At 43.0% G+C, this 277,058-nt stretch overlaps 4 protein-coding genes across 7 annotated transcripts; 3 read left to right on the forward strand and 1 right to left on the reverse strand.

Moving 5' to 3' along the window:
- The first annotated feature begins 20,388 nt into the window (after positions 1 to 20,388).
- Positions 20,389 to 132,224, forward strand: PDSS2 (decaprenyl diphosphate synthase subunit 2). The gene is made up of 8 exons (XM_051613157.1): positions 20,389 to 20,869; positions 65,726 to 65,857; positions 92,101 to 92,299; positions 107,955 to 108,029; positions 114,922 to 115,095; positions 116,523 to 116,654; positions 121,724 to 121,759; positions 130,012 to 132,224. The coding sequence occupies exons 1-8, from the start codon at positions 20,658 to 20,660 to the stop codon at positions 130,168 to 130,170; spliced, it is 1,119 nt and encodes a 372-aa protein (XP_051469117.1). The 5' UTR covers positions 20,389 to 20,657; the 3' UTR covers positions 130,171 to 132,224.
- Positions 132,225 to 144,795: 12,571 nt separating this feature from the next.
- BEND3 (BEN domain containing 3) lies at positions 144,796 to 166,832 on the forward strand. 3 transcript variants are annotated; one of them, XM_051613104.1, is made up of 4 exons: positions 144,796 to 144,981; positions 155,297 to 155,341; positions 155,805 to 156,028; positions 162,200 to 166,832. In XM_051613104.1, the coding sequence occupies exons 2-4, from the start codon at positions 155,308 to 155,310 to the stop codon at positions 164,450 to 164,452; spliced, it is 2,511 nt and encodes an 836-aa protein (XP_051469064.1). In that variant the 5' UTR covers positions 144,796 to 144,981; positions 155,297 to 155,307; the 3' UTR covers positions 164,453 to 166,832. The 3 variants fall into 3 exon arrangements, with proteins under 3 accessions (XP_051469064.1, XP_051469065.1, XP_051469066.1); XM_051613105.1 differs by lacking the exon at positions 144,796 to 144,981 and adding an exon at positions 146,099 to 146,249; XM_051613106.1 differs by lacking the exons at positions 144,796 to 144,981; positions 155,297 to 155,341; positions 155,805 to 156,028 and adding an exon at positions 161,906 to 161,949.
- A 4,870-nt stretch (positions 166,833 to 171,702) lies between these two features.
- Positions 171,703 to 177,085, reverse strand: MTRES1 (mitochondrial transcription rescue factor 1). Its single transcript, XM_051613182.1, has 4 exons — positions 176,975 to 177,085; positions 174,152 to 174,587; positions 173,249 to 173,321; positions 171,703 to 172,156 (listed from the first exon to the last, which is right to left on the reverse strand). Exons 2-4 carry the CDS (start codon positions 174,577 to 174,579, stop codon positions 171,980 to 171,982), a joined length of 678 nt encoding a protein of 225 aa, XP_051469142.1. The 5' UTR covers positions 174,580 to 174,587; positions 176,975 to 177,085; the 3' UTR covers positions 171,703 to 171,979.
- A 10,704-nt stretch (positions 177,086 to 187,789) lies between these two features.
- On the forward strand, positions 187,790 to 194,041 carry CD24 (CD24 molecule). Of its 2 annotated transcripts, XR_007888853.1 has the most exons (3): positions 187,790 to 187,884; positions 190,367 to 192,871; positions 193,708 to 194,041. XR_007888853.1 is itself a non-coding variant. In XM_051613197.1 (2 exons), exons 1-2 carry the CDS (start codon positions 187,816 to 187,818, stop codon positions 190,550 to 190,552), a joined length of 255 nt encoding a protein of 84 aa, XP_051469157.1. In that variant the 5' UTR covers positions 187,790 to 187,815; the 3' UTR covers positions 190,553 to 194,041. The 2 variants fall into 2 exon arrangements, 1 of the variants encoding a protein (XP_051469157.1); XM_051613197.1 differs by having other exon boundaries at positions 190,367 to 194,041.
- The last annotated feature ends 83,017 nt before the right edge of the window (positions 194,042 to 277,058 follow it).

A 277,058-nucleotide genomic window follows, 5' to 3' on the forward strand; every position in this document is an offset into this window, starting at 1 on the left:
AAGAAGCGAGGGGTGGGGGGAAGCCCGGCCTCGGCCCGCCGGCGGGCGGGGCTTGCCGGCACCGAATCGGCCGCCGCTGCCCGCCATGGGAGCTGAGGGAGGGGGGGGGAAGAGGATGAGGGGGGCACCGCGGCCGGCAGCGGGAGGAGCCGTGGGGAGGGGGCGGTGCGCGCCCGCCCCCCGCCCCCAGCCTGGATTTGGGGAGGGGAGTGGGGGGGGGGGCGGGGAGCTGTGTACCCCCAGGCGCAATGGGGGGGGTGCACCGGGCACGCCCCCCAACCAGGCAGGGTTGCCCCCCACCAAGGCTCCCGCCGGGATGCCCCCCCCCCGCCTCGCACCTCCCTTCCCCATCCCGGCCCCGCCGCGGCCAGACGGGGCTCTCCTCCCGCTCCGAGGGGTGATTCCTCCTCTTTCTCCCCTTTTTTTTTTTTCTTATTTTTTTATTTTATTTATTTATTTATTTATTTATTTCCCCCGCTCCCGGGAGGCGAGGATGAATGGTTTGGTGGGACGAGGTGCTTGGGTTACACACGGCACGCGCGGTGGGAGAGGCACTGATTATTCCCGGGCTGTGCTTTCCCGCTCCCCTGGCAGTCCCTCATTACCCGACACAACACCCTGTGCCACGGGGGTGTCCATTGTTCCCTCAGTCAAAATTGTCATGGCGCGGAGGTTCTCATGATGACTGCGGTACGCCTTCAAATTACACAGTTTTAGTAAAAAAACCCAATATATATATATATAAAAACCCCGCAGCTGAAAGAGAAACCGCGTTCCGTGTGGGCATGGGGAGGCTCCCCAGAAGAACCTCTTGTTGAGGCTGTCGAAGGTAAGTTCGATGTCTCATTTCCATTCTCGGTTTCTGAAGCTCAAATCACTGACGTTTCCTGCTGGGAGAAGTTGAGCACAACTCCTTTGCTCGTTTCGTGACTGAAATCAGGCTTGCCTGCTTGCCGTGGCACGGAGCACGTTTTCCCCCCCTTGGCACTTGGAAGCACAAGGGGGACCCCGGGGTTTTGTGTCGTCTTGGCTGTTGGAGCAGCCGGAGTCAAAAGGTGAGACAGCAACCAGAGCAGGGGGCTGTGCCGTCCTGGAGCCCATCCCCAGAAGGGTAAGGTCATGGCCCTTGTGAAGCCAAGGTGCTGCCACTCCCCTGGCTGCCTGGGAGAATCAGATGTTGGGGAAAAAAACAAAACAAAACAACCAGATCTGGTCGTTTCCACAGAAAGGCAGGACCTTCCTGGAGAAGGCTCTGCTGGCAGCAAGGAGCTGCAGGAGCCTGACCTGGAGCGGGTCGTGCCCTGGGCTTGGTCCCCGCCGCGTGCCCCAGGAACACGAGGTCTGGCCTCAGACTTGCCAGCAGCAAACGTGAGAAGAGAGACAGATGTATTTTTTTTTTCTTGCCTGTAATATTTTAAAACACAGCGAGTCCTGGAACTGGGGGAAACTAACTTGTGACTCCGCAGGTGACCTCTGGAGGATGGCGCTTAGTAAGGAGGTCCCTTCCAACCCCTGATATTCTGTGATTCCGTGAGGTTTCCTTCCTGTGCCCCACCAGCAGCAATTTCATCTTGTGTTTTGCCCACCATATTCTATTACAAACCTGTCAGTACGGTTGAGCTCTCATCAAGGACGGGAGATAATCCCAGAATCTCAAGGAATTCTCTCGCACAGGAGGGATGAGACAGGTGACACAAAGGGAAGGCTACACAATCTCATGGAGCCTCAGAGCTCTTTGAAAACCTCTAGCTGGAAAAGTCAAGCCAACCTCAGACAACTACTCTGCTTTGAACTGCCACCACCTTGCTGACACAAGAAGCCATTCTAATGAAAAAAGGCACAATTAATTATTGTACTAGGGACGCAGCACTAGTCTTCCTGTAGAGCTGGTAGGAAATCGTGAACAAAAACCTTACAACTTCTGCTAAACAGAGTGTTGCCTCAAATGATTATTGTTCAGTGAAGCATCTGAAGACCACTTCTCAACAGCTACTGAATAAAATGTAATAAAGAGCTGGTTTGCTGCATAAATTTTTAAGATGCAGTTGATAATCTGACAAAAAGATTAATCCTGGGCTCCCAACACAAACAGAACTTCCTTCAATACTGGGGGGACTCAGAGAGTGTACTTGCTAGCCCAACTGATGTGAGTGGTCTTCAGCAAGTTACAGTGAGTAGACCAAAACAAACATCTTCAGGATCAAATCTCTCATTCCGGTTTTCCTGACTGGTGGCTGAAGGTTTGGTTGTAAACTGAAGCACTTCCCAACCCTCTCTCTGCCAATTTTGAACGCTGGTCCTGACTTCCTGGTCACTGAAACCAGTAGCTTTCAGTTAGGTGGTGGTGTTGGTTTTTTTCCCAGTTGCACACTCTGAATACTTTTTTTAATAGAGATGTGAACTTATGCCTCCTAACAGTAGGCTCACTTTTCTCAACTTCTTCTGGGAAGCTACTTAAAACCAGCCTCCAGTCCCCCAGTAGCTCATCAAGCAGCAGATGAAAGCCATGGTCTTAGAGCATTTTCTGCTTTTCTTCATATCTAACACAGGCTTTTGATGGGTACAAAAGATCTACCTCTCCGTGTCCTCATGCTAACGTCTCTTCATCTCTCAGCAAATTATTTCTGCAGCTGCCATGATTCCTGTTTTTCTAGAGCTGTTATTACCTTTACATCGCGCATATTATTATACTACATGTTCTTGGGAAGTTGTTCTTCTAGTGATAGCATATGGAGGACCATCAGCTGTCAGCACAGAAGTTCATACATTCAGAGTGCTCAGACGTTAGCTGACACACATCGTAGGCACCAAAATAAGTTCTGGAAACCGTCTAATTATTCCACTTGTTACTGGGGAGGGAATGACTAGCAAAAAGGAATGCTTTCAGGTTTGAGTGGTAGCTCATGGACTCGTAAAGAGAGGCAGAATATCAGAATCTGTGCAAGCCATAAATTTGTCAGTCATACAATGGCATTGATCTGAACGTCTCCAAAAAGTTATGAGAAAATAAATCTGGTGTGTACGTTACAGAGGCTCTAACATTAAATACATTTACTGAACTGTGACAGCACGTATTTCTTGTGTGAAAACCTGTATTTTTTGTAAAGAAACCTGGCTCAGCAGTGCTCAATATGGATTCTGCAAACTTTTTTAAACAGGTGAATAAAGGTGGGTGATTGGATCAATAGGGCTACTCACATTTATTCTACCAGAGATGCTGGGGTGTGTGGTATCAGTAAGCAGTTTTTAACCAAAGATTAAATCCTGATCCTGTGGAAATCAGTGAAGATTTTTCTCCTGCCTTTAATGAGACCAAATTCCTTGTGAAATTTCCAAAGTGATTTTTGAATCCATCTATTACATAGTGTGCATTGGAAAGCAAGAAGCCAATTTTCTTTAAAAAAATACAAAACAAACAAACAAAACCAAACCCAAACAAGTAAACCCACCTAACAGGGTTTTAAAAATACGTCTCCATTCTCATACAAAGCAAAAGTAAGAAAATGAGTGGGGAAAAGGCTTCCTGCTCCTTATTTTAACTCATCTCAAAAGGGAGCAGGAACTGCACATCAGGGTTCCCACGATGACTACGTGTTCTAACCACACAGCACTGGAGTAAGTTTCTCACTCTCTTGCCTGTTGAAGGGGCTTGGGGTGGGTTTTTTTGGTTAGCTCACTGATTCCTTTCAAAGTTGGGAAGAAAAAAAAGCCACAGGATCTGCCTTTCTGTGGTCACTAAGTCACCGGCAAGACTGAGGTTCAGGTCCCTGCTGTGTCCAAATCACTACAAGGATCTGAGCTTTCCCTTCCATTGGCCAAACGTGTGTGTTTTACACACAAAACGCTTTGCCAGGCTCTGTATTTTCCTTCTGTGGTGGCTTTGGATTTCCAGCTCTGAATTTGCACTTGGATTTTTGCAAGCACAGTAACTTGAACCTCTGAAAAACAAATACTGTTCATAAAACGACAGGCGCAAATAAGTTGCCTAAAACAAATCACCCCAGGTTTCATTTATGTTCTATTATCTGTGTTCCTATTTATTAGTATTTACATGTTTTAAAAGGGCACCTCTCCACTTACTGGAGTTGCTTTTTCAGGTAGCACGAAAGCAACACTTTGCTATAACTGAGTTCTTCAGTTTCACCTGTATTAATCTCTTTAATATTCTTATTGAGCTATTTTCTTCTCGTTCCTGCCTCCTGGAGAGGACGAGACAAACAAGCAGGCCTGATTTTCCAGCTGGTAAATATGTAAGTGGCACGAAGGCTCCAAAGGGAAAGGTTCTAAAAGGCAATGGCATCAAACCGCCGGCACTCTGTGGCACGCTGGAAACGCCCCGAGGGTTTTCAGAGGCAAAATTGAGACAACCGGGCTAATCACCACAGCCCTTGTGGTGCCGGTGGGAGGGAGGGGAAGGGGCCGAGCCCCCCCGGGGAGCAGCATCATTGCCCGGGGAGCAGCATCCCTGTCCTGAGGAGCAGCATCTCTGTCCTGAGGAGCAGCATCCCTGCCCTGGGGAGCAGCATCCCTGTCCTGGGGAGAAGCATCCCTATCCTGGGGAGCATCTCTGTCCTGGGGAGCAGCATCACTGCCCTGGGGAATGGCATCCCTATCCTGAGGAGCAGCATCCCTGTCCTGAGGAGCATCTCTGTCCTGAGGAGCAGCATCCCTGTCCTGAGGAGCAGTATCCCTGCCCTGAGGAGCAGCATCTCTGCCCTGAGGAGCAGTATCCCTGCCCTGAGGAGCAGCATCTCTGCCCTGGGGAGCAGCATCCCTGTCCTGAGGAGCAGCATCCCTGTCCTGAGGAGCAGCATCCCTGCCCTGAGGAGCAGCATCCCTATCCTGGGGAACATCTCTGTCCTGAGGAGCAGCATCCCTGTCCTGAGGAGCAGCATCCCTGCCCGGCGGCCGCTGGGGCCAGAGCTCCCCCTCCTGTTTCTCTCCTTCTCAATACGGCGGGAAACGCATCATGGAGCCTGGGGTACCAAAAATGTGTTGGAAGGACACGTCTGCGTGCCTTTCTGCACGTAGAAACACACACGTGTGCGCCCACACACACATGGGGAAAAAGCCGAAGGGAAAAAGGGGGAGCTCTTGTGCTTTATTTCCCAATAACAGCTACATACACTGCAGGCCAAAATAGAAATGGGGCTCTTGGTTTCTCTTAATATTGCTGATAATTTCCCTTATTGTTCCCTGCTTTCCAAGGTGTTGTCATCTCTCCATCAGGTTGCTTAGTAATGCCAGTCACTGTGGAAAACATATGTCTGTGCAGCCTCTCACAAGCCAACCTGTTCTCATTTCACCTGTGTCAGAAGGGAAGCCATAATCAAGAGCAATTTAAATTCAGGCACTTGGTTTGCTGAGGTGTTTAATTAAACAAAGAAATTCATTATATGTGTTAATAGAAAAATACTGTTAAGCTGTTGGGTTTGGTTTTTTTCATTTGTCTTGAAGTGGAAATATTCCTTTGACTTTTTGTACAACGTGCTAAGGTGATAGAAGATTTATGCCCTCAGAAGCAAATAAATGCACCAAATAATTAAAATATTTGCTCCCACTTCATGTTTGTTTGTTTGTTTTAGCACAGCCAGCCGTTGTTGTACAGATGGAAAACATGCATGTGAACTTCTCCCTCCCTTCAGTCCCACCCAATCCCCACTTCCACTTCAGTGATGTTATTTCACCCATACCTTTGAGAAAGGGGACATTCCACTCGTTCCTGAGCTTGGACCAACACCCCGCAGCACTACTCATACACAGCAGTGTCTGTCAACTCCTTTCTGCTGTGGATACTAACCTGAATCCAGAGTTTCCTTAGAGGCTGCTCTGCAAAACATCCAGAGCAGACACAGAATGGCAGGTGAAACGGGAGTTTAGTGGCAGCTTTCCAAATAAGAAGGTCTGGAGATGTTTGGTGAATGCTCGAAATATTAATGAATATTTCATTTTTTTGTGTGTGTTGCTTTAGGGTATTGGTGTCAAATGGTAAAGCTAAGTGGCAAGATAGAGCCTTAATACTGTTAATGCTTTTTAAAGTTCAGGCAAAAAGAGAGAAACTTTATTTGACTTTGAAATGTCTTATAATGCAATAAACAAAAATAACTTGTTTCACTGGTTCTTTGCTAAATACTTCTGAGTCTTCTGTTAAAATGCCTTTTTATTTTTTGTTTCATTTCTCACCTTCTCTACACCAAAAGCAAGCGAGGAGAAGTCTTTTCCTTCTTCAGCATCAGAGAACACCCACACCATTAAAAATCAATCAATATTAAACCTTCAAAAAGCTATCAGTAATGCATTAAAAACCAAATCAGTAGAATATGCCCCGGACACCAGTATTGACTTGGGGGAAAAATCTTTATCATCTGTCTACTGCTCCACCTTATCTAGCCACTCTGGTTATTCAGTGGCTCTGTTGTGATGTTTTCATGTTGAATATAATGCCAAAGATCAGGTAGAGGAAAAGGAAGGGCCTATGGATGAGCAAGAAACTTAGTCACGTTATACTGGACTTGAACTTGGCTGTGATAAACTATGCATTTGCAACCTCTAGACTCCATTATGGAAAAGGACTGGACCTCAGGATGGAACATGTGAAACTTCAGAAGTTTAATTTGGTTCAGAACAGTGATCTACTTGCTCTGTCATACAGGTTGGTAAGAGCATATACCACGCCCTCCTTTCCTTTGGGCTTCTTATTTCCTTGCAGCTGACTCCAAAGGTGCTGACCTCCAAAGGCTACTTTGGAGAAGGTCTGAGGTACCTGAGAGACTTCCCTACTCTTCATGCCCCTGTTTCTCACACACTTTGAAAGCAAGGAACTGCCAAAGCCAGAGGCAAAACTGGTGAGGGGTGGAGGCTTGCACTCTGCAGCTGTCCCACATCTGTACAGCTCCCTCTGAGGTGAGCTAAGAATATTTACAGCCAAGCCACACTCATTTCTTCACCTGTAGTTTCTCACCAACAGCCTTCTCCCCCCTTCCCATTCTTCTACTTCTCCATGCAGAAGAAGGCAGGAGAGAGTCTTCTCCTTTTCACTTTAGGATGCAGGTAAGTCTCCCAGATGCTACAATGACAGGAGGAGAAGGGGAGAGGTTGTGTGGGATGGGGATCCAGTGGAAAGTTCTCCCTTCTCTTTAACTACATTATTTTCTTTTTTTTTTTTTTTTTAACTAGATCAGCTGATACATTCCTGAAAATATTATTACAGTAACCTACATCAAGTTCTTCCTAAAAGGAATCCCTCCTCTCTTTGTCTTTCTGTGAAGAATGAAAGGATGTTTTACAATAAGGATAGTGGTTTATACATTTTCTCATAATCCTGTATTCCCCCTGTAAGCTTTGTTGCATGATATACTATGTCAGTTTAAGTAACATCTGTCAAGGATGGAAAACAATTACAGGTTCTTTTCATTCATAAAAGTCATTCTGGCGTTTCTTCATCCTTAATTTTCCTGTCATGCTTTCTAAAACACTACATCATTTTGTCCAAATTACCCCCTGCATCACATGTACAAGATACAGTGGGTTATTAATTTCTTCCCCAGACCCAAAGAAACATGCCAAGGCATCTACAGTGACATGTACTAAATGATTCAGACCTGGGCGAAGTTGGGCTTTGACGTGTCATTATTTGACAATTACTCTTCTACTGCAATGCTTGCTTTCCTGCCAGCACCTCACCAGAATCCTACATGACATGTGAGTCAATCTCTTGATCTCAGAGATATTTACATGAATTTTACACATCTTAATCTATCATGGCAATGCATTCACATCCCTGTGGCAAAAAGTCTGTCAGAAAAACCCCACACATATCCTGGGAATGCAAAACAGAAACATCTGCAGGACTAAGATGTGGCATGTATTTTCAGCCTGGGAAAGTGTTATTTATTCAGCAAATCAAAGAACAGCTGAGATTGGAGGGGACCTCTGGAGATCGTACAGTCCAACCTCCCTGCCCGAAGCAGAGAGGGTTGGCTCTGTATCCACTCATGTTTTGAATATCTTCAAGGATGGAGACCCCAGAGCATCTCTGCACTACCTGTTCCAGTGTTTACACACCTTCACAGTAAAAAATGCTTTTTCTTATGTTTCAATTGAATTTACTGTATTTCAATTTGTGCCCATGTCCCCCTTGTCCTTTCACTGAGAAGAGCCTGGCTCCATCACCTCTACTTTCCCCCCTACCAGCTATTTATACACGTTGATCAGATCCCCCCTGAGCCTTCCCTTCTCATGGTGAACCACCCCAAATCTCTCAGCCTCTCCTCATAGCTGAGCTGCTCCAGTTCCTTCATCATATCCATTGCCCTTTGCTGCCCTTGTTCCAGTGTGTCCATGTCTGTCTTACATTGGGCATCCCAGATCTGGACCCAGCACCCCAGACATGTCTCACCAGAGCTGAGCAGAGAGGAAGGATCACCTCCCTCAGCCTACCAGCAGTGCTCTTCCTAATGCACCCTGACCTTCTCTGCTGCAAGGGAGAGATGCTGGCTCATCTTCAGCTTGGTGAATGCCAGGGTGCCCAGGGCCTCCACATTTCTTTGCTGAACTTCATGGGATTCTTGTCAGCCCATTTCTCCTGCAGTTGATTCACTTTGCTTTGATTTATGATCTTTTAGGTAATTATTATAACTATTATCGGGAAGTATTTTGTTTTTCTGAACTGTGTTGCTTTTCCTAATTAAATAATGCATGTAACAATGATAATAATCTGTATCTCTTACTGCCATAACCAAAACCAGATTTTGCTCAAGACAGTCCTGAGAATGGTCCTCTACACAGGTAGGGTTTTTTGCCTTAGAACAGGATCAATCCATGTATCCAACTCCACCCAAGATTCTTGGTGTCACATGTGGTTATCTGTTTCTCTTCACAACACTACTAGTTAAATGTCCTTACTAGCCCTGCTCAGATCACCAGAGGGTGTTGATGGGAGACGGTCACATACAACTTCCATCCCACCCAGCTGGCCTGGCAAAGTCTTGCCACAAGACTTCAGCCTCCAGTAACTTCTGGGAGCTGAGGGTCAGGAATTCTGTGCATAGCTGTATTAGCATGCACTGAAATCCTGCCCACATCCATGCCAGCCCCTCCCATGCTGTGGTTTATTCTGGGTATCACTAGAGAGGTCTCCAGGTGCACCATCACTCCTGCAAGCTCAGGCAGAGCAATTCAGTTGGCTGGCAGAGACAGAGCTCTGTATTTTTGCTTCCTCTCACCCCCCCTGGGACAGCATGAGAAATTGTCTCTTACATATTCTAAGTTTGTCATAGCTGGTGCCTCTTAAGCCCCTGGTAGAGGAGGAGCTGTAGGCTGAGGTTTATTGGCTTTACCTGAACCACCAACACCAAAACCAGATCCAAGGCCAACTTGAAAACCCAGCCACCCATATGATTAGTTGGGGTCTTCTTGTCTGTTGTTAACTAATATTACAGCTACCAGTTAGTATTACAGCTATTTTGCAGATGAGAAATCACCAGGAGAGAGATAAAGTGACAAAACACGTGTACTTGAAGGGCCTCGTAGCCTCAACTGGAACCCGGCTCTTATGTCTTGTAGGACAGTCCTGTCACCATTAGAACATGTAATCCAACCTTCTTGGAAAAAAATGAAATGTGAGCCTCCCTTTGAACCAGCTTGACTTTGAGCTCCCTCATGAAACGCCAGCGACCTTTGTAAGAACACAGGGATGCCACCATTGACAGATTTTGCCTCAGTTGGCTGCAAATAAAGTTATTTGAAAGAACTGTCGAAGCTGTAATTTATCAGACTTCTTCACAGATTCCACAAAGGCAAGGAAATTCAAAGTCGAAAGGCTTTCTCCAGGCAGCACATGCCAGGCATTTGTGCATGAATTGCAGGAGGGGAAATGACATGTTTCTTTTAGAGCTGTTGTTGCTATCATGGAAAGAGAACAAGCATCTGTGCCTCAGGAATCAGTGGATGGAAGGTGTTCCGTGAAAGGGAGCATGTGGGAAAGCAGCTTAAAATGGTGAGAGTGTATGAAAGTAGCAGGAGATCTGAATGCCACTGGGGAGAAGAACTGGAACGAGGCTGACACGTCAGAAGGTGGTGAGAAAGCAAAAAGAAATGCAAAGAGGAAAATACTGAAGGGGAAAAAAAAAAGATATATTTTAAAAAGGATACATTTGGCTACAGGATAGGTCTGAGCAAATTCCAAGAGTGAGGGAGAAAGAGAGAAAGAGAGAAAGAGAGAAAGAGAGAAAGAAAGAAGGAAAGAAAGAAGGAAAGAAAGAAGGAAAGAAAGAAAGAAAGAAAGAAAGAAAGAAAGAAAGAAAGAAAGAAAGAAAGAAAGAAAGAAAGAAAGAAAGAAAGAAAGAAAGAAAGAAAGAAAGAAAGAAAGAAAGAAAGAAAGAAAGAAAGAAAGAAAGAAAGAAAGAAGAAAGAAAGAAAGAAAGAAAGAAAGAAAGAAAGAAAGAAAGAAAGAAAGAAAGAAAGAAAGAAAGAAAGAAAGAAAGAAAGAAAGAAAGAAAGAAAGAAAGAAAGAAAGAAAGAAAGAAAGAAAGAAAGAAAGAAAGAAAGAAAGAAAGAAAGAAAGAAAGAAAGAAAGAAAGAAAGAAAGAAAGAAAGAAAGAAAATATATGGATCATTGTGCAGGAGAAGATGCAAGTTCAAGTTTTGGTGTGTTTTACTGTGGAAACAGATAGAAAGCTGAAAATCAGATGTCCAAGCAGGACTCCTGATACAGCCGTGATCTCTACATTTGTACTACACAATGTCTGGAAGATGGTTGTACTCTGTAGCATTTGCCACTGACCCTGAAAAGATGAGAAGACTCACATTTAGTAATATTTAATTCAAGAGGACTGGTTACCTTAAATCACCATAAGTAAGGGTTGTGCTGCCAGCCCTAAGGTTCTTCATTTCACTCTGCAGCTGATGATTTCCTGTGTTACTACACTGTGAAGCTGAACCCAGAATAACAATTTAATACTTGAGTGCCCAGAGCCAGGCAGATGCTTTGCATAAAAGTGTTCTCTTGTGTGTGCTGAGTGCCTGCAGCTCCCCCCAGGAGGTGGTGGGTGCTGGGCACCTCCAAAAACCAGGTCACTGTCACTTGGGAGCTCAGAAAGGAACGGAGGTGCCAAGGTTTAAGGCTAAACTTACAAGCAAGCGACATAATCATGGACAAGAGTGTCTCTGAAGGAATGCCATGCTTTTGCTCATTGGAGTTTTAGTCCATAATAGGCTTGCATTTGTAAATCAGGTGACTGTGTAGCTTGTAACACCTTCCAGAGATAACATGAGGATAAAAGAAAGAGGGAATGAGAGAAGAAAGAAAAGGAAATTATCAGGAATTAATGAAACAGAAAAGGATGGAGATGTTGCTCAAGGCTTCTTTTAGACTAGCTTGGGCGTGCTTCATTGGCTCTGAGTGCAAACTATTAGATAGGAGGCTTAAAATACACATCATGAAATGTTTTTTTTCCACATAACAAGTAATAAAACTGTGGAACGTGTGTCCACAGGATGTCTGGGGGAGCAAAAGTCTACACAGCTTCAAAGAAGAGCTTAGAAGAGTCAGACTTGGAGGTTCTGGAAAATAGATGAGTTTTGGTGTATTAAACATGACAGACTTGATAAAGCATCTGGCTAAACAAGTCTGTAAAGCACAGTCAGGTGGGAGCTGGGCAGACACACCACAGGACACACTTCTCCAAACTTCCCCATTTCTCATTCTTTCCCATAAGTATTTCCTACTGGCTCTTATCAGAGACAGGTTATACTACCTTAGATGTACCTTTCATCCAGCTCAGTACTCTTGCACTCTATTTTGCAGTAGGGGCTTATGGTTTCCTTTCTATACCTCACTTAACTGTGTTGGCCTTGATCAGTTGCTCTTCCCCTTTAACAGCAGCAGTAACTAGGATTGCTATAATGCTCAAACTTTAGGCATTTTAGAGCATGTACTGAAGAGGTAGCCAGGCATTTTAATGACAGAGATTAAAAGAACAGATGCAAATGAGTCAAGTGCTAAGTGAAAATACATGCATCACCTTTTGTACCCTGAGGGTCATCACTCTTTGTCTCCAATGCATTGACATCAGGACAAATTCAAAAGCAGAGGGAATAGTAACAAAAAATACCTATATTGAACAGAAGGGTTTATAGAAGGGTGAAAATGTAGAGATAGAACAGGATAGTGGAGATAAATACCTTTGTTTAGCTTGTTTAAATTTCCTCAAAGCCATTTAGTCAGTGCCATTTGAAAGACATTACTTTGTTCAGACACAACATTACAAGGATAGATTCAAATTGTTTTGTTTAACTTAGGTTTTCTAAGTCAAACTGCAGCAGCAAAGAAACCACCAGGGTGCTGGGCTGCATCACCAAGGGCACCACCAGCAGAGATCAAGAAGTCATCATCCCACTCAGTGCTTGTCAGACCATACCTGGAGTATTGCCTTCAGTTTTGGTTTCTGCTCTACAAAGGGATGGGACAGGCTGGAGAGGGTCCAGAAAAGGGTCACAATGATGATCAGAGGACTGGAGGACCTGCCATATGAGGAGAGGCTGAGAAAACTGGGCTTGTTCAGCCTGGAGAAGAGAAGGCTCAGGGGAGACCTTATTACCATGTTCCATTCCTTAAAGGGTGGCTACAAAGAAGACGGAGACTCCCTGTTTATGAGGAATCACATAGAAAAGACAAGGGGTGATGGGCACAAGTTGCTCCTGGGGAGATTCCAGTTGGACACAGGTAAATGTTTCTCCATGAGGACAGTCAGACATTGGAATAGTCTCCCAAGGGAAGTGGTGGATTCCCCCACGTTGGACAGTTTGAAGTCTCAGCTTGACAGGATGCTGAGCCTCCTCATGTCAACTAGAGTAGTGCCTAGAGAGGTTGGGCCAGATGATCCTTGAGGTCCCTTCCAACCTGGCATTCTATGAAATTTTCAAACCATTTTCTTCATCACCCAGGTTGAATTCCATCTATTGAGACTTGGTTCCCAGAGAGGCACTAATTTCCATCTGACAGCGAGGCAGCGAGTGCACACAGGGGGAGAAGAGCCCCAAAGAGAACCACTTATTTAATGGTCTGGGCTTTAAAGTTGGTCAGCAAACAGCCAACCAGTGCTGAGTCCCTGGTGCAGGGTCTTCATGCTGTGTGGGCAATAGCTTTCTCAGGAACTGGATCTTTCAAGTGCACTTCAAAGGTGACCTGTAAATAGAAAGGTACAGAAACCCAGCAGGAGGTAACCAAGGCACCAGTGGCTTCTGCAAAGCTTGCTGCAGAGGAGATGTGCAGCCAGTCTGGGTGGATCATACACAGCTTCCCATCTAAGTGAAAAACCAGTGAAAGACAGAAAAAGGTGTACAGATCTTCTCCCATCACACCCAGCATTACTAGCAGAAAGAATATTCACTATGGTAGCTATGTTTTCATTATGCATGTGAATAGCAAGCAACAAAATGTAAATAACACTTCATAAATTACATAAATTTAGTTCCTGAGAAGTGAGCATTCTTTCTGGAAATGCTTCAATTTATTTATTTAAATCCCTATTAAAAGTTTATGTTGTATATGTTTGCCAGTTTCCTGCTCTACTATGACTTTAACCCCTGGGTTGTATCACTACCCAGTAATTGTGGAATGATTCAGTTTTTCAAACCATTTTTCACTTCACCTAAAAATGCCCATTTTTTATATTTTATTTTTTCTGCTGGACCCTCCCAAATTGCATCATCCCCTGTGATATTAGGTGATGCTGAGATGGAACTCACTGGCAAAAGAAATCCATAGAGAAACTATAGGTTTGTGGGATGTTTGAGAGGGCATGTGAATAAGCCTTTGTTCAGCCTGGCTGTCAATTCCTCTCTGCTGCATTTCACTCTTGCTCCGACCACAAGCTCCTTAGGCGAGGGACCATCTCCTTTGTTCCAGTTTTGAAACGTGGCTGGTTGGAGTTTTCCACTGCTACCAGAGTTCAGTTAAATACAAATAATAAATAGTTAATAGGTTGCCAAGCTGCAGAGGTGGGGCTAATCAGCTGAGGCTTCACGGGTGGTTAATGATGGATTAGGAACGGGGGAACTGATAAAGCCGAGTATTTCAAGGCTAATATTTTCCAGGATGATGGATGCTTTCTCAGCTTCCATTGCATATGACCAGGACTAGCATTGTGCTTATCTTCCTTCTCCTTCTTTGGTAGATTACTCAGCTCCAAAACCTTGCTGTTTTGAGAGTCTCTATCCAAATTCCACTGAGTGGAGCACTGCTTGTCAGAGGAGACAGCCCAGGAGTCTGTCTCACAATCAAAATTGGGTTGGGAGGTGAAAAAAAAAAACCAGCGACTCCACGAAGGAGGGGGAGTTAGCAGCCACACACTCATCTACTCCTGTTCCTTCTGAGCTGGCTGAAATGGAGGGATTTCAATTGATTTTGTTTTCTTTGCAGGGCTGGCTGGAGAGGCAGTGAGAAGGGAGCTGTGTGCTGCCAGCGTGCGAGGGGCAGGTCCTTCTCAGCCATGCCTGGCACTGCTGAGTGACTGCACTGGTGTGTTTTGTGTGCAGGGTGAAATGGGTGACATCCACCTACCCTGGCAAGGGATCCCTACATACCACAGCTGTACCTTTTTATTTAAGAAAATCAAACTAATTATGCATTTCTTGTTGTTCATTCACCGGTAACACATCGTCTTCTGATATTGGTATCTTGCTAGTTATATTTAGGCTTCAAAATTGATACCTTTTAGTGCCAAATCCTGTCCAAGGGATGTGACTCCTACTGAAATCAACTGCTGCTGTTTTTTCAGGATCTAACTATAGGATCAATAAGGCCTTCATCCTTCTCAGTAGTCTGTCAGCCAGTGGGAAGACAGGCAGCCTCGCAGACAAGACACTGACAAGGAGGTGAGAAGTGGATTATTTTCTCAGTTCGCCTTGGGGGTTTTGCCAGGCCTTGGACAAATCACACAATCTCTCTGCTGAATCTCCTGGCTTCCAAAATGGAAATGATCATAACTGTCTTGTTTCCTCAGGATGTTATGGAATAAATCAATTATTTGTATGCATGTAGAAAGGGGAGGGAAGGGAACTACCTGGATGCTCTGGAAGGAACAAACATGTTTGTTAGGTTTCATTTTTGTAAACCACCTGAGAGTGTATCCTAAGCTTTGACACATTAGAAGATTAAGCAACAGCTAGAAGAAGATTAGGATACATAGGAAGTGTCTGATTAGTTTCATCTATTACCATTGCTAGTCTCATCCTTCTACCAACACCATTTATTTTGGAGAAGGCCAGAGTTACTACGAAAGATTGAAAAGCCAAGTGTTCTAAACTAAATGCTAGTGCTTTGCAAAACTGAGTTTCAAATGGTATCAGGAAAATATTTCTGCATTTTGTTTGACAGAAAAGATATCCAGAACTGGCTAAAGTGGTGGCTTTGGTGCATTTTTCTGGTACATCAGTCCAGAGCATGCTGCTGTAAACACAAATTTCCCTTCACCTTTTGTCTTTGTTCTTCAATTTCAAGCCTTGCCCCCTGCAGTGGCTTCTTTCTCCTCCTGGGGAGGCTTAACAAAGTCGATTGATAGAGGAAAAAAACCCTTCATTTTTCTTCTCTACTTCAGACTCTGAAGAAAGAGACACATCTATTGAACAGTCACTGCAGCTCTTGAAACAGTGCAGGTTTTTCTCTCAAATCCTGAGGGGAAATGGGTCAAGAAGGAAAAAAAAACCCAACCAAAAAACCACCATGCTGTTTGTCCACAACTTAAAATATGGTAAGTACATAATATTTTGGCTTCTGATGGTTTTTTTTTGGAGAGAGAAACTGAAAAACCCTAACTTCCAGGCAGCACAAGCAGTGATCCCCATGGGTAAGTTGGTCCATCATTACCCATCACAAGACCCCAGCATTTAATGCTTGTAGCTGTCAAACATCACCTAATTTGTAACAATGTTTCCTGCAGTCGGTGTGTCAGCCTGAAGCTGATTTTTAAGACAGTTCAGTTTGCAAAATGAGGTTGGTGAAAAATGGATTATTTTGCTTGTGTTAAAAAAGGTTGTTGGGTGGTATGACTGAGAAACTCTCATCTCTCCGTGCTCTGAAACTGAAATCTGGCAAAGGATTTGCCAGGGATTTGGTGGGGGGAGGATGTCTCAGGCTGTCCCCATTAAAAAATGTAGATACAGACCTCTGGTCAGAATGGTTTTTCCACATTCTGCTGTCTGAAAAGTCCTGCAATAATGGACATCTTCCATAGGTTTACTGGGGATGGGCAAGACTTTCTGACCATGGCTTTTTGTGGCAACAGAGGCCTTTGTGGAGGTGAGTACAAGACCTGAGAGAGGGTTAGAATCATAGAATCATGAAGGTTGGAAGGGACCTTAAAGATCATCCAGTTCCAACCCCCCTGCCATGAGCAGGGAACCACCAGACTAGGTTGCACAAAACCTCATCCAACCTGGCCTTAAAAACCTCCAGGGATGGGGCACCAACAACCTCCCTGGGCAACCCATCCCAGTTCCTCACCACCCTTAGAGTGAAGAATTTCTTCCTAATATCTAACCTAAATCTCCCCTCTCTCAGTTTTAAACCATTACCCCTTGTCCTATCACTGTCTTCTTTGATGAAAAGCCCCTCCCCAGCTTTCCTGGAGCCCCTTCAGGCACTGGAAGGCCATTATCACAGAATCACAGAATCTGAGGGGTTGGAAGGGACCTGGAAAGATCACCCAGTCCAGCCCCCTGCCAGAGCAGGACCACCCAGAGCACATCACACAGGAACGTGTCCAGGTGGGTTCTGAATGTCTCCAGAGAAGGAGACTCCACAGCCTCTCTGGGCAGCCTGTCCCAGGGCTCTGTCACCCTCACAGGAAAGAAGTTTTTTCTGATGTTTACATGGAACCTCCTGTGTTCCAGTTTGCACCCATTGCCCCTTGTCCTATCACTGGACATCACTGAACAAAGCCTGGCTCTGTCCTCCTGACACTGCCCTGAACATATTTGTAACCATGGATGAGGTCGCCCCTCAGTCTCCTCTTCTCCAAGCTCGAGAGACCCAGCTCCCTCAGCCTTTCCTCATCGGGGAGATGTTCCTTCAGCATCATTGTGTCTCTGCCCTGGATTCTTCCAAGCAGTTTCCTGTCCTGCTTGAACTGAGGGCCCAGAACTGGACACAATATTCCAGATGCAGCCTCACCAGGGCAGAATAGAGGGGTAGGAGAACCCCTCTTGACCTACTAACCACCCCCTTTCTAACACACCCCGGGATGCCACTGGCCTTCTTGGCTACAAGTCATCAGGACACAGGTAAGAGGATGATTGGGACAAAAATAAAAGAAGACAAGGAGGCTGTGACAAGAGTGAAAAGCCAGTATGTGGTAAGGACAGTGTGTGGGACTGAAGAAAATAAGTGAGGAGGTTGGGAGAAGGGAACTGTGAGCTTGGACCAGGAGTCAAAAATGAACTGCCCAAGTAAGGACATTATGTTGTTAAGAGAAGGGAAGGGATGAAGGCTGGAGGGACAGAAGGTCCTTGGGTATTACAGTATAATCCTTTCAGAGAGCCTCTGTCATCATCATCATCATCATCGCCTTGTCCACATCAAGGGTCTTGCCCTACTTTTAAACCACTTGGACTTAGGAGAACTCTACATGAAGGGGGCAGAGGTGTCCAGTAACACAAGGACCAGTTATTCTGAAAAGCTGAAGTTTTACACACGAGGGGATGGTAGGTTTACCCTCATTCTCCTCAGTTTATATGTATTATTTTAAGCAGGCTTTAATTGCATAATCGTGTTGGCTTTTCACAAAACACCACATTAAGTGCAAGAATGGATAGAGCACAGGAAATGAATCAGGGAACTTGTCACCATTCCAGGATGAGGTGCCTTGGTAGCTTGAGTGCATCCCTCTGGCAATTTTCATTAACTTAGTCTCTCTGCACAGAAACATGTCACTGCTTTCTGTCATTTTGAGACTGTGCTGACGAGCTGGAGCTCCCTAGTTAGCAACAGTTTGTTCTGTGACACAACTAAACTGACTCAATGGCAGAAGAAAGTCAGAATAAAGCAAAGCTTTATTTTTCCAGAGACAGCACAGAAAGCAAAGATCTGACAGCAGAACCTGACATGATCCTGTCATCTTTCCAGATTTTGCAGCTTCTCTTCACTCTGGGTTCCCCTCTCCAGTTTGGAAGAAGCCTCTTAGGAGATGCCACAGGCATGTCCAGCCACTGTTGACTCCACAAACTCCCTTCCTTATGACAGCAAAGTTTAGTTTTAGTGCCTGTTTTGAGTTGTTTCAGGTGCAAGAACAACAAAACCCTTGTCACTGTCACTGGTAACAGCTAAGGGTGTTCCTTTTTTAGCAGCTTCCTCCTTGCAACTTCAAGAGTTCCTTGTGCTTTCTGTGCTGCACTTCATCTTTGCAATGCAGTCGTTTTCTGTTTTCACCTTCTTTTACAGCATCCTTCAATGTAACTTTTTTTAAGTTCACGTGGAATAAAGCAAACCAAACAAAAGTGACCTTGTATTTGTAAAGATATAACAGGTAACACCCTCATTTTTCATGTGAATGTAGTCAATGGGACTGTTTTCTCATCAGAAATCTGCCCAATGTCTTGCAACAAAGCCTGAAGGTACAGGATGAATAGATGTGATTGTAGCAACAGACCAGGTCACATCCTCGCTGAAGTGCTTGTTGAGTTAAGCAAGTCACTTAAATGCTATTTCTGAAAAAGACCAGCAAATCATCTTCTTCCTCAAGGTACAGAAAATCTGTCCTCTGAGTTCACACGAGCTTTGGGTGCATGTAGCTGCAAAGAGGGCTCAGTGATAGCTGTGCTCAGAGCAAGTGGAAGTGATACATCATGGGGTATTTGTTGGTGAATTCAAGAGAAATACAGCCTCATAAAAGTTTACTAAAATAATGAATTTGCTATACTAATAGGGTTGCTTTTAAAACAAGGTGCTTTGTGAAACTATCAGTCAACTACGCCAAGCATCCTGTAGGTTGTGATAAGATTAAGTCTTCTGTGACCCTGTGGTGCCTACAGACAAGTTATGTGGATTCTGACCCACCTGGGCAACCGACCAGCGGGAGGCTGGAGACAGGACCAGGACGAGAGACCAGGACAAAGGACTAGAATCAACAAAGACCCCCACAGGAGATCCTCAAGCAGGCATCATTACAAAGATAGCCACTTCCAGGAAATAAAATGACTCTGTAGAAGAATTCTGGGAACTCAATGACATGGAACTGAATATGCATGGTTTTGGTGTATATTGGTCGGGGTGTTTCACTGACTTGTTGGAGCACTCACGGTGGAGAATTCCCTAGTGCTGCAATAAAGAGTCCCTGCTCAGTAACAGCTTGTTTGTTGTTACTGGGTCTTGATCTGGGAATCCTCACCCAGCCGCACCAGCCTCCCACTGCGGTGAGGAGGGTTAGAAAGCCAGGGGGTTTGGGAGCTCCGAGATTTTTGTTTCAGAAGACTACACAATATACAGCAAGCCACGGTGTGGAATTCCAGGACTCGGGCACCTTCAAGCTGGGCACTCAAAATCAGCTTTTTTGACACGAACAGCTCTGTAGACAAGCTCCTCTCCAGCTCCCGGGGAGGCTGCCCACAGACCCCTCCCTTGTACAGCCTGCCCACATCATAGAATCATAGAATCATAGGGGTTGGAAGGGACCTCGAAAGATCATCTAGTCCAACCCCCCTGCCAGTGCAGGGTCACCCAGAGCACATCACACAGGAAGGTGTCCAGGTGGGTTTTGAATGTCTCCAGAGAAGGAGACTCCACAGCCTCTCTGGGCAGCCTGTTCCAGTGCTCTGTCACTCTTACAGTAAAAAAAAAATTTCTGATATTCACCTTAAACCTCCTATGCTCCAATTTGCATCCATTACTCCTTGTCCTACCACTGGTCATCACTGAAAAAAGCTTAACTCCATCTTCTTGACACTCACCCTTTACGTATTTGTAAACATGGATGAGGTCCCCCCTCAGCCTCCTTTTCTCCAAACTAAAGAGAACCCAGCTCCCTCAGCCTTTCCTCACCAGGAACTGCGGAGAGCACCGCCAGGACCGAGGCAGGACGCGACCCTGTGGCTGCAGAGCAGACGGGGAAGGCTCCATCTGGGAATTCCAGCTCTCCCTCCCGCGCCTCGCCCGGGGAGCGCCCGGGGAGGCCGCGGGGACAGACCGGGGGGCAGAGGCAGCAGCCGTGCGAGGGATAACAGAGGCGGGGGAGGGCCCTGCTGGGGGGCCGGGCCTGGTTTTTTTTGGGGGGGGTCCGGGCCTGTCGGGGGACCGGGCCTCCCGCCTCAGCCGCCGCTGCCGTCGGGCGAGGAAGCCGCGGGAAGGTCGCGCTCCGCCGCCCTCGCTTTCCGGCCCTTCGCCGCCGTGTTCCTTTTGCGACGCTCAAGATGTCTGCCCCCAGGCGACGATGAGCCCGCCCGGCCGGGGAGGAGGAGGAGGAGGACGAGGGCCCAAACCCGGGCAGCCGGCGGGTCCCGCCTCCCGGGGCTGAGCCGGCTGCCGGCAGGGGGGTTCTAGCAGGGCGTACAGCCAGCCGGGAGAGCGGCTCGTTTGTTCGCTGGGGGCTTTGTGGCGAGCGAGGCCTCCGGGCGGGCCTTCTTCCCCCCCCCCCCCCCACACACACCCCCCCCGGGGCGGCGGGATGTGGAGCTCCCTGGTGCGGTGCGGGGCCCGGCGGGGGCTGGCGTCGGGAAGGCCGCCCTGGAGCCAGGTGGTGTCGGAGGCTGAGAAGATCGTGGGGTACCCGACGTCCTTCATGAGCCTGAGGTGCCTGCTGAGCGACGAGCTCAGCAACATCGCCATGCAGGTCCGCAAGCTGGTGGGCACCAAGCACCCGCTCCTCGACACCGCCCGGTAAGCGCCCGGCTCGCCGGGGGGGAGCCACAGGCCGGCCAGCACCGAGGCTCCGAACCCCCAAACTCCCGGCAACCAACTAAGTTGGTTGCCGGGAGTTTGGGGGGGGTCGGTGCCTCGGTGCTGGCCGGGGTGTCTGGGGCAGTGGAGTGGCCCAGAGTGGCCGTGGAGGTGACATAACGGGCATATCGCAAGGGAAACCAGGCCTTGAGCCCCCAGACTTTGCTCTCCCCGCCTCAGGATCTCGGTTTCCTCGCCGCAACAGGTTGTTTTTTTTTTTTCCTGCGGTTATCCTCTCGTCGTGCAGGAGTGCCCCCCTCGTAACGCCGCCGGGAATGAGATTCCTCCTGCAAAGTGCGAAAAACCCGCAGACCTTGGTAATGGAAGAGCTCTGGGTCTCTCATTAACGCTTCTTTTTTAGTATTAAACATAATATTGTGAGGAAACCAATGGAAAAAAAAAACAAACCAAAACTGAGGAACTAATCAACCTGAATGACCCTGCTCTGGACACTGCACTTTGTTCCTAAGAGTTTAACAAGCATTGTCTGGTTTGGAATATCCAGCTGGGAGTTTTAAAATATTGCTGAGATATATATATTTTTTTAGGGTTGCTAAGCTGATTATCCACTCTTTTTTTTTTTTAAGGCAAACTGTTGGGAGACTTGCATTCCTGCCAATCAGCAGAAGTTGGGATTGTTGGGCAGTGTTTTCTGTGACTGCAAACCAGGAACTGATTGGCAGTGTTTTTTCTAACCAAGAAAGTACTTAGAGGCTTAACAAAATGAAGAGAAGTGCAATTTTGGGGGGTTGGAGTTTATTTTGGGGTGGGATTTTTTGGGTGCATAGCTGCAAATACAGCAACAAGATGAGAACCCAAGTTTAATCTGCCCAGTATTTTTGAACAGGTGTTAAAAATCAGCATTTGTTCAAAGGAAATGTTTGGCTTTTCTTTTAAAGCATAGAAATTGTAGCTGTGTAGTGGTCCTTGGCAGCTCCACAACTATGGTGTGATTATTTACAAACAAGATTTGTTTTTCAGACTCTCTAAATGGGGTTGTCTTGGGTGAACAAAAGGAGTACATGGGACAAACATCTTTTTTTAAGAATCATTATATTTGGGGAGGAGGATTTGGATACTACCTTTAAGTAGACTTTTCTGGAAGAAACAAGTCAACTTATTAATAAAAGTGGAACACACCTGTCTTGAGAAAATGCTGGTGGAAGGGATCTTGTTGACTTGTGTATAAATGCAGGTTGTGGTATTATGATAAGCTTAGCAAAGACTTTTTATTTTCTTTTTTAAGAAGAGGGACAAGAATATAATGCTTTTCCTGCCTTTGGATCCAGTTTTAAGGTCAGTTGATGGAATGCAGGGAGTAGGTTGACCAAAGCACAATATATTTTGGCTCTTCAGCTTCCCCTGCAGTTGCAGAAGGATCTTGGAGACCCACAGTACTAAAGTGGGACTTCAGTGCTAGCTTTAGTGTCTGTTCTGGGTGCAGTAGGTGCTGGTTGGTTTGTGAATTAAGTTTAAATGAAGTATTTTGGAGTGTGGTTGGAGGTTTCGTGGTGGAGCTTTTGTTGTTGGAAGTGGGCTGCTTTGGGGCTTAACCCTGTGAGGCTGTGGGTTGTGGAACACCAGTGGGGATATAATGAGGTGCAGGGTTAGCAGGATTGGATCCACCCATTTGTAAAATTTCTGTGATTCTGAGTACACCTCTAACCTGATGTGTCCTGCTAGAAACAAAAGTCAGTATTTGCTCACATGAAACCAAAATCACTTGGGCTTGATTTGGGAGTTTTTATTTGTCTTCCCTGGTATTTCCAAAGGCTTTGTTGCAGATGAGTTTCCACTGGCCTTGACTTTGTGTTATAAGAAAGAGTTAATTTCCTTCTGACAAGTTCTAGCCCACCTGTGGGAGTGCAGGAGTTGCACCTCACCTTGTTTTATGGTATGATTTTGCAATAAGGTGAATTTTGACCTTGTTCTTTCTTGGTAATATGAATAAGTCTCCTTCTGAAATTTGCTGTATGTTTGACTGTAAATGTGATTGATTTTAGTTACAGTTTTAAGATTTATGGTCTGACTTACCAGAGCTGTTTAGGAAACAGGTCCTGATTTTTCCATATCAGGTACATGTTTTAAATCTCTGGCTCATTACTCATGCTTATAAAGTAGCATAGGTTTGGTGGTGTGTGTTCAGGCAAGTGTTTGAAAGCATGGATATCTGAAATATGTTCTTTGATGATTTTTTTGAAAAGCTTAAGTGATTGATACATGCTGTAACTCTAATCTTTCAGACGTGAGTGCATAAACACTGTATAGGTCTATTAAGTGCTCCAACACTTAGGAGAGATGTTTCTATTTGTGAGAACATGGGAAAAATCCATGTGGTAAAATTGATTAATTGTAAGTGCTGTTTCTCAAGTTTCTGGTCATTTATTTTTGAGGTTTTAAGTGGTGACAATCAAATTCTGATTGCTTGCTGTAACCTCTAAGCAATATTAATTCTTCTTAACCCTCTTTGATGGTGCCTTTTTGTCATCAGTGGTTTTGTGTCAACACTCCCTTCCTGCCTAAACGCTTTGCTGGTCTTTGAGGTGTTCCTTAGACCATTGGGGCTTTCCTAAGCAATGGTAGAAAACCTTCTGCTTTACCTGTGCAGGACAGGTCCTGAGCTGAGACAGCAGGAAACATGGTTTCCACCACACTGAAAGGCTGTAGTGAAACAGGAGTACTGGTGAGCATTTCATAGAGTCATAGAATGGTTAAGGTTGGAAGGGACTTTTAAAGTTCCAACCTCCCTGCTATGAGCAGGGACACCTCCCACCAGACCAGGCTGCACAAGCCTCATCCAGCCTGCCCTTGAGCACTGCCAGGGATGGGGCAGCCACAACCTCCCTGGGCAACCTGTTCCAGCACCTCACTGCCCTAATGGTAAAGAATTTCTTCCTAATATCTAACTTAGTATCTCCCCTCCTCCAGTTTTAATCCACTCCCCCTTGTCCTGTCCCTCCCTGCCCTTGTCCCAAGCCCCTCCCCAGCTTTCCTGGAGCCCCTTCAGGCACTGGAAGGTGCTCTAAGGTCTCCCTGGAGCCTTCTCTTCTCCAGGCTGAACACCCCAACTCTCCCAGCCTGTCTCCAGAGCAGAGCTGCTCCAGCCTGAGGATCATCCTTGTGGCCCTTCTCTGGACCCTCTCCAACAGATTCATGCCTTTCCTGTGCTGAGGGTTCCAGAGCTGTAGTAGCTGTTGTAACCTTTTGCTGAGCTTTGGGTCACTAGGCTGTTGTTGCAGGGCAAAGCCTGTGCTGAGAGCCTTACAGGAGGCAACTGAAAGGTAACTTGGTGTCCACTTGAGATAGGACATGTGGAGGAACAGCTGTTGGGGCAGTGAACATTGCTTTGGTGATCTTGGCCATTTCTTCCTCTTGTTTGGATGTGGTGGTGGCAGCTCCTGGGTGAAAGTGCCTGCCATGCATCAGGGCTGCAGCAGGTGCTCTTCTGGGATGATGTGCCACCCTGATACCTCCTGCCAAGCCTGTGCCTGCCCAGCAGCTTTAAATCTGTGAGCTATTGCTGACTCTGCTTTGGGGAGGGTAGAGACCAATAACTGAGCTCTGCAGTGAGGGGTTTGGGAGTTCTACAATCTGTGTAGTAAAGTCAAGTTTATTTTTTCTTTTTTTTCTCTGAAAGTTTTTGGTTTCTTAAATGTCAACCACATGAAGTGAACATCCTCAGTACTAGCTTTGCCAGACTTGTTAGAAAGAGGGTGAAATGCGAGGGAAAGGTTCCATTTCATTTTAGAAAGGCTAATGTTTAGTGGTTAACAGATCATTGGAAGCTGGGCTATCTGGATTATATTCACAGCTGTGCTTTTGGCTCTCTGACTAGGGCAAGTCACTTAATTTTTCATCCTTGCATTTACTTATCTGTAAAATGAATAATGTAGCATCTGTTTTCTGGAGGTGTTGCACTTCATTCCTTACAGCCTGCATCCATCTTTCAGGGGAAAATGATGCATAAACAATATTAATAAAGGATGCTTTCAACAAATGCTATCATTAAAATATTTACCTCTAATGGATACTCTGGAAATCTGACTACTTCTGAGTCTTTCTGTTTGTAGTACTGGGAGTCACTCTATGCTGCTCTGGAGCTTGCAGTTTTCTTTCCCAATGATGAAGTGTTTTCAGCATCTACTCAAGTCTAACACTTAAATTTTTGTGCTCTTCAGGCTTTGTTGGACTAAAGGAAAATTTTTTCAACGTGTGGCCTTTTCTGTGGAGGCAAACAAATCTCCAGTCTTCTCTTTCCCCCTCTTCTCTAGGCTAGCATGAATCCTTCTTAATGTAGGAAAGAATCTGTACTTGGCACAGCGAGTTGCTTTTCTCCAACACAGAGTGTGAATAACATTTCCTTGATTATTTAGTCTCCCTTGAGAAGGCTATAGCTTGCTGCAGATTGTAAACAGTAAATGTTATGGCCAATGCATCACTTTTATAATATCACTAAATGAAATGGAACACTTCATACACGTAAAATTATTATGGGATGCCAATTAGCTCTAGCCATTCTGTCATCAGTGTGTAGGAGGAATGATTATGGTTTAGTTCTGTCAAATTGTTTGTTGGTGATAAATGCTTAACTAGACTTAGTTACAGTTTTCCTGGATTATTACAGAAATAAAAAGCCCTGTCAGGCCAGGTTTTGTTCTGCTGCAGCCTGCTCTGCATAGTTCTCTAGCCATTTTAAGCACCAAACATAAAATACAATCCAGACTTGCTTCAGGATTACACGCTTCTTGGTTAAAATAACTGAGAAGGTTTGTCTCCTGATAGTTCTGTTTCTCTGTGAGCCTGAGATGGCTTAGAGCAGTAACACATACCTGGTAACTTCAGACATGGTGTGTGTGTGCCCTCCTAGGTGGGTGACTGATTGCAGCCTCGACAGGGATTTGCTCCAACTTGCTGTTGATAGAATTGTTATGGCTGGTTTATATTCTATTTTAACAGAATGGTGACCTTAAAACTAGCCTTTTTTGTTTAATTAATTGCTTGTGCTCTGATTGACTACGAGTAGCTTCTTAGCAATTTGTTTCAAGTATTTTTTGTTGGTTTTTTTCTGGGCTAGGGAAGTGTAAATGTCCATTCTCTTGACAGTGGCTAATGAGGTAACTTTCTCTGCAAACAGCCAGCAGCTGGAGACTCAAAGTGACAAGTAGAGGCTCTGGTCAATTTACAGCTTCTAAAACTAAAACTTCCTTCAAACTATTAAGTTTTACTGAATTGCTCAACCTGTAATGGACTTTGGGGGCACAAAGTCCCTCCTGCTGCGGCTGGGTCAGAAGTTAAAGCTTATTAACATTCCCTAAATTATATTATTTTTTCAAACCTGCTGTAACACTTAGTAAAAGGTATTTTTGTGGTGAAGGGGTGGAGTTTTTATAACTGTGGTCAAAATGCATGTGAGGTGGGTAGTGAGGTATTAGTTGTCTCATGGCCTGTGTTTACTGCAGGGATTTCTTGGGCTTGCTGGCAGCACAGGTCACCAAAGCCATGCAGAGCAGCTCTGCAGAAAGTCTTAGTTGTGCTGTCAGAAAAGCAGAAATGTTGCTCCTGCTTGATACGTTCGATACACTGATATCAGTTGCTTTTGTGTTTTGGCTGAATGAACTCACGAAGAGCAGAAAAGCAAATTTTGGCAGGTGAAAAGACATGGAGGAAGTTAAACTGTTGTAGGTTCATACATGGATACAGAAGGAAGTTCCAGTCCTATTCCTGCCATGTTCTTCCTTGCAGCTGTGGCCTTCACTGTGCTCTTCATGTAGCCACCAATTAATGTTACCTCATATAGTTAAGAGGAAGAGAAAAATCAATTTTTGTAGGTCATGCTAGTTCTTTATGCTATAGTAAAGTGGAATGGGATTAACAGATTTGTGCTGTTTGTTCTTTTTCCCAAATTTTGTTTTTTTTCCTGTGTAAGTTTCACCGGTGGATGGTTTTTATTAGTTTTCTCCACCAGCAACATGGCATTCATATACCTAAATGCTCATATCTTTGGAAGAGCTGTCAGTAAATACCAGAAGATTAGTTGCACCATAATTTGTGCACTTGGGCTTGAGGTTCACAGTTCAGTTTTGAGGGGCCTTTATTTATTTTTTGTAAAGCATTCCATCTTTTTTAGGTTTGGTGGTGAAAATACCATTCTTGAAGATAAAACATACTAGCCAGTCGTGTGTGTATACATATAAAATAAAAAACAACTGGGAACCTAATATAAAAAACCTGACATGTATACAGTAGTATTCTCAGTGAGGTAAGTTGACAGTCTTAAGTTGGCCTTTCTGTTTGCATCTTCTGTAGTGGGCAAACTGGCATAGTGGTGAAGATGTCCTGAAGGAGTCAAAGTGTGTTTGCTCAAGGTTGGTTTTATTCTCAAGGATGTATCCCTCTTTTTCTTTCTGGAGCACTGGAACAGGCTGCCCAGAGGGGTTGTGGAGTCTCCTTCTCTTGAGACTTTCAAGACCTGCCTGGATGCCTTTCTGTGTCTGACCTGCCCTGGGTGATCCTGCTCTGGCAGGGGGGCTGGACTGAATGATCTCCAGAGGTCCCTTCCAACCCCAGCCTTTCTATGGTTCTATCACAGAATTACAGAATGTTAGGGGTTGGAAGAGACCTCTGAAGGTCATAAGAGTCCAACCCCCCTGCCAGAGCAGGACCAAAAACCATGGTTCTGTGATTCTTTTCTGTATTAGTAAACCTAGTAAGCTCAAGAAGTAAAGGCAGTTATCATCACCATCCTGGGTTTACTGTGAATGCTGGGAGAGGCTGAACTGATTAATTAACATATAGTTTTCAGCTGTAGTGGTGCTGAGTTCTTGTCATTCGCTGGTAGTATTGATGTGGAAGAATTTATGCAAAGGGTGTTTAATTGTATGGTGCAACACCCAGTTTTGTTGAATATTTTGCCACTGTAAGCCAAGCAGGATCGAGTAGGAAATCTGCAGTGTGGATGTGCAAAAGCTAAGCTGCAAATTAAACTTCTTTGCATTTGAATAATTGTGGTTTGGAATGATTCTTATTTAAATATCCATGTTGAATCCAGGTGTCTGTGCTTAGGAGGAATGGATTATTGCAGCATGCAGGGTGTAAATGAAGTAAATTCAGTAGGTGATGATGCTGTGTGGGATTTTCTGATAGAATTATTTCCAATGAAAATTGATGGGCTGTCCTGATATTGATAATTTCTAGTATGTTTTATAGGGAATTGGGGTCAGAATTTAATCTCCAACTCATTCTGGTTAAATGAAAGATATGGGGATTTCTTAAGCTAGGGTTTCAAGCATGTGAAAAAGAAACTGAACGTACACTGAACAGATACAAGTGCCAGTCAGTCTGGAGAAGATGTAGTGTGCCACACCTAGAGCAAAACTTGGTTTGACGTAGGCACAAAACAGCCTAAGTATCCTTTTAAAATAAAAGTAAATTTTAAAGCTCACACCTTTTCTGCATTCAAATACAATTGATTTGTAATGCACGTGAATATTGAATACCAAGTTTATTGTACCAGTTAACGACTGTTCTCTCCATGTTTGCTCTATGTAGGAAGAGAGTACTGAACAACTGGAAATAGTTTTGAAGTAATTATTTCTGTAAGCCAGAAGAGGGTCACCAAGCATGCCTTTATATCAAGAGCAAATGAGAACTGATGTCATAGAGTCATCTAGATTCATATTTGGGTCACTGGGAATGTGTTTCATTCAGTGGTTCTTCTGTTTGGCTATGGGAAGTTAACTCCCTTGCCTTACAGGAATGAGGGGAAAAGTAGTTTTGTTAGGGTCTTTACTTTTTCTGAGGCCTAGATTTTGTAGCTTGCAAAAAGTGTTCTCCCCTACTCAAGGTATCTTCCCCCTCCACTGCCTTGTTGTTGATGCTGCCTCCCAGTTGACTTATCTCCTTGTTTTGGAGGCCCTGGCAGTGGCAGGAGACCCCATTAAGGGGTCACCATGAGCGTTTTCAGAACTGCTCCAAAAATCATGGGTAACACTGTATCCTCTACAGCACTTTATCTATTCAGGAGAGTTCAAAGCTCACAGAGGACAAACCTAAGCTGTGGAGTTAGATAGTTCTATACTTAAACTATTGTTTTCTCCTAGGGGAGAAAGTGGTGGCAGACCGTTCTCTTAAATGATTAATATCCTTCTTTTACCCCACATCTGAGTGTCTTAGTTTCCCTCAGGGTAGGCAGACTGGCTGCAGTACTTGCCCTGAAGGAACTACTGCTAGAGACAAACCTCACAGACTAGAAAGGAACACCCTGAATTTAAAAATCTGATCTATTAAAAAAAATTAAGTTTAAAATCTGTGGCAGCCGCTCTGCTGATCTGGAGTTGTCCCTGCCACTTCTTTGGCATTGACAATCACTTTAGCTTAAAGTTTTTTTTCTTCTCTCTTGCTGTGTGAAAGATTCATGTAAGGAAAGGAAAAATTGATCATACAGGAAACTGGTGAGACTCATTATCCAGGAGCTTTTATCAAACAGATGCTGTGAACTGTCTATATTTTACTAATAGTGATAGGTAGGGCTTAGAAATTTGCCTCAATACCTGACTTAACTGAGAAACTCCAGGACCTGTTCAGCCTTCTGGAGGTTCTTCAGGTGAGCCCCAGTCATCTTCTCTTCAATCCTCAGCTATTCCTAAAGAAGTATCAGGGGCTCCATCTTTTGCATTCATATTTCTTTTTTCTTTTCCACTTAGATGACAAGTGATGGTTGTTTCCATTCTGCTTTCTCATTCCTCCAGCTCCTTTTTTCAAAATGACACTAGTTGGTTCTTCTCTGTAGCTGCTTCTTCCATTTTGGGGAAAAACAAAGGCCTACAAGTAATCCTCTGTTTCTTAATAGGATGAAGGTATATAGTAAACATCTGGTTTGTTTTATTCCCCTTTTCCTTTCCAGTTAGGGAAAGAAGTCATCACTAAGAAATATTGATTCAACTTTATTTTTCTAGTTGAAAAACCTGAACAAGCAAACCCCATAGCCTCCATCCCCAATTTGTTTCAAAAAGTACTCCTTTTAGCAGGTGCTTCCTTCAAGATCAAGAATAAATTAATTTTTATTACTTGTTACTTAAACAGTCCTATAAACAGGGATTTATTTACTTGATAACTGCTACTAATATGCTAAAACAGTAATTTAATAGCATTTAAAATCTTTTCTCATTAACTGCCTGTTCAGCACACCCCACAAAATTATAATAATGTAAGGGTTAACATGTCTAGATGCAGTCACTGCTCCTTGAAATAGGTTACATGTTGCACCTTAAATAAATAAAAAATATTCTGTATTTCAGTCACAAAGTAGGTCTGGGCCTGTAACAGGATGTGCTTGTGTAGACCCAGCCTGCAGATGCATAGTCCTGATTAAGGCAGTTTGAGGGTAATGGTCCATTCCAAAATGCTTTGTGTCTGGTTGTCATCTGAATGATTAGCCAGTAGCAGAAGCACCATAATCAGTTGATTTGGTAAGACTGCTTTTAATCAAACTTAACAGAAAATTCAAGTTGTTAAGAGCTAAATGGGAAACTTGTTAGGTCAAATACACAAGGCGAAGCTTTGTGATCACAAGTGGAAAATTATCTCTCTTTTCCACATCTGAAAAACTATTGTGCTAGCATATATCTTTCTTAGTGATTCCCCCCCCCGGCCAAGATGCATTGTGTTCATGTTAAATTAGTGCTGAGCTTTGGGACTGAGTATAACAGAGACTGTGATTCCATATTATGGAAATTATTATATTTTCATAGGCTAGAAAATAAAGGTTCCTATGAGACATCAGTGCAGCTTGTGTGCATGTTTGTCATACAGGGGAAAGTTTTTATCCCAGTAACCTTCCTGTCTCTGATTCCCAATGGATTTTCATTGGATGTTGTTTGTGAAGCTGGAGCTACACTGTGTGCAGATTTTAAAAGGATTTCAGTGATATTAATCCTACCTTATGAAGTTGACTTTTTGGATCTTTCTTTTAGAAGCCAGCTTCTGAATGCAATTCTGTCTGGTACGACATATTTCAGAAATTAAGAATTAACCTAGAGGAAAAACATGTCCTCCCCAAACCTGTGTTGTCTTGTTGGAGGTGAAGCTGAAGTGTAAAGGGCTGAGAGATAATTCATCGTCCATTTGTGATACCCAGTTCTTGGAGCCCGAAATACGGGGAGGATTTACAGCATCACAATGTGTGGGGTTGGAAGGGACCTTTAAAGCTCATCTAGTCCAGCCCCCCTGCAGTGCACAGGGACCTTTTTAACTAGACCAGGCTGCACAAGCCTCATCCAACCTGGCCTTGAACACCTCCAGGGATGGGGCTTCCACAGCCTCCCTGGGCAACCTATTCCAGCACCTTCCTACCCTCATGGTGAAGAATTTCTTCCTAATAGCTAACCTAAAAACAAGGTTACATTTCTGTTGCTATAACACAACACATAAATACTCTGTTTTTCCCTGGTGTGATTTTTGTAACATTATTTTGGAATTTGACTATTTTAAAACTTGGTTGCTACAACACATTATGGTCATTACATGGATTCATTTCCTATTTTCCAACTGGCAAGACTGAAGTTACATTGGGCACAAGACACATTAAAAATACTTTAAATTCTAATAGTAGAAACTCCTTTAATGCCTTCCCTGCCTTCAATAAATGTGCATTGGGAGAAGGGCTTCCCTCATGATTACCCTAAAGGTCTCTGTACTTCCAGCTTCATAAAATCACCTGAGTCTTATTTTTGAAAACAGCCTTTTTGCATTATTACTCCTACTGAGAGATGACGTCCAATTTCTTGCAGAGCCTGTCAATGATTCCCATATTATCTAAACTTACAAATAATCAGAAGGTGACAGATTCTCCCCATGGACAGTAAAACATGGAGTATCAAAAGAAACATGGCCAGCAGGTCAAGGGAGGTGATTCTGCCCCTCTACTCTGCTCTTATAAGACCCCACCTGGAGAACTGGGTCTAGCTCTGGAGCCCCCAATGTAAGAAGGACATGGAGCTGTTGAAGAGAGTCCAGAGGAGGCCATGAAGATGATCCTTGGGCTGGAGCAGCTCTGCTCTGGAGACAGGCTGGGAGAGTTGGAGTGTTCAGCCTGGAGAAGAGAAGGCTCCAGGGAGACCTTAGAGCACCTTCCAGTGCCTGAAGGGGCTCCAGGAAAGCTGGGGAGGGACAGTTTACAAGGGTGTGTAGTGAGAGGACTAATATTGTCCCTGGGTGGTACCACTGCTTCAGGTTCCCTTGATGTGCCTGCAGGTATTAAATATTGAAAGCTGTTTTGATGTTCACATGTGGTGAAGCTCTGTGTAAACAAGTCAAATAAGACTTTACTGAGCAGTTTGGGAAGCATGTGCACACCAGTAGCCTTAGGAAATCTGCCATTTAAGCCTCTGTCCTGATTTTCTCTGGCTATGACAAATGGAGTGGTAGACAAGGAACAAGAAGAATGTGTGTTACTGAGAGGAAGAAGCATTGTCCTGAGAATGTGAAGAAAATCTATTTAAGCTCATGAATAACTGATACGCTTACCAACTGCTGCCACTAGACTTCATGCAACATTGTCCAATCTGTTTTTCAAAGGAATTTGAAAGCAAAAGTCTCTGATGTTGTATAAAATAGTATCTTCATGCTTTAAAGATTTGTAACGTGTTAAATCTAGAGACGTACAAATATAAACCCTTCCTATTAGAAAAGGAAAGCCAGGAAATACATTGAAGAAGACTGAAGGCACATTTATACCTTAAATCTACCTGGAATGAATCTTGCCATGCTATGGAATATAATGCAAACATCTGAAACCTCTCAATTGTGTTGCTAATTCCTGGGAGATTGTAGTTGCACACTTCACTTTAAAAAAAAAAGACAACCAACCAAAAACCCCACACCAAACAACCAAAACAAACCCACTTTGGATGTAAAGATGGGCAAGTTTTATTTGTTTTCTGCCTCCAAAGGTGTATTCTTAAAGCCTCGTGTATATTTAACCCTTGCCTTATTATGAGTAATTTGGAGATGTTTTTATGCTTCCATATCAAGAACAGGAAATCCTTTCCTTCTCTGCTGGGTGCTAAATAAACCTTTCAGAGTTTGTCTAGCTCCAGAAAGAGTCAGTAGAAGAAAGAGATCTAGCTCTGTTTTAGCTCTATACCCCGTATTTATGGCTCTGTTTTAGCTCTATACCCCGTATTTATGGGTTTTATGAATTCGCAAATTGCTTAATTTTTATCATTTTTGCTACTGAGACAAAAGTCATAAACCTGCAGGCCTCTTATGCTGAAAGGAAGTGTAACTGTGGGTACCCTGTTGTGTCATTTCAAACTGGAATTTTGCATTAGATTACCTCAGAAATGTCATAATTTGTTGATGAGAATAATTTTAAATTCTTCCCTCCCCTGTGAATGATGAATTATTCTTTCATGAGAGATCTAGATTATTTTAATGAATTACTTGGGGGTTTGGATCTTTAACTTTTAAATTAAGTTACAGGTGAGTTAAGCTCTCCCAGGGGAGAAGGATAAAATCTGCTGCATGATTCTCTAATGGGCTGTTGTGTTCTGCTCTGTTGAACAAGACTGCTGGTTTGCTTTTGATTTCTGGTCTGTGTCCAGCATTTCAGGGAACAACTTGGACAATTCGAAGTTAGTTATGTGGCCTTGTTGCCAAGAGGGCCAATGGAATCCTGGGGTGCATAAAGAAGAGTGTGTCCAGGAGGTGGAGAGAGGTCATTCTGCCCCTCTGCTCTGCCCTCGTGAGGCCACATCTGGAGTTTTGTGTCCAGTTCTGGGCTCCCCAGTTCAAGAGGGACAGGGAACTGCTGGAGAGAGTCCAGGGGAGGGTGACAAAGAAGACTGGGGGGTTGGAGCATCTCCCAGATGAGGAAAGGCTGAGGGAGCTGGGGCTGTTCAGCCTGGAGAGGAGAAGGCTGAGGACAGACCTTATCAATGCCTACGAGTGTCTGAGGGTGGGTGCAGGGAGGCTGGAGCCAGACCCTGCTCAGCAGTGCCCAGGGACAGGACGAGGGGCAACGGGCACAGGCTGGAACATGGGAAGTGCCCCTGAAAGATGGGGAGAAACTTCTTGGCTGTGAGGGTGACAGAGCCCTGGGACAGGCTGCCCAGGGGGGCTGTGGAGTCCCCTTCTCTGCAGATATTCAACCCCCTGGATGCAGCCCTGTGGGATGTGCTCCAGGGGGTCCTGCTGGAGTGGGGGTTGGACTGGATGATCTCTAGAGGTCCCTTCCAGCTCTGACAGTTCCATGATTCCGTGAAGGTGTCACCAGAAACATATTTTCCTGTCAGCTGTGGAAGAGAAAGATTAAGAGCCACTGAAATATTTTGCTTTTGGAAGTTGTTGAGGACCACAGAAATTCCAGAAACGAAATGAGGCACTGATAACTGCATATACGACGTTTTTGTAGACAATGGGCAAAGTAGAGAAGCAGGTTTATTGGTGTTAATGTCATATCCTGATTTCAGCAGGCATTCCCCTTGCTTAAACTATTTCTCATGTATGTATATAACCACATACAATTCTAAAAAGGTAAAATCAGTTGCTTATGGGCTGTAGAAACTGAATCAATGTTTATTTTCCTGTTCTTGAGGATGATTACTTGTTGAAGGTGTGATAAATTTAGCTCATGTTTGGCATGGATTTAAACTGAGCCTGAGACTGATTTATGAAAAAGAGGGAATAACAAACCTAAATTGGGTGTTTTCCCTTGTGTGACTGTTGCAGCTAAACTGCAATTTATTTTGTGTAGTGTCTGAAGTTATGATAACAGATACATTAGTAAAATAAGATAGGGTAAAGAGTTCAGTCTTTAAAGATCCTTTGTTTTAAGTTAGCTTTCTTCACTGTGTTTTTATTTGTGTTAAATTACTACAAAGAAGTTTCTTGGGAACTCGTTGAAGAGCAGAATAAAAGGGGAGGGGAAATTACCTCAAGCAAAGGCTTTTTGGTGAGAACATTCTTACAGTAACTTAGTGACTTCACTAAAAGAGTCACTTTTATAATCCCCCCCCAATGCTAATCTGGTTATCCCTACGTGCAGTACTTCCAGAGGGTGCTACAGGCAGAGACAGTCTGAAGAAGATGTCCCCAGATACCTTGAGGTCAGAAGATGGTGCATAGGTTCTGCTTCCTTCTTCCATGTGCTGTGGAGATCCCCTCCCTAAGGAGGGGAGAAAATGTGTCCTAGCCTGGGGCCACTGCTTGCCAGGGTCCAAGAGCTAGAACATGAGCAGAAATGGTGATGAAAAATTTAAACGTGGGCAACTGCATTTTGTAACGTTGGTTTTTAGTGGGGTTTTTTGGAGTAGTTGTGTGTCCTAGGAGGCAAGTGGTTGGAACTCACCTGTGAAGTTTTGCAATTGATATATTTCAGTTTTCTTGGCGTGTTTTATTTAGATTTTTGCCATCAACTGTTGTAAACTCCCCCATTCAGACACTACTTGCATTTAACTTGGAAAATGCTTTGTGGTTTGTTTTGTTGGTTTTTGGTTTTTGTTGTTTTGGGTTTTTTTACTACAAATGTTGTAAGATTCCTTTGAATGTTACAAGTTCGATGTAACTCTTAACTTGGTAATATTGAAATGCAGTAATAGTTTGGGATGTCAAATAGTGAAAGCATTATTTAGATAAAATGTAGAAATTCCTGATGATGATACTTTTTATTGGCATCCTGTGACACTAAAATAGTCCTTGCTTATTTAAATGTAAAGAAAGTTACATCCAACCTGTTTTATTTATTGTTTGCTTCATGGACAAGTGATCCTAACACATTTTTATACTGAGCCAGAAAGTAATCTCCAGGTAATACTATTCTGTGCTATTTTAAGGGTTTCTGCCCTGCTGATGATTTTTAAAGTGCAAAATAATGATAGAATACCATGCAGAGGTCTTGCTTGCCTCAGGCAAATGGTCTGAATGCACTTCTGTTTGCTGATGGAAGTGTTGAAAAGGAGCTGGTTTTCATTGGTTTGTGATTGTTTTTTTGTATTTCTGGGGGGTTTTTTAAGTGACATCTTTTTTTTTTAAATTTGCAATTAATTATATTGCATTCAATTAACAGCCGAAACATTTGGCACAGAATAAGAAAAGAGGTGTAAGTGCTTCTGGGAAAAAAGTTTGGAGCTAAATTTTGGGAAAAATAAGGTTCTGTGGATTGCTTGATAAAGCAAGAAGGATGTCAGGCAGTTTGAGCAAAGTGTGCCAAGCCAGGGGCAAGGTAGCTTTTCAAGCATAGGATAAGGGTCCTGACAGAATTCCTAGCAAGTGGGGAATGAGTGTTACCACTAAATTATTAGAGAAACAGCCAATGAGAGAGGGAGGATTCAAAAAGGCTAAGGAACCTGTAGATTTCAAAAAGGAAAAGTGAGAGGAATATGTTAGAGAAGTTGGAGGAGATGATTCTCCCCCTCTGCTCTTGTGAGACCCCATTCTGAATAATGTGCACATCCCTGGAGCCCTCAGAACAGGAAAGACATGGAGCTCCTGGAGAGGGTCCAGAGGAGGCCATAGAGATGATCCTTGGGCTAGAGCAGCTCTGCTCTGGAGACAGGCTGGGAGAGTTGGGATGTTCAGCCTGGAGAAGAGAAGGCTCCAGGGAGACCTTAGAGCACCTTCCAGTGCCTGAAGGGGCTCCAGGAAAGCTGGGGAGGGGCTTGGGACAAGGGCAGGGAGGGAGAGGACAAGGGGGGATGGATGAAAACTGGAGGAGGGGAGATTGAGGTGAGACATGAGGAGGGAATTCTGGAGTGTGAGGGTGATGAGAGCCTGGCCCAGGTTGCCCAGGGAAGCTGTGGCTGCCCCATCCCTGGCAGTGTTGAAGGGCAGGTTCGATGGGGCTTGGAGCAGCCTGGTCTGGTGGGAGGTGTCCCTGCCCATGCAGGGGGGATCTTTAAGTCAGATTACAGAGGAATGAGGTGGAGTATGTGTGTGCTATGGGCTTGGTCACTTTGAGGTTGCTGAAGACATACATATGTATGAAACAATTCCAGTTTGTGTCCAGAGAGTTCCAGTGGCTTCAGGAGGTTTTTGGCTGTGTAGTGCTTTTAAAAGCTAAGCACCCTGTGTGCCCTTTTCATCACTTTAAATTGAAAATAGCAGAAGATGTGGTTCAGTGAGCTAGCAGCTCCCCTTATGGACAGTAGTTCATGAACTTCATTTGCCTTGTAGTGCATGTCTGTATGGTGCACACACGGTCTGACAGCTCTTTTTTTTCAGCACCAGTGTAAACCTGTCAAGAAAAATTGGAAATACTTAGCATTTTTCATACCAATGTACAGAGAACATAGAACACATGAAGGAATCCGATGTAGCTTGAATTTCTTTTCTCTTGGGCTGATCTGATTAATTTTCTCTGTGTAACTCTTCACTTCAGGATCAAGTTGGTAGGGGAGCCCAACACTTGGCATTCCTTGTACGTGTCTGGCTGGACAGATCCTTCTCTATTTCATGATAATTTAATTTTAATACAGAGCTCAGTGTAGGAGAGGATGTGTTTGTGTTGTACAGGCTGTCTAGCCTTGCGAGGTGAATAGGTGTCAAATATGCCTTGACTATTTTAACTGTTAATTTTGTCTCGGCTATAAAAAGATATTACAGGTCTGTTTTCCACCACAGAATAGCCAAGGTCATGCCCAGTCACCTCTATATATTTTTTGAAGTTTAAGTTGTCTTAAACTAAATGCTTTTCAGTGCAATTTTTAAAATATCTTGTCTGAGGAATCTCAGAGAGGCTGAGAGGGGCTCACCTCCCAGACAGGGGAAGTGGGATGCTTAAAATCTTCCAGCTGTTTGTCAGATACTTAACTCTGCTCTGGAACTGCTGTACCATCTGTCTAGCTAAAAAAGGTGCACTGAGCAAGAATAAAAGCATCTTTCCAATTCAGATGAGTCTGCTGCATCCTGTGAGATAATCAAGTCACAGATGATTATGGTAACAGTGAATTTTAAATTCTATAGGAAGAGCTACATAAAAGACATGAAAGATGTAGTTTGAATGAATTCAGCTTCTGGGTATCCCAAAGGAGCAGCATCATACCATCCTAAGTTTAAGCTCACATTTTTGTCTGCTATGTGAATTTCTTTGTTATTCAACCTTGTATGTAGGTAATAGGCTCTGTTTCCTCTGTAAAATGTGCCATTTTGTTTAATGATATTAGCCATCCATTCTTCTGTATAATTTATTACAAATACCGTATATTTAGTGAATAAAGAATATTTTTTCTGAAATTTTGGAGAGATCTGAAAGGTGCATCGGGTAGACAGAGTAAATTTTATAGGTTTGAGATAGTCAAGTTTCTTAGAAGATGAGCTCCACAGGACAATTCAGTGCACGTGAAATGCATGAAGTGTAAAAGGCCTCTGACAGGAAAAATAGGGAAGACAATTTTCCATCCCTAGTGCCATCTGCAGAATTGTCACTGGGGCAGGCAGGGAAAGTCAGGCAACAGAAATTTGGGTGACACTTTGCAGTGTCTGATAGGAAAACAAGCAAGTGTCATCTCCAACAAAACCAGAGGAAACGGGGTTTCTCTGTCTCACTGAGTTTCATAACACCTTATAAGTCAATTTGTTTTCAGCTTGGGAGGGGTATTAGGTTTGTTGTGTAGGGAATATCTGTGTCAGGAAGCTTCCAACATGTTTTGTTTTCTGCTTCTGCAATAGCAGGTGGCTTGACCAAGCTTTCTTTCTCTAGACTTCTTGCAAGAGGTATCAATTCTTTAAAATCATGCATCCACTATGAGCCATTTTTGGGATGACCAGCCCTTGGGCTCTGCTTCCTTTTTAAAAGTGGTTTCCTCAGAGAGGAGTAATGGACCCTAAATATTTTTCTAATATTCCTTCCATTGGTATTTATGTAAAGATGCATGTGAGAAATAATTATGTAAATCTGCAGGTCCCTTACTAGGTCTGTTTTTTTGTGGTATTAGGAAAGAATTCTTTTCTCTACAAACCAGTAAGGAAGCTGAGTGTGGGTGCATCTGGTAGCAGCAGGCAAATGATACATAGTATATGTGAAGGGATATAAATAGCAACCAAGAAGAATCAAAGTTGGGGTTTTGAGACAGGAAACGTGTAAGCTGAAACCAAATTTGGGGAGGATAGAGGTGATATGGGCAGTGGTGTCTGGAAAGTGGTTCAACCCTGAGAAGTTGCCATTGATTAAGAGTACATGGCCTCTGTTTGGCATGTGGCTTCAGCAAGACATCTGGGAGCATTCCCATCTGCTCTGCCAGAGCTTAGCATTCACAAAGAATGTTTTCTCTTGCCTGTTGCTGATGGGGAAACTGTCCCTTGTCAGAAGCTGACCTGACCTCAATTACTTACCTATTCATCACTTCTTGACTATTGTAACGTGAGACTCCTGGGCACAAAGCCTGCAGTTCCTCAGAAGCTCTCAGCTGGTTTAGAGCCTTGTTGTGTGTCATCTCGGCAGCACTGGCTGCCACAAGTTGAATCTGATCTTCCTTTCTGTGTTGACTTTTTGCAGAACAGCAAGCTAAGGTATTGGTTCTTCATCTTCAGGATAATTGCTGGTTGGGCTTCAGCATGTGGGAAAAGCTGCAGGAAGCTGCAAGGGGAAAGCTGTACCTGCTTGCTGTGCTTTCTAGCATACTGGAGCCCTTTGGGGTGAAAATTGTGTGTGGCAGAGCATTCTCCAGGAATGGTCTCTCACCAGAGAGGTAGGTCTCTTTGGGACTAAGGACCTCTTCAGGCTGCATTGGGCAGGTTTCTGCAGTGTCTGTTGTACACAGAACGTTAACCATGGACATTTTTGGAGTATCTTGGAACAAAAACTTCAGCCTGTGTGTTTAGATGTCTATCAGGAGTTAATTTTTACTATTTCACTGGCTGTATCTGAGCTTGTAGCTATGGACAGTATTAATGATCAACATAGGGAACTGGGTGTTTTGGAATGACATGTGGCATCCTGTGCTATGTTACCAGAGTAAGTTCAGTGGATGTCTTTTTGAGGAGCTGTGCAGGAGGGAGGTGACTGATGCTGACAGTGTTTGAGGTCTACAGGTATCACTACTTCAGCCAAAAGTGTGAACGTACAGAATTCAGTAGTGTTTGTATTTGAAGGAGTGCTTGGATCCATGAAGGGAAGTGGTTACAGGAGGGGAGGTATTTTTAAGTAAGATCAGAGGTTCGTTAAGGACTTTGTTGCTGCAGAAGTGGAGATCAGACGTATGATGGCAAATCAGACATACAGGGCTGGTCCTGTACTGTTTGTCTCCTGAAATCCATAGTCAAGAGAGATTCTCTTAATCCAAGGAGAGCAGATTTTTTTACTTTTTTCCCCAGATCCTTGCACTACTACAGAAGGGACACCAAGGCTTTCACAACAGAGGTTGGGTTAGTAAAGTGGCTTCAGTACCAAAGAATTTTTTACTCATGAGGTTGTTACAGTGAGCAGCTTGAAGGCAAGAAAGCAGCATTCTAGCAGGACCAGGAACAGGAAGGGGCAAAGGCTTACTTTGTAAGGGCTTTGTTAGTAAGCTTTTGCTTGTTATAAAAAAAAGAAAAAAAATGGTAGTAGAATTATGTGTCCATATGATTGAAAGACTATGTCCTTCTGGCCTGATTAACCTAGCATTCATTATGTTTGAGTTGTTGAAAATTAGTAAGTTATGAACCAGTTCTTTGTTGGACCAGATGAAAACTGAAGTTTTGAAGTGAATTACTGCTCCTGCAAGTCACCAGAGGAAAGAAAACAAATAGAAAAACTTAGTTGTATTGTAAGGGCACAGTCTTTCTTCCTGATGTACATAAAGCAAGTTGAGTCCTGGCCTTGACTTGTCCTAGGAGCGTGATGCCTTTTTGTTCTGTCCTTTTTTTGATGAAAAATAAAATATGAAAGCAAACTTCTGTAGATCAGACATTATCCAAAAGCAAGGGTGTGTGGAAATGGTGCTGATGCTGAATGAGGAAATGATGGGAAGGTTGCCATTGGACGCTTACTCATTTTGCAAGTCTCTGCTCATATGAGAACATCTGCAATGGGATATTTCCATACAGAAGCATCAGGCCATTTCTTTTGGATTTTAAGCTGCAGGATAATGCTGGCTTTTGTTGTCATTTGTGCCCTGTTTGTTTTTATTCTGTCTTGGTTTGGAATATTGTTGGTGTTTAGAAAGCATGCAGGGATAAAGAAAAGTCTGAAGCAGCAGGTTGTAGTGTGTGCCATCAGTTCTGCTTCATTAAAACAAATTGTCCATTCAAATATTTTAAAAGTCTAACAGAAATCAGTGTTTATTTGCTGTTGCTTAGTAAGAACTAAGTAGGAATCATGAACAGTTTGAGATCAGTGGAGCAGTTTGGGCAGGGCAGGAGATGTCATTGTGTAAAGGGGGATATTAAAGAAAGCGTCGTGTTCTGTTCTTCAGCTGAACATAAATGTGTATAAACCCTTTCTCAATAATTGATTTCCAAGGGCCTGTGGAGAAGAGAATAATTCCATTAGGCAAGTTCTTGTAATGAAAACATATGTCCTTTTGGCCCAAGTTCTCCTCTGATTTGAATTATGTTCCTCAAGAAGAATTTGCCTATGAATGCGCTCGCACCAAAAAGCAAGGTTGGCCTTAGCATGAAAGAGTGAAAGGCAGATGCCAGAGTTGCTCCTCCATTAGGAGAGCTTTCCTCTTGGTTTTAAGTGACATGATTAGTCCTTCACAATGACACAGTGGGGAGGGTTTTCAGTGCAGGCTGCAAGAGGGCAACAATGAGTTCCTGTTCACAAGGGGAACAGGGTAGTTAAATCCTCACACCTCGTGCTGAGTGTCTGTCACATCCTGTCAGTTATTAAGATACGAACCTACTGGGCAAACCAAAGAGCAAAACTTAAAACACTTCTCGGGAAAGTATTTTTACAGCTATTGGAAACTTTTCTATTCTCAGGGCACCAAATTTATGTTAAGGTATTTGTGTGAATGTTTTTCTTTCTCTGTCCCTTTATATGTGAGATCTTTGGAGGGTTGCTGTAGAAGTTATTAGGACCAATAATTACTTCTGTGAGTTAGCTATACATGTGTAATCATTACTTGTTCTGTGCTTGGATTGAAATGAATAAAGTGACATTTAAAAAAAATCCATACAGTAGGCTACTATGTCTTTGCAGCTGAAGTAAGTTAACATTTTGATATTTCTATTCAAAAGCAGGAGCACAGACGGAGACAGAAGAATTTTCTTATTAACTCTCCTAAGATAATTTGACAGAAACCAATTATTGTTCTTCCTGGACTATGAATACTTTGGGTTTGGGGTTTTGGTTTAATCTCCTGACTTCTTTGAGCCTTTTCTCCACTCTGTCATTTCTTGTTAAAGAAAGAACTAAGTAAGGCTTTTGTTTGTGTGGGGTTTGTTTGGTTTGGGGCTTTTTGTTATTTTCAGAGCTCCAGGAGGAGTCCTGCTGTTGGTAGGGAAAGTCCTGAGAGTAAATTTGTTTTTCTAGTGTAGGGCCACTCTCCTGACATGAAGCTTTCACTCAGGTCAAGAGAGAAGCACCAGCTTCTGGAAAAGGTGGAATATTACTCTGTGGCCAGGAGTCAAGAAAAGCCCTAGAGCCAGAGAGAACAGGGAGCTTTCCCTGGATGGATTTGTAGTTAAAATGTAAATTCACAGAATCACAGAACGGTTTGGGTTGGAAGGGACCTTCAAGATCATCCAGTTCCAACCCCCCTTCATGGGCACGGACACCTCTATTACCAGGTTTCTGAGGCACATTGATTTCCTCTTGCTTTCTCCAGAACCCTCTAAGAGACCCTGTGCTTTATAGAGTTGTGGCCTCATGGGATGGTGTTTTGCTGCAATTTTGAGAAAAGAGGTAAATTGCACCAAAGGCCGAGTGCCTTTTGGAGGGGAGAAATCAGCTCCTTCAGGACACTTTACACTATCTTTCCTCACGTTTCTTTTTTTCCCTCCTTCCTCTCTCCTTCCATTTGTCTTCCCTTCTTTCTGTAGCACCTTCAACTGTTCCATAGCTGCATATTTTTCCAAAAGGTTTCTGCAACAGCTTTCCAAAAGGAAAAAGTAGAGAGCTCTGGTCAGGAGCAGATGAGATTTTGCTGATTGTGGACTACTGCCCTTATCTTGGGAACTCCAAAAACATGTATGGATCCATCTGGATTAAAACATTTATCAGATGGACATTTGGATCTGGTGGACTTGAAGGATACTTTTATTGAAAAATCTCTGTTGTGTAAGTAACTGGGTATTTTCAGGCTGTCATGAAGTGAATTTGGGTGTTCATTTGGGTGCAGGTTGTAGGAATATCTCACATTAAATGGTGATCTACACTTAGAAAAACATTTTTTATCGTATTTAACAAAAAAAAATAAATTAAATCCTACCTGAGAAGAGATGGGCAGATATTAAAACATAGACTCAAAGTGGCCCTTGTAGTGAAAATCCTGTAAATTCCTTCCATGCTTTTAAAATGCATTTAGCTGCACAGTAGATATTTTTTTTGTCTTTTGGGGCCATAAAAGCAAAACAATGTGTTACATTTTTCAGGATCTGTCCTTTGTATTGCCAGTGGTAGCATACTGCAACTGTACAACTTTATCTCTACATGTGTGATTGAGTCTTAAAGTCAGAATTGTTTATAGAGGGCGTGCAGTCAGATTGCTGCTGCTGAGATGAGGTGTGAACACTGAATAATCTGCATGCACCTAGCCCAGAGCAAATGCAAAATACTGCAGTGTAGCTCGACCTTTTCTCATTGCAGGTTAACCTCAGTGTAATTATCTTGGTTTTGCCTCGGGCTAAGAGTGGACAGGAATCACAGCTTGGCTGAGCAGTCACTTTTTAATTCCTTGTAACTTGCTTTTGTGTTTACATCCTGGGCTGCTAGGGAGGAGGCAAGGAATGGGGGGGAGAACAAAAAGGAAAAGTGCTCGCAGCAGCTAGAAGTCTTACCTGAAATTCAGGCCCCATCGACTAGGTGGTGTGCTAAAGAGTCTTCAGTAATTTACAGTTCAAACAGCTTTTGAGCCAATCCTGAAAATAAAAAGGGGTCAGTAGCTTTTGATCAGCAGTACTGGTTGGCTTTTTTTCCTCTTTTTCTTTCTCTTCATTTTTTTTTTTCCGTTTTTGGCATGCAAATTGAAGCTGAATTGTAAGTTTTAATTTTGTTTGGCCTTGTGGTATTGGGGGACCTACATCTAAAGATCACATTTATTTCTTTGGAGTTCTGTAAGTTTTATTAACAATTAAGGAAGTGGTTTTATTTTGTAAGTCTGTTTTCTACACTCACCCCAAATGAGGCCACTGACCTGGGGATTCAGTGCTTTAGGTTTAAAGTTTGGAAATATCCAGTTTTAAGAGGTGTTTGTTTTTTCTGTTACTGGTAAATTAATAAATTTGTTTCTTTACCCTAAAAGACCTCTAGATAAGGTTAAGAAAGTAAATTCTTGAGCATGTGCTGAGGGAGCTATTGTGGCCTGTGCACTATCAGAACTGTCCCTTTCCAAATGCAAGTAGTAACTTTTTTGGACTTGGTGATCTTAAGCATCCTTTCTAACCATGACAATTCTGTGATTCCTTGTGTGTTCTGCAGTGAGGTCTTGGTCATAGAATCATAGAATGGTTTGGGTTGGAAGTGACCTCAAAGATCATCCCGTTCCAACCCCCTGCGTGGGCAGGGACACCTCCCACCAGACCAGGTTGCTCCGAGCCCCATCCAACCTGCCCTTCAACACTGCCAGGGATGGGGCAGCCACAGCTTCCCTGGGCAACCTGGGCCAGGGTCTTACCACCCTCACACTCAAGAATTTTTTCCTAATGTCCATCCTAAGTCTCCCTTCTTCCAGTTTAAGTTTGGTCATCACAGCTTGAGATATCAGTTGAAAAATTTGTATCTTATACCATCAAGTCACTTCCAGAAATTCATGCAAATTTTTGAAGGTCATATTGATGCCAGTGTAGCTGAAAAACAGGATTTCCACTACTTCATTGCAATTAATGCATAAGGTCATGAGTCTGAGAAACATACAGATACCTCCGCAAGTTATGAAGTGCCAGAGAGCTCTGCATGAAATTGTGTTTCACGAGTTACCAAAAAAATTCACTGTGTAAACTTCAAAAACTCACACTTACAAATAACTTAGTTCAGGCAGTGGTGGCGTGTGCCAGGTCTTCTCAATGTGTTGATGCCTTTGAGTGTGGTTCAAAAGCTCCTTTTTGTAGCTAGGAATAAATATACCAAAGAAGCAGCCTCCAAATGGGAAGGGAATGGATTTCTGCCATAGCTTTTCATGGAGCCATAGCAAAAAGAGAACTGAGCTTGAGCAGTCTTGACTGATGAATTGGACTTCAGAATTATGTTAGCAACTTTGCCATGAATTATTTGGCAATGTTGGGTACTTCTGTACTTAGGAGACTTTTCATAACATGATATGGACAATTTAATGCTACACTTGCCATGCATGCAGCAGCTACTCCACCCCTGGAGAACTGTTGAAAAGATGCAGAAAAACATTCTGGTTTTATTTTGCCAAAAGAGTTGTCTGGGTGTTTTTTTTTTTTTTTGGGGGGGAAGATTGTGGCCAGCATCCATGTTATCCTGTTTCCTGACTTTGCTTTGAAAAAATAGTTTTGGTCTGGAAAATAAGCAGTTTTACCCTGAAGAAAAATGTTTCTATAAAGCTGTAGGAAAAAGGGTCAAGTCTGACTTAGGGTGCACTTGCTGTTGTGTTGCTTTTTTCCCTTTTCACTCAAAAACCAGCCTTCTGGTTTTATCTAAAACAACTTAAAAATGTTTTCCACATCTCTTCAGACTTCCATAGGTTTTATAGGTGAAGAAAAAAGTCTAGGCCTATTAATTGATACTTCAAGTAACTTTGAGGCAAACTCTGCTCATTCTTTTTGACATGAAGAAAAATTCCTGTTGTACTTTGCAACTGATACAGGGATACACAGAACATCCAGTGATACACAATACTTTGCTGTTGACCTGGGAGACGGAAGGATCAGCTTTTGATCACTTAAATGAAAAACCAACCTATTTACAATCCCCCCTCTCTGCATAAAATTAACACGCCAGACCTTGTGAATGTTTTGTTGGTGATGGATTTTTTGGTATGTTGTTTGGGGTTTTTTTAATAGGAATCTTCCTAGCAACGGTGCTTTCTCTACACACAGAAAACTTTTCATTGGAAAAGAGAAGAAAACTTTTCTCTAGCTAAGTTTTACCCTAAAATTTAACAGATGCCAGAGACTGAATCCGCTAATCCACTCAGATACAGATTTTTCAGTTGATTTCATGTGAGAGGTACAAGAAGTAGCTATGGACCTCAGGCAGTGGTATCCTAGGGTTACTAAAATAAAAGAATGTAATTTTAAGAGTTAATGAAAAGCTAGAGAAGGGTAGATTTAGGTTGGACATTAGGAAACAGCTCTTTTATATGAGGGTGGTGGATCACTGGAACAGGTTGCCTAGAGAGGTGATACACATTCCATTGTGTATGTGATGCTGCATTAGCTGTGGTTCTTTTCTTAGGTGTAGATTGTGCTGGGAGATGCCTTCTAATTTGAGTTGCTGTGTGCCTAGAGAGGTGGTGGGGGCCCCATCCCAGGAGACATTCAAGGTCAGGCTTGATGGGACTCTGAGCAATCTGGTCTAGTGTGACATGTCCCTGCTTATTGTAGGGGGGTTGGATTAGATGACCTTTAGAGGTCCCTTCCAACCCAAGACATTCTGTGATTCTGTGGTTTACAAGGACAGTGTCTTGGTAGCGTCTAGTTAAATAAGTTCTTCCTCTCCCTTTCCCTTTTTCTAGCTCTTCAGGAAAAATAAGCTGTTAAAAAATGTGTTTGTCTGTTTGTTTTTTAAAAAAGAGTAAACAGCAAGGTAACACAGCTGGACCTTCAATGTTCAGGAAATGCTGATGTTGTGTTTGTCGTCATATCTATATTCTTGGAATAGTTATGGTACCCTCTTAGATGAAAGAATAAAATGCAACAGATGTTTTTGGGTTTCTTTTTAGCTGCAGATGAGTAGTAGCACTGTAGCAGATCCTCAAGAAATAAGAGAGTGTGCAAGAAGCACCAAGTTCACGCTGCTTGAGATAAGAGCTCATTTTCTTTTATTAGTGGTACTTTATCCTTTAGCTAAATTAGTTCTGCAAAGAAGCACAATCATAGAAGCTTCATTGCTCTGTTAGAGTTAGAGGATGCAGCTCTTCTCTGCAAAATTGGAAGGAAATACAGGGTTTGCAAGGGAGTGTTTGTTCCCATCTCTGTTAATCTCAGAAGTTACATTAAAAACTTCCCTAAAAAAAAAGAGGCTTAATTCTAGGAGACTGTCAGATGAACTTTAATTGCGCAGTCCTAAAACTGGGAAAGTAACACAAACCCTTGAACACTTCCAGGGATGGGGCATCCACAGCTTCCCTGGGCAACCTGGGCCAGGGTCTCACCACCCTCACACTCCAGAATTCCCTCCTCATGTCTCACCTCAATCTCCCCTCCTCCAGTTTTCATCCATCCCCCTTGTCCTCTCCCTCCCTGCCCTTGTCCCAAGTCCCTCCCCAGCTTTCCTGGAGCCCCTTCAGGCACTGGAAGGTGCTCTAAGGTCTCCCTGGAGCTTTCTCATCTCCAGGCTGAACAGCCCCAACTCTTTAACACATAATGTACATTGGAACGCTGGTCAAGAACACTATAGTCTAGTAAATGTAATATTAAAGTTAGCAGATGGAACACCAAGGATTAGCATGTCTTTTATTGCCTGGAAGAAGCATTTACATTAAATCATGACATTGAAATTCACATCTCTAGATGGCATTAGCAGTGTCCTCTGCCACAGTCACCAAACTTCTGTCCTATATGACGACTGAATACAGTAGTTTATTCTTTTATCAAAATAGGCTCCATGGAGTCAAGTCTAAAAAGGTCAATAAGGTGAGCTAATTAAACTTCATTTGTTGAGAGTTTGCACCAGGATTGACATTTTCTGTATGCAGTCTGTTAACATTTACAAGTTCTTCTTTTTAGATTTCTGACTTATCTATAGCTTTTGGATGCACCCATGACAGTTGAATTAACATTTTCAGCCATTAAATCTAGAGAACAAGAATCTGATTAAAGACATCAAGTTCTGCTCAGTGAATATTACTAATAATTGCTATTGTCATGAAATTTAGTTAGCATGTGTTGTTCTGGACCCTGCCATAGTGTTCAAGTGCCCTGAGAAGTTGCTGTGTTTTCAAAGCAGTGTTTTCAGTACGTGAAGAGAAAGAGCTCTTCATGAATGGGTGGGTGCTTCTGTATGTGGTTGAAAATGTGAAATACTTTTGCTTGGCATCGTTCTCTTTTTGCTCTACGTTATTGAAGCCATGGAACCTTCTCTGTGAGGTAACAGGCTGTCAGTAATTTGAAGTTGGTTCTCTGTTCAAGATGGCAAAACTGGGGTTCTGTCCAAAGATGGTATTGTTGGGAGTTAACCTGCTTATGGAGAACTGTCACTGTGGTACTACCATACTGGTTTGTAGGATTAGTCAGAGGAGCTGTATTTCAATAGAGAAGCTGGAGGTCTTCCAAAAGCTTCCGAGTCCCAAAGTGGACCTGAAGGATTCTCATTTGCTTCACTCTTGCTCCTGGAAGAACAGGAACCCTGACTCGTAACAGTTTTCAAAGTTTTGGGATTTGGGGTTTGTTGTTTTTTTAAAATCACAACTTGCTAGTAGAAACCTGCCCTTCTCTAGTTGATAAAGTGGTGAAAGAGGAAAGGTGAGGAGCTTGGCAAGGCTGAGGAGGGCCCTGCCTGGTCTCTTCTCTCTTGACACAGGAGCTCTTTTGGAGTAAGGATGTGTGCAAAGAACCTGTTTTGGTCTTTGATTTTTTAAAATGTAGGGAAGTTAAGAAGGATGGTTAGCAGAAAAGATAGAAGAAAGTTTGCTGTAGTGTTTTCAGATTAGAATTCAAGTTCAATAGTTTTTAGTGTTTGGGAGTTGAACTGAAAGCTTGCCTAGCAGGTTGGACAGAAAAGTCAGGCCAGATTCCATATATATTGATAGCATTTTTCATCACTGGCTTTTGCAGATTTATCTGAAGAATTATCCAGGTTATAAAAACCAGAATGTGCATTCTTGGGTGTTTAATTCCTTCTGAGAAACTGAATGATGTTTGTGACAGGAGGTGGTGGACCCACAATTCTCTTTCCACACAGGCACCTCTCTTGAGGCTCAGCTATTAAGGGACAGTGTGGATGAGCAGGAGTGCATATACAGACATTTTTGCTGAATTATGTCTTGCCTCTGGGTCAGGCTGGTTGTTGTGTCTGGAGGTTTTTTTTGCAGTTTCTACTTTCTTTTTTTTTTTTTTCTAACAGAATTAAGTGTTTTAAGTTTGCTCACAGCAGGGTTGCATGTCTGAGAGGGAAGACCTTTGTGATTTTTATTTTTTCTTGAGGAATGAGTAGCCAAAATAGACTAAAACATAGAAACACATGCTGTTTTTTAAGGGAGAATCCAATTTCTAAGTTTTCTGCCATTTCCTTATTTCTTATCACTGACACTTCACCACAAAATACTAATCACATTTCATTTTGGAAACCTCAGGATCTGCTGTGGTTGGCCTCATTGGCAGAATGGAGACATCTGAGCACAAGCACAGAGGCACCAAAAGGCTCTAGCATTCTAGCTGGCTACCTTGTAGTCTGGTAAAGAGAGAAAATTAAATCTATGAAATTGTTTTTGGAATGGCATCTAACAATGCTAAAAGCAATATTTGCCAACTGGCAAAAGCAAAGTTGATAGGGAAAGAAAATGGCTGGGAATGCTGTGTATAATTGTAGTGGTGCTTGGGGTTTTTTTAAAAAGCTCTAATATATCATTCCAGTTCTGTGCTTCTTGGGTATCTGTACATTTTTCATTTACATCTTGACATTTAAATTTACGTCGTTCTATGATCCTGTAATTTTACAGCTCATCTTACATACACTTTTTTTTTTTCAATGGCAAATTGAAATCACAGATGAAGTGCTTTTAGCTGGAGGAAAGAAGGAAAAAAATGTTTGGTAAGATGGGGAAAGAAAAAAAAAAAGTCATAGCACACAAACATATTCCTTGGCTGCAAGCTTGTATGTGCAAATGAGGCTCACTTCTGGGAACGACCTTTTTCTCTTTTCTTGTGCTAACAAATCCCAAGGAAAGTGCATATGGTTCCTCGGAGTATTAAAATGTGTCCCACTGTTGGCATGGCAGGGAACACAGTTTGTAATACTCGAGAACTTTGCCAGAAAACTGCAATAAAATTCCAACTGGACTAATGGGTTTTTGATGAGCGTTTATTGGGTTTGCTGGGAGTACTTTGACTGTGATCCAAAGTTAAAGTTCTACCCTTCAGATGGAGGCAATGAAGGAGAAAAGAAAGTTCTTTGTTTATCACTCTTGTTATGCTCTATCACTTTTTAAAAAACGTTACTTTTGTAAGTCATGTATCTTGGAAGCATTTTTCTGCTGAAGTATTTGCCTTTATATGTTTGTCTTCTAAAAGCAACTTAATAATTGCAGATCTATGCATGAGAGATGATAAACAGCAACATTATATGCAGTGCAGTGGTAAGAAAATTTAATTTGAATGCACAGTTTTGTTTTGACCAAAAATACCCAAATAGAAGAATAGAACAGGCTGGCACTTCTAAATTTCAAACCTTGAGTATGCCATCTTAATGGGTTTTTTTCCCCAGCCTTGAAATTCATCACATCAAGCTTAAGCTCCTCAATTAATTGCATGATTCTATGTGTAACTAGTACCAGCTGGCTATTTCTAAAATCTTACAGAGTGATGTAGAAATTGAAGTGAGAGTTTCAAGGCTGTTGAGTTGAGCTGAGATGGTCTCTCTCTCCTCCAAGTCATGCAGATTTACTTACGGGAACATTTTCAGTTGAACATCACAAGCAGAATGTAGTCAGCTTCCTTGTAATGATTAATCAAGTCACAGCACATCAAGCAATGTGTACATTGGATTTTGTCTTTTCCACTGCCTCATGTGAGCTAAGTGAGGTCAGGGATGGTTGGTGTTTAGACACAGTAACAGCTGGAAAACTGGCCGAGGGAAAACCAACGTTAACAGGTAACTTGTTAACTTGGTTCTGCAAGTCAGCACTCTAGTAATATTGACAAAATATCTTTTGGGAAAAAAACTGTTTCATAGAAGCTGCTAAATTTGGAGTGAAGGTTTAAAAAAGATCTTGAAATCTGAGATTTTATTTTTACATAATCTCTTCTGCAGATGACATGTAGCACTGCCAGTTCTGTGCAGTGGTGGTTACAGATTTTCTGGAGCATTTTTGGATTTTCAGAAGGTGGGGTTGTTTTGTCTGAATCCTTTTTTTTAATATTTTTTTTTAAGTCTTGCTTTAACTTTTTGGGTGTATTGGTGCAGGTAATCCTGAGGTGATATTTGTATGTCATTCCAGAGGTGGCTAATGGAACTGAAAAAATGAAAGATAAAATGATTGCCTTTTTTTTATAATTGTACGTGGTGACTTCTATTTATTTTCTGAAATGCCAGTACTCTTGAGAGAATTAAAAGCCTGGGAGTTGTCATATTTTGCAGTGAGTTATATCATGACGTGAGTTTCTTCTGCCATTGACAATAGTAACATTTTGCTGTTGGTATGACAAAAGAATATTTGAAATAAATGTAGAATTGCTTTCAGAAGCATTTTCTATCTTTTGTCATTAGGGTGGCGTTGGTTTGGGTAATGTTACACTGTGGCTGCAAGCAGCATTTTGTTTATCATTCCAGATTAAAGTTGGAATGTTTTTATCACAACATCAAACTGCAATTTATGTGAAAGAAAGTGATAAGCAGAAACATTCTTTGGGGTGTTTAAAGAAGTAGTAGGTGAGTAGGAAGCTGGTCTTCCTGTAGCAGTTGGAGTTCACATTTGGCATGTAACACGAATTCTATCATAATTTGTCTAAGTTCCTGCTGAAAATGGCAATCCCGTTCTGAGTTATTGTCAATGGAAACTTTTTGTCTTGTGAGCTATGTGACAAGATGTGTACCAGGTTAGAATCAAATACCGGGTGTACAAATCACATAAAAAACCCGAGTTATATTCCTGCCTGTCACAGCCAAGGATTTCTCTCCCCACTCCCACTCTACTTTGTCTCAGCAGAGGTTTAATACCAGTGCTGTATTGCTTTGTCAGAGACTGGCAGTTCCTTTTTTGTTGCCTCAGTATCTCTTAGAGGCAGGATCAGAGGAGGGACTTAAATTTCCTTTCTTATGACTTCTAATTCTGGGATGGTTTTGCTTCTGGCAGCTTCACTTTGAGCTCTCTTCAGTTGTACCTCGCTGGTGGACCTTGGAAAATCTATTTTCAGATTGCCTGGAGAAGACTTTTCCTCTTATGGTGTTTGTCTTGGAAATTTTTCCAAGGTTGCCTGACTTGTAAGGTGAGTAACAGATTGCCTTGTATGTAGGCACCTGAAGGGGTAGATAGGCTTCTTTAAAGCAAATTGAGAAGACTGTCATGTCATTCATTTTACATCTTTCTCTTAATTCTTGCTTCTACTCGAAGAATGACATTTTTAGTAAGGTGCCCTCCTTCTTGGCAATTCTAGAATGGCTCTCTTTTGCTTCTGTTAGTGCTGCTTTCCACTTGTATGCCCTGCAATTGAGGTCGCTCCAGTGGGGAGAAATGAGGTTCCAGCTTCACATTCCAGCATTGCTTCCTCATGCCAGATTTTTCTCATGGACTCCAGTAATTGCTACAGACTACGTTCCTTAACTTTGCCCTCCAAACTCTGGCAGCAGGCAGCCCAGGAAAAATTGAGGTGGTCAATACCACCAACACCTTTCCTGAATAGCTACATACCTTTAGTACAGTAGCTCTATCTCTTCCTTATTTGTGTTGGTGTACTGCTTTGGAATGGTGGTCCAGTTTCTTGTATTATGTTTTATGTAAATAAAGCAGTCAGTGTGAGGGCTGCATGGTCTTATGTTACAAATGAAGCCTAGAATCCTTTGGAATGATAAAAAACATGGGTTTGCCTCTCATTCTCTACCCCATTCCAAGTTTGGAATTGTTCTCTGTACTCACTAAAATGAAGTTCAGGCCCTTCACACAATGTTAGTTCTGGTTTGCCACCCCTTTTTAAAGAGTCTTGTTGAATGGAAGTCTTGTTCTTTTGGATTGCTAATTAAAAGTTTTACCTCTACTTGTGTACCTCCAGTTACCTTTGTAGATTTAGTTGCAGTTTTCTGATTGTTCTTAAATGTGTTGCTTTGCTCTCCCCTCATTCACTGAGCAAGTCATCTGACTGTAGAAGGCTATCAGGTTGGTCAGGCATCATCCATTCTGACTACTGCTGGTTATCTTCTTGTTCCTCGTGTGTTTTCTAAATGGTTTCCAAGGTTACTTGCTCCAGGACCTTCACAGGGATTGAGTCTGACCAGACTGTAGTTGCTTAGCTTCCTCCTTGCCCTTCTTGAGGGTGGAAGTGACACTTGGTTTCTTCCAGTCTTTGAGAACTTACCCTGATCACCATGACTTCTTAAAGATCATGGAGTGATCTGGCATTAATATCAGGTAGTTTCTTCAGCACTTGTGCATGCTTCCCACTGGCTTGTGCACATCTGATTTGTTTACATGTTCCCTAACCTCATGCTCCTCCACCTGAAATTCATCAATTTTATACATCAAGCATAAAGATTAACACTGGATTTCTGTTATGGTGGAGCTAAATCATCTGGAGCATGGAAGTGGTGGGGTTTGGTGTAGCCAGCAGGTGAACTGTATCCTAAAAGTGTATTGGGATTGCTGGAATGTTGATCACAGCAGTGGGCAGTGGCTTGACGCTTGAATACAAAGACAACAGGGGCTTCTTGCCATCTGAATGTGTCCTTCTGAATGGGCTTGTGCAGTCAAACCGAGCAAGGAGTTTTATGCTATGTAGTGTTAGGTCTCTACAGTTTAAGCACTGTTGTAAACTGCTGGGATTTTGGCAGAATGGATCCACTGTTCAGCTGCACTTGTGTGTCATTGACCTGCTATCAAACAGCTAAATGTGAAACTAGCAACACAAAAACTGTATGTGATTATTTATCTGTGGAACTTGTTGCTTAATGCAGTCCCATTGAATGTGTGAGAAGACTTCTCATCCATACTCTAGGACACTTCTAGCTCCTCTCTGCGTATTCAAGGCTTTTTATCCTCTTGATCTTTGCCACACATATTCACACCTTTAGCAGCTGACACTTTTCCTAAATGCATTATTGGTTGTTTTGTGAAAGTGAGTGGTTTTTGAGAGCTTTGGGTTGTGTGGGGATTTTTTGAAATCTCAGACTTATTCCTGACAACTGCTGTGATATTGGTAGCGGATTGAATAGGAGCAAACCTGGAAATTTGTGTTTGGGGTAAAGAAAATAAAACTTTTTAGGTATTATATTTGTCCTTGAAATGCTACTGCTTGGTGGAAAAGACACCAGACTTTACAAATTCTGTTATTTACTTTTTGTTAACTATTTTGTGGGTACTTTATGCACAAGCAGTGACTGAAACTGGGAAATGGCATGAATTTCACAGTTGGCTCAGAATTACTGGTATTATTAATATTTTGATAGTGAAGTACTTTGTAATCCTGTTAGAATACAGGTGACACTTTGATTTGAACTGTGTCATTTGGACTCCTGACATGCAGTCAGTAAATCCAAAGGGAGTTTTGTTTCTGTGTTTCTTCTACATTTTTTTTTTCCTTTCCAATGGATGCCATTTAACCTTTTAGTTACAACAGTGTGTGTAGACTTCCAGTGCCTGAAGGGGCTCCAGGAAAGCTGGGGAGGGGCTTGGGACAAGGGCAGGGAGGGAGAGGACAAGGGGGAATGGATGAAAACTGGAGGAGGGGAGATTGAGGTGAGACATGAGGAGGAGATTCTGGAGTGTGAGGGTGGTGAGACCCTGGCCCAGGTTGCCCAGGGAAGCTGTGGCTGCCCCATCCCTGGCAGTGTTGAAGGGCAGGTTGGATGGGTCTTGGAGCAACCTGGTCTGGTGGGAGGTGTCCCTGCCCATGCAGGGGGTTGGAACTGAATGATCTTTGAAGTCACTTCCAACCCAAACAATGCTATAATTGTATGAGGAAGTTGAATGTAATGGCAAGTATCTGTGTGAGCTTGCACTGCTGGTAGTTTGTGCTTCAGACTTTTCCAGGGAGGTGCCAAATCAAATGCTATACCAACTCCAATTACCTTGATAATTCCAGCCATCTACAAAGCAGGAACACTTGCACATGCTGTAACATAGCTCCAATTGAAAGATTAAAATGCAGCAAATAGTCTGCAAGAATAATCATGACATGATGAAGGTGAGTTCAGTGTTTGCTACATCTTCCCTGAATGATTCCACATGTAACACAACAAAAACATGATTCTCCAACACACTTTAGTACCAGTGGGTGTAAACACAGTCACATTTCTGTTTCCTGTTCAAATTCATTATTTTATTCCCTGTCAGATTTATATTTGTGGTAGTAATGAACCCTGCATAGCAAGTGCTGAGAAAACATTTGTAAAAAGCTTTGCCAATGAAATCTGACTGTATAGACTACAGTGACTTTATTGTTGAGAATCTTCACATGTATATTGAAAAAAGGTATTAGTTAAGCATGTCTCATTTGTAGATGTTGTTGCTCAAATACTCAAGTTACTTAATAACTCTAATACATGAGATAGAGTAGTACAGCAGTTCTATTGATACACTGGCAAAGAAACAAACATGACCAGTCTTTACCATCTGTTTATCATGCTATATAAAGAAGACCTTACTGGTTGCCATGGAAACCAGCATTTCCAAAACCCCAAGTGTTTGCTTAAAATCCCAAGCCTTCTAAAGTCTTGTCTTTTCTGAGGGAAAAAGAATAGAAAATCTTTCAAGTTTTCTAGTAATTGGCTTCTTTTGTTGTTGGGTTTTTTTTGCCCCAAGAATTGCTTTGCTGTAAAATGTTTTCATAGAACCACAGAATGGTTTGGGTTGGAAGGGGCCTTAAAGATCATCAGGTTCCAACCTCCCTGCCATGAGCAGGGACACCTCCCACCAGACCAGGCTGCACAAGCCTCATCCAACCTGCCCTTGAACACCTCCAGGGATGGGGCATCAACAACCTTCCTGGGCAACCTGTTCCAGTGTCTTACTACCCTCAATGTAAAGAATTTCTTCCTGATGTCTCACCGAAATCTCCCCACTTTCAGTTTAAAACCATTCCCCCATGTCCTCTCACTGCCCTCTCTAGTGAAAAGCCCCTCCCCAGCTTTCCTGTAGCCCCTTCAGGTACTGGAAGGTCATTATAATGTCTCCCCAGAGCCTTCTCTTTTCAGCATTTGAGCGTTCTGTCTTGTCTCATGACTTCATAAATTGAATGAGCTTATTTGATTTTTTTAGCAATGCTCCAGGAAAAGAGCAGGTATTTGTGGTGATTTGTGTTTAGCTTTGTACGTGGAGGTTTTTCCTCTTGAGACAAACTTGCCCAATAGTGATATTGTCACAGAGGAGTGAAAACTCTGGAATTCAGGTGGAGATCACATTGAAAATACTTCTAACCTGAGTAAAACCCTAGATTCATCTTAATTATCAGTGTCAGCCACCTAGGTCTCATTGAGAAGAGGCTTTCTAGAATCAGTAATCTAGAGAAGAACATCAAAATGAAGATTATACTGACAAGAGTTATGATCTAGGTTTGTCTGTATTCTCCACTATTGGCTTAAAATTGATTTTTCACTTGAAATAAACCCTTGAAAGGCCCTCAGTGTATAGTACTTAGAAGTATATACATTTGTCATAGTGTCTGGAATTATTAATTTTTCTTCCCATTTGTATGTACATATTACTGCCTTGCATTATGTCCTGATTCTCCACTGTGTTTTAAGGTGTGTTTTTCCCCACCAGTTTCTGGAAGGCTTCTGCTGTGCGTAGCCACTTAACTTCAATAGGGAGTGACAAAGCTGTAGGGTCTTTAGAAGAGGTGCTGCATTTTGACTACGGGTGCTGGTTGTTTGTCAGCCACTTAAAACAATTTCTTTCTATTTATAAGAAAGAATTGTGTTTACAGGACTCTTAGTGTGTATTTGGCTTCAGCTGCTTCTTGAAATGAAAACAACCCATTGAAGCACAGAACCTGGGACCTCTTATTTCCTGCTAATGAAAAACCTTCAGTGTTTTTAAGAAATAAATATTTATAAAAAATTAATGTCAGTAATGCTGAAGACCAGTTAAGTTGTAATTTAGAAACAGTATTGAATAGAGAAGGTTAAAAGAAGTATTTAGATCCTTCTGTAATGACGATATATATATATTAGCATTTTTGCCTTTTTATGCTTTAGGCATTTGTAAAACATCCTGTGAGCATTTTCAGTGGGAGATAATGGCCAGGAGTTGACCTGTTTCATTGTTACATTTCCCTTGTGGAGTTTATTTAATGCAAAATACATTTTGATGACAGGCTGTACAATTACAATATTGCTGAAGTGGCACTGGACCTCCAGAGGTGTCCGAATTCATTAGCCTTGTGAAGCTTGTAACATTTCTGTCGTTTAGGGAACTCTTAAAAAAATACTGGTCTTGCTTTCATTTTGCAGAATATTCCTGCAACCAGGAGAGCCTTTTTTTCACAAAAAGGCAGTCTTGTGCTGGAGGAGACCTGTTGATATGGGTTGACAGTGGGGTGCTAGACCTCCCACAGAGTTTAAATAGAGTCAATATTGATGGAGACATCAGGCACACAAAAAATAGGCTTCTGTCTAAGTATTTGTGGTTAGAAAAATAAGGGTGCCAGACCTGCAAGCTGCTGCTGGTCAGAGTAATTGCACTCAGACACTAACTGCATTTTTTGGTATTAGCTTGCCTGCTACCCACATCACATTCCAAGATCAAGTCCAACACTGACTACAAAACCCAGCATTTTTTTGGTTTAAAAATACATTTGGTGGTTTGTGTTCTATGTGGTGATTTACTATCATCCTTAAGGTAGCCCCTTCTGCCCTGTCCCTACCACTCATAAGATGTGATGGGTGGACTGTAGAATTATTATTAAAAAATACAATATTTTAAAATGAATAATCAATGTATTTGAGAGAAATATCTGATTACAGCTGCCCTTTATTTTTATACTGGGTTTTTTACATGTCTATAGTAGGCTGTTTTCAGATCTTAAATTACCATGCAACCTAAAAGCACCTCCTTTGAAACTTTTTCAACCCTTGCTGTGTCTTCATCCAAGTGACAAAAAAAGATGGTTGTTCCCTTCTCCTTTATAAGCAAAACTTTTTACCTTTGTCCTCAGATGGTCCTAAGTTTTGCAGAAAAATGGGAGTTTAGAATGTTTTTGTTTGTTACTTTTTTTTTTTTAACTGCAGCTTCTCTCATTGATCCTAGGAGATAACCTACCCTAAAGGAATTAAGGACATCAAAATAACTATAAAATAATATGCAAGTGTGTAGCTGATCTTCTATGTCGGTAATTCAAGTCACCTCTGTCTTCTGTAAGCAAAATCCTGTGAAAACTGAATAGGTATTTTCTGCTCTCATGGTGTCACACAGGTGGAAGGGACCTTAGGAGCTCCTCCAGAAGTTTCCTGTTCTAGAAGGTGTGCTCCTGCAACCTTCTTCCAAGATATTCTTCCAACTAAGATACTCTTTTTGTTTCTACTCAGTTGTGAAGAATATATGTAATATTTTAAAGACAAGCATTATGTGAATTTCTGGGACTCTTTAATACCTACGTTTCATAAGAGTGTATTTTAAAGCATATGTGGAGTGATCTTCAGTCACTCTGCCCAGATGAGTAGGTGTCTGAGACTTCATTGATCTAGAAGAAGTTACCCAAGTGTATAAAGTTCCCTGCATCCCAAAAAATGTTCCAACTTTTTTGGAACTGAGCATTTTGAGCCCTGCTTTTCACTGAAGGCCTTGGATAAAATTAATGAAGTGTGCCTTAAAATAAAACTAGCCAAGTGGAAGCACAGACACAGCATTGTCTCTAAGTTATTCAGCAACTATGACTATACAGGTGCAGCTGTGAACCCTGTAACTTTCAGGCAAGTACTTTCTCACTAGGCCACAACCATTTTTCTTTTGCACACGAGCAAGTTACTTGGCTGAAGTTAAGACTTTAATTTCTTTGAATGAAGGGCCAGTGCAGAGACAGGCCTCTGTCTTCTTCACACCTGAGCCCTCTTTGGCTTTTGTCTGTGAAATGTTGTGGGTTTTGTGATTTGCTTCACAGAGCTAGTGGTTGAGGACTTGTTTGCTCAGAGGAAGGGAGAGGAGGAGTGCTGTTGTAGAGACCTCACTAGTAACCTGCCATAAGAGCACCTTCCTGCAAAGTGGGACGAGAAGATCGAGTTCCCCAAGCCTAGCCTGACCCATTGCACAGGTGTTTTTACTGGATAAACCCTTTAATTACTAGACAGTTACATCATGGCAATGGGCCCCATCCCAACCCTCTTTTTCAGGTAAAGAAGTTCCCTCAACCCCAAAACTTACTTTTCTTACACAAAAAGATGTTTAGTTGTCCAAGCCCAGGGATAAGTTTCTGAAATGTACATGTTCTCATCTGTGGCCTGCAGTGGGCTTTTCAGTTGAGATGGCTCATGGTTTTCAGATCATTCTTTCTTTTGTGTTTTCATGTCAGCTGGATATTTAATTTGAATCCTGTTCTTGAATTCTCCCCATGTGAAATAAGTTTGTCTCCTGTTTTTCTTCAGTTTGTCTCCTTCAGCTTGTCTGAACTGTGCTCAAAATATGCATTATGACAAAGCTGGTCTCCTACAGCTGTGGACATTGGAATGGTTTTTAATGTGTTTTGAATATATATTGTGCAGAAGAGCATTTAATATATACTTAAAACTTAAGCAGCAGGTGAAAATAAGTCACTACAGACTATAGAAGATTGACTGCTCTGAGTATTTGAATATATGCATGTTTGTCTGTGGTCGTATGGTGACTCCTAGGATTCAGATAAGTGCATCTATAATACAGGGATTTAATATCCATTTTTTAAAAAAGTATGTCAAGAGTTTTTCTCTTATTTACTTCTGACGAGTCATTAATAAAGCAAATTGGATAAAAGCCCTGAGGCTGGTAGAACTCCTGCATTTCTAATAAGGGAGCTGACAGACTTGCTGAATAGCTCCATGCCTTACCTCTAGTGCTAGATATAGAATTGTCAGTTATAATTAATTTTTTAAAAGTCAGTTGTTTTTTTTTAATCAAATGTACCTGCCCCTGTAACTGTGAGCACCTTCTGTATTGAGCAAAATAGATGTTACTTTCCTGAGATGTTACAGATTTAAAACTGTGTTTATATTGTCACATCTGGGACTGTCAGTTTGAATAGAGGGGTTTTCTTTTTCAGAACAGGTTGTATTTCAGCCTAAAAATGGCCTGTGTTTTCACTGACGTTACCCTAGGCTTATAAATCTTCTTCATCAGCATAATTGATTTTGGTTGTGTTACAGGCTTTCCCAGCTGCTTTTTATTAGAGCTGTGTGAACAGGTGATTACTTTTTTTTCCCCCTCCTGTTTTGTGACATCTGAAATGGGAAGGTAGAGGAAGGCTCCCTGTCTTCCTTGTAGGTAAACAGAGCCTGTGTCTGATCTGAAGCAAAATGATCTTGTCAGCGACACGTCTTTAATAAAGGAAGGGCAAAATCACCAGCAGAGACGAGGAAGACAATGATCTGTTGACTTCAGCCCCTACCAGCAGGGCTGTGGCTGGAGCACACAGCTGGGCCATGGTGGAGGGGCTCCAGCTGGCCCACCGGATAACTGATGGAAGGGCTGCAAATCCAGCACCTCTTGATTGGCTTCGGCCACGAGCAGAACACTGGGGAAATACTCAATACATTTGACTAAACATTTAACAACCTCTTTTTTGACCCTTCTAGAATACCTTACCACATCTGTTTTGATTGGAAATCTGTTCTGTATTCTCAGTGGTTAAATTTGAGCTAGCACTACTACCCATAGCTATGCTTTCTTCTGCTACACCCACTTAGAGAGACAGTTGCCTTCACAGTTGCCTGCACTTTTTTATTCCCATTTGGCACCATGAAATTATCCCCATGTCCATATCTTCCTTTCAGTACGTGGAACTGCCACATTTCCTCTCTGTTGTTTCATTTCAGAGTTTAAATTAATGAAAAAAAAAATATGCCAAGAACATTAGCTGGTTTTGTCTCGTGCAAATAATTTAAAATCTGTGCAGTATTTAGATAAGACTGCTGAAAAATATGAATGGTGCTTGAAATAATAGTTGGTTTGGGGTTTTTTTCTTGTGCAAGTGTATATTACTGATGGAGTTAAACCTGACAGTTATTGGAGATTAATGTTTTAACTGCAAAGTCTACCGAAATGGCTGCACATGTGGAGAAAGACACAAAGCATGAAGTGAAATGCTCCTGTTTGCCTGATTTATTCTCTGCAGCAGACAGACCCTGGTAGTAGGAGGTGTAGTTTGCAGCACATTAGCTGTTAGCCAGTATCATGGCTGGAGTGGGAGGTGTGAGTCCCTTGTGCCTGTGCAGTGTCACTCAGTGTGTGTTGGAGCCAGACGCTTCTTCCCTCTGCTGGAAGAGGAATTGTTTTGGTGAACATAATTCTGTGCTTAAAACTGGGGATTTGCCAGTTCTCAAATGGGTTATTCTGTCACACAGATAATGCCTGGAGTACATACGTTTTGGGTTGTGTTTTTTTGGGGGTTTGTTTTGGTTTCATTTTGGTTTGGTGTTTTGTTTGGGTTTTTTTGGGTTTTGTGTGTGTGTGTTTTTCTTGATTATTTTTTTTTTACTTTTTTTGCCCCCAGATTCTTAACGTTTTTCAAAACCGAGTAGTACAACAGTGTTTGACTTCACTACCTTTTTTGCTCTGCGCTCCCTGGGTCATTTGCAAGATAGCCAGCCTGTAAATTAGAATAAGCAATACTATGCTTTTTGGGTACCTCATGCCTGTACTTGTGGTGTTCAGCAGAGATTTTCCCAAAGACTCTTGGCTTGATGCATCTTTTCCTGCGTGCGTGTGAACAATTTCACTTGGGTTGCTTTTAGTTCACTTTTTTTCCCCCTAGAGGCACCTGTCTCCTGCCACGTACCCATCAAGACTAATTGCACCATCTGGAAGACTTTGTGTAGCTGTTGCTGGTGCAGAGTATCTCTGGGGAGTTTAATTCTGAGCTGTGACCCCTGGAGCCATGTCAGGGAGCTGCAGTAGTTTCTAGTGTCTAAAAGATGATCACCAGAGGCTTTATTTGTCTCAAGTCTGATGCAGTTTGCTTTAGTGTGGGTGTGTTACATGTCAATAGCACCGCTTCAGTCATGTTTTGGATGGAATTAAACTTTGAATACTGGTCTGGTAATTCATAGGAAATGCTGTCTAAAATTACATCCAAACCATATGCAACACAGGCTATACGATTAGGGGTAGAACTGACAGACATGTTGCTCCTAGTTATGACACTATTTAATTTTTATATCCTGTTCTTCCCCCCCCCACATCTGTTCTTCTCATTAATGTTTTTCTGCTAAGAATACAAGGCATCCATTGGTGAACATCTCTGAACACTTGTTTCTCTTACTGCTGTGAAAGTGAGTGTTTTCAGCACAGGTAATTTTCTGCTTCTGTTCCTCACCTAGTCTGAAGCAGGTAAAAGCACCTTGGTGCTTTGCTTCTAGTGGTGACTATCCAGGCAGAGACTTATTTAAAGGCTGGTGCTTTATAATCCTGTGGTGATTAACTTTATTCTCTAATTTTGTAGTAGCAAGCTGTAGGGCATTGGGCATGGGGAAAAAAAAAATAATGTTTTGATTGTTAAAAGTATCACCATAATTTTCTGTATTCTATGGTTTCGTTGTTTGGTTGTTTTTTTATTAGGTTATTAATTTCTCCTGAGACCCTGCCTTCAGTAAAGCACTCTGAATTACCAGCATATATATGTGGAAAAAAAGCAATTTTTCCTAAAGCTACTTTTCTCTAAAAATGATGGACTTGTAAATAGTGTTGAGGAAATATATTTGAATTGAACTGCATCATCTGTGTAACTTGTGTGCATCTGAGTAATGTGGTCAACTGAAGTTCAAGCCAGAGAAGTACTTATTCCACCACAAACCATTAGGAATTCTGTATACAGGATACATACACACTATATGTTATAAATTATATATATTTTCTGTTTTTTCCTGGGTAGTTTAATGTTCATTGTGGCTCTGACTTCAGAAATCTATTGAGTTTTAAGCGTTTTAATTGTCTTGGCTTCATTCTGTCAACTGTATATTGGAACCTGGTAAGAAAAAGTTGTGTGCTTGATGAGAATAAAATATTGGTTACCCTTCTTCTCCTGATTTTTCACAAATGTTTTAATTGGTTTATAGCAAGGTATTGTGTTAATTGCTATTTAAATTTCACTGCTCTGTTAAGAGAGACTAACATTTAATTGGATTATTGCAGATTAGAATGGGTAGCTAGTGCTGGCTTTTGGCTAAATTTCAGCCTTGACTGTACATGTTTAGTATCCACTTGGTTCTTAAAACCTCGGCTTGGTTAACCAAGCTCTGTTACTACCTGAGGCCATACACACTTGGCTCTCTTTTGGAAATTTAGTAGAAATTGATACCTTTTTCTAACACCACAGCTGCCCACATTGCTGAGAGTGTGGAGTGTAGTTCCACCCACCCCTGCCTTGTCCTGGGCGCACCAGCCCAGTAGTCTGCAGGTGAAGCAAATGGGATATGAGGGTATCAGAAAGGCACAGAACAAGGAGCCATGGCCTTGTTTGGCTCATTGGACCCCATCAGAGCTAAGAATGTTGTGGTAGAAAGCCATATGAGCCCTATTGGCCTCCTCACTAGTGGCATTTGTAGGCTGTAGCTGCGCTGAGAGTGAGCTAAGGACTTCTCTGGAGGGGATAGTTTCAGCCTGGAATCAGGGCAGGTGGGAAGGTCAAGCTCAGTAGCACCAGCTGCCAGAGTGGAGGCTTTTTGAGACATGTAGTTTGGGCCATCTCCCCATCACTGCTGGGAACATTGTAAAGACTCAAGAAGTGAAGAATTTTTTTGCGGTAGCACAAGAACTTTCACACAGAAGGGTGCTGCTACCTAAATGAGTGTTTTTGTAATGTTTCTGTGTGAATGAAATAGTATACTGAAGATATCCTTGCATTGTGAAATGGTGTAAATGCAGAGAAAGAATCCAAATGAAACTTTTAAGTTGCATCCACTGTTTTCTTTATTCAAACATACTTCCAAGATCAACATCTCAGGTTTTCATCCAGATGTTTTAAAGACAGTTCTGTTTTGATTTTCTTCAGTTATTAGGGCTTAAGTTGTACTCTGGAATAAAATGAGTTGAAATGCTTAGCAACCCGTGGTGTAGTTTTTAACATGATTTATTTAACAAATATTTAGATTATATCGGAGCTCTTTATTGGAAATTAGTTTACAAATTAAATAGCATCTGGAATGTATTATCCTTTCTTCTTGCTGTTTAGCCTTACTAATGAACATAGAAAGTAGAAAGCAGCTTGACAAGGACAGGAAGAGTACATTTGGAGACATTGCAGTCAAAAAGGAAAGCTAAGTTTGCTTTAAAATGAATTAATTTCTGAGCTAGTGTCTCAGAGTGATCATTTACTGTTGCTTTGCACAGATATGTTTTGGGGGGCAATTTCTTTCTGACCCCAAATTTAAAGTTGTAGCATTTAAAACTCTTCTTTTGTTTAAAACAAGTCTGCTTTTATGTTGCATCTTTCATCAAGTTCTGCAAAGCCTTCTCCTAATATACTTGTACATATATGTACTGTGTGTTCTGTTCATAACCACTCTGATCTCAACAGTTTTCTTTCAGAATGTTATAGGTTTAGGCTCTTTCCTTTTCTTCTCTTCACGTATGAGGCTTCTTTTGGCTTTTTTTTGTACTTAAAAAAAAAAACAAACGGAAAGCTTCTATATTCCAATTACAGTAGAACACATTGAATTATTTTCACCAGACAGGGCAGTGATAGGACAAGGGGAAATGGTTTTAAACTGGAAGAGGGGAGATTTAGGTTAGACATCAGGAAGAAATTCTTCCCTGTGAGGGCAGGAAGGCACTGGAACAGGTTGCCCAGGGAGGCTGTGGCTGCCCCATCCCTGGAGGTGTTCAAGGGCAGGTTGGATGAGGCTTGTGCAGCCTGGTCTGGTGGGAGGTGTCCTGCTCGTAGCCAGGGGCTTGGAACCTGATGATCTTTAAGGTCCCTGCCAACCTGAGCCATTCTATGATTCCGAAGTACTCCTCTTCTGACATGACATGAAATGTCTGAATAGTGGATGTCAAGAAGGGGCCAGTGTCTGTTCAGTGGTGCCTGTGATAGAACGAAGGGAAACAGCACCAAGAGACAACACAGGAAGTTCCACCTCAACAGGAGGAGAAACTTCTTTCCTGTGAGGATGACAGAGCCCTGGGACAGGCTGCCCAGAGAGGCTGTGGAGTCTCCTGTGGAGACTTTCAAGACCCATCTGGACATGTTCCTGTGTGACCTGCCCTGGGTGTTCCTGCTGCAGCAGGGGGGGTTGGACTGCATGATCTTCAGAGGTCCCTTCCAGCCCCTGTGATTCTGTGATTCTATGATTTAATCTTGAATACTTGCTTTTCTGTGCAATAGTAGTCTTTAATTGTAAGTGTCAGGTAAAGGGTGGCAAAAGATTATGATTAATAATTGCAGCTTATTTCCATACAAATGTGAGTATTAAAGACTTGACGAAGTGATGACCAGAGTGTAAAATCGTGTTTCTTTTTTTTTTTCCCTCTTTCCTTTTTGCAGGGGTTTTGTGTATGACAGCAGAAATAATTTACAGATGCGAGGTTTGGTTGTGTTGCTTATTTCCAAAGCTGCTGGACCCAGCACAGCAGAGCTCTCTTTCCAGCACAACATGGTCAGTGGAATTTATTCCAGGTATGTAGTAACTTTCTTCAGAATGATACATCAGAGTACGTTTGATCGGCAACTTGGTGGTTGTATCAAAGCAGCTTAAGTGGCCTGCTCAGCTCTTCAGAAAAATCACTACTTACCCAATTACAAAACTTTGTTCCTCGGGGTTTTCTTAAGTTTTTCCATGGTGAAAACCATTCCCTGCTCTTTCTCTAGCTCTTACAATATTCATGCCCGTTTCTTACTTGTGGCTGTTGGGCATAACCAAATTGAAAACATTTATACAAAGGTAATTATTTGGAAGTTTATGTTGAGGGGTACTCGAAATCAAAAAAGTAAAGATGCTAGAAAATATATTTTTAGAAGAGTATTTTCATTTTGAGTTACTTGGGTGTCACTCAGGTGCACTTACTAGAAATTTCAGAGTCAGATTAGCCAGAGTTGTGAAACACTAGTAGTTTCACTGAGCAGGTAAGTTTTGCTTGTAGCCCTTTTGAAGGATATTTTCCCATAAAACAGCACTGTAAAGTTTTTACCTTCCATATGCCACAGCAGAATTAGTGAGCGTATCATTAAGGTTCCTCAGGCTCTCACTGAGGTAATTCAGCTTCGTCAAGTTCCTAAGTATCTTTTTAAGTCTATAAGCTAAATTACTTAACACTAGTAACAACAATGCTCAAAAATAGTGGTTGCTGTCCTTTGTATATTTGATAGTTAACTGTTCCACTGAAGTCATAAATTAGGTCTGCTTGGAGAATTGTAAAATTTGAATTTTTGAGGTAATTTTGAAAAATTGTGAGTGTTGTTTGGTTGAGGGAACAGGCTGCTATATTTTCAGTTAATTTTGTTTCTGACCACTGTGATGTGTTAAATTAAGAGACACCAACTTACTGACGTGGTTGTATCCTGAATTGGTTTAGAAGTGCAGAGGTTAAAATTGAGAAGACCAAGTAAATCAGCATTTAAAAAGACATGTAATATCTTAAAATAACAAAGCAGAAGAATGTGTATGAATGAGTACAGACAGAAATGACAATAAGTAAGAAAAAAGTGCTGTAAAAGAGGCTTGTTATGGAAGGCTGTGTTGTCCCTTTAGCAATTTAATTCTGTTCTTGTTTTGTTTTGCCCTCAATGTCCCCTTTGTGAAATTTTTATATCTATATGCAAATGATGCTGTATGAAAGCATAATTCTAGTTGGTTGATTATGGCATGGAAGGTATTTTAGTTTGTTTTGTAAATGATGAAAAAAGTTGACCTCGTAAAAGGAGAGGAAAAGGATTATTTTTGGTAAGTAAATTCTTGAGGATGATGATTCTGACCACGAAGGTAACATCTGAGCATTTTAAAACTGCCGTGGGGAAGATGACTAGTGGAAGGTTTCATTAAGGAGCAAATAAGACCTTGAATTAGTAATGAACCAGTTGGTGTAAATGGACATCCTTGGAACTGTGCCAGTTCACCCAACTGAAAATCTAGCTTGATAATCTAAGTTTGAGCAAGTCAATAGCCATTATAATATCTGGTTCAGAGTTACAAAGGTACTCCAAAAATGAAGCACTCTGGAATCCGCCCACACAGGTTCCCTTAAGGGTCATTACTGTCTCCAAAAGTGATAACTAGGGAGTTGTTAATTTAAATGGCTTTTCAATGACACTGGAATTCTGTAGCATGGTGTAGATATGAGCAAACTGATGCACACGAGGAGAACACCAATGGTTTGATTCATTTTGTGCCATAGTGGCCACTTCTTGCCCTCCATGGAAGTCACTGTGGGCTTTGCCTTTGATTTTGGACTCCTTTCTTTATTTTAAGGTACTTTTCCAAATACGATTTTAAATGTGAGTCTAATTTCTGATTTTGATTTCTCCATTGTATAAAGTAAAGAGAACAGGCACCTTGTAAAATGGTGATCTTAAAGGGCTTTAGTGATTGTTTTGTGTATTACAAATAGTGTTTTACAAACTGCTTTCTCCTGAAGAAGGAAAAAAAAAAGGAGGTTGTTTTCCATTAGTACATTTTTGTCTGCTGTCTTGGTTACAGTGTAATTATATATGGTGTGTGTGTGTTAGACATACCTATCAAAGGCAAAGTATATCCCTCAGTGATATGAAGAAATACACTTAATTCTTTATTGTTTCTGAATGTTTCTAGCCTTGGAAAGTATTTTTTGGAAATAGATTATTACAGATTTTCAGCTCAGCTGTAGACTCTACAGCTCTTTTTGTTGCCATGCCATATAATTACTTCATCTTTATATATAATATTTTACTGGGAATATTATTTCTGGCACTGTAATGAGCATCTTCACTGCCTGATACTTACGTGCTGTGAACGTTATATTGTGGACTATTAGCTGGGATATGGCTCACTTGATTTTAGGGTATTTAGTAGTGATTAATTAATTGCATTCCTGAAATCCAAGCATGAGCTAAGTTGTTCCAGTACTTGTCAGAGATTGCACCAGCCCAGTCTTTCTTTTCCCACTGTTTGTGTTGGAACCAGCTCTTGTGCTCTCTTTAAATACTCAGTCCCACAGCGGATCACCAGGTTACATCAGTCCACTATGTCTGATAGTCCACTAAATGTAAAATCTGGGACCTGGAAGGTGTAACAGCACAATAGTTATTTTACCTGGAAAACAACAAAAAAGCATGGTGGACTTTTTCATCCTGGAATCTGGCATGTTCTGCTTAACCTTTTCTCCTTATTTCATATTCTTGAATCACAATGTAAGCAAACAATACAAATACCTGTAATTAAAACAGAAAGACACTGAGAGCTAGATTTGGAATATCAAAAAACCCACAATTTTTTAATCCTATTCTTGTGTTCTCTTCATAGTTCAATTTGTGGGACAGTTGACCTAACTAAATGTATAAAAATAGATTAGCTGTCTGCTTAGCTGGTCTCTGTTTTTTACTGGTACACAATGGAACAAAACGGATGGCTGCTACCAGAGAGCAATCTTTTCCAGAACAATGAGAACTACAGTCTAGGTAGTTACAGGAGCAGGGCTAGGGTAGTTATATGGTGCTGCCTCTGGCTGCTGTTACCTCCAGCTTCAGCACTTCATAATTTGCAGGAGACATGATCCCCCTGCTTTGAGCTGGGAGCACAGGGGTGATTGTATGCAAGGATATCATAGTAATTGTTGGTTGCCTTTGGAGCCATATTGAAGATAAGGGGGGAAGTGTTAGGAAGGCCTGCTTGGCATGCTTGGCTCTGTACAGCCACCTCCCTGTCGTGTTGCCAGCAACCTGACTTTGTTCCTTTTGGCTGGGGAGAGGACCTGGTTTTACTGCCAGCTCAGCCCCAGCAATCCCAAAAGAAGACGAAGAGGAGAAGTAGCAGCGTGATAAACAGCTCTATTTCAGCTGCTGGACAGATTGCCTAAAGTTGAAACTTTCTGCTGGTCTCTTAGCCTCTAAGAAAATATTTCCTTGGCTACAGAAGCATTGCAAATGTGATGATGAAGTGCAGTGCTCACACAGAGTATGCAAGCAGTGTCATGTAAGGGTTGATGTCATTGCCTGTACTCAAGCAAAGCGTGCATCCCATATTCCCTTGAAACTCCTTCTTACTTTCATGCTGGAGAGAAAGCAAAATTCACATTTGGGTTTAAGCAGAATTTAAGTAATGATCATTTATCATGCTAATAGTGTCGGAGAACACCTGAGGTGTGACACGGAGCCTAGAGCTTCGTAAGAGCTTTGAGACACTTTTCCAAACTGGTGATTGTACTAGAGTCAGCCACTCCTCTCTCCATTGCCTTCTTTTAGAGCAAAACTCACTTGGGTGCATCTTGCTGTTCCTTTACTTTGCTGCTGGAAGTGAGGTTTTTAATTGAAGCTCCAGGATCATGTGGTTTCTGAACACTTACAGCTTTATGCTTCATAGCTGGAACTAGATTCTTACAGTTGAAGGTACCAAGACTGGCTTGGTTCCTCTCACTAAATAGCCAAGGAGTATCTTTTTCTCTTGGTGTCTGGCACTGCCAGACACTGCTGGCTGGGGATTGAGGCATCTCCTTGGCTTTATATTGAGTAATGATTTCCTGGCAGCCTCGATATTGCAGCTTAAAATGCAAGTGACATCGAGGAACAAACTTAGGCCATCTCTTCAGGCCTCAGTATCCTTGGCTCTACTACAGCAAGTTATTTTTTTCTCTCTCACATTTTACATCTTTTTGGGTTGTTTTTGTTGGTTTGGGTTTTTTTGTTCCATTAGCTCAAAAAATACCTCTAGTACTGACATCCATTGAGTCAGCTCTGCAGATTGCCTGGGATGCTTGTCAGAAAAAAAATACATACCCTTTTTTCAGTCAGGCTGGCCTGTGCATTCACACTGGTGAATCCTGTGGTCATTAACAAGCCAAAGGCCTTTTTATTCTATCAAATTCAGCGTGTGTCTGTGTGTGTAGGGTGGAATATAGAAAGTGCTATTTCAGATCTGTATTAAAACCTGGTAAATCCAGCAAACAGGTTTCTGGATTGATACTAGCAATACTCTGTCCATGCCTCTTCTCCCTCAGAACAATGCTGCCTTTAAAGCTCCAGAAGTTCATCTCCTGCAGGATGAACATGCTTTCCTACAAGAAGCTGGTACTTGCTTTATAAACTTGTCTGTGAAGCAGAATTTTTCCTGCTGCTTCCAAGAGTGGTGGTGATACTGTAGTGCTGGTGATCATGGACATAGCCTTCTTTTACTTAGAGTTTCAGTAATGATTTTGGAACCAGTATTGATGCTGCTTCCAACAAAAGCCCAGTGTAAGTGGAAGTTAGCAGCAGATGCCAACTCCTTGTTGTGCTGATGGATCCTTTACTCATCAAGCTTGAGTAGTAATTCATGCTAAGTGCCCTGGGTGCCTTTTTTTTGGAGTAACATGCACATGTGGGTCACACAGTCAGATTTCATATGTTCTCTTTGTCATTGTGGCTCTGCCAAGTCGTCTTGTTCTCACCTTCTTTAAAGGAACATTGATTAGAAACTTAAAGGTTTCCAGGAAATACCAGGTCTTAACTGGAGGGTTTGTTCATCCATAGGTTGCTTTTCCTCTGAAGTTTCTTTGGTTGCAAAGAAGTCAGGAGGGGATAGTTATAATTCTAAGGACCCTAAGGACAAAGGACATACTGCTCTGTCTCCTTGCAGTTCCATCTAGCTTACTCCCAGCTTGTCTTTGCTAGATATGAAAACAAAGCTTTGCCTTAACTTCCTTGCCCTGGATTCCAAGCATCTTTACCCTATCTTCAGGGAAAATTCAACCTTCCATTACCCCCCTTTCAGGATAAACCTGCTGATTGTAAATCTAGATTCAGAGGATGATCCAAGCTGGAAAGGACCTCAGGAAGTTTGTGGACCAACCTCCTGCTCAAAGCAGAGTCAGCAGTGAGGTCAGACTCATCTGGCTTTCTTCATGAGGGTCAGGTCTTACAAGAATATCGTCACGTTCACAAGATGATAATCAAAATGTGTTTTAGACAGATGAGTGAACTTTCTGCCCCTGCTTCTAGCCTCATGCTCTGTGTTGAATGCTGCACGTAGCTCACAAGAGGCCACACCGATGGCATCATCTAACCTGTTAGGTGTCCTTTAAGGTCATTTGAGGGCTGAAATAGCTGAAGAACTTTCCATCCCAAGATTTTCAGCATTAGTAACTTAGGCTATGTTAAGGCCTACTGTGAGAACACAAGCACAAAGGTCTTCTCTGTCTTTGGGATGTGCCACCAAAAGTTGTTGTGTGTTAGTGGGGATGCTCTTCCATTTCTCACTGGTGACAGCTCACCATCTGCAGCTCTGTTCTTTCTCTGAAACCCCTGCCATGGCAGGCGTAGCAGAGGTGATGCTGTGCTTGTTAGAGCAGTCTTTAATTGCTGTATGCATGAAAGGCAATCAGGCTGCCTCCAGGGAATGGAAGCTGTGTGAATGATGATCCTGGGACACCTTCAGTCTGTAAAGGTAAATATAGACCAGCATAGCCAAAAATGTAGAGGCTCTGTACTGATTAGAGTATGCTTTTGAGACTTGCAGTCTGCCCAGACTTAAACAAATGGATGTTTGTTTTTTGCCTTTACTTCTGCATGTGTCTTGGCCTGCTGTTGTACTGGGATTTTCTGGTTGAGAGGGATCTGAAATGGCAATACTCTGCTTTGTGTATTTAGTGTAATAGTGTATGAGGTGTGAGCACACCTCTGGAGACTGAGAAAATGTAAAAAGTGTTCCACTTGGAGTGATAAACAGCATAAATACTCCACGAGAATGTGCAGCTTGGGCTCTGCTTTTCCTGAGAGCTCCAGTTTCTGGTGAGTAGCCTCTGGCCTGTCTTTGGGAATGTGACCAAACAGCTGAGATGGTGATGCTGTTTCTGAATCAGAAGACTGTCACATCTCCAGTTGGAACAGGTGACTGGAGAAAAAAAAAAAAAAGGGCTTACCTTCTGGTTTAGGAGGAGGTAAATGTTACTCTGGCAAAGGAGGTCTTCTGCTGTGTAAGCTGTACCTTCATTTGTTCAGCCCACCAGTAAAGTTTGGCCAGCAAATGCTTTCTACTGTAGACAAGCTTAAAGATGCTTGTAATTTTTCATAATTGTTTAAGTGCTTTCCAATTGAAATGTGCCTCCACATAAATCTAGATTTGATTAATTAATGGTTCTACCCAAAGAAATCAGATAGTCTCCCGTTTAAGAGAGAGAAAGGAAAATGCAAATCCATCACAAAGCCTCTTTGGCTAGTCAGCCATGGCAAACATGAGTAAATTTGGGTGGAGGTGAGATTAATTGCATTGTTTCAGTGTAAGTGATAGAGGTTGCCTTGACCTGTTTGCTACTGCGTTTTATAAAAGCCTTCCTTATACCTTGCATGGTGTAGGTTTATCTGTGGAAAAAATTCTGTGTTTGTGTTCTTGTAAAAGACAAAACTCGAGTGAAATAAAATCAAGGAATGACCATGAAAGTGATGATTTTAGGGTGTACAAAAATACAAAGAGCATGAGTGTGTGACTTCTCATCTTCACACCTTGCCCTTCTTTCAGCTTCTGTACTTGAACTGTATAGCATATTCACCTGGGAGACTGGACTTGACTGTTTCTTACCTTCATATATTGAAGTAATTAAATGATGCCTAACTTTATAATGGATAAATATAATATATATTATATTATATATATAATATAATGGATAATATAATCCTGTCACACAAATAATACTTCTGTATCTGTAAAAAGGCTTTTTTTGGGTTTTTTTTCCCATTACTACTTGTCTGAGTTTACTAGTCATGAAAAACTAAATTATATTTACCCTGACCTGGTGCAATGCAGAGGGAGTAACTGTGAACCAGAGTTTGGAAAACTTCATGCTGCATTGCACCTACCCCCAACAATGATATAAATCGCAGTAGAACGTGTTTAAACAAAATAAAAAGCAAGGAATGAGAAAGATGTAGTAAGACCAATAGTACATGTGGGAAGTCAAAACTCAAAACAGGCATTGCTTTTTTCTTTTGGCTAGTGTAAATACTCAAACTGGGAGTTTTAGTGCACTTTAAATTCACATTGGCTTATTGCACACAAGCCCTGGGTCTCAGCTGCAGATATTGCAGAGATTAATCTTATTAATGGAACTGCTAATTGGTATTTGACTTCTAATTATAGTAACAATAGGCCATAACAATCAATCCTCACCTTTACTGGGGCACATTAGGACTCTTTATCATAAAAATGATTTCCTTTGGGACTTACTGTTCTTATTCCTATCTTCTGGAAGGCTGGCTTTCAGCAAAGGTGCAGTATTCCAACTAGCGTGTACTGTGAAACCTTAGCTAATTAACTGGTAGAGAAAATGCATGGTCCTAAAGTACTCAGTACCTAAGTACATTAAGAAGTATGATGCCCTTGACAAAATTATTTTTTGAAAGATAACGGGAAAAATAGCTCAAAATATGAGCCGTGGTGTCTTTTATAATCTTCAATAAATGTATTATTTTGTTTCCCAATCCTTCGTAGTTTTCCCTCAGCTTCTACTGAGAGGAAATCCAAGCCATGATGATTCTAAATTATTTTATTTAGTTTTTGCTCTCCTGGATAAATCCTGTGAGATTCTTCTTCTCATTTACAAGATGAGTCTCAGGAGATGAAAAACACATAGAGTGTGATTGCATTGTTCCTATTGATCATCTTCCACCCACAACAACAAAAATCAACTCTAAATACAAATCCAACAATATTACTAATTCATTACAACCAGTACTTTCCTTCATTATCTTCTTTATTGTTTTCAGCACACACAGCATGTGCAAATACAGCAATTACGTGTTGGATAAGAAAAGGTCCTCTCCTTAATATTGTAGTATAAATCAAAAGGCACTGCATCAAAGCTCATCCAAGACTGTGCAGGGAAGTGGACACGAATCTTCTTCAAAATAAGTCTGTTCAGCATTAGGTAGCAGGGTGAGGTTAACTCACTGTGTCCTTTTTGTTATTTATTTTTTTTTTTTAAATAAAGGATTTTTCAGTATCCTAGCAAAGGCAGTAGGAATGGCTTACCTTGGAGAAACCATTGTGCTGCCTGCTGTCTGTCTGTCCAGCCCACCCTTCTCCTATGAAGCTTCCTCCTCCCACCGCTTCTGGAGTCAGTGCTGGGCTGCCCCAATGAGCAGTGTGGCAACTGAAACCAGAGCAGCACTGGTGGAATTCTGCAGTGGGTCAGGAGCAGCCGTGGGAGCAGCTCAGTCCTGCCTTCAACCTAGTGGAACTTCTCAAAGGAAGGCCAGATGAGCTGTGGGTCACAGGACCAAGAACAGCCTTTCTGTGGCACGACATCTGTGCACCAGAGCACTTCACGGGAGCTGTTCTTCTGGGGTTTGCTGTGAAACCTTCCCATTGCAACTAATTTCTGCTTGAGAACTTTCACATTTTCTTTAAAGAAAATAAAATAAAATGGTGTTTGTGAAGAGAAATTTCCAGCTGTCACCTTAGCGCAGTCCCGTGCTGCGATGAAAGCACACAACAGATGATCTTGAAGGTCCCTTCCAACCCAAACATTTCTATGATTCTAAGATACTATGAACAGCTCTGAGCTTCTTCCTCAGAACTGTGATGTCAATATGACCAATTGCTTCACAGCAGGTTTTTAAGTAACTGTGTCTGTGTCATTTATTTGTCCTACAGTCCCAAAGTATCTCCTGTGCTTTCCCATCTGCTGAAGTACCAGCTGTCTGCTTCCCAGGCACAACCTATTAACTTCTCCCTTGACAAATTTTACAATGCAATTATGCACTTTCAATACAAATTCCTGCAATACTCAGAAAATTGCAGCAATACAAAGTTAAGTATTACAAGCCTTTCTGTACCAATTAATTTATTTTCTTAATATGATTCAGCCAGTGCGCTGATATAATGTCACTGAAGATATTACCAAATTTTTCAGCTGCTGGGGTGGAGTTGAGGAGAAGGTCTTCATGGTACTCCACAAGTATATATGTGTGAAAAATGTACTGATCTTTGGCATATTTTTATATGTATAGGGAATATGTTGTTTCTGTGGTGGTAGCAGATTATTTGGGGTTGTGTGTAAGTAAGAGAGAGCCTGGCTGCTAATGAACAATGCTCTCCCAGCTCAGAAAGTATCCTTTTTTGCTTAAAGTTCATGAGACTAAAGATTATAAACATCCTTTCCTTTCCACTTGAAACAACAACATGGTCTGGACCCTGAGCACATTATACATGAAGTGAGTAAATATTTCTTTGCACTTCACTGGTATGTGGCCTTAAACTTTCAGTAGACTTTCATGTGGAATTTGACAGCTCTGAGATGCTTCTAAAGCAAACAATAATTTAAAAAACAGCCTGTTCTTGTGTATTAGACAGGGCATTGTGTTGCTGGACAGAGAAGCTGGGTTATTTGTAATATATTCCAATATAAAGGTGGGTGTGTGAGTGCACAGAGAAAGCAGGTAGATGGGAAAATACAAGGAAAGAGAAGTTACTACTTACTGTAGTGCTGTAGTCAGGATTGTTCAGGGTAATACATGTTGATTGGTATGAAAAACAGGAAAGAGGCAAGGGAAGATTGCCTAGGAACATTTTATATGGGTTTTTGTGTTGTTGCTGTTCATTTGTTGGTTTGTTTTCTTTTGGAAGGTGGAGAGAAAGGGTTCTAAGTTGAATTCTTAGTTGAAAAATTCTTCGTTGAATTCTTTGATATTAAAGAATGTCAAATCAAAAATTCCTTATGTCAAACTGAATTTACTTCAGGGGTTGACAGCTGTATTGAGAGTAACATATTTTTGGACTGGCTCCCTTTTAAGTAGCCATTGACTATGAAATGAAAGTGCACACAGACATCTTCATATGATAGGTCTTCATCTTTATAAGCAAAGTGTGTTTTTATTTTATGCAGTAGTGGAAGAGAAATTACTAAGGAACAATAACAAGAATTAACCTGATGGAAACTCATTAATAAAAATTTATCATCTTTGCAGAAGCATTTTCAATGGACATGAGATGGTATTTCAGTAGATTGGGATGGATTATGTCGGTCCTTGTTATGCTGCACCTTGACTATTGGAATAAGAGGAAAGTTAAATTGTTACTTAAGTTAGTAAAGGGTTTTAGGTATGGATGGGTTGCAAAACAAACAAATCCAGATTTGGAAATAATGATTGCATTCTGAGTTTAAGTTACTAGAAATATGTTTGAAGCCCCATCCCTGGAAATGTTGAAGGGCAGGTTGGATGGGGCTTGGAGCAACCTGGTCTGGTGGGAGGTGTCCCTGCCCATGCAGGGGTTTGGCACTGGATGATCTTGAAGGTCCCTTCCAACCCAAGCCATTGTGTGATTCTGTGAAAACCAGTACAAAATGTTCAGCTAAATTCATGTGCTGTTCCAGTCAGCAAATTGAATTTTAGCAAAACTACAGTAGTGGCTGCTATCAATAAAAGATCCTATTCTGTGGACTCAGGTAGGAATTATGCAGAAATTAAATTTGTTCTTGAAGGTGATTTATTAGCGTGTAGTTATCTCTGCAGCATCACTCACTTGAGGTTAATGTTGCTTGAATTGGCTGATGTAATTTTACCCCTTACTAAAATGGGTAGATTGAATCATTCTGGGATGAAAGGACCAAGAAAATGAAAGCATGAGATTTTCAGATACCTTGTAGAAGTGATGCAAGTAAGGCAAAAATAGTTGGAAATCATGCCAGTGGTATAATAATAGGTGGGTTTTTCTCATCAAAAGACACATTTTCTCAATATCACTCCAAATCTCAATATACTCCATTTGCATCAAATATATAGTAATGATAATGGTGAAACTTTTCAGACATCAACAGCACCAAATGCTTATTACTAGGCTGATATGGTCCCAGAAGCAGCAGTCTTTGCCTTGCTCCAAAGCTTTATTATCCTTTCCCTGCTGATGATTCTGTCAACACACCTGGTGGAAGGGGCAAGGTCTCTGAGAAGTCTGCTGGCTCCCCTTGGCTATGAGTTTCTTTCCTTCTACGTGGCAGGCAATACCCATCTGCTGCAAACTTCTGCTCTGTGGAAAGCATAAACATTCCTCTAATAAACCATTTTAATATATGGTATTGATGTCCCCATCCAGTTCTGAACACTGGAAGTTCAGGAGGGGAGAGGAGAGCAGGTGGGAGAACCATACTTTTAATTGCTGACTAACATAAGTGCAGGTACAGCTGTTCAAAAGAGTACAGGTTTCCTTGACAGTGTGAGGTATCTGTGGTTCTGCAAGCAGTGCTGGGTATTTATTGGTGTTTCAGAATATGCAGTATGCTTTATAGAAGCATGATTTAAAAAAAATAAATACTTTTTAATATACATATAAAATAAACCCCAGCCCTGTCTGCTACACTGTATTCGAATGATTCACATTTTATTTTTTAATGCCTTTTTCCTGTGCAGTTAGAGAGACAAGCAATCTATTTTCTTAACAGGAGTGCTCATTTATCAGGTGTTCTTTCTTCACTGCATGAAAAAGGTTACCTTCTTTTCTCTTGCATAAAAAGGTTCCATGTATTTCAAGTGTCATTAGTAGCAGAGCTTTAATGTCAAGGTTACTGCACCTTAACTTTCAGCTACATTGAATACAATTATAGATAAACTCTTCAGAGATATTTCAGAGAAACACTTGGAGTGATAAGTCATGCTGGTGGTCTCTGCATAGCTGACAGTACACAGTAATGGGAATTCCTGTTATGTTGGTTCAAACCATCTCCCAGAGTCATTGCAAATAAAATGGCAGCCATGCTCCAACTCTTGGAGGGCTGAGAAACAGCTAATATAGAGTAAAAGGAGGTATGGTCATCAAATGGTCATTAAAGGGTGGCTACAAAGAAGATGGAGACTCCCTGTTTACAAGGAGTCACATAGAAAAGACAAGGGGTGATGGGCACAGGTTGCTCCTGGGGAGATTCCAGTTGGACACGAAGAGGTGAATGTTTCCCCATGAGGACAGTCAGACATTGGAATAGTCTCCCAAGGGAAGTGATGGCTTCCCCCACGTTGGACAGTTTGAAGGCTCAGCTTGACAGGGTGCTGAGCCACCTCATGTCAGCTGTAGTAGTACCTAGAGAGGCTGGGCCAGATGATTCTTGAGGTCCCTTCCAACCTGCCATTCTAGGGTTCTATGAAAATGAATTGTTAGTAGCCTGTGTCTTCCATTTACCTACAAGTGAAACCTTTTACTTCCCTTCATGTCCTTGCAGTTGGTTTTAATGCAAGTATTTAAATATTTTGGCTAAACAAAACACAGAATATTCAAAACTATTTTTAAACCATTGTGTTACATTTGTTGTGGAATAGTTACATGAGATGTATTTGGAAGATACTTGTTGTTGAGGACCTACAGAGCAAGTTGGGGTAGTCCTGGATGGATGGGCACCCTGGGTGAGGCCTAGTTGTTCCATAAGCAGTCTGTCAAAAGTGAAGGAATCTTGGTCATTCCATAACAAAATATTTTCTTTTCTCTATCATTGTGTGCCTTGTGATTTCTGCTTTGCTGACAGTCCTGCCATCCAAGCCACTAATTAATCCTTTAGTTCATACCTCACCTCTGGAATGTTTTCATCAACATACCTTGCTCAGCTCTGAGTCTTCCTGTCTTTCCTCGTATCGTGCATCCTGCCATTCCATTTTTCCCAAGGCTGTACTATGGCAGCTGTTCCCAAAGTTGTGGTCACCTCCTATCTTGCCTGGTTTTTAACTCCTGTTTACAATACCTGCACCTTGCTTGCTTCATTAAGAAAAAAAGACAACTTTTATGCTAACTCCATTTTCAGGTCTTCTTTTGGCTTGCTCTTCTTCTAGTCCATAGAATCACAGAATGATTTGGGTTGGAAGGGACCTTCAAGATCATCAGGTTCCAACCCCCCTGCATGGGCAGGGACACCTCCCACCAGCCCAAGTTGCTCAGAGCCCCATCCAACCTGCCCTTCAACACTGCCAGGAATGGGGCAGCCACAGCTTCCCTGGGCAACCTGGGCCAGGCTCTCACCACCCTCACACTCAAGAATTTTTTCCTCGTGTCCAACCTAAGTCTCCCTTCTTCCAGTTTAAGCTTGGTCATCACAGCTTGAGATATCAGTTGAAAAATTTGTAGCTTATACTATAAAGTCATTTCCAGAAATTCATGCAAATTTTTGAAGGTCATATTGATGCCAGTGTAGCTGAAAAACAGGATTTCCACTACTTCATTGAATCTCCCCTCTTCAAGCTTCAAACCATTGCCCCTTGTCTTCTGACTACACACCCATGTAGGAAGCCCTATTCATTGCTCCTTTTATAATAAATCAGGGGCTTGTGTTTGTTTCACGTTGCTCTGGTTTCATATTTGTTTGTATTTGCTGGTGTCTGCCTGCAAAAATGCCACCTTGTTGGACTAAGTAGTTTGCAGTCAGCATGGTTTTACAAAGGGGAAGTCATGTTTGACCAACCTTATAGCCTTCTATGAGGAAGTAACTAGGTGGATAGATGATGGTAGAGCAGTTGATGTGGTTTATTTTGATTTCAGTAGAGCATTTGACACTGTCTCCGGCAGCATCCTCATAGATAAACTGAGGAAGTGTGTTCTTCGTGCTCAGGTAGTGAGGGGGATCATGAACTGGTTGAAAGGAAGAAGTCAGAGACTTGTGGTCAATGGGACAGAATCTAGTTGGAGGTCTGTGACTAGTGGAGTCCCTCAGGGGTCAATACTGGGACTGGTACTATTCAATATTTTCATCAATGACCTGGATGAGGGAACAGAGTGTGCCCTCAGCAAGTTTGCTGATGACACTAAACTGGGAGGAGTGGCTGACACACCAGAAGGCTGTGCTGCCTTCAGCCAGACATAGAAAGGCTGGAGACTTGGGCAGGGAGAAACTTGATGAAATTCAACACGGGCAAGTGTAGAGTCTTGCATCTGGGGAAGAACAACCCCATGGACCAGTACGGCTTGGGGGCTGACCTGCTGGAGAGCAGTGTAGGTGAAAGGGATCTGGAGGTCCTGGTAGACAGGAGGATGACCATGAGCCAGCAATGTGCCCTTGTGGCCAAGAAGGCCAATGGCATCCTGGGGTGCATTAGAAAGGGTGTGGTTAGTAGGTCAAGGGAGGTTCTCCTCCCCCTCTATTCTGCCTTGGTGAGGCCGCATCTGGAATATTGTGTCCAGTTCTGGGCCCCTCAGTTCAGGAAGGACAGGGAACTGCTGGAAAGAGTCCAGCAGAGAGCCACAAAGATGCTGAAGGGAGTGGAACATCTCCCTGATGAGGAAAGGCTGAGAGAGCTGGGTCTCTTAAGCTTGCAGGAGACTGAGGGGTGACCTCATCAGTGTTTACAAATATGTTAAGAGTGAGGCTGGATGGGGCTTGGAGCAACCTGGTCTGGTGGGAGGTGTCCCTGCCCATGCAGGGGGGTTGGAACTGGATGATCTTTGAGGTCCCTTCCAACCCAAGCCATTCTGTAATTCTATATGGAGCAGGATAGAAAGGTTCTTTAGATCATATCTTATGGGTGTTTTCTCAGAGATGACAATCTCGTTTTTTGAGACAACTGTTTTCCAGCCTGCTGTGAGGGATGAGTTCTCTTCTGGACACTTGAATATTTCTGTGCTATTAAGCAGCAAATTGAAAAGCAGATGAGTAAGTTTGAAGCCAAGGCTGGAAGTTCAGTTTCAACTTTTAGTTTTATGACTTCTGTCACTTTGTGTCACAACCTAACTGTTGTTTTCACTTAGTGTTATTAACTAAATAATATAGAGTTTGCTCATTTAAAGTAGGCTATATTTCTTCCTGGCAAATGACAGTGAATTTCATTCTTTTTATGTCCCATGTTAGATAATAGTTGAGAGAATAATAGATTTCAGGGACCTTTGATCCACCATTACTGTAAAATAAAAACACAACTTCATTTTTTTTTTTCCCCTCTGACCATAATGATTTTAACCTTGTGTACTAATTTGAATGGGCTTGTGGGGGCAGAGTCTTAAATGAGACACAAATGAAGGAAAAATTGCTAATGCTGCCACTGTATATCTAATGAGCACTGTGTAATAAACCATAACCTCTTCAACATTTCTGTGGAAAATGGTGTGATTATTTTGGATGGCTGGCCCTTTGTGTATGGCTCATTACCATCTGGCATAATGTGTATTGATATAGCCTGTAATTGTCAACTCTTATTTGACATGCTGCCTTTAATAAATGTGACTTGTGTGGCTAGAACCCCCTAATGGTTATATGGAAAAGTGTCATTAAAGAATGTATGTCTGCTTAGGTAAAATATGCACCCTTATATACATAAAATAGTTTTGTAGATAGTCTCTGTTTTTCTTTAACTCCTGTTCTTTCTGGGAATCCTTGGATGTATCTGCCCCCTCCCTGGAGGTGTTCAAGGCCAGGTTGGATGGGGCTTGGAGCAACCTGGGCTGGTGGGAGGTGTCCCTGCCCTTGCAGGGGGGTTGGAACTGGATGATCTTCTAGGTCCCTTCCAACCCAACCCATTCCATGATTCTGTGTATTCCCAATACAGCACCAAATATATAGAATTATCAGTGTGGGTTCCTAAATGTGTAAAGACAAACGTGAATCTTGACTGTAGGTTGTTTCCTCTTGCTTAAAATGAATTTTGAAATATTTATTCTCCCATTTGCAGTAAGAAATAATTAAACCCAGTGTTCCTGTGGTTCCCAGCCTGCTGGTGGCTTTGGGTGCTCCTTTGCTGGGAGTGGGAAGTAACGGTCATGGGCAAAGTGGCTCTGGGTTTGATGTGTCTCCTGAATAAGGTGGCTGAAATACATGAATTCAGAAATCCCAATGTTGAAAGCATCTATACCTCAACAAAATGGTCTGCTGGCCAATAGTAAGTTTTCAGACACATGGGCTAACATTAACTGCTGGGAAATCTAAGTCGTCTTGTTTCTTAGAAGTTTCCTTCCTTTGGCTTTTATGGTTCATGACTACATTAAGAGACAGCATCTAGCTAGTCAGATTGGCTTGCAATACAAAGCAGGCCATAGGATTGCCCCAACTTTAATCAGATCTAATGCTTAATTAGGATTTCATCAAGTATTGTCTTTAATTGTGCCACTGTTGAAGAATCTGGTGTTACTCTTAATAGTTTTTGGCAAGTGTCTTCACCTTCCTCCTCCCTGGATTTGCTTAGGTTCAAGTTACTGGATCTTACTTTAATTTTGTTTGATAACTGGAGTATTTTCTTCTTGTGAGATTTTTCTGTGGTGTAGATACTCTTTAAATGGCTGTGACTGAGTCAATCTACAGGTTCACTGTCAGCCTTCTCTGTCCGTTAGGCAGGTAGAGTTTCTCAGTTGGTAAGTTTTCTTTTACTTGGACTGCTAGTGTGACTCCTCTCTAAATTTTTTCCTGCTCTCCCAAATTCTTCCTGAATGAAGTTTACCAGTCATGGTTTTTACTGGCATTGGAAACCCAGGGCTGACAGAAACACTACTTTACTGGCATTCTTGTAGATCATCCATGGATCCCAATGGCCTTTTTGACTGCAGTGGTATCCTGTATTTTAACTGATGATTTGGGATGATCTGTTCCTTCACCCTCCTTCCCCCCTTTTCCAAACCTTCAGTGTTTTCTTCTCAAAAGAGTCCCTATCCCAGTACGTAGATGGTCTAGTTTCTGTAATTCTAGCTGAGATATTTTGGCTGATCTTTTTTTTTTTTTTTTTTGCAATGCATAGTGGAGTATTGAACCAGCTCAGGTGACTCTTGTTATTGAGGCTGATTCACTCTTTGCTGTTCATCACCTCTCTTGTCCCTCCTGAGTGCAAGTTCTCTGGACCTACTGACTATAAATTCTTAACCACTGATGCTGCTCATGACTTTTACTATTCACTACTGAGCTACAAGATACTTACATCTGGTTGTGTAAATATACTGCTTAAAAATATAACAGGCTTTCTAAAGTCTCAGACCTCTGTGGTGTTGTTTCTGCACCCCCTTACCTAATGGGCCAACGTAGGTCTTAAAATTCTGTGTGGCCTGGAGGGTTTTTTAGGATATCCATTTTTATTTGCCTTTGCCCAGCTTCCTGTACATCCCTGTATTTTCTCATTTGTGCCTTTGTCCATTTTCTTCCTTCCCTGGTTTCTCTGATTTGCATTTGTTGCTAGGAATGTTCTAGTTTGTTTGAGCTAGGGAGGGAAGGAGGTATAACTGGTTTGGCTTTGTCTAAGCCACAATTTTTAGGTGTTTTGTTTTAATCAGCTCAGTCTTTTTAATTTGGTAACGGTAGCTTTTTGGTCAAAATATTCTTGAATAGTTTCCCAAAAGTTCTGATTCAGCTTGTTTTATAATTGAAAATACTGCTTATATATAATATTATATTCTTCTCAATATTTCATGTCATGTTTATAAAGAATGTGTTTATACTTCTGTGGTTTTGTTTATATTGTTTTCATATTACAAATGTATTGAGATCATGTGCACTGTACCTAAATTTTTAGTTCTGATATGAGCTCTTTGTAGCAAATTAAATTTTTACTAGTGAGCTCAAGTTGAATGCAACATTTGTTGAGGTAGGAAATTTCCTTTTTGAAATTCAAGGTAGTGACAATACATTTCATTGCTGATATGCATTATTCAGAATATTTAGTGTTCTCTTGGAATATCAGCATCAATTACAAAGTAGAAGAAGTAGCTTTTCCAAGAAGTAAATGTCTTGGCTCTTGCTGTGACTTGATGTAGTACTTGGCATGGTTTACATAGCTGTTAATAGAAACTATAACAAGCACCGACTAGAATTTCAATTTGTCTTCTATTTATTAGAAACTTAAGTTGATAAAATCCTTATAAAAAGATAGTCCTGCCTTTGACAGCTTTACTTCATTTTGGAAATCTGAATTTTCCCATGAGGGATAACCAGTGATTTTAAAATGGGAATTATGGTGCATGATTTAATAATGCCAAATTGATACATTTAACAATATGCTTATAAATTAGTAGCTCAAATTTTTATTACCTTATTTTTTTTTTAACATCAGTGTTCAAGTAATCCAAGAAATCTCTTTTTTTCTAGACATGATTGATTCTGGTGGTATTATTCTGCTGGCTTCTCTGAGTAACACTTTTATTTTTTTCCCCCAAGCTGAACTTGGTGTAGTGGTTCTTACCAGGTCCTTGTCTAGATTCTCTCATCTTCTTCCTGGATTTAATGCTTTTGCTTCCAGGCTGGGAATATTTTTCTTTTCAGTCTGTGGATTTTGAAAGGGGAATTACTGTGATGGTGCCATCAAGGACAAGGAAGATGTGCTGTGCTATGGGTTGTGATCACTCTGAAGGAGTAAGCCAGACAGAGCCTGCAGATTCTGAAGTTTTGAGGAGTAAGCCAGAGTCTGAAGTTTACCAGTCAAGGTTTCATTTGGCCAGGAGATGATGATGATGATGGTGATGGAAATGTGGATTGCTTGTAGTTCAATGCAGGGAACTGGCTCCAAGGCTTGAGGTCTCCTTGCTACCCAGTAGTGACAGAGTGGTGACCATCTTTGCACATCAGTGGCCCTAGTTGGAAACTGACACAAATTGGATAAGTTTCATGTTGCTATCTGGAGCACAAGGAGGGAATTAATTGGTTGTGGTAGACCTAAATGAATGCCAAAACTCTTCTTCATAATTCCTGCTTGGAGAGAAGGCACAGGAGCCTGACTTCAAGTGCCCTTCTCCCCCTGCTGAGCACCCACAGCACTGGGGGAAAGTAGCCTGCTGAATTCAGGTGAACATCTGCCCACTAACAATCTGAAAACATTTTCAAATCCTATAAATGGGCTGAGGGAAGATCTTAGTAAGACAAATTAGGGGGAAAAGAAATGAGACGATATTCGATGGTGGGGAAGATACAGGAAAAAAATGTCAGGTCTTTTCAGGAATAAAGAAGGAAAAGTACCTGAAGGAGTACGGGAAGAAGTTTTACTTCAAAAATGTTGTGATACTTAGAAGGGAAGTAGATGAAAGAGGTAAGGTATGTGGCCAGTTTAACGATGAGTTGATTGACAGGAATGCAGTTAAACAGCATAATCAATCAGCTTCATTGAACAGATATCTTTCAACTTCATTTATCGATCAAGTGCAAGACAAGGAACTGCAGAAGTCTTATTCTCTGGCCTTGTTAAAGAGCAACAGTGGATAAATATTTTCTGCTGGATAACAGATACATGAGTCATGATCATGCAATGATTATTTGGTCCTGTGCTTAAGATTGTTTCTTTATCCTATTAGTGAAACCATAGTGCCCACCTTTAAATTCTTGTTAAAAAAAACTGTATACAGAAGATATATCAGAGAAGATTCATCAGAGAAGACAGTGATAGGACAAGGGGTAATGGTTTTAAACTGAGAGAGGGGAGATTTAGGTTAGGTATTAGGAAGAAATTCTTCACTCTTAAGGATGGTGAGGAATTGGGATGGGTTGCCCAGGGAGGTTGTTGATGCCCCATCCCTGGAGGTTTTTAAGGCCAGGTTGGACGAGGTTTTGTGCAACCTGGTCTAGTGGTTCCCTGCTCATGGCAGGGGGATTGGAACTGGATGATCTTTAAGGTCCCTTCCAACCTTCATGATTCTGTGATTCTAAGATGAGAATGAGCCTTTCCAACCCCATGATGATACCTGTTACTCACTATACATTGTTCTTTAATCATGGTTTTATTAACCGTGGCGTTGACTCTGAGAAGTGAATGGAAAAAAAGAACTGTAGAAAACCCAGCCCTTTCTAGCTGTGTCACTGAGTGGATTGTCTTGGTGAGACACAAAGACCAGAGCATACAGGATGAACTTGAATTTAGTCTATGCACCTTCTTGTCTTTACAAAATAATTTATTTCATCAGTCACACACCAAAAAAAAAGTAAAATCAGATTATATCAAGTTCTGCCCAAATACATTGTCAGTGCTTAAGATTATTACTTTAATTCTTTAGTTAATACTTTTTCACATGGAATTTTCCCCTAACGAGCTATTTCATTTTTCAGATTGTTGCGTGTATATATAAACTATTATAGTTGTCAGTAAAATGGAGTGGATGCTGGTATTTTTAAATGTATTTATTTTTTAACCATCCTGATTCTACAGCTTTACAATTAATTATAAATCAGTCCTTTGTGTATTGAAGGGAAACTATGGGGTTGACAATCACAGAGAAAACGTTCAAATCTTGGGTGTATACTATTAGTAATTTTAATTCAAAGGTTCAATAAGAGTTCTTACAGAATTTCTGATCTCTCAGTTCCATTGTCTTTGTTCTTTGCAGCTACTTCCATTGTTGAAAATGTTTAGAATATTAATTTTAGTGGCTAATTTAAGTCCTTGGCCCATTTCTGTGAAATATTATGTCTACTATTAATATTTTAAATTATGAAATGGTTCTTTGCATAGCCTATCAGCCTTTGAGAGGGCCAAGATATTTCTGACAGTTAATGATGAAAGGTAAACTGACTCAAATTTTTGTGTTGTTACTGAGAGCTTGAGTTTCCATTGCAAATACTGCAGAGGAGTATTTAAGCTGAAGTCCTCTTTTATTCACAGCAACACAATGGCACTATTTAGTGTTTCTAATTTATCATAGATTTTACAAAATGTTACTGTTTCTTTTGAGAGTAGGTCTTCAAATTAGGGACTGAAGACACTTATAAGAACTCTTCAAGAGATCATGCTGGTCAAGGTTTCATTGCTGCAAGTCTTTAAAGATAACACAAATAATAAAGAGGGAATTCAAGATGGGACACTACAAAATCCATTTTAAAAAGCTGGCTAGGAAATTTATTATCAAAACTTATTTTGTCTCAGTAATTTGCTAATCCTCCTTACCATTTTATATAGTTCTGTGTGGACTATAAAATTTGTGTTGAATTCTGCATGGGATGTTCATCTCCATAGTAAGACCATTAGTAACAGTGACACTGGGATGAGGCAAAGTCCCAGGCACACAAATAGGAAATATTAATCCAAAACAAAATTGTGAAATGCATTTTTTTAATTTTAGATAGAAGAATATTTTCAGACTTTTTTCATTAGCTCTTTGCTTTTCTCTATAGATGTGGTGCCTGTAGGAGTGTGGGGTTTGTACGTTTGGTTCCTTAGGTGTCACAGCAACAGAATGTTTATTAAAAAAAGTGTGACCAGTGCATCAAGGGGGGCAATTCTCCCCTCTATGCTGCTCTCATGAGACCCTACCTGGACGACTGTGTCCAGTTCTGTAGCCTCCAACATAGGGAGAACTTGGAGATGTTGGAGTGAGCCCAAAGGAGGGCTATGGAGGGCTGGAGCATCTCTCCTATGGAGACAGGCTGGGAGAGTTGGGGCTGTTCAGCCTGGAGAAGAGAAGGCTCCAGAGAGACCTTAGAGCACCTTCCAGTGCCTGAAGGGGCTCCAGGAAAGCTGGGGAGGGGCTTGGGGCAAGGGTGAATGGATGAAAACTGGAGGAGGGGAGATTGAGGTGAGACATGAGGAGGAAATTCTGGAGTGTGAGGGTGGTGAGACCCTGGCCCAGGTTGCCCAGGGAAGCTGTGGCTGCCCCATCCCTGGCAGTGTTGAAGGGCAGGTTGGATGGGGCTTGGAGCAGCCTGGTCTGGTGGGAGGTGTCCCTGCCCATGCAGGGGGTTGGAACTGGATGGTCTTGAAGGTCCCTTCCCACCCAAACCATTCCATGATTCTGTGATGTTGCAATTACTGCATCAGTTTGTAAGGGCACATATAAAAGACTTCCTGAAGTATGCTCAGCAGTTTATCAAAGTTCCCCAAAACAGATGAATGTCAGTGATCTGTGTTGCTTCACTGAGGGAGGGGAGCAAAAAGGAATAGAAATTGCACTGTTTTTTCTTGCTGCAGGATCTCTATATAACTTAATTTTTCATTTTTCTTTTATTTTCCTTCAGGCTGGTGTTTCACAGGCTGAAAGCCAATATAGCTACAGTTGACCTTGCTGAAGAGTTTTTTAATTACTTGTCAAGTTAGTGTTTTCTTTATACTTTCCTGGATGACATTTACAGCTTGAGGAGCTCATAACCTAAGGGATGCTTTATAGAAGCATTTTACAGAGAATTTACTTAGTTGCGCGGGTAGAAAAGAAAGAGACAACTTACGTGCTACTCCCTTTTAACAAACCACAGGCAAGAAAAGCCTGTGAGTTCAGATTTTTCATGAAGTAAAGAGTACAGCAAAATAAGAGCCAAGAACAAGTCTGAGGATCTTACCGAAGACTGGAAGGGGGTGGGAAAATATTTACTTAAGGGGTAGATAGTATTTGGCTCAAAAGGGTAATAAGCCAGTGTGTCATGTTGTCCTGTTTACTGGCTGCCCAAAAAGGTTGTGGAGTCTCCATTCTTGGAGATACTCAAAAGCCTTCTGGACACAGTCTTGTGCAGCCATCTCTAGGTGTCCCTGCTTGAGCAGAGGTGTTGGACCAGATGACTTCTAGAGGTCCCTCCCAGCCTCAACGCATCTGGGATTCTCTCAGCTAAGAGGGTGGAGGGCAGGGAACTGTGTTTCACAATTAACTCTGCTTAAATAATGTCCCTAATAGCAGAACTTGTGACCCATCAAAACGTTCTAGTCAGATCCCCTTGGTATGGTCCAAGTCCCTCTGCCACTCTCTTTGCAATGACATTACTGTATGTGGGTTGATTTTTGGAAGGGGAGAAAGAAAAGGAGATTAAGGGATGTGTGGAGCTCAAAACAGTGTCATCTCTTGAAATGTGGTCTCTGTGTGTGGAGTCTCTGGGGCAATTGGTTCCCTGGGGCAGGGCGTTCTTGCTTCAGTGCTGAAGGCCATGAAAGACAGATGGAAATATGTTGGCATTTGGTGAAAAAGTATTCCTAGTTCTTAGCCTGCTTCCCTTTAGATACTTTGTGTATTTTTAAAACACTATTTTCTCAGTGCTACCTTGCTATCTGAGTAATTCTTGTGGCAACCACTTCTTTGTTGTGTGAACGTGGGCTCTGGAGCAAGAACAGGATGGAAGCAGTGGGAGTTTGTAATCCTGTTGCCCTGTTGTTTCTGCTTTTGTTCCCTGTCAGATGTTGTTGTAAGTCCTGCATTGCATAAACATTAATTTATTGTATTTTGGGATTAGATGCTTTCAAATACACAATTATTTGATCACAGAATTGTGCTTCAGATCAAGAAAGCTGCATATACTGTTGCTTTAGCTGTTCAGTAGCAACTTCATAACAGTGATTTGTTGGGGGTTTTTTGAATGCTTTATGAAGTCATGTCAAGAACCATCCTGTGTCCACAGCAGCACTGGGGACTTCTTGGTTGTGCCTGGGTATTAAGGGGGGGTATCACAAAAAACATTATGAAACCTCTTGCCTCGGGTTTCTGCCATAGCTTTGGTTTTTACATTTCTAGTTTGCTCGAGAGAGAGGGTGGAAGAGCAGTGTGTAAGATCCAAATTAAACGCAGATTATTTGCCTAACATGGTTGTCTCGTTAGCACGTCTAATATGAATAACGTTTGGAGAACAAAAGCATGATAGAAAAAGAAATGAAAAGATCCAGATCCCAAGCATTTGGAAAGCATGACACTGATGTGTTTGTGTAACCTTTTCAGGAAGAGCGACGATCAAGTCAAAGAGGGGATTTTGATTCCCTTCATTAAAAGCTTATTAAATGAAGAAATAGGACTTTTGCTTCGGTAGTTGGGGGTCACAGAGGCGGGCCTGATCTCCTCGGGATATTAATGCCTGCTTCCAGTTGGGGGAAATGAGCCGTGGCCAGAGTTGGCTGCAGCTTTGTGTACTGGTCACTAGGGATCCCCATCTGCCCTGGGATCTGCAGCAGGGGGTGGCAGAGCTGGCAGCAGGGAGCAGGGGCTCTCATTGCTATTCATAACAGGTAGCGCGGCTCAGTCTGCCCAGAGCAAGTCTGTTTCATGTTGATCAGCTGTCCATCTGATAAACTGAATTGATACGGACATTTCCTCCAAGGGCTGCCCTGACAGTGACAGCAGGAGCATCAGGATGTCTTGTTAGTCTTTTTCTCCCAGCTTGAAATTTTATTAACCCTTTGTTAGAGCTAAGCCAAGCACCATTACAGTACCACAGCTGTAGCTGCGTGCGTTCCTCCCTCACCTCTTTGAAAGCCACCATCAACCTTCCGTTTTGTTGTCCACCTGGAGAATGGCTAGCTGCTCTGTTTACAGAGGACTTTTCTCTGCACGGAGCAAAAATTGTGAATTATAAAGGCTGCTTTTAAAACAGCTTAGGTTTTTTGTGTGTGCCAAAACACATTGGGAACCTCTGTTTATCCCCTCCCCTCAAGCTCATCTGCCTTTTGCCTGCCTGCCCAGGCTGTGTGGCTCTTCTGATGTGGCTCTTCTCTTCTCTTCTCTCTTGCAAATTGGCACAGCTGATTGACCTGAAACAGTTGCTGCTGGGGCTCTTCACAGGTCAGATGTGTTTGGGGGAGAAAGTTACTTTAGATTAATATCATTCGGGGTGGGTGCAGCACATCTGCACTCTCCAGAGGAAATAATTTCTTCAGTGCTGTGTTGGTACCGAGGCAGGATCGATCCTGAGCATGTATCAGCACGTCTATGCATATGTGAAGGTACAGAGCAGTTTGGTTACTCAGTGAATCAGTGCTTAGTGCCTTTGAAAAAGCACAGGGAGTGTAACATGCCTTTGTGCCAGGTTGTGATTTAATTTGAACGTTAGGGTCATATGGCTTGTTGAGAGCATGCATTGTGTTTTTGTGTGAAGTCTCCATGACATAAGGGGAAGTGCTTGAGTCAGAAAAGATGTGGATGTGCTGAAGATTTCATCACAGGGGGGCCTGTATGTGTCTAGGTTTGCAGCATTCAGAGGTTGCATTGCTCTGATCCCCCTCCTTGTCCCTGCTCAGCTGTTACGTCTGTTCATCGCCCTGTTGTAATGGTGAGCTAAGGTGACATCTCTGGGCTCTAACTATCAGGGGCTACAGGGTTGAACTGAGAGAGGAGGGGAGGAGAAGGCTGTGCTAATTACTGTTTTCAGGCCTTTTCCAAAAAATGAAAATAAATAGAGGGTAAGCCTCTATGGGATAACCTCTGTGGCAAGCCTCTCCACAGGGATTTGAAATCCCTAAATTCAGAACGTAGCACAGTGTGTGTTGGAATAAGAAGTGATTAGTAAACCCGTCCAAATAAAATTGGCTCTGCCCCTTTGCTGGACAATCACCTTTGCTGCTTCTGACCAAAACAACCAGTGAAACCTCATTAGTACACATTTTTAAAATATTCAGCTTTTTCTTCTCTCCCCCCGAGTGCCTTCCCCTCTTGGTATTATTGAACTGCAAGGTATCCTGTTATTAATTTACCTCTAATTTGAGCAGTCATTGACTGCAGCATTCTTAACAGTGTTCAGATCAGCTTGCTTGCTACTCCCCTGCTGATACCATCCTTTGTTCCTTCCCATCAGTACTTTCTGCTTGGCATTTTCTTCATGTCAGTGTCCCTCAAGCTTCTAGAAGACAAAACAAAAAAAAAAAAAAAAAGAAAGCACCATGAGGACTATATTGATTACTTAGCTTTATTTTGTGACAGAATTCAAACAAAGGGCAGCATTCCTCTAAATGGAACCTGTTGGTACCCAGGGTTTACCTGGAAATGCTTAAGTGATAGTTCTCTGTGCTTAACATCTCCTGGTTGTGGCTTCCAGAAGTACATAAAAGAGCTACATGATAATTCATAAAATATCTGTTTAGCATTTGTGTTTTGTTTCCCCCAAAGAATCTATATTTTATTTACAGCATCAAAATTAATTGTACATTTCCTTTGCTTTCAGTCAAAGAAGCCTGGCTGAGATTACAGAACTGATCCACACTGCCTTTCTGGTGCATCGTGGCATCGTGAACATCGGGGAGCTCAAGTCCTGTGATGGCCCACTGAAGGATATGCAGTTTGGAAATAAAATGGCTGTTTTGAGTGGAGATTTTCTTCTAGCAAACGCTTGCACAAGCCTTGCACAGTTGCAGAATACCAAGGTAAAAAGAAATAAAAAAATTCTTCTACTGCTAGAGCTACTAGTGAATCTTCTGAAAGAGAGACCCTGTAATAAATGAGCAGTTACGGTGTCTGTATAACTGGAGCATCCTTTAAAAAGCAGCATAGTTACATTACAGCTGTAGATGGATTGACAGGCTGCTGCTGTGAACATATTTACCATTGTCCTGTAGAATTGCTGTGGTGAGGCCTTTAGTAAACATTCTGGAGCACTGCAGTAACGGGTGAGTGGTTAATCTGGTGAATTTAACTTCATGCCATGTCAGACTACACCACCTCTGGCAGACTGCCAGCTGAAGACATGCTAGGTTTGTTGTTTTGTTTCACCTTGTGCTTTGTGAAAGGTTTGTCTGTCTTAGGGAATTCTTGGGGGAAAAGGCTTCATTTCTTTGTCTGCACAGCACTCAGGTGACTTTTTACTCTTAATAAAATTACCTTGTTAGGCATTTGGGTGCCCCTGAGTATTGGATTGCCCTATTAACATAGATGTAGTGGCTTCTAAAGGGCAGCTGCAGTCCAGCTGCTCAGCCAAACTGTTTGAAACTTTACAGGGAAATGTTTTTTATGAGAAATGAATTGTAGGTGTGTATGTTGGTAGCAAATGGGACCGATGGAAACCTTAAGAGATTGTGTCTGTAGCAGGTTCTTCTTTTCCTCAGGTAGGATCAGCTACACCAAATAATTCTTCACATGTGTTTGCCTGGCTTGTTGTTAAAACCTCCTGTGGTGGGGAGAGATTTCCTGGGCATCCCTGTGCAACTGCAGTGTAACACCTAGCTACGTGTGTCCAGAGGAAACAGAAAAGAATTCCTTTTTCCAGGGGTACTCTTAATACATCTGAAGATTGCTGCCATATGGAAGTGTGACATAAATGTTTGTCACACGTGCAGCTGTCAGTAATCAACACAGTTCCAATCCTGAGCTTAAGGAGTCTTATTGTTTTTAGATTCTCGTGCTAAAGCTCCTCGGGATGGTAGCTGAGTATTTTTCTACTGCTTTGATCATGAGTGTGACAGTTGCTCTCAAGAGTGGTGTCATTTTGTAACATAGAGCTGAGATTCAGGAGGAGAGACAGAAGACGAGATGTCAGTCTGCTAGACCCGTTTAGCCATTATGGTGATAACTGGTAGTAAGTATTTTAAAAAAAGTTTTAAATAGTGCAGAATTTTAGTCATGCCATAACCAAAAGGGATGCAATCGATTTTACTGACTGTAGTTGATTTGGAGGCATTCATATTTTTTTTTTAGCACTTAGTAAGATTCTCAAGACAAACCAAAATATTTAACCCTGCGTCCGTTTTTTGTTTCAACCTAAGAGGAACCTTTTCTAAAATGTAGCACCTATTACTTTGCATTTAGTACATGATGAAGTATTGCAGCAGCAATGTATAATGACTGAAGACTTACCAGGAAACAAGCCTACAGTGAAATGAGGCACAAGTGCAAAGAAACATTTTCTTATTTTATTTTTTTTTTAAAGCAATGATTATACTGCACGTCGGAAAATTCTGCCAAAACATTTTAGCACTTTTTTTCCCCCATTTTTCTGACAACTAAATACTTTCAGAGCTTCTACACACGATAAGTGGGATGCCATTATGGAAACTGATTGACTTAGTAAATTATTCTTTTTCATATGTCTTACCCATCTAGCAAAGTTAGAAAAATTGAAGCACGAGCTATAGAAATCTCTTGACAGGTGCAATGATTTAAACATACTGTATTTATTCTTTTGTAAATGAGGAATTTTCAAATCTGGCATCTGTTTTTCAGCAGTGTGAAATAACTGTGACTTTTTTCCTTCATAATGTTTTGTTTTCTTGGATGGAAAGAAGTAAAAATGGCAGTGCTGGGGTTTTTGGGTGGTTTTTTTCGCTGGCATTTGTCTGGTAGCTCAGCCAATTGTCTTATGGAACGAGCAGTGTTATATCGTATGTGGTACCGACCACGGTGGGCTGTAACCTCCATAGATGTGCATAGCTGTTGTATAGACCAGAATTTAAGCTAAAGGGGGTTAGAAAATTTAACTGAAACCACCAAGATAATTTTATTGTGCTGTTAAACTCTTGTTGAAGCTTGTGTATGATGCATTTATCTCTGCGCTTCTCTCGGGGCTGACAATTAGATGTGAAATTCTGTAGTCATAATGAAACGCAGAGCTATTTTATAATTGCCAAGGGTAAAATTAGCAAAGTCAATTATTTTCCCTTAGGCTTTTCCCTGTAGATATTAAAAGGCTGCAAGGTAATTGCCTTAGGTAACACTTTGATTTTTAAATAACATTAAATATAGGAATTGTTGCTGTTAATTCGTGGTAATTTTCCTCCTCTCGCTACTGTTGTAGAATATAACTGTAATGATGTTAACAGGAGTCGAGGCTCAGAGTCAGTGTTTTGGGGGATTTCTTTTAAACTAGTGCTCACACTTCTCATATGTTTACTAAAGTTATGCAATATGAGGGTTTGGAGGGGTATCTTAGTTTGGGTTTTTTTAGTATCTGAGGTACAAGGATTCTAGGTTTCTTGAAATGTCAGTTAGGAAGCCTCCTGTAAAATACATTCTGCTGTCCTGCTGTTATAAAGCTATCTAAAATGTTGGGGTTTGATCATACGTAATAATTCAGAAGAAAGCATTCACATTTTCTGCTTTGTGAAATTAAGAGACATTAATTCTGGTTACAAAGCTGGTATTGACTGGGGCTCAAAATCAAGTACTGAAGGGCAGATGCAACCAGGTGCCACGTTTTCATGATCATGACAAAGTTCTGCATTTATTCAGATAATAAATCATGCTTAAAATGAGCAGTAATTTCTTTAAAAAGAAACAACAAACTTTTACAGCTACAGAGCATTAGATTGATCAGATCACGTGCATTATGTATTTACACTTCTTTTTTACATTCATGTTAACTTTTTGATCAGCTTTTATAAACTATCCTTTTTTTGGTGTACTTTGTGTTTTGGATGGTGGCTTTCCTTGGCCTGCTGACTGTGGTGATGAATTACCTTGTTGATTGAAGATAACATGGATATAACCTTAGATAATATGGATATAACCTTACTTTAGACCTGCATCCTGTGGTAGATTGGACATTACTAATCCATGCATTTTAGAACAGAGTTGAACCCTGAGAGGAGCTGGGTTGGAATCTTTCAGTAGTTGGTGCATCAGAAGTGAGTTTAGGAATGGACAAGGAAAGGCATGGTTGGGTTTTGCTAGTTAAACAACACAGTTAACACCTGGCAATGTGCTGATTTATTGGATTAAGGGGGGGTTAAATGGAATTATGGGGTTATGTTGATAGGTTTTCTCACTTTCAGGCTGCAGTGTTTTGAGACTAGGATTGTGGTAAGATGCTTGTAAAAGTCATCATAAACATGGAGATGTGAGAGAGATGAAAAAGTAAATGACATTTGCCTAACAGAATAAGGTACCTCCCAGCTACCTGTGGGATTTATGACCTTATGCAGTTTTAAATAAATATGTGAATAAATTATTAAGAAATGTGGAAGGATATCTTTAAGAGTTGGTTCTTTGTAAGGTAATATATCTTTTACATTTTTTATCTAGCTTTGCCTCACCAAGGGAGTGGGGATCAAAGTGCTCAGAGCAAGTTTTGTTGCTTGAAAATGCTTCTTTGACTCTGGTATCAAAAAGTGTGTCTTTGATTTTTGCTGAAGTAGCTTTCACTTCCTGTCATATTTTTATGACATTCAAGTGCAAACACAGCAAAAGGAACCACCACTAATTGGCATTTTTGTCACCTGTCAGCCAGATGTTATGGGCTTTTTAACACAAGTGATATGCAGTGTTATCAAATAACTTTTTCAGGGTGTGTCACAGATAAGTCGGAAGAAACCTGTTGCAGCATTAAAGCTGGAGCTTCCTAGGGCATCTCAATCATCACTTGTCCTGTGAAACTCTGGAGAGGGGACATCAAAGATGTAATTGTGACCAGGTTTGATCCTCCCACACTCCAAAGACAGGGATACATAAATCTTCAGAAGGATGACATAATGTGTTTTAGTGCAATGCCTACTGTAATGTGGCAATGACTAAAGAAAACGATCAAATAAATCTTTAAATCCATTGCTTGCAACTCTATGAACTGATAGGAAGGCATTTTAAAAAAAAAACAACAAACCACAAACCAACCAACCAAACCTACACCATCAGAAACCAACATATACAAAGCAAAAAGTAAAATAAACATAGCCCGAAATACGTGTAATGGCAACGCTCTCTGTAGTTCTTATTGAAAACTGGAGAATGGCTGGTTTTCCCCACTATAATGCAGTGAGCTCTTGTTGGAATGATTAAACTGCTCACAGAAGCATGTCAAAATCTACAGCCTGAAAGCTTGGAATTGAATTTAAGTATCTTGTCTGTCAGCACAGAACTCTGCCAGAAGACCACGTTACAGAGCATTGTTTTATTAAGCATTATTTGTTTATAAATAAACAGTAGCACAGATGTAGTACTTATATAGTGGATGCATTTCCTTATGTTAAGTTGATGTGTTCCTAAAGGCATAAATGTGTTGTTGACAAAATAGGCCCCGTGTTTGCATAAACATGAACAAGTTACTCATCTAAGTCTTCCTAAGTCTTCCTGTTGCAACAAGCTGAATGTACAACTCTGCTTGATGAGAGAACTGCTTCGCTGGTACCATGGTTTCTGCTCCTGTAGCATCAGCTGAGCTCCTGTGGGGCAGGCTCAGTTGTGAACTTGAGCAACTTGGCTCCTTGCTGACCCGTGAGGGTTACAGAGAGTATGTCCTTGCTGCTGCAACTGCACCAGTTGCTCTGTGGATGTAAATCGACATTTTCGGGAACTGACAAAACAAGTCAGCTAGAATCTACCATTTTAATTTTTAAGAAAGGTAGTACATGAACTTTTCAAAAAAAATATTTTAAGTGTTAAAATGGTGACAAATCATGAGCTGGCTAAAGAAGTGATTCCTAGGATCAGCAGCAGTTTTCTGGTCCTCTCTTCCAAACTGAAAACTTGTTCTAAAGAACGTTAAGAGTGCATGCCACCAAGAATCATGTAAGAAATCCTTTTTGGAAGGAAATGTCTTGTTGCCAAGGTGGAGGCAGCCATTAGCAGCCACTGACTTGTAGCAGGTCCAAATTGCTGTCCCTCAGAACAGCACTTTTCATTTTGTTTGAGGTGAGTAAAAACTGCTTCTTGGTAAACTTAGTTGTGAGATGAGTCATTTTCGGAGCAATTCAAGATACTTTGAAAGAGCTGTTCTTCCTTTGTTGTTTTCTCTGGTGGAAAATCTTAACCATAAGTATTCGCTTAGGATATTTACATTATATTTAACATGCACTAAACAGAGACCCTTAATCTGAGTTTTCCTGAGAGTCAGGACCTGTATTGATCAGACAAGGCAGGATGGAAAAATCATGGACTGGGACAGAACAAGAAGTAATGTGTTTGCTCCCAGTTACAGTGTTAATATAGAAAACTGAAGGTGATATTAGAACAATTTTCAAATCATGTATCTATAATTATTCTATTCGCCTCTGCTCACTTATCTACTTCCATTTTTTATCCTGATACAAGCTGCTGTTAGAGATGATTACTTTTAAAACCAGCTCACAGAGCAGCTAGGTGACACTGGGCATGGATTTAGTAAGAACCAGAGATCAGATTGGATTAAGAGACCCAAGTTATAAAGCTTGATAGTGAAGTTGAGTTCCTGAGATGGGGAAAAAAAAAAAAAAAGATTAAGAAAAATAAACTTCAATTTTTTTTTCTAGAAGCAGGATAAAGAGCTTTTCTGAAGTGTTTTATCACATCTGTTTGGCTGTACCTTCCTCTGAGGCACTGTTTGATGGTGAGGTACTGGCCTACATAGGGACTAAGATAGTATCTATATTGCTGAGCATTTTTATTCTGATTTAGTATTTTAGAGTGCCACAGGGGTGTGTCTCAAAATCAGGCACTACTGAAAAATATAGGTAAGTTTAAAGAGCTCTTAACTGATTTATGGAAACAAATGCTTAAAGGAAGAATTTTTAACTGGGTAACTGGGGAGAAGAAAACAAAAGAACTCCAGTATTTCTAGCCATGGTGACTGCCTTATTACAGAATAAGACTCTTCTTTGGGCATCTCTAAATAAGCAGCTCTGTATCTGAAATTATTGAGATATGTACTCACTGTTGGCACACAGCTTAGAGATTGAAAACACATTTTCAGTACTTAGAAATACATTGGTATGATTCATATGTAATTATGAATAAATTAGTAAGAAAACTGTTGTTTGTTTTAATACTTTTTTTAGGGTACATAAAATTTACTATTTTGCATCCACTTCTGAGAGATAAATTTGGTTTTAACTTACCTTCAGGAAAACAGAAAAGAGATTGTAACTCAAATAAGCATGTATTGTTTTTTCTGCCCAGTGTTCTCAAATACGAGATTTTTAGTAAGATTTCTTGACTAAAGTTTTGTTGATAGTCATGGGAAGTTCCTTTGGTAGCAAAAAGACACTGTTGTAGTTGATCAAAGCATTTAAGCATTAGGGGAAAAGTAATCCTGTACGTTTGAATCATAGGATGGTTTGTGTTGGAAGGGACCTTAAAGATCCCTTTAAAATTAAAACTGGAGGAGGGGATTGAGGTGAGACATGAGGAGGAAATTCTGGAGTGTGAGGGTGGTGAGACCCTGGCCCAGGTTGCCCGGGGAAGCTGTGGCTGCCCCATCCCTGGCAGTGTTGAAGGGCAGGTTGGATGGGGCTTGGAGCAGCCTGGTCTGGTGGGAGGTGTCCCTGCCCATGCAGGGGGTTGGGACTGGATGATCTTGAAGGTCCCTTCCAGCCTTGAACATTCTATAATATGAACATCTCTGCTTTAAGAAAGCCAGGCAGTGGCAATACCTCTTCTAAGTAGGCAGTGAATGAAGCAGCAGAGCCGCTGGCTCCTAAGAGTCCTTTCTCACAGCAGAATTAAACATCACAAGTTTTCATTGCTTCAATTTCTTAGAATAAATTTTGTTTGCTTTTGAATATTCATCTTCATATTCTGGAAGTGATCAACAACTTGGATACAGTTTCTTGCTAACGGTTAAGGAAATATCAAATATAACCACTTTTGAATGTTTGCCTCAAATCTTTGAAAGACAATTTCTTCTTTGAAAAGTGAGGGTGTTTGCCTTTAAAAAATATAATAAGAACCTCTGGTCTCCCTGGAGCCTTCTCTTCTCCAGGCTTAACACCCCAACTCTCCCAGCCTGTCTCCAGAGCAGAGCTGCTCCAGCCCAAGGATCATCTTTGTGGCCTCCTCTGGACTCTCTCCAACAGCTCCATGTCTCTCCTGTGCTGAGGGCACCAGAACTGGACACAGTTCTCCAGGTGGGGTCTCACCAGAGCAGAGCAGAGGGGCAGAATCCCCTCCCTGGCCCTGCTGGCCACACTTCTATTGCTGCAGCCCAGGACACAATTGCCCCTCTGGGCTCCAGCTCTCACTGGTGGCTCATGTCCAGCTTCTCATGTCCTCCCACCCCCAAGTCCTTCCCCTCAGGGCTGCTCCAGCCTTTCTCCCCCCAGCCTGGATTTGCACCTGGGGTTGCACCAACCCAGGTGCAGGACCTTGCACTTGGCCTTCATGAGGTTGGCCTTCATGAACTTACCTCTCCAGCCTGTCAGGGTCCCTCTGGATGGCCTCCTTTCCCTCTGGGGTGTCAACTGCTCCACACATTGCAGCTCCTTCTTTCGTATCAATGAATAATTGTCATGGGAGATTTCATTGCTGAATACCTTTAGCTGATACACAAATTATGAAGTGTTAATGACATTTCAAGAAGCTGCGGAAGGTAATGTCCTCCATAAGCAATATTTGTGACACAAACTTCAATCTTTTTATAGCTGAAGTAGTGGAAGAAGAAAACAAATTCTGTTTTCTTGGCTTTATTTAATGTCTGTTTCTTAAACATAGTACGATTCATATTGGGAGAGCATAGTAGGATAAAAAGAATCAAACCTGTTTCTGCTCAAATAATGTCCTAACAGCATTATCTCAAACAGGCTTTTTTTTTTGAGTGAGAACTTAACACATGTTAACATCCATCTTTGGGTGGGTAGGATCTTAGGACATATTTGGTTGTAGAGGTGGACTTTGGTGCCAAGGCAGTTGATGATTTTGCAGAAGGACTGAAGGTCACAGTAGCTGGACTACAACTGCAACAGAGCATACACTTTTTGAAAGTGATAATAGGTTTTTGTGATGATTCAGTTGCAATTCAAAGCTGTTAGCAATAGTGATAAGAATGTAAAATACGTCTGGATGACTTTTCTTAGTCTCCCAAGAACTTAACTAGTCATAGAAGGGAAATCTGTTCCCAGGATACTCAGTAAACTTAACCCTTCCCTAAGAACATATTTGACACCACCTTTGCAGCCTTTGTTTTATTATTTCAAAGACAAGAGAAGTTGCTATTACTGGTGCTGCAGATGTGAGTATGGATAATCAGCTGTGGTCCTCATCCACCTGCTGCTGGTATCACAGGGTGCTTGAAGTTGGAAGGGACCTCTTGCGATCTTCTAGTCCAAACTGTCTGCTCAAGCAGGGTCAGGTAAAGCAGGTTGCCCAGGACCATGTCCAGATGGCTTTTAGATATCTCCACACATGGAGACCTCACAGCTCCTTTGGGCAACCTGTTTCATTGTTTGGTTCCCTCATAGTGAAGTGTTTTCATGTGTCCAGATGGAATTTCATTTAGTTTGTGCCCGTGGCCTTACCCTGTCAGTGGGCACTGCTGATACAGATTTGACTCCCTCTTCTTCATCCTTTCCCATCAGGTGTTTATACACATTGTACTAGATCATGTATCTCCCCTCTTTTTGCACTACTGTAAAGCTATCTTTAGAAAGAACCTTCCCAGGGTCAAATATTTAGTAAAAGTGCCTTTACATCTGGAGTGGCTTCAGTGCACAAAATTATGGCAGTAATGTAGAGAAGTTAACTGTAATTTTAAAGAAAACACTGAGGTATTTGACATCGTGTTGGCTAGGAAGAATCAATCTTTGGATGGACTGGAACTGGTCATGAATATTAGTGTTTTGAAATTCAGCAGCTTTTCACTTGGAGTCTGGAATCTGATTGCTGCTACTCTTGGTACAGAGGGTTGTTGATTTGCTAGTTTAACATCTGCAGCTTTGTTCAGTTGGTTCCATCTGTCAGGGGCTAAATGGTATTAACTCTTGATTCGCTTTTATTCAGATGCAATCTACGCAAAATAGTTAATATCGCTTACAGGTACCATTTCTGTCATCTCAGAGCTGATCAGATTTTTTTAAATTGAGTTTAATCTGTAATTCATTTGTGAACTGTCCCGGTTGAATGGTTGTCTGCTCTAGTGTGACTGGAAGCAGTGGTTTTTAGCCATGGTTTTTGGTGTCATTTATTTATAGCTGCAGAATGCTGTAGTCATGATATCTTTGTTCACTGTTTTATAGAGATGTGTAATTAATTGACCCTCTCCAAAAGGGTCAAGCAGCAGAAACCACATACTCTCCTAACCTGAATCACGCATCAACAGTTGGTTGGGTGCTTCAGTGCAAGGTTCTGCTGCACTGAGTCTGCAAAATATTAATATAAGGTGCCATGTGGAGGCAGAGAAAGGAAAAGGATATTTCTGCTGTTGGTTTTGTTATCATTAAGGAAAATTACCAAATTCTGCACTAAAAGTCTTCACACTAGTGAAAACCCCTTTTTTGGATAGTGTTGCATCAGCATAAAAGAGTAACTTAACAGAGCTGGAAATCCTCAAGGTGACTGACCTTAAGTAGGTATTTGACAATACTAACAATATTCAAATTGATTGCTGCTGATTTGAAGAGGGTTTTTAATGTTTAGGAAGTACCTTTTAATCAAGTAAGTGAGCTTGGGCAATGTGTTCACATTGCATATTGTATTTTGCTACTTTACACCATTAACAGAGTGAAGAAAACCATAAATGTGTTTTCCAAGAGCATTTAAATTTAACCAGAAAGCCAATCACAGGGAGGAGTCCTTTCTGTGTGTTTCAACTAACAGAGAGACAGCTTCAAAAAACAGTGAAGCTCAAGATGATTTCAAATAGTAAATCAAATAGGATTCAATAAACATTACATTAAAAAAAATAAATATGTAGGCTGGCACACTTAGTAACCTGTGTGACTAATCACGTTTGAGGAGATTACCAGGAAATAAAATTGAATTTCAATGTCCTTGGAACTCCTTAGAGATTTTTCTCCCTTTTTTTTTTAGGTATTATTGAACAGTCAAAATCGAATTTCAGCTGTTTACTGAGTTTTGCCTTTAGCTTCCTCATGTTGCAATGTTTCAAATACAGAACATTTAATTTTTGGAGCTTTCCATGGAATTTTTAAGTGTGGAAATTTTTCCAAACCTTAACATTTTTTTGAGGAGGGAAGTCAAATGCAAGTTGAAGGAACTGTTATCTGTGTCTATAATGTTTGCTGGCTATCTAATGTTCTTCTTTACTTGTATGGAGAAGTTTCAGTACATTTTCAAGTCTACTTATCAGCAGCAAGGAGTAGGGTCTGTCACAGCAGCTCACAGTGTGAGGAAAGGATATTGTTTCAAGACCAGGAGCCCAAAGAGACAGTAAGAGAATGACTAAGAAAGGAAGAAATTACTTGAGGTCCTTCTTGAAAGGAATTTGGCAAAGCTGTGGAAGTTTGTCAAGTAGAACTTGGGAAGGATGAGGAACAGTATCCATTGCTGTGTTCCTCCTTGTGCTGTTTCCTGTCTTCCCTCAAGAGTGTCATCCTTTCCTTGATGTTCCCCTTGAATATATCCAGTAGAGTCTGGAGAGACACTGTATTTACTACTCTGAAGCAGCATGGTCTGTGTAATCAATTCCATTTCAGCTGTTGAATTTAAAATAAAACCACCAGACATTTAATGGAGCTCTGTTTCATTCCTTTTTTTAATTTTTCTAAACTAGAATGAAGAACAGGAAGAAAATGCATGTGCAGGGTCATGTTACCCTGAACATTAAACAAAATGTTTTGAAAACAAGTAAAGGGAACAAAGTGCTTGAGCTGCTAAACTGATGGCAGCAATGTCTTATTTTCATGCAGTGTGCTTAGGAATCATAGAATGGTTTGAGTTGGAAGAGACCTTCAAGACCATCCAGTTCCAACCCCCTGCATGGGCAGGGACACCTCCCACCAGCCCAGGTTGCTCCCAGCCCCATCCAACCTGCCCTTCAACACTGCCAGGGATGGGGCAGCCACAGCTTCCCTGGGCACCCTGGGCCAGGGTCTCACCACCCTCACACTCCAGAATTTCTTCCTAATATTGAAGTTAAATCTCCCTCTTCCAGTTTAAAACCATTCCCCCTTGTTGTCTCTCTGCTCTCTCTGGTGAAAAGCCCCTCCCCAGCTTTCCTGGAGCCCCTTCACCTACTGGAAGGTGCTCTAAGGTCTCCCTGGAGCCTTCTCTTCTCCAGGCTGAACACCCCAACTCTCCCAGCCTGTCTCCAGAGCAGAGCTGCTCCAGCCCAAGGATCATCTTTGTGGCCTCCTCTGGACTCTCTCCAATAGCTCCATGTCTCTCCTGTGCTGAGGGCTCCAGAGCTGGTAAGGACTGAGTAGGTCCAAGAATCAGTTCTTTTTACTGTGCTTGAAGGAGTCTGAATCCTATCTTCTAATTTCAAATAAAGTACTGTACCAAAATGTAATATTCTGCAATTTCCCTGTAGTCATACTAGCTTTAAAGTTTTCACTTCATTTAAATGCTTGCCTGTTTTTTGCAGACACAGCTGGATTGCCCAGGGTGATCACCTGCAAGCAAGAACTGTTGTTGTACCCATGACAGTGAATCTGTGGCCCTATTATGTGTCATCGTGTGCACAGAATGTTTATAGAGAATTCTGAACCCTGAATTATCTGACAGATGGGTTCTGAGTGAGCTATCTGGAAGATTTAGTCTGGGTTCAGGAAAAGGAGGGAGGAAATTCAATTTGTAGCTGGTTGAGCATCCTGAGTAATTTTCTGAACCACTAAGAAAACTACCAATGCTTTGTTTTATTTCTTCAATATTTAGAAAATCTAAGCTTAAGAAACTGGAGTCAAAGTAAATTTAAAGAACCTTGAAGGGCTAAAGCTGTGCATTTTTGATAAATAAATTACTGTACCAGAAAAGGGCAAATTAAGTTTCACCAAGCTTTTGATCTTCATGCCTACAGAGTTCTTCTGCCATTGAAACATAGCACAGGCTTCTGGACTATTTTAAAGTTGCTTAAAACAGAGAGGTCAGAGCATGAGCTCTATCTTGCTGTGGAAGCAGGTATCACATGCTGTGTCCAGAATTTACCTCGTGTTATGCACTTGGTCTGCCTGAAGAGTAGGAGAGATTTTAGCTTTAATGATCCATCTCATTTCCCTGTGTGCATCGTGAATTGATGGCCTTTGTGTTGACCTTTTAAAAGCAGAATAGATCAGGTCTCAACAAAAGGTGTTGAAGTAGTACCTCCTTAGGGGGAAACAAAGCCCAGACAAACAAAACCCAACAAACCCTCAAAACCTTTGCAGAACTGTTGCAGAGCACGTGAGGATGTGACTTTTTGCATGAGTTTTCAGTTGTCCCCTGCAAGGAACTGGTCATCTCCTGGGGTGCAGAAAACATAACGCCTTGGAAGATGCTGATGCAGAGTGGAAAATGAAAAATAGAGTGGAAGTTTGTTTTCCTTCAGTATGTTACTCCTGCTTCTCTGGAGTGTGTAAGAGAGACCAGCCCTCTCAAAATGTGTAGAGGAGTGGAAAAATAGTGAGAAGAGACATTATAAATGGGCTGCCTTTGGTCTCTTTTGAGATGCTGTTGTTTTAAAGCACTAATTCTGGCAGTTCTTTCTTCTCTTTCCCTGGCTTTAAACTTACTTAAAACAAAGCTCAACCTTCAAATGAGAAGAGGGAGAGAAGCAGTTGGGAGCATCTGAGTTTTCATCTACCTTTCCTGCTCTTCAAACTTGCTTCTCCAAAGTCTCAGCAAGTGGAACAGGGTGCTGGCCAGGCAGAAAGGCACCCATGAGAATACAGACAACTTGGATGCTGTTTTCTGTTCTTCCACTGGCAAGATTTTGGGGAAAACCAGTTCCCTGTCACTGCTTTCCCCCATATGAAGCAGGAGGAAATTAGTTTAACAGTGGGTGTTGATTTGTTTCCAATTTTGTGATAAAACGCGCTGCATAAGAACCAGTCAGTGTATCAATGACTGCATGAGTACTACTAAATCTGTAATAATTTTTCTCCCTCTATGTCAGCTTGGGATGCAGAGAAAAATTACCTGGTTTCCTCATTTTTCATTTCTTTCCCCAGTGCTTAGGACCCCAGGCCACTGATGTTCTGAAGCAGATGCTTTTCATAGATCAGATAAAGGGTTGATGAAGTAACGGAGCCTCATGCAAGCATCCCACTGTGCTCCTGAAACTGGAATTTCATTCCTGGTAGTGATCTGTATGGCCTTGCATTTACCTTTAGAAAAACAGTATTTTTTAAAAAATGAGGTATTTGGAAAGAAGGGAGGTCATATTAGTATTTAATTCTTGCTAACATACAGTGTTCAGTATGTCACTAAAGGCCTAATGGTATCTAATATATGGATTCTTCTAAATAGTGGATGTATAATTTTCCTAAGATGTTTTATAAGCTATAGGAGGAAGAGGTACAATTGTTCACAAATGCTTCACCAAGTCAGTTAAAATTGCCTTTGAGAGCAGAGTTGCACTAAAAAGAGAGAGGAGAGATGGAAAAAAGAAACCCCAAAACAGGGTCCTGCTCTGTCTAGAGTTTCAGGCGAGAGAGGAAAAGGTCTGGTTAGCCAGAGCCAGATGCATTGTTAAAAGTTCATACTATCACTTTGACATTTAGAGTAGGACTCAGTGTCTTTGTAAATTCCTCTTCGTATTACCAGTGCAGGTCTCTGAGCTCAGACCATTTCACAAACCATAACATTTTTTAGTGAGTGATTGATCTGTATTATGTGTCCCAGCCATCAGAAGAATCTTGGGATGTTGCTTGTATAAACTGTAATACAATCTGATCCTGGGCATTTAGTTACAGACTTTCATAGACCTATTGGCGATACTCAAGCCTCCTGGATTTGGGAATAGGGCTTATCTGATACCTTAAAAAAAAAAAAAGGGGGGGAATGGGGGGTGTGGAGAAAAAAAGAAGAATTGGAAAAAAAAAAAAGCCCCTCATTTTCTCTGTTCCCCACTTAAATAACTCAACACATCTGGTAACACTGTAGGATCATTGTCCTTTCAGTTCCTCTGCAGCTCATATTGCTACAATATTTCTTTGGTATTGAGTTTCCTAAAGGGCAATGTGATTTTTTTTTTCTATTTTTTTTTCCCATTTTTTTTTTTTAAGGCTGTTTTTATAGGTCTTGCAAATTAACCCATATGCATTGCAAGAAAAAACATGACTTTTAATCAGCACCATTTCTAAAGTTAGCTCGTGCTCTGTGTCTATGAATATGTATATGAACCAGTGTTTAAAAAAAAGAAAGCACAACCTTTCTGCTAGTACTCAAAACTAGCATACAAATGTGGTTTTATTGTCAAATAAAATATGCCTAAATGTTAAAATATCTTTCTGTGAGGGGTTTTATCATTTGGCTTCTTGTCTTCAGTTACAAGAATGATAAAAAAAATGGAAACAAAATCTTTTAATTCAATAAGAGCTACATTGAATTTTAGGAAGCAAAAAGAGGAATCAGATATAGACTCATGCATAGGAAATTAAACCTTCAAGAAATTAAAACTTTGTGAGTAACTAAAGGGGTAGCCTTAAGGTGAGCTTATTTGAAATGCCTGCATTTAATTTTACAATAAATCTGAGTATTTTCTTCCAATTAAGACAGTTCATGTGCACGACTTTAAATTGTACAGTAGTTCCAGGGAGACCGTGAACTGCTTGTTTTACATTCTGGATCAAGTTCAGATTTTTAGGCTTCACTTGAATAAAATAAAAAAGCCTGAACCCTGAAGATAATACAGATTGATAAATCTGATTTAAACATTCCCGTGTTGCAGACTTTCAGTGGATGTGGTGCAGCTGAGCCTCAGGCCATGCACTAAATACATCCACAGTGCATTCCCAGGGCACCTGAATACCAAATGATCACATTTGAAAGGTTACCTTTCCATGGATTCTGACTTTTCTGTTTTAGCCAGGAAGATTAGAATTTTAACAGCTCCCAGTGAGAGATATTGGGAAGTGTTTACTTGGCAGGAAAAAAACAAAAACAAGAACAAAACAAAGCAAAGCCCAGACGAGGTACTGTCTCATATTCATGAACTGGGATTTATTAGTTCTTGTGAATGTCCTTATGAGAATACACCCTATAGTTCACACTTTAGGGGGGGGGGGGAAAGTCTTGTTTTTCATTTATATTAAAACTTTGATAGAAGAGTTCCTGTAGCAGAGGTTTTAGCAGAGAGACAAGATCATGGTTGTGCAGAATATATCCTAGTAAATCCTGCAGGCTTTCACAGCTACCTTCCTGCAAGGAAAATCATGACCATTTACCTCTCTGGAAATCTGGCAGTAGCTTTGTTGAGTAAATTTGGTGATAATTAAAGATGTTAAGTAATTTTCTCCTTTTCTTTTACAGGTTGTGGAACTCATTTCAAGTGCTATTGGTGACTTAGTTCAAGGCATTTATTATGAAAACTCAAAAACATCTGAGGTAAGAGTTTTGGTAGTTTTACATACTCAAGAAGTTTGGTGATATTAATGTATGACTATGTACAATAGTCATGTACAATAATGTACAATAAATGTGATCTGTTTCAAAGGAGAGGGCAGAGGGAGGAAGAGAATTAGCTGCAGTCCTAATGAGTTTCAGCAGTAACATCATTATGACACCTGTGAACTCTGATGGAAGTTTCTAGAAATGCTCAAGGAGGGACTGTTTTATTTCTGTGAGTGCTTAATAAAACAGTATCAGGTGTCATTAACAGGAGCTTTAGGCATGTCTTTGTATTGGCTTCCCAAACCCTCCCAGAGGTTTGTAGTCAAGGCTCTGTTAGAGGAATTTGTTACAATGTTGTCAACATCATTCATAAATCTCTCCTTTTCAAGCCCAAAGATGTTTACAAAATGCTTTCTCTCAGACTTACATCAGGTCTGATGTTCACCTTTTGATAGTGTCAATATGAGGCTGGTCCTGAAGTGCAGCACTGCCATCTTCTCCACCAAGAGTCACCATGCAAGCATGGCAGGAGTTGGCATGGGCAAACTAGAGACACCAGTGATCAGTATCTGTCTCTTGCCCTGCAGCAGGAAAGACATGTTAATAGAGGACCACACAGATGATCGTTGGGCTGGAGCAGCTCTGCTCTGGAGACAGGCTGGGAGAGTTGGGGTGTTCAGCCTGGAGAAGAGAAGGCTCCAGGGAGACCTTAGAGCACCTTCCAGTGCCTGAAGGGGCTCCAGGAAAGCTGGGGAGGGCTTGGGACAAGGGCAGGGAGGGAGAGGACAAGGGGGAATGGATGAAAACTGGAGGAGGGGAGATTGAGGTGAGACATGAGGAGGAAATTCTGGAGTGTGAGGGTGGTGAGACCCTGGCCCAGGGTGCCCAGGGAAGCTGTGGCTGCCCCATCCCTGGCAGTGTTGAAGGGCAGGTTGGTTGGGGCTGGGAGCAACCTGGTCTGGTGGAAGGTGTCCCTGCCCATGCAGGGGGTTGGAACTGGATGGTCTTGAAGCTCCAACCCAACCCATTCTGTGATTCTCTGCAAACTAACCTAATTTCAGCTTCTCTCTCTCATTTTGATGGAAACCAGATAGGTGGGAAGTGATCACACTGATGAGCTGAGCTCTCCCCTCAGAGGAAGCCAGAGCCTGGAGCAGGAATGCAATAATGGCACATGTGGGAGACACCTGGGGCCACGGGCCAGTGTGTGCAGAGCCAGCCTGAGGAGGGGACCCTGGGTGGGAGCGTGGCAGCAATGAGATGCTGGGAGCTTGGTAGTCCTGCACCTGCTGTATATAACCCCTGGAGAAACAGACTGCAGCCTTCAGGGTTGCTCCTGTGCACAGCATTATATGTCAGAATAGATAAGGTCTTTGAGGTATTTGCAAAGAATGCTTGAAATCCTATTTTTCACATTCAACCAGGTTTCTAAATACAAGTAGATCCCAGATATATTTAAAAACAACTACTTGTGTGTGCAAATAAAGCTCTACAAGTTCACCTCAGCAATGAAACTGCATTTTCTTTTAGATGTGGCCCCTGTATAAATGAGAAATGTTGTGAATTCCTTTGGGCTCCTGCCACTGCAGAAGGTCTTAATCCTAATTTTCTTAGTCTTTTGTTTTCTGTTTATTTTCAGTTGGGTTACTGAAGCACAAACACCACATGTGTAGGTTGCAAGGGAAGTGTGAGATAAACTAAGCACAGCTGCATGATGTTTACCCTGCCCTGGCCCAATCACAAATAGCAAAGACTTATTTTATTTCAGTGAGTCTTTCTGTCTAAGGGATGTTAAAAATACAGTATAACCTTCCTAAGGGCAACCCAGTCAACTCCAAACACCATTAGTATGGTGGCATAATAGATAATGGAAATTACATGACAGTATGTAAGGTTAGTCTTAATGGTTAGTTCATGGCTGAGACCTGGAACAAACAAGAGATCTACTTGAATTATGTTGTGGGTTTTTTTAATCTTGTCCTTTGGGAAATTTGGTTCCATGTTGTGTATGAGACATATTCCTGCTGCTTTCCTTGCACTCTTTTTCTGAGGAAGTGTCCCATTCGTGTCCTGGACATCTCTTTAGCAAAGATTGCCAAATGGACTCAGTCAGTTGTTGGTCCATCTTATTTGTAGCCTTTGTGCATCTTTCCTCCATCCCTAACTGCAATTTGACTGAAACAAAAAGGAGAACTACAGTTCCTAGAAGTAAGATAAATGCTTCAGTCTCCTCCACAACTAAATCTGCAATGTCAGGCTTTTATTTCTTCTTAAGAGTAGGGCATAGGGATGTTGGTAGTGGCATTTTCATTGCAGGGAATTTCTTAAATTTGGAAAAGCAGAAAGATATCTTCTCACCTTTTCTATTTTTTTTCCTTCTTGAGGCAGGAAAACTGTACTTCATATGTTAAATGTCTTTAATGCAGTTGTTACGAAGCTCCTCAGTACCATAAAACAGAATAATTTTGCACCAGGTTGTTTTGAGCTTTGCTAGATGTCTGCCTAGATGGTTTCATCTTTTACTTTAGAGAAAAATAACTCTGCAAAATTCATCTTTCTCCTCTTAGACCCTAAGTTCATGTTTACTCCAAAAAATTGTTTCAGTTGATTTGGATGAGTCAGTAGGAAAACTGAAAGAATAATTTGCCCTAATAAGACTGACCTTATTTACTCCTGAAGATGTAGGGTGGATATAATTACTTGACAGCTCTCATTAGCACTTGTTTTCTCTGTAAAACCACATGCAGCCATCCCGTTTTAGTACATTCTGTTTGGTCATTCTTCATCTTGTCTGCCTAGAGAGTCATTAGATCTGTGGGAAAGAGGGAAAATAAAGATCTTATTTAACTTTTCATCTTTATTTGAAGTGACAAACCAAACTACAAAGTGTTGGCTTTGGTTGCAAAGGCAGCATGATGGTTAGGACTGCCACTGATGTTCAACCTAACAAATAGCTGCTGTGGCTTCACACATTGCATTAGTGGCTTAAACTAATATTTTTGGTCTGTGAGCTGGAGGCAGAATGGGGTGATGTGATCAACTTTTGCAACTTTATGTTCTAAATCCCCTTGCAACCCAAAATTCTGTGAGTGAAGGACACTCTTCCCAGTTCCACTCTGTCTTCCCTAAATCTGGGTCTAATTTAGGAATAAAAAATGGTACCTTCAGTGATTACCAAGATGAAAAGTTGTCTAATCTGGCCTTCAGTCATGATTGTGGTATCTGTTTTTAAAAGGAAAACATTGCACCGAGTCTCTTTCCTACTTTGAGGAGACTAAGGCTCCTGAAATGTTTGCTAACTCACAGAATACTGTCACATTTTTAGAAAGCTTCTGTCTTAGTATCCCAGATCATTTAACAAATCCTCATGAAGAGTGATTGAACATCCCTGTCAGTTCACTGAACGGGGGGCAAGAGATACAGGGAAGCTCAAGGTCAAACAGCAGAACTGAGAGTAGAACTTGAACACGTTGGCTCTTGTGCTTTACCTGCCAGACCATTCTGGCAATCCTAAAGTCTATAGACATTTTCATGAGGAAACTGCCATAGGCTGGTTTTTCCCTCACCTCCAGAATATCTACTGATGCTGAATGTGCTTTACCAACACTCATGTTTGGTGTCAGAATGGGAGTGGTAATTATGGCAATACCATTTCCAACATGTTTCCCTGATGGCCAGAAGGGCTCTTAGGTATTTTTGACATTTTCAATGCAATTGTGTGAAAATTTTATATAGCTAATATGTAAAACACGTTTTAAAAAGAAATACATTTGTGGCCAGTACTCACTGTATCAAAAAGTGAGCCAACAGATATTTATTTTTGAATATACATTTTTTTAATGAAAAGTTGTTGTTTTGTTGAGGGCTTTTTTTCTGGTAAAATACAGACTACCTGTATTATTTGATGTTTGGTCACCAGTCCTGCTTTGGGGAGTAATGTTTTGGATCCATCAACTGGACTGCTGTCAATGTTATAAGCAAAGGATTTGCTTATAAATTTTACCATAAGAGGGAAATAAAATGTATTTTGAGTCATATAAACCACCTTTTAGCAGGGCAGCAGTTGGAGTCAGAGCTTTCACATTTTTTTTACAACAAATGTTTCTGTTGCAAGACAAAAGGGGAGGATAAAATATGGAATTTTAGTAGAGAGCATCTGTGAAAAGAATGGGTAAGTGTGTCAGAAGGGAAAAAGAAAAACATGGCTAGAAAGAAGGCCAATGCTGTTTGTTTACTGCTTTTGATCTTTTAAATCCTAAGCTTTTCCAGAGAGATTTAAAAGTAACAGATGTGGAGAGATATTTACATTTATTATCATTTTTCAAACTTTTAAAAAATAGTTGTGTTTTTTTTTTTTACAGTGTCACAATAGAAGCATTAGGTAGTTGGTGACAATCTTTATTGACCCATTTGCAGACACCCTTGCTCCTCCAAAAGCAGTAGAGGCATGTATTAATAGACCAATAAAACATGCCCTGCCATGTTCAGCCAGCAGGAATACATCTGTTGGAGGCTTATGTGAACCATGTGCAAGATGTTTTGCTACTGGTAGAGAGATTCCTGGTTGCACTGGATTTTATTTATGTAAAGTAGAAGTTCTTGAACTACCTAAGCTAAAACTTTAAAATGCTTTTTAAAAATATTTGTGTGTTTCTGTCAATTACTAACTAGAATCACAGAATGTTTGGGGTTGGAAGGGACCTTAAAGATCATCTAGATCCAACCCCCCTGCATGGGCAGGGACACCAATAAGTTCACTAAGTGGGACAGTAACTTTTTATGCCATAGTTTTCAGTCCTGTTGCTGAAACTTAAACTTGTTGAAGAAGAATATATTTTTGTAACAAATCTTGGAAATAATTTCTGTGCATATGTCAAGTTGCAATGACTGTGCAAGCTTCTTCAGGTCCTGCAGCTGACACTTCATGATGTCCACATCTCTGTTACTGCTCAGAGACTCTGGCTAGCAACCATTTTCAACTTATGTGCCTCCTGAAAGATTTTTTTAACTTCATGAATTGTTTCAGAATACCTTTCTAGAATATTTTTGTCTTGGTTGGAGTTACAACAACTAATTTTAAAAATCACATCCAATTTTCAGCAAATTTTAGTAAATACTGGCTTTTTGCTGAGCAGATTGGTTGTTGAGGGAGAAGATTGTGTTGCGTCTTCCAAGAGCTCCTGATTTTAAATTTAAAATAAATGCATGTATATCTTGAGTGAAGACAAAAAGACTTGATATATAGGAAACTACTTGAATTAAATGCTCATTTTGACATTTTGCCAGTCGTGGGAATTTACACGTGCTCTGGGCTGAGTTAAGATATTAAAACAAAAATACTCCAGTAAAATGAAACATGAGGAAAGTTGCAGCTTGACTTTGTAAGTTACCATACACCTAATACCAAACATGTGGTTTCTCTGTTCTTCACTTTCCTTGTAGAACTTACTAGGATGTCTGAAAGCGAAGACGTTTTGATACAGCTCTGAGTTACTTGGCATTGCAGAATTCTCCTACTTTTTCCATTAGTCTCAAATTATCCTCTCCCTTGTAACCCAGCACTTCTGGGTGATATCCATAAGGGAGGAAAATTAGAGCCGAACGGATGGATTCTATTTCATTTGTTACTGATTTCAGGACAGATAATACCTTGCTAGAAACTGTGGGGTCACACAGAATTACTTCTTGCTTGTTTCTGAGTAATTTAATTGACGTCACTTTGAGGGAAAAGGCTTCTTATGTAAGAGGGGTTTTTATGTTACTCTTCTAAATAATACCTTTTGGCTTCTTGTGCACTGAACTGAGAAGTTACAAACTTTAACGACATGTATATCTTTCAATTTTTTTCCTGTAGCTTCTCATTACTGATTTTAGAGGGTTTTTTCTGAGCAAAACAAATGTGGTCATTTCTGGTTTCTTTTTTTTTTCCCACTTTATGGGGTACCTAAAGGTGTGACAGTGACGTGGATGTGAAAAGGATTACAAGTATGTCTAGCTTTGAAGACCCGTTTGAAGAATAGTGGCATATTGACACCTTGTGAGCCAAAGGAGCTGCAGTGGAATTTGGGCTTTAGGGGAAAGGATTGGATTTGTGTTAATTAAAACGCTCTGTGGAAAGCAATCCAAATTAGCGTTTTGGATACAAAGGACTTTGAGAAGTGTTGTGTGTCTCTGACCTTACAGTCGAGGTGATAAAGTTCACTAGAGGCATCACTGAGATCTTAATCAGTCCCCTGGGAATGTTAATACCTGACATTTCTGAATCACAGCATTGCTTACTTATTTTTTAATGCTTTCAGTCATTCCTCAACCTTACTGTGGGAGTGGAAGAGGTGCAAGTCATCCCCCACAGCCCTTCATTTTTCCAGTGCAGTTCAATGAGGATTTTTAATACCTTTTGTAATTCTTTTTTCCTTGACTACAAAGGAGAAAATGTTAGGGGCTTCTCAAGTTTGTTTGGGGTTGTTAGTTCATCCTAACTGGCAAGGGACTGAAGAGCCAACATACTCTGAGTTTGTTTTGGTTTGGGTTTTTTTGTCTTCTTTTTTTTTCTCCCCAGTACCTCAAGAGGAGTATAATTGACTGTCAATGTTCAGTGTACTGATACAGTCATTAAGAAAAGGATTTATGTGGAATCCGTTGACAGCTCCACCCGTTTTGCATTGTACTTTTTGAGCAGAAAATGAAGGTGTTTGTTGTCGCTGCTAATATATTTAATCTGATACTTTACTCACCCCCAAGGTGTCATTCCTCAGTTGTCACCTTGGCACCAGGAGCTTTGCTACTCACTGCAGAGGCACCTTACCCTGTGCCACACTGCTAACTTCTGCGAGTTGCCGCAGCTGCAGTTTTGGTGTTTTCATGTTAGCCTTTGTTTCCTTTTCAGGAGAACTGCCTTACAGATGATATTGGCATTTCAGGATGGAAGGAGCAGGTTTTCCTGTCACACAGTGCCTTGCTGGCCAAGAGCTGCCAGGCTGCAATGGAGCTGGCCAAGCACAGTGCAGAGATTCAGGACATGGCGTTTCAGTATGGGAAGCACATGTCCCTGAGTCATAAGGTACTTTTCCCTTCCTTCTGGGATCTTCAGTCCAGAGAGACTTGTAAGATGTGTCCCTTTTGAGCTCTGCCACATGCTGCCACTGTGCTGTAGACTGTTGCCAGCAGGTCAGTGGTGTTCAGAGGATGGGCTGCTGCCCAGCATGAAGAGGTTTGCAGAAACTGCTGGTATGAGCAGTGTTTCTGCTCTGGCAAAATCACACTCCTGGCAACTTACTTCATTCAAGGCCCTGTTAACATCCCTCTTTCTGTAGCAGCTTAAAACTTTTCCTTCTCTACTCCTACATTCTTCCTAAAGCCACTGTCCCAGTAGCAGGGGTTGCAGGAGGACCCTATGTTGGGTCTCAGCTGCCACTGTTGCAGGGTTTGCTACCAAGAGACTCAACCCAGGCTAAGGCAGGAGCTGCATGCTGAAAACCTGCTGAAAACCTGCATGTGTTCCTTCTTGATAATCTGCCATGGAGGTAACTTCCCAAGGTGGTAGCTGGGGGATAAGGAGGGAGGTCATCCCATATGGACAGAAGCAGCCTACACCTCTGCAGCAGCAGGATTTCCCAGAAAAGGCCTCTGACCTCCATTAAAAGTCTTTCAGTCCACAGGTGGAGCCAGTCTGAAGGAAAACACAGTGTGGAACTTGGATCCCTGGCACTCTAGTTTTGCCCTAAAGATCTGCTCCCACTGTATTGCGCTACTTGCAAGTGTAGATGTAGCTGGGGAGAAGCAGCCAGGCCTCCCACCCCTGTAGCTGAATTGGTTCAGACAGTTTCTGGTTCCTCCAGGAGGAGGAAGTGGTTTTATAAAGCACAATTTTATTGCTGTAGAAATGCCACAATATGCTATTATCAGGTACAATTCTGCCAGTAAATTGCTTCTAGTGCAGACTGTACCCTTAATATTTTGTGTATGCTTTAATATTACTACATTCACTATTGACATATAATTGTGTATAAAGGATCACATAATTTTCATAGAAACCACCTCCCTATGTAAAGTTTCTTTTGTCAGGAGGGTCATACTGCATCATTTTTCAGTTGGGTACTGAAAAGTAGAAAGTATTTCCCTTCAGAGATTAAAAACTGATACTCTTCCCAGCAAATACTGGATCATTCTCTCCTGTTCTGCTTCCTGCCACTCAACAATCACATACCTGGCTACATCCCACCACTTGCCCAGCTCTGCAAGCTGTCCTTTACCCATTTCTTTGCAGATTCTCTACATGCTTCTCTTTACCACAACTTTCTGCCACTGAAATGCTTTCAACCTCTTACTGTCCCTCCCCCAAACTTGAAAAAGTGTAACCAAAGTGCAAGTGTCCAAGCAGAAAGTGGTGGGTAGGTATAGAACCAGGACATGGACCTCAATTTGTTGAGTGGGTGGGTATGTACAGACTGTCCCTGGAAACTGAAGAAAGGTGTTCTTCTTTTTCAGCTACATTCGGACCTCCAACCATTTGTTAAAGAAAGTTCTAGTGACACTATGGCCTTCAGTTTGAATTCTGCTCCTGCAGTCCTCCATCAGGAATTTCTTGGAAGGGAGGCATGGATTGAACAGATCAGAGAGGTAAATGTTTGGAATTCCCTAGAATTTCTTTTGCCATTCGTGTTGTCATTCCTATTTATACAATCTGCAGAGAAACTTAGAAGCTAACAATGTACAAGACAACACAGAGGTTACCTCTGCTCTCCAGTGCTTAATACCTCTCTCTTTCATGCTTTCATGAGGGGGGAAATCTAGGGACCTGGCAGTCAAGTTCTGTCAGACTTCTGTGTGTCAGTGTAGATTCATTTGCCTGGAGCATATGTCTGTTCCTCTGCACTACTTGTGCAGTCCCACATCTTAGTTTGAAGCTACTTTCACTGGCAGCTTAAAGCAGAGAACTTGTGGTTGAAAGGTGGGTACACATTTCCTTCTGCTGACTTGGCTCTAGGAGCTCTAGGAGTAATTTTGGATGGAGAGGGAAAGATCTGGGGGGGACTTGGCTTCCCGACCACCACGAGATCTAGCTGGCTGATATCCTTCTTTTCATTCTCTTCATTCAGCTGTTATTTTCCTCAAATCCTTAAATGAGGGAGGCAATAAGATGAAGATAGCTGCATGGTGTACATGGTGCTACGTACCATGTAGCACAGCAGGATTCAGGTCCGTGAATAGTTTCCTGGGTATTGCTGAAATACAAATAGATGAAGACTATAGGAGACAGCGGGGAAGGAGAAAACACCAAAATGACCAAAATTAAGCATTCTGTTGAGTTCCTGCGTCAGTCAGACGTGTTTTGTCTGTCTGAGCAGCAGTGATGACTGCCACTTGGAAATTCCTGCCGTTCTTACACAGATTCCTCAGTAGAAAGGCTGCTGCCTTCAGTCAGAAGCTAGCTCTGTGCAAACATTCAAGAAGTGCCTGCAGGTGGCACCTGCCCTGGCTGGTTTGAAAGCAAGACACTGGGATAAGAGGGTGTGGAGTCTGAGCCTCTGCCTAGTTCTGTTCCTGATGGCCAGGTTGTGTCCTGCCCTCACATACCACACACAAGAGGCATAATAGGCTCTTCAGCAGTGAAATTTGGGGAAGCGTATGCAGAACCTGCAAACTTATTAAGAGCTGGGGGATCTGAAAGTGAAGCAGACCTTTTGTCATTTATAAATTCAGGGTTGGTAGTTTATAAAGTGTGACAAGGACTTTTGGAATTCTCCAGTCTCACCACAAGGCTCATATGCGAGGTGAATGGAAATGGCTTTGGATTGCAGCTGGAGAAGAATGGCATTACCACAGCACAGGGTATAAAAGCTCTGAAATGTTTTCCCATCTGCAGAATCTAGAGGAGCTTGCAGGACTCCAGGGGTGCCGTCTGCCTGCTTACTAATTCTCCTACCAAACATGGGCATTATAGAAACAATTGAAGCAATTCTCTCTGAAAGGCAGATCTGGGGGATGGGAGAAGGGAGGAGTGACATGCACTGTGCAAAAGTATCTGAAAAGCACTACTTTAGCTCAGTATGAAGGGAAGCTCTTCCAGGAGCCTTTCTTAGCTTGTGTTGATTTAGAAAGGAAAATTCTCTTTCATTAAGTACAAACTCTTTGAGATACCATCTGTAGTCCCACTCACTAGGTGACATTCAGCATAGCCCAAGCACTCAAACCAGAGACTTTCTCATCCTGGCAGGACCAGTAAGAGGATGCTTGTAGGCCACCCTCTGGTGCAGTGTCATCTGTGTGGATTAAACAGGCAAAGCACACACCATGCACTCACTCTGTCAGGTAGAATTCTTCTTGGTAGCTGAGTTTATGACTATGCATATGGAAATCACATTATGGGCCTTTAATTACTGCTAAGTAATCTGCCTTTCTCCTTTGATTGTTTGCCCATGTAAGCATTCATCAGAATCATCACAGGATCATCCTGGTGGGAAAGGATCTCTGAGATCACTGGGTCCAACCTTCAGCACAGAAAAAAACCCCAAACAAACCCAGCCAACCACACACTCCACCAAAAAACACCCACAAAAAGCCTCACAACCTTGGCCACTAGAGTATGCCCTGAGGTGCCACATCTGCACATTTCTTGAATACCTCCAAGGATGGTGACTCAACCACCTCCCTGGGCAGCTGTTCCAGGGCCTGACCACTCTTTCAATAAAGAAATTATTCCTAATATCCAATCTAAACCTCCCATGGCACAACTTCAGGCCAACTTCCTCTTGGCAGCTTCCTCCTCGTGCAGGAAAGTCTTGGAGTTAAAGAAAGTGGAGGAGGAGAGCCTGATCGCACCTAGTAGTCTCCTCAGTGATACACTGCTCAGAAGGCATGAGGCTAGCACCCAGTGCCTGTCTTAGATGAAAGCAGTCTTCAGAGAGGGCATGAGGGATGCCTGACCTGCTGTGGAGTCTCACCACAGTTCCCATGTCAGAGGTCTGGATACAGTCACTGTTCCAAAGGTAACCTTGGAAAGGAGGCAGCCAGGTGCACCTTTCTGCTGCTGAGCTGAAGACATGTTCACACTCACAGAAAGGTTTGGGTTGGAAGGGACCTTAAAGATCATCCAGTCCCAAGCCTACAGAAAAGCTGGGGAGGCGCTTTTTACCAGAGAGGTTACTGATAGGACAAGGGGGAATGGATGAAAACTGGAGGAGGGGAGATTGAGGTGAGACATGAGGAGGAAATTCTGGAGTGTGAGGGTGGTGAGACCCTGGCCCAGGTTGCCCAGGGAAGCTGTGGCTGCCCCATCCCTGGCAGTGTTGAAGGGCAGGTTGGATGGGGCTTGGAGCAACCTGGTCTGGTGGGAGGTGTCCCTGCCCATGCAGGGGGTTGGAACCTGATGATCTTGAAGGTCCCTTCCAACCTAAACCATTCTATGATGATTCTATGATTCTAACCTTTTAAAAGCCCCCTTGTCTCTTTATTTGAAAGAGCAAAATACATCAGATATCCAGGTGTGGAAGGTTGCATCAACTCCAAGTATATGTGTTTTGAGAAGGTTAGGTTCTGATTTGGATGTCAAAGAAGCCAAAAATACTGTGAAGATAAAAAGAAATTTAAGAAAAACAAAGGTGCAGTTGTGGTAAAGAAGGCACAGGTTAGGTAAGGCTGCTTCTTGGAGAAGCACAACTGCCATGGACTCTGATGCTCCAGAGGAACAGAGCAGAATTCTTGCTGTTTGTCAGGTGTGGTAGGCAGGAGGAGGCAGCTCAGCACACCTCTGCTGGCATTGCTGGGACTAAAAAGTGTCTTCCTCAAACAGATGGGCAGATTCTCTGCTGCAGTGTGAGTCGATGCCTAGGCAGTCGTTTGTTAAAGAACATGTTTCTGGTAGGTTCTGATCTACAGTGTAACTACTAGATTTCTCTTGAAGAAGCCATATGAATAAAAACTGGTATGAATAAAAGTTGGCAAATCAAAGAGATGGGAATACACAAATAAGGAAGCAGTTATTGGCAGTGATTTTGCTACTCCCAGATGCTATCAGGCTGTTTTCTTAATAAGCATTCTAGGAAAGCTGACTCTTAAGAAGCTTAAAGAGAGTAGTAAAGAGGTTTTGTGGATCAGTCTCCTTTCTCTTTCAGTGAAATCAGTTTTGTTATCTGCTGGGTTTTTTCCTGTTCTTTTTGCTTAGTCTCTTGATGGTTCTTTTCTCTGCTTTATTTTTCCTTCCTTGCAAAAATTTATTTTCCAAATCTGTGTCATCTCAGCAACATCTCTTCAAAGATGTGCTTGCCACATAGTGTTCCTCTTCACTGCAAGCCTCAGCTCTTCTTAGGCCACTTGGTCGGCTCCTCTCCAAAGCTCCCACAGAGGACCCAGAGAGGCAATGGTCCTAATCTACATCCTTTCAGGAGATAAGCTCCAGAAGAGTTTAGGTTTGTGGTCTTCCCTTGTGGAGGCCAGAGGGAAAGAAACAGTGGTGATTTTTTTCTCAGTGTGTCTGAAAAGAGCTGGATTTGACCAAAGTGATAATGATACAGCTAGATTGGACCTAGAATCATAGAATCATGGAATAGGTTGGTTTGGAAGGGATCTTAAAGATCATCTAGTTCCAACCCCCCTGCGTGGGCAGGGACACCTCCCATCAGAGCAGGTTGCTCAGAGCCCAATCCAACCTGGCTTCCACAACCTTCCTGGGCAAACTAAGGGAAGAGCTTCAGGTTGTTCAAGCTGGAATGCTCTGGGCCTGGCAGAGCACTGCCCCTGGGTGAGAAAGACACAGACATCTCTTTTACCTCACTGTGACAAAATGGAGGAATCTGGTCTAGCTTCTTCTAAGAATGTTAATGATGTGAATTTTCCTAAATATCAATCCTGACTGTTCTGTTTAAATGGGTTTCAGCTGGTGTTGGTTATGTGTAGAGAATGATGATTTTTATGGGGAAATCCTGTTTGTTTCATATTGTTTTTACAGTTTTTCCCTTCCATACTTAGTTTAGCTCTACAAAATTAGCCTGTCCTGCCCATCAGTCTAACAAGAGACAGGGAGATAAGAAGTGCTGCCTCGTTTTACATAGCAGTGTCACCTGCATCTGGGCAAGAGGAAGTTCAAAATGTATTCATACTTGTTTCTGAACGTGCTGGGAGTCACAGGTTTAAAGTATCTGCTGCTGAAGTGAAGGGTGATGCTGTGCACTTAAGTACAGTTCTAAACCAAAAGCACCATTAGCCCATCTAGCCTAGGTCTGGTAGTGCTGACACGGTCCTGACATCCCCTTTTGAGAGCTCTAGACTAATAACTGTGTGCAAATCACTACAGGTGCAGAGAGACTTCTCTTTTAAGAAATCAAATCCTATTATTGCTGATATGAATACAGTTTATTTCAGAATCCCATGGGAGAGATTAATCAATGCCAACAGCGTGGTTTCTTAGGACCAAAATATTTTGGATTCAACAAATGTTTTAACTACAAGTCATGATAAAAAAAAACCCTAAAAATTACATTGAGTATCTGCAGCTCTCGTGTGAAACAGAGCTGTGCTGTGCAAGGTGGTTGCACATTTGGTTGTATTTTAGGTTTTTCCATGTCAGATTCCTAAGGGAAGTTGGTTATATTTAAAGCAGTAGCTCTTTTAATTGCATTCTTTATTCTTTATGCAGCTCTAGTTTGTAGTATGTAATGTGTCTTACATGAAAATCTCTCTTTCTCTTTAAGGCACGAGGAAAAGGAAATAAAATAGACTACAAGAAGGTTGGTAAATTACATTTAATTCTGCTTATTTTTAATCTTTCTTGTAATATTTTCAAGGATTCTTGGCAGTTGAGAGAAACTTCCTTATTAAAGTTATAATTTGTGCATGTGAGAGAATGGCTTGTGCAATGTCTTGATTTTTAAAAGCCAGTAATAGTTCTACTCTTAAGTATCAAATACAGCTATTTAATACTTCTTTTTTTGCCATTATTTATCCCATTTACTTCCTCAAGCTTCGTTCTGAAACCAGGCTTCTGATGGCTTTTGCTGTCTCCTTTTTCTGCAGTCATTTACAGGTTAGCTCCTGTCAGTGGTCTCTCTACATTGGTAGAGAATGCTGCTACATTTTTTATCTCACCCTAATGCCATGCCATCTAATTAAAAAAACAGACACACACACGCACAGATGTTTTATAGTGATTCGTGTTTCTTCCAATCCCATGAAAACTTTTAGCTAAGTCACCACTGCATTTGCTGCTGGGACTGCTGTGTAGTAAAGGCAGACCTGAACTAACCAGCTTGTCTACTGAAAGTAGCTGGGACACCATAAAGCTCTTAGGGAGCTGTAGGATATGGCTGAGAAGGTTGTGCTTGTGGTGGAGGCAGAAGGTGAGGCTGAGTCCCCAGCTTGCTTACTGAGCACAAGCCTGACTTGTTTAAGTAGATCCTGAGGGTCCAGGTAGTTACCTCCAGCATCAATGGGAGATAATACCTAAGTGATGGAGTCACATACATAGGTGAGAATTGCTTCTTGAACTGGGACCTGAAGAGTGTCACAGCTGTCACTGCTGCTGCTATAGAAAGCTAGTACACAGGTACAGGTCAAAATTAGTTATTATACTGATGCTGTATTAAGAAAATTAGTAATTTGTATTATTTAAAAAGCTCTCTGTCCTTGCTATTGAAACCTAAAAAAGATTTCAACCTCAGCTTGCTATTCAAAATCAGTGTGCTTTTGGTTTTTATCTACAATTGAAGGAACTGATACAAGTGTGACTTTCTAAATCACCCCTGAGATCACCACTTTCCTTCTTCAAATGTCTGTGTATGTGAGACACTTCTGGGAATGACTGAGCTAGGATACTTGCTTTTGTACATCCAGAGTGGATTTTTTCCTCTTAATTATTATAATTGTGACCTGCTTGGTATCATTTCCATAGTTGTTGGGTTTTTTCTCAAAGAAAAAAAAGAGGGGAGAGAAGAACATCTCTGATTATTTCACTGAATTAAATATTTGTCAGCATATTCTGCATTTTGGCTGCTCCTTCCTGTGAATTTGAAAACTTACAGTATGCTTTGGCAACTTGGACACTTCAATAAAAGGAAAGGAATGGAAGAAAATCCTTCTTCAAATTTTGTAAGTAGTTGACCTCAGCCAGAAAGCACATCATTCTGCTAGCACCACGTAATCATCTCCTACCTAAGCACAGATATGATGAGTTTAGTAACACAGTGAAAAATTCTCCCAGGCTTCTGTGAGCTCAAGCAATAATCAGCTTTGGTTGTTGTAGAAGTTAACTTCAAAACTCTGATGTCACGTCCCTCTCTTCTATGTTTCTTCATTTAAAAGAAAAGTGATCATTAGTCCATGCTAAATGAACCCAGTAACCTGTAGCTCACCCCAGCACAGCAGCTCAGCCAGGACGTGCACACAGCCAATTAGGAGGCCTGTTGTGAGTACAAATTAGTATAGTCTTTTTTTTTTTTTCCCTTTGCTGCATTGTCTTATTTCTACATTGCTCAAGTCAGTGTTCTGCACATTGCTCAGTCTTTTCTTCTCATATTCAAGGTCTCCTCTCATCCTTCTATTCAGTTACTAGAATTACTTGAGTAATCAAGTCTGGGGGGCTTGTTTTGCATTGATTCTCCAAAATATCTCTTTAATTTTGTAAAAGTGAAGGTCACCAAAGCTTAGCTGTAGAGCTTCAGTGTGCTGCTTAGTTGAGATTAAAGTGTTTATTTAGCTGAATTCATAAATATATAGATATACAAAAATGGTCAGCTGTTCTATCTTCTTAAGAATATTTCACCTTACTTGCTGTGGCTTTCAGTGAAAACAATGAAATAATGTAAATTTGAGAAACTGAGATCCACCCAATTAACATGCCTCCTTCAAAGGCAAAAGTCTTCTTTCAGTTGTGAGACTGCTCCAGAATTTTGCAGTGTTCTTCTAATGCTTGTTACATTAAAATGGTAACCCTGATTTTTTTCACTGAGAAAAGAATATCTAGATGGGACTGGTAAATTAAGTGAGGGCTCTGACATAAATATAGAAGTAAAATACTTCCTATTAGTTTAATTAGGTCTGACACTCTCAGGTCAATAAGGTCACTATGTTCTGCAAAATGTTTAGTGCTTTGTTTTCCCAGCTTTTCTTCAGTCTTTTTATCAGGAGGACTTTGATACCACAAAAGATTTAAAGATCTGTGTTTCTGAATGTGTTTTGTCACTATTGGATCTGAATGTTTCACTCTTGGGTTTTTTTCCCCTATACCATCACACCACATCCAGAGAAATTATTGATCCATCATTGTGGTGTTTGAAAGTCTCTTCCAGAGATGAAAAAGCAGTTTCATCTCTGTCTTACTGCTGTTTCTCAGGTAACAGAAAAGAAAATACCAATATATGGCAAAGACAAAACTCATGGATGTGACTGAAAGAGACAGCAACTTCCCTGTCACCCTCATTTGTGTATCAGATTTTGGCAAAACTATCAGGCTTTTTTAAAATCAGGAAGCTTTTATCCATTTTACATCTACTTTGCACTCAAGATCAGCTCTGTGATTCCAATAAATTGAGATTCTCAGTTGAATTGTTTACTATTTTATAATAGCAATTAAAAACATACACTGCATGGCACGAGTGTCAGCTTCCCAGATGGCAGGAAAGAGCTAGAGAAGAAAAATGGGAAAGGTGACATTCAAAAGCAAGGAGGTTTCTCAGTGGTAGCCTGCTGTCATGCAGCTAATAGATAACACCACCAAGGTGCCATCCAGTTGTGTGACTCCCCCTCCCAGCTCCCTGACTGCCACCTTCCTGCGTTCATCCTGCTGCAGTGCTGACTGCAGAGCAGGTGGACTGTCCCTTGGCATGAATGACAGTGGTCCCACAGCACTGTCAGGGCTGGAAGGGACCTCTACAGATCATCTAGTCCAGCTCCCTCACTAAAGCAGGACCCCTGGAGCACATCCCACAGGGCTGCATCCAGGGGGTTGCAATGTCTGCAGAGAAGGGGACTCCCCAGCCCCCCCGGGCAGCCTGTCCCAGGGCTCTGTCACCCTCACAGCCAAGAAGTTTCTCCCCATCTTTCAGGGGCACTTCCCATGTTCCAGCCTGTGCCCGTTGCCCCTCGTCCTGTCCCTGGGCACTGCTGAGCAGGGTCTGGCTCCAGCCTCCATGCACCCACCCTCAGACACTTGTAGGCATTGATAAGGTCTGTCCTCAGCCTTCTCTTCTCCAGGTTCCCCAGGAGGTTGTGAAGCCCCATCCCTGGAAGTGTTGAAGGGCAGGTTGGATGGGGCTTGGAGCAACCTGGGCTGGTGGGAGGTGTCCCTGCCCATGCAGGGGGTTGGATCTAGGTGATCTTGAAGGTCCCTTCCAATCCAAACCATTCTACAATTCTGTTATATGGCCATTGCCCCAAAACTGCTTCTCTGTTTTGTCCAGTAGCTTTTAACATGAGAGTTGGAAGCAGTCCTGAGACAAAGGTCTTGAAACCAGATCCCCCTTTTCACAGAAAGTACCTGTTCTTCTGGGTTTTGCTTCTGTTCTTGGCCCAGCAAACTTGAGAAGGTTGAGTGGAAAATGCCTCTATTACAGCTATTTGGTGCTTCTGGTTGTCTCCTGAAGAAAAGGAGATGGAAGCCTGGAAACAAGGTGCTGATATGAAACTCTCCAGTGGGCCAAGGCACAGTAAGAGGCAATCTTCAAGGAACAATTGGTGGCTTGTTACCATCTATTGGCAGGATATGCCTACAGGATGGGGGTGCAGAGGGAGATAGTGGAACATAGCCTTGAAGTTGGAAGAGATCAGAGAGGGTTCCTTTCTCCTCCTCTCTTAGTTCCTGGTATAAGTTGGCTGAAGTAGGAGCTGATATCGAAATGATAGGAAGGAGGAAGCTGGAGAATTAAAGCCCAGTCAGCAGTTTGTCCTTCCACATGTGTTCTTGACATTAGGAATGAGAAGCCTTCAGCACTTCCCTGTCTTCTGTACCTTTTATTCTCTCCCTTAACCTGTAACTCTTGATCAGAGCCATCTCTCCTTCTAGCCACAGACTTGGGAATGAGAAGGAATAAGAATAAATGTATTGCAGGTCTCGTGGATGAGGCTGGGCTTGGTGCAGGTGGAGCAGGTTGAGTGGAGGAAGACTCTGCTGTATTCCCAGTGCCTAGCCAGGCATCTTTTTCCCAGCCTGTGAAGATTTTGTTGGGATAGTGGCTGCTGTTGTTGTTGCCTTTTCTTACGTAGGTAGAACAACCATCAGACATAAAACTTCTGGATTCCCAGCTTCATATGTACCAAGCCAAAGTGTGAAGCCTGGTCAGTATCTGAATATATTGAGGAAAACAGAAGGTGCTGAAGAAAAACTGTTGGTATGTTGAGGGGCAGGCAGGGACATATCATTTTCTATCTGAGTCTTAACTTGGCTGCACGATGGCAAGACTATTCTCTAGAGCTGAATTTACAAAACAAGACACCCTGAATAATTTTTCAGGGTTTTGGCACCTTTAGAAATGTGTAGGACTCTGGTGCCAGTGTTCTAAACAAAAGCTTAGAAGTTGGCATGCAGTGTTCCAGCAGTTCAGCTGGAGAAAAGTGTGCTGAAGCAATCTGTATTTTGACTTGGATTCTGTTTTAATTATTGAATGCCACTCGGAAGAAGCTTGTGTTTTTGTGATGGATGAAGTTTGTTCCTACATGTGAAAATACCCTTGATGCACAAAATGATGCCATATAAGTAGAGACTAAAAGAGCAGATTCCCTTATTTAGAAGAAATTGATGAGGGAGCTTAATTAAAGTTTAAAAAGTAACAAAGCAGTTTATTCTGCTTTTCTGTTTATTTGCCTCAAAAATTAGCTGCTCCTATCCAAATGAAATACAAAAAAAAAAACATATAAACTGGATTATTTTTTTTTACTGTACTTAGTTTGTGAAGTTCATGACATAAAATCACTGAAGCTCAAAAATTGAGAGACAGCCTGAAAGTGTAACAGGAATACAACTAACAGTACAGCTAGAGGCTTTTTTACATTCAGCAGGGCTACTGAAACATGGTTCCCTGTAGAGTTACAGACTGTATTTCTACTGTATTTCTGTATTTCACTACTTTTCTTTGTTGATTGTTTTGTTTTTTCCTTTTGCAACCCCAGCTGAGATGGGGTTGGTGTGCAGGCTGCTTAGCCTAGACTGATTTGCCCCAAAGTGGGCTTGTTTGAGTTGACCAGTTTGTTGTCACAGAATCATAGAATGGTTGAGGTTGGAAGGGACTTTAAAGATCATCAGGATCCAAGCTCCCTCCTATGAGCAGGGACACCTCCCACTGTTCTGCAGGTGGAATATCAAACAAAGAAGGTTTTAAGGACCATAAATTGTTTGTTACCTAGGATGATCTCTAAGTGAAAAGCTGAGGAAGGAACTTGCCATATGAGCAGGTATTTTCCATTCTGAAGTTCCTGGAACCTTGCTTGGAAACATTCAATAGTCAGATGTTGGTGGTGTCATTCCTCCACATACAGCTTGACACCAGCTTTGCAATTGTTTTGGCTTCAAGGCACTACTTGTGGCCAAGGGCTTAGACAAGACAGGCATGTAAATGGATTGTGTTCCTGTGTTAGATTTCTCCCCCATTCCAGATTTTGGTGCTAGGAATAAGTCACAGTACATATAAGCAATCATCTGTGCTGAAACTAAGCTCCTCTGGTCTTTGATCAGTTTACAGATCTTGGTTTTTAGGAGCTATTTTTTTTCCTGTTTACATCTCAATATGTACTTGCAGGAGTATCACCAGGTAGGCTAAACCTTTTAATGAGCCTCAGTGAATTGGCAAAGTTTACTGCAGAAGTCTGGGTCCTACCATCTCACAAAGTTGTGCCTCAAGGTATCACAGACTCACAGAACTGTCAGAGCTGGAAGGGACCTCTACAGATTATCTAGTCCAACCCTCACTCCAGCAGGACCCCCTGGAGCACATCCCACAGGGCTGCATCCAGGGGGTTGAATATCTGCAGAGAAGGGGACTCCCCAGCCCCCCTGGGCAGCCTGTCCCAGGGCTCTGTCACCCTCACAGCCAAGAAGTTTCTCCCCATCTTTCAGGGGCACTTCCCATGTTCCAGCCTGTGCCCGTTGCCCCTCGTCCTGTCCCTGGGCACTGCTGAGCAGGGTCTGGCTCCATCCTCCCTGCACCCACCCTCAGACACTTGTAGGCATTGATAAGGTCTGTCCTCAGCCTTCTCCTCTCCAGGCTGAACAGCCCCAGCTCCCTCAGCCTTTCCTCACCAGGGAGATGTTCCAGTCCCCCAGTCATCTGTGTTGTCCTCTGCTGGACTCTCTCTAGAGGAAGGGAGAAGAAGCACCTTTTCATGCTGCCCATGCACCTCATCCCACCTGTCCCACCTTTGCTGTAGAGCTGTGGTTACAAGGCTGGTTCCCATTCATCAGAGGACATGTTTAATTAGCTATGCAATGCAGTTATGCCTCAGAGCAAGTTCCTTTCCAGCACATCGTGCACGAAGATTTTAACTCAATCAGAGAATAAAATTTTTATGAACTGGGACTTCAACACTCAAGTGCTGTAATATGCTTTCAGCTAATTTCTTCTTTAAATACAGATAATGAATCCACTTCAGTTTGTATTCAGATAGGAAATGTCATTTCTTCTGTATGAATGCAAGTAGCTACATAAAATGGGTGACTTTTACAATTTGGTCATGGCTTAGACACATTTTAAACTAGATAGATGAGGTTATATTGATGTATTTATAAATGAATTGGAGCATTGGGTTGTGTATTGGAGGGAAAAATAATTCATAAACCCCTTTTTAGTGATGGTAGAAATATCTGTGTTCACAAAAGCCCTTGTTTTAAAAGCTGAAACAGTGATCATAGAATCATTAAGCTTGGAAAAGACCTTGAAGTCCAACCCTGTGAAAGCCAGATGGGACGCATGAAAGATCATGAAATGCTGCTGTGCTTTTGGAATAATCACATCCCAGTGATCTACGTGGCCTTGGTTCCCAGCCTTTGGCATGAGGCATCAGGCTGGAGTTGGTCTGGGAACACCTGAATATTCGTGTGGAAACATCAGCGTTTCTTGGCAGTCTCGTGGTGCTGTTTAGGAAAAAATAATTTAAAAAAAAAACCCAACCCTTAATAAATGTGATTGCTGTTCAGGACTTCAGCTCCATTGAGGTCCTGGGAAAAAAACATCATGTTTTATAGGACATATTTGGTTTTATTATTTCATAGCAATTTAACCCATCCTTTACCCAAGATTTTTAGGTGCTTTCCAGCAGCTTGCCATGAAATGGCTGTTATTCCATGAAAGTGTTGTATTTCTCATACATTGTGTCTCTGACCCACTGTCAAATCCCCTAGCCTGAATGAGATTGGGTTTGCATGGATGTTGCTCAATATGAAAAAGTTTAACACAGTCCATTTTTCTGACAAAATTTGCTTTTTGTCCACTCTAACAAATGGAATCATGGTATGCAAATTGAAAGCTGTGTTACAAAATTGGGGGTTGGGCTGGATTATCTTTCGAGGTCCCTTCCAACCCCTAAGATTCTGTGGTTCTGTGAAAATACAGGAGTTCAGTGTGTGTGTGTGTGTGTGTGTGTCACCCTGTGCCTGTTCCAATAATGGGATGGGCTGGGTGTCCATCAGACCCAGGTGCTGAGTGCAGGAGCGTGAGGGGCAGGTCTGCCAGTTCTGCACAGAAACTCTAAGGCAGTGATTTAGGTATTAGATACTTAAAAATGTTTTTGATTTGGTGAGGGTTTTTTTAAATGCTACGAGCCCTTTGGAGTGCCAGCATCTTCCAAGTGATGAAGGAGCAGGTTGATGGAGCTGAGATGAGCTGCAGTCTTGCTGTCGCGGGGAACCAAAATGGAGCAGCTGAGGGTGTTTTGCCTGAAGGCTTTGGGTTGAGCCTTTACCTGGGGAAGGGGCGGTGGGACCCTCTGCTCCCCGAGGTGTTTTTTTTGTGGCCAGCCCTGCCCAAACCCACCCCGTTGTGCCTGTGTTTTCTGACAGCTGCAGGAAGCCATCAAGGCCGGCAAAGGTGTGACTTCTGCCATCGACCTCTGCCGCTGCCATGGAAACAGAGCACTGGCAGCCCTGGAGCACTTCCCTTCCTCCGAAGCCAGGGATGCCTTGGCCAACATCATCTACGCCATGACCAGGTTCCCCTGAGCTGCCCACCCTGGGAAGAGCTGCTCTCCCTCCGTGGTGGAGCAGCCTGCCCCACGCCAACCTCATCCTCCCATCCCAAGGGAAGAACGTGCGCCGGCCGCCACCGCCACCAAAAATTCAGGAGGAGGGGGGGGAGGATGACAGGGGAAAAAAAAAAAAAGGTCACAGATGGCTTTTGCTTGTTGTGCCAGAAGCTCACTTGAGGCTGCACCGGTAGAAATAATTAATGAGTCCTGTTTCCGTGACCTCAGCAAATGGACAGGAAATAAGTCGGTATTGATTGGGCCCCGGCGGGGACGGCGCCAGGGCGGAGGCCGGTGGTTTTCCTGCCCGAGGGAGGGATGGAGGGGCGTGAAGATCCAGGTGTCACAAGAAACCTGCTCAAACCTGCCCAGAGAGAGCTGCCGGAGCTGGGAATGAACGTCCCCGCTGATCAAGGGGAAGGGCAGTCTGGGGGGTTAGTTGGGGGTAAAGCCTGGTTCGGTCTGCACGCAGTCCTGTCTCCTCACGCTGTTCTCATGTGTTCAAATGTAAAACTACCCCGTGCCTAATGCTTCCTGTGTCTGAGAAAATGTGTCAAGCATGGTAAGTAGGAGCTTTAAAATATTTAATCAAATATTAATTTGGCTCTGTTAAGGGAAGTGACTGCCTGGCTTTTATACTGTGCGTGTGAAATGCGTTGCTCTGGGTCGAAGGATGAGGCTTTTCCAACTCTCCTACGGGAGGGAATATCCCTCCTTCGGAGCAAGCAGTTTGTTTCAGCACAATCTTACAGAAAAGAATGTCCTGGGTTTGTGACACTTGCAGTCATTTAAGCCAAATAAGTGTTGATTTGCAAGGCTAGCCATGGGCCTTTGGCAGAAGGGAGGAAGGAACGCTCCCCTCTGAGCACAGTCTTTCACCGCGCTGAATGAAATTCAGAAAATGCTGGAGAAGTTTTGAGGCTCGGTGTGTTGAGTTCTCCAAGTCCAATTACAGACAGCATAGAAGGTGTATCAGGAGCCTGCAATTTGAGACCGTCTCTGTTTTGTTCATAGGAGATGATTTTTGTGGTTTGCACGCGTGCAATCTGAGAACGCCGTTGACAAGAAGGCTGAGTTTACATAAATGATCTAGATTGAGACTCAGCTACCTTTCTTCCTTCTGTGGTGTAATTACAGCCCAATCTGGAGACAGCTAGCACAGCAAACAGATTTCATTACATCGCTCACTCAAACACTAAGTGGAGTTATTTCTGTTAAACTCTCTCCTCCCTTCTCCTTCCCCCTGTCACACAGCTTGTTTGTCGTAGGCCAGCGTGTTGCATTCCTCTGGGTGCAAAATATAAATAAAACCCCTCTCCTCCAAAAATATACTGAAAATACATCCTGCAGAATATACATCATATTCTGTGTAATCTATGCCTGCATGATACCATTATATTGTATGTAAAATAAGCACCCTTGAGACACAGTCTTTGTGTGGGTGCAGTGTCCAGAACTCAGGACTCAATGCTGTTCTTGAGATTGGCTCCAACACCAGCCTGCTTCTTGCTTGCACTTGCTTTCTGATGCCTGCCCTGGCATTTTCCCTCTTCCCAAGACTCTGGCACTTCTGCCTGAGTTAGAGCTGTTGCCTAGAGCAGGAAAGCTGGAGACAGAAGAGGAGCACCAAGAAGCATGGGTTAGTCCAGGCAGTGGCAGGCACAGGCATCTGCCTTGGGCAACCACTGCACATTTTCACCTGTGAAGTTCCCTGAAGTTCTGCTACCATAAAACATGTACTTGGGAGAAACACCTAAATTCAGCCAGAAACATATGTCAGGTTTTTTTTGGCTCTGCTTCGGAGCCATAAATCATCTTTGTCTTATGCCTGTGCTAAGGGCTTCATAATGATTTAGGGCTACAAGAAGCTTGGGTCTGCTGGAGATGTTCTGAGCCATCTCACCTCAGTCACCTCAACTGTGTGAAAAAATACCAAGCATATTGCAAAACTGTAAGCCTGGTTTACTTTTTCATGAAAGTACAATTTTTATTTGTACTTTTTACTAATAAAAGCAAATCAGCAAAAAATAATGACCTGTTTTTTTGTTTTTATTTTATCACCAGAATGTTCTGATTGCTCTTATTTTTTAACCTTAATATTGGTAAGCGACCATTTATTTACTTTTAATTATCAAGTAATCTTATATGTAAGATATTTGCCTGTACTTACTGTCTTATTTCCTGAAGATAAACTGCAAGTATTATTCCCCTCTACCAAACTCTTGGTCAATCAGTCTCTGCTGTGTATTAACATACTCCCCACACCTGATACAATTTCTGAGTAATGGTGGAATCTTGAGGCTGTTCTGCTTTTATCTCCTTGATTCCTTTTCCCCACCCACCTCTATAAGGAGGTCAGGGAGAGGGAGGCCTGTGGTCTGGGGGTGGCTGAGGAAAGCATTCACACCAGTCATCCAACAGACATGCCAATCAGCTGCTCCTCTGAACTTATCCCAGGTATTGTATTGCTGGCCCGTGGTGCACAAAATACAGGGCAAGGTCCCAGTTGCTTTATAAACCAAATTAAACTCATCTCCTACAAAGAGCACAGCTGCAGTGGCTAGAATGGCTGTTTCAGAGGTCTGAGATGGGAAGCCTTTTAACTGCCAGCCGAATGTTTCCAGCTCCACAATTGTGGTAACACTGTGTGGGAAGGTTGTTTGGAAAATGAAGTACTTAGAAGAACTGAAATGTTGGCTGGGAGGGGCTGCTGAAAGTCCCCTCTTGAAATCTGCCACTTCAAGTAGACTGTTGCCAACATGAAGTCCAGTCTTGGAAGACACCAGGGATGGAATTTCCACAGGTTCCCATTGCAACCTATCTCAGTGCTGCTCCACCTTACTTGTGAAGTCTTCCTGGTGCCCAGCATGAGCCCCTCTCCCCACAGCTGATGGCTGTTGCCTGTAATTTACCACCTGTTGCTCTTAAGAATTGTTTGGCCTGTCTTGCTAAGGATGTCCTGCAGCTGTGTGCTGCACTTTGTCTGGTAGGCTTCTCCTTCAGGCCAGAGCAGCCCTGGCTCTGTCAGCCTCTCCTGGTGGCCATGGATCCTCAGCCCTGACTAATGAGGTCCCTCTCCACTGACCTGCATGGCTTCCATGCCATCCAAGCCCAGAACAGGCCAGTTCAGGTGCAGCCTCAGGTGGAAGAGAACAAAAATTTAACCTGATCTTCTGTGTCTTCTTGTGATGGAGTTAATTTTCTTCCTAGCATCCCACACGGTGCTGTGTTTTGGATTTGTGACCAACACAGCATTGCTGACTCACCCAGGTTTTAGCTGTTGCTCAGCAGTGCTTGTTCAGCTCCAAGGAATTCCCTGCTCCTCACTTTGATGCCCAGTAAATGCAGTGGGGATGGGCAGGGGGCTGGGAGGGGATACAGCTGGGACAGACAACCCAAGCTGATCACAGAGACCTTCTGCACCAAATAACATCCTGCTCAGCAATAAAACCAGGGGATGGGGTGTGTTTCAAGGGGGTCTGTTGCTCAGAAACTGAGCATCAGTTGGTTGGTGGTGATTGCTTTTGCACCACTTGTTTTGATTTTTTTTTTCCCCTCTTATCTATTAAACTGTCTTCAAGTCAGCCCAGGAATTCTCTCTGTTGCCTTTCTGATCCTCTCCCCCATCCCACTGTGGGGGGCAGTGAGTGTGCAGCTCTGAGGTGCTTACCTACCACCCCAGGTGTGTCCACTGGAGTCCTTTTTGCCTCTCAGTGTGGGGACATGTAGGGCTCAGGATAAGGAGACGTTTGACTGGAGTGTGCTAGAAGGAACTTACTAGGAATTTACTATCCCTGTTTAGCTGTTGCTGGTCACCGTGTTGACTTATTTGTTCTCCATGCAGGTTTATTTCTTCCCTTACCCCCTCCATGTCATCCTCCTTCTCTTGTACATCACATTTGAGAGCTTCTTACAGGCTGGGTTTGGCTTTTGCAGTGTGCTGTGCTGTGGAGCACTGGCTTGTGTTTTGCCCTGGAGAACTATGAGGAAAGCACTGGCTCTGAGCCTAGTCTGGTCCTCGGGCCCTGCATTGCTGCCATCCCAGTACTTCGGGAACCATCTCGTGGAGACAATTAACAATTACACCTTTTCCCTCTTTTCCTCTGCGAGAGAATTTGTGGAGGAAACAAAGAACTGCACCTTCCCCTTCATCTCCTGCAGGGCAGGTGCTTTCCACCTTGTTCCAGTGACTCTTCAGTATTTTGAGCACCCCTGGGCAATCAGAGTGCTCACACTGCTGTGTCTCAAGAATCTGTTTCAAGCTTTTCCTAAGGTTAACTGACACAGGGAAGTGGGATGGCAAACCCACCTTGAACCTAGAAGCTGGTGTATGTGGATTGTGAGGAAAAACAGCCAAAAAGAGTCCATCTAGGAAAATTCCTGCTCCAGTTGCTGTTCAGCAGCCCCCCAGATGGAGCAGAGGGGCTGATCCTACTTCTGACCTGAAGAAGGGACTTTTGGTCCCTTAGAAACTAACTGCTTTGCAGTTACAAGAATCAGGTAATGAATAGCTGGCAGGTCTGGAGCCCCAGGAAAGCTGGGGAGGGGCTTGGGACAAGAGCAGGGAGGGACAGGACAAGGGGGATGGATGAAAACTGGAGGAGGAGAGATTGAGGTGAGACATGAGGAGGAAATTTCTGGAGTGTGAGGGTGGTGAGACCCTGGCCCAGGTTGCCCAGGGAAGCTGTGGCTGCCCCATCCCTGGCAGTGTTGAAGGGCAGGTTGGATGGGGCTTGGAGCAGCCTGGTCTGGTGGGAGGTGTCCCTGCCCATGCAGGGGTTGGAACTGGATGATCTTGAAGGTCTCTTCCAACCCAAACCAGTCTGTGATTGTATTATATAATACTCCATCCAGGAACAGAGGAGCCCTGCCTCTTCCTGGGCAGAGGAAAGGGACAACCAGATTTATGGGACTGCCCATGAGGGTTTGGTGGCCTGGCACACCTGATCAGCTGCTGTGCTTCTAATGTAACCCAGCGTGGGTCTTGCCAACAGAGAGTGCACGGGTGGCCCATCTTCAACAATTTACCATCCAACTTCATAGAAGTTGCTAAAAGACTGAAAAGCTCTTTTTCAGTTTAAGGGGAACGTTAAGAAAACCTTCTTTGGAATGGCTGGGGAAGGCTTCTTGCCCCAAGCAGTGCTGAAGAAGCCAGACCGTCTTCCTCGGGGGTAAACCTGCTGGTGGGATCTCTCCGTTGCTTTTTCTTCTGAGCAGATATGTTGAATTTTCACAGATGCAAAAGGCTACCTCAGGCAACTGTGCCATGCTGCAGGTTTATCTAGTGGCTTCTGGGTCAGATCACTAGCTGTCACTACTCCCATCAAGTACTTCAATCTCACAGAAAAGTGAGGCATCAAACTTCTCTTTTCTTCTTTGTAGTCTTCAAAGGACTTTTACCTGCACAGAGTCTTATGAAAAATAAAAAGCTAAAGCTTTTCAGTCCCTGAAAGCAGTTCAAAGGAAAGAATATTTCCAGTTCTGGAAGTCATCTTTCTGACCGTCTTTGCATTCATTTTTTATTATTTTTTTTTCAGAAACCAATCCCTAAAATGCATTAATTATTTGCATCATTAGCATGTTCACGTTTCTCTTTTAGGATAAGCCTGTGTTCCCAGCGCTAGCAGAAAGTGGCTGTTAAGCTGAAATTCTCTCTGCAGGTGTCTTTAAAGCCACCAAAAAGATACAGCAGACTGCCTGCTGGAGGGGTGGAGGGAAGAGAGTGGCAAGAAATGGGCAGTGGATTCACCAAAGCTTCTTGTCATCACTTGCTCCCCATCTTCACACGCTGGTGCTGGCAGCTCCCGGCGCTGCTGCCGAACTCCTGCCCACAGGCAGAGGAATGAATGCTGGGGCTCCCCTACATGTGGGACATCCCTGCTCTGCAGCCCTGGCACTTGACTTTGATTCCTTTCTGTTTGCAAACTGCTTTTGTCAGGGTGCAGCTCCTGAGGAAAGGGAGCCTCTTGCTCCAAATTAGGAGCAGCGACGTAGACGATTTCCTTACTGAACTGTCAAGCACCTGCAGAAGCTGCAAGTCCATCTGCTGCAGGAAAGGGCAATTGGATCACATGGGAATGTTGACAGAATCACAGAATCTTAGGGGTTGGAAGGCACCTGGAAAGATCACCCAGTCCAACTCCCCTGCCAGAGCAGGACCACCCAGAGCACATCACACAGGAACGTGTCCAGGAGGGTTTGAATGTCTCCAGAGAAGGAGACTCCACAGCCTCTCTGGGCAGCCTGTCCCAGGGCTCTGTCACCCTCACAGGAAACAAGGTTTTTCTGATGTTTACATGGAACCTCCTGTGCTCCAGTTTGCACCCATTGCCCCTTGTCCTATCACTGGACATCACTGAACAAAGCCTGGCTCTGTCCTCCTGACACTGCCCTGAACATACTTTTAAACATTGATGAGGTTGCCCCTCAGTCTCCTCTTCTCCAAGCTCAAGAGACCCGGCTCCCTCAAGCCTTTCCTCATCAGGGAGATGTTCCACTCCATCATCTTGGTGTCTCTGCCCTGGACTCTTCCAAGCAGTTCCCTGTCCTGCTTGAACTGAGGGGCCCAGAACTGGACACAATATTCCAGATGTGGCCTCACCAGGGCAGAATAGAGGGAGAGGAATTGCCCGTGGCTGCCAGGTGTCCCACTGATAACTAAACCAGCAGTCCTCAGATTTATATGTTTCTATAGAAAATTATTTATAAAATTCACTCTGAGGCATATTCTGATAGGACAGTACAAGAAAATTGCCATTTTGCAGCCATGTTATAAACATTTTGCTTTAAAACTTTCCTTTTTACCCTATTCCACTTTTTCTTCCTCCGTTCACCGCTTCCCCCAAACATCACGGATTAAAATTACTCTGCTTTATTATTAGAACAATGACCAACATTTTTAGTTTCAAAATGGTACAGAAAAGTGAGTATTTTGCTTGCACCAAAACCAGTGTTTTAAATCTGGACATTTTCATGCCTTCAATGATTACAGCAAATGACTTGCATCAACTGTCAGGTTCAAATTTTAGCAGTTATTAAATAAGAAATTATTAAAATTAAATGTTATGTAGGAGTAATTAGAAAAATCTAAACCAAGTACCAATACATTAATTTATGTTTTTTCCCCTCCAGCAAAACATAAACACAAATTTGATAAAGCTTCACTCTCTGCAGATGAGCAAAGATGCTTTCTAGATGTGACCAGCTTCTCCCAGCCAGAGTGTGATTAGGAAATGGAGCATTTTTCCCTCTTGGCTGGCTTTGATGAAAGCTCTCCAACTTGCACATTGTGTCTGAACATTTCTTCATTCATAGCATGTGCCCATGGAAAACTGTTTTCTCTTTGCAGCAGTTCAGCTGTACTATTTATAAGCTAGTTGAACAATGCTAACCAGAGGCAGTAAAAGGTGTGTATTTCATATGCAAATCACCAGCAATAATTTTCTACAATTACACTTAGTTGCTTGCATCATTATTTTCAGCACCAACATAAAAAATAAAAATAAAAATGGCTTTAGCAGGAGAACATGACAGGAAAAAAAATGTCTGTGTTAGGAAGACTTATTTTTAATCAAACAATTTTGTGGCTTTTGTCAACCTGGGGAAGTTAGTGTTTTATATGAATGTACAAAAATTATGGCCATCCCTGTCTCTGCTCAGGTGCCCCACACCCTCAAGCTTTAGGTGGCTTTTAGATGTACATGTGCTGTGGCAAGAGATCTTTGCAGGCAAATAAGCAGGGTTTAAACATCTAGTATTTCTTAAAGACAACTGCTGCTGCTGAAAATGGTCACATTGCTCATGCCTGGAAGTACTTCTTACATAAACTTTCATGAAAAGTAGATTGCTTTCAGTCACATTCAGTTGTAGCAATAACCACTAAGCACAGGTGGGTTTTTTTCCCTGTCCTTTTTGTAAACCCAGGTCTCCACACCTACACTTTTGATTTTAAAAAAATCAACCCAGATTAAATTTTCCAGCTTCAAAGGCAAATTTCTGTTCTGTTGGATAAAATGCATTCACTTTTAAAAGATGAGATTGTTCTCAAAGTCATTCCTGTAGGTTCTGACTGGGTTATACTAGATGGGTTGAAGCATCTAGGAGCAATAAACCAGAGATCCATGTTAATGCAAACCCAGAGGAGAAGCTCCCATCAAGCCAAAGACCAAGGCTCAGGAGCAGCTTTCCAGTAGTAGGGAGAGTAAAGACTGAAAAGAGACTATCACTGGTTGCTTCTAAGTGACTTGTTTGTGAAAGGGACTGTATAACATGATGGTTGTGACAGAAGCAGCTGGGATTCACATAATATTAGGGGTTGGAAGGGACTTCTGAAGATCATAAAGGCCAACCCCCCTGCCAGAGCAGGACCAAAAAACCCCCAAACACGCAGGGCAGGTCCCTCAGAAAGGCATCCAGGCAGGTCTTGAAAGTCTCCACAAAAGGAGACTCCACAACCTCTCTGGGCAGCCTGTCCCAGGGCTCTGTCACCCTCACAGCCAAGGAGCTCTTCCTCCTGTTGAGGTGGAACTTCTGTGCTGGAGTTTGAAACCATTGCCCCTCATCCTACCACAGGGCACAAGTGACAAGAGCTTGTCCCTGCCTTCCTGCTGCCCTCATGTATTGATAGACATCAATTAGATCCCCCCTCAGTCTTCTCCTCTCCAGACTGAACAGCCCCAGGTCTCTCAGCCTTTCCTCACCAGACAGATGTTCCAGTCCCTTCATCATCCTTGTTGCCCTCAGCTGGACTCTCTCCAGTAGATCCCTGTCCCTCCTGAACTGGGGAGCCCAGAACTGGACACAACACTCAAGTGAGGTCTCACCAGGGCTGAGTCAAAGAGGAGGAGAACCTTTACATTTCTGTTCTACTCCATCTTCTACTGCAGCTTTGTTCTGATCTGTATTCTAAGCTTTTACATCAAATTCCCCTCCCTTTGGTGCTCAACTGTTACACATCTGCTGCCTTGCCAGTACACACACCAGTGCTACTTCAGGCTAGAAAAGGGTTTTATCATCATGAACGTTTGTTTCATCGATTTTTTTTTCCATGAACTGGACTCTTTAAGTGTGAGATTCCCAGCCCACATGCACCTGGGAATGAACCAGCTTGTCTTTCAAATCCAGAGCTGCCACATGGATTTTCTCCTTTGATACCCTGGATTCAGCAAGCCATACAGTGACAATGATTTCCTGCCCATCTTTGTGAAGTCAAGCTAAGTACAAATTCTGAGCAGTTTCCAAGAGCAGCTCTTGTTGTACCTGAGAACAAGATGCAGTGTTGTGATAAAAATGAGTCTCAGGTAACAAGTCTGTTCCGGAGGAAAAAAAACCTGCAATTATATTAACTGGCATCCTAAACTACTGTTTCCCAACCAGTATAATGTGTTGAGGGCAGAACCCTCCAACACTGCTTGCAGCCATAGGAAGTTTAGAAATCTAAATGAAGTTCAGGTGTCTGCCACCTTCTCTTCTCTGGGGTTACAGCATGTATGGCTGTTGCCTGCAGCAGGTTACTGGTTCAGTGTTGTTGCCTGTGGGCCAACAGAGCTTCTAAGTATTACTGTGCCATGTGTCCACACATGCCCTTTCAGTCTGACTGGCAGGGAAGAGCAGTAAGGAATGTGGAGCTGGTTTATCATGTTGCCTTATTTACCATCAAATATTTCAGGTTTTATAAACGATGAATTGCAGACCACAATTTGCTGCAGATCAGATGAGTTATTTGGACTGATTTTTTATTTTTTATTTTTGTTTTTAATTGTGACTTTCAGATTTTCTGAAAGTCCTCAGAATCACTTTGGGGTTCAGTTTTAATCCTAGATGGAAGATTTTAAAGCCTGTGTCCTTTTATTATTTTTTTAACAAACCTATTGAGTGTCTTTGAAGTTTATTTGTATCAAATACACTCCTAAATAATTTAAGGTGAATTCCAAGCTGCCTGATTTAGGTACCTGCCCAGTTTTGGTGTGTCAGTGACCCCTGGTATCACACAGTTGGTCCAGTCCAGCTGGGGCAGGGGGGCACCCACCCGAATTCCCTCTAGAGGGCAATCCAGCCCATTGGATCCAGCCTGTTTGAACCCCAGAGAGCACGTAGGAAAACCACGGGTAAAAAAACTGAAAAATTAGTGTCCCTCTGCTCAGCAGTCCCCCAGGCAAAGCACCCTTCCAGCAGCAGCTTGCAAACCACACTCAGGTAAAGAATTGGTGCCCGTATTCCAGAAGAATTCCAGTTCTGGGGGCACCCACCTCTGCGTGCTCCACGCACGGTGAGGCTGAGAGCACAGGAAGCACCAAAAGTCATGCCAAGAGCAGGCAGAAGGAAGCCTGGTTACCCCTGGGGGGGGCTTTATGGGCAAGGGCTTTGTTTTCTGATCAGGGTCTTCACAGAAACCACCACACGGAAGCTGCAAAGAACTGGCTCCACACACAAGAGTGTTAAGGCTGGGTTTTTTCTGCTTTTTTTTCCTGGCTGACTCCCATGTCTGGCTGCAAGGTGGCCTGCTTTCAGGACCTGTGGTAGGGAGAGGTGACAGACAGGGTGCTGCTGTACCACTGCAAGAATCTTACAGAATCCAGCTGCCAACACAAGCTGGTCCTGGAAAGTGCTTCCAGCATCTCCTGCCTCATCTCTTGCCTCCCGAGTGCTGCAGGATATTGCAGGGATCTGCAAGACAGAGTCCCTGTGGGACACTTCAGGTTGGAGTCTTGCTTATTCCAAACAAGGGGTCTCTAAATTTAGGATCATTCTTCTGTCACACTGATCTTCAGCACGTTGAGCTGTTCTGTCTGCCAGCTCAGGACCTGCCACAGTGGTGAGGCACTGCCAGCTCTGACACCTCCCTGCCAGACACCCTGGTCCCTCTGCGCTGTCCTGGGGGCTCCAGATGACCACATCCTTTGAACTCATACAGAGGGGGCATTCCTGGGGGAGGGTCTGGCACCTTAGCATTGCACAGAATCACAGAAGCACAGGGGCTGGAAGGGACCTCTGAAGATCATGCAGTCCAACCCCCCCTGCTGCAGCAGGAACACCCAGGGCAGGTCACACAGGAACGTGTCCAGGTGGGGCTTGAAAGTCTCCAGAGAAGGAGACTCCACAGCCTCTCTGGGCAGCCTGTCCCAGGGCTCTGCCACCCTCACAGGAAAGAAGTTTCTCCTCCTGTTGAGGTGGAACTTCTGTGCTGGAGTTTGAACCCATTGCCCCTCGTCCTGTCACAGGGCACAAGTGACAAGAGCTTGTCCCTGCCTTCTTGCTGCCTTCATGTATTTATAGACATTAATTAGATCCCCCCTCAGTCTTCTCCTCTCCAGACTGAACAGCCCCAGGCCTCTCAGCCTTTCCTCACCAGGGAGATGTTCCAGCCCCTTCATCATCCTTGTTGCCCTCAGCTGGACTCTTTCCAGTACATCCCTGTCCCTCTTGGAGCCTCCGTACTCCACCCTTATAAAACTCCATGCAACTGCAAAAGCTGCTTTCAGCTTTCCAGGAGCTCTGAACACATTTTTTGGTGGTGGTGGTGGTGATGGCTGAAGTCTAGTTTGGTCAAGTGAGAAATGGCTCACAGTACTCAGGAGCAATGGTGATTTTTTTTCCTAAAAAAAATTCTCCTGCTGGAGCATCACAACCCCCCTCCCCAGCAACCTGGAATTTTCCATAGGTTGCTGTTGTGTCACAGAGTGGCTTTTGAGCCAAAGGCATGAAGGGGGGGAGGGGGGGAAACGAACATTTGAATAAATGGCTTGTGTAGCACAGGTTCAAATGGTGAAAACACAAATGGGACTTGTCTGGTTGGGAAGCCAATCTGAGCTTGCTACCTGCATTGCCTGGAGACAACTTGGCTTTCCAAGGAATGCTGTTACTGCAACAATATGCTGCTCATGCTTCTTTATGCTTAGCTGAGGCCCTTCAGGTCTCCTCCTGGGCTTGGGTCCCCAGTAGCTACAGTGCCTCGGGCCAGCACTATAGAGCAGAAATGAGGTGGAGTTCACACTGGCAAGTATTTTCTCAAGGGCTCTGAAATGGAGTTTGCGATTCCAGCGAGTGGCTGATGCCTGATGGTTGCCTTTCCTTATCCTCACTAAGCAGAGCATTGGATTAAAACCCAGCTGAGATCTAGCACTACTCAGCAGCCAGGCCAGGTGTTAAAACCTCTAACTACACCTCCCAATTAGCCTAATGGATGAATTATTATTGCAAGGAGTAGAACAATAAAGGGGGGGGGATCATACTGTAAACTTCAGCCTTCCCAGTGCTAAGAGGAAAGTTACCTCGAAGTGCTCCTGATCTCTGAGGAGTGGATGAACTTCTAACTGCAAAACACTTGTCAATATTGTGTGTCCTCCATCCAAGTGATTCATCGAGGAGTGCCAATGCTGGGAGTTCCTGCTTCCAAGGGCTCCTTAAAACACCTCTCTGCTACTAATAACAATAATACAAGGGGCAGCTGGAGTTAAAAATCAACCAGCTATAATCTGCGAGGGCTCATCGTGGAATAGGACACTGTAAACATGCCAAAAGCCCTAAATTCCAAATTCAGAAGGATGAGCTGGTGGAGCAACATTTTAGAGAACTGCTTCCCAAGGAAGCACCAAAAATCTGAAAGGGTGAAGATCTGCTAAGAGCCAACCTTTGTACTGTTCAGTCCTAGGAAAACGGGATCTAGGAAAGTGCCGAGTTATTTATGGGGAAGAAGATTTATCTCACTTTTTTTTTTTTTTGGTCTTTCCAGACTGTTATTTCTCTATTTATGTGTATGTTTTTACATTTGTTTAAAATGCAAACAAAACAGGAAAAAAAACAAAACAAAACAAACACCAAAACCACCCCACACACCAAAAAAACCCGGAAACCAACCAACAACCACCCAACCCACCAAAAAAAAAACAACAAACCAACCAACCCAACCTGGAGGCTTCTCATGGGGAAATTCGGCTGCAGAGATAACAAACAAAAGGGTTTATCTGTCAAATTTCACAGCAGAGCTCGGAGATAACACGTCCTGCCTGCACGTTCACTGCTGCCCGGCTGCTGAGCACTTCCCTCGCCCCTTCTCCCCGATGCATCCCTTCCTGCTGGAACCCATCCCTCTTCCTGGCGGGCTCCCTCCTCACCTCTTTTATTTTACAATAAAGCAACACGTTTAGCCTTAGCTCCTTTTACCCTGGAAAACGTGAAACGATCCCAGCGTTAATGCCAGCCCCTTCTTGGCTTTTTTTCTTTATGAAGAGGCAAAGTGGATCCCTGGGAACGGCAGCACCAGCTGAGTTTGTTGTGCGAGGAAAACGTTTCACGGCAAGTTGGGTTCTGTGGCTAATTTCAGAGTCATAAAAACCCCAAAAAAACCCCCACGTAACCGGCCACAGGTTACAGAGCTGGACTTCCCTCGCCATAAATACATATATTTAATCTTGGGAATCAGTTTTCCTACCAGCTGTTAGTAGAAAGGGTAGGTACAATTTGCCAGGCTTCCATGTAAACGTCTGACGTGCTCGTGTGAAATTGAGGGCAGATAAAAATCTACAAGGATACTTAATTAAAAAAGAATGCGATCTCCGTGTTTTATAAATCATCGCTGCCACCTGTCCCGTCCCGTCCCGTCCCGGCTGCTTCAGGCGGCGCGGGGGGGAGCGCGGCCGGAGCTTCTGGGAGCGAACGAAACCAACTTCCCCGCATCCACTTCTGTTTTTCCAGGATTAGGTTGAAACCGAAAACGGCGTCAGGCGCTTTCCCGCTTGGCAGCGCCTGCAGGAACGGCAATTCCCGGTGCCCGAGGGCGGGCGGCAGGTCTCCCGGGATCACCCCCTTCCCGGGATCACCCCCTTCCCGGGATAACACCCCCCCCCCGGGCTCCGTGACCGTCCCTCCCGCCACGCACGGCGGCCGCCGCGGGGTGACCCACGGGGAGGGGGGATTCACTTTCACGGCTCCACAAACGCTCCCCCCCCCCTCCCCTCCCCGGGTCGCGGCGGGGGCTTTGGGGGGACAGACCCTTCCGTCGCTGGGACGCGGGTGGGTCTGCGGGGGAGCGGCGGGTGGGTGCGGGGTGGGTGCGGGGGCCGCGCGGCCACGTGCTCGACCCCGCCTCCCGCCACCGGCCACGCGGCGCTGCCGGTCCCCACCCCCCCCCCCCACGCACACGCACCGAGCCCCCCACGGGCGGTGGCCGCTGCTGGCGGGACGGGGACGGCAGCGAGCGCAGACACGGACACGGACACGCACACAAGGACCCGCCCGCCCGTTCCCACCGTCCCCCCCCCCCCGCCCGCACGTGCGCGCCCGCGCCGCCACGCGAGACCGCGGCCACCCGGCCCCGCCACGCCGCGGGGGCGCGCACCCACGCGGCCGGCCAGCCCCGTCCGTGTGTGTGTCCCCCCACCCCATCCCCCCCCCCCCCCGAGCGCTGTGACCCCACGCGCGGCCGCGGGCGCCGAGGGGGTGCGGGGCGAGGGAAGGGCGAGTGGGCGGCGGGGTCTCCAGTGGGAGCCGCGCGTTCCCGGCGGCGGGAAGGGGCGGGGGGTGGGGAGCGGAGGGGGGGGGGGGGGGAGGGGGGAAGCGGGCTGCTCCTCCCCCGCCGCCGCCCGCCCCTGCCCCTGCCCCGGGGCGGCGGGTGGCGCTGGCCGCGGCGGCTCCGGGCTCGGTGTCCTTGTGCGGAAATGACACACGGTCCCGTCACGTCACGCGAGAGCGCAGCGCGCGGACCCTCGCACACAAAGAGCGTGGGGGGGGGAGAGGCGGGCACCCGCTCCGGCCGCCCCCGCCACCGCCGCGACCCCCGCGCCCCGCCGAGGTGAGTCCCGCCGGCCGGCGGGAGAGACGCCGCGGCGTGCGGGGAGGGAGGGAGGGAGGGAGCGGGGAGGGGGCCGCGGGGGGCGGCGGCGGGCGTGGGGCCGGCCCCTCCTTCCCTCCCTCCCTGCCCCGCAGCCCCGGGCCCCGCCGCGGGTGCCGGGCGTGAGGGGGCTCTTTGTTCCTGGCTCGGAACGTGGCTGCGGGGCGAGCGGCGGCGGCGCCGCGCGTGGAGCGGTCACGCCGCCCTCAACCTCCAGCCTCACCTTCCCTCCCCCCATTGTATCATCCATCCCCATCATCCCCCCCCCCACGCGCGGCGGCCGCCCCGACCCGCCCGGGCTCGGGGCTCGGACCGGAAGCACCAACCGCGGCGGCCGCGGGCTCGTGGGTCTGACCGCGGAAGCCGCCGCGTGCGGGGCTCAGGGCGGCCTCCCCGCAGCGCCCGCCCCCGGGCGGGGCCTCGCCCCGCGCCGCGCCCACGTGGCCGCCGCGGGACGGGGCGGCGGGGCCGGGTACCCCCCCCACACCCCGCACACACACACACACACACACACACCCACCCGCGGGAACCGGGAGCCTCCCCGCCCTGGCACCGCACCGCGGGAGCTTGGATGCAGCGAGGGGCTGGGGCCGGGCAGCCCCCCGCAACCCCCGCCCGCCCGGTGGGCAGGGTGGAGCGGGCGGGTGTTGGTGCGGGAGGGAAGCGGCCGCATGGCCCGGCTGTCCCCGCCGGGGGTCCCCGCAGCCGTCTGACGGCTCCCGCCTCGCCCTGCCGCAGCCCCCGAGCGCTGCGGGGCGGGGGGGGAAGCGCGGGGAGGGTTTTGTCGCGGCCACCTCTCTCAAAACACCCCCCCGGGGTGCTGCCCCTTAAAGAGGGGGAGAAAAAAAACCCGTTCCCTGCTTCCAGCAGATGCCTTTGTCGTCGAACCATGTATATATATATATGATTTATCCCATCCGATGAGACAAGCGATGGCCGGTGCGGGTGGATGGGTTCAAACTCTGCGCTTCACCATCCACGCTTTTTATCCTGGGAAAGTATTTTCCTTGCTTAGGTAACAAAGACAGAGTGGACTGCAGCTTGGAGGGGATTTTAAATTGCCCGGACGAAGTGCAGACAGAAGGGTATTGTCGAAAAAGAAAGGCAGAGGATTGAAGGCAGAGAGGATGAAGCATTGAGGCAAACAGCGTGTTCCTGACAGGCCAGGGCAAGGCAACCTCATTGGAAGCAAAAACCAGATTGATGCACGAATGCTGGAAACAAACTAGGTTAGTTTTGGCCAGTGGCCACTGGCCAGTGCGAGATTAAATTGGTGTTTGATAAAGTACCAGGGACGGGTTGAGGAAGCTTCTGCTTTAGGCAGCTTGTGGGATAACTGAGGAAAGTGGTTTTATGTATGTGTATATATATATATATAAAAAATGTTTTTTTAACTGCATCTGCAGATGTAAGCAAAGTGAAATTTTAAAGAAGACCCAAATGAGGAACGTGCCCTCTGAGTGCTGTTGGCGAGGTGCCCTTGCTGCAGGCTGCCTTCAGTGGGGGCGCGAGGCTTCCTGCCCTCCTGCACAGGGCAGCAGAGGTTTTCAAACCCTGCTAAGTACAGGGATTTTATTGCCTCCAGGGGTAAATGTTTCTAGCAACATCTGCTGGGTCTTTCCGAGTATTTTGTGTCGTTTTAGAACTTGTTCCACGTGGTCAGAACAAGATGGAAATGTTGGAATGCTGTCTCCTAAGGTGTTCGGTGTTTTTAACTGTCAGCACTGGGTGTCAAGAGTACATTTCACTACAAAACTCCACTCTTGGGTCACTAGCAGCACCAGTCTGGCTCAAAATTGATAGACTAGAGACCATCTGCTTTTAGTATTCTTCACATCATCTGCTTGTGTTTTGCTTATTGCTCAGTTAAACTGAGGCAACGTTCTTATTTCACAGATTTAAGACAGGTCGTCAGTTTGAAATGCATTTCTTTTTAATTAAGGTGGTTTCAGGTGTCAGATCTTCTTCACCTTTTCAAGTGACTTCCCAAGCCTTTTCAAATGTTTACCTCAGAAAAGTCACAAGTTTTAAGGAAACCTGACTAAGCATATACAAAGTACAGTCTGGTGAACACATCTAACAATGCGGATTTCTCCCCTGTTTTTGTCTGTTATAATAGTTTCAGGTGTGATTTGTAACATTAATAAGTAAAGTTGTTTTAGGAAGCATACTGACCTTATTTGCTTACTCTGAACATCATACCAACGACTGTGGTTATGAGGTTTTCAGCAATAGAAGGATGCTTAGGTAGAAAATAAAGACTATAATGAAAATGCAACAATGCCTAGAAAAAAAACCAAAACAAAACAGGTTTGGGTTTTTTTGAGAAGGACTTGTCACAATGCTGTAGCGTTTAAATCACTGTCCTGTGGAGCTGAGCAGAAGGCAAGCTTTGCCTCTAAGAAATACACTTTATGGCTCAGTTTTGGATTGGTGTGTTTATAGAGCTCAGGTGACTTGAGTTTGAGGGGCGTCGTTTTCTTTGCAAATTGGAGGAATCAAACCTACCCCGAGGATAACGGCAGCATTGGAATTCTTGAACCCCCCGTGCTTACAGCTAGGAAGTAAATGATGCAGATTCCTTGGCTCCCAAAGCAGGACCTGGAACTCGCAGTTCTCTCAGCTTGCTTCTCCAGCTCAGCAGGAGAGCTTTCCAGGAGGTAGCCTCCATCCCAGGCCTTCATCCTGGGCCTCCATCCCAAACTGGGGCAGCCTGAGCAGAGGCCACTGCCCCCGGTCCTGCCTCCTCGTGGGACTGCAGGACTGCTTGTTGAGAGTGGGTGTTTGTTACTGGGTTGTTTCAAACCATTATGCCTGGGCAGTTATTGTAAAGCATCCCAAGGGACAGTATTTCACCTGTCACCAGGGGGTTAGAGCAGCCTCCCACTCACCTTCTGCCTGGGACAGGACTGCTTTTCCCTGCTCGTGACAGGGAGGTTGGAACTTGATGATCTTTAAAGTCCCTTCCACCATTAATTCTACCTCCACCATCCTGCAAGACTCTGAGCTTCCCTTGGGAAGCGTGGGTTGCCTTCTGTGTTTTGTCCAGTGCATGTTTCTTGTGAAATACAGAGACAGGGAGCAGGACCTCAGACACTTGGCTGTGTGGTGTCTTAATGACTAGATTGTTTAATCGTTGTCCCTTGCTGAGGATGAATAGATATATCTACACAATAACTTTGGTAGGCTCTGGGTAAACCACAGTCTTAGTTACGTAGCGTGGTACCATTGTCATTTTGTGATCAAGTCCTGTTGCAGGAAGACGTGTCAGAGGAGGTGCTGCTGTTCAACAGCGGTTCGGTGTGCAGGGCTGGTAAAACTTAGCCAGTGTTCACCTTAGAATATCAGCCTTTTTTGATATTCCTGTAACTCCTTCACCTTCACTGGGTTACCTGTGTTGTGCCTTTCACCGCGTGCTGAAAGCAAGGAGATAGAGCATCTCATTCCACAGATGCTATTAAACATATTTCATGTTAGTAGCAAACGTGTATCTTGTCTTTTGACCAAAATGCAAAGGGCAATTCACCCCTTCAGCAGCAAATGACACTCGAGTAGAATAATTCTCATTGAAGTCTCCGAGTTTTATATATGAAGCAATGTACCACCATGAGGATTTAAAAGGAACAAACGTCTCATGATAGACGATTATCTAAACCCCTGTGTTTTACATGGCATTCTTGTTGTCCCACGAAGCTGGCACACCCTCACAGGGTTTCTTTTATACACCAAACATGCAAAATTACCTTATCTCCAAGTCTACATGATGGGTTAAATAGTAGGGCTTCTATTTTCACTGCACATGGCCTGAGGGGAAGGGGCTTTTCTGAGCAGGGGGTCCTTCCAGCCATGCTATTTGGTATGTTAATGGGGCGAGTTCACAGTAAGTTGAGTTAGTCATTGTTCTCTATTATCTGTTTTACTTGGTGCTTAAGAATAAAGATTAGCAGTTAGTGCCTTCCATTCATCTGTTCTTCACACCAAGGTAAGCTCAGTAAACACCCCCTGCCATCGGTCTTGCTGACCTGTCTTTTTCGACATGGTTCTTACAGTCGATAATGAAGAATTGGAGACATTCCTTCCAAGCTGCATGAAGATGCTAAAACACTTAGTGGGATGGTGTGCATTCCAGAAGCTGCATCTGCACATTTGCCGGGCATTAATGAACTGAACAGCACAGTGCTATGCAAACCTGGAAATTAAAAACACCAGAATCCTATACAACTGATGACAGGCATTCTTAGCAGATTAGACTATATTAGTTAAGAGAATTACTTGTTTACACGTGTAATTGTAATTGACAAGTGTCACAAATCAGAATTGCTATCCACATATATATGTGTACTTGTATACCTTTCTGCATGGTTCCACACTTATTTTTTTCAGTTGTCAGAACTTAGTACATTACATGTGGGAGTTGGAAGAGGAAAGAGTTGTAATTTTTAGTTACCAGCAGCAGAGCTTTCTGGTGGGCTTTTTCGTTTGCTGTTTTTAAGTCAGAACTTGGCAGTGGTCAGTCAGGCTTTCTGTAAGAATGATTGTGGAGGCAGAGAACTGCCTTAATCTTAAATTATCTGCAAGGTCTTTCCTCTTTGCATTGTGCTTTTTTACAACAGTCAAAATCATAAGACAGGGAGAGCATCTGCCAAGGCCAGCACATGAGTTGGGTGGTGAATAGAAAAGGAGAATGCATGTCATGGGATGGTTTAACTTAGGCTTATGGTTCAGTTCTGTTTATATATCAATAACTCAAACCAGGACACACCATTTCAGCCTTGGATGTTGTTACCAAAGTGGGGCAGTGGTACAAGTAAGTGTCATAACCTGGTCAGTCTTTTGGAGAGGCATGTGTCTGAGTGAGACCAGTGGCAGTAGGGAGGGAGGTTAGATCCTTCACTGAGCTCTCTTGTTCCTAATTGTTGTGAAGAAGGGAGAACAGGCTCTGTGGGAAGGAAATTCAGCCAGTGGTGACAGTCATGGTGTGATGGGGCTCCCCCAAACCCCACCTTCTTTCCCTGTCCTGTTGCACTCTGGCCCTTGACTCCTCTTCCCACCTGCCCTCCAGCGTGCCATAGCCTGGTGATTAGATCCCTGTTCTCAGTTTGGGGACCTGAATTTTCTTGTCTATACTGCAAAATCAAGAGCAGGAATGTAAAAAAACCCACAACAAAAAAACACCCAAACCTCAAACCAAACAAAAAACAACAACCGCAACAAAAACCAAAACAGAAAGCAGAAGTTGTTTTTTTTGGCTCCAAGATACCTCTTTAAGCATTGTGCCATTTTTAAGTAAAATACCCAACACTTATTTATGACTGTCCTCTCGGAGAGTCCCAAAGTGCTGAGCACCTGCTGGAAATGGGTGTTGGATCTTGGCCAGTAGGCCAGGTGCAGAGGTGCTCCCAGCACAGCAGGGCTCAGAAGGCTTTGTGTATGTGGTCTACCAGAAACTTATCTAGAATCTGTAATCTCCTACAGGTTTAGCTGGTAGCTGAGTGGGATTTCTGGATCTTGCTGTAAATCACAAGATGGCAAACCAAACACCTGTAAGTTGGTGTCTGGAGTTAAAACTAGAGTGCATATTCCCTTTATTTGAAGTAGCTTCACTTGAAGTAGGAGGACATGAGCCTGTACATTGATCTGCAAATAGGCTCATCATATATTTTCAAGAGAGTAAGATCCTCTTTTACATGATTGCAAATCTAGGTATTTTTATCCAGTTCCCTTAGAAGAGAAAACCACCTTCTTGGTTCATCTTTTTTAACTGCTTCAGAAGTGTCAGGCCTGTGGGTGAGTCTGGAGGACTGAGCCAAAAGGAATGTTTGTGTCTCCCCAGGTTGTGTTGGCATTCCCCCAGGCTCCATTTCATGGCATCTAGCAGGGGGTCAGCTTAGATGAGAAGGTGAGAGCATTCTGATACATCAGCAGGGTGTTCGAGACATCAGTTACACAGAAATTATAAACTACATTATTGCTTTCAAGCAGCCTGTTCGCAGTTGGTAACATGTAGGCAGTAAAATCTATTATTATTTGCATGGTGAGGATGGGGTCTGTTTGTTTCCTTGATTGCTGAGTTTGTCCAAGTGCTGCACATCTTTCTGTTGATCCTGCATTAATAGGTTTAGCTCATTACTCTGCTAGAAGCAGCAAACTGCGATTAATCAAAGCAGAGATTCTTTTTTCTTAAGAAAAAGAGAGAGTATTAGCTATTTGCTTAATTTTTAGTGTTCAGAGGTGAGGGATCCATAATCAGAGTTAGAAGAGTTAATCTTTCTGAAGTGTTTCTGCATAAGAAGGGAGAAATATTGTGATAGTTTACCTATTTTATGCCTGTTTCATGAAGTGTTTCTGAACTGTTCACATGTTCTTTGGAACTTAATACACAAAAGAGAAATCAAGGAACCCAGAGAAAATGCTTCAAAAATAACTTGGTTCACAAATTAAAATATTTATTAAATATTAAAATATTAACAAGCAAAATCCTAAAACTTGAAGTTTAAGGTTTGTGTTCTTATTTTTTGAAGCTTTTTTTTTTTTTTGGCCAGTTCAGGTGGAAATACAAGAAGTTTTTGCTAAAATTTAGAGATAAACCTCCAGTCAACTTCTTTAGGATCAGGGTCAAGCTGCTGATGTAGCTCCTGTTGTAGGTGTTTGGTATGTTTTGGAATCCTTCCTCCAGATTCTCTTTTCTCCAGGAAGTAGGATGAACTGCAGTATCTGTGTCCCAGCAAGATGAAGCTGCCCAGGCTGGTTGCTCTCCCAGTCACAGCTGCAAACCCAGGCTCCCAACTTGAGCACCAGGCTGTTCACCCCTCCCCAGAACTAACTGCTGTCTTGTAGATAGCATCGAGTCATGATTGGGCTAAGGATGATAAATACAGTTATCCTCTGTTTTGAGAAAAGATGTGTATGGTAAGAATTAGATATAGAGTCATTAAGGTTGGAAGGGACCTTAAAGATTATCAAGGATTAGATATATTAGTATACTCAACAAGGACAAGGTCAGGTGTTTGCTTTATTGGATGGATTTCTTACTCAATTGCTTTTTGTACTAAGTTATCCCAAGTTCTTTTAGGTCTTTTTTTTTTTTGTTCATTCTTTGTTCATTCTCACAACCTGGGGCAGAGTGCTACCTGAGAACAGGTTTTGACACTGCTCCCTCTTCTATGGCAGTCTGCTACTTACTGTTCATAGCTACAGTGTTGTAGAATCTGAAATGTTTTCCCTTTAGGGGACTTTAACCAATCAACAAAATTATTGTTAGCCTTACCTAGACAGGGCTATGTGCATGGACATGAACAAGTACACATGCAGGCTCTCTGTTCCTGTGAAAGTACAGGTACAACTGCTGTTGAGATCTCTCTGCTCAATAATCTCCTGTGAGCCACTGCAACCCAAATTTGAAGCGAGATGGTGGTGTCAATAGATGAAAAGTGAAGTCCCATGAAATGGTTGAACAAGCCAGTGAAAGAGGTTTTAATTCCTCCTTTCCATCCCAAACCTCAAGCGTGCTCCTGAGCTGGGCCTGATTGCTTGCCTGGCCATTTGCCTCTCTGAATTAAAGAGCAACCCAGCAAAGAAGGAAGTAAATTGTTTTCTGACAGTTTTTCAGGCTGAAACAGCTCACTGAAGGTCAAAGGGGGAACCAGTCCTTGACTGAGGGAGCAGGTGGGACTCTGAGGGAGGAAATTCTCTTGGCAGATGCTGTTAGATGTGCTTAATTTTCTCATGATACCTAAGCTCTTACACATATATTTTTTTCAAAGCAAGTAAGAACACTTTGCTTCAAACATGTGAAACTATTTTGACTGACTGTGATTTGAGCCAAGTTTGGGGTAGCTTTGGTCTTCCTGCTGTTGCACCCTTCAGAAAGTTAACCAGGGTATGCACTTTGCTTTATTTTTAATTTTTTCCAGTTGCAAAGAGTGGCTTTTCAGTTCCTCATGTATCTTCTCCTTCCAATTTCCTTGTATTCTCTCAGAGGAATTCTCCTAAGGCATTCTTCCTATTCAAACAGCAGTTGTAGTGGGAGTTGGAAGGAAAGTATAATTCCCTATATCCCCTCCTAAATATTTGTGCTGTGTCCTTGTCTCCCCACACACACGCCTTTATATTTTTCCCTTCTGACTCTGTATTTACCATCATTTAATGTTTTGCTCTAACAGAGCAGTCTAGAATTACCTGGAAAACCATTTTGATTTCTATTGCAGAGTATTCTGGACTGTCACCTCAGGCCCTCACAAAAAGACTGTGTCACACGTCTTGAGCACTGGCACATCTTGATCTTGTACCTCATCCCTCAGAGCTAAGCCTAGTGCAGAGTGGAAGAGTGTAAGAAAGATCTAGAAGCTGAATATCAATGTAGCTGGGACACTGGGGCAAAATCTGAACATTTAGTACTAGGTGCTTTTCCTAAGGTCCAGCGCAGCTTTTTGATGGTGCTGTATGAAGTGCACGTGAGTTTTTTGTGAAGAGCTGTAGTGGCTGTGTCTAAATTCATAAATAATGCTGTGTTGGTAAGACTGGGTATTAACCTTCACCAGTGCTTATCAGGTGGTGTAGAAGCTGGTCTGGGCCACTGAACATTTCATGCTGCTACGTCTCCCTCGAGGTCGCAAAAGTTTTAGGTGGTTATGAGTTGGCATCATTTCTATGTGGATCAATTAATACATGTGAGTCCTGACATAGGGGATTTTGGTGGGTAAAAGGAGTAGCTATCTAAGGGGTTTGTGGTAGCTCTGCATCCAACTGAGAGAGACTTTTCCTGGTGCTGTGGTGATGAAGCCAATCTCACCTGATCTGTTGAGGGTGCCCTTGACAACGCTGTGTGTAGGGGCCGTGTAGAAGGTCAGCACATCAGAGGATGCCTTGGCTTTCAGAGTGGCCCAGTAGGAGCTGATTTTACAACTCTGCATCTTCTGCTTGTGTGGGTGTGCTCCTTGTGGTAGTGCAATCACACAAAATCTTACCTGAATGGTATCTCAGACTTAATATTAACAGACGTCAATTACTGACAAAAATTCATAACTACACAGTATTTAAGTGATTGCAGAGTTTTTTAACAATACTTTGAAATTAAAAAATAATAATTCTGTTGAGCTCAGTTTGAAAGTAAGGTGGAGACTTTTTTCCCCCCTCCAAAACAGTTTCCTTCTCTCTTACTCCCTCCATCTCTCTTAAATTTTCTTCTCATTCCCACTCCTGGGCTGTATGTAGACTTGATTGCTTCACTGCTTTTTTCACTTGCTCAAGCTATAGAGAACCCTCCCTGGCTTTCAGACCTTGGCTAAAGGACAGGCAGGAACAGTTGAAAGAAAACTATTGGGAAAGAAGAGTGTAACTACTGAGAATGAAAAGGAATAATATTCGGGGGCCACGTAAACATGCTGCGTGTCGATAAACATGAGCTGTGTGTGACAGTTCACCAGTCTCCAGTTCACCAGCTAAGAGTGTCAGTTTGCAGCTGTGTGCCCTGTAACAGTCAGTTCCCATCTCATGAGGTTGTTTGCTTTGTAGATCTCCAAAAGATTTAGAATTATCTTCTAGGAACATGGTCACAGGTTGATGTTTGCCCCCAACTAATATGCCCAATCAGTTTTCAAGGAAACAGAAATACAATTGAATCTTTCATGTGAGAAGTAAAGCTAAAGTTGTACTAGAATGATACATATATTTGTTTTTCCTTACAAAAAAGATTCTTAGATTATTCAGAAAAAAAAAAAGTATTTACTGTACATCTACAGATTGCTCCACTTGAACTGATGCAATCCAGATCAAAACAAGAGTTGATCAGTCTTTGATCAAATGAAAACTTACTCCAGCATGCCTATTCCAGTTTATGATGACTTTTCCTTCTGTAATGACTTTGGATCACCCCCAATGACAATATGAAAGCATTTCACTCTAATAAGAAGTAGTGACTTGGTATAAAATGGGGAGTTTAACTCCTGTTTATGTACTGCCAAGATGCTTCATAGAGAAGGTTAACATGACTTCTACTTTTCTGCACACCAGAAGAAGACATAAAATTTTCAACACACTCCTAGCTGTTGGATGTGGTCTGTGGGATAGTTTGCATGTTGGCAGGTCTGTACAAAGCCATGACATAATAAATTATTGAGAACAGCCAGGCTCTACAAAAAGTACAGACTGGAGATTATCCATGAGCTGTTAATGCCCAATGGCTTTAGAGTCAAAGTCATAAACACAGATGTGGGTATTTCCTGATGCCAGAAGATGCTGATATTTATTTTTGTATTTATTCTTTTTTGTTCTTTAGTGAAATAGAAGATGAATTCAGCTGAAATCACTGATGATGATGAAGGTAAAAATATTATACTTTGTGTCATTTGTGATGAGGCAAAAAATCTTGTTGAACAAAAGCTGTTGTAATCCAATGAGGAATGCACTTGAATCAAGACAAATTACAGCAATGTTTTTTTAAAAAAACTACCTGAAACACAGTTATTTTTGCTACTCATAATATTTTCTGCACTGCATCCTTCCTCCCCCTCAGAAAAATCTTCCTACTGTAACTTTTTCTGTTCAGACTCTTCTTTGGGGAAGAAACTGTCATTTACTGGATGATGAGATGGTTCCTACCGTAACAGAAATGACTTTGGTGTGGCTTCAGATTACACTTATGATACAAGTCATAAAAAAATAATGATGTTCTTCAGAACACATTCTCATAAAAGGAAGCAATCCACAAAAGATGTTATTGAGAGTGTCATGGTTTTCTGGAGAGAGAGACTTATCTTTGTAAACCTTTGTTGTTTTTTTTCCAGTAAAAATTCCTCAAAAAAATAGAGTGAAAGTAGAAGCAGAAAATGAAGATGAAGCTCTAGACTGCTCAATTACATCCAGATCCTCTGAAAAACACTCACTGGATGGCACAGTTCCTTGCCTGCAGGATTCCAACAAAAGGAAACAGATCCCACTTGGCTGTGATGGTTTAGGGAGCCAACCAGACGGTTTGCTCGGGGTGAAGAAAAGACGCTTTGTGCAAGAGGTGACTTTTCTGTACAGCTCTGTGATTTTCCTGTTCATCTTTCATAGGCTAAATTCACTGCTGCTCTAAGTACAATGCAAGCTGTTTTACTGGATTAGCATTAGTAATGAGTTTGCAATCAAGCATCACAGAGTCCTAGAATGGTTTGGGTTGAAAGGGGCCTTCAAGATCACCCAGTCCCAACCCCCTGCATGGGCAGGGACACCTCCCACCAGACCAGGCTGCTCCAAGCCCCATCCAACCTGCCCTTCAACACTGCCAGGGATGGGGCAGCCACAGCTTCCCTGGGCAACCTGGGCCAGGCTCTCCCCACCCTCACACTCCAGAATTTCCTCCTCATGTCTCACCTCAATCTCCCCTCCTCCAGGCTTTTTTCAGTGATGTCCAGCGACAGGACAAGGGGCAGTGGGTGCAAACTGGAACATAGACATTCCATGTAAATATCAGAAAAAAACTTCTTTCCTGTGAGGGTGACAGAGCCCTGGGACAGGCTGCCCAGAGAGGCTGTGGAGTCTCCTTCACTGGAGACATTCAAAACCCTCCTGGACACGTTCCTGTGTGATGTGCTCTGGGTGGTCCTGCTCTGGCAGGGGAGATGGACTGGGTGATCTTTCCAGGTCCCTTCCAACCCCTAAGATTCTGTGATTCTGTGACCTTAATGGGTGAAGAACCCTCCTTGTCCTTTGTCTCAATCCATGAGCTTTGTCCTTCTCATCCCACAGTGTGTGTTTGGGGGAGTTGATTGAGTGGCCATGAGGCTGTTCCTTTTGTTGTTGGACTAGATGATCTTTCGAGGTCCCTTCCAGCCCCTAAGATTCTGTGTTTCTTTTCATGGAATCACAGAATTGTTCTGGTTGGAAAAGACATGTAAGGTCATCAAGTCCAACTATTTACCTCACTCTTCCAAGGCCAGGGCTAAACCTTATTCCTAAGCACCACATCCAAACACTTCCTGAGATGATTATTCAACCACCTCCCTGGGCAACCTATTCCAGTGTTTAATCACTTGCAGTGAAGAAGTTTCTTCTAATCTAAACCTCCCCTGGTGCAATTTGAGACCATTTCCTTTTGTCATGTTGCTTGTTATTAGGGTGAAGGGACCAGCTCCCCCCTCTCTACAGCCTCCTTCAGGTAGTTGTAGAGAGTGTTGTTGGATGCAGCCCAGGACACAGTTGCTTTCTGGGCTGCAGGTGCACGTTGCTGGGTCATGTTGAGCTTCTCATCCACCAACACCCCCAGGTCCTTTTCCTCAAGGCTGCTCTCAATCCATTCTGCCCCCAACCTGCAGTTGTGCTTGGGATTACCCCGACCCAGGTGCAGGACCCTGCACTTGGCCATGTTGAACTTCATGAGGCTGGCAGGGGCCCACCTCTCCATCCTCTCAGGGTCCTTCTGGAAGGATCCCTTCCCTCTGGGGTGTTGACCTCACCACCTAGCTTGGTGTCATCAGCAGAGCTGCTGAGGGTGCTCTCAGTGCCACTGTCCATGTTCTAGATAAAGACATTAAACAGCACCAGTGATCTTACCTATGAAATCCACTTGCAGGTCAACTCTTTTTTGATTGTAGGAGCAGGTAGTGATTAGGAACAACTGAGCATGACTCTGATTACAGTCCCTCCCATGTCACAGAGCCTTTCAGCTGGATCCTTAGTGGCAGAATCATGGCTGGGATTCTTCCTTCTGTGACACAGATTTTGATGTCAGTGAGACAAGTGTAGATTTGTGTATTGAAAGATAAAATGCTGGGATGCAAAAGATTTCCACATACCGAGCAACTTGATACCAATACTACAACTTCTGGAGCAACATCCCATGTGTGACAACACAGATATTTGTCCAGCTGGTGAATGAGATGCTCAAGTCTCTTCTGTGACCCTGTTCTAGTGCTTCACCTCTCTAGCAATTAGAAATTTTCATTAATCTCTTCTGAAACTGAGCAAGTTGCTTTTTGTCCTTGTTTTCATTAGGGACAGCAGTGATCATCTGTTCCTAGAAAAGTCTTCTGCACATGGGAAAATTGGTGTGAAGTTGTCCCCCTTCAGCCCTTCCTTTCCAAGACTGAAATTCTATTTCTTCAGCTCTGCTTTAGGAGTCACCTTCTATTTTTGTTGTTCTTTTGGGGATTCCTGAAAGGGTCGTGTCCAAAGTTGGGTGGTTACAGCTCTTCTGACACCCTCTAGAACAGTGTAATGACCTCCTGTTTCTTGCAAACAGCACTTTATTAAAATAACCTAGATTCAAATTCACCCTGTTTGGAATAACTTCAGGCCCTGGGTTATATTTAGTTGATGACCTACTCTGTTGCACAGATCCTTTTCTGCTCTTCTGCTACCCAGCCAACGGTTCTGTGCTGTAGTCGTGCATTTCATTTCTCCTTTCTAGCCATAGCTCTTCATATTTCTTTTCCTTGCCTGTCATCTCTGGCTTCTCAGGGCTGTGTTTTCCCCTGAGTGCCTGTGCTAGATGGGCTTGAATCTTATTGCACTGTTTCTTTCTTTCTTTTCCTTTCTCTTTTTCCTTTTAGAGTTGTTTTACTTGCATTCAGATTCTTCAAAGAGCTTTGTTGTGATCTCTGAACTCGGCTTGCTTTGGATTTTACTGCTTACCTGTCATAAATTTTAAAATTTCTTTTAACTGAGTTGTAACTTTGGACTTAGGATTTCAGAAAGTGACCCAGAAAATTAGTTCTTGACTGACCCCAGTGAATCAGCATGTTTAGTTAAATAACCAATCAGAAATACTCCTCAATCCTAACAACACTTTTAAAGTACTTTCCTAGAACCAGTATTTTGTTCTAGTTGATGACTTCATTAACTATTTCTGTTTAAACAGAGGACAAAATGTTAACTGGTTTTGAGGATAATGTGCTTGTAGTGTATTTTTGCTGCTTATAACACAGGTATCTATATATGCTAGAGGCAGAGCTGTACTTTTTGTATGATTTAACTGCACTATTGGGCTGGTGATTATATCACTAAGTTACTTGCTATCAGAAGACGTTTAGCTCTTTTCTTTAATTCTAATTATCACTTCATAACCAGAACTTAATTTTCTTATTAAAAAATAAAAAAGTGTAGAAGATTATAAGTTTAAAAAATTTCTGCAAGACATTTCCAAGTCCTCATGTGTTTGATGGAATTGTTTTCTGTGTTTCTTGCTCATGTATTTATTCTTCTTTACTCCTATGCCAGGATATTATGTTCTGTATTCTTATGGATGTTTAGACTTGGTTTTATTAAGCATAAAAAGCTCACAAGTTAGCTGGACTTCAGCACTGAGCAGAGCAATAACTAAACAACTTTTAAAACTTGGCTTAGAACTCCCAGAGATAATGTGAGGGGCTATTTCACAACTACTTATATTGGTCAATGTTTACCAAAATAGTGCATTTTGCAAAGGCTGAAAGAATGTATATAATATAAATGGGGTCTCATTGAATAATATCTTGGCTTACTTTTTGATGCTACATTAAAATTTATCATCTTAAGGGTGTGTAGCATTATCTGTAATACAGTGATGTCTCAAGACCAGTGATACAGAAAACTAATTTAAAATATAAAATAGTAGTTTAATTGGAGAATTTACAAAAAGTTGTGCTGTTCCCAGATGGAAACTGTAGAAAGGCACAGTAATTAAAAGCAAAAGGAAAGAAAATGAGAATGCACCTGAAATAGGAAATCCTTCAATATGGGCCAAAATGTGTTGTCATCTGTTAGTTGAACACTGCCTGTGTGTTTCTGAAGTGCAGATAAGCAAATCCAGGCAGCAGCCAGATGGTGAAAGGGCAGAAGTTCTGCTGCCAGCACAGCAGAGGTCAGGTCTGCAGGAGCTCCTAGCAGGAATCTCCTCCTCCAGAGCCTTTCACAGCCCAGGCTGAGCACACTCGGATACCGAGGGCAGTGAATTTGTGCTGTTTCATACACATTCCAATATTGCTTCACCCTGGCTGTGTGTGTGAGGTGTACTTTAATAGAAGTTGCCTGCCCCCCACCCCCTGTTGCCAGGTTTTATTATACAGTTAATTAGGGAACGGGTACAGCAGGAGCTCTGACGAGAACTGACAGGCGACTGGTGGCCCCTGGCAAGCTGCTGGGTAGAGAAGGAATTGAATTAATCATGCTCTGAATGTGAAGGAACTTTAGAATATTCTGTGTAAACAGCAGTGTCAATGGAAGAGCTTGCTGCTCAGGTAGCAGGGCTCAGTGTACGTCTAAGAAATGCGTTCTCCAAAATCACTGGGGTTTTGTGTGTTTGATCTAAAATGGTAAAGGAAAGTTGTAATTCGGTCTGGGTGCCTGACTGGGGAGCAGAACTATGGTTATTGTCAGTGGAGGTTTTCATGAGCTGCTTTCAGGTGATGTCTGGTTGGGAGAGCTCTGTTGCCCTCTGGAAATGCCTCTCTTTCTTCACTGACAAGTGCAGGTGGGGTATGACAACCTCAGGCCCAGCCTAGGAGCCTACAGTTAGGTGGGAGCAACGTGCATCACCCTCTGCTCACAGTTTGATCTCTTGTGTTCTGGTCTTTTAGAAGGCACAAAGAGCTGATTGTCAGGGTGTATCTACCACTTGCTGGGTCGAGTCACCTGTTAAGAGCTACCAGGCCTTGGTTCCTCACTGTCCTCATGGCAAATGTGCTTTAATTTGAGTGGGACTGGAGGGATGGTCTTCTAAATGGGACCTGGAGGTGAGGTCCTGCTGGATTCAGCACAGGGTGAATATGTTGCCTTTGCATTGTGCTTTCATGTTTCCATCTGTCCATCCACACAACGTTTCATGTGTAGGGTTGTGTGATGTGAGGGAGAGCAGAGCTTGGAAACACAACTTCAGTTTCACTGAGTCTGCTGGTTTCTAAGTTTGGAGGCAAAACCAGCTTGTTCTTTCTGAGCGTCTTTTGAGTATACATTGCATTAGAAATTGAAATTAGATGTAATTAGATTAAATTTGTCACTGCAACAAGCAGATGGCAAGTGTGAGCACAGGTAGGGCCCAGATGAATTTCATGAGGGTTACAGTTGTGTTTGTTCAGAAGAGAACCTTCATTCAGGTTCCTCACTGTAGGACATAGTGGGGCCTTCACTAGAAATTCAAATTGCTTGTTGCTTTCAGCTCAAACCTCAAGTCTGTCTTCCATTTGTTTTAATATTTGAATGCAAATTCTGTGTCTTCTATCTAATGAATGTTCTGTGGAACAAACCAAGCAAAATATTTCAGCACATTCTTCTCTAAAATCTGTGTTTTCTCATGTTTGAATTCTGTGTGTTGGACTTTGATTCTATTGTATCCACTTAACTTCCTAAGAATTATTTGCAATATCCATGTTCAAAATTCACACAAGCCCTGCATATTTGCTCTGGGCTGATGAAATTTTTGTTTCCAATTTCAAGCAATGAGGGAGAGTTAGAAATTATTGAGAGAAATTATTTTTCATTACTGTTTTTCATATAAATATTTTAGAAAATTAGAAACCCATGAGTCTAAACTTCCCTGCCTTTCAGAAATAAAGAAATCTTACACTTCTGTTTTTAAGAAGACAATATCAAGGTACTTCTCTCTTTTAAGTTTTTATTATTTAAATAGAACACTTTTTTAAAAGTACAGTCATTTTAAAAACTTGTATAGGAGTTGTACACCATTTCAAAGATTTAAAAAACCTTCTGTTTAAACCTTTCACATCAGAAAGAAGAGAATAAGCATAATTTTGGTGTCCTGCAGCCTTGGTAGTATTTTCAAAAGCTAACCTGAAGAGAGTTCTGGAACGTTACGTGCAGTTGTTGGAGGCAGTGGCAAGGTCACAGGACCAGGAGTCAGAAAATCTAGATTCTATTCTTGGCTCTGTTGCTGACTTGTTGCCACCCAAATTCTCTGCAGCCCAAGATCCTCATATTCAAGGTGAAGCAGACTGACACTTCAGAGCCCTGTGGGTAAAGAGCACTAAGGATTATTATTGCCTTTCTATTCCTGCAGAAATCCATAAGCCAAAACGAATAAAAGCCTGAATGATACTTTACTGACTTTTAATTTTTCCTAGTGAATTTATTAATTTAACACAACTAAGTCCTTGGGATCAAATTTGACTTTGCATATTTTTCTAACAATACCTGCTTAAGGGACACATTTCTAGCTAATATTTTTCAGGCAGTCTTACTAATAAGAGTATTTCTTCCTTCCAAGGGCCCTGTTTCCAACATGAAGAGCAGAGACACTGGCTCACCCACTCAGGTGAACACCGAGCAGCCAGGCAAGAACAAGAATCCGAACGTCACGTGGCTCTGCGAAGAAGAATCCTTCAGTGACATAACCACTCCGTCTTACAAGAAGCCTCTCTATGGCATCTCACACAAAATCACAGAGAAGAAGAACCCACCGGGAGCAGAGCAGTTTGCTTCTTACGAGCTGTTTGAAAAAATCAACCCCAGCAGCCCCTCGCACCTTCGGACTTTGAACGATCAACGCAAGAGGGACTCGGCCTCGGTCATCGCCGTCACGGTGGGTACTGCAGATTCTGACCCAAACATATATTCTTTGATCCAGAAAATGTTTTACACCCTTAACACCCTCAATACCAATATGACTCAGCTGCACAGTAAAGTTGACCTGTTGTCTCTGGAGGTTAGCAGGATTAAAAAGCAAGTCAGCCCAGCAGAGGCTGTCGCAGACTTCAAGCCTCCCCCGGAGTACCAGCTGACTTCTGCAGAGCTGAAACAAATCATGGATCAAAGCACATCAGGTGGAGACTTAGCCTGCAGGTTGCTGGTGCAGCTCTTCCCAGAGCTCTTCAGCGACGATGAGTTTGGCAGGAGCTGCAGTGCCTGTGGCTTTCTCAACAAAAGGAAACTTGAATCTCTTCATCTGCAGCTTATCCGTAACTACGTGGAAGTTTGTTATCCTTCTGTGAAGAATACAACCGTGTGGCAGGTAGAGTGTTTGCCTCAAGTCAATGATTTTTTCAATAGATTTTGGGCTCAAAGGGAAATGGAAAACAGTCAGCAGACTGTGCAGTCATCCAGTTTTTATGAGACTGAGCAGGTCGAATCCTCTCATTTTATGGAGGATAAAGAGCAGGAGGAAGCTTTGTCCTTGGACAGGAGTAATGTCATTGCCTCAGATTACATGCTGGATGCTCAGGATCTCAATGAATTTTTAGATGAAGCTTCTTCTCCAGGGGAATTCTCTGTTTTTTTGTTACACAGATTGTTTCCGGAACTCTTTGACCACAGAAAATTAGCTGAAAGGTATAGCTGCTATGGAGACTCTGGGAAACAACTGCTGGATCCTCATCGGCTTCAAGTGATCCGTAGGTACACTGAGATTTACTTTCCAGATGTGCAAGAAGAAGAAGCCTGGTTGCAGCAGTGTGTTCAGCGAATCAACGACGAGCTGGAAAACACCAACATGGATGGAAGCGAGGGTGACCAGATGAGGGATGACTGTTACGACTCTTCCAGTTTACCGGATGATGTGTCCATCATAAAAGTGGAAGACAGCTTTGAATACGAAAAACCCGGCAGGCGCTCAAAAAAAATCTGGCTTGTACCCATAGACTTTGACAAGCTTGACTTTCCCCCTCCCGATTTCGATGTCCCTGTCCCAGATTACCTGTTGAACAAAGAACAGATTAAAAGCATATACGAAAGCAGTCTGTCCATAGGCAACTTTGCCTCTCGATTGCTTGTCCTCCTATTCCCTGAACTGTTTACTCACGAGAACTTACGGAAGCAATACAACTGCAGTGGGTCTTTAGGCAAGAAGCAGCTCGACCCCACTAGAATTAGATTAATCCGACACTACGTGCAGATACTGTACCCCAGGGCAAAGAACGACAGAGTGTGGACGTTGGAGTTTGTTGGGAAGCTTGACGAGAGGTGTCGGCGAAGAGACACGGAGCAGAGGCGCTCGTACCAACAGCAACGCAAGGTCCACGTGCCAGGGCCTGAGAGGAGGGAATTTTTCAGCTATGCAATAAACTCCGAGAGGTTTCGGGAGGAGTTCGAGGGGCCGCCGCTGCCGCCGGAAAGGAGCAGCAAGGATTTCTGCAAGATACCACTTGATGAACTCGTTGTTCCTAACCCAGACTTCCCTGTGCCTTCAATGTATTTGCTGTCTGATAAGGAGGTGAGAGAGATAGTGCAGCAGAGCCTCTCGGTCGGCAACTTCGCTGCCAGGCTTCTGGTGAGACTCTTCCCTGAACTCTTCACTCCGGAGAACCTCAGACTGCAGTACAACCATTCAGGTGCTTGTAATAAAAAACAGCTCGACCCAATCAGGCTGAGACTGATCCGACATTACGTGGAGGCAGTTTACCCCGTGGAGAAGATGGAAGAGGTGTGGCATTATGAATGTATACCCAGCATCGACGAGAGGTGCCGGCGGCCCAACAGAAAAAAGTGTGATATACTGAAAAAAGCCAAGAAAGCAAAAAAGTGACGGGCTCTGGCAGTTCCTCTAAGACTTTGACCACTAAATTATTGTCAGGATTGTCATGCTTTTGGTCTAAGCTGAGGGCCCTGTCGGGAGCTGAGGGGGCTCAGCGTCTCGGACAGCCGGGCACTGGGTGTGTTGTGTGTCACTGTGTGTGTGTTGGGCGGGGGGGAAGTGGCTTTTGCTGCGTTGTACCTGGGGAAGGAGCACAAGTCAGCAGCACCTGAGCCACCCATGACTCAGTGCATGATCTTCAGACCATGCAGGTCCGTGTGTTGAAACTGTGTTGCTCCACTCCCCATTTCTGCATCTTTCTTTTTTATCACTTTCTAGCAACAAAGAATTATTTTTTTCTTTTCTAATGGTGCTCTTCAGGGGCAGTTCGTCATTATACCCTTATAAACAGTCCTGTTAGTTAATCTGGAGTTTGAAATCTGACCTTAATTTAAATTTGAAAGTGCCATGTTTGTTTGGAAATCATTGGAATGTTAGACTTTGCTTCTACAGTAATTGCAGCTTCACATTTGTTTTGTTCTTGATGATAGTGAGATACTGAAAACAATGATAGTGTCAAATAATGGGTCAGAATGCTGCCATTTGCATTTTTGACTGTTACCCAGGTTTTGTTCCTAAAACCAAGAATTAACTTTAGAAGAATATAGACACAATGTGAATGTTGGGGTTTTTTTTATACTGACCCCACAAGCTTGATCCTGCCCCTGTTGAGTTCCTTTTTTGTGTTGTCCAGCGTCGCGGCTGGCGTGGCTGAGGATGGCTTGGCTGAGCAGCAGAACAGACCCCGGGGTTTCAGGGTCCCCAGGTGGGAGCTGTGCTAATGTCACTTACCCTTTGATCAGTGCAGCACCATCAGGTGTAGAGCTGGTGACCTCTTCACTTTGCCAAATTGACTGAGTGTAGTTAGTAGCTGTTTGAAGGCGTTAACTGTGTGTGTATAACTTAGGTTCCTCCGGTCGAGTTTGCCTCCGTATTATGTTCAGTTACAAAGACCACTGAGAACCCAATGTGAATTTGCTGTATGAGTCAACACTGGAGAGGGCTGCTTGAAAACTAGTTTTCCTCTTTTTGTTTGTTTGTTGTTTGTTTGGTTTTTTTTTGATACTCAGAAATGGTGAGAGAGAGTCAGACATGATATTTTAAGACAGCCAAGACAGTGGTTGCTGCCTGACTGTCACTGGGACACCTTGAAACAATCACTGATGTTCTCTGTGGTCCTTTGTTGTTGTTTACTTAGATGGGTCATAGTATCAAAATTTAATTCAAGTCCAGTGTAATTTTCTATTTTAGCATTTGTAAGAAAGTACAAAATAATTGGTATTTTTACTTCAGATTTTTAGAATTTATTGTTCTTAGAGTCTTATTGATCCCTTTCTTTTAAAAACAAAACAAAACCTTTTTTTCCTAATGTGAAGAACTAGTAAAAGTATTATGTTAAACTGGGAGTAAACCCTAACAGATAGTAGCATTTGCTCCTTTTCCCCCTATACTAGCAACATTCTCAAAGAATGTTTGAATAAAGTCATGAATGTACTAAATAATACACTGATACTGTTATATCCATTAAATGTTTCCTGTTGGTTTAAATAATAGCAAACCATGCACAAAGTGGATACCAGAGCAAGTATGGTTATAATAATAACATGAAAACATTTTACCAAAGATATAGAACATTACCACAATGTTTGCATCTTATCTTTCATTTTAGTGCATAAATTGAGTCAAGTGAATGTATCATAAACCAAGACTTCTCATGCCATTGTATGCTACCTAGCACCTCTGTGAAGTTTTTTTTACATGCACTTTTGGGGGAGATGTAAAATGACAGAAATTATTAACAGCTGCTTAATTTGCTGTTGCCAATGGCTGGCCAGAAGGTAAGAAACAGAAGTGTATTTTCTTACCTTAATATTTGTTTAACCACTTAGTGCTGTTGAAGCTGTCAGAAGAATTAGATCTTAACTTCTGTACAACTGGCAGATGTTACTGGCTAGCCTGCAAATCTGAGACATAACTGGCTTTTACTGTAGATGTTAAGACATTAAGTCAACAAATGAGGCCATTTATATTATTTACTAAGGAGTGAAAATCCAGTTTTCACCTTTTAAAATTGTTTCTGAAAGTGGGTAATGAAAGATTTTCATTGGTTTTATTTCTCTTCTGTCTAATTGTTGTGTACATTCCTTCTATCTCACTCTTCACAAGCCTTTCATGATTGTGTGATTGTATGTTTTATAACTGGTAGCAAGAAAATACAGACATATGAATAGTGACATAGTTCACTGATGAAAGCTCTTGCATCTGAAGTACAGCCACTTCATCCACTTGGTCAGTCTTGTAAATAAATTAAAGGTATATTATTTTCATACAAGAGGAATGTTGTCTGGTGATTGCTTGACTACGAGCAGGAATTATTTTCCTATGAAGTCTGTTACTGTGACACAAGAGGTAAATGTTTCCCCAGTCCAACACTGGAATAGTCTTCCAGGGAAGTGGTGGATTCCCCCACATTGGGCAGTTTGAAGTCTCAGCTTGACAGGATGCTGAGCCACCTCATGTCAACTAGAGCAGTGCCTAGAGAGGCTGGGCCAGATGATCCTTCAGGTCCCTTCCAACCTGGCATTCTAGGGTTCTGTGCTCTGAGGTAACCTTAGCTAGTTGGACAACACATAAGTGAAAACACCCCGGTTTGCTGCAGCCATTTAGATTGTTCTGTCTTTCAGACTTTTTGCTTAAAAGAATAAGCTTGTCATTTTGAAAAGGAGGCTATGACAGAAGATAGGTAGATATTGAAGTGTTTGGAACATACATGGCCATGCACACACTGACTTCCTATGGATGAGTGTTACTTTCTACCTACCAGGTCAGTAAACCCTGTTAAAGTGAATATCAAGTGTCATTACTTAATAGTTCAAATATTATCAGCTTCAGCTAAGCTTCGACTAGGCCACTTGTAACAGCTTTCTAAAAGAAACAGTGTAATGTATCACAGTTCTCTGGGGGGGGTTTTGTGTCTTACCCGTTTTCTACAAGTTAAAAACTTACTGAGAAGCTCTGTAAAAGATGCAAAACAGCACATCAAAAGGGAGATCAAGTGTGCAGCAGTTTATTAAATATTCAGCTGACAGAAGCAACAAGTTGGCAAATGAGAAAAATCTTTTCCTTCCAGTCAACCACTTTGTTATGCTAAGGCATGACAGCCACCAAAGTCTTTCATCTGCTAGGAAATGCTCATGACTCTTTCTTCTTACCTTCAACATGCATATAATTTATTTCTAGATACATTTTTTAAAATCTGTCATTTGTCTTTTCAATTATTGTTTGGTATTTATATGATACTACAGCAGTGAGGACCAGAATTGTGTGCTCAGTGCTCTGCAAGGGCACACCAGGTCCCATTTCATGCTGGAAGGGGCTAACATGAATTTTACAGCCCAAGAAAAGCAGAAAATAATATGCAGGTTTTAGATTTATTTTATTTAGATTTTGTTCCACTGAGTGCAACATGAAACAGCTGGAAGATTCAGTGTCTTCACCTTGCCTGTACTGAGGATGGGGCATAAAGTGACAAGTGTTCTTACTTCTCAGGAACATTTTAGTGGATTGTACTTAAAATCTATGGGAGAAAAAGTATGGCAAGTTCAAGCCTGTGACTTGTCTGAGTAAATCAAACAATTCCCATCCCTGTCACTGCCAACATTTCTTCACTTCCTTGGTTTGACTTTCAGATTTTTTCCATTGTTCCTGCAACTCAGCAGCAGCAGTTACGAGTTTTTCCCGAGGAACATTCTGAAAAGATCCTTCTAAATGTGCTTGGAGTTGTTTAAAATTAATAGCTGAAGTGATGGGTTAGTTCCCTCTCTTAATTCTCTCCTAAAATTGTCCATGCTAAGAAAAACATAAAAAGGGAGAAACCCCTCCAATATTTTCTATCTACTTTTTTGTAGTAGTAAATACCAAGATAGATAAATTCCTAGTAGTAACTGCATTCAAAATCCCAATTTTACTCCCTCCATGATAATTCATCTAGTTTTTTTCTGGCAGTGACAGTCTTCATTTCTGACAGAATTCTCCCAGAACAGATAATACTCATTATTCACCTTGCCACAGCTGACAGAAACCCTGTTTTGAGAGGTCTTCTCTCCTGCAGCAGAGCACTGGCTGAAGGAGCTGCCCTGGATTGGCCAGTCCCAGTGCTGGAAGCAGGTGACTCCCAAGGAAATCAAAACTCCATCATATCCACAACATTTCCCTCATGCCTTAATCAGACTGGCAGGAGATTAGCCCTTACACTGTATTATTTTCATCCAGCATTTTCCTTTTCATTTGTGTCATTTTCTACATGCTATCTTTTCTAGTTAGTGGCCAGAAAAGCCTGACATAGGCTGACCTGCTCACTGCATCTCCTGATCTGTACCAGGATGGGGCTGTGGTCCCCATGGAGCATTTTTCTTTCCTTAACAGTTCTGAAAGAACTTTGATCCTCACAGGAAGGGAAGAGCTGTAATAGAAGGGAAGTAACACTGTTCTGGAGAATATGACATGTTCTTTTCCTACTTCTACCCAGTCTCCCTCCACCAAAGGCAAATATGAATGGAATAAACCTGTTGTTTGGGTTTTAACTAGGTTTTCCTTCTTTTTTAAAATGTGATTTCCCAGTCAAAAAACAGGCAAAAATCACTGTGTGTCCAGTTACACTAGAATTTATGTTAATAGCTGGAAACAAAATAAATTGTGATTGCTTAAGACTGGAGGAAGATCAGCTCATTATTATCTCCACACACATGCAAATGTCAAGTAATCATTCCCAATTTCCTTCATAAATGTAATTATGGGAAAACAACTGTCATTGTTTCCAGAGGCATTTTGTAGTGATGTGTGTTAGTGCTCACTTCCCTGGGAGGCCAAACACTCCTTTAATCCTGACATTTTTGGGGAGGTACCACTTCAGTTAGCTCATGAGGCAGTGTGTGTTAGGCAAGGCCTAAAAACGTTCCCTGTGGAAAGAAAAGCCTGAGCTAACCTGTCAGGTAGGACTAAGTCCCTCAAGTCCCTGGAGATTTGATCCCTTGTGTAAAACCTATGAGTGTGTCTTTATGTCATGTAATGCTGTCCCCTGTCCCTCTTGCTTCCTTTCTCTCTTTATTCTAAGAAAAAAACCCAGGGTCTCCTCGACAGGCTTGTCTGTGTGTGCATTGAATACTCAAGTGCTGGAAACCCAGTCATTTTTATCTTGAGCAGTACCCAGATCTGTGTGGCTCCCATGCAGCCCCTGTGCACCCCTCAGCCCACGTGTGCCAGTGGGCACAGCTGCTGAGCAGAGGTGCTGAGGGACATTGTCCTGCTCTGCTGTGCCATTAGAGAAACCACACAACCCCTAGAAGGCAGCTGGCTGGCCTGCCTGGCATCACCTCAGCCATGAAGGAATCCTTGCCTTGCTTTAGCTCACTGCCCACATGTGCAACAGCTGCAGGAACAAGCACTCAGCACTGCCAGGCCCCAGTAAAGGGGTCTGAGCACCACAGCAGCTTCCCCAGACAGGTCTGTGTAGCCAAGCAGAACAGCTACTTACCTTCCCTTACAGTTTTCCTCTTGAGATCACCCTGCCTGTGACTTAAGCTTTTTTTTCTGAAGCCAACAGGTGCAGTTCTCTCTCCCAACTAGTTCAATCCTGACTCCAGAGGCTGTCTCCCATCACAAGGCTCCTTGGGAAGCCTGCCTCTCTGTCCCTTTTCTTTGCTGATTCCACTACTGGATCAACACTTGCAACCTATGAAAGCTGTTTCCACCTTTGCCTGGCCACTACTGAAGAGCTGGTTTTTGATGGCAGGCACAGAATCATAGAATGGTTTGGGTTGGAAGAGACCATTAAAAGGTCATCTAGCCCAACCTCCCTGCGGTGATCACAGACACCTCCCACTAGATCAGGTTGCTCAGAGTGCCATCTGATCCGGCCTTGAACACTTCCAGGAATGAGGAATCCACAGCTTCTCTGAGAAATCTGTTCCAGTGTCTCATCACCCTCATTTCTTCCTTATATCCAAGCTAAACAACTCGACCCTCTTTCAGAGTAAAACCCTTGGCCCTTGTTCTGTCAATACAGGCCTTGGCAAAAAGTCTCTCAGTCATCACCAGGAGAGAACTAGGTCTTCATTGCAACCTCTTGTCTACTTTACTTTCCAATAGGCTTTTTAGACATTCCCATCTAAGGTTTTGGTGTAATGTTGTATTTATATTGTCCAACTCAATAAATTACCCCGCTTGTGCTCTTATGTCAACGGCTTTCAGGGATGCAACTTCCCTGCTCGTCCTGGATGCCAAGCAAGTGTTGGCTTTTTGTTGCTCTTGGTTTTATCTTAGGCACTTAATTTATTTGTGTGTGTACCTTGGCTATCTCCCCAAGCCCCAGAGCATTCCTTAAGTTTACCCAAGGGAAAGAGTCCCAGAGCTATGCCCCAGCAGCCTGCTCTGAGCTATCTTCTTCCCTCTGGACTTAGCAGACTAGGCAGGGAACAGAGTATGAACTGACTGAACAGTAGCTACCCAATCCTACTGGCCAGTTTTTCTGTAGACATGCATCTGCATGGGGCTGCCTGAACACAAGGAAACACAGCAAAAATTCCAGCTGTGCCACAGTTCAACCAACAAACTGCTTGGGTTGGGAGAAGCATGCCTTCAACATCACCAGCAGTGACTCCTGAGGCACCTGCCCTCAGAGACAGTGTTTTCCTGTAGCAACACAGACATGAGCTTTCCATCACAGCCTGGTCTGACCTTTGCTCAGACCTTCACACCACCAAGTATGACACACTCCCTTAAATGCCACCTGAAGCCCAATACGCGACAAACCCGAGATTTCGTTTTCTTTTGCACGGCTACTGAAATGGTAAAAATCAGCAGAACTACACGTGTCTCCCCACTGATCTGCTTCTCCATGGGAGCAGAGTATCTGCCATAACTCATTCTCTGTTCCCATGAAGGTTCCTGCTCAGCAAAAGGGAGCTGCAACCAGTGTCCTTTGCTTTCTTGGTGTAGCAGCAGTGTAAGTGAGCACAGAGTTGGGACCCTTAACCAAGATAAATCCAATAATTAAACAGGAAGCAACTTTACATAACTAGGTTTTTCATCCCTATTATCCTTAACTATTTCATGAACCTAGGTACAAAACCCAGAAAGCAGTTCTGGCCTGTTGTGATGTCAGTTTTAAGGTAACCTTTCTGATTAACAAAACTAGGCAGCAATTAACCACCGATCAAGTTAGTCTTTATTGGTTCATTATATATAACTTCTGGAAGGAAATTGCCTGGATCTTTCATCCCAACGGTACCATGAAACAAAACCAACAGCAAACAGTGACAGGCTTGTTGCATGAATATTGATGTACACAGCAGAGGGGGATCACATTCCAACACAAACCCTTAAAAAAGGGTACTGTCAATTTTGTTTAACCAAAATTCATATTGAACAACAAAGAGACTCTTCTGCAAAAGATCTTAAGCTGCCACATGCAACCCCTTGTTACTTAAGTACATCCTGTTTGGGCACTTTTAAGCTTTTCCAACGCCTCAAAATCACTTTGTATTTTTCACTCTCAGTTTTGTTAGATGCTTTTTTTAAGACCACCCGCATAACCACAGCAGTTCCTGTCTCTTTATCTTCACCAACTATCAGATCCAGCGTGTCACCAATTTTCACCTGGAAACAAAAAGATGAGTGATTATAAACATTCCCTGGGGAAAAGAAAGCCCCAAAGTCTATGTCCAATTTTAATTTTGCTCCTTTCCATTCAATATTCTCATCTCACAGGACAGCAGAAAGGCAGGCAATACTGGACCCATTACAGATGCTTCTAGGGAAGCCCTGGCAATAAGCAATTAAATGTCTCATTAAACTTCTCTGCCAAGAGCATTACCCTGTTCTACAACTGACACCTAACTCTGTGAAAAAGGTGTCATCTATTATGGTGGGTTTTTTTTCCTGAAGGATGCCAATCTTTTTGTATCAACACAGACAAAAAAAAACCAGCAAAATGCAAAGTTTTCCCTCCTTCCTTTAAAAGCATTTGAAGTGCTTTAAAAAAACAAAGTGCTGGTCAACTGCTCATGTTCCTTCCAAAAGAGACAAAATAAAAGAAACAAGCCTTAACTTCAGGGGATAAGGAATTAAAACTTCTCTTCTTGCTGCCTTTTAATGACAGTAACCACCACCTAGGATCACCTTGACACAAAGGGAGGGCAGAAGTATGTTTTGTCACCATCCTGGTGAGCTCTGCTGGGAACCAGTATGGCCTGCAGCCCTCCAGGCTCCTCCCCTAACTGTGTTCCTGTGTGCTCTTCTATAGATAAAATAACCCTTCCTGAGCTACCCCAGTTTCAAACCCTTTCTACCATCAATCTTTCTCCTTTAATCATGTGCCTGCTCCACCAGTATCTCAAGATTTAATCATTCCTACTCCACTAGCCTCTCATCTATCATCACTTCCTTCAGCACTTTACAAAGTTCTGTCCTTTCTACCATCCGCCTCCTCCTGACTTGCAGCCTTAAGATTTTACCTTCTAAAAACCACCAAGTCTGCCTCAGGGAAGAATGTCTTACCCAGGGAATCACAGACACACACACACACACACACAAAGCTGGCAGTGGTGGTAGCAATGCTGCTCATTCACCTTTGCAGAGCCATTTAGTGGTTAGCTCTTCTGACCCAAATAAAAGGAAGGTGAAGAAGAGGTCATGCCTCAGTTATTTTCTTGTACTGGATTAAAAGATGGAAATTTTAAAAAGTCTTACAGTTCTACTTTTCTTCCATAGTTTTCCTCCATTCAGCCTGAGTTCATTATTGTAGAATGCATCTTCTACTTTACTGAAGAAAAACAAGGTTTTATTGCATTTACAGGGTGCAGCAGAACAAATGCAATTGTTTCTTTGCAGATACACAAGAACACCACCCATGTGACAGGCACATTTCCACAACTCTTAATTTGCACATAAAGGATACCTCTATTTAAGGTCAAGACAGACTTCAACTGGAAGAAAAAGCCTTTCATAGATATTAAATGAAATAACAGATGATAGTTGCTCTGTGCCACAGGTGCAAACAATCAAAAGCTGTTTCTAAAGACCAGTTTCCTGACTATGAATAATGTCCCCTTTCCTGCACCAGTCTAACAATTTTTAAGTTATCAGGTTATACTCATTATTTTACTAATATTCTGTTCTAACAAGACTGCAATATAAGGCTTCTGTAGTTTGCATTAGATCAAACATTGTCCTATATTCATAGACTGCACATTTACCTGGTTGCCCTAGCACGTCACGTTTCTACTCAGCATTGCCTCTTTCTACAGCCATTAAGCAGCCTATTATTTTACTTCCTTGATCTCAAACTAATCTTTTTTGTATTACTTAGTGCAATATTTTGCATTTTCTTCAGGTGACTGATAGAAAATGCCTCCTCAGCAATCTCAGACATATTGCAGACAGAGAAAAGCAGAAAAATGGCTGTTTTAAGGGAGGTGAGGAGAAACAAAAAACACCCATACATACATCCAAAACTTGTATTGAGACAGTCAAAACAGCTACACCAAAAAACCCCAATCACTGAGTTATTCCAGCAATAAAACAGTATCAAAACTCAAATTTTAGGTGCATGACACACCCCTCATGTCAACAGATTGTTTCTTCCATACTTACTTTCTTGCAATGTCCAGACCAGCCTTAATGACCACATCGTATCGAAGAGACTGCACAACTTTTTCAAGATCCTTATAATCTTTTACTATGTTGGGGTCATTTTCATATTCATCTTCCAAATAGTTTTCCTCTTCATCTTCATCCTCCTCTTCCTCTTGTACAGTTTGTGTGCTCCTTTTAGAGCTTTTGGTACTTTTGTTCCGCAGAGAAAGTACTGAGAGATACTCTGGAGAAAGTCTTAGTGCACAGAGTTTTTTTACTGGGGAAAAGCTGAAATATCTTCTGTAGTTGACTGTGCTTGCTTGACAGCTACAGAATATGCTTCTCCTCCAAGAGAGAGACAGTTTATTCGAGGGGAATTTCTCCCACAGTCCAAACCAAACATTTAGTTTTCTAAAAGTAGTGATGGGGAGCCTGAAGCCAGTCATAGCATGCCCTAAAATAAAACAAACATTCATACCTAAAAATGAGCAACTGCTTTAACTACTGGAAGGATTTGATCAGGTTTGGCATAACAGTTGCTACAAAAGTATGATTATCTAGTTCCCTAGAGAGCAGTGCCTCATCTAAAAAGGCTTTATGATCTGCCTTTCTCATACACTGCCCACCATTACTCAGAGCTAAAAATATCAGATGAAAAACAAACACTATAAACCCCAGTGGAACACTCCATTTGTCATTCCTTTTCCAGTATTTCCTATCAGCTGTCCAAACACATCTGTGGCATTTTCCTCCCTGGACCTGAAATACAATTCACAGAAGACACAGAAACCAAGCTAGTGAGGAGCACAGGGAAGTCTGGTTGCTGGCTAACAGAAAGCTGCTCAACTCCAGCCTGTGCTCAGACCACAAGACTCCCGCACAGCAGAATGCTGCACAGTGCTGCCCTGCTTCTCCAGCTGCCCCCCAGCTTCAGGGGAGAGTTCAGGAGAAGTAACACTGCTCTGTGTACTGGACTGACACAGGATCACAGAACGGTTGGGGTTGGAAGGGACCTCTGCAGATCAGCTAGTCCAACCCCCTGTTAAAGCAGGTTCACCTACAGCAGACTGCACAGGATCACGTCCAGGTGGGTCTTGAATATCTCCAGAGGAGACTGCACAACCTCTCTGGGCAGCCTGTCCCAGGGCTCCATCACCCTCACAGGAAAGAAGTTCTTCCTCATCTTCAGATGGAACTTCCTGTGTTCCACTTTGTGCCCCCTGCCCCTTCTCCTGTCACTGGGCACCACTGGAAAGAATCTGATCTCATCCTCTTGACACCCACCCTTCAGATGTTTTTAAGCATCGATAAGGTCTCAATCTCCTGTTCTTCAGGCTGAAGAGACCCAGCTCCCTCAGCCTTTGCTCTGGTCTCCTGATCATCTCAGTGCCCTGTGCTGGACTCTCTCCAGTAGTTCTTGTCCTTCTGGAACTGGGGAGCCCAGACCTGCCCGCAGTGCTGCAGGGGAGGCCTCCCCAGGGCAGAGCAGAGGGGCAGCAGAACCTTCCTAACCTGCTGGACACGCTCTTCTTGATACATCCCAGGATGGCACTGGCTTTCCTGGCCACAAGGGCACATTGCAGCAAGGACACTGGCAACAAGTCTCATGTGCAAGCTCCCCGGTGCTGCTCCCTTCTAGAGCCATCTCTAACCTGGCAGAAACAGGTGGAAACGCCCCCCTGAAGCCTCCCAGATTTCTTTCAACACCCTTAGAAACTGACTTAAACTCCTTCCGAGGTAAGTGGAGCACTGGCTTTTATCATGGCCTGACACAAGCAGAAACACCTGCCCTCTTCCTGGGGCTGGAGTTTGTTTTCCCTGCACCCAAATGAACTCCTCAAAAAAATCTGAACGAGGGGTTCTTGTGGTCGGGAAATAAAAATCAAGGAGGGCAATTATTTGCCATCTAAACATAACCACAAGTCCCTCCACTTTTTTTTTTTTCTTTTTTTTTGCTTTTTTAAAATCCGAATATGTGAACTTCAAATCCACGACAAGGTAGCTGCAACTTCGGGCTGGTGCAACCCCTCACAGAATCACAGAATCCTAGGGGTTGGGAGGGACCTCGAAAGATCACCCAGTCCATCCCCCCTGCCAGAGCAGGGTCACCCAGAGCACATCACACAGCAACGTGTCCAGGTGGGTTTGAATGTCTCCAGAGAAGGAGACTCCACAACCTCTCTGGGCAGCCTGTCCCAGGGCTCTGTCACTCTCACAGGAAAGAAGCTTTTCCTGATATTCACCTTAAACCTCCTATGCTCCAATTTGCACCCATTACCCCTTGTCCTATCACTGGTCATCACTAAAAAAAGCTTAACTCCATCTTCCCGACACTCCCCCTTTACCTATTTGTAAACACCAGACACACCAGACTTAACGCCTCCCCCCCACCCCAGCCCGGGGTGGGGAGGGAAGCAAACTCCCAGAAGAGTTATTTGAAGCTGTGGACCATTATTATTATTATTACCTCTTCCCACCGCTCTGCCCCTGCCGGGCCGGCCGCAGCAGCCCCCCCCTCCCCAAGGCCCAGGCCTCCTCCCGCCGCAGCCCTCCCGCCCCGGGGCCCTGAAGGCCGGACGCGGGTTCCGAAGCGAGCAGCCCTGCCCCCGCAGCCCCTCACACCGCCCCGGGGCCGCTGCCCGTCCCGGGGCCGCTGCCCGCCCCGCCGGTCAGGCCGCCGGAGGGCCCGGCGGGGCCTCAGCGCAGGCCGCGGGAGCAGGCCCGGCCTCCGCCCGCCGCCCTAGGCCTGACCCAGCCCCGCGGCTGCCCGGGCCCCGCGGCTGCCCGGAGGCTCGGCGGGGCTCGGGGAGCCTTTGGCGGGGCTCGGGGAAGCGCGGTTACCTGGATCCTGCCGGCGCCGGGGGCCCGGGCCTGCTGCCGCCGCCGCCTCTCGCAGCAGGAGGAGGAGCCGCCTCCGCCCGGGCCCGGCGCCCTCTGCCGGGGCTGGGCCCGAAGGGAGGGCCCGGGCTTTCCCCGCCGGGTATTTTTAGCGGTGTCTTGCTTTTTTTGTTGTGTTTTGTTGTTTTTTTTTTCAGCCGCCGGCGGTTCTGTGTGTGTGTGTGTGCGGGGGAGCGGGTTTGGCTGCGGGGGTGGCCGGGGCAGCAGCTGGGCCGGGGTTTTCCCGCTCCAGATGTCTCCGTCGGGGCCCTCCGGAGTTACATCAAGCCTTCTCCTGTCTGTTTAGATTCCTCGCACCTTTGTTTTTTCCCTTTGCAACACTCCACGTGCCTTGCCTTGCCTCCCGGCCAAGGGGCAGCCCAGCTTTCCAGCCCCCCAGGCTCTGCCCCAACGCCCAAACCGGGGACCCGTGGAATCCTCTCCCTGGGGAAATGCCTCCAGCAGGCGTTTCCCCAACACAGGCTGCTGTGAAAGGCTTGGTCCCGGTGCCAATCCAGCCCGCCCTCTGCGTCCTGGGTTTCTCCTCCTTCATCTTTGTTGCTTTCTTCACATTCCATTTCCCTTTCCCACTCCACGCCTCCACTACTGATCCATGATCTCTTTTTCCTTTTGCAGTTCAGAAACTGGGAAAGGTCCATCCCTCCTGTCTTCTCCCAGCTTTCTCTTCGTCGTGCATCAACCTCTCTCTCTTCTGAATGCTCTGCTCAGCATGGGGAAAATTCTCCATATCCCTACAAAACAGGTACAACGTGCAGCTCCATCAGATTGGCAGCATCTTGCCCTGATGTCAGTGGCTGTAGGAGGTCCAGGGTAATTCTGGCAGATGGAAAGAGCTCTTCAGCTCTGAAGTGCAGCTTCTGCTCTAAAGCTGTAAAGCTTCTGCTTTAAAATGCCCATCACCACCCCTGACTAGCCCTTAGAACATTCTCAGCAAATATGGCAAGTGATATAACCGTGGAGCAACTGCTGCACAGCAGCTGTGCAATAAGCACAGGCATTAGAAGTGATTGCTTAGTTTTACACCTGTATGAACTTTGTCATAAAACGTTTGAATGAGAGGGGTTTATGTCAGGAATATTCTGCAACGGAGCAATTCCTTAGCAAAGCTATTTCCCCCCCTTAAAAACCTCACTGGGAAGGAAGCTGTGGACATCTTTATATATTTTGAGTGCTTCAGTGCCCGGTTCTGAGATTCTGACTGATTTTAGTTGGGAATATAGCTGTTAGCTTCTTAGCATTTTCCCTCCATGTGTCTTAAAGCACACATGCACCTTCTCGAGGGGAAAAAAAATGTTGGCAAGAATAACTTTCTTGCATTCATAGTGGCACACAGTGAGTAAGAACAGAAATGAATGTCTCAGCAGTGGGGGATTCCCTGAGCAGAAATGCCACCTCCTCTGCAGGGGAAAAAAACTCTCACCCAAACCACAACAAAGAAACCCCAAACCTAGCTTTCCATACACCCCGCTTTTTTAATAGCCCTTAGTATTTGGTTTGTCTCTGGCAGGATTAAAGTCATGCTCTAACTTTGCTAACAGTGCAGATAACTTACCCTTAGTAAAAAAAGTTTATAGCTATTAGTGCCTTTCTAGGTTATTCTGGCATTATACATCTTTATTGCACCTTCATATTGAAAAGCAAGGTAAAGGATGTGCCTAAAGTCACTCTGTCTTTTATATTCTTCAAATACGAGGATTTAGTGGCATCCTACAAAACCAGAAAGTGATCAGTTCATCCTTTCCTGTGGCCTTACAGTTTTCAGAAGGTTAATAGGGTGGCACTCAAACAGGTCCCTCTCCAGTCACAGAGGAGACGTAACTTAGATGTCATGAGCAGGCATCTGATTTATCTCCTCATTGCACAGCTCCACACAGAGACATCACCTCTGTCCTGCTTGCTTCATTTCCTAGTACAGCCAGATGGGCAACTGTTCCAGTTGTACTAGTTAGATGTGTCATGTTCCCATTATGTCTTGGTCACAAAAGCAGATCCTTTTTCCAAGGTTTTTGTTAGGATTCATCCAGCTCTGGACTGTTGAGGACATTTCAGTGTCACATAGGTCTCCTTGCCATCAGATCCTCTCCACACCACAGGGTAAAAAGGGGCATTAAAGATTTGTGCTCCAGTTGTGTGACATCTTGGCAGCTCCCAACGAGGGTCATGAAGTGCATTTTCATTTTTTTTTAATGACCAAAAATTCAAAAAATGAAGTTAATGTTCGTTAGTCTTATTTTAAATACATCAAGGCGTAGTTGTAACCAAAACATCCCGGCGGGGTGAAGACCAGAGTCTTATTTTGCTCTTCTTCCAGTCTGCCATCAGATGGCAGCGAACAGCTCCCTTTCAACGCTGCCACAAGCTCTCAAGAGGCTGCTGCAGGCTGGTCAGGCGTGTACCTGACGAACACGGGTTTTTTTTTAAGCTGCTTTCAGCGGATTTGAAGCTTTTTCTTTTTCTTTTTTTTTAAATCATAATACACTTAAGCAACATACAGTCAAAAGCTTCAACTTCGGTAAGAAACAGCGACTATTTCTCTCTGGTGGATTCGTGGTGCTCTATGTCTGCTTCTGAAGTTTGAGTGAGAAATGAGTCTGACCAAGATGTGTTCTCCTTCCCATGGCTATTCTTATAGAACTGCTTCTTCTTTTTTTCAGTGCAGTCATCTCCTGTGGAAGAAGGGTAATTCCTCTAGTGTTTATGGTTTTCAGTTTGTGTATTTCAATGTATGACATTCGCTCACAAGGAGACCAGTCTTTTAGTTTTAATAGCTCCCAGGGAAAATTCTTAATAGCTTTTGACCTGTATGTCAGAATCTGTAATGGAGAAGTCCCTCCCTTCTGCTGAGGGTTTTTTCTTACCTTTATTTTCCTGCAAGGCCAGTCAAGTGACAGGGATAGATCTGCTGACACTCGTTGCATCTCAAAATAAAATCAGGAGCACCATGTTGCTGTTCTGGCCCTGTGAGTAGCTCTGACTGACATTCAGCAATTCACATCTCACCAGATTATTTGTCACTGCAGATTTAGCCTCAGCATTACCTTGTGGGAGCCACAGGCCTTTTAAATTACACTGCTCACTTCAAGGTGTACTGAGGAGGGGCTTGGACAGTGTTCTGTGCATAGTTACACAGCCTGAGAACACAGAGTGTCCCTGTGTGAGCACCACCTTTACATTTGCTCCTATTCATTTGAATAATTACCTAAACCTCCCTGAGTGCTAATGCACCTTTTCCAGTATTACACACACCTATTATGACTACTTAGATGTTTGCTTTTCTTAGTCCATAGTCTGGAGACCATTAATCCAGTTTGTTGCTTGCATCCAGTCTGTGACCAAATAATCCTCCCATTTCTTTCTCTAAAGCACACCTCCAAAAGCTAATCTCTCATGCAGCAGAAGCTCTTTTCCTGGCCCTTCCTCTGCTGCCTTTCCAGTTGGCACACTGCTCTAAACTGGTTTCCCTTTCTGACATGTTTACTCGTGTCATCTACTGTGCCATTTTTACTAGAAAACATTGGGTTTGCTCTCTTTAGGATACCTTTAATGCCTCCAACTGCCACGTGTGCTGAAACTTGACCCTGTCTCTCTCTGCTTGCCCTGTCTTTGTGTTGCTATTTCATTTCTTGTAAGAACATCTGCACTATGAACTTCTCTCCACTTTTTCCTGCAGCCACCTTGGTGTCCTGCCAGAGAATGTCTTTCCAGAAGTGAGAGAGGTGCCACGAAGCACCTTTGCTTGCAGCCTCCTTGTTCCTTGAACACTCATCTTTGACAATGATGGACAATTAGATGAGTGAAGTGGATGAGTTTCAGCTACAGTTTTATTTTTCTTTAAGTAATGGAGGCACACACACTTGCTAAAGCAGCCTTCTTTCTCTCCCCCCCCCCCCATCCTTTTCACTACCTGACTAATTTGGCTTTTGTCTGCCCATCTTCTTTTTGAGTAGAAGGCTACATTGAGCCATAATGAGAAAGCAAATGGAGGTGCAGACTGCTCTGACCAGTGCTAAAGAAGCTGATAGAGGCTGCCCTAATAAGTCAGAGCAGGGTGACCCACCTAAACCAGAAATACGAAGCTTCCTTGCCAGGGAAAATCATTGTTACATCAGTGGCTAAGAAAATGTGAGTAACTTCCTTCAGTATTAAATCCAGCTACTCCCAGATTACAGGCTCCACAGTTCCACTGCAATCCTTCAACTCCCCAATTTGATTAAACGTTTGCAATGAGATTTGTTTATTTGTTTTTCCCTCACTTTCCTGCTTGCCAATTATCTAAAACATGATCTTTTTTTTTTTTTTTTTTTTTTTTTGGGGGGGTGGGTTGTTGGTTGTTGGTTGTTTGTAGGAAAAGTTAATATTCTGTTTCCTAAGCCAAGCTTTCAGACTTCCATTCATTCTGCAGAGAACATGCTCAGGTCCTGCTCATTTTCATTCCTGTCCTAGGATTTATCTGGCTACTACTAACAGCCAGTGGCAAATGCAATAAAAAGGAGAAGCAATCAATTAAGCATTTGTTATTTGCACCTTACTTATTAGCCATAAAACTACACATTCCATGAGCAAATGTTAATTAGTTTGAATTATTTGTTTACTTCTTTGTTTCCTCTGTATTATTTTCAGATTAATGGCTCTACTATTTAGAATATAACGTTCCCTTCTCTAATTGATAGCAATGAATTCAAGATACATGCATGCAAGTCTAATGTAATTAATTTCCAATGAGGAAATTTAGACTGTTCCTCCATCTGTGTACAATTAAAGTTTTCTTTTTTAAAAATCATGTTTTGTGTCAGGTTTGCTTTTAAAAGCAGAAGAAAAGACTACTCAAAGTACTTCTGCTTCCATTATAGTTAAGGGACAAAGCTGCCTTAATTAGCATTTATAAACTGTCTCATCCTTTCACAGCTCCAGAAGTATGAAAGATGTGTAAATCACATCATAGGAAGACCTGGGCTGATCTGTCTTTCAGGGAAGTGTGTCCTTGCAACAGTTGCTGTTTAAACTCTGGATGTCCTGATAACTACTGACCACACCTTCTCTGCACCTCACCTAACCATGTGCTGTGACAAAGGGTTCACCACCTAAAAGGTACATGAAGTCTCTTGGTGACACACTAGAGATGTTTCTCTCAGCAGTTCACCTTTTCAAATCCTAGGCTGGTCCCTTCTCCTATTATGAAATATTCAGACTCACTTCCCTATGATGAATGGGGAAGAGCTGCTCTACCTTCCAGAACTTGACCACTTCTTGATCATATTTGCCTTCTAAAATAAACAGCTCCAACCTTCTCTGTTTTGGTTTGTCAGAAGACATCCCAACAGTCACAAACTAATGATGGTGGTTAAAAAATAACTACTAAGGATGCAAAGATTTCCAGTGAGCATTTTTTCATGTGTTAGAAGAGAAGCAGAGTGAAGTAGTAGCCTTGTATCAAGATAACTAACTTTTCACCCGTGGGTAAGAGAGGTAAAGCAGAATTTCATTTCCAGTGGAAGAAATCACAGACTTACAGAGCTAGGACTCAAACTAATGGTGAAAAGAACTTGGCTGCACTAACTGCAATTAGTAATGAGTCTTATCACAGAAGGAAAATTGAAGGAGGCATGGTAAAAGTGCTAACATTGCACTATTGTTTAGGAAATGGAGCAAGATAATCTTAAAATTGCATCAGACCACAAACATTATGAAGCTGTTGCTGCAAAATGGACGAAGTTCTCACTAAGCTGCATCGACAGAGTCATCGAATGCTGAACTCTCAGCTTGAGTAGAGTGTGCTGCTTTGGAAAACATGATCTAATCAAGACAGGTTTGAGAGGTGAAAAAGAAAGCAACAAAAGTGCATAGAAATCTACCCTTCCTTCTTCCTCAATGGAACGTGCTTGATAGATTTTCAGCCAGTAAACGCTTGGTGACAAATCTGGCCATCATCATTACCTGTGAGCTTTACTAAGGTGATGCAACAAATCATTATGCAGCAAAGAAGACTTTGTATGAAGAGAAATATTCTGCAAAGACAGTTTGGCAAACAAACCGGAGGCCTATGGGCTGTGAAACACCCTTCACTGATCTTTTCTGAGAATTATGTTCAAAACTCCCTCAAATCAGAAGATGGAGAAAATGACCTTTGATATTTTTTGCTTCTTCATGTTCATAGACCTGTTATCTGACATTATGACTCATGAGTTGAAGGAAAGCCCTGTCTTGGCTGTGTCCTGTACCAAGTAGCACGATCTCCAGCAATTCCTGAGCATGATTCAGGGGTTGTCCCAGGCCAGGGACAACTACCTACCAACAGTTTTGATTCAGCCACCCTTTTCTGGAGGCTAGGAGAGTTTAATAGCACAGATGTGGCTAGACATGTCAGTTGGCCTCAGGGTCTAAGAACAGGCTCTGCTGCCATTTAATTTGTTTGTATTGATGTCACCCAATAGTTTGTTTGACTTAGGGAGAAAGGTGTGCTTTCAAGCAGATCTGTAGCCACACCTCACTGTGTGTGCTGACACTGTCCCTTGAAGACTACACAGAAGTCAAAAGATCCCTGTGTGGCAACTCTTAAACACTTCTCCTTGAGACTATTTCTGGAACCACAATTTCATTTCTGCTCAGACTTCCAGGCTTATGATTCCAGGTCTCGTGGCTTTGCTTACTTTCATAACTATGTACCTCTAATTAAGCAGCCTTATGTTTTTTGCCTCAGATCAACATAGAAGTGAAAGTGTAATGAGGGTCTGGATAACAGCACCAAGGCTCATGTCTGAACACATGTATGGTTGAAGCCAATCAACATTTATTACCAAGTGCATATTTACAGTACCACCAGTCATGCCCTCCATTAAAAGCTCTACTAACATCACATTTAATATGAACCCTACACTGGAAGAGTGAATATAATCCTCAACATATATTCCAAGTTCTTACCCTTCTGCTAAAGACATAGGAAGAAAAAAGCCATCCCAGCTTATGCAAAGATAGTTATCCTACATATTAGAAAATATTGACCTGTGAGTTTCTCAAGGCCAAATCCACAGGACAAAAAAAGGACGTCAAAGAAACTTATCACCAGAAATTTATCAGCATAGATCAGCATATAGGGGCTAGTCAATACCCACTGGGAAGTCAGACTTGTCCCTTCAAAGTTGTCCTTGGAAAAAAAGATCAGGTTCCAATGTATAAATGCACAACATGGTCACAGATGAGGTTTAACCAAAACCACTCATACTGTAGGTGTAACCCAGGTGAGTGCTGAGAGCTGCAGGCACTGTAGCCTGAGCTTAAAATGGGTGAAGACCCTGGGATGGGCCACAGGGTGTCATCAGCTCCAGTCCCTGTACAGCCAAGGAGAGTGAAGAGCTGGTTGGGAGCACAGGATCCAACGGTTCTCATTGGCAACCGATGATCCTGAAATATTTAAGCTTAGATGGATCAAGATCAGCAGCTAAACGCAAGAGTAATTTAATGGTCCAGTTAAAATTAGTTCTCATTAATTCCACTCGATGCTCTGGCTACATTTCTTTTGTTAAAGTTGTCCAAATTTAAATACATTACTTACACATCTTGGAGATGAATTCTCAGCATCTTTTTATAGATGACTCATTTATTTATTTATTTTCTGCCAGTCATTTTAGCTGATCTTGTTTGTTAATGCATTAGATAAAGAGCACAAGTTTTGCTTCTGATTGCTTGATTGGAAGTTACTACTATTGCAAAGTTCAATCAACTTAAAAGTCACTGGTGGAATATACAGATGAACTTACCTTTAACCCAAAAGATCAAAGCAGTTTTCTCCCTTTGATAAGCTTCCTCATCAAATGTTGTGTCTTTAACTGGGAGAGGTGCTGAGTACAGACCTGAACTAGAAAAAAAGGAAGAAGAAAAAGGAGGGTTTAACAGTAATATTTAACAATCTACCTCAGCATCATGAAACCTCAGCTATCCAAGGATGTATCTTTGAGAGTCTATTGTCTTCTCTGACAGAAAAAATCAGAAGTGCCTTTTGGCCACCAGATAGCAGTGCTTCACCTTGTATAGTTCTCAACTCAATTCCAGGGCTTTTCATCTCATAGAAAAATCCATATATTGAGTTCTGGTCTCTCGCTCAGACACATCTTTTGCAGACTTCATTATAGACTTCAGATAAAAAGAAAAATTAAAGATTTTTTAATTAGGTGTGGAGATGATTTATGTGTTCAAGAGAAATCAATAATATTGCAGCTTGGCTGAATGGGGAGAGTTGGTTGTAGAAATATGATGGAACACGGGCATTATAATTAGCAGTGGCAAAAGTTTCAGAACAGTCTTGAGCTTGGAACGTTTTTAAGGACTTCTTCCTCACTGCCAGTACATTTCCTTATTTACATTATAATTTCAGGAATATTTCAGAAAAGCAGGGGGGTTTTGGGCTCAGAGCTAAACTTAACACAGTTTTATTTTTAAGTAACTGCCAAATGTTTTTAAAACTGTCCATTTTCCTTTATTTAAAAGAATGCTAGAAGAACAGACTTCATCATACTTATAGCAAAAATAAAGTTATCCTCAATTTCACCAAAACTTGTTAAATTGCCAAAAAATGCAACACCCTATGTAATAATAATTAGCAGTTGTTTAACGTTGTGTTGGTTCGTGTCACCTTACAAGAACTGTGTGTCATCCTCATGTTTCACAGACATAGCTCCAGGTCTCAGGTAAGATGCACTGGGTAAAAAGAAAGGCCATCTGGCAGTTATTCCCCCAGTCTTACCTGTCCCAGCTTTGACATTAATGTGTCTCAGCTGCTGCTTTAACCTGCAACAGCTGGTTAAGATCCCAAGGGGATCGTGCCACAGCTCTATCACTTGCTTTTCTCCCAAACAAAGCAGGAGAAATTACAGTGGAAACCATCTCTGTTAGCTTTACACCAGGATATTCTTCTCTGAGAGCCCTGACTAGGTTCCTATCCTTTTCCATCTCCTCCAGGGGCTCCGGTGCTGAAACAATCAGCCCTCACTTTAATGCTGTGATTCATGAGACCTCTCACGGGCAGCTTCACCTTTTTGTAGAGGTAGGGTTTTCTTCTGAGTGAAAAGGACCTGCCTTCCCATTTGCCATTTCGTTTGAACTGTGACAAGTGAAGCAAACTGCAAGGAAAAGCAGGAACAGGGAAGTTCTCAGCTTTGTCACCCCTCTTTTATTTTAAATCAATCACAGTTTCCTTTTTTCCCCTCCTTGTATCTCCATAATCATGAAAACCCATCTCCTGGTCACCAGCTTTCAGCAGATGAGTAAATATTCAGAGACCTAAGACCCTCAATTTTATGACTATTCTCAGAGTGGTAGTTACTCTACACACTAATAGATAGTCTGTATAGGTAGACTATGCCCCTAATAGGAACTGGACTCTGACTGTGATTATGGATTTATATTAAAAAAGGGAAGTGATAATTCAGGAGTGCTTCAGGCTTTCTGTAGCTCTCAGAAAGATCTTTCGTCTTCATTATAAAATAAGGGTTGATATTTTGGGTGGTAGACCTTGTGAAATGTCTTTATTCCTGGAAAAAAACAAAATAACTATAGCTTTGTCAAGGCATTCTGAAGCAGTTAGTGTGGGCCTTGGTTTAGAACTATACATTTTGCCTAACACAAGTCCCAGCATCCAATTCCATGGCACATCCCCACATGTTCTGTGCCTTGGGACCGAGTTCTAACAATGCCCTCAAAACCTCCTCAAAACCAGTCCTGCCCCTGGAGATGGAGTTATGTAGTGCTGACTGTGGATATCTCCTCCTAACTCTTTGTCCTGAGATAAAAATTAACACATCCAATTTTAAAAATCTGTTGATTAGTCTGAATTAGCAGGACACCTTCCTCTTTTTTTTTTTTTTTTAATAATTACATAACCACTTTATCCCAATAAAATCAGCACACCAGTGTCTCTTTTTGTAGCTCATACAGACTATTTTTGGTTGATTTGTCTGCACACTGAGATTCCTGACCAATGTGGTGAGGCACTGCCACGATCTATCTTCAGCCTACTAAGAGGGGAAATACAATTTAACTACAGTATTTATTGTGCCAGAAGACAGAACCTTCCATGGGCAGAAGATACAGGTGGAATAACCTTCTGCTCCACTTGTTACACAGGTTTCCTGCTCTTTCAGAAATAATGGTAATAATATTTAAGGTCCAAAGAGTGCTTGAAATGGCCACTTGTGGCCTGAATTCTGAGCGTGAGTGGTAAGGCAGCTCTGAGCAAGGTGGGATCTTAACTCCTCAGCCTTCCATGCCCTGGTCCCATCACCTGGAAACACTCACAGCCTCCTTTCCCTTCCTTTCTCTTCCAGAATGCTCTTTGATTTAGTTTCCTTGGTTTTTTTTTAGCTTTAAGAAGCTAAGCACCTCTGCAGCCGTGCGCCCGCCCCAGACAAAACCCCCACGGTCTGCAAAACCTAAACCGGGGAGGAGGGGGGGGGACAGAAAACAAAGCTCTGGGGTCCGTCGAGGAGCGGCCAGCGGGACCCCAGCCCCGGAGGAGCCGGGGCAGGGAGCCGCGGGGGCGGCGGACACGGAGGGCGGGAGCAGAGGTGAGGGAGGGAGGAGAAGGAGGAGGAGGAGGAGGAGGAGGAGGAGGAGGAGGAGGAGGGGAAGGCGGCGGCGGGTCGTGACGGGAGCCCGAGCTGCCATAAAAGGGCCGGGCGCGGCTGAGCAGCGCATCCTTCTCGCCCGCGGCCGCAGCGGCAGGAGCAGCGGCGGGAGCACCGGGAGCAGCAGCAGCAGCAGCGGGACCGCGGTGGGACGAGCAGCGGGCGGGCATGGGGACGGCGCTGGTGGCGCGGCTGGGCTTGGGGCTCCTGCTCCTGGCCCTCCTCCTACCCACGCAGGTGAGCCCCCCGAGCCGCTCGGTGCTTCCCCGGGGGTGAGGGGCTGGATCCTCCCGCCGCTGCCGTTCACCTCGGGAGCGGGGAGGGACGGGCGGGTTTCTCCCAGGGCTTGGGAGGTTGTGCTGCCTTCCCATCTCGCCGCCCTGGGTGCCGGGAGACTCCGCTTCCCGGGGCCAGAGGAACCGGGGCGGGCTGCGGCAGCGGCGGGCGGGGGGCTCAGCCCTGCTGGCAGCGGGGGACGGGGGCTGGGGTGGGTTTAATCCCGGGGTGTGGGTGGCGTGGGTTAATTAACCCCGGTGACGTGAAAGAAAATGAAGTTGGGAGTTGGCCGCTTTTTCTTCCCGTGGGACCCTGGAGGGAAAGCCGTGGTGCCAGCGGCGGCGGAGCTTTCGTTGACCCCCCGCCTCTTGAAAAGAAAAAGGGAACCACCCTCCCAACTCGCTCCCAGGTTTACAGCTGGGCTCAGTCCCGGTCTCCTTGGAGCTCGGGGCGTGGGAGGAGTTGGGAGGTCGGGGGGCTTCGGAGCGAAGACCTCCCGAGGTCTCCTCCAGCTCCAGAGGAGCTGCTGGACGCAGCAGAACAGCCGAGCGGGGCTCCTGGGAACCGGGTCTTGCTCCTAGAGACCACCTTTCGGAAAGGGTCGGTCGCACTCTGTCGTCCAAATAAACAGCACGGGGGGTGCTGGGGGTTGTTCTAAGTTCTGCTTTTCTCTTTTTAAGGAAGGGATTTGTCCCTTTTCCCTTGCGCTCAGTGGTCTTGCCCTTGGCAGCGATGAGGGCAGGATCAGACCCTTTGGGTTACCGGCATTTTTAGCACATGCTGGAGGTTAAATCCTGTCTGGGTTCCCACCTCCCGTGATGTGGTGGAACTTGGCTCTAAGCCTTTCCTCTTCCAAAAAAAAACAACCAACCAAACAAAAAAAACCCCACCAACTAAGCTTTCTGTTTAAAACGAAGAGAACTTTAAAAATAAATAACCAAGTGTGAAACGGTGCCAGAGGCTTCGTACGAAGGCTGAAAAAACAAAAATTCTAGGGCGGGCTGGGACTTGCCTCAGAACCAGCTTGTGGGTTATTAACTCTGCAATTCATTATTGATCACTTTTGGGCTGGTTTCAGCAGAGACTTCCACACAGCGATTTTTATCCTGCACTCCTAAATTGCTTCCAGCGTGTTACTGGTTGCCAAAAACCTTGACTACCAGAAGCTTTAGACCATCCTGATGTCTTTCTTATTACATGCTTTTCTTTTCTTTTTTTTTCTTTTTTTTTTTTCTTTTTTTCATTAGAAAATACTTAAAGAAAATGCTCGTGCTATTTTCTAATAAATTTAACATTAACTTAATGGCTTTGGCACTGAGGGGCTCTAATTATTTTTTCCTCAGAAAAAAAGAAAAAAGATTTTCACAGCAGCACTATAAATATGAGACAATAAAGACACCTTTTATGGGGAGTATTATTTATTAACTAACTGCCAGTGTTTTAAAAAAGGCGTTTTTACTTAAGCTAACTCAGCTCTGATACAATAAAAGTTTGCTGCCCCAGAGCTGAATCCAAGCTTGCTAAAACCATGCTGATTTTCAGGGAGCAAGTATGTGATTCTTTCCTGTTTTTCATCCTTGTGGATCCTATACTTTTTTTCCAATGGAAGACAAGAACACTTTAGCTTAGATTTGAAAGCTTTTCTGTGCCTAGGTTGATACTGAAGTTACACAGGGTGCAAATTTTCATGTTCTTTCCTTACATTGCAGATTTATGGGGGGAAGATTGTACTTATTTTCTGTTCTGTCAGCATTTTTTTAGATGTGCTAATATGTGGTCTTTCAACTGCATTTCCTATTTGTCTGCTTTAACATGCTGATAGGTTATGATTTAATCAGTACAGCTCCATTGTGTTAAGTTCTGCTGCTCAGTTACCACCACAGCAAGGCAGGGGACAAGAGAGGCTGAAATATTAAGTTCACTCACATAAGCCCCAGCACCTCTTGAAAGCAGTCTCCAAACCAGCCCCAGTAACAGGATTATAGGTTCTTCCCCTTTGTTTGTTCATATTTTTGTCTTAGTCTACAGTGAGTCCATGCAGTTGTCCAAAAGTCCTTTTTATCCTCAGATTTGTCTTTGCAGAGCTTTCACATTTGCAGGTTTTTGGTGTGAATTTTTTTTTTTGAAACCTATTTCCCCATTTTATCTTTTAGTGCAAGGTTTTGGTAAAGTGATAATTATGTAATAACAGGAAAACATTTAGAAAAAAATGTTAGATTTATTTGCTTAACAAATCCCCTGTGTGTCATTCAAAATCTCTTTGTCCTTAACTGCACAATGGGAGGCATGAGCAGTTGTGGGTATCGTGTTTGTGTGCTGCAGCTGAGTGGTGCTACACATTGTTCATTGCTACTGATTTGTCTTCTGATTTTAAAAAACAAACAAAAATGCCACAAAAACTCCTTTTTGTTATTTCTCCCCTCTCCTCCTCCCTGCATTCCAGATCTACTGCAATCTCAATGGAACAAGTCCAACACCTTCAAACAATTCTTCAGCAAGTTCCATCTCTCTGTCAACTGTCACAAATTCAGTGAACAGTACCAGTCTTCATGGACATGGAAACTCCCTTCACTCAACCACAAGTTTTCTTTTCATTCTCTCTGTTCCTTTTCTGTATTTTTGCTGTTAAGAGACTCTGGCATGGAAATGGCTACCACTCCTCACCCAGTTTCCTGAACCATCTGAGATGGCTAGATCTCCAACCCAGCATGAAAATAAATCAGTCCAAACTCTACATCAAACCAGCTTGGTTCCACACCATACTCAAATTAGTACCAGTCTGACCTAGAGAAGCACTCAGTATTCTGACTTTCCAAAGCTGACCAGTGTGAAAAGACCGACTTCAACAAGGAGGTAAAATGATGAGCTCCTTCACCAAATGAGTTGGAATTTGAAAAACAAGATGGAAGCAAAATGAGACAGTATTGACAACCCCTGATTTAAAGCTGAGAAGAAATGAAGTGTCTTACAATAAGGATGGATGATTAACACTCCACCCAGAAAAAAGGCTAGAGGTTTTTTTCTGGTTTTGTTTTTTTTTTGTTTGTTTGTTGTTGGTTTTTTTTTTTTACCATTTAGAATCTGGACTTGAAGAGATTTTATTTTCCATTTAAATTCATTAAAGTGAACAGGCTGATAGAACCTGTGTTTTCTATAGGAAAACACAGAGAAAAGCTTGAGTGGTTCTGTTTCTCACACAGTCTGTATGGTTATAACCTATGGGTAGTAGCATGTATACAAAAGAAGCAACATATCAGTGAAAAGTGTTTCTTCTAGATTTCATTTGTATGGAGTTGTTACAAGGCTAAAATAGAATACCAAGTTTTTGTAAGATTCCTCTTATTTAACTTCTGAGACCTAACTGAATGGCTAGCCAGACAGGGCTAGTTTTGAAATTGGCTAAAAAACACCACTTTTTGTAGGAGCTGAATTATTTATGGTGGGAATTTGACATTTTATTTGAATTGGTTGTATCTTAAACCACATGTGCCAGAGGATGGAGATGTGGAAATACTGGGAAAAGTACCAGGAGCTTCTTGTAAATGAAGTTCAGACAAAAAAAAAATTAAAAAAATCAAGGGATAAACATCTCCTCTTTCCCCTATGTCTCCTCCCGAGTTCTACAAGTTGTGTAAGTTCTTTTTGCTCCTGGAACTTTCCTTAATGATGAAGGATTTATGGAATCTTTAGAGTAATGTTATAGTGCTGCTTTTTTTTTTTTGCTTTTTTTTTTTTTTCCTGGCAAAAGGGGAACGACTTCGGTTTTTTTGAAGAGTTTTAATTGTGATCATTTACTTTAAACATGAGCTTATTATTTGCAGTGGGGAGAAGGAATGGGGAGAGGGGAGCAAAACGCCAAAAAAAGAGAAATTAAATAATCAGGTGTTTGGAATATGAAGACTGGAGTCTTAATTTAATTGCTGAATTTAAAAGTTACCTTTGTAAATACTACTTTTTTTAAAAAAAAATCTGAATCAAAATTGCTACACTTGCACAGATTGTTTCTGTATCCTCCAACACTTTATATAATAGTCTCTGGTACTTGATCAAAGCAAGCTTTGTTGAGGAGGTTCAACTACCTTGATGATAATAACTTGTCAGAAAAAAATAAATATGTTGATATGATCACATGTGAGTATACATGATCGTATCACTGTGTATAGATATTTATCTCAGTGTAAGATCATGTCAAACATGAGTGGCTCTCTTCAGTTTTTTAAAATCCACATCTGTCTTTGAGTTACATTACCCCCAATCCAGTCTCATATATTAATAGCAGACTAACACAAATTCATGTCAGAGAGTGTACATGAACATTTCCTTATGCTTATCATTTGTATCCAGTAAAAAAGTTAATGATTGTATTTTTTTTGTGTTTGTGTAATTATGCTTTGATTTATTAGCTACTGATTTTCACTGGAAAAAAAAACAACAACCCTGTAAATAAGAGTGGACAGGCAACGCATTCTAGGTGCGTTTCCAGACACTTCTACAAAAAAACCTTGTAACTTGCCTGCATAAAGTGAATGAACTGTTAAGCAAGACAGTATATGTGATTAAAAACCTCAAGGTCTAGAAATGCTGAAGTGTAATTAGTTTTATTTCTCTAAGTTTTAGTGACACTGGGAGTCTGGATTCCACTCTAGAGATTTGATAGTGTCTAGTAACTGTAGTAAGTTTTCCATAGTTACTACAGCCCTTTCCCTTTCAAAGCAGTATTATGCTTTCATTTTAGACCAGCAGGGCTTGAAGAGTTTTCCTTTGTTTCTTACTGTAGCAATGAGTTATTTTCCTTACCACGGCTAAAGCTGTTCTTCAGCTTCTGGTTATCAAGTATGTGAATGAACTGCTTGAGATCTCAGACTCCCACAGACTCCATTCAAATAATAAGAATATCCTGATGATTCAAGTTTCACCATGCTTGATGAAGGGCAGAGGCTGGAAAGAGGTAGGAATCTGTGCAATATTTTGCTGAAAAGAACAAGAGCAACAAAAAATTAACCAGGTGAACATTCAAACCCAAACAGTTAACAGTTCATGGCATTCCCGAGTTGTCTCTGTTGTTTTCCAGGTGTGCTCCTTTCTAACAACGCTTAAATGCCCAACGATACTCCGAGTGATTACCTTTGCTCCCTAGATGTGGAGAAATGCTTTTAAAAACGCCCAACTACTTAGGCGTGCTGCACGACAAGGCTGCATTTTTCAGTGGGAAAGGGGCCCCCGGTGTGGCCTCCCGAGGCTGGGGAGGGAATGTGGCGGCAGCCCTTTGATTGTGCTCCTTTACTTTTCCAGTAGGCTGAACAAACCCGAGTTTATCAAAGCTCACCATTTGAATGTATCTCTGCATCTGCAGGGAGTACCAGAGCACATTGTTCCCTTGTTTAGCCTCTCTCTGGGTGCTCCAGAAGAAAGCATGAAGATAAAACACTACACACACCATTACCTGGCTGTATAGCTTTTTTTTTTTAAAAAAAAAAGCCTAACAGTGAAAAGAGACTCTCCAAAGAGAGAAGCCAAGAAAGTCTGCAACAATGGGCCTTAATTCTATGATGTACCAGTAAAATAAATGAAGTAAAGGAATATGTTTGGAGTTAAGTCTTTGCTAAATATTCAAGTGAATTGGGATGGTTGGTTTAACTAGTGGCATGCCTTTTTTTTTAAGGGGGCCAGTTTTCTTTTTAGTAGCATCTAAGCATATTTAAACTCTCTTGAGTTTTCATCAGACCAGATGAGTGATTTAGAAAAATGATCTGGTAACCTTTGTTCTGTTCTGTTCCATCACAGAACAATGGAATCAGTGATGAAGAAATCCACCCAGGGAAAGAGGACGTGATGGATTTTTTTTTTTTTCCACAAAATGGGAAGGTGGGGAGGGAAAGGAGAAGAATGGAACCTACATACTTTATTTTTTTCTTTAAATGACACCTATAATAACTGGAACCAGTTCTTACCTGTGCCTCTCACTTTCCTGAGTCTGTCCAGCTGGAGTGTGTCTGGATAATGTATATTGCAATGACTCTGAAACAATTCTGCTTCTGTTTGATGCATGGCACTGCTTTCATTGTAAACACATGCTAGCCACAGCTGTCCTGAATAAAGTATAGTGTTATTATTTGAATGGAATTGCCTAAAATGAGCACTTGCATTTTGTGTACAGCCTACTGTTCCTGCTTCACAACAACGTAGTCTGAGTAGCCTTTCAGTTTGTTCAAATTGCAGTTTTCAGCTGGTTTAGAAATCTGTAGGGACTTCGAATGAACGACTCTCATTCAACAAAAATCTCCACAAGGTGAAGTATTTTGGGCCAGATCCAATGCTGCTATACCCATAACCTTCTCCTAGTGGCTTCCTTGCTTTCAGCAAGATGAAATTATGTACCCTGAGCCTTTCTCTGCATGTGAAAGGCAGTGTGCAGGATGCTGCTGTGTTGTGCTAAGGACGGCCCCACTTTGCCTACACGGAGATGTGACATTATTAATGTCTCAATAAATGACTCTTCAAATTAATTGAGGACTGTTTTGACAAGCCATTCCCAGCTTTTAGCCTAATCCCTCAAACCCTTAAGGTTTGCCTGTACAATGCAAACACTCTCAAGCTGGTTTGAGACTGTAGCATACTCCCTAATGTAATTAGTACACTATTTCATATGGAGTAATTTCTCCTGAGAGCAGTTCTTACACAGCCCCTTGGCCTATGGAAGCACTCAGGAGAAAGAACACTTGCAGGGCTGGGCTCTTTGTCATCTATCTTTCCGAGTCAGCATTTCCTTGCACTCAGGTTACATCAGGCTTCACAGCAGAGCTCACGGTGACACCTGGTATCTGAAAGACAGAACATACATAAACATGCATATATTAGAGGCAGTTTTGGGATGATTTGCATTTTGTAGGCATTCGGGCTCCGTAGGGATTTGATTTCCCATGCAAGACTGAAATTATTTAGGTAGCAGGCTTTATCATCCAGAAACTTTATTGTAATGGATACAATTGGGAACGTTTCTTGGGTTTGCATTAAAGATGTTTGAAATAGGATCTCTCAGCTCTGCCTCTTAGCAGTACAAAGCTCTTCATTATAAAGCACACAATATTTTGTACACTGTACAGGTCTACCATGCCCCAACAAAGGAAGCTGGTTATTTTAAATCCATCCTTTTACCTGCAGCAGTTTAAACAACAGCACCAGGCTCTCTGCAATGCGTGCTCTAAGATATTCATCGTTATGCAGTAGCCTAGGGAAAGATACTTGATCCTTACTTTGGTTATCAGCCTTCAGTCTTCCAAGCAAAGCCCTCAGCATCCTGCTCATGAATGCATAATTGATCCTCATTAAAATGTCTGGAATGAATGACTTGGAGCAGAAGAAAAAAAAACAACCTGATCAATTTTATACAGCCCAACCAAAATCCTAAACTAACAAAATCCCGTGTATTCAACTGCTCCCTTGAATCCAGCAATACACCCTGCAATGTGTGTGCTACAAACACATGAATGAAACATTTTCAGGCTTTTCAGAAGCAATCTGAGACTCTTTTATGTTTCCAGCTTAGCAGGAGCTATGCTTTTAACAACCGACGGGTATACGACATAAAAACTGAGCACGCAGCAGAATCAAATGGTGGGAGCTTGGTTTTGCTGCATAAACTGAATGGTCGCATTCCACCAAAATCTCCCTTGAATGACCTAGTGTGAAAAGTATTCTTTATGTGGCACAAATTATTAAAGGAAGCAAACGCCTCTGTAAAGCAATTGTTCTGTTTCCCGCTTTCCAACAGCTCTCACTGAACACCCAGCGTGCACTTTTTGCCGGATCACTTGGTGTGCATAATTTGGAATTAAAGCCTCTGTTCGTTATACTGAAATTTTTAAACACCACATGACAAAACCTGTATATTTTTTCTACTTAGTTACATAAAACACAGGTGTTTTTTGGAGTGTAAGGCTGAACTTTGAGACTGGAGGACAATATATACCAGACGACAGTAACAAATGTGTATTTTCTGGTTGATTAGACAGGTAGGATTCAAAGCTGATTGATTATATACAGCCAATCATAGCATTCAAAGGCATAATAGCAAGGATTAAAAAACCCCAACAATTTAAAATTGATAGAAACCATGTTTTGAAGACTCGTTTTTTTCAGGAGTAAAGGAAAATTTCCTCTGCCAGCAGATTACCTGGTAGCTGTTTAGTGCATTTTCCCAGTCTGGGACATTAATAGCATGAAAAGGGACTTGATGGAGTTATTTGCTTTAACATGGCACTTACAGTGTTTTAATGCTTGAGTACAAACAAGTTTTAAAATAACAAAGTCTTTAAAATAAATGAAAAACCCTTTGGCAGGACTGTGAGAGTAATGCAAAGGTGTGATTGGCACCATTATCCTGAGACATGATTATGACATTTGCTGTCACTTATCTACTGATTATTACATTTTCTGTCATATATCTATCTACATTTTTTAAATTATGTTTTCTTGCTGGCATTTAGTATCTTCTTATAAGTTTCTAAGAGTGTATTCAAATTCCTTTGTAATGGTATTCTCACTACTCTGATTTTGTTACATTTCCTGTTTCAGGAAACTAGAGTAAAACTGCATGCAATGCAGCAGATCTTTGCAGCTTGCCATTAGTCGTTGCCTCCATTCCAAAATTCTCAGGCTTCCATCAGGTGTGCCCTCCTGCAAAGACCTGCCAGTGAAACAGCCAACGTGAAGCATTGCTCGGGGTGACAGACACTCTTTTTCCTGCCAGCCTGTGTTTTTACTCAAATTAAAATACCACAACAACAGTCAGTCCTTTTTTCAGCACACAAGGCAAACTCCACAGCCAATTTAGCCCTGCTAACCTGGCACTGCTCTAGGCCACAATTTCAGGGTAAGCAAAAAGCACACTCCTAGCATGGTGCAGGAACTGGATGACAGGTAAAGCATCTACACAAACTGGCCGTGACCTGTCTCAGGACGCCAGCTTTGACCCCAAAATGTGTCACCTAATACACTAGGGATTTGTGGATTTGGTTAGGTAGCTGATAGGGGTCTGTGGCTTTAATTAGCATTTCAATTTGTTTGCACTTGGTGGGCCTGTTCTTACTCAGCAATGCAAACTGATGTCGTTCAACTGCTACTTGTCCTTTTTTCTTCCTTTTTTTTCTAAAAAAAGAACAAAACAACTCTGGCCTTATCTCCTGTGTTCCTCAGAGCAGAGGCAGTCGTTGCTGGGTGTCTGCAAAACCAGGCATTAGCAATTCATCTGCAGGTTTTATGCTGCTTTCTGTAGCAGCTGACAAGGAAAGCCCAGGTCGTCAAAGGTAATTGGGTGCCTGACTTCTCATTCTTACTGAAATCAGTGTCCTGATGGGTTCTAGTCTGACTGGTGTCCATGTAAAATTAGTATGTAACACTGAAAGCTTTTACGGACCTGGTGGGAGCTCAGCTTATTTTGCCTGGAGACAAACAGCTAAGCTCTGCTCTTCCTTTTGCTTGCCCGCTTGCTTATTTTCTAAATGATAGAACCCAAGGATTGCTATGGCAGAAAGGAGTGCCTGGAAATACCTTTCCATCCAGGGAATACCTGTCCATCCAGGGAATACCTTTCCATCCAGGGAATATATGTCCATCCAGGGAATACCTTTCCATCCAGGGAATACCTTTCCATCCAGGGAATACCTGTCCATCCAGGGAATACATGTCCATCCAGGGAATACCTTTCCATCCAGGGAATACCTGTCCATCCAGGGAATACCTGTCCATCCAGGGAATACCTTTCCATCCAGGGAATACCTGTCCATCCAGGGAATACCTGTCCATCCAGGGAATATATGTCCATCCAGGGAATACCTTTCCATCCAGGGAATACCTGTCCATCCAGGGAATACCTTTCCATCCAGGGAATACCTGTCCATCCAGGGAATACCTGTCCATCCAGGGAATATATGTCCATCCAGGGAATACCTTTCCATCCAGGGAATACCTGTCCATCCAGGGAATACCTGTCCATTGGGGCTGGAAGGTGTTCCAGGCCTGCTCTCCTCAGCCTGCCCGCGCTCCTGCCCTGAGGAAAGGCCTGTCCCGGGGTGCCGGGTTTGGGATCAGTGCCAGCCCGGAGCAGCCACGGTTTGTCAGTGGTTCGGCCCAGTCGAGCCCCAGGTTCGGGCTTCAGCCGCTCAGGGCGCTCCAGACCAGAGCCAGAGGCTTAAGACGGTGTCTGAGAAGACAGAAGGAAGGGGCCGGGTGAGAGGCTAAGGAACTGGGAGTCTGGAGAACGGCGCTCTTTGGCAGCTGGACCCTTCACATTCGACTTCCAGCAACAGCCAAACGCGGTATTTACTCTTTACTCTTGTTCTTAGTTAATTGTTCATGTTATTGCAACGCTCTAGCGAAGTGCCTGGAGCCGGTCTGGGCCTGCAGGAGCCTGCGGCCTTGCTCCCAAAGGGCGGGGGTGTAGACAAGGCAAAAATGGGAACCCCCCCCCCTCACCTCAGCACTCCCCGGCCTTGGGGATGTGGGGGTACCCTCTCCCCTCCTGTCTGGGGGAGCCTGGCAAGCCACGCTGAGGGGCGAGGGAGCAGGGCTGCGGGGAAGGAGCGGGGCAAGGCCGCGGGGTGGGACGGCAGCGGCGGGAGGCAGGGAGGCCTTTGGTCGTGGCACACGCTCCTCGGCTCCCCAGCTGAGGAGGAAGAGGGGCAGCAGCAACTTGGCACGGCAGCAGGTTGAAGGAAATGACCCTCTCGACGCCCCCCCGCCAGACCACGTGCGAGGGAGAGCCTTGTTGGTTTGGGGAGCCCCCGGTTGGAAGAGGTCTTGGTCTTGGTTCTGGGGCGTGTGACAGGAGAGGAGGCTTGGCCAGCCAGAGGGAAAACTGGGATTTAACTGCTGTCTTGCACAGCCTCAACGGCGAGGCAGGGGGTTAGGGAGGTTGGGGAGGGGGCAGGTGTGATCTGGTGGGGAAAAGGGCAGCGCGGAAAAAAAAAAAAAAAGGCTGAAAAAGAAAGAAAGGTCTGAAAAAATGTTTCTAGCAAATCCTTGAACAGAAATCTTACGAGCCCCAAAGAAGGAGTCCTGTTTCCGGTTGTGGACGCTTCATTTAGCAGATATGAACTGGTAAAATTCGGAGTAGAGCGATGAAAATCATGAGAAGTGTAGATGGAATAAAGCAGAAAGAGCGGAGCACGTTCAGTTGCTAAAAGGGAAGTGATAATGATACCTGCAGGTGAAAGGCATTTATTAAGACATGGGGAATAGCTTGTCCTTCCTGCATGCTCTGAAAAGAGCAAGTCATACACTGAAGCATCAAGCTAAATAGCTGGAGGAGTTTGTGGATGTTTCTGAAAGCAGGTTAGATAAACATCATTTGGGAACAGTTTAGATCTGGCTGATCATACCTTTGAGCAAGGGGATGGTTGGATGGCCTCTCACAGCCCTTTTCCTCCCTCTGATTCTAGGATAATAGTGTTGATGCAATCCTAGAGCATGAAGAGCACAGGTTAAGAATCCCCCCTTTTGACACACAAATTTTCTTGTGTGTCAAATGTCCCTTTAAAACAACTAATCTGCATTTCATGCTGAGTTCCCCTACTTTCCCACTTCTTTGAGTGCTGACTCCCTGAAGCAACTGCGGGGATACTGAAGGTTCAGATGGATCCTGTGAGGCTTAATAAAGGTCTTGTCAGGTGGATAACACAAACCAGCATAAATGTGATGCCTGAGCTAGACTTTACCTTTCTGTGTGCCCAGTGTGGAGACAGGCTCTTTCTTTCTACTGTGTTAGCATCATAAATATAGCCACAGATTTCTGCAGGCTTGTGGTTTTATTGTGTAATTTTGTCCCCTTTGATGTCAGTTGCCAGTAGTCAAGGGAGGTTTGGAAGTATCTCTCCTCAGCTGGTGTTGACAAGACATGGGGATATCTGCAGTTCCAGCCCCCACCTTTGGTTAGCAAATCCTACTAATGAGATTGTCCACTCAAGTGCTGGGAGCAGTGCTATACTGGGTGTGTTTGAAAAAGAGCTAATACCACAACCCTCCCACCACGGGAGGTGGAAGGTGTGAAGCCATGTGTCTCTTGCACAAGCAGATGTTGGTCTTCCAAGGCAGGAGGATAAACTTCACCTTGCACTGCACTCCCTGGAGTGGGAGGTCTGCAAAACATAAGTCCAAGAGGCAAGTGTCTTATATGGCTGATGATAATAGATGCTGTCTTTACCTCAGGTCTGCAGAGGGTCTTGTGTAGTGGGAGTCAAAAGGCCAGAGCAGCCAAGGATTTGGGATATATGGAGAAGCACTATGGCATGGTTCTGTAGGACTGGCAGAATCATTATAAGGACAAGGGGAAATAAGGAAAGGTAGACAGCTTGCATAGGATAAAATCAGACTGTTTTAACCATGCTGTAGGGTGTGAGTAAAGAGTTGCTATCAAACTACTATTAGTTGCCTTTGAATTCGACTTTATTGCCCTCTACTGAATGACCACGTGAGCACTGAAGCTAAGGGAATTCTGGTATCTAGCAGACACCTGTAGTGTGAGCTGGACCTGCAGAAAGACTCACTGTCTCTCACATGACAAGAGTGTATGTGGTTCACAGTTTCTTAATTGGGGTTTTTAGAAGATGTTCCTGTTTTCCCCAGCTCTCTGTTTTCATTGGGTGAGTATGAACTGAATTCTGTTTGGGGCTTCAACCTCTCTAAGTTAAAGCCTGGTGAGATGGGCCAGTGGGTCTCAGCACATGAATTAAAGGAATGTGAAGTTGTACATGCACAGCGTGGTCATGTAGACTAAAAGTTAGTTATCCAGGCTGAAAATTATGGGAGCTTTAAGTCATTAAAAAGCCATCATCCATTTGATGGCATGGGGGAGAGGAAAGAAGAGAAAAACAAGTCCAAATAAGTTGCTTCTCAATGCATCTCTCTTTGAAATATGCTTCTGTGTGTGGCAACACTTAGATTAAATGGTGATAAGGCATTTGTCAAAGAGCTCTAAGCTACTGTGCTTGAAATTGGAAAAGGGCTTACTAAAACTTTAGTAAATGCACAGGAGACCTGGAGCTCACAATATACTAAGAAGAGTTTGTTTGTTTTGTCTAATTTACATCTTCCAACATTTCATTTTCTGTAGAAGGAGATAGAGTATGAATTAATTTTTTTAACACAGCCAAGATTCTCTGAAGGTTACTATGGTCTCTATAGCCCATTCAGCATATGCAGAATGCAAATGGGTTCCACATCAGAGTCTTTTTGTGAGGCTTTTCATTACAGAGGGACACTCGACTTTCTTTTTTAATTTTAGATAAAGGTGGATCAAAAAATGCATAGATCTCTTTATTTGTATTTTTCAGAATATTTTTAATACTTTTTCCTATCAAACATGAAAAGGAAAATAGTTGTATTTCTAGGTATTTGGGGATGCCTTTGAAGCAGCGAGCAAAGGAATGCTTAATACTTTGAAACTGTTATTGAAACTATCAATTATTTTAACAGTTTTTCAAAGGCAAAACAGAATCCTCACCAGACCAGCTCTGTGCTTTGTTTTTCTTGTTCTGACAGATTGTCTATCTGTAACGTAATGAGGAGATGGTCAGACTAGCTTAATGTTTAGCACATTATACTTTTCATCTTCAAAATGCTTTGTGAGCATCAAGGAAGTGCATCAGCTTTTGTTTCTCCAGTGAATACTTGTGTTGAATACAAGCAAGAGATCACCCCTCCTTGGAAAGTCTTGTGGGAGTCTTTATATATTTGTGTCAAATTAAAAACCTTTCAGATATTAAGTAGGGCAGAATCAGATACTTTTTGGGAAACTGAGCCAGGATCTGTTGGATGTCAAGTGATTAGCAACATTGTCTGATTTTAAGACTGATGTCTAGTTTTGTCATTTTAACTCAGGTTTTGGTTGAAGTCAAAGTTTGCAGCACTGAGTTCTGACTGAAGCAATTGTTTGATTGTTTGCAATGAGCAGGGGTCAATGAGAGCTTCTGTGACTTCTTCTTGTTCCTGTCTGCATTTTACTACCAGTTTCAGGATGCATCAACAGAGGTGAAAAATCTACCTTGAATATGTGCTGGGCCCTGAAAAGAGAGACAGGGAATATGCCATGAAAACCTTCTATCTTAGAGATCTGTTGTGAGAAACCTGTGTTGGTGGAGGGAACTGCTTATTCTCTAAGGAGCTGTAATTTATCAGGTAATATGTAAAAGTTTTGGTGGCAGGAAAGTTGATGGAGAACAAGAAATGGACCAGTTAATTAGTTAGTTTCTTGATATCAGATACTGCTAGATGCTTATTTAATAAGGCTTGACTCATGATGGGTGTGTGGTGGTTAGAAAAATGAAAACCTCTCCATCTCAAATGATGAAATGACTTGGAAAAGTCAAGGAAACTGTAACTGGGAGATTTCTAAGGAGAAGTGACACCCTTGTACATGTTCGTATCGTTGAATGTTCAACATTTAAAAGTAAGAAAAATGCAATGATGTATGGAGGAATATAAAATGTGATGTCACTTTCTCTGGTTTATGTGTTACTTGGCTTAAGGGACCTTCCTTGCTTTCCATTAGAAACAATCTCCTTTTGCTATTTCATGTTGAAAGATGATGGGTTTTTTTCTATGTGATATCCAGTGCATTAATCTGTGGCTGATTCTGACTCTTTTGAATCAAACTATAATGCTCCCCTCTGCTTCCCAGTCTTTCTGTGCATACTTCTGAGAGGCTTTTTTATGACCTAGAAATTGGTACTATACATGGAAGATTTGTTCCTCTTAATACCCCACTCCCAGGATTGTTTTTTTCCCTGAAGAAATTCTTACTTTTTACATAATTATGTAGAATTGATCCCTTTTACAGATTTCTGCAATTTTTTTTTTCCCTTCCTCTGTTTTAAAATCATGCAAATGGAGTCACTGTGCTTCAGCTGAGCGGGGGTAGAGTTATTTACCTTCTATTTCCTACTATAACCCTTTGATCAGGTGAAATAACAGCAGCATTTCTTGAGGGTTTGGAAGCAGTGTTCTACAGGACTGTCTTCTAATGAACCTAGCCATTTATTTTGTTTTTCCAGGCTTGCCAGTGTTAGACTGCAGCAGTGCAGCTTACCCGGTTCTGTTAGTAGTTGAGGTGTCACCAAGAGCACTACACATGGATTATAACCCTGCTACCTGTTGCATAAACATATAATGTCTCTGCTGCAAAGACCCTTCACTTGGAGAAGCCACCATGTGTTGTTGTTTTGCGTCAGATATTTGTCTTTTTGTACCTCACTTTTCATTTTTCATTTTTAATCTTAGTCCTTCATATCGCAGAGTCATCAGTTTCTTTGTTTTAATGTAAATTATTTGATGAAGTCTTTATCTGACAGCTCTTCTCAGAGATTTGCTGAGCATCTTTCATAGTATTTCCTTTTGGAAGGACCAGGCCAGGACCTCTGAACAGTGGCAGAACAGAGGGAAACTTTTCCAGAAATGCTATCCTACCTTTTTTCTGCCTGTTTGAGAGCCCAAAGAAGACTTCACACACACACAAGATCTAGAAGGGAAGGAAGAGGCTATAAAATTGTAACCATCTGTTTAAGTCTGACCTTTTTTTCTCAAGGATTTGGATTTAATTGTTTTTATAGAATAAATTCTTATCAATTCCCTCCACTCAATTTTTTTCCCTATCCTAAATCCAAACTACAACTAACTCACAACTTCAAGTGGAAAATCTTTTTACAATAAATCAAAAGCATGTGAGATACAAGATAATCTATTTTTGCATCGTCTTTGTAATAATCCAACGTGTCACTCATTCCCACTAGAAGGTCACTTGGATACAAGCAAGCACAAACCTATTGGTGACTCAGTAGATGAATAATCTTTAAGGTCCCTTCCAACCTTAACCATTCTGTGATTCTATGATTCTGTAAATAAGTTCAGGAGACTTGAAATGAAACACTTCCATTATAGTGACAGTAATTTCATGTGACCATATGAACTGGCTGCAGTGCAATGAGAGAGTGGGAGAGTAACACGAGGACCCACCTGGAAGGAAAATAACATGAAATCTGTTTAAAAGGAAAATATGGTGGCATCAGCCTAAACTCTGTCCTGCAAATTACACTGAAAAATGTGAAAAGCCAAGAGGCAGATGGAAATTCTTTCTTTGGTTCATGCAAAGGCAACATTTTCTGAATCTTAGTCACACTTTCGACTCCCAAAGCAAAACATTTATTTTTCAGAATAGTCTATAGTTCTTGTGATTGATAAAACAGAGACCTAAAGTGGTGGGAATCATCATGCAACAGAGCGACTGTGAGATACTTTTAGTCTGAAAAGCTCCCAGCCAATAGGAGTCTAAATTGTTTGAACTAGATTGACCGTAAGGAAAACTGAGTCCTGACAGTAAATGTCAGGAAAGATTTATTCATGTGCTGTAATGGAGTTAGAAAGTAGCCTTTTTCTTTTTTTTTTCTTCTGTTGTGACTTCAATAATTACTTGCACAAAATGTCTGCTAAGCATCTTTTAAAGAGGCATAAACAAAGCTAGACTATTCCTGATATAAACTAGTGAAGTAAACTATTTAAAGACTGATTGGATGTGTAGGAAGAGAAATTGAGACAAGAGGTTCTTGGACACTTTGTCATCATGAAACATTTTTAATACAGTACTTGTTAATTTTTTCTTTTGGCTTTTTAGAGCCAAATTTTAGAGAATTAGGCAAAATGTTCAGTGAAGTATTAACTTATTTTCTTGCAATTTTTGGAAGGAAAACAAGGAGGAAAACATGCATCAAGCTTCCAGTCACTCTTTCTTGAATGACTGGTGTGGTTGACATGAATGCACCTACCTGAGCTCCTCTCCTGGGATGTGTTAGAGCAGAAATGGATGGAGAACAACCATTCCATCCCATGGAAAATCTCTGACATTTATGAAGTCTCTCTGTATGTTTTGTGGGCATAAAATACAAAGCATCCCATTTCCAATGCCTTTGTGAGAGAGGGCTGCATTGAAATGCCTAGTTTGAGATCAAAGACCTCAGGTATCCAGCTAGGAGAGTTTAATTTTGGTCACAAGCAAAACCCTGTCGAAATGTCTGTGCTCCTCTGAGATGTTTAATCTTTGATGTAGTGGGATATTTGACTAACTACCACTTTCAAAATGTTCTGACCAGGTCTGGTTTTGGTGCTAGGAGGAGAGGAACTTAAGATGAGGAACTATGAAGAGCCTGGAAAAGGAACATGAGCACTTAATAAGGTGTTTGCTCTGAGCAGGATCCAGCCTGCTTAAATTGAGACTTAGGTGCCTAAAGCCTAAGGCTCAGAGACTAATCCAGTCTGTCTGCTTCTTGCACTGCAAGGCATCCCTGCACTGCACTTGAGAACTTCCTGGGCACTCACTGTAGTCGCCTACTCATGCCTAAAAGCACCTGTTAGAGAAGTGACAGGGACCTCTGACTCCCCAAAGCTGTCATGGCTCAGGCAGGCACCTGGATGGTGTGACTGCTCTGGGGTGGCCTGAAGGCCTGGATGTGGCTGGGACTGTGACTCTCTCCCTCTGACGGGTTGTGGAAGGACAGGACAACCTGTTCCTGAGGAGGAGTCAGACTTGGCTGTGGTGCCCAAGTCCTCATGCTGAGTTCCTGTGCACAACGACCCGTGATAATTGTAGGTGGTGTGATACACAGTGCAAGTGGCACCTCATCCTGCCTCAGGTGGTGGGTGTGGAAAGCAGTGATTGTTTTAAAAGATGCTTGCACATATGTGTAGATTATTTTATTTTTGTATCACACAGGCAAGTGGAATGGAGAAAGTACAGGCTTGTGGAAATAGAGGTGAAAATCAAATTAAATGCTGGATGGGAGGATTTTCATGTTCTGGTCTAGTGCAATTACAATACTTGCTCAGAACCACAGGGGAAAAAAAATAAAGTGGCAAAGCTGGTAAGGTTTAGAAAGTCATGGCTTTGTTCTCCCAGGTATAGGAACCCTGAAATAAGCTGATTTAAGTTGTTGCACCACGCACTAACAAAAATGGAACATCTGGATGTGAACGGCACTGTCCATGGTGTGTCCTCCCCTACAGAGGCTAAAAATATTTCATTTTCACCACATGGACAGACAGATATACAAGTCCAGTTACTCTTGGAGATTCATCTGTAGTAAAGTGGGCAATAAACTGGTCTTCAGAAAGAGTTACACATAGAGGTGGACTTTGTGGATTCTGAACATCCTCACAAAATCTTTCAGCTTTGTCCTAGACTTTGCCTTAGAAAGACAACTTAGTGCCAAAGCTACTGGCAAGTATTTATTGTAACCCAGTTCCAGCTCTAGCCCACACACTCTTTATTACATCTTTGGCTGAATGATTATTTCAGTATCCCATTCCTCATCTGTAGAGGAGTTGTCATACAACTTTTTCCTTCTAGAATGTGAGTTCCTCTGCTCTGGTACTGTCTCTTATGATGAGTATGGAGGAGGCAATCTTGTTTAGTGCCTCTGAGCTTCCACAGTATGCAATTATCAATGTTAATATCTTCAAATTGAGGGAGTGATTTGATCTAGCAGACTGCTTTGTTGTTTGTGTGTTGTGTAATTATCAGCATTCATTATAAACAGGTATGTCTAATTTTTCCAGCTCTCAGCAAGCTGACTACAATGATGCTATTATGGGTTGGGTTAAACTGGCTGGAACTGATGAGTGAAATGGCTGCTCTTCTGTTATGGGTAAATGCAACAAACACAGAGCTTGTCAGATTGAAAAAAAGGGAGGGAAAAAAAAAGGAAGGAAAAAAAAAGACTTGTTCAATACAAGAGCTGTGAATTTGAACTGCTCGCAGAGGAGTTGGAAGCATGGAGCTTTGGTGGGATTTCCCAGGGTATTGTTTAACTGTGCACACAGCTCTCCAGAGAGCAAGCAGAAAGTGAGAGAAGGGCACAGAAAACAGCAAAATTGGAAATATGCTCTAAGGAAATGTCCACAAAAGAGAAAGCATTTAAGAAGTGTGGCTAGAAAATAAGAGCAAGGAGGAAAGAATCACCTGCCTAGTGATAGTGGGTTTGGGCCAGCCTGTATGAATACATGGGGTTGTACCAAAGAGTATGTCCTCAGCTAAGGTGCTCCAGCAGTTTTATTTCATCAGGAAAGGTGTTGGTGGTGCTCTGCCTGTCTTCTCTGTGGTTCAAGTGGGAGGCTGAAGCTGCACTGATGGGCTGCTTCTCAAACTGCTTGCAAGTAAGTTTGCAATCAGTGATAAATAATACTGAGTAAGGAAACACCTTGTTTTAAAACACAATATTTCAACCTAAATATAAGAAAATACTTCTTTACTGTGAAGGCAACAGAGCACTGGAACAGGCTGCCCAGGGAGGTTGTGGAGTCTCCATCCTGGAGACATTCCAAATCCACCTGGATGTGTTCCTGTGGGATCTGCTTTAGGGATCCTGCTCTGGCAGGGGGGTTGCACTTGATGATCTGCAGAGGTCCCTTCCAACCCCAACCATTCTGTGAGTCTGTGAATCACACTTTACAAAAAGAAGAGCCTTTCATTGCCAGTAGGCGTATCTAGAGGTGTTGATATTTGGAATATTGTTATTCAAAAGGCTACCCAGCCATTGCTGCTCCTTTTCCTGCATTTTCCCTGCTTCGCGTTGGCCCAGGCGTTGCAGCTTGCCAAAGAAACGTGATGTTCAGGATCCAGCAGATCACCTGGGTCCAGAGCAGCTTTATTCCATGCTGGACAGCCACTGGTGCACGAGGAGTCACAGTTACGGCGCAGTGGGAGGCCCTGGGGATGCGGGGAGGGCAAGCGGCCGTGCGGGCCTCAGGTGTGTTGGGAGCTGGGAGGGACTGAGTGCGTTCCCCAGAGGACCAACGGTGGGAAGACAAGTCTGGAAGACAATTCCTGCTGCTCAGGGCGGGCACAATGGTGGCTTTGTTTGCTGCGGTGGGAAGCAGGGTAGCTGGGTGCAGAGGATGCTGTGGGGAGGGCTGCCAGGTGGCCACCGCTGAGCGTAGGAAAGAGAGAAAGACACAATCGGCTCTTTTGAAAGAAATTCTCGAGGAAAATGTGCAAAAACAGGCACTGGTATGGTTTTCAAATTCCAGGCAATGTTTCGCTTGATCTTGATAGTATGAGGATAAAGTAGAAAGTGTTAATTCTTCATTCAGGAGGGAGGTACAGCCCTGCTCTGTGCAAGCTTGCACAGGTCACTGTGCCAAGAGAAATTACAGGGTGTTGCAGAAGGGCAGTTAGGAGAAATCTAATACTCCTGTTAATAAAGGCAGATGTTACTCATGTGTCACTACAGATAATTCTTACATACCCTTAGTTTTGTGTCTCAGAGAAAAATAAAGTCCAACCAGCTAAAGTATTACCTGTGAATACACAGAAAGATAACCTTTGTTTCACTGTTATCCAACTGAAATAGGTTTAAGCACTTCACATGGAGCAGGCACCAGTCTTGACATGTGCAACAAAAATTAAAAATATCTTCTTCACATACATCCTGTTTGATGTTAGAAAAATAACATCACACCTACAGGTTGCTCTAGGTCTGAACTGCAGGAAATAATATCAAGATTTCAGAACACCACTAGTGACACAGAGTAGCCACCCAAAAGCACATGCGAGAATGAATGTCAAAGTTTCCTTGACTGCAAACAAAATAAATGGATGACAGGGAGTTTGAGGAAGTATTTGCTGTTGGACTTAGTCTGGCCCCCCATGTGTTTTGTTTTATCCCTGCAGCCATTTCAAAAATTGTGTCCTAGGCACAGGGCAGAGAGAAGAATGGCACAGTTCATCCTGTGTCAACGTTACTAAGGCTGTCTCAAGGATGCTGAGGGAGGTGTTTGACTGTTAGAAAATGTCAGACAGGGTATTTCCCCTGCAAGTTTCAGTCTGCCCTGTATTTGTTTTGCTGCCTGCAGTTAGTGCCAAAGAGCACTGGACGTGTTCAGATTTCCGCCCCCCCTTAACCACAGTCTGTCTTTAAGCTGGCACTTTGGGGCCAGCTTCTGATCTCTGTTGCAATGAAGGAAATGTGGGAAGCACTTCCTGCACTGCCCAGGGTTTGCTCCCACGCAGCTGAAGGGAGGAGTGGGAGGCTGGTGGGCAAAGGCAGCCCAAGAAACAGCTGATGGGGAGGGACAGTTAAAGAAAAAACAAACCAAGAAGAAAACATACAGTAATCCTTTTTTAAAAATGCATTATGTTTAATTTAAGTCTCTTGATGATGTTTTGTGGGTGAATTCTTTGGTTCTTATTTTTTGGCCTATTATCCTAAGAGCAGGTTGGGTAAGGTTTTCAGGTCTCTCTGACACTGCTTAAAAAAATGACTGAATATTTTACCCTGTTCTTCTTTATATCTTGCTTCTCTGCATACACTTTGCTCTCTGGATAGTATTTAAAATCCTAGTGGGCTGCCCCCCTTTTAAAATGCCTTTAATGTTTTATTGGGATACCTCCCACCTGAAAATGGTTTAGCACATACAAGCGCTTTGCTCATTTAAGAAAAAATTAAACTGTATTTCTGATGCAGAGGCAAGATTGTTTGGGCAGCTGTCCTGTAGATTGCTCTTTATGCAAATGGTGCCTTGGGAACAGGCAGATGAAAGTATTTCAGGGCGGGATGGTGATGCAAATGTTTCATCTACCTGCCTGGGTGTGCTCTGCTGCAAGAAGGGAAACAAGCTCTTCTGCACGTTGCTGACTTATCTCTTTCTGTCTGAAAGTTCAGTGTCTGCTCTAGAAAATAATTACTCATTTGAAGTAAGGAAGGAAAGTCCAGTGTGCCTGTTCCTGAGCACTTTGGCTTAAGAAGATAGATTAAAAAGTTTCAGTCACTGTCTCACTAAAGATGGGGAGAGGAGGCAAAGAGGTGAAACTGGAAAATGTGATGTGAACTATAAAGCAAAAAAGAGAGCAGGTGAAATCTAAACATCAAAAAAATGTATGTCTGTGCAGGTTAATTGTCTTGAATGATCATAACTGAGTTTTCTGTTATTGGAAAACCATATCATAGAATCACAGAATGGTTGAGGTTGGAAGGGACCTTAAAGATCATCAGGTTCCAACCCCCTGCTATGAGCAGGGCCACCTCCCAGCAGACCAGGCTGCACAAGCCCCATCCAACCTGCCCTTGAACACCTCCAGGGATGGGGCAGCCACAGCTTCCCTGGGCAACCTGTTCTAGTGCCTTCCTGCCCTCATGGGGAAGAATTTCTTCCTGAAGTCTCACCTCAATCTCCCCTCTTCCAGTTTTAATCCATTCTCCATTGTCCTATCACTACAAGCCCTTGTCAAAAGTCCACCCCCCCAGCTTTCCTGGAGCCCCTTCAGGCACTGGAAGGCCACTATGAGGTCCCACCAGAGCCTTCTCTTTTCCAGCTATATGGGGTAGTTCTTCTTTGAAAAGAGCATTTTCCAAGCTAGTCTAAGCAAAAAGAAATCTGCCCTATGGGGAAGGGAGAGAGACCAGACCACTCAGCCTGGGAATAGAGAGGAGCAAAGAGCTCAGCTCCAAAGCTTCAGCTCTCATTTTAACACAGCTGACTGTCAGCAACAATATTTCTCATATTTCTCTCAATGTTATTTTTTTTTTTTTTTTGGGGGGGGTTGTTTGTTAGGTTGTTTTTTGTTTATTTGTTTGTTTGTTGGGGTTTTTGTTTGTTTTGCTTTTGACTTTTTTTTTTTAAATTAAAAATATAGATACTGCAAAAAAATGCTTCAGATGTTCAAAGTGCTGCACACATAAGTCTGATGCCAATGTGGAACTGCTGACAGAATTGTGGTGGGACACAGGGGTGCTGAGGCTAATTCCACCACATCGACTTCCAGTCCCGGGACTCTACCCCAACTCTCAGGCTCCTTCCAGGGCTCAGGACACAGAACTCATTTTCTTGGGAGACAGCATGACATACTTGTCCTCACCCAGAGTCCTCCTCAAAGGGACAGTGGAGCATGCTCCATGAATTGCTGAATGTCTCAGGGAGAATCCATGACCTTGGAATCCCGTTGAAGTATCTCTGAAGGAATAGGAACATTTTTTTTGGGTGAAACAGGGTTAGCCTCAGCTCTGCTCCCTGCAGTACAGGAGTCTGAGCAAAGGCCTGAATTAGTACCAGACTTCATGCCTCAATTCAACACTGTCTGTGCTCCATGGAGATCATAAAACCACATAGAATGACAGAATTTTTTGAGTTGGAAGGGACATTAAAGATCATCGAGTTCCAACCCCCCTGCATGGGCAGGGACACCTCCCACCAGCCCAAGCTGCTCAGAGCCCCATCCTACCTGCCCTTGAACACCTCCAAGGATGGAGGTGCCCACAACATCTCTGGGCAGCCTGTTCCAGTGTCTCACCACCCTTACACTGAAGAATTTATGCCTGATCTCTAACCTAAATCTCTCTCCCTTCAGCTTAAAACCATTACCCCTTGTCCTCTCACTGCAAGCCCCTGTAAAAAGACCCTTCCCAGCTCTCCTGTAGGCAGCATAGAATGGTTTGGGTTGAAAGGGACCTTAAAGATCATCTAGTTCCAACCCCCCCTGCATGGGCAGGGACACCTCCCACTAGATCAAGCCTACAAGGGATTGACTGAGCAAACTTCACTTTTCATGCCAGCATTTCAAGATGACAAAGGAGGGAATGGCATGGGGGGGTGTCTGTGGGTAGTTGGTACACATGGGTGTCTGTAGAAAAACCTTGTTGTAGCTACCAGTAACCATGGCACGAGTTTTCTGTTTGCCATCCTCACACCACATTTTCTTTGTAATGGAATTAGTCTCCACACAACTTGCTGTTACCCTGGTTGTCAATGTACCCACAGTGTGCAGCAGGAGATTAAGGAAGGCACTATGAAAGACCAAAACACCACAGGTATTGCAAAGAGCTAATGGGACTTCTTTCATTGGGAAGAAAATCCTTTTACTGTCCCATAGAAATGGCTAAAACCTTTCACTCAGCCTTTCTGCAAGGAGTAAGATGTTGGCAGCAGCATTTCAGAATGTTTTCTCCCAAATGGTGTCTGTAAACCAGGCCCCTGCCACTACTATTTTGGAATGAATGCATAACAAATATCTTTCCAGCTATATTATTGAAATATTATTGCTGTTTCTCTCACGACCTTAGTTAATAGTCTGCTGCAAAACCAGAGTAAACTTGCAGCTCCAGTATTATGGTACAGACCTGCTACGTCAACCTAATTGAATCAAAATGTCTGGAAAGCAGTCAGCATCTGAAGCACCAAATGCCTTTTGCTATTGTACAGTGGTTCTTACTGGAATGTCTTTTAGTGCTGCAGAAAGAGAGCAGACCTTCACCTCTTCCATTTCCCCTCCCTTTCATCTGTCCAAAGAAGGACAGTCCATTTCCTCCACTGATTTAATTAAGAACTGAAAATGCAATTTGAAAAGCAAGAGTAGAACTGAAAATTTATTTTGAGATGAAAAAATCTAAGGGTTTGATTTTTTGGTATGGGTTTGTTGGTTTTTTTCATGCTCATGTCTGGATGAGGAGGATCCTCTGAGGGATTATGGATACTTGGAGTAAGATTTGACAGGTGCATACTGCCCATCTTCCAGGCTGGAGAACTGATAAGGCAGACAGGGAATATGATGACTTGAGAGGGGGTAAAAGCAATTGTGCCTGGAATGAACAGACCATCAATCTCAAACAGAAATAGGGCTCCATATTTTCTGCAAAGCACTAGTCAGAAAAGGTAGTGGAAAAAATAAGAGGGAAGGGAATACTGCTCCTACTTAACAATTGAGCTTCACTGTCAGTACCCATCTTCTGCTTGAATTAAATTTTCATAGCAGAAAAATGGGAGGGGAGACAAAAATTATGGAAGTATAGCACGTTGTATTAGTTTTGTCAGAAGTAATGAGTGATCAGATCTGAGATGCTGAGGAAAGTTAGAGGAGAAAGTTATTAGCAGAGCACCAAGGGAAGTGGATCTGAACCCACATTTTGAGGCCTTGCTGAAAGGTGTGATACAGGGTATCAAATACAAGTTAATGTGGTCGATAGAAGAGTCTCAGGATGGAAGTTTTTACTGTGAGAACACTCTGGAAGGTGAATAAGGTGATTCTGTCCTTCCTTCCTAGCCTTCAAATTTCAAAGAGATCGGCTTTTTCATAATTAAGAACTGAAGGCACCAGAAAGGTGGTTAGTAGCTCTTTGTAGTCATGCAGGGGTGAAAATAAGGCACTTGTAAGGAGGAAGAAGAGCTCCAGGTGCCCGGGGTGGGTGGATGCACCCATCAGTCTGCTGTTCTGGTAGCAAAGGAAGCTGCAGCTGTGACTTGCAGGCTGTCGAAAGTACTGCAGCCTGAGTTCAGCCTACTGTAAATGGTATTTTAGAGGGGATTTCAGGCAGGAAGGAAAGAACCACAAACACATTGCTGTGGCCAGCAGACATCTCATGATGACTGAAGATGTTAGAGGCTTCTCCAAAGAAGAGGGGGTGACAAGCTGAAATGAGGCAGTACATTAATGGCCATCCTGCTGGCTGTCAGGGTGTTAAACATCACCTGCAGCACAGCTTAGGATGGGAATTTCTGAACTGGGAATTTACAAGCCATCTCTCCTGCCAGTTTAACACTGAACTAAATGAAGCTACTGCCTGTGAAAATGGCCAAAAAGCATATTGTGAAAGGTGGGAATAAAAAATTGGTGTTTAATTTTTGAGGGGATATTTGTTTGGCTGCTTTTGTTGTTGTTGCGTTGTTTGTTGGCTGGGTTTTTTTTCTAGCACTAAACAAGCCCTGGGACAGGCTGCCCAGAGAGGCTGTGGAGTCTCCTTCCCTGGAGATTTAAGACCTGTCTGGGCAAGTTTCTGTGTGACCTGCCCTGGGTGTTCCTGCTCTGGCAGGGGGGTTGCACTTGATGACCTCCAGTGGTCCCTTCCCACCCCTAACATTCTAAGGTTCTATGAGTCTAAGGAAGCAACTACAAAAGGTAATGTCTTTTTGATCTGCTTCTTAAAACTGTCCGTTTCCACTGGCAATGTTCTTGTTAGCTGAAAGCCCAGCCTGAACAAACCTTCACACAGAAGATGGTTACAAAAATGACTCCTAAGGTGGCAGTATCCCTTAGGCTGCAGAGAGGGGATGTAACACTTACACCTTCCTTGCATCTGGCTCATATGACAGTGATCAGGGAAGCCTGGGACAGAGTTTCTTATTAGGTTTCTGTAACATGATGCACACTCAGATAAGTAGGCCCCCCCCATTTTTTTTTATTTTTTTTTTTTCCCCTTTGTGTCTGTATCTGTTGTAAAAAGGGAAGGGGGAAGTCTAGAAGAGCCTGGTGGGGTTTCTGTTCTCTCCTTTTTTAAGGTTAGAGGCCAAGAAGAGGAGACTGTAATGGCTACAGGGAAGCAGTGACCAAGAGCAGTCGAAGGTACTTCTGTATGCAGTAGTTCTAGACTGCTTTACTGTAAAGGGTGACAGAGCCCTGGGACAGGCTGCCCAAAGAGGCTGTGGAGTCTCCTTCTCTTGAGACTTTCAAGACCTGTCTGGATGCATTTCTGTGTGACCTGCCCTAGGTGGTCCTGCTCTGGCAGGGGGGTTGGACTGAATGATCTCCAGAGGTCCCTTCCAACCCCTAACATTCTGCTGTGTGTATTACCTTCAGGTGAGTTTCTGACAAGATCTACTTACTGATAAAATTCAGCCTTCTGCATGAGTTGAAAAGAAAGATGAGAGGATTAGGGATGATGCTGGAGGCAAAGGTGGAGTTCAGATGGAGAAGTGTAGGTATTCTGAAGGAAAGGGAAGAGCAGCTGCATAAGCTGCTCAAAATTTACCCAGTGAGAATACCAGAGCATGAACAGTTTTATAAGGAGGGTGACCATCCAAGAAAGAGGAAGATATAATCTAGTGGAGTAAATTGATCTTGAAATACAGATGATCATAAAAGCAGGAAAAAGGGGGGAGAAGGTGGAGGAGGGAAGACATGATTGATGCACATGAAGAAGACACATAATCCAAAGTTATGTAGAGTTTATGAAGAGAAAAGGATAACCATGAAGGCTGCCAGACCAAACTGACCATCTCTTAAAAAAAGAACCTCAAACCTCCAGGCAGAAGGTGGAGAGCTTTTGAGGAGTGAAGCAGTGGCTGTGTACTAAAGAGAAGTTCTATTTTGCAAGTTCAAAAGTGATGAATTGAGACCTGATGAAAATCAAGCCAAGACTTGCAAAGGATATTAAAAATAAACCACGAAGGATCCTACAGCCATAACAAGTAGAGGGGAGACAAAAGAAGTTAAGCTTTCATGCTGGTATAAAATTATGAATGTGTTAATGAAACTTATTTTTGATGTGAAGTTAGAAGTACTGGTAGTGTGGAGGAGAATGACAATGTCATGCATAAAATATTAGAGGATGGTAAAAACTAAAGAAATGAAAATGCAATGAAATTTAGTAGAATGAGGTCAAATTAACGAACTGTGACTGCTAACAGCAGTTTATGCTATAGGACAGGGCTGTACAAAGTGAAAGAAAGAACAAGATCAGTTGGTGTCTGTTTAGTGCCGTTATGAAAGCAAGAGGAAGGGTGTCCCAAATTCATCAGAGGGAGTATTTTCCCTTTCATGTAGAAAAGATTAATATTGCTGTAGAAAGTACTTCCGATGCTTCTGTTGCATAGTGTCTGAAATCCTGGCTCCTCAGAAGCACGAATTCAAGTGGAGCAGTTGCCAAAAAGAGCTAGGAGAACAACTAGAGAGTCTGTAACATGAAAGGAGAACACAGGATTCCAGTGAAATCATAGCATCATAGAATGGTTTGGGTTGGAAGGGATGGGGCTTCCACAGCTTCCCTGGGCAACCTAGGCCAGGGTCTCACCACCCTCACACTCCAGAATTTCCTCCTCATGTCTCACCTCAATCTCCCCTCCTCCAGTTCTAACCCATTCCCCCTTGTCCTCTCACTCCCTGCCCTTGTCAAAAGCCCCTCCCCAGCTTTCTTAGAGCCCCTTCAGGCTCTGGAAGGCAACTATGAGGTTTCCCCAGAGCCTTCTCTTCTCCAGGCTGAACAGCCCCAACTCTCTCAGCCTGTGTTGAAATAGCAGTGGAGAGGACTATTGGTGCACACCATAAACTTTAGCGTTAATGAGACCCCAGGCAAGGCTGAAACAGGTATCAGAGGAGTAAATTAATCATAAGTTAAATTGTTTATAATCAGTAAATAATAATTTATAAACAACAATAATAATTTTAACATGCAGTGAATAGACTAAGAGCAGTATTATATATAATAGACTAAGAGAGTATTATTTCTAACTGTTTGAGGAGGGAGATTCTGGGATGACTCTCCAACAGGGGCAGTGATGACAGAAATGGCTACTAGCTTTTTGATGGAGCTTGAACATTTTCCAGAAGAATATTACATGATATCACACCCTGCAGGAGCTGGGAACTGGATTTAATAGTCCTTACAGTCTTCCATTTCTAGGAAGGAAGATATAAAAGAAGTAGAGGGAGGCAAAATACTGAGATCAAAGCACAACAGAGAACTATTCAGGAACTGGGGGTCCTGGCTGTTTCTCAAAGTGAGGCTTACGTCTGGAGTCCAGACATGAAATGCATACCCACAAAGTGCAGATAAATGTTTGCTTGGGAACTAGTAGTGAGTGGGATGATAGAGGATTTCCCTGGTGCCTGTTTTTCCCCTCTTCATTGCCACCTGACTACAGAAAGCTTTCAGCTTCATAACTGTACTAAATCATTGCTTCTTATCTCTAGAGATGTTGCATCTTAGGGCAGCCTTTGCAAGAAATAAGCTGATGCCCCGAAATGGTAATTCTCTTGAATTCCAAACAGGTTCAGATTTAACCCTGCTTACTTATTAGCCAGTTGTTTTATTCACAGCAGAGTGTGAGGAATTACTGTTCTTCTCTTGCACACAAGTATTCATCTGCAAACTGAATTTGTAACGTGTTCTGTTTAGCCTGGAGAAATGAGCAATAGCACATGATTGTAGGTGACTGGCTACATGTAGTAGATGATGGAATGAGCTGGAGGCACTTGAAGACTTCACGAGAATCTACAGTCTCAGTACCCTCCAATTTGCGTTGATTTACTCAAAGAGAGAAAATCAGCCAATCAGATACACAATTGGTAGCAAAATTGGTTAAAGCAGCTATGGCATTTTCCTTTCTGCTTGTGGTTATTCAGTCCTCCTCACCAAGCTCAGCACATCCAAATAGTTCTGGATGGGTTTTGTGTCAGAGGCAAGCCAGGGTTGATAACCTCTCCCTTGGCAATACATGGCAAGTAACTTGTGTGTCTGAAGCAGCTGCCTTGGGATGCTCTGGTGGATGATATTAAGAAAGTAAAAGCGCTGTTGCTGCCTTTCTGTTTTATTAGTCTTTGGAAGTAGATTGAATTTGAGAGATGCTGCAAATGGGGCTTGAGTGGCTTCAAAAATCTTCAGTTTTCTGGGATTGCCTTCATGAACCTCAGACTTTCTTTTCATTAGTACTTTAGAGAGAAGTTTGTCACCTGCTACTTTTATTGTTACCACTGCTGGGGCAGTGTGGCTTGATCCTGTCCCAGTTCTGCTCTGTGCTACCTGCTGCACAGAGGTCCTTAGACCAGTGGCAATGGAGAGGGGAGTAGAAGGACACCCAGCAGACAGACCCATCGATGACAGTGTCAGCACAGCAACAGTCAACATGAGTGCTCAGCAGTCTCTTAGACAAAGGGCAGCTTGACAAAGAAGGAAGGAGATTTCTTGGGGTTTATGAGGAGCTTCTGCCCCCAGCATGAAAGCCAGCAGGGCAGCAAACTCTAAGAAAGTCTTTGAAATGTTAGAGGTGGATAAGGGTGCTGTTGGAAATGTAAGCCAAAATCTCAGTAAGTAGAATGTGAGAGTCTTCATGGGGTGCTTCACCTGGGCTGCTCCAGTGGCTCAGGTGTTCATGGCTGACCTGAAAGAAGAAAGGGGATCCTATTGAGATGCAGGGAGAGGGAGTGACTGTGTGTGAGAAAGAGTTTTCATCCACAGAAATGCTCCCTGGGTGAGAGTTTTGGTGAAAAGGAGGCTGTATCCTGGAGACACTGGGAGAGACTTAAAGCTTGTGATGTGATGTGCAGGCTTCAGGTGTGGGTGCTGGGCAGGTGGTGAGAAAATTCATGCTGACAAGGAGATGTGGTGACAATGAGGAGATGGTGGAGTTCAAGAGATTTAGCCAGAAATGCTATTCCAGTGCTTGAAAACATCTAGAATGACTGCAAGGTTTGCTCTCTCATAAATAGCAGTTTTGTTAGTGTAATTTCTTCCTTCTGCCACTTGAAACATGAGCTTGAACTCTTCATTGTGTTCATAACAACACTGATGTCAAATCCAGGTATTCTGGGTTACATGGGAGACACTGCTGACTCTTCTCAATTTATCTCAGCCTAACCCTCTCTGATTTCCCAGGAACCAGGAGGATGATGGAGGAGTGGGATAACTTGAGTAAAGCAAAATCAAGGATAATGCAAAACCTTTGTATATTAACAAAATATTTACTTGGCTTCTGCTGACAATGTTCCTGTTCCTTGGGTTTATGTTCTGCCTATTGGAACTCAGTGAAGCAAGGGTTAAAAACTGCTTCTGCTCTGGCAACGCTGTTTGGGGCATCCCAGGAATGCTGGATCTCATTTATATTTGTACCACACCTGGCCACAAGTCAGTCATGGTCTGGTTGAAACCTCTAGATGGTACAAGATAGACCAGACTGCTGTGGTGTGATACTCACTCAGTGTGTTTCCATCCTTGAGATGGAGACAGTGTGGAAAAGAAGGAAACTACCCCTTGCCACAGGGCGCCCTGGTGTTCCTCTGCTGTGGATGTATTTCCATTTAGAAAATGTCACCTTGCAAGTGAAATGAGACATTAATTTAGAAAACTATTAGTTTCCAAGTTGCCCATGGGCAACCACTGGGAAAAAGTGGCTCTGTGGGTGGTACCACTTTCCATTTGACTGTGGATCTTGTGTGTCTGCTGGAGCTCTGCTCCTGGGAGGCTCCACACAGGCCACCTTGGCTTATTTTGGGACGTGGTGAGGGAAAGGAAGGCTGGAGACTGGTTGGATCCCACTGAACACACGGGCTCTCTCCTCCCTCCAGCTGGGCTGGCAATGCATTCCCACAATGAACTGTTAAATTAGAAACCTTTTGCTTCAGCAGTGAGTATATGTGGAGCTACTTAACTTCCAGGCTTCAGTGAAATTTTGGTTTCTTCCCTAATGACTTATTTTCTTTCTTCATACAGGTGCTAGATACACTCCCTTTTCATATGTCTAAATTGTGTCTCAACACCATGGGTGAACTAATTGCCTGAAAGGCACAGTCCAGTGCTATGATGCCTTTTCACTGCAGTAATTGGAGTGGTGAAATTTGTGGGAGTTTTTCTGTACCTGCTTTTGCACAATAGAGAGCATTCTTCTTAGATTAAACATTTACCTGATAAAAGCTGGGTAACTGCTGCATGGATCAGAACACTTGGTATGTCTAGCAAACTGCAGTCTGGGCAGGCCTGGCAAGCATCACCTCTTGGTGAGAATCAGGTGCCACACAACTGTGCTCAAGCCCTTGGATTTCTGTGACTTGAGCACAGCTTCTTCACAGCTCTTTGGGGATTTAATTCGATTCTTCTTGTTGGTTTCCCTGCAGTGTTAAAGAGCAGAGATTCCCATGGCATGCAGATGTAATTAAGCAGAAATGTAGAAAAATCAGGAATGAAGCCTTTTTTCTCTATGAATGCCATATAATCAAGTGATATTTAGAAAGCCTTAGGTGGAAAGGAGAAGCTAGCTGAATGGCTGCCACATTTTAATCTGTATTTCAGGCCACACAAAAGAGAAATTTGGGAAAAAGAAATCTGGACTGTGCATGTTTCTTCTTTTGTTAGAAAATTTGCAGGTACCAGCTTTTCACACAGACAATGGCAACATTATTAATACACACTGAGGCTGAAATTTATTTATGCTATTTCTTTTTTTTTTCTTAAAGCCTAGTGTTTCTGGGGATTAACTGCAACACATATTGGACAATTAGCTCATAAATAATCAGAATTGTACATTCAAGTATTACCAAGCATCTGCATACAGACTGAAACTGCAGCTGATTGACTACTGTCCCTTCCCAAACAATGGAACTGCTTCCTATAATAAAGAAGGAGAATTAAATCTGCTGTCTAGCAAAATATTATTTTTGTTAAAATTACAGGAGAGAAAATTAGAGATCCGGACATTGCCTCATTTATGAACATACAGACATTTCTGGCAGTTCAGTAAGTGATGCAATGTTTATTCCTTCAATAAACTGTTTTAAATTGGTAGTTAAGCCATAGTGGTAATTCATAGAAATGACAGGGAACATCAGAAAGGCTGCAGCACCTCTCAGGTACCACGCTCTGCAGGGCATCCATCTCACCCCAGTGCTTCACACTGGGCTGGGACATTGCTCAACACGAGGAGAAGTGATGTGACAATTCTCAGATCACCACAATGCTTAACACAGAGTGATGTGCAAGCCTACCTGCTGCAACCTGCAAATGCCACATCCCTCTAGGTGCTCCAGCCAAACCCAGAGGGTGATGTGTATATCCAAAGGATATCAGAGCTGCCTCCCTGGCTTGCTGTGCTGATGACAGGGGCTTACTCTGCCACACACAGACCTGCTGCTCTGCTTTCAAAGGCCTCTTTGTAACTTAAGCTGTTTCTAAATCACAGACCTTGAAGAGCTATCTTGGGCAAACTCTAAGCAAGGCATGCTAACACCAAAATAGAAGTGACTTAATTTTTTATCAGAAAAATACATTGTTCTTCAGGAGAAAGAAATCCTCATCTCTGTCCTATTGCCTTCAGCTAGTGCTCCCAGTTCTCTTCTGCCAACTTTGTCTCCTCCAAGCTGGTCTGTCTTTGCTCTTCAGGGGACCCAGTGCACCCCATTTGCAATCTTTTTCCCAGAGGTTTATCCCCAGGTGGAGAGGTAAGTTTTTGTTGTTTTTTTTTTCCCCATGCAAAAGAGAAGAGCCTGTGCGTGGGCTGCTGCGTGTGTCATGGCAGAGCAGCTGGTGGGTGGTAACTTGTTTCTCCACAAGAAAGAGACCTGCTCCTGAGCCTTTCCTGCTGACCCAGCTGCACCTAGGCTGGGGCTTGCCTGTGGAAACAGGGTGGAATACAGAGGTTTGGGGACTGGAGGCTGTCAGGGGAGAGAGATAGAGTGGGCAAGGATGGGTCCAGGCTTTGGTCAGGCACTCAGGACATGCAGCATTGTGAGGATTTGTGGGAGAGAGAAAAAAGGGTGGAGGGAGGAGTTGAAGTGGTGGGTGTTGTTTTGGGTAAACCAGCATAGAGAGACTGAAGGGGAACAGAGGACAGGCAAACTCATTCTTCAGAATAATTTCCAGCCCTGCCTTGGGCAGGCCCTGCTCCTACAGCTCCTCCTCTGTGTTTGGAAGTAGCCCTGAACTGCTACCTTGCCCTCCCTGGCACTGCAGAAGTCTCTGCCAGCCTTGGGCTGCACCTGCTGCCTGATTTGCATTCAGATGTGGGGAAGAGATGGAGCCTGCACATTCTCCTAAGGACAGATGTATGTTTATTCCATGTCCATCAGAGTGGGAGTTTCCCAGGGCAGAAGAAATTCTGGAGTGTGAGGGTGGTGAGACCCTGGCCCAGGTTGCCCAGGGAAGCTGTGGAAGCCCCAGGCCTGGAAGTGTTGAAGGGCAGGTTGGATGGGGCTCTGAGCAACCTGGGGTGGTGGGAGGTGTCCCTGCCCACGCAGGGGGTTGGAACTGGATGGTCTTGAAGGTCCCTTCCAACCCAAACCGTTCTGTGATTCTATGATTGCCTCTCTGGTCTGCTTGGAGGAATAAGGTCCCCACTTTATTTCTGAGGTCTTTGTGAGAGTATAATGTTTTTCTTATTGTTATTAGTGGCTGGAAAATCACAGTTGCTGTTGTAATCAATGGGAGTTGGAGGTACTCTGTCCTTCTCTGGATTGACTCTGAGGGGTGGGATGCCTCACTAGAGGTTGGGAAGTGAGACACCTGAGCCTGAGCCCCTGTAACTTACTTACACACTAGATAAAGCTCTCACTTCACATGTTTTGCTGTGGCACAAGAGGCCAGCATGTCTCAGCTATTAAGTAATTTAAGCTGCAGACCTCAGTGAGTTAAAATCTTTCAGGAGTTATAAGTTTGGCAAAATTCAGTTCTGATCTTTCATCAGTCTGATAAATTACCTTTGCAAAGAAGGGCAGCCTCAGAGTCAGATGCTCAGGTGCACGTCACATTAAATTGCTTCTGCTGTATTCTGGGGGGTGATCTCAACGTTGGCTTCCCCAGTTGCACTGGGCCCTACCAGCTCTTTTACACTACAGGAGCTGAGTTTTTTGATGTTGCTACTTGAGGCTCTTGGGGCTTTGGTTTGCTCTGAGTCTTCAACTCTTCTGAAAGGCTCCATTGAGTTTATATCCAAACTACAAGAGCTGGGATTTCCTCAGCAAGCCCTCCTCTCCAATGAGGAAATGCTCTCCACAGACCCTGCCTTCTTCAGTCAGGAAAGACAATAGGTTTGCTTGGGTGGATGTTTATCAGGTATCCTAAGTTCATTAAATAAAATGGAATGGGGCTTTTAGCAGTATTATTAGCGAGACAAATATAATTTAAGAGAGCAGGAGAGTGCCTCATTTCCTACCTTTCGCAATAAACTGACAATAAAATGTAAATGTCAAGTGGTAATGTGGCAGTGTGCTTAGCAACCAGATGATCAAATGTTATGAAAATGCCAGCAGCAGCAAGTCAGAGCTGCGTGCTTGTGTGTTGGTGTGTGTGTAAATAATCTACCTTCTCTTCCTAGGACCTAAGTGTTAGCGAAGGTTATTTTCTTCCTTTCCACTTCTCCATTTGAGTGATAATTAGCATAGTGAGATTAACAGCTAGTAGAGAGCCAATACATCTTGGATGGAAAGGCAGGCCCAAAATCTCCAGATACAACAATATGCCTTAATATTAGTGTTGCAATCAAAGTGGTATTAGGCTGGATAGAAATGTGACAGACTTTTCAGGCTCTTCAGAAGGCTGAAGTTGCTGTGAAGGGTGGATATCTGATAAGCATGACATTATAAGAGGTGCCCTCAGGCTTTGAGATAAAGGTCAGCTATGTTTGTGGGGATTTAGATAAAAAAGTATGTAAAGGGACATCCTCCCACCTTAGGATGTTTGTGAGCCCATTACCTCCATTGGAAAATCTTAAAGAGAAAAAGAGAAGGCACTCCTAGGCTTTGGGAAAAACTTGTTTGACTCATCATGAGCAGCCAAGGAAGTTATTTCACAGGCTATCCAAGCTTTTGTGCTATGGATTGCCATGGACTCACTGACTGCCATTTCCCTGCCTTCATGTTCTGATTATACCATATTACATTTCTTTCCTTTCTCAAATAGTTGTAGGCTGTTACCAGCCCTCACTCAGATGCTCTTCAGGGTTTTTCTTGCTTTTTTTGTTCAATTAGCCCCTCTAGGGCATTTCACATTTTTTGCTGCTTTTCACTGAACAACCTGTTTTATCAATACCTTTTTGGCAGTAAGTTATGAGGTCTCACTGTGCTATTTGAAGAGTGATTTTATGAGAAATGAAATGAGAACAGTCACTACTGCTCCTAGCTCTGGAACAGCTGCATTTTATAAAGCAATTTATTTTTTTTTTCCCCTTCAAGCTGTTTCAAGAAGCTTGCAAACACCAAAGGGATGAGCTACTTGACAAGAAATCCTTTCCCTTGATGCAAGCAAAGTGTAAGTTTTATCCATGAACGTGCATCTAGGGGCAAAGAGTTCTGACCTTTTCCTCAGATAGCACGGAGATTTTTGGAAAATTTGCTTTAAATGTAATGTGGATGGAGTGCCTGCTACTGTACAGCTTCCCAGTGCAGGTGCTCACTGTTTCGAAGGGTTTACAGGCTGAAAGACAGCGCCTGGATAAATATAGTGCCTTGTTTAGCTCTTTGAAACTGTTGGATTGATTAAACTTTACTCAGCATGTTCTGCCTCTCCTCCAGTATTGATTTGCTTCATGTGGGGCAGGAAAGCTTTCTTCACCTGGGACCAATAGCCCTGGCCTCCCACTGTTCCTCTTGCCTTGGATCTCAGCCCACGTACTGCCTGTCTCCTTCCCATTTTTTCTCTTCCTCAATAAAAAGGGCATGGGTTTAGCAATTTTTTATGTTGTTATTCTTCGCCAAAAGAGAAGAAAGCCAAAGCTCATACTCAATTCACTGAGCACAGAAATTCATGTTACTTAAGGGCTGGGATCTTTTTTCTTTTTTTTTTTTTTTTTTTCAGAAAATAGATGATTGGATATGTTGTGTCACCTGTGTTGTCTACACATCCAGTTGGATCCAGATGAAGCTTTGGGTCATGCAAGTACAGTTATTATCAGTTAACCTAAAAGGGAAGCTGAGACCATGAATATCTAACATCTTTTTTTAATCTTTCCTCTCTCCTGTGCTTATGCTCTAGGGCTGTTTGGAAATGACTAGATCTAGGCAGGACCTGGATTATTCCTCTTGTGAGAAATTCCAGGGATTCCCAAACCTTTTATTTGTTACAAATTTAATAAAATAAATAAATGAAAACAAAAATCAAACCGTTTTCTGTGGAAAAAAAAAATAAAATCTGAAAGCATTTCTGCCTGATCTACCTGAGGGCAGGAAGGTTCTGCAGAGACATCTGGACAGGCTGGATCGATGGGCTGAGGCCAATTGTATGAGATTCAACAAGGCCAAGTGTCAGGTCCTGCACTTGGGTCACAACAACCCCAGGCAAAGCTACAGGCTGGGGGCAGAGTGGCTGGAGAGCTCCATGGTGGAAAAGGACATGGGGGTGTTGGTCGACAGCCAGGTGAACATGAGCCAGCAGTGTGCCCAGGTGGCCAAGAAGGCAAATGGCATCCTGGCTTGTATCAGAAAAATTGTGGCCAGCAAGAGTAGAGAAGTGATTTACCTCCTCCCTGTACTCGGCACTGGTGAGGCCATACCTTGAGTCCTGTGTTCCGTTTTGGGCACCTCACTACAGGAAGGACATTGAGGTACTGGAACATGTCCAAAGAAGAGCAACAAAGCTTGTGAAGAGTCTGGAGAACAAGTTCTGTGAGGAGAGGCTAAGGGAATTGAGGGTGTTTACTCTGGAGAAGAGGAGGTTGAGGGGAGACCTCATTGCCCTCTACAGCTGCCTGAAAGGACGTTGTAGTGAGGTGGGGTTGGGCTCTTCTCCCAAGTAACGAGCAATAGAACAAGAGGAAATGGCCTCAAGTTGTGCCAGGGGAGGTTTAGGCTGGATATTAAGAAAAAATTATTCACTGAACGGGTTGTCAGGCACTGGCACAGGCTCCCCAGGGCAGTGGTGGAGTCACCAGCCCTGGAGGTATTTACATGTAGATGTGGTGCTGAGGGACATGGTTTAGTGGTGGACTCAGCCTGTGTGCTGGGTTAACAGTTGGACTTGATGATCTTAAAGGTCTTTTCTGATCCAAATGATGCTACAGTCAACAGGAAACAAAAAATGTTCTGGTTCAGACAGCTGCCTGAAACATTTTGAACATTTGAATTTTAAAACGATATAAAAGTTTTAGGAGTCTTTTTGCAATAATAAATGAAGGAGTAAAAAAGTAACAGAGCATATGCTAAAGAAATCTAAAAAAAAAATAAAAAAATTGAGCAGATGCTACTTCTAAAGACAGTATTTACATTTCAGTCTTCTCTCAAATCTGCCTTCCCCTTTAAAAAATATTTTCCAAAGAAAAGTCTCTTGCAGAACAAGTAGCTGATGTCAGGTAACACATTCTTCCCACCTGTGTTTTGGTTTGCTCAGCTCCTCTAAAGCCTTCTGCTGTGCAAAATGCTCTAGAAAGTTCATGGACTATGACATGGACTACAATCTGAGTGATCTGCCCTAGTTGTTTTTTTTTTGGTCCTGCTCTGGCAGGGGAGTTATACTGAATGATCTCTGGAGGTCCCTTCCAACCCCTAAAATTCTGTGATTATGTGCTTTTGTGACATGGTGTACATGGACTTACTTTTCTAAGTCACAGACATGGAGCCTTTAGAAGGGACTTTGCAGGCAGGAGAGCACTTGTGCAGCTGGTTCAGGATGTGCAAATGCTGTGTTTGCAGCACAAGCAGTGACAGCCCCCTTGACATGGCCCTCACTGAAGAGGCAGCAGCATGTTGGCTGGCTTGCTTGCTTGCTAGCTAAAAAACAGAGAGGGACTGGTTTTTAATGAATGTTATTACTAAAAAGATCAGACCTTTAGAGAAAAGGTAGGTTTTGAAATCTAATTAACTTCTTTGACTGGGTTAATGAAGGGAAAATAACTGTAGCCCTCCTCCTCCCCTGTCACTGCTGTTTAATACCAAATCACCAGCAGAACAGGACTGTGGTTAAATTCTGCTTTCCTGTATTGACTTCCCTCTACATTTTCATCTCACAATAATGACCACAGAATCACAGAATGGTCGGAGTTGGAAGGGACCTCTGCAGATCATCTAGTCCTCAGCCTCCTTTTCTCCAGCTGAGCAGCCCCAGCTCTCCCAGCCTTTCCTCCCAGGCAGATGCTCCAGCCCCTTCAGCACCTCAGTGCCCTGTGCTGGACTCTCTCCAGTAGTTCTTGTCCTTCTGGAACTGGGGAGCCCAGACCTGCCCCCAGTGCTGCAGGGGAGGCCTCCCCAGGGCAGAGCAGAGAGGCAGGAGAACCTCCCTGACCTGCTGGACATGCTTTTCTTCTAACTAATTGAAGTTACAATGATCTGAAAGCTGCAAGTATAACTGACTAACAGAATGATTATCTGAGCAAAAAGTGATCTGTTGACAGCACAGAAAAACTCCTCACATGTCTTTAACTTTGGCTGCTTAACTATGAGTTGTCCTAAACATCCTTTAAGGTCTCCTGTTTATTGGGGTTGGTAACTCAAGCAGCTATAATCCTGCAGTTCCATCACTTTCACAAGATTGCACTGGGTGCAGACCTGGATCCATAGCCTGGGGTAGTTTTATTCTGTGTAATTGATTTGTTAAACACCAGCAGGGCACAGATCCCTGCAGAATCTCCAATCTGCTAGAAGAACTTGGATCCAAGGAGTCAAAGGGGGCTAAACAGAGAACTTGGAAATTTTGCCTGGACATCCAAGTTGGGAAAGATAAAGCATCAGAAATTTAAGCATCAAAATATCTGGACAGCTGTTCTAAGAGAAATTCTTGGAGGCCTGAATACCTCTGCTTTCTGCAACAATGCAAATTACTTTTGCTGGCACTTTTGCTGCTTAATGACACTTGCACTCAATTAATAGTGTCTGTGTGCATAATATAAGTAAAATTACGGTAGGCAAGAACATCAAAACAAGTCTGCTTGCTCTCTCCACTCCCAGCAAAGAAATAATCTGAAAGCCCAAAAGTGCATTTGTACATTCTGTGTCTGCTTGTGCATCTTCAATTATAAAATTGGTATTCTGTGGATGTTTATGAAATTGTTTTTAAGGATTCATGACTAATTTTATCCAAAATGTGGGCAGCTTTGAATATTTTCTTTTTTAATATAGTAAGACTTTTTTAGGCATAAGATTCAGTATCACAGCCTGAGGAATTTTGTTTAATGTGCTTCCTGGCTCATGTGTCACAGCTCTGGTTGGTTTGGGTTCATCTTTTTTTCCAAAGATTTAAAGTGAATACAACCAATATTAGATTTCTGGTTGGCAATGAATGAGTTCAGTGCAGTCTTTTTCTGTCATTAATTTTAGCTGGTGGTGTTTTTACCAAGACCTCTCTTCACTGCTCTGTAAATTCCAATTACATTCCTGACCAGGAATAAATGTTGCCTACCCAAATTCTTGTGTATGTTTTTATGTAGACTTCATTTAACATATTGATCTCATCTCACTTCAGGCTAGAAGCAGAGCATCTCACATGTTCTCACATTGTAAAATTAGTTCTGCCAGATTCACTGCAATTAATTTTTCAAGAGAATTTAACTTTCAGAAATAGGGGAACTATCAGAGGATTTGTTGTAATGAAGCTGTTTCCGTTCTGCTTCTCCATGACTAATAGGTTTTATCTTAACTAGTGAAGCCAAAACACTGTGATGAAAAAGGAACTTTAGAGAGAAATAATCTCTTAAGATATTCAGTGTACCAGAATTAGCTCTCTCCTCTAGGAGGCTGAGTATGTGAATATATACATGTAATTTTTTCAGAGGGTTTTTTGTCTTCTTACAATGTTTTACACAGAGCGCTTCAGCTGTCATTTAATCAGCTTGATATACTTCCTTAGAAAGATTAATAGATTTACAAAGTTCCTAAGAGGATTTAGATACATTACTAATCATAGGACTAGGAGACTGGCGGTAGTTAGGTTTTAAAAATCCAATTTAACAGTTTAATGAGACTGCAAGCATAGTTCTGGAGAGTTTGCTCTCTTTTGTATGTTTACGTGAGGAGAAAAGGAAAACATTTTCTGCCAAAATATCTGTGAAATGCTGCTTGTTGTGCACATGGTACATGGGCTGCATCTAGGGTGTCAAGTCTAATGTCTGGCCTGATGGACTTTTAAAATGGGATGGGGCACATATGATGGATGCTGTAAACCCAGGACCAGCCGTGGGCAATTCACAGGGAGAGCCCACAGCAAGTTGTAGAATGCTTTGCAATCTGTTTTGGTCAACTCTTTGCAAAAAGCCAAAATAAAATTAGCGTTATGAAATAGAAGAGCTGTATAATTAAATGTCAAGAAACATCACTCTGTCCTGTTGGTTCCTTTGATTGCACTGACACATCCAGCCAGGTTGCAGTGCAGCATCAGTGGGGTCCTCTGCTGGCACCCACCTCAAAGGCAGGCAAGCTCAAAGGGAAGGAGGGAGAAGAAAGGTAGTATTAAAGATTACAGTTGGAGACATTTCTACAGCCAATGGCTTAAAAAGAGGTGGAAATTTCTACAGAGAGACTTACCATCTCCAAAAAGCTTGTGATAGCCCTAGCCTTTTTTCTAGCTCTTGAAGGGGGGAGATTGAGGTGAGACATTTCAGAAGAAATTCTTGAGTGTGAGGGTGGGGAGACCCTGGCCCAGGTTGCCCAGGGAAGCTGTGGCTGCCCCATCCCTGGCAGTGTTGAAGGGCAGGTTGGATGGGGCTCTGAGCAACCTGGGCTGGTGGGAGGTGTCCCTGCCCGTGCAGGGGGATTGGAACTGGATGATCTTGAAGGTCCCTTCCAACGCAAACCATTCTATGATTCTATGATTCATCTACTCTGATCTTCCAGCTAGCATCAGCCCTGCCTGCTCCCATTTGGAGTCCAACATATTTTTAGAGGGAAATCATTATAGCTCAATATATTAAAAAACTTAGAGTGATACAGAAGCTGCCAGGAAACGTGAGAGCCTATTCCAGTATCTGACAGCATGTAAATTAAAACCTTGCACCTTTTTATTTTGCCTACCTTTGGGTTCCTGCCTGTGACACCGAATGGCTCAGTCATCTCCACTCTCCTTCTGTATGGCTGGTATTTATAGACAAATATACATTATTTAGATATGCAGCAAGCTGGGACTTGATCAAGATACAGAACTCTGGATGTTTGTATTTAAAGTATATTTTCCAGTCCTTTAGTTGTTTTTATGGCTTTCCTCTAAATCTCATCTTGTCTATTAACCTCTATTAACCTCTTTCCACAGTTGCGGGCACTGGAATTGGTCAAAGTTTTCTAATAGCACTCACATCTCATTAAAAATATAGAGGCAAAATAGCATCTCTGATGCTGCCTGTACTCCTCTGTTGCTTGGCATGGGCTCGTGTTCTCTTTCAGCTGGTTGCACTGGCTCTGATTATGGTCCCCAGTGATAGCCCATTTCTTATCAAAGCTGCTCTTTCCTGGAACAGAGGCTCTTGGCCTGTGAGTCCAGCCTGATGACTTGTTTCTAGATGTTTGACTTCACCTTTTTTGTATCTTTATGTTCAGTTTTGCAAGTGTCCCTAGCATTGTGCTCTGTCCTTCTGATTGCTCCCCTTCCAGTTGCTCTGTTCTACTGATTACTTGCACACTGGGATCACTGTCAGTTTTTATACCTCCATTTCACTGATAGAAGTGTTGCAGAACAAATACCCATGTGAACCTCTTAAAACCCCACCTCTTCAGTTTCTGTTTCTTGCTTACAGGACCTGGGCTTGTAGTTTTGAATCTGATGTTCTGTGTTGATTCTTCTTTCCTCTCATTTTTTACTATATTGTAAAATCAATTTTCTGTAAACCTGTATTACTGGCATTAGTTGTCTTATCTACTTTTAAATCCTATTACTTGTCTCTCCGTTCAGGTATTCAATTATATTGACTAGGATTGTTGCCCAACTGATGATCCAATAATAATTATTTGTTCCAACTTGCTTTAAAAAGCCTTGGCACAACATTGGGTCTCTTTCCAACCCTTGAAGCTTCTCTAATGTTCAATGAGCTATTGAAAATTGACATATTGTCTCATTCATAGAACTTCTCGACCAACTCTTTTTGATGTTTAGATACAATCTCTCAGGATTAGAATTTTTAAAAAATGGTCCAATTTGTTTAGATGTAACTGTTCATCATCCTTCTCAGTTAAACAGCTTCTTAGCAGCCACTGACTTCACTAAACCATCTGGTTCTTTTTCAGATTAAAACCTAGTGAGAAACTTTTGAACAATAACTTCCTAAAAAAAATTGCGAACTTTCATTAAGCCAAGTTGGAAAATGTAAGTCATAGAAAGTTACCTAATTAGAAGAAATCAACAGAATATTTGGGCAATCCCACAGAAGGATAATGAGACTCCAGAAGTCCTGTATTTCCAAAGTCATCTGATTGAAATCTGCTCATATAACCATGAAGAGATTTAAATGTAGCTTTTTATGTCAGAAAAGTATTCATCAGATCAATGGAAATATAAGATGCCCAACTTACTTAATGACAATGTGGATGAAGGCAGAGAGGGTCTTTGCTCTCAGACAGCCTTTCCAATGAGAGAGAGGTAAGTGCCAGCAGGAGGGAAGGGTGGAAGAGGTTGCATGTGGTTTTAGCAGCTGCAGTGTTGCCTGCTTGGGAGGTAGGGAACTCCTGAGGTCTCTATCTGGCACGGATGGGTGGCATGAGAGGAGCTTAAGAAATACTCCAACCTCGTGGCTGGCTTCCCACCAAGAAGTGGGTGACGTGAACAACCAGGCTTGCAGGGAGAGGTGTTGTGAGCACCAAGAAACCCTCAGGGTGCATTGCAGCCTGCAATTCTGTGACTCAGCAGGGTGGGAACTATGCTACTGCCACATAGCCAGGGTCGTAAATGAGCATATCTAACAGTGAAATCATGCAGCACTTGCAGGGGAAGGATGTCTTGCCACGTGTCTCTTTCCCAAGCCCTCAGATGTGCTCCTTGTGGGTCAGGTGTGCAGAGCAGAGGGATAAAACAAGGGGTGAGGCAGACAGAGCATCCTTTACAGCTCTCTCTAGTCTCCATATGGCATTTCCTCACCTGGAGCAGACAACAAAGGAGAGAATTTACCAAAAGCTCTGTTTTCGAGAGAAGTTTTGTGTATTCTAACTAGCAGCAGTGTACAGTTGGTGGCATGCAATTGTCCCTTTACTTACCTAGGAACAGCACACTAGATGAAAAAACTTCTATGTTTTGTTCTTGTAATAAAAAAATGGTTTTACAGAGAAATTCAGAAATCAGGGAATTAGACCCCCTGCTGTATATCAGCCCTTTCCTTCTCTTGCTCAAATAACTTTTGAACTTATTGACCAGTTCCACCCATGCTTGACAAAAAGGTAGGAGGTATTAGGTTCCTACTGACTTCATCTAAAGGTGCTGCAAGGTGCCAAAGAACCACCCCAGATTTCATGGAAGCTGCAGCACATGCTCAACCCTTGTTAGCCATCAGAGAGCCCACAATGCTGCCTACCTTTAAGTTGCAAACCACAGGACACCAAGTTTGTGTGTAGCTTACAGAACTGCAGTCTGCTGCTTTGCTTGATTATTCCACATCCCTGTAATTCTTAATCAAAATAATTTAGGATGGAACGATCTCCTGTTTGCACCCTTATTTATATCTAGACCTGAAAATAATCCTGCACTGACCCTATTTCAGTAAAGCAGAACTTTTTATTGATGAAAATTCCTGAAAGCATGTAGCTCAGTTTGTCTGTAAACACTTTTGACACTGGTTGGTGTTTATGCTATGGAACTCTGCCCTGAAATGCTCTTGGTGAGGTGGGTTGGTCACTCATCTGATCCATCAATAACCCCTTTAGGCATGAAGTGGGGGAGCTGGTTTGACTGATAAAAAAATAATCTACCACCTGCAAGATTTCTGAAAAAAATACTGTTCAGTGGTGCCACAAATCTGTTCCAGTCTCTTTGTGAGGACCCATTTGCATTCCCAGAAGGATGGAAAGAAAAGGGAGTTCAGCTCTCATGAATCACAGTCCCAAACCCCCTCATGAAAACAAAGCAGATTCAGTTTGTTTTCCAGGAAAAAGAAAAAAAAAAAAGTTTATCTAGGTTTATTTCTTTAACTGCATTGAAACTCTGATTTGTAATACATCTCAACAGAGCAGTTACAGAAGTCCTGTGAGCAAACACAAGCCACCCTTTGTCCAGGCTCGTTGTATTCAAATGACAGCAGGGGTGCCCAGACACCTTTTTAAAGGCAGTGAATTGGTGTGAATTACCAAGACTGCGCACACACCTTCTCTCTCCAGCTGTGGAGATGAGAGGAGAAAAGGGGGACCTGAAGGGACCCTATACAAGGGCTGTGTCCCTCTCAGGGCTGAGCCTGAGCCTCCTGTGATCCTGCACCTGCCACAGACACTGCGGGTTGGAGCAGCGGCACCTTCAGTCACGCCACGTTCATCGCTTTTGAGCACTACTGGAGTGTATATGCAAATGGCTTAGTTAAGCAAAAGCCCTATTAAAAGTAGTTTCTTACTCTCTGTATAGCTTATTTAAGGGAAAGTGACTTTTCATTTTGATGTAACAGTTTCATTGAAACCCGTGGGTACATCGCTCCCAATTTACTGCAACTTCCCTGGGTGCCTAACATTCTTTCAAGGATAACTTTATTTCAAAGTGGAGTCAGCTTAGTTACCATCAAAGCAGTAAAATCTAGTATTTCTGTTTTCCTGTTAAGGCTTTATTAAGTCATTACTTGTGCTAGTGCCAGCAGGGTATCCTTGCAAATGTAAAGAACAAAGGCAGTTATTTTGTAATATGCACATTCCAGGACATTTAAATTATTGACCAGGGATGTAAATAATTGATGGCTCACAAACATATCAGTGTAAGAGCCCTGGAAAGCATCACATTCATTTGCTGGGGAGATGGTGGGGTCAGGACTTCTGTACCCAATAATGATTCATTCTTTCCCTCCCAACTTGAAGGCCATTATCCTGCTCAGCAGCGTGAACAGTGCATTTAGGCTGGAAAAAAAAGGAGTAAACCCTTGACGTGTGTGCTAAGTACAAGGAACGTTGTGTAAAGGTGCCTTTTAGTGAAAAACACGTGAGTCTGTTTTCATTTCTCTCCTGGCCCCAAGCTGAAGTGGCCTTGGAAAGGAGGAAGCCCTGTGGATTTCTCAAAGCATGAGCTGGCAGAAAGAAAATGTCTGTATGTGACCTGGGGAAAGCTGACCCCTACATGTCCCCGTCTTGCTGCCACTGCTCTGTGCCATGGTGCCTTGCCTCCCATGGACCTGACAGATCTGCCATGGTGCATCCACCAATGGCAGGACCCCAGCACAAGCAGTGCCATGGCTGCTGGGGAAGGCACAGAGATGTCAGCTCCTGGGGGAGAGTGTGGGAACATGCCCCGTATCCCCTGTGTGGAGAATGGGAACAGAGGTGTTTGGGGCTGTGGGTTACAAACAGTGGCATGGGCAGCATTCAGTTGCTGTCACACTGGTCTCTCCCTGTTGAGGGACACCAAACCATTGGTGGTGCTGGAGCAAAGAGCTGTCTTTAGACAGTGCCAGGCAGGTTGAGTTCCCATCCCCACACCATGGCCATGGAGCAGGGCTTGCCAGGCTGCACACATGGCTGCTGACTGAGAGGGCCTTGGCTGTGAGACAGCCAGGTCCTGGGGTGGTACCCTCTGGAGATGTGGGGGGATATGCTATGGGAAGCAGTGTCAGTGAGCTACTAGTCCATAGTAGCCCACATGAGCAAAAGTCCATGCTGTACAATTTAGAAACATGCGGATATTGATGAAGCTGGCGAGCAGGATGTAATATCCTAAAGCCTATAGGTCACTTGAGGATGAAATCTTCTGTCCAGCCTCTAGAGTTTGTAACTCATCCCCTTTTATAACAGCTCATAGCTCCTGTTGGAGCCATGGCTCTGCTTTTGGCCATACAAATATCAAAACATTTTTAAAATGAGTTGATGTCATCACTCTCTGAGGCTGATCCTTTTCCTCACCTGGATTTGCCACACGTTTGCTGACTTTTTTTCATGCACCAGGTTTAGCCCAATGCCTACAGTGGAAGAAGGGAGGCACTGAAACATGAGAAGCAATGGGTGACCTAGAAACAGAGGTGCAAGAGTGTGAGGAAAGGTGACCTGAGCTTACTGTGGGCAGTGGGGTGCTCCAGCAAAGGCTGAGAAGGGCAAAGAAAGGCCAGTGGGAAACCCAGAGGAGAGAACATCAAATGAGGTTATAAACCCCTCAATAGGAGGAAGATGTAGTGTGGCTTTCCTCACCAATTGAAGAAAAGGAACAATTAAAAGGTCAGGAATGGTGGGGGAAATGAAGAGTGAAGAAAGGGCCTGAGATTCTAGTGGAAGGAGACCTGAGAGGACCAGCAGCTGCAGCAGCCCAAAGCAAAGCAGCCTCTCCATGTGCCTTCCTCACAGGTCAGATTTTCTCAGCACTAGTTATTTCCCTCTTAATTCTCTCCAGATTGGCCTCCCCTTTGTCTTGGAGGACTCCAAAAGGTACTTAATATAGTCATTCATTGCTGAAGAGAGGGAAATTGTGCCTCCTGGCTCTCACAAAGTGTGCCCCAGGCTTACAGGTCTTTGTGCTATTGATACATGAGGATGCGTGGACCCATTTTGCCCCTGAGGTCTCTTGCCAGTCAGGTGCTCCTCATTTGTAATGGATTTTTTTCTCCTTCTGCAGTGTAGCATCAGCACTCCTTTTCTCTGGATTTCTTCATAGTGATGTGATACCCTCTCCCAAATTATTTTAGATCCTTTTAGCTTCAACCCTGTCCTCCAAAGCATTCACAACTTGCCATTTTGTGTCATCCACTCAGCGTATCATCATTTAGCTCTTAATGAAACGAGTGAAGGAGAGCAGATACCTCCAGGTCTCCCCTTGAGAGTCTCTCTCTTCCTGTCTGACAGTGACTCATCAGTAACCCCTGTGCTAAAAGCAGGTTATCAGCTCCCTGTGCCCATACCTAAGGCTGGTTATAGCTACACTGTGTTGCTAAAACTTGTTTATGAGGATGTCATGTGAGACGACTCTTAAGTCATGTATTCAGCTTTCCCCTTAGTCCACAAGGCCCGTTACCTTGTCAGAAAAAGGGCACTAGATTAATCTAGTTTAAATTTTCATAGAATCATAGAATGGTTTGGGTTGGAAGGGACCTTCAAGATCATCCAGTTCCAACCCCTGCATGGGCAGGGACACCTCCCACCACCCCAGGCTGCTCAGAGCCCCATCCAACCTGCCCTTCAACACTGCCAGGGATGGGGCAGCCACAGCTTCCCTGGGCAACCTGGGCCAGGGTCTCCCCACCCTCACACTCCAGAATTTCCTCCTCATGTCTCACCTCAATCTCCCTCCTCCAGTTTTCATCCATCCCCCCTTGTCCTCTCCCTCCCTGCCCTTGTCCCAAGCCCCTCCCCAGCTTTCCTGGAGCCCCTTCAGGCACTGGAAGGTGCTCTAAGGTCTCCCTGGAGCCTTCTCTTCTCCAGGCTGAACACCCCAACTCTCCCAGCCTGTCTCCAGAGCAGAGCTGCTCCAGCCCTTGGATCATCTTTGTGGCCTCCTCTGGACTCTCTCCAGGAGCTCCATGTCCTTTTTATGCTGGGGGCTCCAGAACTGGACACAGTGCTCCAGTTCTTTTTTGACAAAACCATATTATTTGAATTGTTTGCTTAATCCCTTTGTCATCTTCTGGGTACACGTGAACTTCTAGTTCCCTTGTTGTCCAGGGGCCTCAGTCAACCCGTTCTGTAATTCCCACATCCTTTTGCTGGCAAGGCATTATAATGATGGACACACCCCGGCATCCACTCACCTGGGGAAGGGCTGGGTGACCTCTCAGCCAGAGTCTTGCAAGAGTTTTGACAGATGCCAAATCTTCCCCCAGCCTGGAAAGGTCAGGACTTGCTCAGAGCAAGTATTCCAGGTGTAGATAAGAAATAACCTCAGGCAGATGGATGTGAGAAATAGGGAGGGGAGAATTAGGCTTCTCCATGACAGCAGGGTTTTTGACAAGCTGATGGCAGCATGATCTATAGGAAAGCCATTTAAAAAACCTGCTGGTGGGCAAAGGGGGGACTTTCTGGTTGCCTTTCGTTTTGCTAACAGGTGTTTGCAGGCACAAAACTAGAAGTATGATTTAAAACTTCCTTTCCAGAAATGTTTCATTTTGGAGGATCCTTAATCTCTCTGTTCTTCAGGGGGTTAGTTTCTCAGTCCTGGTTACAGATGCTGTCCAGAAATTCCTCAAAGTCAGAGAAAGTGATGATGCTTGTATTCTCCTTGGGACTCCAGTTCCTCTTAGGTGTAGGGATTCATCCAGGGACAGACCTGACTGCAAGAGTATCAGGAGGGAAGATAATAATCTACTTTTAATATTTAAAGAGACTGATGTAATACGCAAATTTGAAGCCAGCCAGCTCTCCTGTGCTTATGAGCATTTTTCCTTAATCTGATACATCTCTCATACATATTTTCAGAAAAAAAAGGAAAATAGGTGTCACCAGATTTTTGTATCTGAACATCTAAGTCTAAGCTGGTCACCCTGATCTGTATTTATGTTTCTGGAGAGAAACAGGCCCCCTAGAAGGTACTTCATCAGACCCACTTTGTTTACCTCTCTTCATGAGTCATTCGTGTGAGATGCCTATAGCTCTCTATGGAGTACAAGTGGAGCCCAGGAAGGCTTGGATAACTTCAGGATGTCCCTGCTAGAAAAGAAAACTGTTCATCAAGAATGCCTGGACTTGTTCTAAGAAATACTAAAAGGTTTTGTGTTATTTCAGTCATTGCTTAAAAAAAAATACAGTACCAGCACTAATAGAAGAACCATAGAAAGCGAGTTAATATACTTTAGCTGGAGGCTGTTGAGCCCAGGAGGATTCAGAAATATTCAAATTTCATTCTTCTGAAAGGCAAACTAATTACCATCATCAATTTTAATGTTACAAAGCTCCAAGCAAATGCAAAAGCATTCAAAGATCAGCCATTTATGCTTTGCATTCAGTACAGAGGTAGTTGAACATTTGTTTTCCTAATCTTCTATGCCTACTTTATTGTCATATGTTGTTTGACATTCAGGAAATAACACAATGGTTTAATCAACAGTGTAGGATTGCATTAAAGCTTGATGGCCCATGGCTTAATGGCAACACTGAGTAATTAAAGCTGTGGCGTAAGTAATAGAGGCAAGTTCTGGTAAGATTTCTTCTGCAGACAAGGGAACTTCCAGGACTTCCCAACCCATGTCCAGGGACTCAGAGGTGGAGGGACCATGTATTTTTAGAATATTTTTAGAATGTCTTTGATTGGAAGAGACCTCCAAGATCATCTATTTCAACCTCAGGCTCTGTAGTGAGCCCACCAGTAACTAGAGCTTCAGATAGTCCTGTATGATGTAGTAGAGCCACACCTCCTTCTGAGGTTTGGCCCATGGAGAAGACAGTCCTGAGACCATTGCCCAGCTTGCAAGACATGCTGCCTGTTGGGCTGGGAGTCCTGCAATTGCAATAAACTACAGTAAGAATATCAGTATTGCTAAATATGAAACTGCTTCTGGTGCAAGAAGAGGAAAACTGCCCTGACCAGCACTGCATAAACATCTGACAAGTGAACAGGAGGATTTTGATTACAACCAAGAAAAAAATCCATACTGAAACGGAGTCATAGAAATATAGAATCATAGAAAGGTTTGAGTTGGAAAGAACCTTAAAGCTCATCAGGTTCCAACCCCCCTGCATGGGCAGGGCCACCTCCCACCAGACCAGGCTGCACAAGCCTCATCCAACCTGGCCTTGAACACCTCCAGGGATGGGGCTTCCACAGCTTCCCTGGGCAACCTGTGCCAGTGCCTTCGTGCCCTCATGGGGAAGAATTTCTTCCTAATATCTAACTTAAATCTCCCCTTTTTCAATTTAAAACCATTAACCCTTGTCCTATCACTGCACTGTCTGGTAAAAAGTTTCTCCCCATCTTTCACACAGGCACCCTTCCTCCTCTCCCACTGTCACAAGTCATCTAGAATGTCAGGTGAAAGACACCTTAAACTTTAGCTTTGCTGTCAGGTCTGATATAAACCATGTTTCAAAACTTGTGTCTAGGGTGTCTCATTTTTAATATCTTCTGGCCTTATGTAAGACCAGTTCTGGTACCTTAGGAGAACATGGTCTTCCTGGAAATGTTTGTCATTCACATGCTCCCATGCTGCAGGTCCCTTGAGTTTGCCTGTGATATGTTGTGGTTAGGAAAGAGAATGTCATGGGAAGGAAGAGGGTGAGGCCATTTTCTTTGCCAGCTCTGCTTTTCCTACTGCTGTCATCTTGCAAGTCTGGAAGTGATTGAAAATGAGAGCTCAGAAAAAAATGCCCGTGTGGCAAAGTCCTTCAAAGGAGTCAGGGAGTGAGATGACCCAACATGGCTTTGTGAGGACAGTGTGTCACAGAGCCATGAAACCTGGATGGATCTTAGGAAGAAGAGGGAGAAGTAAGTGCTGAACAATGCTTTGCACATCTCAGTATTTATCACTGCACCTAAACCTGACCCTATGGTACTTGGTTTGGGAATGAGAACAACTTCCTCAAAGTCTTCTTTAAGATATCGTTAAATTGAGTTTAGGTCCTAAATGGTACTTCTTATCTGTCTTGTAAAAATGGTATTTTCTAGGTTACAGCAGAATAACTATTCTAAATAGTAATAATAATGTGGTCCTCCTGATTTCTTTTCTTTGTGGGATGTAGCTTTACCTTCTGTTTATCTGGCTATTTCTGCTGGTTAATAAATAGGGAAGGAAGAATCACATCTCTGATCTTTCTGTCCTTTCTCTTAGAGGCTCAGCCCTGAACACAGGGTCCTCATATCCTTCAGAAAATAATCTTAATTGTGGTTCTCTTCACATCAGCACTAGAGATACTCCACAGTCAGCCTTCAATTTCTGTATTTCATATGAGATGGACAGAAAGGATAAAGTAAATATGCACTGAAATTCAAAGTGCAGTTCACTTCATCAGTGTAGCAGCAGAGATGAGAAGAAGCCCACACTTACTTGAATAAAAATATTACCCTGGCTGTAACAACATCCATTTGTTCATTCATGATCCTCCTTATACAGAAAGATCATCCAGGAAAGAAAAAAACGATTTAGAAGACAAAAAGAAAAAACATTTACCTAGCAACTAACTGGATGCATTCCAGTACTTGCTGAACCCCCTGTGGAGGAATTCTTATTGATTTGTAATGGAACCCATCAAAAGACCTTTTTCAACTCTAGATGTGCTGTCTGAGAGACTGAAACTGGTGAACTGTATTGTGTTCTGTTCCTGGAAGCCTTTCTGCTCCTGAGATCAAAAGAAAAAATGTTATTATTTTCCTGTCCTTTCCATATGCTGGTATCTCTTAGCTCAAATAATTTAGATGCTTCCCAAGTGAAGTTGGCATGGGTTTCAGAGTGGGAGAAATTATTTACTTGTGTGTGCAGGTTTGCTACCAGGTGGTATTCCAGAAAAATAACCATGCTAATTATGGGCTGAGATAAGGTCTACATAGTCAGGCTTAAGTTAATCATAAACTGTGTTCTACTGGGTTGTTTTCTGACTTTCGCAGCATTATTAAAAAAAAAAAAAACCAACCACCTCAAAACCAAAAAGAAAACCCAAACAAAAAACCTCAACACTCCAACATTTTTGTAATTCAAACCAACCTTTCAACAGGAAAGGATTAAAGGCCCTTGTACTGGGAACTGCTGAGTACTTCTGCAGATCTGCAGTCAGATTTTTTGCCTGATTTTGGCCTGATGATCCCAAAAGGCTGTCTTGTAAAGGCCTGATAACATCAACTTTTGCTCTAAGACCATTTAGATGTCCATCCTGATAAGGAAGCAGATTCCAGGAACGACAACCCCTCCTACCCTGCCATGGGAGCATTTGGAGAGTTATTCATCCAAGAATGGGAAAAACACACTGAGAGCATTGCTAGAAATATTGTATGATCTAACAGAGAGAGAGCGAGAGCGGTAAAGCTGAGGTAACAGAAATGATGGGAATAGACATGCCTGAAAATACTTAAAATTTATGGTGTTCACACTTTTTTTTCTATACTCTAAAGCATCATGATTTACATTCAAACAGCCTGGTAGGTTTAAATTTTAAATGAAGCTGCCTTAGAATTATGAATAAGGCCATTAAGTATTGCCTTAATAACCTTTTATTGCATGGAACAACTTCTGTAATTGCAGAGGGAAAAGAACTCCAAGTATTTGCATTTGAGTAATTGATGGGCAATTTACCATGTTTGTTTTCTATTTTCTGAGGAGACATGAATGGGCTCTAATTCTGTTGTTGACATTTATTTTTCTCTAATGGGATTTTCAGAATCCAGTCCCATTGATCTGGAGTGATGTGCAGAGCTTATAAAAGTAGCCAGCCAGTTTGAACCTTGGAACAGGGAGATGACAGTGTTTTGTGGGATGAGAAGTTTGTGCACACTTATATCCTGCTCTGTAGGGTTGTTAGCTCCCCTGGTCTTACTAGAGTTGAATCTTGCACCTGATTCTAAGGTTGCAACAACCCAGCCACACACCCAGAAAACCAGATATTCCCCAGGGATTAGGAAATGAGAAATAGGACTGAGAATTCTTTAGGAAAACAGGCTGCAAAATCTGACCTTCACGTGGAGAAATACACGGTCCCACTGCTGAATGTGACTGCTGAATCAGAGCAAGTGCTACACAGAATAAAAGGGCCATCTTCCAGGTGCTGCAAAGTGCCATTTAAATGTAGCAATGAAGATAAAAATACTGCTCTGAATCAGAACTTTAGCTGACCTGAGTTATGCTAGAGGTTTGACTTGACCCTTATAACGCTGGCTTTAAAAATCTCTGATGGATTTCACTTTCCACTCTGGGTTCCTTCAGGTCAAGGCTAAGCTGTGTTTTACTGGTGGTGCCCATTCAGTCCTTGTTTGTGGATAAATATTATGAGTGTTCTCAGCCTGGCAGTTTTCACAAGCACCAAATAGTTCCTAATGGTTTAATTGATTTTGGCCAACAAAGGAGGAAAGCAGAAAAGAAACTAGAAGCATGAGGCAGCACAAGACAGAGGTACCAGTATTCAGACTCCCCTGATGCAGATGAATTTCTTAGAAAAAATATTCCAGTCAAATAAGAGCTTGAAACAGTCCAATGTGGAAGTGGCAGAAGGTGAAAAACAGCAAATGAAAGGCATCTATAGTGATAGAAATGGTATTTGGAAAGGCACAAAGCAGTAAGTTCAAATTCCCCTGAAATAATTCAAGAGTCAGGAGCTCGGGAGCTTACTTTTACTGGTAATACATTGTGTTTTCTGAAGGGGAATGAATTAACTGTGATGCGGGATCTCTTGTGTATAATGTCCTTAGTATTTGAGGAATGGCAGCCTCTAACTATGACACCAATTTTTGAAGGTACTTCAGAGGAGACCTGGGAAACTCTGGATAAATACATCTGCTGTGTCTGTACCAGGCAAACCATTAGGAACTGCACTGAAGAAAAGAGTTAGTGTCTACACGGGCAAATATGATATATAGGAGGAGAGCAAATACTGCCAAAGCTTATTTCTCAGACATGTATCAGAGCTGTTTTTCTGAAGAAGCTGGCAGGGAGGCTGATGTAGGAGATCCAGCTGACAAAGCCTGCTTACACTGCCAAAAGGCACACAACCAGGCTTTAAACTGTGGCCATTCATCCTTGCAGATGCATAACTAGCTAAAGGAAGAGGGAAGAGAAGTCAGGAGTCTTGGATAGTTTAAACATTGAACCCCAACCAGTGGAGGCTAATTTGACTTTATGTTGGGATAGAGTGAAATTCAAGATCAGGGAAGGGTCTGACCAGGCAAAGTGACCAAACAAGATAGTCAGGATAGTAGAGGTAAAAGCTAAATGTGAAGGATCCCTTAGTACCATGTGATAAAACAGCAGGGGAAATTCAACAGAGCTAAATACAAAGTGAGGGTAAAAAACACTTCTAATTTTACAGCGTTGGAGTCTGAGATGCTCTTTTTCATGCAGAAATGAGACATTGGGGTTATTGCAGACATTGCCAGGAAACTTTGGAAGAGGGAACTAAACAGATTTACTTACTTATGTGTTTAACTCCGTTGCTGCATACTGCTGTTGTGCTCCAGCAGCCCTCTTTCAGCTCCCAGAACAGGTATCATAGAACTGGGAAAGGCAGAGAAAAGGGAATGAAGGGCTGAAACCAAACAAGTAATGACTAAATAGCCATGAGTTTTTCAACCTGGAAGCCAGATGACTGAGGGAGGGTCTGGCAGGTATCTATCTTACTGCCAGGGAATATGAGGAAGAGGGCTAAGGATCTTGCAGCACAACAGCTAGGGGTCCTCAGACTAAATTTGTGCACAGCATGTTCCAAACAAGCAACACAAATAAATTTTAAAAAACTTGCAAATGAACTGGGGAACTTTCATCAGAGAAGATAGTGATAGGACAAGGGGTAGTGGTTTTAAACTGAGAGAGGGGAGATTTAGGTTAGATATTAGGAAGGAATTCTTCACTCTAAGGGTGGTGAGGAACTGGAATGGGTTGCCCAGGGAGGTTGTTGATGCCCCATCCCTGGAGGTTTCTAAGGCCAGGTTGGACAAGGTTTTGTGCAACCTGGTCTGGTGGTTCCCTGCTCATGGCAGGGGGGTTGGAACTTGATGATCTTTGAGATCCCTTCCAACCTTCATGATCTTATGATTCTATGATAACTTCTGATACAGCATGTTGTGGAAGTTAGAGGTTTATGTGTGCTCAAAATGCAACGGGATGAATTCAGGGGAAAAAAAATGCAAAGTTGCCAGAAAAGCCCTTCAGTGGGGGATTGGAGCTTGTACCAAGGAAGCATTCCAGTACAAATACTGCTGCTCCTGGGCATCTGTGTGGGCCACTGGTGGAGATGGAGCAATGGACACCATAAAACTGTGGGCTCCCCCAGTATGACTGTTCAGCTGAAAAACCATGAGTGTGTTTGGCCTCTTGTTCTCACTGGAGAACAGACATGGTGGAAACCAGTTCTCACTGGAGATCAGAGCTGGTGGAAACCACAGTTTAGACAAGAGTGCATCCACACCATGTGACTCCTAGAGATGACTGGCAGGAACTGGAGTCACCCCAGCAGACATTGTTCAGAGTGCTGTTAGAAAGATAATTTCCTATGATTGCCATCACTTTCTGTTTGGCAAGTACTGCACAGCATGTCTGCAGCACTGAAATTTTAATATATTCACTGGAAATATCCACCAATTTTCACAGACTGAGCCTGAGAAAGCTCAGCACTTTTGTTTTTCTTCTTGCTAAAGCTAAGAGGTTACAGCACATAAATTCAGGTGGTAAGTATCTCCTGGGAAAGTGTACAAGAAGGTAAGATGTGAAGCTGAATATGGAAACAGAATTTTAAATGGCTTTTGTTTTTCCTCTTACAAATCTGTTTTGAGCTTCCTTTCATACCTTCAGATGTGGAAGAACAAAAAGTTCAGCAGTCCTTTAAAGAGATAAACTCAGACCTGTGTTTTACACTAACCATCTCTGAGCTACAGCAACCAACACGTGAGCTAGACTTACTGTTTGAGTGCCACCATAACTCATGTCTGAGTGCTTCCTGCTCTGACTGTAGCCTGAGCTTGCCCAAGACTTCCTGTCCACACAAGCTACACCAAGTTGAATGTTACATCCACACTACTTCTGATACATTAACCAGCTCATTTCAAGCTACCTTGGGCATCTCTGGTTTTTAGAAGCCTGAAACATACGTGTAATGTCAACTGAAAAAAACCCCACAACAAACATAACTGGAAATGAAAGCCATATCCCTGGGGAAAACTGCAGCCTTTCTTCTTTAGTGTTCCCATATGCAGCCAGGCTTTGCTGTGGGAGCAGCATCCTGGGATTAAAATCCTGGCTCACAGGTAGGGCCACAATTTCACTGGCTGTGGCAGATGGATCAGACGTGTTACATAGACCATGGCTGCAGAGGGAAAGAGGAGGATGCTCATGGTGGGACTGGAGATTGAGAAGGTGCTCATCTTCTGGATGGAGAGAAAGTTCTGGCCAGGCATTAAGTTCAGTTTTCCTTGTAAAAGCAAAAAGGTTTCCACTATGAAAGTCTGCTTAACTTCCAGCAGTACAGGAAGATTGCAGAAAACAACTGAGAGTGGAGACTTTGAAGCTTAATCCAGAGTTGTCATCTGCATATGAGAGTTACAGGCTGTGCTGGAACAGCAGCTCGTGTTCCAGATCCAGTTGTGATATATTTTTGCCTTTTCTCCTGTGTTTCTTTCTTCTTTTTCAATGTTTTAGAGGCAAGCTTTGTTACCCTGAGATGCCTGCTAAGATCCTATATAGATGCTCGCAGGCACATGGTGTGATTCTTGGGGTGCCCTACACAGGGACAGGAGTTGGACTTGGTGATGCTGGTGGGTCCCTTCCAACTCAGCATATTCTATGATTCTATGAAAATGGAGCATAAGGGAAGATATGTTGGTTGTTTGGGGTTTTTTGTCCTTCTATACCCACCCCACTCCTGTTTTTTTTCTATCAAAGAAGTTGTGGCATAGAGGTTGATAAACTTGCACACACTAAACAATAGGAACAGGTCCAGTTTTGATCATTTCCCCCTACCCTGGCATCTTACCTGCTGACTTGCAGTCATTCTCATACAACAAACAGCACAGCTAATGCCCAATTTAGCTCTGTGCATCCAGGCTTGTCATGGGTGGCTGCATTCTTCAGACCCACCAGTCACTTCATTCCAAGCTCTTAGCCGTCCCTCATTTCCTAGAGGTCAGTTCTTGTGTTTGTCATACAAAGGCTGACATACTCCCTTTTAATTTATTTTCACAGTTGGATATTCATGCTTTAGACAAGTTATTCCTTTCACTTTCTGGATAGCTGTTCAGGTAGAGTCAAGGAGTCAAGGAGTCTTCTTCATTGTCATTATCAGGACCTCACATTTGAGGTCAATGCCATCCTGGGGAGCATTAAGAAGAGCATGTCCAGCAGGTCAGGGAGGTTCTCCTGCCCCTCTGCTCTGCCCTGGGGAGGCCTCCCCTGCAGCACTGGGGGCAGGTCTGGGCTCCCCAGTTCCAGAAGGACAAGGAGCTACTGGAGAGAGTCCAGCCCAGGGCACTGAGATGCTGAAGGGGCTGGAGCATCTGCCTGGGAGGAAAGGCTGGGAGAGCTGGGGCTGCTCAGCTGGAGAAAAGGAGGCTGAGGGGGGATCTGATCAGTGCTGGTCAATATCTCCAGGGGGTGTCAGGAGGATGGGCCAGACTCTGCTCAGGGGTGTCCAGGGACAGGACAAGGGGTAATGGGCACAAACTGGAGCACAGGAGGTTGAACCTGGAGATGGGAAAACACTTATTGACTCTGAGGGTCCCAGAGCCCTGGGACAGGCTGCCCAGGGAGGCTGTGGAGTCTCCATCCCTGGAGACATTCCAGCCCCACCTGGATGTGTTCCTGTGGGATCTGCTCTAGGAGATCCTGCTCTAGCAGGGGGTTGGACTAGATGATCTCGAGAGGTCCCTTCCAACCCCACCATTCTGATTCTGTGGTCATCAGGACCAGGAAATACACCAGCTGGGGACAGGGCAGGAGATATTGTGGGACTGTGTCTTTTTCTTTTTCCTTGATGGTGCAGAAACACTTATGATATTTGATATTCCCCTGTTGGAAAATTCCTATTAAGCAATCCCTTTGGAGTAACAGTAAATTCTTGCTTAGGGAGTGTGACCCATGTTGTGGTTGATCAGAAGGATGTCTTGGTGTGCAGTGTGCATGACAGAGAAACTCTTCCAGTGCCTCCCCTCCCCTTAGTCCCCTACCCATTTTAGTAATAATAAATAAGTCACAAACTGAGCACAGAAATATTTTCCTACTGTTTGAGTACCCTTTTTTCATAGCAGTGACACTCCACATGCCCCACTCTGTGCCCTCCCATGACTGCAGAAGGCCTTTTCCAAGAAAATATGCACAAGCTAAAACTAAAAGTCAATTAATCATGGGTCTCAAAAAACTTACTAGTAACATTAATGGAAGCAAATGGCTTCCATCACTTACTATCACTTCCTACATTCCAAATCACATCTTAAGAACACACCATTGATGCTGCTCTTTTTCAGAGAGCATTGGCAGATGTCACTGGAATAAATGTATTGTACTCTCAGCAAGTTTGCTGATGACACCAAGGTGGGAGGAGTGGCTGACACACCAGAAGGCTGTGCTGCCATTCAGAGAGACCTAGACAGGCTGGAGACTTGGGCGGGGAAAAACCTGATGAAGTTTAACAAGGGCAAGTGTAGAGTTTTGCATTTGGGGAAGAAAAATGTCATGCACCAGTACAGGTTGGGGGCTGACCTGCTGGAGAGCAGTGTGGGTGAAAGGGACCTGGGGGTCCTGGTGGACAGGAGGATGACCATGAGCCAGCAATGTGCCCTTGTGGCTAAGAAGGCCAATGGCATCCTGGGGTGCATTAGAAAGGGTGTGGTTAGTAGGTCAAGAGAGGTTCTCCTCCCCCTCTATTCTGCATTGGTGAGGCCACATCTGGAGTATTGTGTCCAGTTCTGGGCCCCTCGGTTCAAGAAGGACAGGGAACGGCTTGACAGAGTCCAGCGCAGAGCTACTAAGATGATTAAGGGAGTGGAACATCTCCCTGATGAGGAAAGGCTGAGGGAGCTGGGTCTCTTTAGTTTGGAGAAAAGGAGGCTGAGGGGTGACCTCATCAATGTTTACAAATACGTAAAGGGTGAGGGTCAAGAAGATGGAGTTAAGCTTTTTTCAGTGATGACCAGTGATAGGACAAGGAGCAATGGATACAAATTGGAGCATAGGAGGTTTAAGGTGAATATCAGAAAAAATTTTTTTACTGTGAGAGTGACAGAGCCCTGGGACAGGCTGCCCAGAGAGGTTGTGGAGTCTCCTTCTCTGGAGACATTCAAAACCCGCCTGGACACGTTCCTGTGTGATGTGCTCTAGGTGACCCTGCTCTGGCAGGGGGGTTGGACTAGATGACCTTTCGAGGTCCCTTCCAACCCCTATGATTCTATGATTCTATGATTCTATGAAATGTCTTGACAAGCAGTTGTCAGGATATTTTTCCTCCTTCTTTATATAGTAACTCACTATAGAAATGCCAGTTTTCCCACACACTATGTCACATGTTTAGAAAGCATTATGTATTAAATTGCTTTGAAATAATTGGTACAAACTAGCTGGCATCTCAGCTCCTGAGGAAGCCAAACAATACCCATGCACAGTTTTAAATTATCTATGATCAGTTCTGTTCTGTTTTCAAGGGTGAATGCTCAGCTGTATTTCACTTCCAATGCATTTTTGTTTATAGCTTGTGTTTGAATGTGAAGGTAGCAGTACATGGGGGGGGGGGGGGTAAAAAGGAAACTAACATCTATTGTTAGCATTTCCACAAATTTTGAATAGTTTCAGTTTTTATACTGAAGTAAGAGAGTGGAGCATAGAGCTAAGTTCAAATAACAACAACAATTTTCAAATACATTTCAAAGCAGGGTCTGAAACTACAGTTTCAAAACTGTTTTCTCTTGAAAATGAATGTGGATTCTAACATTTAATGGCTTTTTGCCAGTTTGCCTTTGAGCACTGTGGTTTTTTTCTCTACCAACACCCAAAATACTTTGGTAAGAAAGAAGAAATGGAGATGTCTCTGCAATCAGAACTCTGCTTTCTAATCATGAATTGCCCTTGGGTCCATGAATAAAAGTTGTTAAGACTTACTTGAATTTGAAAATGACACTACTCATGAAATTGTTTTCTTATGAAAATGAGACTTGAAGAAGACCTAGATGGACAGGTATGATAAAGCTCATAGTATAAAGTGGGGGCAATACTTTTACATTAAATAAGTTCCTAACATGACTGCATAGGCCAAAGAAAAATATGAATAAGGGATTCAAAACATGACCCTGCAGGAATCATCCTCACTGATGTGAGGGGACCTGCTGTTGAGCTTACCCAAACATCTGTCAATAAGGACACTGAAGGGTAAGTGGTGAGGAAACTATCAAGTAATGATAGTTACATTTCCCAGGATGACTGCCACAATATGTCTTAAGAAAGCCTGTAGGTGGATGTTTCTCTGATTAACATCCAGGCAAGTGTTAACTCTTATTATCAAAGCTACCCCTGGAATAGGCCGCAGATTAGCATGATTCAAGGACAAGGGGAAGGTTTGCAAACAGAGTTTCAATAAAACCCCAAAAAAGGATCTGGAAAGAGAAGAGAAGAGAAGAGAAGAGAAGAGAAGAGAAGAGAAGAGAAGAGAAGAGAAGAGAAGAGAAGAGAAGAGAAGAGAAGAGAAGAGAAGAGAAGAGAAGAGAAGAGAAGAGAAGAGAAGAGAAGAGAAGAGAAGAGAAGAGAAGAGAAGAGAAGAGAAGAGGAAAGGAAAGGGAAGAAAAGAAAAGAAAAGAAAAGAAAAGAAAAGAAAAGAAAAGAAAAGAAAAGAAAAGAAAAGAAAAGAAAAGAAAAGAAAAGAAAAGAAAAGAAAAGAAAAGAAAAGAAAAGAAAAAGAGAAAAGAAATAACAGGCTCCAAAAGCTGAGAATCTCCTCAGCTTGTATCTTGAGGGATGCAGAAAATGGTGAACAGTCCTGAATTCCTGGTCTGACAGACACAGAGAGAATAGTTAAGTAGGTTATGTGTTTCTCTAATTTCTGTCTGTAAAAAGCTTTTGAACTGCCTTATTATTTTTGTGTTCTGAAAATAGACACAAAAGCAAATTAAATTATTTATCCTGGCTTGTGCTAAGAGTGATTTTGGGATATAAGTTAACATCAGGTTATCCCATAGTTATTATGATAATCTCTTTATGACACAGGGACCCTGGCACTTAAGTGCTTTTCCCCAAAGGAGGGAAACTGAAATGGGGTTCATTCACTGAAGATGTTGCCAAGCCTGTCTGAAAGCTGGTTACATGGACTTTGAGTAGAAGGTGTCTCTTCAGATAGCTGCATGAAACAATGAGAACCTGCTGGACCCCAGGCAAATCTGAATATTATAATCAATATATTGTAAATAAATGTTTGGGGAACCATCTTGGAGAAAAGTAATAACCTGCTACATCAGTAGCTGCTCTAAATCAAAGTGTTTATCATGACCTCATGATGGTAATTGAATTTCCATTGTACACAGAATAAAACAGGCAAGTGATTTGCTAATGGGTCTAGGGCAGAAACTAAAATCCCAGTCTAAATAACTAGTGTAACACATTAGTCTATTTAGACCTAACTCTAAAGCTGTTTTACAGTCGGTATAGCATGGTAGAGATCTGGAACATGCTTCACAGCAGCTGTGTCTGAGGACTACTTCCCATACAAAGTTCAGGCTTCATTTATAGAAGGGAAGCAGGATTTCGCTCTGCACCCCACACTTTTGTGAGTTGCTTGTCTTAAAGGCTTTTTCCCCTCCTCACTTCCACTTCCCAGCTCACTGACCCACAGAAGAAGTGCCCTGGCCCCTCTCCTCACCCATCAGTTGCTGCCATCCAGCTTGAGGAGAGCCTGGCCTCCTTAAGCATCACCCAAACTCCAGGCAGAATTTTTCATCTTTTCTTCCTTTTTCTCCCCGAATATTTGCTCCTACAAACTGTTCACCTGGATTGTTTGTTTGCATTTTGTAAACAGATGTTTTTGTTTGCTCTTAGTTTAATCTTTCTTGCCCTAGAGTGATTTAAAACATCACTCTGGCAATCTTCAAAAACAAGATACTAGCTGCTTTTCAGGTTCACAAGCTCTGTACTATATTCCACAGGTTATCTAAATTCAAAGAGACTTAAGTCTTTACCTGTCTGCAGAGGATAGTTTGAGAGTTGGTTAAAAGAGCTGGGAAAGAAGAAAATTTTCCCATGTATCATTGTGATCCAGGAAAGATTTCTGGCATGTAGCTAACAAAAAGGAACACCTCATCTCCAAGGGCTCTTTACATTTCTCCTTAGTAGTTGGATTTCTCTGCCGAGGGGAACATCACGTCTCTTTGGAGCTTAGGACAAGAGTTCCTCAGTAAGTAGTGGCTGTGATTTAAAAGTGGATGAACAGTTTCATTCGTTGGTGTTTTTTATTTTGAAAAAAAAGCAGCATGGCATTGAAGTCAGAGCATTTAACCCTGATCTGAGGAGTGTTTGCAGCCAGTGCTGTGCTCAAGATTACCTCAGGTACTTCACATGAGGCACCTGAGCAGCCAGCTCAGGCACAGCTACCCCGGCTGCACTGTAGCAACTCACATGGTCACAGCACTCATTTAATGAGGAGAGTTTTGAATATTCCTACGGAGCTAATTCAGCTTCCTGGAAAATAAATGGAGTGTGACTCTCGGCTCCAATGACAGGCAGTGCCTCACCCCCTCCTCCTTGAATATTCAGTAAGATAGCATGGCTTGGAGTATTGTACATGACAAATGTAATATCATATTTGGAGGGGGTGTGTCCATCCCACTCCTCTGCATTTCTGTGACAAAGCTGTTCCTGCTCTCAGTGGTTGTAACCCTAAGGAGTACCCTACCCTCTGTTCCCAAGCATTCCAGAAGTTTGAAACTTGAGGAAAAACAAACAAGACCCAGCAAATGTTCTAGCAATTTGATCCTTCCAGTCTAGAACCTCACATCTAAACCCATCCTGAACTTAGACTTGCCTAGGGCTGGGGAGATCCCTGTTCCAGCAAAAGCAATTTAATTTTGGCATTGATTCTTATTCCAGCTCAGAGTGCCTTGTACTTTACTTTGACCTTCAGTTGCCTGCTTTTTGCAGCCCTATCTCCAGCACCAGTTCTAGCTGTAAACCTAACAATAGCCCGGAAATATCTAGCTGGACAAGGAAAAAAAAAAACAACATAACTTGTTCTTGTCCTTCTCTTGACCATATTTACTTTCCATATCAGCAAACCATGAAGAAATGAGCCTTGCCTCCACTATTGCATGTGCTCATGCCTTATCTCTGTTCCAGCTCATTCTTTTCCTGCCCTACAAGTGACACCCGGGTTGCTGCCTCACCTTTGAGTTTGGTCTTTGGCCAAAGACACTGTGTGGGAGAATGGTGGGTTTACTCTTTCAAATACAGCAGCTGTTCCAGGAAAACACTCCAATGAACTCCTGGACATCCTTTTGTTTCAGGAAGAAGACATGGACAATGAGTTCCTGGGAGTCTTTGCTTTGAAGTTGTGTTAAAGATCCTTGAAGCTATTGTTCAAACTCTCTACTTCTGGGTAATGAAAGTGGGAAACGAGTATGAACTCATCCAAGTGTTTTCTTTCCTTGAGCTCTTGGAAAAATACTGGAGCTTTTCATGGGATCCAGTCCAACTGGTGCCTGGTTGGGGGCAGGCAGAGCTGGATCAGCCTCCACGTGAGCTGCAGCCTCCATGGGTCACCAGCTGGACCCGCCAGACATGGAAAGAGCTGCCAGCTCTTGGGGAATGGGTTAAGCGAATCCCTGGGGTGGAGGAAGAGCTCTTGTGGTCTTACCATCACACTTCAAAGTGCAACTGCAGTGACACACAATTACTGGTCAGCTGGAGTGTAACTTTATTATCAACAACTCTGGAACATGTCAGATTAACCTTCTATCTGTTATGAACGAGCAAAACTGTAGTTAAATAAGAGCCGACCAGATTTCACACATCACCACAGAGCAGCCCAGGTTCTTGTGCTGCTTCTCAGGTCCTAGCAATGCTCCTTGATGTTGAAAATTTATCTTTTCTCCTTAGTTTTCTTCTCCACTCATCTCTCCACATCACTCTCTCTTCACAAGCTCCTATGTGCTATGCAAAACTGTTTTTAAAATCCAGTCAGAGGTTTTATCACCTCTACTGTGGATATCTTATCCTGACGCCACATTTCTTTTAACTTGCTACAGTCTCCAAACTGCCTGTATCCAGTTTTATGTTCTTACTGAGCTAGGTTAAGTACAAGCAAGACCTTTCTGGCACAGGGTCAGCTTTTTCTCAGGTCCTTGCACAGCCATTTATCTGGCCAGGTTGTTTTGAGACCCAAAATACGATCTGAATAACAATGCCTCCCATTGCAGCTTGTGACTTGCTGCTAAAACCTATTTAGGATTCTAGAGGAGCAGACTGTCCTGGAGACCACTGGTGCATTAGCAAGACAGAATTACAGACCCACATGTCTGCTTCAAGGTGGGAGTACTCTTGGAGGAGGCCTTTCAGGTTTGTTTTGTCTGCAAGGGGTCCATTTACACCCACCAAAGCTGTGCAGTACAGGCCAGAGCATGGTAAATGGGAATGATTAGAGGATTGACTTTAAAAGCACATTATAGCTCTGATTTAAAAAGCTGTTTTAGACTCCCAGAGTAATATCCTTAAACCTACTCCAGTAAACCCTGCCAGGACCAACACAAACATAAGCCATTCTCCATCCTGATAATGCTGCTATTTTAGGGCAGCAGGCAGTACACCCACCTTCTCCACGTTCTACGCTCTACATTTTGAACCTTCCCAAATTCATTAGCAAGAGGGGAGCAGCAGCCCTCTCATCCCTCCTGGGAATAGCAACAGTTTTATCCTGCTCCTCACCCTATCTGTCCCTGTCCTTGCTGTCCAGCCCCTGCTACCTCACTGGAACCCATCAGCAAATGAGCCCTGCTCACACCTGAGCTAAGCTTTACTCCTCACGCATAGGGTTTTATTCTACTCCTTGCAACTTTCAGGCTGCAAACTGTGGAAGCTACTGCCAATAACCTTAAACCCTACTCAACCTAAAAGCTGAAGTTAAACCTTCCACCCCTTGTGTTATTCATATCCCCTACCATAAATCAAACTTGGCTTTCCTAAATACTAAGTCTTAACCTCCCTCTAATCCCAGTGGAAGCAGCAATCCTGTTTCTCCAGCATTATCTGGTGCTGGCTTTATGCCAAATGACTGTGAATACTTTTGGAACCTGGTGCTTACGTTGTTGGGTTTTTATCAGGTGCACTGTAGGTCACTGTCTTCAGTGCCATTTTCCCCCTCTTTATTGCCAATTCTCTTACTGATGTCAATGAACAAATAAAAAGCACAAGTAGTCTGGGCTAGCACTCAGGTTCTGGTTATGGCAGGGACTAAGGGCTGTGGTGTTTCATGATTCAAGACCAAGAGAACTAAAATTTGGGGGTGAAATTAGGTATCAAAGTAGGACACAAAGGTTTGTCTTTAATAGTGGTTGTAGAGGGGTCTCTGGACAATGCTGAGGGTATCAGGAAGTTCAGATCTGAAGTTAGGCTGTTGTGTGCTGAAGAGATGGGTTTGCTGATGGATCCCACAGAACCTGCATGGGTGGTACAAAAGGGCTCTCTCCCTGCAAAGATACTGCACACACCAGCACCCAGTGCTCTCCTGGGAGTAATGAAGGGACCTCCTGTTTCCTCCCTTTGGTCTAGTTTGGGGGACAGACTGGTCAGAGACCTGCTGCACCTGGCATACCCAAGGGCCTGGGGTGCACTGGTGGGACTTGTGGCAATGGGAAATTTATGGATTGAGAACCCATGAGAAGTCCCACTGCAGCATCTTTATTGAAGAAGCTTGCCTGGGAGCAGACAAGGTGAACACCTCCTTCGAGAGACATGGAAGCCAAAACTTTTAACTCTGAGAGAAATAATGTTTCTGACATGGTAGTGTCACCAGTAAAATGCAGGCTCCAATAGTCCTATTCCCACAAGGGATGGAGAGAGTTAAGGTACAAGTGCCTCCTTCACCATCCCTGTTAATTTAAGTGAGCACCTGAAACTCACATACCAGGCAGACCTGAGCCAGCTTAACAGGTTCTACTGAGAGCTGCTGTAGAGTCTTGTTTAATCTGAAAAACAACAGAGTCTGAAATTTTCTTCATGTGACAGGAGGCTAGTTTTGCTGAGCCAAAGGGCCTGCAGATAAGAAGGGGTCCCGTGACAAAGCTAAAGCAGCACCTGCAGTGATGAAGGTCCTTAAAAATGGTCCCCATCTCTGCTGGGATTTGCATAAGAAAAAAATTATACAAACATATTAACATGATACCTTTAGCAAATGAATGTAAGTCTTGTTGAAACGTGTCATATTGGCAAGCCTAGGAGATGAATTCACCAGTTATGGAGGTCTAGCAGCAATTTATTTACCACAATCAACAATGCAGGCCTGTGTGGAGGCTGAGTTCCTCGTGGTGGGCTTAAAGGGAGCCTGCTTACATCTCACAGCAGTTGGATTTCTTTGGAGTGATGATGAAATCAAGGATTTAAAAGGCAACTTCCGTTAATTTGATTATTTACCTTTTATATATATATATATTTTTAATATATATCTGTATTTCCTAACCTCTCAGCTGCTGATTGAGAGAGGGGGTGGAAGGGCTGTGCTGTGTGGCTGGGTCTCAGCCTCAGACATTACATACAGTGTCTGATCCTGTAACTCATAAAACCTCACGTGAATGGTGCCATTGATGAAGCCTGCAGGTAAGGGCTGCTTGTGTGAATGAGTGCTTGAAGGACCCAGCCCCTCTAATTTCAGTCTGCAGGAAACTTTCCTAGCTGTGTTTTGTGTAAAAACACCTAAAAACCAGATCCTGGTTACCCTCCTGGCAGGCTTGCTGCTGTGGTGTAGGAGGTATTGCTGATATTTAGCTGACTGCTACAACTGTGGAAAACAATGGACAGATGAAGGCTCTGGCCAGGCTCCCAGATGAGCTGATCAATTGCACCAGGAGGAGAATCTGTCCCTAAATGTTGGCAAGGCTGAACCGTGGGACTGGGGACAGAAGAGACAACCCCTGAGAACACTGTGAAGCACAGTGAAGCTGACCTTCCAGTCTGAGCTTTATACCCAAAGGAGAAAAAAGGTGGGAGGCAGGAAAGGGGGAAAGATTGTAGTTAATAAACTTGTGTTAATGATGTGAGTCATTCCTCCAGTGTCTGCAAGAAGCAGTTAATTTCTCTGCCGGGAATAAATTAACACTGTAACTGCTTTGCCAGCTTAATTACCTCGCAAACTGAAAGGAAATGAGGGCTTGTTGTTCCTTAATAGCTTTTTCTTCAATGAACTGCTTCAAACATTTGCACTAAAAATAATGGAGATGAGGAGGTGTGCATGGAGCAAAGTCTGTGTTTGGCTGGAAGCAGCAGGGTTTGTTCATTCTTACAGAAACTGGGAGGAGGAGGAGGAAAGCTTTATGCCTCAGGCTGAACAGATACATTAGATCTATGTGCCAGACAACTGTCTCAGGGTAAGATACTTGGTGAAAGAGTCGTCTTCCTTGCCAAGACTGCTCTGTTTCATGCAAGGAAGATTTCATTCTCCTGAATATTTTACTTTAATATGAACTATTGATCATTCAAGCCAGCAGATATATAGTCTTTTTTTTCTTGTACCATTCAATATCCTCTTCAGTGTAAACTGTGAGTGGAGAAGTAATTCACAGAATCATTTGGACTGATACTCAAATACAGCACTAAGATTTTTGTCATTAAACACATTTTTCTAGTGCATCTAAGGAAGGGAATATGAAAAACAATATATTCCTGGAAAAGCGAATTTGAAGGTTCCCGATATGCAAGGCTCAAGTTTTAAGAACTTTCAAATGATGCCACAAGTTTTGGACACTAGCTGTGGAATATGCCACTGGCTGTGGAATGTGCAACTTGATTTGAGGCAAGTTTAGTTTGATTTGAGGAAAATTTGGACTCGGTGATCTTAAAGGTCTTTTCCAACCTTAATGATTCTAAAGTTGACAGGTAGTTGTTTATCACACAGTAACCCTATGCCTAGAGGTGTCTTTGGGCAGAATCAAACACTTCAGTATGATTATAAAGACCTCTGAGGGCAAATACTGAGGGATTTTTAGGTTGAAAATCTTACAATATGAAAATGTCACAGAACTAAAATGTTACAATAGACATAAAGAGGAGATGAGCTTATGTGGAGACAGTAGTTGAAAAAGAATCAAGAAGTGCACACTGGGATTATTTGTACCTGCAACTCCCCACTCAAAACGAGTATTTACTGCGAACAGACTTTCAGAAACTATCTAATGTGACAGTTGGTTGGATTAAGTGCCAATTATTCATTTCTTAGTCACCAAAATGTCTGACAGTACATCAGTTCCTTAGCAATTGTACAGCTGGTTAGGGGAAAAAAGAATCAATAGAACACCTACTCAGGAGAATGTATTGATTTTTGTAAAAATTGAAATGTTATGTGGAGATGGTTCTGGTTCAGCGGAAGCCACAAACAGGTATTTTCTCCCAGGAGTGTTGTGCTTGATGGAAGTGGTTGTTGCAGCTCCTCTGCAATAGGCAAGTGAGCTCCTGGCCAAGTGCTCCCTAATGCCTGTCCTGCAAAAATCAATCCTGGCATATCAAGGGGGTGGATGGGGAATAATGAGCTTGATTGCTTAAATCTGGCTCAGGTGAAGGAGGGAGTGCCCAGGTAGGAAAAGTCCTGGGAAACAGTAACCTCTTCCACTTGTATGGCTTGGTCTGGAGAGGGCAGCCCGACACCTGAGTGCCTGTGACACCTGGTTCCCCACAAACCAGGTTTGACTCCCTCTTTTGACTCCAGTTTGTTTTCCCAGTTCCTCTGGCACCTACCCAGTGGTAGGGCTTGCAGGTTTCAAAGCTCCACAGCTCTTAGGCACTTGGCCAAGTAGAGGCTCTTTGGTGGTATTTGCTGGAGATTTCAGTTTTTTAATACTGATAGTTTTGAATTCTATTGGTGACAAAACTGCTTCTGCACAGAGAAGTTTAATCTCTTAAGATGTCTCTGTTTCAAAACTAAAAATGACATTTTGACTGAAATTGCATGAAGCTGTAGGCTCAGAAAGTGCTGAAGATTGAGATACAAGGGTGGCTCTTGTGCAAAATGAGCTATTCTATTAACTGATGTAGGGTTGTAGGAAACAAAGGATGGGGAAAGTGAGTTTGGAAACTCTCATTCCAACTCTAACTTCATCAGGCTTTTGAAAATCTCATGGGCATTTAGAGTAGCCTCTATCAACACCTTTCTTCCCTTGTCATGTCTCCAAAGTAGAAGCAGTAAGATGGAAAAAGGTTCAGTATGAAGTAATCTTCACAAGAACCTGTATGAAGTATGTACTTTGGGGAAAAGGGTTGAGTGGAAGCAACAGAGAACTAGTTTGCTACAAAATGGCTGGGAATATAGTTATGGCACTTCTCTGAATTGCTTTCTTACTGAAAAAAAACCCACCTGTTTGAAATACTGAGACTTCTGTGTTACAACAGGAAGGCAATGACACTGTGGTCATAGAGGGTGGAGATGCTCCTCAGGAGAGCTGCCCAGTTTCTGGTGTGTCTGTGAAACATGTGGTTTCTGTATGAAGACAGCAGGGCACCACAAGCAAGGTGTTTTGTAGGTGTTACAATTTTGACAGCCAAGCAGTAAGGCCAACAGGAGATCATTTTATCCTCAAGTCTTTTGCTGGTGGCACTTACATGTTCCAATTTTTTAAATGCAGATTTAACTGATTTGGAAATGTTACGGGTTTGGGGGTAAAATTACTGGAATCTTGTAAAGAGCTGCAGAAAGAACTATGTGACTGAGTCTTTACTTACGGCCGTGCTTTCAATCTGTCTTTAAAAATGTTAAATTCTGTCACCTAAGAAAACACATTAGTCTCCTAATTGTGTGTTTTGACTAAAATAGTGGTCTTGTTTAATATGTTTTGCTTTCATTAATTTCTCTTTCCAATTCTTGATTTATGTTCCTATTAAACAGGTTTTTTTAATACATGCTGAAACAATGTTTGTTGATTTCAAATCAGTTGGCCAAGGAGAGAGTAAGGGATCATGGGAAAAGTAGTGGAGAAGAAATTTGCTGCTTGGATTTTCTTTAAGAGGACAAAAATTGCCAAAGAAAACAGGGGATGAAAACTTTGCAGTTAGAATTTCAGTGGCAATGTTTTTGTGCATTGGAAAATCCTGCATTGATTAGATGTGACCCAAAGTATCTCCTGATGATTTTGAATTTGCTAGGGATTTTTATAATCAGCCCTACATTGGAAGAGGGGGAAAGGAGGAGTGCTGGAGAATCATATTACAGCTGACTATGATTGATTATATCTGTATTTTTTCTTTGTTTATAATGTATTTCTCCTTTAGAATAGTTTGTCTTACGTGCCAAGATGTCAGGAAGTTGTTTGTATAGTAGTTATAAATCTTATTTTGCCCCTAGAACAGGAGATGAATAAGTAATAACAAATCTGTCTTAACTTTTTAATGTAACTTCTCAGTTACTGAGGACTTCCATACTGGGTTAGATCTTTTCATACCTCCAGGGTACATTGGTGTGTTATACTTTTATCTTTGCTGTCTAGCACTGCAGTAGGTGTTACTTGCACAAACATTTTGAAGATGGCTCTGCAAATATTAGACCATGCTACTCATTTGTGGAGCTGCTTTTTGTGTGTGTTCAGTAGCTTCTTTCTCCAAAGACAGGAATGGTCACAGGCTCCAGAGCGTCACAGAACCACTGAACTGACTGCTTAGTGTTCCTGAAATCCAGGGTTTCTTGGTTGGTTTATAAAGAGGTATATTTATGGGGTGAATTGTTAAATTTTGGATGCTGGGAAAAAAAATTATTTCCTCAGCTGCAGCTTCATTGAAGTTAAAATGAGGATATAGGTTTGAATGAGAGCAGAGACTGATGTGGAGGTCTCCTGTTGGGCATGACAGAGAAGCAGAATCCCAGGGTGAGTTTCTGTGATTCTCTTGTGATGCCCTCCATCTCTCACAGGCTATCACTGGTGCCTGCAGGCAGAATTCTGTCACCAGGAGACATTTGCCACTAACACAGGGCAAGGAAGCTCTGGAGAACTTCATCTGAGTGTTGTGCTGGGAGCTGAGGGACATCTCCTCATCCTTCTTGGACAAGGAGGTTGTCCTCCAGGTGACAGCAAGGGATCTCCATGGGGTCCTCTGCAGTAGGTCCCTTCTGTCAGGAGACACTACATGGGGACACCTTTGTATCCACTCTAACGCAAGGGCCAAGATGTGAGTTGAGTGTAAACAAAAGTTGGATTAAACCAGAGGGTAGTGGTACTAAAGTTGGTCAAATCTCAGCAATTCATTACTATTCTCTACAACATTGATGGCAAGACACCCAACACACTGGTTTTAACAAGTCTGTTGCCCAGAAACTTCGTTACCTCCTGGTCACAAGTGTTAGAACAGAGAGTTCTTCAGCCTAAAAGGTGGTAATAAAAAATTTTAGTGCTGAAACTAGAAGAATTCTACCAGAAATAAAATGTGTAAGGCCATTGAAAATGCTTACATAAGCATGAGTGGTTATTCAGTTATAAAACCCCTTTAATTTAGTAAAATATCTGCTGTTTAGGAAAGGCTGGAATTCATGTAAAGGTTGCTTTGGGATTTAAAATCTATTAAGAAGACTTGTGAATAATTGCTTGCAGTAAATGTTACTGACCTCAGCTCTTAAGGCCTGAGGTACATTGGCTTAATGTTCCTAGTAAAGAGTCTTAAAATCCAGATTCTTCTCTTTTCAAATGTCCATAACATCCTGAGAAATGAAGTCTTTGATTAAGACTTTGTTGAATTAAGATAATCCAATATATGCTTTAGACTCTACATGACTTTTATAGCAGGAGGTCAGCTATGTTTTTCCAGAAAAGCAGTACAGAAATAATTAAAATATGTTGAAAACTAATGATGCATTTTGGAAGACAGAAACAATCTGGAGTCTCACCTTCTCATGACCTCTGAAAAATGGATTAGTTTTTCTTCTTTTGTCTTTTCCTTTCTTCTTGTAGCATCATTCCTTCTTTGCTCATGGAACCAATGTTGCTGTACAAAGATGGGTGCAGTGTGCTTGTGTGTCTTCAGCTTGGGACACAGAGAGCAGTTGTTGCAGTGCATGGAGAGGGCAGGGTAAGAGAACCTGGCTGGAAGGGCTCACCTGTACCCTGGGACAGGGCACTGCCACTGCCAGCCAGGCCCTGTCAGTGTGTGGCACTTCCTCTGTAACACAGAGTGAAAGACAAACCTTGTAGAGAAAGGGACTGTGGTGCTGACTACCTCTGCCATTGTCCTCCATGAGGAATGGTGCAGTACACAAAGGTCCTCCAGCTCAGTGAGTTCTTCACATGCAGATGGCAGGTTACAGATCAACAGAGAGTCTGTATTTCCGCCATATAGGCAAGTGGGTTGACCAACCCTCATACACATACCTGAACAAAAAGACAGAGCTGCACAACAGGAGGGCTTGCAGAGTCTGTTGGGGCTGATCTGGGCTCAGTGGGAGAAAGTTCTTCCATGTACTGAGGGATCAGGCACTGCTGATTTTCAGAAGCATCCCTTGCTCCTCTTCTTTGTGGTGTGAGAGTGGACCAAAGCAGCCTGTTAAGCTCTAAGGCATGGTGGTAGTTACGGGTTTAGGACCTATCTTCAGAGTGATCTGTCTTCTTGGAACATAGTTGTCTTTAATGTGACAGTTCTTTGGATAAAACCAATAAAAATTGTCTTTTAAAGAAACAGCTGTTAATCCATAGCTGAGGATGACAGACTGTACCCATTAAATGACTGCACTACACTGAGCATCAAGTGTTGTTGTGCCTGCACCCCAGGTACAGAAATCTTCCATGAGGAAGAGGACTGCTCAAAAGTTTTGTTGGTGGCCACGTACATGTCACGTGTGATGTGCTTTACTGCAGAAGTCAATTCAGCACTGCAGTAAGTGTGTTGTGCCAGGGTATGATGGTGTGCTAGTTCACTCGGGCATGGCGTGGAAACTCCTGTGCAGAAGTCAAAACAAGGCTCTCTGGAAATGTTCCTCTGGCAGCCTGTAAATGGGTGAGGGCCCCAGCCTGTTAAGAGTTACTACGTTACTGCACTTCCTGAGCAGGGAGGGAAGTTGTAAAAATGAAGGTTTCAGGACTTGGTCATGGAACAGGAAAGAGAAAAATGTTGCTTTCAGAGCTGGGGAGAAGAAGTGAGTGAGAATTCGGAAGAGACATGAAGGGGAGGATGCCTTCAGAAGACCTGGAGTTGAGTCTCCAGAGTAGTTGTCTGGAGGCATGTCACTGGAAGGCTGAAGAGCCTGGCTGGGCAAAGGTCAAGGCCTGGGAAAGAAAGAGAAGGATTCTACTTCTATGGAAAAGTTCTATGACTTTGTCACAGACAGTGCTGGAAGGCCAGGTGCCCACTCTTGGTTGCAACACCAAGTCCTTTGAATTTGCTCACACAACAGTTTACATTGCAAAGCATCCGGAACATCATTAATTCCACACCAACACATGCTTTAAATTCACTTTTGTCTCCAAAACAGTTGTAGCTTTATGTAAAAGGTTAGAACCTGTGATTATACTTAAATGCTTGAGCTTGCAAGATCTAGAGGTGACTTTAATTCCTTTTCTCATTACTTAAATATTGACATAAATAGAGTACATCCATGGCCTGCAAGCTGCTTGTGAAACAAGACCAGTTGGAAATACTAGTGATGTGCCATTGGTTTGACTGGTCTGTGGGGATCATGACCTTGAATACCATGGTAGCATTTCCTCCAACAGGACAGGACTTGGGGAAATGGCAGGAAGCTGAATCAGGGGAGTTTTAGGTTGGATATGAGGAAAAGGTTTTTCACCCAGAGGGTGGTTGGGCATTGGAACCAGCTCCCCAGGGCAGTGGTCACAGCACCAAGCCTGCCTGAGCTCAAGAAGCCTTTGGGTGATGCTCTCAGGCACATGGGGTGATTCTTGGGGTGCCCTACACAGGGACAGGAGTTGGACTTGATGGTCCTGATGGGTCCCTTCCAACTCAGCCTATCCTATGCTTCTATGATTCTATGTCCACTTCTGCTTGTGCTGGAAGAACTGCTCTGCCTTGCCACCCTGAGCAGAGGAACAGCTTTGCATGGGTCAGTTCAGGTGCATGGACATAAGGCTTATCAGCACATGCAGAAAATATTTCTTTATGACTGATGGGCTACTGTCAGATGTAAGAAAGCAGGGAAATGGAGCAGATTAGAAAAAAGTAATCATAAGCTTCCACAAGCAGAACTCAATCGTTTTTTAGAGAAAACAAGAAGAACTGGCTTTGTAAAAACAGCAAACAACAATTTTACTCTCTGCAGCCATTCATATGAATCTCTTGGCTACGAAAGCAAGTTCATTAACATTTTCTACCCATTTCTGAAGCAGTCTAGCTTTTTAGAGCAAGAGTTGCAGTTAACTGCGAATAACACGATCCTCTTTCAATTGAAAAAAACCATTAAGATTGTGACTGCTGGCACCTCAAAACCCTGGAAATACCCAAATGTTTCCAACATTTGTTGTTGAGTAGGTAAGAAAAGTGTCCTCACTGAGGAAGTCTTTTCAGGACCTCAGTGAAGCAGCATTATGAATATCTAAAAATGTAAAAATGGTGCTACAGAGCAGTTTGAGCTTTCCTGAGGTACAACTGCTTGCAGTTGCTGCAGCTGGTGTCACTGTTTAGAAAAAGATGTTCTATCTGCAAATGAGCAGACAGTATGAAGCAAAAGTTGCTTCCAGCTACTCTTTTCTGTCACAGGCAGCTTAAATCAGGGAACAAACTTACTCCTGAGGCTGACAGAGCAAAACCAGTTGATTGCTTTTCTGCACATCCTAAGGAAAAAAAAAAAAAAAATCGGGAATCATTCTGTCAGCTCTCAAAGCATGGAAAAATTGAGGTACACCCTAGTAAGATGTTTATCTCTCTAGCCTGCAGTGAACAGGATCTTAATGTATTTTACAGCTGCTATAAGTTATTTCTGCACATTAGGTAAGTCTACAATAATTAAACTTTGTTTATTAAGGATGATGAAGAGACTCTTTCAGTAATTGCATAATGCTTCTCTTTAGCAGCAGACAGAGTGTTTTATGATAGTCTTAAAATCAAAATAGCCACATCTTGACTCTGATATGTTGGAAGGACTGCTATAAATACATTAGGTCATAAAACACTGGTGGTAAATATTTTGCTTACAAGTGCACCCATACAGAAACACAGTAAGATACGAACAGATTTATGCAACAAACTGTACAAGCTCTGAAATCACAGAATCCTAGAATGCCAGGTTGGAAGGGACCTCAAGGATCATCTGGCCCAACCTTTCTAGGTACTATTATAGTTTATTTGATGGCTCAGCACCCTGTCAAGCTGAGACTTCAAACTGCCCAATGTGGGGGAATCCACCACTTCCCTTGGGAGACCATTCCAATGTCTGACTGTCCTTGTGGTGAAAAATGTACCCCTTGTGTCCAATTGGAATCTCCCCAGGAGCAACTTTTGCCCATTGCTCCTTGTCTTTTCCTTGTAAATCAGGAGTCTCCATCATCTTGGCAGCCACCCTTTAAGGAATGGAACATGGTAATAAGGTCTCCCCTGAGCCTTCTCTTCTAGAGGCTGAACAAACCCAGTTTTCTCAGCCTCTCCTCATGTGGCAGGTCCTCCAGTCCTCTGATCATCCTTGTGGCCCTTCTCTGGACCCTCTCCAGCCTGTCCCATCCCTTTTGTAGAGCAGGGACGAAAACTGAAGGCAATACTCCAGGTGTGGTCATTCTGATTTCAGAAAACAATGGTATTAGTTTAATTCAGCCACTTGCTCCAGGAAAACAGTGTAGAGTTCAGCCAATTCTACTGCTTGGAAGAACTTACAGACTTGACAGAAGGCTGGACACCCTGTTGGTGTGAGGGATACAGTGCTGAGCGACTGAGGAGTAGGTGTCCACATGCTATGGGAGTATTGATTTCAGAAATTTTCTATCTATCTGTAAAAGCTCATTTTCTTGGTTACTCAAAGTCTATAAATACTACATCCATATCTGCTCCTGATTTAACTGCTGAAAGAATATTTCCCTTGGGTAAACTGACTGGGACATATGGTGGAAAACTGATCAATAACAGTTGTACTGAGGCTAATTTTGAACTAATTTATATTGCAGGTATAAGGAATGGATTATTTAAAATATCTAAAAAGGGTAAATGTTACTTCAAGTAAGAGATAATTGTATTTGAGTACATAAAATGTGCATTTGCCAGAAAAGTAACTGACCTGTTGAGAAACATTTTCCTAAAATCCCTTTTAAACTTTGACAGTGAAAAAGACTTCTGGACAGGGGAGTGAATAGTTTATTCTGTCTGGGAGTGGATATGACAAGGAAGAGGTCTCACCTTCCTGCAAAGTTAGGCAATGGGAAAAGCTTTTTAATGGGTAAAACTAGTGAAGTAGTGGAGCAGATTACCTGAAAAACCCATCAGAATTTCTGGACTTCCAGCTGTGTAGAGCAGTTTAGAGAAATATCAGGAATTAAATACATGTACTGGATTTAACTCTGAAGGAGGGCTGAGAAGTTATTTCCTGGGATCCTTTTAGCTTTGTTTTCTTTTTTATTCTCTTCCCTCCTCCATAGATTAGTTTTTAGTCCTTTCCACAAAAGGAGTGAGCCTTGATAGAAACCCCTGAAAAATCTGTGCCACCTGGGTTATGTTCCTGAGGTTTCTGTGTCACTAGCATGAGTCAACTATTAAGCCATGCACGGAGGCACCTCATGGAGCTGGTACCACTTAAGGCCCTTTGTCTTGGACATGCTTTCTTCTCACTCTCAGGCTGAGGCTGGAAATCCCCAAATGTGGCCTTTCATTCATAGCTCTATTGCAGAGGCAAAGCCACTCTAAAAGTGGCTTTCGACCTCTGGAGGTTGGTTGGGCAACCACTAGTGGTTTATTCCCAGGGAAAATAGATTCATAAAACCAGCCCTTAATGACCATGTGGATTAGAGATGGGCCAGAATAAGCAGGGTAAGTGCAGCTGATATTCAAAAGAGACACGTAGGACAGAGTTATGTGGAGTCTCACCTGCCCTTTCTAAAGCAACTTCTCCTCGTGTGGTTTTTCATTTCAAGTGCTCATGGCTGGCAGTCAATGTCTTGTGTTAAGATGTTCACCAGCCTTGGCAAGATGTCATTCTCACAGCCTCCTGCCCCAGGAACACATTTTAATCAATTTGTTTCTCTTTCAAAGTGCATGCAAAAAAAAATAATAATAAAAAGTGGGGTAACTGGGTCAAGCACACTCATTTTAAAATACACTCTAAAGCATTTTTATGTTATTCATGGTAATAGGTCTCGTGCTTCACCCGGTGGCATGTGGCTTTACTGACAGTGTTCTGTCAACTTCTGGTTATCTTGTGACTTGCTGAACACTTCAGCTTTTGAAATTATGCTGAGTGTCCAATAACTTTCTCAGGTTGTACCTGGTAGCCTTCGTTAGCAATCAAGTCATCCAGTTGATGAATTTGTTTTGGTGTTTGGTGCAATCTTGTTGAAATTTCTGTTGCATTTAACTGGTGACAACAGTGATTGTCTTTGATCCTTTACAGAGTAAACTAATTCCCAGCAACACTAGTTGTAACAGTAACAAGCTTGCAAAGACAAAATATGAACAATCTCTTTGAAAACACCAGAATGAGCGAGAATGAATGAAAGTTTACTGAAATTAAAGGGGAATAGAAGGCTAATTAATAATGTCTTATTTAATCTTTACCTGGATGTAGGCAGTTATTTTCTAATGAGCACAAATACACATATTTACATGAAAGTTTAAAAATATAGTGCAGATGTTTAGGGATTTGTTGGTCGACCAGTCTGACTTTTTAACCAGTGACTCAAAACTAATAACAAAATCAGCATGTTACACAACATTGCAGCTGGAGGGCTTTTAATGCTGGCCTGGGAGTCCTTAAAGAGATGAAGGAAGAAGTTGCTTTAGCCTTCAGACTGGCTGCTGGCTGTGGTGGGGGGTCACAAAAAAAAACCTCCAGCACCTGCTGCCATTCTGGTCTTCATGGGAGGCTACACTGAAGCAGAAATTCAATTCAGTTTGGATTTATATTGTATTTTCTCTCCCTCCTGAACTGGAAGTTGGCACTGAGTATGAGGGGACAGATGCTGGCTGAAGGGCTCAAGATAGGTATAGGGATCAATCAGGTAAAACACAGGATGCAGAAACAATTCACTGAGAATTAGTTATTTGAACCATAGCCACCTCAAGCCTTTCCCCTTCTTATAGGCAACCATAAATCTATAAAAATTAAACTCTCCTTCCCTTCTTGAGTTTTGCCAAGAAGTCACACAAAACTTCCTGATCAGCGTTTTTCTCACTGCTTTTTGCAAAGCTTGGTGCTGTAACTCATCATTATTTAAGCCTGGAATAGGGCCAGCAGAACTGTAGCTTGGTCATTTTGGGAGGCAATGCCTGCCTCTTGCCCAGTGCAAAGGAAAAACTTCCAAAAAATGTGTTTGCAAAGACTGGATAGTCCCTTGTGACCGCAGCCCTCACACTGGAGATACGGAGCCTGCTTCCTTCTGGTGCCCCCACCACGGGGACATGGCATCCTGGAGGAGAAGGGAGGAGGTGGAGCTGAGGTGGCACTGTTCATGCACCCTGGCATTAGCCCAGGGGGTTGGCTGGGCTGCAGGGGAGGGAACAAGGTGTTACTGAATCAGATTGCAAAGTCTGCTCTGTTTCTCTGCACCTCCTGCAGGTGTTCCTGCATCCTTTGATATCCTTAAAATCAAAGGGAGCTGCTGAGAAGTCTGCCTGGGCATTTCTAAAATCCTCATTAGCAGTCCTTGCAGGACAGGTAAGACTGATAGCTGAATATGCCCCTGGTTTCATCTTTTTTTGATCAATACAATTGAACCAGAAGATGGTGGTGCCTAGAGGGTGGGAGCTGGGTGCAGGACAGTGCACCCTCACACATCTAAATGAGCTGAGTGACCAGAATAGAAGAACATGGTGTGTTTGGGGTACACAGACCATTGGAAACAAAGCCTAACAGCTCTGAAAAGGTTCTAACTGTTGCAAAGTACAAGCCAAACAGCTCTGCAGCTTTTTTGGAGGTTATATTTTCAAGCCCTTATGTTTTATGAGCGATGCTTAGGCACAGTAGAAGTGGCCAGGATGTGAACAGAACAAACAGTTCAATGTCAAGAGAAAATCATGTGGCTGCAAGTCAGCCTGCTTGCTTGCTGCACTGAAAGTGCTGCCAGGTTATGGCTGGAAATTCCCACTAGGGACATTAAATTGGAACCAGTTTTGCACCAAAGACAGCAGGGACACGGGGGGAGACAGCCACCCACTACAGCAGGGAAACCCTCGTGCTCTTGAGAGGCTTTCAAGAAGGTGGAAAAATCAGATTTCTGGATGAAGGTGAAGCAGCAGCACCTCCAGACTCCACTGCAGCCCACTGAAAACCTGGAGTTAGAGGCAGCTACTGACCCTGCTGCTCTGCCCACCCCTGTCTCCAGGCTCCCATCTGGGCACCCCGGGCAGCCTCAGGGGCACCCAGTCAGACAGGGTGAGTGGGGACTTGCTGCCAAGGCCCCAAACACACCAGCTGGCAGAAGAAAGCCAAAAAGGCCCCGGGAGGGGTTCTTTCTGTAGAAGCCCTCTTGCCCTTCTTGCTTGTTTCTGGCAAAGCTAGTCCCTGTGCTGGCTTGGCAGAGGGTTGGTGACACGTAGCAGTCCCTTGGTGACGTTGTGCTGTCCTCAGAGCAGCAGGACTCGCTGCTGCTTTCTCCTCCCTGTTTAACAGTTAATGATCTGGAAAAATAAACGAGGGGGTAAGGTGACATTGGCAGGGCTGCAGCTCCCAGGGGAGACGGGCTCTCTGCGGGAGCTCCTGCCCTGCCTGGACACCCCTGGCCCTGTGTGCCATGCAGTGTGTGTGCTGATGGGGCCACCAAGCCCAGGGTCTGTGCTGGCCCCACAGCACCCTGGCAGCCCAGCCAGGACAGCTAGGGGCTGGTGGGGTGCTGGGACAACCTGCCTGGCAGGGCACAGGCTGGCCATACTGGTCGAGATGGGCTGCAGTCAGAGGAGACCACAGAGGGACCTCTACGAGTGGGTAGCACATTGGGAACAGAGTTCAGGTGAGGGCAAACATGGGGAAAGATGCAAAGGAAACTTGCAAATGTAAGCCTGTAAGAACTGCTGTCCCAAGGGGTCAGCATGACGCCACATTGCCCTGAACCAAGGTGACCACCTTTGTATGAGTCTCTTCCAGGAATTACATTGCAGTAATGGGCTGGTAGAACCTCAGCACACTGTTAGGAGCTCTGGAAAGCCTGCCCCGTGGGCTCAGAGGAGAAGAAGGCTGTTAATGTGCTGTGGCTGCTGTCTGAACAGGGACTGAAAACCCTCCAGCCAGCAAGGTATCATCTCATTGGCAGCACTGCTTGAGTTGGACACAGCACAGCCTGCCAGCCCACCTAGTGACAGTGCTTGCACCACCAGTGTCTGCACACTCCTGTGACTCACAACTGCCCTTTTTGTTGCTGCAAGTAGTTTAAACAAAAGTCAAAATGTTTTCTTGTGGCAGGCACAGCAACAGGCAAGGGTTGTGTCTCCTGATGAATGCACACATGTGACATGATCTCTCTAGGTGTCTGGGGGGGGGTGTGGGCATCATGTTGCAAGGCAGGGAGGTTGTAGTGAGGTGGGTGTTTGTCTCTTCTCCCAAGTAACGAGCAATAGAACAAGAGGAAATGGCCTCAAGTTGTGCCAGGGGACGTTTGGGTTGGATATTAAGAAGAAATTCTTCACCAAAAGGGTTGTCAGGCACTGGCACAGGCTCCCCAGGGCAGTGGTGGAGTCACCAGCCCTGGAGGTATTTACATGTAGATGTGGTGCTGAGGGACATGGTTTAGTGGTGGACTCAGCCTGTGTGCTGGGTTAACAGTTGGACTTGATGATTTTAAAGTTCTTTTCCAACCAAAAGGATTTTGTGATTCTATAAGGGGCTTATGCCCCGGGGCACTGGGGGGAGTCTTTGTGCTTCAGCAGGGCTCCAGGCATGGGGCTCCTCCAGGAGCTCCCCAGGAGGAAGCTGAAGCCCAACGAGGGCCAAGTCCTGGCATTTTTTTTGCCTTCATAAGAAATGACAGTAACTGTAGTGAGGAAGAAAAGGGCTGCACAAGCTGCTTTGGGCAATGGGTATCTCTGCAGCTTTGCTGTGTGGGTGTGTGGAGAGCTGCAAGAAAGCAGCAGCTGGTGACTGTCGAACTTGCTGTGCTGGCCAATGGTTCCCAACAAAGTACTAATTCAAATGTAGTTGGTGAAGTTGTTACCCGTGTGATTGAGAGAAGACTAAGAGGGGACTTTATTAATGTCTACAAATACCTGCAGGGTGGGTGTCAAGAATGGGTCAGTCTCTGTTCAGTGGTGCCTGTGATAGGATGAGGGGAAACGGCACCAAGTGACAACACAGGAAGTTCCACCTCAACAGGAGGAGAAACTTCTTTCCTGTGAGGGTGACAGAGCCCTGGGACAGGCTGCCCAGAGAGGCTGTGGAGTCTCCTTCTGTGGAGACTTTCAAGACCCATCTGGACACGTTCCTGTGTGATGTGCTCTGGGTGTTCCTGCTGCAGCAGGGGGGTTGGACTCCATGATCTTCAGAGGTCCCTTCCAGCCCCTGTGCTTCTGTGATTCTCTGAGAGTCAAAGCTGCTCCAGCACCTTAAGGAAGAGCTGACAGAAGCATGCTGGGCCCTGCAGTGAAACCCAAATCTGTTCAAGTCTCACAGTGCAGTAAGAGGGGTTCGAGACAGCATCCCTCTTGCCCAAGACAGATGTCAAAGCTTTCAAACTCGGGAGCCCAAAACTGGGATCCTAAATCTAAGCCTTAGGGTATGAAAAGTGACTGACTGAATTTTAAAGTCATGTTCAGTAACTAGTAGCTCCTAATTAATATATTTCATTTCTTGTGTCTCACTTTTCTGTATCTGTGCTGTCACTGTGAAGTAGCTGCTGGTGTCCCCAAAAAGCAGCCAGTTCTCACCACATCCCTTATCCTTGAGACTGGAATGAGAAGGCAGTGCTGGGAACTGCAGAATACCTGCTTTGAAAACCATTGCCAGACCAGGACTGACTTTATGGGCCATCATGGACTTTCAGAAGATGCATTTTCAGTGAGAAAACTATTTAAGTTTGTGAGATACAAGCAGTCAGCTGCTGTTTTAAAACTGGCAACGTGTCATGTCTGATCAGGGATCAGTAAGGTAGTGGGATCAAGGGACTTTATCTGGATAAAAATCCCATAATAATAGCCATAATATTCTGCTTCTTCAGTCCACAGCTGCAAACAGAATCAGTGGTGGCAAAGAAGCCTATTTCAATTTTACACCCTCACAAATATTTCCTGCATATTTATATTTTTTAGTGGGGTGAACTGCTGGAAGATGAAAGGCTTTATTTCTTCCCTGAACCCAAGAAAATGTGAAGCATTGATTTAAGAATAAAAAAGCATGAATCCTTTTAGTCATTGTCACTTTAAAGCTCCCAGTGCTACTGGGAGAAGGTGAACAATGTCTTTTGATGGCTTTTCAGTTGCACTGCAGAGAAGTCAAAGCCCTTCCTGCTCCAGTTCTTGATGGTGCACTGCAAAATGAGATGATCATCACATTACATCGAGGGCACGTCCACAAAGTCAGCAGCTCAGTTTTGCTCATCTTGCAGCATGTGGTGGGGGCTTTGGGATGTTTTCCATTCCCTGGTGGGATGGGATGTTTTGCATGGCACTGCAGCCTTGGGACTTGAGTCTGGGGATAATCAGAAGGCATCTGCATGGTGTTTTCTGTTAGACCTTCTCCTTCTGCTCCTTCAGCCAAATCCTACGTGTGTGTTCTCAATACTAATATTTCTGTTTGGGTGTCAGTTTTGTTCTCAGTTTGGATGTGTGAAAAACAGTTCTACTGCACTTTTTCAGAGGGGTGATGAAGTAATGCAGGTCCCTGGGTTTCAGAAGTGTAAAAATGCTGTTGGTTCAGGTGCTTCTCTTTGGAAAGGTGAAACCACAGCAATTGAGACTTCTCAATTTCCCTGCTCCACATCATGTGAGACACCTTAGGTCATGTTATTTGATCTGGAAGGACAAAATGCTTGCACAACCCATCTCGTGTGGGAGAAGGCAATGAGGACTGCCCAGGTGCAAGGACACAGGGGCTGGTATGTCTGTGCCCCCAGGGAAGGATCTGGGGCTCAGAGATGAGCAGTGGGGCTAAGGGAGATTGTGGCACAGCAGGGGGTACCTGCTGCACTGCAGGAGGAGCACAGAGATGCAGCCTTAGGGCTGGTCTCTGAACATGGAGCCTGGGGGATTCAGTGTCAGATTTGGGGAAAAAACTTCCTTGCAGGATCATAGAAACAGAATAGTTGGGTTGGAAGGGACCTTCAAGACCATCCAGTTCCAACCCCCTGCATGGGCAGGGACACCTCCCACCAGCCCAGGTTGCTCCAAGCCCCATCCAACCTGTCCTTCAACACTTCCAGGGATGGGGCTTCCACAGCTTCCCTGGGCAACCTATTCCAGTGCCTTCCTGCCCTCATGGGGAAGAATTTCTTCCTCATTTCTAACCTAGATCTCCCCTTTCTCAGTTTAAAACCATTCCCGTTTGTCCTATCACTGCCCCCTCTGGTGAAAAGTCTCTCCCTATCTCTCCTGTAGGCAGAGAGGAATGCATTTTCTCCACGGTTTTGGTAGCATGATCAGTGATGGAACAGCTGAAAAACTCCTCATCCCAATGGTTGTGGCAGCTTGGAGACCAAGCACCATTGAAATGCATGAGGCAGGTCCCATTCTGCAGACACCAGTGGTTCAGTCTGGCTGCCAACGTGGGGGGTGAAGGCACCAGCGATTTGCACTTGTTTCATGTTTTCACAGCCATCCATCTGGAGACAGAGATCCAAAGACAAAACCAAGCCCTTACATTTTGGAGAATTAGAGGATTCTGAGCTCTGTGGAATACTGATCAAAGAGTATAAAATCCTGGATGTCATTCAGCCACACTTGTTAACACAGCCTCTACCTTTATTCTTGGTGGCTATTTTCTAGACTGGTTTGGGGTTTTTTTAGTTATTATTTATTTCTTTTTCTTTCTTCCAACAGATTTGCAAGGGAAACATTTAGACTCATAATAGCCTTCAGTGGTGTTGGCTTTGAATGGAACCAAGTTTCTCCAGGCATTTGAAATAATAAGGAGGTCATTAAATGTGAGTTTTGTATTGGACTGAGCAAGCTGAGTAACAAGTGTTTACAGAGAATGCAATAACCACCTCCCAAGTAAGAAAATGCTTCAGATGTGGAGAGAAAAAAAAGGTTCTGGCTTTTTAAGTGGCTGTGTAGACAATAGCTCCTTTAGGACTCTCAACTGAAAAGTTGCTTATTTGATCTCCCGAGAAGATGCAAAGTCTCTCAGCACAATGTGCTGAGCCATTAGGAGAGCTGGATTAGGAAGGAATAATTTCTGAGGGTGAGTTCTGCAGCTGAGATCTTTATTCTGTGAAGACACATAAAGGGGCAGCAGCAGAACACTGTGCTACTCCCTTGGCAAGAGGACAGGATCTGCAAGTGGTAAACGTTAAATAAACAGGTGGAATTGCAATCAATTGGAATAAATTGCTTTTGCTCTCCTTTTCTTCCACTATATTTCTCTCTTTCATTATCACTGTTAAGCACTCATTACACTACGATTTGTATTACAATCTGCATGAATAATTGGTCCTGTTTTACAGCACATCCTGTAAAAGGACCATTTTGGAAGGCATTGACAGGAGATTGGTAAAGCTGCTCTTGTTCTGCATCCAATATATCTCTGATAGACACGACACTGATTTAAAGACTGGGCTTCTGTGGTGTTGATTATTTGTGCAGGATGAGAATCCTGATGAAATTTTGTGTTGTACTAAAAATCAAAGGACAGGGCTGCACCATTAATGCCTTAATATATGTGCAGTAAAACAACTTCAGCCTTTAATTGACCTCTGTTACTTTTAATGCTGTGTTTTGCATTAAAAAAATGAAAGTGAAGAGCAAGGATATGGATACACACAAAGCATGACTTTTGATTTAAAGGTTCGTTCTTGTCTACCTTCCTCTGAGGTGTAAAACTACTCACAGGGCAAAGTTTGGGGTTTTTTTTAAGGGGGGGAAGGGAGAGGCAAAGCAATAGATGGCCAAGTATTAACCAGAGTAAAGACAGACACCACTTGTGCTCCCCAAAGAAAGGCTGCAGGCATCAATTTATTTAATGTCTCCTGCCTTTGGCTGAGAGAAAGGAGGGAGGCTCCTCTTCTTGGGAGGTTTCTGGTGAGCAGGAAATGGGCACCCATGGAACCCCAAGCTGTGCCATGGTAAATAAAACCAACCCAAATGCCCAAGGACATGATAAGGAGAAGTTATTTAGCTGCTTAAACGAATGTGAGGGTCCTAGATAATAAACAGAACTGGAATTGCTCCTTTAGGAGTATAAATTCAATCGAGGTGGCATTGCTGGAAGTTGATGGGAGATTTCTGGTGACTGAAATCTTTATATCACTGGTTATAATCCCTCAGGAAAGGTTTAGTGGGCTGAAGGGGATGAGTAATGGCAGACTATGACCCCCCCCCTTCAAAAAAGGGCATGATTTATTTACTAGTGACAAACGACAAAGAAATGATCTTGTGTATTGATTTCCCACCATGAGAAGTGCAGAGTGGAGTGTGAGTTGCTGTCTGTGAGGGAGCAGCTGTTTTTATGGAGGAACAGATGACTGGCTCCTTCAGCTACTGTCTGTAATGTACAGGAGGAAGAAGAAAGTTGCATTTTTGTGGGAGATGTTAGTCCAAATGACATATACTGGCAGTTTCCTGCTGCCAGCACTGAAGCATCTTCAGAATCACTAACTAACATTCTTAGTTTTGCTTAAAAAGTATCAAACCAGAGACCAGGGAAACTCTAGACTAGACTTTTGCCTCAGTAGAGGGGAGGAATCACAGCACTAAAAATTGGTGGCACAATACAGAAATAAAAATGCTCATAACTTTATTACGTTTATTCAAGGCAAACAAAATGCAAATCAGTAGCTTTAGCTGATGCAATTCACCAAGCAGAAACCAATTCTGAACTAAGTCAGCTGAGGGGGAAAATGTAAATGATAATTGGAAAATGCCTAAGAATATTTTACAGGTTGCCTAATAAGCCATAACTCAGGAAAAAAATAGGGTACATTAGTTTCAAGAAAAACAACAGAATCCTGGCTGAGATGGAGCTGTTAAGATAATTATCCTCCTTTCCATGAGTATTTAATAAGTGGAAAAATGGGGAAGCTGAGAGTGACAAACATGAGACAGAAGCTTCTGACTAGAAAAGCTGACATAGCTCTTGCCATAGGGTGAGCTACTGATGATGAGATAAGATATTAAACACTTGAGCCTTAAGCTTCTTAAGAATAAAAATCAACCTTCCCTTCTCAGCCACCTGTACTCCTGGTTGTCTACAGGTGCCATTGGTGAAGCTGTGTCACTAACAGAAAAGAGTTAAAGATACTTAAAATACAAAACAGGGATGTTACAGCCATGCATAATACGTTCCCCTCCTGTAATAATTTGGGAGGATGCTAAATTGCAGCTAAACGTTTGGAAATGCATAACTTCCCTCCTGGAATTTGAGGAGGGGTGAGGGGCTGTTGTGAGGTTGGCATGGCCACTGGGGAAGCCCCAAGGAAAGAGAGGATGAAGCTAACACATTAAACCTGTTAGCATTTCAGTGGCCACAGCCAAGCAAAAGGCTGTTGTTGGGTCTTAGTCACAAGGAAGAGAATAGAAATTGTGATGAGGGCACTGGTCTGATGATGTCTTGGAAACAATATTCTGGGTGTCAACAGACTGACAGACAAATGCCTCCCATCAAACTAACCTGAGAGCTTTCTCATGTTGTTATGGGAGTTGGCTGGTAAAAATAATGTTGCTATCATGTATTTAGAGTTGTTGAGTGATTTATTTTCTTGGGTGGTGCTTGACATTTGTGTAGAAAGTGGCAGTCATACAAAATCAGCTTAGCACATAAACATGGCCTGCTCCAGCAGAGTAGTAAGAAAAATTTGATATTGTAAAGTGATGGAAGTGGAGTCCCTGGGTATTGTCTTATCCTGGTAACATTTCATCAGGCTCCCAGAAGGCAACCTCAGGTCTGATGATGATCAAGCCTTCAGAAGGGGTGCTGTGAGTACAGAACCAAGTCACTTCTGAAAAAGACCAGTTTGAAAATGGTACCTTCAGTTTCTCTGTGTTGCTGCTCTTCCCCAGTAAAGCAGAGAAATGCAATGGTTCCCACCTGTTGGTAAAGATTAATATATGAAAAAATGCAAAAAATCTAACAGATGTTGTACAAGTGGCATATGGGCAGGGAGCTGACAATGGCAGCCTTACAGAAACAGGTATCTCCAAAGGCTGTTCCTGACTCATGAAACTAATTTTCAAATTTCATCTTCATGTTCAGAGAGTTCATAATTTCTCTGAGCTGCTTCTTGCCAATGTTCCTTAATGGTAGTTACAGACAAGGGTTCATGCTTGCAGCAGGTCCTAGGAAAAAGACTGAAAAATGGAATAGATCAATAGAATAATTAAGCAGCTTTTTAGTCTTCCTGTCCCACACCCTTCCATGGTGCTAACTGATACTTAAGGCAATGACAGCAATTTCTGACTGTCAGAATTGGAGTTGGAGATGAGTTAAATTCTCATCTCTTAAATAAGACTGAAATATGCTCTAAAATATCTTCCAAGCATTGTTAATTCAATAGCACATTCACTCTGGCAATACTAAACTGCGTGGAAACATGACATTTGTTTAGTAAGTTTACTCTTGAAAGCCACAGGCAACAGTTTAGGGAATGTCTTTACTTGCAGGGTGAAGAGTGGCAGAAGAAGGAAATTTTGGGCACCTTTATTAGGCAAGCATGCACATTACTGTGTTTACTGATGTCTCTTCTTGACAACAGCACATCCAGTCCACTCACTGCAAGTAGAATCAGTTTTCTTCCCACTTCTGAAAGGTTTCCTCCACCATCTCTGGTCTGTCAGTGAATTTTATGTTTATTGGCCAAACTCATTAGGAAATCTTGGGTTTCTATGGAATAAATTTAGTGGCAATAAAGTGTCCAGCTGGGAAAGCAAGAGCCAGAGATGCTCTCCAAAGTTTGCACAGGGAAGAGGAATAGTTCCTTCAAGTCCCTCTGTGCCATAACTTGTCTTAGGGTCTCACTTTTAAAGAAGATAAGGAAAGAATTATCTTTTTCAGTTAGGGTGCCAGTTCAGTGCAGGTTCAGCTGAAGTCTGTTTTTCACCAGGTTCAAAGCATGTTAGATCAAGTCCTAATCCTTCAGCTGAGATGAGGGAACTGCAGAAATGCACCTCTCTGTCATCAGGCTGTTTGCTAATGTAACTTCACTTGAGGAGCAAATGCATTAAAGTATTTGGTGTCTTGCTTGCAAAAATAATTTTCTCCTTTGTTATTTCATTTCATCTCCATTTTTTAAGGTGTACTGCAAGTTCCCCACCACCATCCTTTCCTCTTGTAACATGTACTAGAGAAGGGGAATCCTAGAAAAACATGCTGTGTGGGGGAGAGATACACTTGGCAGCTGCGATGTCCCAGTATATATTCTGGGGACAAAACAAGGAGTATTTTTGTCTAAGGGTAATGTGTTTCACTGAGTTCCTCCCCCAGGAGAGATACGTAGGAGTTATCTCCTCTCCCTTTGGCTGAAGACCAGCCCAGCTTCTTTGCTTGCTGTGAGGGAGTCCCTCCTGCCAGGCTGTGCTGTGGTCCTGCTGGGCTGCCCTCAGGTGAGAAGGTCTCATGGCAAAGCTGTGCAGCACTGCTG

Source organism: Apus apus, chromosome 3 (genome assembly GCF_020740795.1).
Source record: "Apus apus isolate bApuApu2 chromosome 3, bApuApu2.pri.cur, whole genome shotgun sequence".
In the NCBI taxonomy this organism is placed as follows: Eukaryota; Metazoa; Chordata; class Aves; order Apodiformes; family Apodidae; genus Apus; species Apus apus.

Excerpts from the sequence above, each read along its gene's own strand:
- BEND3 (XM_051613104.1), top strand. The coding sequence starts at position 155,308 with ATGAATTCAGCTGAAATCACTGATGATGATGAAG. Across the intron at positions 155,342-155,804 it reads AATCACTGATGATGATGAAG|TAAAAATTCCTCAAAAAAAT; the intron begins GTAAAAATATTA and ends TTTTTTTTCCAG. Across the intron at positions 156,029-162,199 it reads AAAGACGCTTTGTGCAAGAG|GGCCCTGTTTCCAACATGAA; the intron begins GTGACTTTTCTG and ends CTTCCTTCCAAG.
- PDSS2 (XM_051613157.1), top strand. The coding sequence starts at position 20,658 with ATGTGGAGCTCCCTGGTGCGGTGCGGGGCCCGGCGGGGGCTGGCGTCG. Across the intron at positions 20,870-65,725 it reads CCGCTCCTCGACACCGCCCG|GGGTTTTGTGTATGACAGCA; the intron begins GTAAGCGCCCGG and ends TCCTTTTTGCAG. Across the intron at positions 115,096-116,522 it reads ACATGTCCCTGAGTCATAAG|CTACATTCGGACCTCCAACC; the intron begins GTACTTTTCCCT and ends CTTCTTTTTCAG.
- MTRES1 (XM_051613182.1), bottom strand. The coding sequence starts at position 174,579 with ATGACTGGCTTCAGGCTCCCCATCACTACTTTTAGAAAACTAAATGTT. Across the intron at positions 173,322-174,151 it reads GGTCTGGACATTGCAAGAAA|TAAAGTAGAAGATGCATTCT; the intron begins GTAAGTATGGAA and ends GTTTTTCTTCAG. Across the intron at positions 172,157-173,248 it reads TATGGAAGAAAAGTAGAACT|GTGAAAATTGGTGACACGCT; the intron begins GTAAGACTTTTT and ends TTTTGTTTCCAG.
- CD24 (XM_051613197.1), top strand. The coding sequence starts at position 187,816 with ATGGGGACGGCGCTGGTGGCGCGGCTGGGCTTGGGGCTCCTGCTCCTG. Across the intron at positions 187,885-190,366 it reads CCCTCCTCCTACCCACGCAG|ATCTACTGCAATCTCAATGG; the intron begins GTGAGCCCCCCG and ends CCTGCATTCCAG.